A 271,971-nucleotide genomic window follows, 5' to 3' on the forward strand; every position below is an offset into this window, starting at 1 on the left:
TTTGATCGCAAATATTTTAAACAAAAATTATACAGAATAGATATTGACATAAATAATTTAGAACGAAAAGAGTCATCAAAAATTGGACTCAGAACAAGACTTGAAACAAATTCTTGCTTTCCACCCTGAAAATAACCATATTCTTAATAGAGAAATACTGTAAGAATGAATCCTGATCAAAACTTAAATTCTTCTTACGGACGTAATAAACAAACAATTTCAATAATTGATAGTCATCAACCTAATTTTGATAATAATTTTACTCAACAAACTAGAGTTGGATATTATATAATGTCACTAATTCACGACAACGAGTACCACAACTCATTCCCAAAGGATTAGTTGTAATGGAATTTCATTTTATGGATAATGTACAAGTGGGTTTCAATTACCGATCCTTTTCAACATCTGCAGCACCACAAAATAGTGCTTATCATATCACTATAATATTTCCACAACAAATTATTTTTATAGAAATATAAATTTATTTCATGGAAATCGCAAATAATACGCTCGTCTGTTTTGACTAGGGATGGCAACGGTCGGTCATGGTCGGTCATCGGTCGGTCATAACCGGTCAAGAACCTTTGACCGACCGACTGACCGTTTGACCGACCAGTCTGACCGACCGGTTAACCGACCGTTTGACCGACTGGTTAACCGATCCTGAAAACGTTTGCGAAACGTAATTTAATTGAAATACTTAATAAAAAACGTTTTCGCAACGTTTTCTATTAAAATAATTAAAAAAACGTTTGCGAAACATTTTTTTTATTAAATTACGTTTCGCAAACGTTTTCAGGATCGGTTAAACGGTCGGTCAAACGGTCGGTCAGAGGTCTTTGACCGACCGATATCGGTCACGGTCATGACCGGTCATAACCGGTTAATGACCGTGACCGTTGCCATCCCTAGTTTTGACAATAGATATTGGTTAAAACTATGTAAATAAGGGTGAGGCTTAGATCTCAGTAATGATCGCTAAATGGCTCGACATGCGATAACCAGTTAAATAATATTATAATTTGATATTTCAAATGGTTAATCTGTTCATTTAAAGACATAGCCGTTCAGCAATATCATAATTTTGACTTATTTCACTCATATCCGATTTGTAAATATTTTAGGAGGAATTTAGTATAATTTTTTATCAAACTAAGAAATGAAGAACTTAAAAAATATAATTTAAAATATAACTTTACATATTGGTCTGGTCATATTAATCACAACTATTACACTATTACATAAACATGTATCACAAATTATCATTTAATAACAAACTAATCTATTATTCGTTATTTCAAAAAATTTTTATATGGTTACTTTATTATAATTTTCATTGATAACCAATCTAGTTCTCCCTATATTATAAGAAAATTAATTATACTTGATAATTACTTAATAATACAGTACATATCTAACAATTAGATTATTTAGATTTTCTATTCAATTTATAATTCCAAGCATAATACCAAGGATGTTGTTTTGGTTCAATTGGAATAGCTCCCTTACCTTTCAATTTATTAATCCAATGCTTAAGTGGTGTATCCCCATTATTTATTAAAGTTGGTTTCAAACAATCTAACACATATTTAAATAATAAATCACCAGTAAGTTCAGGGATCTCAAGTAAACTAGCAACATAATCAGCTGATTTAACTTTAATGTGTATTGGTTCCCAAATATCTCGTCCTCTCCAGCTACCGCCACCATTATTTGCAGCAATTCCAAGTACAAATGTATGCTTAGAGGTAAGTTTTGAAAATTTTCTCTCGTAACTCGCATAATAAGGATGAATTTTCAATGGATCTTTAAATGAAAAATCCACATAATCCATGTCAAACGAATCTCTGAAGCAAAATTGAAATGTGATTTGTGATTAGACCAATTTATTTTAAAAATAATATAATTATTCTTGATAAATTAGAACGCATACCTGTCTTCATCTTCATCATCACGCCTGTCTTTATCTTCATCATCACTACTGTCTTCATCATCATCATCACGCCTGTCTTTATCTTCATTATTATCACTTAAAAATTAAATAATTGTTAAATAATAAGTAAGCATAAATAAATAAAATGCATAAAAAAAAATTATAATCTATTTATAAACTCTACCTTAAGATTTCCAAGTCATTAGTAGGTAAGATTACAACAGATGCTGTCCATCTAGCATATGGATTGCAAACTTCATTATTAAACATATGCATAATTGTAATAATAGCTGTTACCGATACATCACTATTTACAGGAGAAGTAATCTTAATTCCAGTTCTTTCACTTTCAGTGTAAGAATCATAACCCCTAATTTTATTAAAGGAAGAAATTGTTTTGGTATATGGACGAATAGACTCAAAAATAGCTTGAATTTCTGGATCATGTTCTATTATATCTGGCCTTTTTTGTTTTATAGGAAATTTCTCAATTATATCATTAGCAATTGACAATAAATCTTTATCAAGATTTGAAAATTTAGGATGATTATCAATTGCAAATTGACGAAACCAGCCTCTAGTTAATGTAGTACAGATCCTAGCAAGTGCCAATTTATTAGAATTTTCTTGATCTTTGGAGATCATTGGAATGAGATATCTTTCAAGTGCAATAGCCATTGCTTCTTCTTTTACACAATTAATTTTTGTTTGATAGTCAAGTTTTTCAAAAAGTGATTTTTTTATCCATGCTTTAGACTATATTGTAATTATTTAATTAAACAATTAGTATTTAAATGAAAATTTTAATTAAAATACATAATCATTATTGTCCATAAGGTTATTACCTGGTCATCTTTTAAACCTTGATGAATTGGATGATCACCATATTTAACACGTTCATGTAAATCATCATGAGGAACACGTTTTTGTACAAAAAGATCATCTTTATTTTCCAAGAAATCATCATTGGACATATTTAAGTTGATATGCGCACCTGGTATACCTCGTATAATCTCCGTTTCTTTAATACGAGTTTTCAACATAAGTTCAATTGACTCATCACGTTGTGGACTACATAGTGGTTGAATTGCGGAAATTTTATTATAACCTAATAAAATTCTCAACAAATGTAAATCTGAAATATTTTTATGAAAATCTTCTGGCCAATAAATGTGAGATGTCTTCAAAGCTTCAAGAATTTTCAATGGAGCAACAATACAAATTTGACAAAAATGGAAAAATCATTTTATCTTCAATATTATGACATAATTCTAAAATCATTAAAGCACTCGTTTTTGGGTGAACATCATTAAACCTTTCAAATTCAATTTTATTAATTTCATCATCTTTCATATTATCTTCCATATTATCTACAGAATCTTCAGAATAATGAGATATTTCAGAATTATCTTCAGAGATGTTATCATCCTCATCACTTTCATCTTCATCACTTTCTTTTTTATTCAAATTCATATTTGATTTCATGTTCCTGAGATCCACTTTCTCAGAGACAAGTTCAATATCAAAGCTAATAAGTTTTTTATCTGTAAGTTGATCAATATACTCTCCAACAAGTTTTAGTCCACCTCCTGGATAATGAATTAATTTTATATTTTTAAAAGTAGCACCAGATTCTTTAACTTTATTAATAAATAAAGTTGTTTGTAAAGGAGTTGCCACCATATCCCAATCATTAGGTTCACGAAAAGAAGAAATATGCCATTTTACAGCACGTGAGCCAATAAGAACAGGATAATCTATAAGAGGAGTGTTGTCTTCATTCTTGGTAATATTATTTAAAATGGTTAATATTTTCTTATAATTTTCAGCAAGGATTTGTGGATTAGTCATTTTTTTTTTGAAAATTAGCAGAAATGTAACTTTTTTAAAGTAAAGGTTCAGAAAGTAAAGGTTCAGAGTTGAAAAAAAGTTATATCAGAAAAATAAATATCATGTATTATTATATGGGCGGATTTGGCTTACTTGATGATCGACATTCCAAATCATCAAGTGAGCCAAATCCGCCCATATGTTTGTTAATGTTATTTTACCGAATTAGTCAACTGGAATCATAATATTATTTATTATGAATCATCAATTTATCATATAGAAAAAGAAATTATCTAATTTGACGTAATTGATTAAAATGCCACATGTAATCTGCATGTTGTAACACTTGGTGTGAATGAGTGCGTGGATGATAAAGAATAATTATATCTTTTATAATGATTGATAATAATAGATTCTAACGTAACGATGCTAGGTCATTTGATCGCGCAAATAGGATGAAAGGTCACATGGTTTTAGATGTGAATTTTGGTATGAAAACTTGATAACAAATGTGATTTTATTATGATTAATATTCAATGTGGATGATAGTCTGAACAGATCTAAAATGGGTCACAAAATATTGACCAATAAACTAGTTTATTATATATGGAATGATAATTTAAAAAATATGTTCACTTTGTGTTAACTCAAAAGATGTCATTAAACATGTTCAAAAAAGAGTAAATATATTGGTTAAAATTTTCATAAATTTAGTAATAATTTAAGAATTATAGTAGCCAGTCAGATAATTTCCATATTTTTCAGATAAAAATGATGTAAAAAAAGTTTTATTTATTGAAAGTGATAAGTTCCAAATCAAATTTGCATAATGTGACTCCATTCTTACCTAAAATTGTCATTATGAGAGCTTTTAAGATAACAGATTTCAGTATTACATAATTATGATAATCAATGCAAAATTGATCGTATTTCTTATATTTCTGATTATTGCTATTTTCGTAAAGGTGTGACCAATTTATTGGGAAATCATAAGATTGCTGAGCTCAAAATCAACACTTGTGATTTCCATAAATTAATATTGTTTGATTTTAATTGTTTATTATTTTATATTTATTCTATATAAAGGATTGTACAATTAATATCAATTAATACTAAGAGTTAAGAATTTACAAAAATTATGATATATTATAGATTAACAAGCTTCACAATCAGTAAATAAATTAAGGGGAGCGTGTAGTCACGTGATTTATAATAAAACTATTGTTACGAAAATTATTTTTATACTCTAGATTTTATTTTATTTATAGTTTATTAGTATATATACATATATATTTTTATAGTTTATAGTTTATTTATTATATATATTATTGGGAAAAAAACCAACGGAAATTGGAAGATTAGATAATAAGTGGCTGGGATGATGATCATCGGAGGCTTAGTAGTACAATTTGAACTTCAGACAAGATATACAAAGGACGATTTTTACTGTGGATTATTTGACCAAAGGACAAGTTGAACTATAGAATGATTGATTTTTGGAGAGTTAGAAATTGTTAACGATTATTAGTATAAGAAAAACGAATATTACAGAGCGCCGAGTGAGGCAGTAATATGGTTGATTCTTGTCGATTGTTGATACTTGTTAATAAAGATACACAATTTATTTCTGATTTCCAATCATTTATCGTTTGTTATTGTTTAATTATATACAGTTTATTAATTTCAGATTTATTAATAAAACACGAATATTTATTAATTTGTGCTGATCCTTTACTGATCGTTAGCCGATATATTCATTTTATTTTACATCTCTATATCGGATTTTATCCTATACTTACCTGTCAAATTGATATAAATTTCTTACCGATTTATTGCCGAATTTTGTAAATTACCGATATTTTATTTCTGTTACTACCTGACGAATAGTGAACAATCGGTAGTGACACTATCAATGGCACAAAATTTAAAATATGAAAAGCCCAAGAACAAAGTACTTTAGTTTGAATATTTATGTATTATTTTGACATTATTTTTGTAAAGACATGTGAAAACATATCTATGGAATACAAATACATTAAATTAATAAATGATAAAATGCTTTTTTATAAAAAATAATATGTTTTCCAGTAGAGTGATTTTAAACTTTCACTAAAACGATTCGCAACCTTTTTGGAACTTCTGTTGATATTTTCTCCAAGATATAATATTTAAGTCCAAATAAAAACTATACCTACTAGTGAACTCTCAGGTTCACAAAGGTAAGATAATAATATGTTTTTTTTTAATATATTGTAATTTACAAATGTTTTATTTAGACACGGACGTACTGAATAGCACAAAAAATTTTATGCGCCATGAAAATCAATTAAAAGACGTGATTACACACTTTTTTTTTTAAAAGAAAAACGCGTTTATTAATTAAGAACAATATTTAAATTGATTACATAATTTCTAAACACCTAGGAAATAAAATTTACATTATTATATTCTCTATAACAAGCGGCATGTTGTTTTATAACAAGTAGCATGTTGTTTTACAACAAGTGACTTGTTGTTTTTTACAACATGCTTTTGAATTGTACGGTACGCCAAAGGTATGTCGGAAAAAAAGGTTGTCCGACATAGATCACGTGAACGGTGATCAGTTGGTAAGGTGATTCTTTTTGTAGTTTGTAGTAGTACAAGTGATTCTTTTTTTTATTAAGGCAATAATCGACAAATGTAATTCGAAAACGGCGATAAAACAAATTAATTAAAAAAAAAATCAATTAAATTACATTATTATCTATTTTTAAGTCAATAAATTAATTAATTAATTAAATTAATTAAATTACATTATTATCTACTTTAAATCTAAAAATAAAAAATTAAATCTATCTATAACCTTTAGCTCTGTCAACTCCGTTAACTCCCTTAGTACCTTTAACTTCCTTAGTACCGTCAACTTCCTTAGTACCGTTAACTCCCTTGGTACCGTTAACTTCCTTAGTACTGTTAACTTCCTTAGTAGCGTTAACTCTCTTAGCACCATCAACACCGTTAACTCCCATAGCTCCCCCATAATTGTAATTTGGGTCATAATTGAAATAAGGATCAGCTGAGTAATCGTAATTTTCGTCACCTTCATTGGGCTCTCTATTAGCATCTCCCATATTAACAGTATAATAGGGACCTCCATGATACTTTAGCCTTAACTCACCTAAAGGTACCGATTCAGAACATTGAGGATCTTCAGCACTACATTCAATAAAGGCAGCTGGATTCTGATCAGGATTAACTATATATAATTCTTCACCAAAATGTTTATAGGACCCAATAAATGGAATTGGCCATGATGGAGGCAAACGAGGAATTGGATCACCACGAACTATAGTTCTTATTGCTTTTATGTTCTCATCAACAAATTTAGCAAATTTTTTATCACCCACTCTTGGTTGACCAAATGTAGTAAGAAACAAATTTTCATTTTTAGCTAATTCTGGCGCTTTATGTATAGCATCTAATGCTGATAATGTAGCAAGTGCTATGGTAAAAAAAAAAAAGACTGTTAGAAAGTTATAATTAATTATGTAATTATTTTTTAATTTATTGAACTTACCACCACCTAAACTGTGACCCGTAAATCCGACCTGGAAAGTGGGATTTTCTCGGATTAATTTTACAAGATCATCGGTAACTTGAGGTTGAATTTGTTTCCAAGCATCAAGAAATCCACGGTGTACCAAGGTACCAGGTGCAGATTCCCAAGAGTCGCGAGTAATGATAATGTCAGTAATATAATTTCTAATACTTCCTGGTACCGTTCCTCTAAATGCTACGATGATTGCTTGTTTTTCTGGATCCTTGGCTATGTAACCTACATATTTATTATTTTGTTAGTAAACGCAAAAAGTTGACGATGTGTGGCACAGTAATAATATAAAATACCCCTTGTATTAAGCCGAGGGTTGGTAATTTCTTTAACCAATTGGGTACCCTTAGTTGCCAGACAGACTTCTCCACAGTCCCAATTTTGAAGAGGACGATTACTATAAGTAGCAGCAGCGTAATTAGCAAAGCTTATTAAATTAGGGATAGATGTAATGGAACCAAGAGTATTAGGTACTGGAGCAGCTTCGATTAATACTGATATAAAGATTAAAGAGATTAAAGAAATTAACTTGAAGGATAATGTGTGTTGTAAAAGATGTGAAAAGGAGTTATGCGTGTATTTGGTAGGAGTTACTTTGTAACTTGAGGAAATAATTTGCTGCTGCATTGCTTATTGCTTTACAGAGGAAATGTTTTAGTATAATGTTTTAATGTAAAAGTGTCAGAGACGTTCTTTTATACATTTTTTGGAGTTATGATCGCATCTTTATTGAAATTCAATTAATAGTAAATCATCACACTTTTTCTTTATATCGACAGATTTGATAAAATACCTTGTAAATAATTCTTCTTTTTGAATTGTAATTAAAAATTTCCAAGACTTTTGATTATCAACTATTTGACCGTATAAAGCAACGTTAATATTTGTCCCACATCTGCAAATGTTAAACATGTTAGATCATTTTGTTTATAAAGGGTTAAAAATATTGAAGATCAATGACCATATATATTTTCATTTTTAATGTGGGACAAAATAAAATCCCGAGTTTCGGTATTTACGAATAAAAATACATTTCCGAAATTGCATTTAATGTGGAACAAAATAAAATATTGTTAAATTCCCGAAAATCCCGAAATATTAGCAGATGTAATTTTCGTCAATACTGATCCAAATCTAAAGGGGGAAAGAATGAAAAAAAAAATTAGCAAAAAAAAATACTAGATATGGAAAAAATATTATTATTGAAAATGAGGATTGAAAAAAAAAGGTGCACCGCAACATCAATCCGATCTCTAATTTGGATTTAAGTCTAAAAAAAAAAAAGAATAATATTAATAATGTACTTACTAATAGAAAAATATATAAAATTAAATGAAAAAATTATATAAAAAAAATAGTATAGATCTTATAAAGGAAAAAAAATTAAAAAAATTTGGTTTAAATATAGAAAAGAAAATTAAAAGAAAAATTTTCAGATATAGAAAAATCAAACTGAAACTCTATAAAAAATTTTATCCTTTCCCGGATCCATTCAACGGAAAATGTAAATAATTCGATAAATTCCGTGATATAAGGTTATTAATTCCGGAAATATGAGTTGTTTACGGAAAAAAGACGGAATATAAAAAAACGGATCGACTTTTTTTACAGGGAAAAAGAAATAAAAAAAATCAGTTTAAAAAAAAAACCAAAATAAAAATTGAAAAAAAAATTCAGTCTAAAAATAAACCAAAAAAATAAAAGAATAAAAGAACTATTTTGCAGGAACCCATGAATTAGTTACTATGCAGTTAATATCCAACACGTGACGACATGTATCAAGAGCATTGTACTCCGAACAATCTAAAGAACGTGGATTTGGATTTATTAAAAACATTACATCACCTTATTTGCGGTACGGCTATTAGATGGTGGAAAGATTTGAGGCTATATATACCAAACAGTGGATTTATGAACCTACCTCGATATGCCGATATTCGATATACCGATATATTAAAAAATTCGATATAACGATAAAATTTTACTTCAATTTTATGATATTTTTCAAAGATTTTCATATAGGTCGCAGGTCTAAAAGGTATTATTTGTGCAACAGTTTGGCAAAGACTAACTGTAGCTAGTAAAATCATAGCACCTTGCGCAGCTTTAAACATGCTTTCGGCAAGCTACTCTGCCACGGTTAATATTTGAATAAAGTAATAAAGTTATTAAGTATAAGTTTCCAAAAAAATTTGCTTATATAAAAAGAATGTAATATGAAAGTTTCCAATAATGTTTGTTTAAAAACAAGATGGAAATTTCTGATGGTAAGTTCTTAATTAATTAGTTTGCTTTAACAAAAAAATCTTATTTATTTTACCAATTTGTTTTTAGATGGATCATTTAACAACGTTTTTTTTATATTTTTAAAAATTATTATCATTTATTTATTTATTTATTATTTTATCTTGGATTACATAAACACTAAGACTAGATAAAGTAGTAAGTGTTTTACAAAATTCTAGCATTAATAAAAAAATAGATCATTGTAAAACAATTTTTATTGTAAAATCCGTTTTCTATATTAAACATATAATTTCATAATATTACTATATTTAATGCTTATATAATTAAAATACTTATGTATATTCCATAGCATAAATGAAGACAAATAAAAACTTACACATAAAATGAATAAAATATATAAATTAATTAAAATGAATATTGAGCTTTTCCTTGAAGAAAGTCCAATGATTTAGGTCTTCTCTATTAGAGAATTTTGTCATCTCACCTTATTTATGAGTGGTAAAAACGATTCAAACAATAAATAAAAAAATTAACATTTTATTATATTCTTAATAAATTCTATTACAATAAATAATTCACTAATAATTGTAACTGTGTTATTTCACAATAAAAACTATTAAATATTAATACTCTTTTAGTCATCCCTCTTCTTAATTGCAACAGTCTCTATTTAATTAGATATAATTAAATTTACATTTATTTTTTATTTATTGTTCAGGGTAGTGTTCTGAAAGGGTCGAGTCGGGTCAGGTTTGAGGATGTATTTGAACTCGACCCGTGTATAAAAACCAATCTGTACAAATACCCAGGTCAATATTTACATGACCCGACCTTTGACCCGACCTGATATAGTTTAACCTAGATAACCCGGGTCCAGATAAAATTTTCAGATGTTCAGCAAAAACAATAGTATATTCACGTCGCACAACTCAGTTTTATTTTAAAATTTTATTGCAAAATTTAAAATTTATAATTTTTATTAAATCCTCCTTATGCCCAGCCTGATTTCAAACACATACACGCGAGATTTGTATTTGATTTTAGATTGCTTCTTTTGGCCGGTTCCTCCAGCAACTGGAACACTTGCAATTACAGGTAAAAAAAAAAATTTAACCAATTTTAATATTTTAATATTATTCAATGATTACAAGATAATCTCTTGCCTTTGCTGCTAGGTGTGAAACTGTGAATACTCTACTTTAACTACGGTATATCGAATTAATAAAATCTAATAAAATATACTAATTATTATTAAAACATATACCTTCCATCATAGTATAATATCTTGATTTCGATCTGCTCAAGGATTAAGTATTTTTCTAAACTTCTTAAATAAGTTCGCTTTCCTCTCAGCCTCACTTATTTTATACACAAACAAAGTTAGAAACTAAAATTTGTGTAACGTAAACGTTTTAAATATAAATATCTGATTCAACTCGGGTCAAGCAAAGGTGTGACCCTGACCTGATGGGTCAGGTTGAATATAAGACTCGTGTCAAATAAATAATGATAAACCCGATTTGGATTTTAAATATGGGTCAGGTCAAATGACCCGGGTTTGACCCGATCCTTTCAGGACACTAGTTCAAATTTTATATGAGCTTTAATTTATTTATTTTATATCAGAAAAGTTTTTTTAGTTTTTGTAATTTAACAACCAATTTAACAATAATGACCCAGTAAAATATATAATATTAATATAGAAAAGCATATTGAAGAAAATTATACTTTTCGCCGAAGTCCATTTTACCGGCGAAGGATATCTCACTGATGCCATTTTCGCGAAAGGCATTTTACCGAAGATATGAAATTTTTAATTTTCCTTTTCATTTTTTTAAAGACAAACAAATTATTTAACATTATACTAACTGAAGTTACGTTTGTCTATTTTTTTTTAATTAAAGGAAATTTAGTATTATTTGACAAATTCATCATACTCATCAATTTTCTGAAACAGGAGAAAATAAAATAATTTAAAGAGAATTTGTTCTTCAAACATTTTTATTTTCTTTGTATCGATTAATGATTAAGGAAATATGTTAATCAACAACATTTTCGGCGAAATGTCCTTCGACGAAATGGATAATTCAGGGAAAAGATTCAGCAAATGACTATTTCATGAAATGTCCATTCAATAAATTATCCTTCTGTAAAAACTTTCCTTTGGTGAAATGGCTTCAGCAAAATAGGTTTTTCAGTGAAACATACCGTAACCTTAATAATATACAGATATCTAAAAAATTTAGTGATATGCAGATAAGACCCAGAAAAGTCTTATGTAAGTAAGGTTTTGGTGGTGTAGAATGGGTCAGTCTTCCTTTTATAAATAATTTTTTGATAATTCTAGCCGGGAAATTATTTCCTTTTCTAAATACTGGCCGACATTATTATAATTCCAGTCCTGAAAGAGATGCTTAGAGCTAATACCTTACATATATGTGACGGGCCTCATAAATTAGTTTGAATTGTATATAAACATGTAACATGAATTACCAGTTAAATGGCATTATAATTTGATATTTCAAATGGTTAATTTGATCATTTAAAGACATCATCAGGAAATTTTTTATGTACATTATTTGCATATTTAATATATATAATATGTATATTGAGTAATTTTCTATGTGATACATTGTAAAAAATTTGTACAAAAAATTACATATATAATATTGTTAACTATATTGCATAAATTTCGAGAAATTTAAGTATTTGTGCAATATTGAATATCCTAAAAAATTTAGTGATAACGATAATAGCCGTTCAACAATATCATAATTTTGACTTATTTCACTCATATCCGATTTGTAAATATTTTAGGAGGAATTTAGTATAATTTTTATCAAACTAAGAAATGAAGAACTAATTTAAAATATAACTTGACATATTGGTCTGGTCATCATATTTATTACAACTATTACACTATTACATAAACATAACAAATTATCATTTAATAACAAACTAATCTATTATTCGCTATTTCAAAAAATTTATATGGTTACTTTATTATAATTTCATTGATAACCAATCTAGTTCTCTCTATATTATAAGAAAATTAATTATACTTATAATTACTTATTAATACTAGTGCATATCTAACAATTAGATTATTTAGATTTTCTATTCAATTTATAATTCCAAGCATAATACCAAGGATGTTGTTTTGGTTCAATTGGAATAGCTCCCTTACCTTTCAATTTATTAATCCAATGCTTAAGTGGTGTATCCCCATTATTTGTTAAAATTGGTTTCAAACAATCTAACACATATTTAAATAATAAATCACCAGTAAGTTCAGGGATTTCAAGTAAACTAGCAACATAATCAGCTGATCTAACTTTAATATGTATTGGTTCCCAAATATCTCCTCCTTCCCAGCTACCGCCAGTAGCAGTGTTTGCATTAATTCCAAGTACAAATGTATGCTTAGAAGTAAGTTTTGAAAATTTTCTCAATCTACTCGCATGATAAGGATGAATTTTCAATGGATCTTCAAATGAAATATCTACATAACGCATGTTAACAGAATCTCTGAAGTAAATTGAAATGTGATTTGTGATTAGCATCAATTTATTTTAAAAATAATATAATTATTCTCGATAAACTGAATTAGAACGCATACCTGTCATCATCATCACTTAAAAATTAAATAATTGTTAAATATTAGTAAGCATAAATAAATAAAGTGTATAAAAAAAATTATAATCTATTTAATATAAACTCTACCTTAAGATTTCCAAGTCATAAGTAGGTAAGATTACAACAGATGCTGTCCATCTAGCATATGGATTGCAAACTTCATTATTAAACATATGCATAATTGTAATAATAGCTGTTACTGATACATCATTATTTACAGGAGAAGTAATCTTAATTCCAGTTCTTCCACCTTCAGTGTAATCGCCCTCAATTTCATCAAAGGAAGAAATTGTTTCGGTATATGGACGAATAGACTCAAAAATAGCTTGAATTTCTGGATCATGTTCTATTATATCTGGCCTTTTTTGTTTTATAGGACACTTCTCAATTATATCATTAGCAATTGACAATAAATCTTTATCAAGATTTGAAACTCTAGGATGATTATCAATTGCAAATTGACGAAACCAGCCTCTAGTTAATGTAGTACAGATCCTAGCAAGTGCCAATTTATAAGAATTTTCTTGATCTTTGGAGATCATTGGAATAAGATATCTTTCAAGTGCAATAGTCATTGCTTCTTCTTTTACACAATTAATTTTTGTTTGATAGTCAAGTTTTTCAAAAAGTGATTTTTTTATCCATGCTTTAGACTATATTGTAATTATTTAATTAGTATTTAAATTGAAAATTTTAATTAAAATACATAATCATTATTGTCCATAAGGTTATTACCTGGTCATCCTTTAAACCTTGATGAATTGGATGATCACCATATTTAACACGTTCATGTAAATCATCATGAGGAACACGTTTTTGTACAAAAAGATCATCTTTATTTTCCAAGAAATCATCATTGGACATATTTAAGTTGATATGCGCACCTGGTATACCTCGTATAATTTCTGTTTCTTTAATACGAGTTTTCAACATAAGTTCAATTGACTCATCACGTTGTGGACTACATAGTGGTTGAATTGTGGGAATTTTATTATAACCTAATAAAATTCTCAACAAATGTAAATCTGAAATATTTTTATGAAAATCTGCTGGCCAATAAATGTGAGATGTTTTCAAAGCTTCAAGAATTTTCAATGGAGCAACAATACATAAGAAATTTTACAACAGTGGAAACATCATTTTATCTTTAATATTACAACATAATTCTAAAATCATTAGAGCACTCAGTTTTGGGTGAACATCATTAAACCTTTCAAATTCAATTTTGTTGATTTCATCATCATCTTGCATATCATCATCTTCCATATTATCTTCAGAATATTCAAAATCTTCAGAATCATTAGATATATCAGAATTGTCTTCAGAGATGTTATCATCCTCATCACTTTCATCCTCATCGCTTTCATCTTCATCACTTTCTTTTTTATTCAAATTCATATTTGATTTCATGTTCCTGAGATCCACTTTCTCAGAGACAAGTTCAATATCAAAGCTAATAAGTTTTTTATCTGTATGTTGATCAATATACTCTCCAACAAGTTTTAGTCCACCTCCTGGATAATGAATTAATTTCATATTTTTAAAAGTAGCACCAGATTCTTTGACTTTATTAATAAATAAAGTTGTTTGTAAAGGAGTTGCCACCATATCCCAATCATTAGGTTCACGACAAAAAGAAATATGCCATTTTACAGCACGTGAGCCAATAAGAACAGGATAATCTATAAGAGGAGTGTTGTCTTCATTCTTGGTAATATTATTTAAAATGGTTAATATTTTCTTATAATTTTCAGCAAGGATTTTTGGATTAGTCATTTTTTTTTTTGAAAATTAGCAGAAATGTAACTTGTTTAAAGTAAAGGTGTTCAAAGTTGAAAAAAAAATTATATCTGAAAAAAAATTATCTTATATATATATTGATTATTTGTTAATGTATTAGTCAACTGGAATCATAATATGATTTATTAGATTTCTTTATGAATCATCAATTTGTCATATAAACTTATATAGGAAAAAGAAATTATCTAATTTGACGTAATTGATTAAAATGATACAAGTCATACAACCACATGTAACGTAACACTTAGTGTGAATGAGTGGATGAGAAAGAATAATTATCATTATTGTTATAGTAACACCAATATCTTTTATAATGATTGATAATGATGTAGTAGTTTATAGTTATAACTAATAATAGTTTTATAATGTAACAATGCTAGGTCATTTGATCGTGCAAATAAGTCATATAGGATGGAAGGTCATATGATTTTCAATAATTTGACACGAAGATTTGATAAAAAATGTGATTTTAAGATTATTATTCGATGTGGATGATAGTCTGAACAGATCTAAAATGGGTCACAAAATATTGACCAATAAATTATACTAACTAAATGTTAATTTAAAAAATAGTAATAATTTAAGAGTTATAATAGTAGCCAGTTAGATAATTTCCATATTTTTCTTAAAAATGATGTAAAAAAGTTTTATTTATTGAAAGTAATATGTTCCAAATCAAATTTGCATACTGCGGTCTATTCAAAAGCTGACTGACTCCATTCTTACCTAAAATTGTAATTACAAGACCCTATAAAAAATTTTTATCCGAATATTTCCATTATTTCTCCGTGTCTTCCGTAAAAATTCCGTGAAAATGATACTTCACGGATATCCATGTTAGCGAGATGAAAATTTCCATGATTTAAGGCTATAAATTCCATGAAAATGATACATTCACGGAAAAAACATGGAAAGATAAAACACATATCAGATTTTTTACAGGGAGAGCTTTTAAGATACAGATTTCAGTATTACATAATTCGTATTTCTGATATTTCTAATTATTGCTATTTTCGTAAAGGTGTGACCAATTTATTGGGGAACCATAAGATTGGCAATCAATTTTAGCTCAAAATAAATTAATATTGTTTGATTTTAATTGTTTATTATTTTATATTTATTCTATAAAAAGGATTGTATAGTTAATATCAATTAATACTAATTTACGAAAATTATGATATATGTATTACTTATCTCCTGGCTAATTAGGAATAAGTAAAATTTTACTATTCCAATTAGCCAGGAGATAATTGATTTATCCCCTGCCATTTATATAGTTTAGACTATTTTAGACTATTTTAGTCTATTGTGTAATATCAATAAATATAAATACCCTATTTGTAATCATTTTTACATTTTTTTTTCTCTCCTTTTTACATTTTTTTTCTCTCCTTTTTAACTTCAAAATAAAATGTCTAGTTTCAAAAAAGCCTCCGAATTATTAAATTCAAGTAATGATACTGTCACTATAAATGAATTAAAAAGAAGATTGACTCATTTAGAAAATAATCAACTTTCTGAAATACACAAATCATTATCAAAATCGTAATAAAGAAACATTTGATCGTCCTTGTATAGAAACTTTACAAAAGTATGTCTCTTCCGCAAAACCAAAAAATACTAACAAAAATACACGTTTATGGGTTTCTAGATTTGAAAGCTTTGTAAATGACACTCAACCAAACATAGATTTAATGACCCTTTATGACAAAAAGGCCATTGCAATATTGTTATGTGAATTCATTATAGTTATTCAAACAAAAGACAAAAAGGAATACAAAGCAAACTCACTGTATAATGGTATATGTGCTATAAATCGGTTTTATCAGGAAATGTTTAAAGATAGAGAACCATTCAATATACATGAGGATTTTGCATTTAGAATAGTGCGTGATACATTACATACAAGAATGATAGAATTGGAAGAAATCAATAATGGTGAATATAATGGAGCTGATCCTCTTACTGATGAAGAAATGGTAAAAATCTTTGAACATCCTGATATATCAAGTAATTCGCCAGATGGATTATTAAGGAGAGTCTTTTTATGGGTAGGATGTTGTACAGCACGTAGAGGGGGATCATATCATAGTATTATGGCTAGCCATTTTAAAAAACGTGATGATGGAGGATATAACATTGTGACAATTCATGATAAAACTCACCAGGGAGGATATTATCACCAAACAAATTCTAATCAACAACCTGTTCATATTATTCCACTGGATGAACCAGGAACATATGGAGCATGTCATGACATTAGAAAATACTTGAGTTTACGGCCTAATAATGCAGAAGAAAACTTTTTTCTTCGTATTAATAAAGATATTGAAGGTATAATTTTATATGATTTCTTTCTCTACAATATTTTTAACACAAACTAATAAATTTCAATATATTATTTAGAAAATTGGTATTCTACTTTTCATTTAGGTCGAGATAAATTATCTGGAATGTTAAAAGAAATTTGTAATATTACGGGTATTGATTGCATAAACAGAAGAATTGTAAATCATTCATTACGAAAACGTACTGCACAAAAGTTAAATGACGAAGGATTGGATTCACAAGCTATAATGAATGTAACATTGCACCGGTCCATTGCAGGATTAAATGCGTTAGTATATATTATAATATAATATTTAATTTTTTTATTTTGTCATTAAAATTCATTTATTTTATAGATATCGAACACAAAATGAAAAGCAAAAATTGGACATCGCAAAGTTAACACTTCCAGGCATTTCAAAAGTATCTAATTAATTCTTTATTATAAATTATCATTATAATTATTAATTTTTTTTACACTTTATTTATAAAAGGATATTTCGATGCAAGAAAATTTGGAAAAATCTGCCGAAGATCTAAATACGGAACAAAGAATTGAAAATTTATCATCTCAGGAAGAGACTAAAACAGAACCATTCACTGAAATTCAAAATATCACAATTCCTTTAAAGCGTAAAGATGATTTAATTGATAATTTTCGTCTTAAGTTTGTTAAATGTAGTAATTTTACTATTAACATTACAAAATAAATAATTTGTCTAGTTATCTAGAGTAAATATGTACTAGAAACGCATAAATAAATATATATAAATTGATCATCCAGTAGGTATAAGTACAATCGGATAACTGTATAAATGGTGCCGATCAGGGGATAATATAGATTAACAAGCTTCACAATCAGTAAATAAATTAAGGGGAGCGTGTAGTCACGTGATTTATAATAAGACTATCAATGGCGCAAAATTTAAAATATGAAAAGCCCAAGAACAAAGTACTTAAGTTTGAATAATTATGTATTATTTTATTATTATTTTTGTAAAGATATATGAAAACATATCCATACAAATACATTAAATTAATAAATGATAAAATACTTTTTTTAAAAACTGAAAAATAATATATACTTACTAGCAGTCACCCGTTGCTTCGCACCGGTGATATCACCTTATTATTAAATTTGTACATTAAATTTTATTGGCTAATTAATGAGCTGATCATTTTATATTTTGAATTCATTCTTTTTAGGTCTTTCGGTTCTTCTTTGTAACTACTAAAGTATGTTTTTTATTTTTTTGTATTTGCTTATTTATTACATGTAATTTCCGTTCACTACTAACTTTATTTCTTCTTTTAGTTTATGGGTTTTGTTTTTACTTGGTCCCCTGTTTATCTCATTTCGTCCCTTCTCTATTTTTTTGTTTTCTTTTTGTCTTTTCATCTCTTTTGCTCTTTTTATTCTTCCCTTCCTTCATTTTTTCCATTGTTTTTTATTTCCTCTTCGTTCCTTCATCTTTTTCATTCCTTTACAATACCCTTCATTTCTTTCATTTTTATTCCATTCCCACTTCATCTTTTTCGTTCCTTTACACTATCCTTTGTCATTTTCATTTTTTTTCCATTCCCACTTCTCTTTACACTACCCTTTGTTCCTTTCATTTTTTTATTCCCTTTGCTCCATTTCGTCCCCCTCCATTATTTTCATTTTTTTCATTCCCACTTGATCTTTTTTGTTCCTTTTGTTTCTTTCACTCCCCTTTGCTCCATTTCGTTTCTCCCTCACTCCCCCTTCGTTTCTTTTATTCCCTTTTACTCTCCTTATTTTTTCATTCACCCTCATTTTTTTGATTAATTTTTTCTTATTTTATATTACTTAGCTATCAGTGCCTATTTTTTTGATTACCATATAATAATCCTGTAATGTATATTTTGTAATAATTGACAATATAATTGCTATTATAATTTAATATATATTAAAATACCATATTACAATGAAATGTAAAAAAATAATAATTTTGTAATATATGACAATTATCCTTTTATATTGGTTATAATATTAATATTAAATATCATACTTATTAATAGACTTATTAATATATATGTTATTAAATATGATATTTACATGACATGTCAAAAATTCCTATTAATATTATTTAAAAAGCATTATAAAATACTACCAAAAAAATCACCACTGATAGCAAAGTACGTCAATCTTAAACTTATAACCGACTTAAAAAGAATATTTGAATAATTAAATGTATTTATAGAATCTATTCATTTCATTTATTATTATTCTTTTGGTACTTAATTTAACTAAATCAGAATTAAAATCTTTATTCAAAAATCTAGTAGTTATTTAGAGAATTTCGGATATGGATTTGGTTATAATAATCTATTATTAAATCAACAATTTCTTCAAAAAAAATTGATATTTTTACATATTTTATAATTAGAATTTTTCTAACTATCACCGGGGGTGATGATCACTGATGACTGAAATTATGACGATCGACCAGCATTAAAAAAATAGAGTGCCAGTAAAATTTGATAATTCTGGCCAACGGTGATACTCACCCCCGGTGATTTGAAGTAAAAAACTTATAATTAATTAAATTGATTTTAAAATTGATTTTTATGAATTTGAAAAATCAAACTATTTATCCAGCGTTCAATTTAATTGAAAAAACCTTACTCATCTTTCTATCAACGTTGGTCAATTTTCCTATATTTGATATGTTGTGGTGATTTTTTTAAAAAAATAATAATTTTGTAAATATATTTAATATATAATATTTTATTTTTTATTTAATAATAATAAAAAATTGAAAGAAAAAGAAAAAAAAATTTAAAAAAAAATTTGGGGGAGGGAAGAAAAAGGGTAAAGAAAGAAATCAGTTTAAAAAAAAAGGGAAACTTCCGAAAAAAAGGAATCCGAAAAAAATAAGTACAAAAAAAATTCTGAGAAAAAAGGACAAAGACCAAAACAATGGGGATTATTTAATAAAAAAAAGAATGAGAAAAAAAATTTTTCGGGTTGGAAAAAAAAGGGAGAAAAATTTTTTGAAAAAAAAATCGGACAAAAAAAATTAATAATCAAAAAAAAAATTGATTAGTTGAAATGTTCGCTAGAATAATTATTTATTTAAAGAAAATCCCACTGAATTTTCCATGTATACATACTCCAAAATATAAACGTCTAAAAAAAATAAATGAATCTTTAGCAACAGTTTGTTATAATATTAAAGAAAAGAAAAGAAAGAAGGGTGAAGGAAAGGAAAGTAGTGGAAAGGGCGAAGAAAGAGAGAGTGAAAGAATGAAAGAAAAAAGGGGGGAAATGAGAACTTAAAAAAAAAAGCTTTAGCTTTAACGTAAATGGTCAAATTGCAGATCATTATATTTTTGATAATAAATCTCTGATTACTTATTTGAGTTGTTGTTCTCTATTACTATATCGTACTGGTTGAATATTATTATCTTTATTTTTAGTTTTCATATTAAAGTATGGTTCGTTATTAGAAAAAAAGAAGAAATTAATTTAAAGGTTAAAAGAATATTAAAGAATTTAAAGTAACTTACTAAAGTTTTTAACGAAAACTTAATATGAGTATACTCATGATTATCATGTGATTAACAATAATATATATGATTATCAAAGTTTTACGCACATGTACGTAAATTTTTAATATAACTTTTTAAAAAAATGTTAATACAAAATAATAGAACTATTTGCGAAAGCAATTATTACAGATTCAGTTACAGTAATCATAAAATATAAAATCAAAAAATTATATATACATTTTATTAAGCTATGATGTACAAAATCATTTCCTTTATTTCCTTATTCTTTCATTAAATTTGATCTGCGAGAAAAAATTTTGCCGATCTATTATACAAAAGGCAGATCAAATTCCGATGAAAAAAATATGGAAGTCCAAACTATCTTTCTTTTCCATAGAATTTATAGAAAACAATATAGTTAGTATCATGTTTATCTTCATTTTATTCAATTGATTGTTATAAGTTTTAGTCTATTTCATCGACAATTATTTCATGGGCAGTCATATTGAGTTCATTTCACTGACGGGAATGGTTTATTAAATTTTAAAGAAAAAAATATGGTTACGGTACATTTCACCAAAATTCATTTCACCGAAGGGATATCTTCAAAAATGATCGACCGTGATTGGTCTATTATTTCTATTATTATTACAAATTATTGTACAACCTAAAAATTTGGATGGTATTTGTTACCGTATTACAAAATTTATGTACAACCATGTGACTAATTGTGGCTTCCAAATTATGCTTATAATAGCTAACTTGCTCCGATACTCCGTGAAAACTTTCCTTTCCTTCCCTAAATTTTTAAGATGACTTTACCTTATTTACCAGATGATTGTATTTATCATATTTTACAACACCTTCAAAATGATCATTCAACTTTATTTAATTGTTTATTAACTAATCGATTTTGGTGCAAATCAACAATTCCTTTACTTTATGCAAATCCTTTTATTATACCTACATCTGAAAAAAATTGCTCAATAATCTTGACCTTAATTTATTGCTTTAATAAAGCAGAAATTTTACAATTGAAGAATCAATTAGGACCAAACCGAATTAATAATATTAATTTAGATGAAGAATACAAACCATTATTTGAATATTTAAAATATTTGGAAATATATAATCATCATACAATAGATACCATAATTATTAAATGTATGTTAAAATATTTTTCAGGTCCATCTGTTTTTTCTAAGGATATATATGATATTATTTCAATATTTCATATATCAATTTTACGTCAAAGTAAAAACATTAAACAATTAGATATTTCATCATATATATTTTATAAAGAAAGTTATAAAACCTTTGATGTTCAAAATTTCACTTCAAATTTAACAAAATTAAATTCATTATCATTTAATATTTATAAATCAGGCAATGGAATTGAACAAGAATTTTTAAGTAATATAGTAAATAATTGTTTAAATTTGAGAAAATTAATAATTAAGTTTCCTCAAAGATATGAAACTTTCAATCATTTTGTTACTTTTGAAAAGCTTTGTACAATTATTCAAGAGCTAAACAAACTTGAAATATTTAAGATAGCAAATTGTTATTCTTTATTAAATAATGTTCTTTGGTCTTTAGAATTTCAAAAGAATTCTTTAGTTAGTATTGAATTTACAAATACCAACTTTAGTAATGTTAGTTTAAAAAATTTTAATAATTTATATAATTTAAAATATTTAAGTTTTAAATATTGTAAAGGTATATTATTAAACCAATGTGAGATTTTAAAATTTGCTTCATTTAAGCTCAAAGAACTATCAATTGTAAGCAATGTAATCAATAGTGATTGGAGTGTTGATATCACATCATTAATGATCAAATATTTAGGTGAATCATTACAGAGATTAATAATTGAGAATCCGACAGTTCTTCTTATTGAAAATATTTTAATGTATTGTCCAAATCTTATTTTATTAAAAATAAGTATTAAATTTCATATTGATTTATCATTTTTATCACTTTTTAGAAATTTAAAAACAAGAATGTTAAATGTTAGCATTTTTTCTCAAAATACTAAATTAGGTGAAGATTTAGCAAATAATATACCAATTAATATTAGTAAAATTTCTATTTATTATCATGATCCCAATCCTAATAGGTTTTTACTGTTTAAGGAATTTTTAGAAAATTGTCATAATAAGTTTGAAATAATTAATTTAAATTATATTATTGATTTAAAATTTCTTAAAGTTGTTTTAAATTATATTGAAGGAAGTAACAATAGTTTAAAAATTCTTGGTGTGACGAAATTGGATAAAAATTTGAATGATGAGGAATCAAAATTATTGAATAGAATTAAAGCAAAAGGAATTAAAATAATGGAATTTAATAGTATACATGATATCTATATTTATAAAGACATATAATATTGGTATTTATAGATTTTTAATATTTAGCTTTAGGGTTTATTTGGTTTGTTTACTATTTTTTATTCACTTATAAATAAAGCCAATCATATTTACCTAAGTATATGTGCAGTTTAAAATGAGTCACCTAAGAACAGATAATAAAAAGGTTTTTTTTTAACGCATTATCTTATTTAGGTCATATGACTTCAGAAAAATCGGTTTGATACAAGTAAAAACTAGAATTATGAAGATTGTGGCTATTCAACGCGTCTTGGCTCGAAATCTCCTTTACTTTGTGGCACAACTTTGAACTTTGGAGATGGGTTTTAATCTTAAAATTAACACCAATTTTGTAGTATAGTTCATTAGAAGAATGTTTACAAATAATTCGATAGAAAAATCTAATTGCTAGCCGTATTATAAGTCATTGGATTGCAAAATCATTTTTCGAAAAAAAGATATGAGAACCAGCAAAATCTCTGTTAGTTTTGAAATGTAGAATTATTATACTCAGCCAAGTATTTCTGTAAGTGCTTGCTAAATTCTGATCAAAGCAAAAAAACTTAACGTATTTGCTTTTAATTTCGTAAAATTAGCAAATATGCCTGATATTGCTTTTGTTAAATCCTTCGTCTATTGTAAGTGGCGGAAAAATAATAAGTTTGTTCTTAACTTTTTTTTTCTCAGTTTTAACGCTCCAATTCTCTTTATCAGACTCAAAAGAAAAATTGCCGTCTGTCTTGTCATCAAGTCCAGCTTTTTTTTTGGCAAAGGATCGTGCAAAATCATTTTCATTCCGGCAGTGATCAATAAAAATTGCATCACGCCTGATCCAGTCTGGTGTATTGTCGTCCACAAGGTTGTAGAAATTTCAATGGGATATTCATCAAGAATTGTTAATTCAGTTTTTAAGTAAGTCGATTATAAGATGTTGACAATTATGACAATATCGAATATCTAAAATAAATGCTAACATAATTTTATTATAATTTTTTCGTTGGGATCTTAGCATTACCGTCCAAAGACGAAAAATTGCTTCAAGTATTTCCTCAAAACGATTTCCACGAAATAGTTTGTATATCTAAAGTTGCTAGTATTAGATTATCTAACAAATCAATAAGGATTTGATGTCCAATACTTTTTATTGAACGAAACGTGAAAAAATATGTTCTTTAATCAAAGACCATCCTGTATACGCCAAATAGAGAAGGTTAATTCGCCAAGGTTTTGGCTTTGTCGCCAAGTTGCGTTTTTTTACCTTGTACAATTAATTAAAAAGGGATGGAAAGTAAAAAACGTGTTTCTCGAGTTTTTAATGAAACATGAAGTGGACCAAGAATCGGAACATTGTGTAAAATATAGTCTGGAACTTAAGACTTGTATTCCTAGCTGCATTCTGTTAACAATGGGCTCGTCCGATATAAAGTTGACTCGGAAAATCAGCAGTGTATTGAATAATGTAGTTGCTTAAATAGGATTGAACTTCTGTAAGTCTAAAAATTTATTGTTAATTAATTTAATACAGTTAATGCATAATTACTGTGCATACGTACTTTACAAATTAATCAAGAGTCTTTGGATAATCATCTGTATTTTTAAAATTCAATGGAATAAAGTTAATAAGTTTGATTGAATCAAAAATTTTGATATGCCTTTCAGATATATTTGCATCATATGAATGGATTATCAAAGATTCTATTAAGTTCTACTTCATTTAATTTTGAAATGCCAGGTAATTGATTCCAAGTACTCTTGCTTAATTATAGCTTACATTAAAAGTTTTCATAAATTTATTTTCCAATGCTTCTTTTATCATATCAGCTTCAACACCATTGGAATTGTGAACGCTATGATTGTTATTTGAAAAAAATGAATTGGTGCGAGATCTGATGTATTAATTAATAGAGTAGCAATATGTGCGATTCGTGATTATGAAGCGGCATTTTGGTTGATAAATCATGATTTTTTTTTTAATGATAAATCATGATAATCATCAATTAATAATAATTTTGTATTAGATTCAATTACAAAAATTATTCTTACATTACCAGTTACGTAAAAATATTTGCGAACTGATCGAACTGATTCTTCATATCCATCTTCAATTTTTTGCAAATTGTTATAGACTGACTGATATGCATGCACCACTTAATCTCATACCCGTTAACATATTAATTTAAGTTACAGATGTCCCTTGAACTAGCTAAGCTTATCCCAATGGCACTTTTTGCAGCAGTTAATTGTTTACTTCGAAGTGATGCAATACAGTGACAAAGAAGTATTACTTTTTTTTAAGTTGCCGTTTGGATTAGTGGATGGATAGAAATAATAAATCAAAAAATCCAACTAGTTCAGAATCACACCTCTAAATTTAAAATTCATCAGGATCGATAATAGGTTTTTGATGCTCGTGATGTTGATGATTATATAAAACAGTAGAAGACCCTGTAAAAAATCTGATCCGTGTTTTATCTTTCCATATTTTTCCGTGAATGTATTATTTTCACGGAATTTTTACGGAAGACACGGAGAAATAATGGAAATATTCGGATAAAAATTTTTTATAGGGAGACATTGAACTTTGTTGTTAGGAAATCACGAAAAGTATCAAATACTATGATTAAGAAAAATTCTTTTATCAATAAAAAATAATAATCATTGAAACAATACTGATAAATTAAATATTTGATTTCAAACGAATTGTATTCTAATTCATGTATTTTAGCCACTAGTTCCTCAACTGATTTTGTTTTATTAAGAAGCTGGTCATATTCATCAGGTACTAAGATGATCTGACTCTGCTTTGATTCTCGTGGTCAGTCACCTCCAGCATTATATGAAAAATCATTGTTCCCGACTTATCTTTATGTAATCATAAACTACTAGCTCATTGTAATGTTATTCAGCACATCACATCACCAATTTTAAGCTTAGAACTATTGAAGTATTAATTAGCTTTCTCAAATCTCAAGAGACCTACCTTTTAACTATCTGAAGATTTCTTTATTGTCTTATAAACCACATACTGCACGAGGTCCTTTATTTTTTCGTGGTCTACCTAATGGTGAAATTGTTTAATAAGAAATTTTTTGATCCAAAGCAAATATTCTTTGATCCATGTTTAAAAGAGGAGAAAGAAATAGTATATAAAATTTCAGGTCGGGTTATTATGTAGTGTCGCGAATCTTTTATAATTATACTAATTTTAGGATAACAGATAATATGCTAATATATTTTGAAGAAGTACTTACCTAAATTTTTACACAAAAATATTTTTATTATTATCATAATTAATTATAATCTTTGAACTCGACGTCATCTTATTTAGAATTTCATTTAATTTGTAGAATAATCGATTTTATGTCTGTATAACAAAATAATGGATGATTTTCGAAAAAAAGGAATTAGATAGTATCAGTTAAATTATTAATAATTTATAATTTTTTTTAAAAAAAAATTATCTTTTAAACAGATTTATTATTTTATCTGGTAAAAGAGTTCTTCAAATATCAGAAAAAATTCTATAACATTCATTACAATTCTTCAGCAGTTGGAGAAGTTGATTTTTAACAAGATCAGGATCCTACATCTTTTTATTAATTCCAAGTAATTCATTTTCCATGACTTCATAAATTTCAATGCTTCTCAATTTTCGTTCTTAATCCTTGACAAACATTTAAGAATTTATTGAGTATTATAACGCGAGAAATGACCTCTGTCATTCCTACTTTAATAATGTATTGCACTTCATGATTTCAAAGGACCCAACCAAAATAAATTACCAAATAGCCTTAAGGCAAGATAATATATATTCCTTAAATTATTGCATGGAAACCATTCTATAATTTTCTTCTAATTTCTAGCTTTTAATTGAGTCGCTGTATAAATTTATCTATAAGTTTATTCCCACTAGCCCATTTTTCGAATACTCTTCGAAGTCGTTTAGAAATACGATTTTGGCACCAATCCCAATATGTATTTGATTTTATTACGATCAGGACATGATCCGTATCGTTCACACAACTACTACAGTATGTAACTCAAATAATTAAGACATCTCAAGTCTGCAACAATATTTAATAGTTATTCGGCTCGAAGTGCCAAATAACTGAAATAAGTGATTTATCTGGTGTAACCATCAAACCTTACTTTTAAACTTTTTTTAAACTTTACCTGATACACATGATATTTTGAGGATAATTTTTATTTATTTATTTAATATTTATACATAATAATTTAAAAATTAGTAATACAAGGAGGTTTAAAAAAAATCTCAATTTAATCAATTGATTTTCTTGAATTACTAGAAAATGTGAGAATTTACTAAATTATAAATTAGCTTGTTTCGTCAGTTTTTTTATTTTAGAAGCAATTTTAAATAAATTAATTGCCTTTTCTTTATCAATATCAGTTCCGATTCCTTTACTATAATATTCTCTAAGTATAAACATTCCTTTGAAGTAACCTTTTTCAATAGAATATTTAATATGCTTAAATGCTTCAGCTTCATTTTTTTCAACGACTTCATAAAATTTAGCTAAAAGATAATGCGCAGCTTCATAACCATTTTCTGCTGCTTTTTTATACCAATAAATGGCTTTTCTTAAATCTCGATCAATTCCTTTGCCTTTTTCGTATAAATATCCTAGACAACATTGTGCATAAGCATATTCTTGTTCAGCTGACTTTTCATACCAACATACCGCTTTTTTTATATCCTTTTTTGCAAATTCATACCCACCTTTTTCAAAATAAAATCCTAATATTAATTGAGCATATTTATCTCCATCATTCGCTGCATTTTTGTACCACTTAAATGCTTCAACACAACTTTTCTTAACAATAATTCCTACTTCATAAAATCTTCCTAAATATAATTGCGCATGTTTATTTCCTTCTTTTGCCGCTTTTTCAATCAAATGAACTGATTCTTTTAATTTTTTTCCAGTACCTATTCCCTTTAAATATAAATGTCCTAATATATATATTGCACTATAACATCCTTGTTTGGCTGATCTTTCATACCATTCAAATGATCTAAAATCATTCTTCTGAGCATCCAAACAATTATCATAATGTGTACCTATATGAGAATGTGTAAATTTGCTTTCTTTTTTTACTGCTCTTTCAGTCCAATAAAATGAGTTCTCAAAATCGTTTTTCACTTTTTCATATAATATTCCAAGTTCAAGTTGAGCAATAGTATACCCTTGTTTAGCTGATTTTTCAAACCATTCAAATGATTTATCATAATCTTTTTCTATACCTATACCACATAAATAACATCTACCTAAATTAAATTGTACAATTTTATTTCCACTTATTGCTGCTTTTTTATAATATTTGAATGCTTTAAAATTATCTTTTTCAATACCACTTCCATTTTCATAACATTTACCTAAATAAAATTGTGCAAATTTACTTCCATTTTCCGCCGATTTTTGATACCAATAAAAGGCTTTTTTAGGATCTTTATGTAATTTACCTAAATATAATTGAGCAATAGGATAATTATCTTTTGATGCTTTTGAAAACAATCCAAATGCTTTATCCTCATCTTTCTCTATAATAATGATTCCATTATAATAAAGAAAGCCACGAAAAAAAATATATTTTGATGATGTTTGATTTCTAATAAGCCAATCGAAAATTTTAATTTGTAAAAACTTATCAAGATCTTGAAGATTTTGATTGATGATTTCTCTTGCTTCAGTAGGAAGATAACACAATTCATCATGCATTCTAATCAAATGGTCAATTAATTTATCAACAATTTTTTCAACATTATTAGTAAAATCAGTTAAATTAGGTATTAATAAATTATTTTTTACGTAATCAAACGTGTTTAAACTGTAGTCGTCATCTATCATAATTTTTGAAAAGTGGTCATATATAGATAAATCATAATCATCCATCATGTAATTAAGATCATTATTCGATGATTTTTTCTCAATTTCATTTGTAATAGATTTGATAGAATGATTCTCAATTTCATTTGCAATAGATTTGATAGAATGATCAATTATTGATTTAAGACATGAAACTACTATTTGAATAGATGGTCTTTCATCAGGATCATCTGACCAACACGCTAAAAATAGAATTTTACATCATTAATTGTCTGCTAAATAGATTTCGACGAAATGTCCGGTACCCTATGATACGTACCTGTATATATATCACTATATTCAACAGGCGTGTCCTTAATGATCTCTTCTCTTTTTCCATTTACTATCTCCGTGGCTAAAATTATATCATATTGTGTATCTACATCATAAAAAGGTCTACGTCCACTTGACAATAACCAGAAAAGAACTCCTATACTATAAATGTCTGATTTGAAATTCATTATATGAGGTTGACTTTCATATTTGATATTAAATGCATTATTAAAGTTTTTTGGATCTAAATAAGGAAGAAAATCTAATGCTTTATTGGAATAATTTGATATTTCATTCACCCTTTTAAATAAGCCAAAATCTGCAATTTTAATGATATTTTTATGTATCAGTACATTTTGCGCATGCTAAAAATATATATAAACAAATGAATAATCGTTGATTTATGTAACAAATAATAAGAAGAAATATTTTAAATAATTATTGCATACCAGATTATAATGGATTATACCTTCATTATGAATATATTCTATAGCATTTGCGAGTTGTAACGCTAAACAATATTTATCATCCCATTCAAGTTTAGTGAAACTTTTCTTCAAGTAAGAATATAATGATCCACCATCCGCGTACTCTAATACTAATGAATACTGATCGTCTAATTTTGAAATTCCATAAATTTGTAAAATATTTATATGAAAATTAACTTCTTTCTGCGCTTTGAGCTGTTATATATATTATTTTTATAAATAAGATAAGATTTTTGTGAAATTATTAATAATATGAAATATATTAAAATTTCAAATACCTCATTTACAATTTTTTTAACGTCCAATTCGTACAATGTTTTCACGACCAAATTAGTATTAGTGTTATTCCAGTTTGCTTTAAATATTTTTCCGACTGAATTATTACTATTTTCAATTTTTTTTTTATTTTTAAATTCGTTATGATCATAGTAAGTAATAAAATTATTCTCGATTGCTTTTCTTATCCAATCAACGTAATTGAAATTTTTATTTATCGACATTTTGTAAAAAAAAACCGTTTTTATTTTTTTTTCTTTAGCGCTCAAATGGTTTCTTATATAAAATTCGATTGTACTACCGATTTTTATATTTATCGTTAATCATTAGTTGTAAGAACAGGTTTTGACCGCTATTAATTGTTCACCTTGGTAAGATTGTTCTGAACATGATCAGATCGTTCCCAAGTTGGATGGTCTAACATGTGATATAATAAGTGCTTACACCTGAAAGATCATCCTATAATGTACATTTTTGTTCTAAAATTTCGTCATTACGATTTGACTATGCAAAGTCAGACATTACGTAAATACATAATTATGTATGTTTTTTTTTTTTAGATAACGCCAGCCAGCATACATAGTTCCAATACATAGAGTTCAATAAATAACTTATATACTGTATTTAAGAATAGCTCGTTCGATATCTTTGTTTAAAATTGCAAGTTACTATAGGCAACTTTATTTGCTTAAATATTTATTAATGTTTTAAAAGAGATTTTTTTTTAAATTTACCAACTTTGTTAATACATATCTGATTTTGTCTATATAAAAGCAACGCAAATCATCATTGACGATGATCGATTGTATCGCTGATCATTTGATAACACGTGTACTATTAAACAATTCTTTTCGAATCATTTCTCGTTTTCTGAAAACCAAAAAAATCTTTCGAATTTTACGGTTAAGTTTTTGATCGGATCAAGGTTATTTTGTCTTTTTGACTCTTCTGTTCACACTCAGCTAGTAAAAACGTTAACAAACTACCCTCAAGAGCACCCCAAAAAATTCTGCGTAAATCATGATCATCACATATCACATGATTGTGATTAAAGAGTTACGGATATGTTTTTTTTGTGATTGGTCAACAGTTTGATTCAATTGATCTCAATTTTAATTGAGCACAACATTTGGTGATAGATTAATTGATTGGGCTCACTAAGGAGTACTTGAGGTTAAGCCAATGGAAATAAAATATTGATGAATTAATACAACAATCTGATAAAATGTTACCACTTACCAGAGGTGGTTTGTAAAATTTATTTAACTGACTGTGCCGATAGAAATATTAAATTTGGGATATTGAAAATCAAAAATAAGTGAAATAAAAATTACATTAAAGGCCTAAAGGCCTAAATAATTCATTTGATATTTATAATTTAATTAGTTACTCTTTATTAGATAAATATCATGATATTTCAGGTCATTTTCATTGTATGTTATAGATTAACTTAGAAATAAAAACAATTTTTTTAATGAATAACTTAATAATTGTATAATTAAATTTATTCTCAAATAGAAGAATATGAAAAAAAAATTAGAAAAATAAATTGAAGAAAAACAAAATGAAACTAAAAATCTTTAAACATCACTTAGTATTTTTTCATTATTGAATACTTCAATACTTGAATAATTGAATTGCAAATTAAATGAAATAGGGTTAGACATTTGTTTTTAAATACGATAAAATCTACGCTAATTTAATATTTCAAAACTTTTAGTATTATTTCTTACATAAATTCCTTTTATTTTCAGTAATTTACCATTATATTATAAAATTTGTAATAAAAAAATTTTTCGATTTCTTTAAAGTTGACATCATACTAATTTTATGTAAAAAAGCTAATGGTAACGATCGCCTTACAAATCTTTTCTCAACTACTTTTGACCTTCACTTCCTTTTCCCTTCCTACCCTTTTTACTTTTTTTACCAATTTTTATTATATAAACTATTAAATAGTACTTAAAAACTAACTCCTCCTAAACTATTTGACATAAAAGTTACATTTATCAGTGATTTTTTAATCAAAGATAAAGGATTGTGTGATGTAACATTATCTTCCTTTTAGTGTACATAATGGACAGCATCAAGCCCGAATATCATCTAGTCTGTATGTCTAAGATCCTGATTCGTGGACAGTACTGAAGTACTTATTGTATTCGGTAAAAATTGAGTTTTATTTATGTGATCTTTTGGTAAAAATTTGTGAGAATGGCCTGACCCTAAAGTCTGGTGATATTTTCCCGGTATCACGTTGACAATCGTAAATTATGACGCTTCTCGTGAACTGTACAACCTCTTAATACTATCATCTCTAGTTCAATAATAATTTACTGACGGAAAATGAGCCATCAATATTGGCCAATGACAAAGAAAGCAAGGATGTAAAACCAATAGCGTACGCCCAATAAAAGAAAAAGAAGGATGATTCATCAAATTTTCACATCATCAGATAAAAGAAGCAAGATCTGTAACCGTTACGTCTTCAAAGGTGTCTTACAGCTCTGGTTGTATCGTAAACTCTACATAGGAAATTCTTTATATCGTAACCATAATTGCCCTCTTTAGTTCTTTAGTTAGTTACTCCCGTTCTTTCTCATAAAGTAGTTATGAACTGAGTGACGAAACGTTTTGAAAATTCTTTGGAATATTATCCATAAATATTCTTTGGTGCTTTTGGCATACTTTTTACCAACATCTTATAGTATTATATTGAGTTCATTATTTGTTAATTTTACAGATTAATGACGAAACAAATGATCAGCATCATGTGACATAACCAATCAAAATGCATAGTCCTTTATATCAGACGCATTTAATAAGAATTTTTGAAGTTTTATAAAAATTAAACATAATCCGCATAAATAAGTCAAATAAAGAACCAAAATTTTTAGTATCATTTAATTTTAATAATAATTATTCATAATAAAAAAAAAAATTCTATAAAAAATTAAAATATGATAAGTAATTATATATATTAAAAAAAATCGAGTAAAAATAAATAAATCTATAAAAATTTCTTATATAAAATACGATTTAACTTATATCAACTAATTAGTTACCTAAATTATTTAACATGGGTTTCATTAGTTTCCCAAAAGTTTGTCATACAATATCTAACGTAGGGATGGAACGTGATTTAAAACAAGATGTTTTAAACAATTTAAATCAGTGTTTTAAAACATTGATCGGCATGATTATTGCGTATTAAAATTATTTCTCACCATCAGAAGACGTCTGTAAGCACTTTGAAAAAGTTACAGAAGTTGATGGACGTAGTCGAAAAACACCTCGTTAAAAGTGTGATTATTGTGGAAATGACATTATTGATTTAATTGATCGATTAAAAGATCATTGATGAAATGTAAAATCTTTCAGAAGATTTAAAATTAGTATGTATTATAATAAAATGCTTAAATTTTATTGCAAATATGTATTACGTAGTAAAGAGTAAAGTTCTTAATGTTTTAAAACGTGTTTAAAACGTGTTTAAAACATGTTTTAAAACGCCAAAATTGTTTTAAACCATGTTTTTTGCCATCCCTAATCTAACGCTAATAGAAAATGTACTAATTTCTAGACAATTTCACAACTAACAAAATAAATAAACTCATAATTAATTAATTATACAATAGCACCTACTATCATCTGCTATTAAATTATATTATTTTATACAATGAGACTTATCTTAACTCACCAATTATTTTTAGAATATGCAGTAAACATTTCAAATATCCATTATATCACTTCTAAAATAGGTTAAAGAGCAAACTTTTGAAAATTTCACTATGATTCCTATTTATGATTTCATGATTTATTGTGAACCTTAAAACTTTAAAAAAAGTTGAGATTTAAACTCTTGAAGGATAATAACGAATAAAAACTTTGTGCACTTATTAAATATGTCCAATAAAGTGTCTATTTATCCAAATATCAAAATAAATTCGAAGTTGATGTGGCTTAGAATTGATCAGCATAATTTTTGAAAACCGCTTTTTCTCCAAACACAAGAAATAAAAATAGTTATTACTGCTTACAGTATCAAAAGATTAAGCCATTAAGGTATATTACAGTATTAAATATTTTTTTTTTTTTATCAATGAAGTAAAAAAGTTAATTTTATCAGGATATAAGTTCTACCTAAAAAAGGAAAATTTTATCATTTACATAATGTTTACTTGTATTATTATAAAAGGAAAATTAAAATAAACCAGATAAAAAAATTTAAACTTTAAAATCCGAATCTTCCAAAAAAAAAAAGAAACCCTTAGTCATAACATTAACACAAAAATTCTAAATTACAGAATTAAGGTTCATTATGTAATGTCTATCTATTAGGGAAGATTTGCATAACGTAACGTCCAATTTTTTTTTTTTACTTTTTTTTAAAAATTAATTTTTTTTCAATTGAGTATATTCGCTAAATCATAAGTGTTATATTTTACTTAAAAAATATTAATAAAATGGATACTTCAAAACAAAATTCAGATACAACTAAAACTGATGCTAAAAATTTATGGAAAAAATGTGATGTTGGATATCAGGTAAATTATTATAATATAATAAACAATATAGATTTTTATTAAAATTTTTTAATCTTTCATTTTGATAGTTCCACGCTACAATTTTTTCAACTGATTCAACTACTGAATCAGATGAAACTATTTCCTATTTTAAAAAAGTAAATATTATGGATTTAGAAAAAGAAAAGAAGTATACGGAGTATGTGGAGAGTGTAATGAACCAGGTACAGGAGATTTTTGGTGTCAATCTTGTAATGCTAAAAGATTTAAAGAAAATTTTAAAAATTGGACTAGTGGAAATAAAAATATTGATGAATTCATACAACAATCACAACTTAATGCTTTTTATTGCTCAAAATGTCTTGAATGGATACCTTTTGAAAATTTTGAAAATGTTACCTATCTTACTAGAGTTGGTTTTAGTAAAATTTATTCGGCTGACTGGCCCGAAGGAAAAATTGGGGGATGGGATATTGAAAATCAAGAATGGATCCGAACTTCAAGAAAAGTTGCATTGAAAAGTTTAATTAATTCATCTAATAATATAAGTAATGATTTTTTAAATGAGGTAATTAAAATAAATCTTGTTTATTAATATTTGTATTTTAATACATAATTTATTAACAAAATTTCTCTTTTTAATGATTTTAGATCAAATATTACATTTCAGGTCATTTTCATTTTCTTAATACTATTTTATGTTTTGGAATAACTCAAGATCCAAATACTAAAGATTATATGATGGTTTTACAATATTGTGAGGGAGGAATTTTGAGAAATACTTTAGTGGAAGGTTTAAAACTTGAAACTAAAATAGAATATTTATTTCATATTATAGATGGACTTTCAGGTATTCATGATGCTGGAAATAATGATATACTATCAATTAGTGATTTAGGAATGTGTCAACCAGTAAATGATAATGAGCGAAAAGGAATTTATGGAGTAATACCTTATATGGCACCCGAAGTTTTACGTGGATATCAATATACAAAAGCAGCTGATATTTACTCATTTGGAATAATAATGAATGAACTTATGTCAGAAGAAATTCCTTATAATGATACAGTATTCCTCATGATCATTTTTTGGTTGTTAAAATATGTAAAGGATTTAGACCAAAAATTTCTGAAGATACACCGAAATTAATTGTAGATTTGATTATTAAATGTTGGGATGCTAAAGCAGAAAATAGACCAACTGCTAAAGAATTACATCAAATATTGGGAATAGTTGACGTTGATGACAAAAGTAGCGAAATTTATTCTCAAATAAAAGAATGTGAAAAAATTAAAGAGAATAAATTAAGAAACAGAACAAATGAAAATAAATCTAAAAATCTTCAAACACACCCACAAGCAATTTACTAGCAGACTTTTAAATTTTGAATTCAACCGATTATTTATCTTCATTTCAAGGTACAGTAAATATACATCTAAAAAATTAATATGAAAATATATTTTATTGATTTTTTTATTTTTTTAATAGAAACTATTTCATCATCATGAGCAAATCCAAGTAAGTATATATTTGCATTATTAAAGATTATTGTGATTATTATATAATAATATTTATTTTCATTTTATTATTAGTTTCTGAATGTTTGGATTGTGAATTAAATGAATTAGGTAAGATATCTGTTTATTAAATATATGAAATTATTAATTTAATTTAATTATTATTTTTTTTTTTAAAAAAAAATAGATCTCAATCAAGACGATGATAAATAAATTTTAAGATGTAAATTTATTTATTGCATCGCCTCTAGGCAAAATTATGCAATACCAATCAAAATAAAGGAGAGTGATATGGGTGACAAAAGGTAGTGATGACATCGAACGCGTGATGAATAAATTTTTCAATTTTAAATTAGTATATTGTTCAAAAAAATCTAGTAGTTTCTTTTTATTATATATTATTCCATTTTCTTATATAAATTCTTTTTGATTTCAACTTTTATTATTATATTATTTTAGCAAATTTCTTTATAATTTTTTTATTTTATTATACAATGTAGTGACGTGATCAAAAAAAAAAATAAAATAAAATAAAATAAATACATCATGTCGTATATTATTTCATTCTCTAAAACTTTTTATTTGTCTATATTAATATTCTTTGAAAAAAATTTTAAATATCAAATTCGTATTGTACAGTATATACTTAACAGTAATTGTGCGGCAAATTTGACGGATTGGCATGATTTAATTAATTATTGGCGAAATAGAAACTTACATGACTCCAAACTTTAAAACATTCGGTACTTTATACAAAAAAAAAATATCTCAATCTTTAATTTCCTATTATTTAATTTTATTTTTATTTTCAGCTAAATCAAGTTTTACGAGATTTATTAACACCACTTTTCTTTGCATTTTCGTGATAGTAACAAAATAATTTATAGTTTTGAGCGTAAAAAAAAGTTTAGAACGAATATATATGCAAATTTAAGGTATATACTTTATTTAAGATAAACATTAACAATATACTGTATAACAACAAATGTGTATAATAAATTCTAATAAACAATGAATAAAGAAATAAATCATTAAATAAACGAAAAATATTGCTGCCCTCCGCTGGAGATCTGAAATATTTCAATAAAGACCAAAAAACTAAAACTAAGAATCTCCTTCGTTCTCCCTTCTATATATACTGCTTCTTCGATTCGTGTAAGTTATCCTTAGTATAAGTTATACTTCGTATATTCTTATAAAATTTAAGTGATACTAAATTACAGTGGTCGAAAAAAGTCCTCGGAATTACAAAAAACGCAAAAATCAAGCAACCAGTGATCAGAATTGCTTCAAATTTTGCAGATTTATTACCAAATGTGTGAATATTATGCATACAAAATTTCAGCCATTTATCTTGTTGCCTTGTCTCACAATCGGTTTTTTAAGTTCAAAAAAAAATCATTAAAAATTTAAGCAATACGATAACTTGAAATGATTAACATTTTGCGTTCAGTTACTAAAAATCAGCTTGTATACTTATAATAAAAAATTATAAACGTAAAAAAATATATTTCTAATTAGTTTATTAAAAAAATTTGATTATAGTTTAATCAGTCAGTTTTCTGTAAAGTGAGATTAAAAATTGGCTCAAAAGCATTAAAGTCATTAAAATTAAAATAGTAAAATCATAGTACATTAAAATTATTTGTATTGATAATTTTTTTGTATATTTGAATAATATTAATCTATTATTAAATAGTTTTTACAATAATTTTTTTATAATTATTATAGTTTAACTTTGATTATGAATTTTAGTTCTTTCAATTGATTTTAAGGGTAGAAAACAGTTGCGATCAATTGTGGTGGATAAAATTTGATTCCAATTTTCTCAACAACTAACAAATAATAAAGGGCCAAATTTTTTTTGTTAAAATTATCATACCATAAACTATGATTTATAACTGTTCAATTTTTAATAAACTTCAATTTGAATATTATATCAGAATTTCAGATTTTTTGTAGGTTAAATTTTTGATGACTTATTTTTTTGAACTTAAAAAAACGATTGCGAGACAAAAAAGCAAGATAAACAGCTGAAATTTTGTATGCATAATATTCACACATTTGGTAATAAATCTGCAAAATTTTAAGCAATTCTGATCACTGGTTGCTCATTTTTTGCATTTTTTTGTAATTCCGAGGACTTTTTTCGACCACTGTATATGAGGTATATAACTTACATTTCAAATTGATTATATGATATATGCCAATTTCTTGCCAATATCTGTACACTTTTTCTTATTTTCATAAAAACTATATACACATACTGATTCCATGCAACAACATCTAATAAATCACATCATTTATTTATATTCTATTAAAAAAAAATTATAATGAATGAGTTGTCGAACATTTTTTTTTACTGAACGCAAGTAATAGACTAGGTTATAATCAAAATATATAAATTTACTGTTGCTTCACATTACATAAAGCATCAAAAGGCCAAGTTCCATTGATAGAAAAAAATGTATCTAAACTATATTTTCATTATAGACCAATGTATTTTATAATTTAGAAAAAATTATTTTTGTAATTAAATAAATTGTATTGATTCTGCTTTTTTTGTGTGAAATGACTGAAATGTGTATAAATTATTTATTGATGTCAACAAAAGTAAATAAAATAATATTCTGTTGTTATTTATCAAGAACAAGTCAGAAAATACAAATTTACTTCTTGCTACGTTATTATCATCATCATTATTTTAAAAGGAAGATTAAATAAACAAAGAAAGTGATTTCTGCAACCTAATAGTCACATGCTTATTACTGGAATAATAATCTTTAAAAGATAGCAAATGACGTCAAACCAATCAGAGCAAATTAATCTGAGACATTTGTGAATTGTATGTGCGAGTATACAACTGTATTAAAATAGTTTTTTTTTTTGAACTGTTAAAAATTCGTGAAATTAGATCTAAATATCAATTATAGCTATTATCAGTAAACTGAAGATTGTAAGCAATAAAAAATTAATACATTCTATTATCAGTAAAATTATAGGCAATATAACGAAAATTAAGCAAGAAATTTAGATCAACCGCAGTTCGATTAGCCTTTACTTTTTAAACTTTTTTAAACATTTTTTTCACTCTTCTTTCTTTCTTTTCCTTGGCATATGAAACTTATACCATAACGATAATATGTTAAATAATCATAATGTCGTAATTATAATTTGGTAATGCTTATGGAATCCATATCCATATTTATAATTTCTTTTTTTCAAATAATTTTGATTACACGTCATCATGTATCTGAAAATATTCACGAACGAATAGAATTAGATTTTTTTTAAATTCTTTCTATCGAATGCATCTTCGATAACCATGTGGATATCTTATATATTAGTTCTTTATTTTATTATATTGCTGAAGGTGTAGTTTTACTTAATTCTATTTAGCATATTTTTTATAATAGATATATTTAAAAATCACAAGGTATATATCACTCATTTTAAAGAAAAATTCTAACTAATTAATAGCTAATTAGTAATTACTTTTTGATTCCGTCCTTAACCATTTTTTATAGTAAGTGACATTTACAATTAGGGGATGACCAGAAATGACGTAATTTAAATTTTAGGATTTTTGACCCTATGTCATCATTCATTTTAGGAAATGTAAAATTAAAACACAATTCTGACTAGAATTATATTAACTACAAGTGTCTAAAAATGGAAGGTGTGTAACATCATCATGGTCTTAACCCTTAGGAAATGACGTCATTTCTGGCCATCCCTTACTTTTTTTTTTTTAAAAAAAAATTATTTACAAGCATTATACTTTTTATTTTGGAGATAACTTTTTTCCCATAGAGTCTTCCGGATAAAAATTATCCGGGTTTAACCATAAATAGACCTTAAATAGTACTATCCCGTGTAGGGATGGCAACGGTCACGGTCATTAACCGATTATGACCGGTCATGACCGTGACCGATATCGGTCGGTCAAGACTTCTGACCGACCGTTTGACTGACCGTTTGACCGACCGTTTGACCGACCAAATTTTTTTATGAAAAATTTAATAAAAAACGTCGCGAAAACGTTTTTTTATTAATAATTTAATTTTAAAAAACGTTTTTCGCAAACGGTTTTAATTATTTTAACAAAAAACGTTGCGAAAACGTTTTTATTAGTAATTTAATTAAAATAAAACGTTTTCGCAACGTTTTTTTAATTATTTTAATAGAAACGTTGCGAAAACGTTTTTTATTAATAATTTAATAAAAAAAAAACGTTTTCGCACGTTTTTTCAATTTCCTTAATAAAAACGCTGAGAAAATATAAAAAAAATGATCGGTCAAACGGTCGGTCAAACGGTCGGTCGGTCGGTCAAAGGTTCTTGACCGGTTATGACCGACCGATGACCGACCATGACCGACCGTTGCCATCCCTAATCCCGTGACGCTACATTAATTTCCATTATTTTGGTGTAAGAAATTCTTAAAAGAATTAACATTCCACAAAAGAATATATCTAAACATAAAAAATTGAGTTTTATTAAAAAAAATCTACGTACAAAGTAGAGGTTGGAACCGACCAAAAAAACCTTAATCGATTAATAATCGATTAACCAAGGGCCCTAATCGATTATTAATCGATTAATATTAAAATATTAAAATTTTTTTTTTTTGACCGCAGATTGCACCAAATTGTTTTTGATCATACATTTAGTTATAGGGAAGTCTTATTTATTATTATTATCATTAAAAAATTAATACAAATTCTTCCAAGTTCGGAGAACACGTGACCAAAAATTCATAGCTCTGGGCCGCATTAGATAATTTGACCAGAATTATGGGTTGATAATTTTAATCGATTAACCGATTTTTGAGATACCTTAATCGATTAACCGTCTTAGTCGATTAATTAATCGATTAACCTTAATCGATTCCAAACTCTAGTACCAAGCTGATTAACGTGGCTAAATAAAGAAAGCTCAGCTCGTTTCAAATATATTCCATTATCAAGCATGATACCCGTGTAATAACAATATTAATATACGGACCAGAACAATCATCTCATTTTATTAAGCTTTTTCATACTTTTCATACTTTTCATGAGCTTTATATTAGATCCAATATTAGATTTCAAATTTTAATATCAAATTAGATACAACATGTACATGATATCCCTATATAGCCGAATATTAATACCATATATCTATACACCAATATAAAAGCTTTTATTAATTCAAATTATTTATAAAATACGCAAATTTAATTACAAATATATATTTATTTCTAATTTATTATACATAATACAAACAAATCATTTGAAAACTACTCAATATTATCATTAAATGTATTTCTAATTTTATTTTTTCCATGAATCTTAGAATTGTTAATCAACGTTCATATTCTGCTTAAGAAAATTAAAGCTAGAGCAATATTTTTTAGTCATTATTTTTTCTTTGAGACTGATTGGCAGAATTTTCTAAATTTATATGATGAGCCTAAGATAAAGAGATTTACAACACCAGACAAAATAAAAGATATTCTGCTTCATTATTAATACTTTGAAATTAATTATCATAGGATCATATTATTCATTATTTATCAGTATTTCTGTTTTTCAAACTATATTTAAATCGATGTTATGTATTGATAACACAATTTATCAAAACCGGTAACATCTGAAACTAAATTCCTCATAATTATATATTATGAAAAAAATCGATTTTTCATGATAAAAGATAATTTAAAAATCTACAGAAAAACCATAATAATGTTAACACTATAATTAAGTTATTAGACATTTTTTTTAAAAAAAAGAGTTGTAATGATAATATATAAGGTTTTAGTACATAAGATTTGGTTTATAGTATATAGAAACGTTTCTTAAAAAAGCTGATCATTCAAGTCCGTATATTAATATTATTATTGCACGAGTATTACACTTGATAAATAGAATGATGTGCCACGAAGTGCCACATAATACCATTAACAAGCACGCCACTAGCACGCTCGTAATATATGAAATTGCCAAGATTAAAAAAACTTATTCTTTGTATTTCTTTTTTGATCTTTTCTGCTATTAAAAAAAAAAAAATACATTGGAATTTAGAAATGAGAACAGACCAGTAATATTGGCTTTTATAAAAGTAAGAGGTTAAAAATAAATAAATAAACAAATAATAAATAAAATAACATTTCTCACTTCATAAATGGATGAATAGAAAAACAATGGCTTAATGAATTTACCGAGCTTAAATTTTCGGGGCCGGACGATTTTTCCAGCAAGCGAATAAATTCTGACTGAAATTATCTATAAAAGGAAATCTACATGATTACTGATTTACCCGTACCTTTTATGTATATATGAATAAATGATAAAAAGAATAATTACTGTAAGTAATGTTAACATAAGGTCAATATAAGTAGAGTTAATTTTGAAAGTCTATTATCTATAAAAATAATTTTATTCTTTTAAAGAAAAAAGAATTTAGGAATCTTTTTTTTTCTTTCTTCATCTAAATCAGAAATATATATATATTAAATGATTATTTTTTATTGTTTCGTAGAACAAAATAAACGAGGGGTTGAATACAATAATGCAAGCTATCATTAAGCTTATAAAAAAACATCTCAGATCAACAAATATTTGATGCACAATTTACGAAAATGGTCTTTTTTCTCAGCCATTATTGATCTCTCGTTTATGGCATATCTGTTAACTATTAATAGGCAATAAACTATTTATCGTAAATAAATATATTCCCGACTTCACACGTTTGATAAAGTAAAGTCCTTAAAAACTAGTTACCTTCCCGCCATTGCATGTAACTAATCTCGAGCTCTTTATTTTTTGCATTTGAGTACAACTATTTCCATATTTATTATATCTATTTCACTTCCGTATTTTATTGTTTCATGGTCATGGTAACAGAAAAATGCAGCTGCTCCTATTGCAAATACAACTAGTAAGAGAAATAAAATGGTGATTATGTTTTAGATTTTCTGATCTTGGTTAGCATGATATCATTATCATATTTAAAAAAAATAATAATGGAAGAACTTATATAAAAGGAATGCGTCCAGTTACCGGAGTCAACTCCTTATCATTTCGAATAAGGATAACTCCACTTATGAACTTTGTGCAATGACATCATTATTAAGATATTCATTTCCTGAAATAAGCAAGATAATTTAACATGCTGTGTGACATCAATTATATGCTCTTGTTTTAACAGTTAAACCAGTGTTAGACCGCTCCTCGTGTATTTCACATGCATTGACCATTTAATATAATATTCTCTAAAGGTAACGTAAATAATAAAATTGCGCAAAAATGTATGCAACTTTTTTTGTAGAGCGGACTACCTTTTACGAATTAGCAGCTATTGTAACTTAGTATATTTTAATTTTATAAACGAATAGAGAATAATTCATATATTATTTTTAATTCATGCAATCGTGAATATGGAATAAAAAAACACGGTTTTTGCATTATAATGAACCCTAAAAAACAATGATTGTCATCATCGTGATTGCTAGTAGATTAATAATCAGGTTTCTCCCTTTCTACTACGAAATGATCGGCGTTCATACTAAAAAAAATGTCATTTTTAGCGTCGATCATTTTATGTAAAATAAGTGTAACACAAAGTAATAGTGATACATATTCTTTTGTGTCAAAATGAAAGATTTGTTTAGAAAAGTATGTGTGTATGCCATGTGAAATAAATTGGTTAAAAGAAAATTTTGTAGACTGGATCAGCAAAAACGAACAAATTGATAAGAAATAAAAATTAGGTATTAATGATTATAAAGATGTAATATTTCCATATCTCCAGTTTAATGATATTAAAAGAATTAAGCAAAACAAAATATTCAGTAAAATAGAAGGATGGACCATAAAAATGAATATATAAGAAATAAAGCAAAAATTAAATACTTAGTTAATTCACAAAATATCGCCAATGAATTTTAAGTGAGGTATATAAATTTAATTTCAAATACGTAATATTAAATTAACTGCGTCTCAAATTTCGCGAGAATAAATCTGATTAAGTAAACTTATTTGACATAACCTCGATAGTGTAAAGCTGTGGTACAACAATCTACGTCACCAATTTTACCAAAATCACATTTCCAATATACTGTAACCCAAACATCAAACCAAGTCCCTCCTGGAGGCGTATCAATAGTATATGGCCAGTTAGATGTAAATGGATCAACAGTATTAGGACCTTCACCTTTACATTCACAGCCATTAACGAAATGTGGGTTGTGCAGAAATCTATATTTGCCGCCAGCATCATCATTCATGGTAAAGTGGCCGAATGCTTGTGAATGGGAACCATCATTACTTTTAACCGTGATACTGAGACTCTTATTTGATAACATATTGGCATCAGTTATTGAAAAAGTATCACATTCTATAAAAAAAAAAGGATTATTTCTTTTTTACTCGAATAATAATAATAAATTAGAAATTGTTTGAAAATTAACATACTACAAACATCTTTGTCACAACCATAAAGACCAGCAGGATGACATCCGTAAGTTTTTTCAAAATGTATAAGGAAAAAAAATACAAACAAAGTAAATGTAATAATAAAGGATTTCTGATTCATGATGAATTATTGAAATATTATTGATGTTATCTATGTCGATATTTATATTCTTGCTTAAAAAAAATCTTTTCTCATTTACAATCATAATGTATAGATTTTTGTGGTTTAATCCGTTAATCCATCGTGATTTCATGTACAAATATAAAAACTAGAGAATAACAAAAAACCTCAATTTGGATTAAAAAAGTGGTGCTCCGAGACGATCGAATCAACCCGGTTATTTGACCCGATTTGGGTATATCAGACATCGGAAATTTCATGATACTTGTCGATCACTATTCAAAATAATTTTACATAGCCCATCATCGAATATTTCACCCTTGAGCCCGTGTGATACACAAGCTACACAAATAATCCTTTATTTAGTAATACAAAATAACAACAACTCGAGTAATAAATATAATGCTTGGTTATAATTTCCAATCTAATAAAAATAGAATAAATGTATTTGTAACAGCCTGTTACATATCTTATTTGTAACATCATTTTTTTTTTTTTAATAATAAATTTAGTATGTAGTTTACAAATAAAATTTTTATATGCAAAATTTAATTTGGAAAACTTTTACTTAATGTACTTAAGACAGTTTCATAGACAAAATTTCAAGTTATAAGCAGTTTCTTGAAATTTTTTAAAAAATTCTTTTGTCTTGGTTACACGACTGATCTTTTTGTTTTTGTTTACATTTCGCCTGATCTTAAATTTTAATTGGATAAAATTGGGGGTTGTTACAAATAAGACGCGTAACAGGATGTTACAATTAGATTTATCCATAAAAATATTCCTTGAATATATAACTAAAAAAATACAATGTGTAACCGTAACGTTTAGACTAGCATGTATAAATAGTTTAAATTGTGTAACTTGAAATCCGCGTAATTTACATAAAAAAATTCGGATATTCAAAAAAATTGAAAGTATTTTATTATGAAACTTTAAAGAAAACTTTATTAATTTATTATTTTTAAAAAAGAAAATATTTCATAAATTTATTAATTTACCGCCTATCTACAAAATAAATCGCTTCTCTAAAAACATTGTATGTTTATTGTGATCTTTCCAAGTGCGTGGATTTGTAATCTGTCTTTCATACTTATTAATATCAGTTATTAAACTTTTAATTCCCTTAAAACTTGTCTGATTCTTCTACAATTTTCAATGCTTGACATGTTAGTATTAATTTGTAATCTTTAAAAAGTGCATTTGTTATATTGATTAAAATGCATTATCTAAAAAAAAAAGAACAAAAAAAGGTTTATTTTTGTTATTATCAATATGATAATATAAATATTAGTTACCTCTATTTGAATTAGAAGGTGAATTTTGTATTGATTCTTCGCTTGGTAAGGATATATATTACTATTAGTCTATTACAAGTTTTAAATTGCCGAGAATGAAAGCTTCTAGAGGTAAATTTTTTCGACATTTTTTACATTATTGTAAATTACCAATAGTTACAATATCCATATTGAAAGTGAAAAAGTTAAACTTTAATAAAAGTTTATTAATTTATGTAAATTACGTACAGTAACTCTTTAATCACAATCATGTGATTTGTGATGATCACATGATTTACGCAGTATTTTTGGGTAGTTAGTAAAAACAGCAAATAAACGTAAAGACTAAATTATCATTTTCTAAAATTTTTCAATTAAAATCATTTGCAATATCATGGGATTTCGTAACTTTCGTTATTGGCAATCTTTGAGTTATAATATGATTCAGTATGACGCCAAATTTACATACAAACTATATAATCCTTATCTTGAATGTAAAATTCTGTTATTTTTTGACAGTTCTAAGTAATCTGAGCCAATAAGGATTGATTAAGACAGCAATTGATTAGTACTGTGTAAACATTAATTCTATAATCTATAAACTACTTAATATTTAATTTGTGTTCTATTATAAATGTACACTGATTAAAAAATCAAAAAAAGTTGATTTTTCGTTTTCCCTTTCCCTTCGTTTTCCCTTCCCTTTCGCTTTTCCCTTTCTCTTCGTTTTCTTTTCCCCTTCCCCCGATCAATATTGCTCAACGTGGTGATCAGATGACAACAAGTTTTTAAAAGACTTGGCTAAGTCAGCAACAAATAGTGAGCAATGTCCTAACATTAATATAATTAAAAAACGACTTTTAATAGAGTTATCGATATTTTTCTGAAAAGAGTTCATAATGATAATTAGTTTCGCTTCTGTAAGTTATAACTCTGGGATCATTTTGGGAAAATATTTAAAAATCATTTTTAGCATCACTGATAAAAAAAAAAAAATTTATAATCTACTAGTAAAAACCATAAAATTTAAATAGTAAAATTCGGTATAAGTTAATATATAATTGTGAATATACAGAAGTATATGTTGCTATTTGATTGTTCATTTACCAAAAGTCCGGTAAAATTTCAAGCATTAAAAATACTTTTCTAAATTCTAAGAGCTGAAAAACTAAATTTAAAAAAAAAACGAATTTTAATAATTAAAGATACCTCGTCAGACCGCAGAAGGATAAAAGCTTATTGGATTCGTAATTTCATGTCTGCAACCGCTAACGTCATCCTAATTAGTATAACCTTAATAACGTGATAATTTTGAAAATGTTACACGGAATCTTGATATTTTTCTAAATATGACGTCATGTATATAATGACCGAATGACGTGTATTTTAAACATACGATTTATATCTTACTCATCATGAAACATTACGATTTAAGTAATACATGATTAAAATACATAAAATAGCTATTTTTCTCTTTATTCACTTTAACCCTCTTTCCTTTTTCTTTCTCGTTTTCTTTTTCTTTTATTTTTTTTTGTTAAGTATGGTAAGAGGTAAGGTACAACCAACTCCGTATCACATTTTAAAACCGACCGACGCCACGTTGAAAAAGTTGAAAAAAACCGTTAAAAGTTAAAACCATACTTAAACAAATTTTTAATGAAATTTGAATAGAGAAACCTGTGTTTATTGCTCGAACGACTTTCCCACATTACGTATATATACGTACGTATTTTATGTATGTATGTACATAGTATGTATTGTGTATATATGTAAACCAAATAATTAGATGGGGGGATGAGAAAGCTTATTTTTGATTTTACAAAAATAATTTCTTTCTTGTTCTGATGCGCTTGTGCATTTGTTTTATTTGTTTTGGTTTTTACGTCTTTTATAATTTCTTTCTTATCTTTCTTGTTGTTTTGATGTGCTTGCGCATAAGTAGTTGTATCTGGGGCCAGAACATAACTAAAAAAACACAGTTTTCATGTAGAAATCAAAGAAAAATGGTTAAATTGTGTTATGTTGTTATATATTCTATATGTCCGAACTTCTCTGCTCAAATTTTTGTTCTTAACAACCCAAATAATATTTTTTTTTTAAACCCTATTAATTATAAACTGGTTGTAAATTTTGAGGTAAGTGGTTTTTTTTTTACCTGAACGAAGCTTGTCACCTCTACGTGGTGTTCAGGAGAAACAGTTGTAGGTTAATCTACCATACATCTGGCCAAGAGCAAGCATTATTTTATTTTACATATTTTTAGATTTTTTTTACGCCATTTTGTATTGAATATCACGTAAAAATATTTATTATATTTAATCGAAATCATTTTAAAAGAAATGTTAAATTCACTTTCTATTATTAAAGAATATGTTTTAAATACAACTATCAGAAAAAAAAACTACTTTCACTTTTAAATTAAATTTCAAAGATTTGTAACTCTATTTTTTATAAAAAAATAAAATAATAAAATAATAATAATTATTGAAAAGGTTTAAGAATATTTAGAATTTTCAATGAAAAAATTTAATTTTTTTTTGCATTTGTAACTACTCTATATTAAGTTTTAACATATATACGGTACTTTGTAATTTTAAATTCCTAATAATACCCATTTTCTTATAATTTTAAATCATTATTTTCATGTAATGTATCCTTATTCAATCATCACCGGATCACGAATTAATCCTTTTTATTCTCTTTCCTAGATATTTTGGAATTACCAAATCAATATAACTAATTTATATAGTAGTATTATATTAGTAAAAGCCTATCCTAGAATAAGCGGTGAAATAGGAGGTGTAAGTGTGTAACATACGTAAATTTCTGAACCCTGATCAACTTAATGTGAGCATAACCTTCTTATTCATGTATGGGTGTGCGGAAATGTGTGAAGATGCATAATTTGCGAAATTGAAAATTATTTTCCTCTTTATACTAAATAATAATTAATTCATGGGCGTTAAAGACGATACGCACTATTTTCACATGTATCATATAAAGTATTAAGTGATTGTATTTGCATGAAGAGAACAAGGAAAAAAACAAATTTGTTAATTGCTATAAAATAAATTGCCTTTTTTTTTGTTTTTTGTCCTATTGTTTGAATGAGCCTCCTTTTTACACGTGTCACATCAACTTTTGTGTCACCTTAATCTTTAGACAATTGTTTTACCGTCTGCAATGACTTGTATTCTTACACGACTATGTGATCAATTGTGAAAATTTTTCTTGTGTCGTCTCAAATCTTGTATTACCTTAATCTATTAATTTCTGTTTCATGTGTCACTTTAATTTTTTTTTTTTACATTTAATATACTTACATGTCATGTTTAATTATGAAATTTTTTTTTGTTCCCTTTAACCTTTTTATTTTATTTACCGTTAATGTTGTATCGCCTTAATCTCTTACCCTTTGTTGTTTCTTGCATGTCTATATGGTCATTGCGGAATATTTTTCATGTGTCACCTCAATTTTTGTGTTACCTTAATAATTGTTTGTCGTCTGCAATAACTTGTATTCTTACATGTCTATATGATCAATTATGGAAATTTTTTCATGTACCGTATCTCCTCAAATCTTGTGTCACCTTAATCTCTTACCTTTTATTGTTTTGCATGTTTAGTTCGTGTGTCACCTCAATTTTTTGTGTCGCCTTAGTCTTTTGTTTAATTATTCTTTCATGTCATTATCAATTGCGGAACTTTGTTTTGTCACCCTTAATCCTTTTATTTTATGTGTCACATCAAATTTTGTGCCACCTTAACCTTTTTATTTTCTTACCTTTTATTGTTTTATATGATTATTGCGAAATCTTCGCCTCAAATTTTTGTATCACTTAAAAATCTTTTATTTAAGATTACAAATTAGTACTTTTATTCTTAAAATTTTATAAAAAAAAATACTTTTTTTTTACCTTTATTATTATTTAATACAATCTTTGCCTTTAACGATACCAAATTAAAGAACCATTATAAAATATGAATGCTGCGGCTACTGTGCCAATGATACAACCTATCACACAAAATAATGGTATACAAATGAATCAAATGAATGAATTTAAATTTTTTCATTATGCACCAAATGATGGTAAATTTTATCATATAACTTGTCAAATTATTTTACAAGGCTCTGTTTTCTTGGATGATCGCAATTATGATCATGGATTCTTTTATAATATTAATCCTACAGGAAATTATTATGTCACATGTAAAATACTTCCATATTCTTTGATAGTAAATATATTGAACAAAAATATATATGGAATAGATATTGGCATAAATGATTTGGAACGAAAAGAATTATTATCCTTGAATCAAAAATTGAATTTGGAACAAGACTTGAAACAAATTCTTCATTTTCATCTTGTACAAAATCATATTCTTGATAGTGAGATTACCGATCGTAACTTAAATTCTTCTTACGGACATAATACACAGACAATTTCGATAACTGATAGTCAAGATAATTTTGATAATAACTTTTCTCAACAAACTGGAGTCGAATATTATAATAATAATGTCACTAATCCACGACAACAAGTTGATTTCAATAATATACCACAACATATTCCCAAAGAACTAGTTTATAATGGAAATATAAATTCATTTAATGGAAATATTGGAAATAATGTAATGATAACACAAGCGACTACCGATAGTCAAAACAATGATTTTCCCTTTTCAACATCCGTGACGCCACAAAATATAATTTCTTATCACGTAACCAATTCACAACAAATAATTGATTTCGATAATATTCCACGGCAAATTACTGATAGAGATACAAATTTATTTCACGGAAATATCATGAATAATACACTCTCTACACAACCTGTTTCGACAATAGATATTGATCAAAACTACGATAATGGTCACCAGAATGTAAATGGAACTAGAGTTTTTGCTTACACACAACAACAAGTTGATTATAGAGACACAGATAATGGAAACATTGGGAATAATGTAACGACAATACAATCTAATGGCTTGACATGCGATCACCAAGATTTAAATGATATTCACCAGGCTACTCAACCACATGTTAATCTCAATGATAATTATAGGGACACTGATTCGCATAACGGAAATATTGAGAATAATGTAATGACAATATGCGGTCACCAAGATATAAATGATTTTCGATTACAGCAACAAGTTGATTCCAATCATATTCAACATCAACAATGAAACCATTTTGATATGGATGCTTTTAGTTTATACTAGTTAAAATTAACGAAGTTGATAAAATAACTGAAAGATTATTAGTCTATGTTAATCAAAATAATTTATTTTATGTTTGAAAAAAGTAAGATAAATTTGAACAGGTATGCATATGATGAAAAGATAGATTACTTAATTATTAAGAATTAGCCAATTATGTTTGGTTAAAAGTTTTTTTATTATTTTTTTAATTCTATGATTTTTTAATTTATAGAATATTTTCTTTTATTATGAAATTATTTCCGATGTATGATTTTTGTAAATTTTTAACGCAAATTTTAATCACGTGATCACGTGGCTGCGCAAGGAGAATTTTTTTCATTAAAAAATCCAAGAAATAAATTGTTAGATTCTTGAGTTGGCCATTTTTCTAAATAATTGCCGACTTCTTTATTTTACTATTCACTGTATATCATAAATATTGAGAACAATTGCGTGATACGAATATTGAATTGTCGGATGGTTGAACGAAATGGAACTTATTTAAATGAAAAATGTCAAATAGGTTGGTAACTAATTTAATCTTATATGAATATTAAAATATGAATTTTTGTCAATAAATCTCGACTAAAAATCTTGCTTTAACGTGCCCAGCTAAAAATACCGGATCGGCGGATGAATACGTACTACATACCTGCCTCATTAGCTTTCTAAAAAAAACCCAAAATAATTTAAAATATATTAATAAAATTCATTTAATGACATAACTATAATTTTGCTAACTTCTATAGTTAATTTTGTATTTATTAGATGTTTCGCACATAGTTTTCCGTGAGAAAAAAAAGAGCTGAATAAGTGATTGATCGACATCCGTGTACGATTAAATCATATAGTTTAAAAGAGGAAACGTCTCTTTGATAACATTCACAATGAACCTTATTTTATAATTTATATATTAATAAAGTTATTCTTGTTCATTCTTGGTAATCCATTTTAAAAGTTGTTACATAGTAAGCAGATAAATTTTTTTTACTTACATGTGGAAAATTTATGGCTAAAGTATCATTGCATGTATAAACGTCCTATTATTTTATATGGTTATGTACCAAATATGTGAGTGTAACTAATTAATTCTTTGTCAAATAACTTCACAATAATAGAATTTTTTATCTATCTTGAAATTTTCTTATAAGCCGAAAAATCCTTTTGATATTCCTAATAAACAAGTTGTATCAATCGTATCATTTTTTATCGATTTTGAACTTATTCTATTATCACTATAGATAGAGTTATTCCACCTTAATTTATTAATTGATTTTACAGTACTTTCCTAGTAATAAACAAGTATACTTAACGGATCGTACTCAATGTTGAAAATTCAGACACATTATTCATAGAGTTTTGTGCAAAACCTATAAAGTCATATGTGCTCTTATATAATAGTAAGCGTCATAATGAAATATTGCGCCTATCTACATTCAACCACATGCGCGGAGATCCAATTTCTATCGATTAAACTTTATATGATCCCAACCCAAATCCCATTTAATTATAAAATGATTTATTTTTTAATATATTTTTTGTACATTTAATTATTTGTAAGTATTATTCTATTAGACATTCATATCATTATCATATAATAATCTGTAATTTATTAATTATTGGGTTAAAGATATTACTTCTTATATATTAATAATTTAAATTTAAAATTAAAAATTAGAAACCAAGTCCTCTTTTGTTGAATACCAAGCCATTTTCTGTAAAATATTTAGTTCTTTTATTAATCAAAATAGAAAAACAATTTATAAATTATTTAAAAATAAAATTCTAATCAATATAATATAAGCTATAGAGTTTTTCTAATTTATAATTAATTTATTATTTTTTATAGATATTATTTTATAGATAAATTTTTATTATTTTTTTTCTGTAAACTTTTGCAAAAAAAATATAAGAACCAACTTTTTAATGTTGTATCACCTTATAATGGAAAAATTTTATAATAAAAAAAAAATATTTTTTTTTATTAATAATGAAGAGATTTATATAATGGAAAAATAATATTTTTATAATGAAAAAAAAAAATCTTTTTATAAAATGAAGAAAAAAAAATTTTTATAATGAAAAATTTTTTTATAACTAGCAGTAGTAATCTATTTGCATAGTACCAAGTCATTTTTAAATAAAATATAAGTAAATTTTAAGAAAAGTAAGAAAAAAGTAAAAGATATATTTTATATTATAAATCCCTATGAAAAAAAATTTCTTTAAAATATACTTAAAATGTACTTATATATTTTAAAATATATCTAAAATGTACTTAAAATTTTTAAATGTACTTAAAATATACTTAAAATTGCAATTTTAAGTACATTTAAAGTATAAAATTTTATACTTAAATTACATTTAAAATATACTTAATTGCAATTTAAATATAATTTAAGTATAATTTAAGTGCAAAATTTTATACTTTAAATATACTTAAAATTGCAATTTTAAGTATATTTTAAGTATATTTTAAAATGTTAAGTATATTTTAGGTATATTTTAAAATATATAAGTATATTTTAAGTATATTTTAAAAAAATACATAAGTATATTTTAAGTACATTTTAAAGAATTTTTTTTTTATAGGGAATTAATTAATATTAATTCTCAAAAATATGATTTTACTACCAATAAATTTCTTTTTAATATACAATTCTAGTTAAAATTAATAAATAAATTTTATATAAACTTAATCTGTAAGGCTATTTTAACTCAGTTCATCAATTAACATAACCCTTAAGTTTTAGTAAAATAGGAGAAAAAATAAAAATTATATTAATTATTGTGCGTAATAATTTATAATTGTAAATTAAATGAGAAATATTTCGAATCCTACCACAAATAATATATAATAAAAATACATTTTCACAATAACTCAATCAATATTAATGATGGAAATATGGTTTTACTACCATTGGATTCCTTCTGCCAAGACAAATTTAACGATATAAATTTTATTGAAAACCAATCAATAAATTCTTAAAATTAGGGTATGTAAGATAAAAATTTAAACCCCTGTAATATGTAACTTTGGCCAGAATTATGTGATCGGTGTATAAATTTACTTTTCAGAATACGTGTGAATTTTCCTTTAGGACGTGAAATTTATATACTTAATGGGATATGAAATGGGATATGGGATATGGGATGGGATATGGGATATGACTCATATGAGATATGGGATATGACTCATATGAGATATGGGATATGGTCATGAGATATGGGATATGGGATATGGGATGGGATATGGGATATGACTCATATGAGATATGGGATATGGGATATGGGATATGGGATGGGATATGGGATGTGACTCATATGAGATATGGGATATGGTCATGAGATGGTATATGGAATATGGGATATGGGATATGGGATATGGACATATTAAAAGACGTTTCGCAAATATTTTTAGGATCGGTCAAACGGTCGGTCAAACGGTCAGTTAAATGGTCGGTCAGACTGGTCGGTCAAACGGTCAGTCAGAGGTCTTTGACCGACTGATATCGGTCACAGTCATGACCGGTCATAACAGGTTAATGACCGTGACCATTGCCATCCCTACATTTGATCTAGTTAATTTTAAAATTCGCCATAAAAAATTTCATGTAAAGGCAGGCTATAATATTAAGACACAATCTACAATTAATGTAATATCACGCTATAGACAGACCCATCTTAGTTTTTTTTAGTTACTCTTATATCTATTATAATAAAAAATTATTTTTAATAATCACTTTTAACAAAAATAGTTAATTTAAAATAATATAAACACTTTACCAACAGATTTGATGAGCGGTCACATGATTAATATTGAATAATTTCATCGATATCAGGTATGAAATTAATTTTAAGTTTCACAGTCTTAAGAAACAAGTACATCTAAAGCTTTCTTTTTAGAAATAACTGAATCAAAATGTTTGTTTGAAATGGATATTAATGTTATGAGTTAACCATGTCCGTCAAATACTGCTAAATGGAATATTTATTATTTAGATTTATAACGTAGCAACATCTAATATAATATCCTAGCCCAAATAAATTAATAAATTTCGGAAAAATCATTGAACTTATGATCTATTCATATGATACAAATATTTTCGTTCATTTTAAATTATTATTTTAATAAAAAAAATCTAAGCTACTAAAAATATTTATTATGTTTCTGCCAATATAATTGCATATTCAGCTAATCATTTGTTGGATAGTGTTTGTTTAATATTTCTTTTATCATGTCTAAGAATAATTTTTTAACATCATTTTGTTTATTGCATCAAAGATTTGATTTTCTTGACAATTCTTTGTTCTTTCTATAGCAATATCTGATAAATTTTGCCAAATATTAATTCTTTGACTAAGCAATGGATGCACAAGTTCTAAACGTTGAAACATTGAAAAAATCAAGTCACTTTCGTTTGATAAGTTGAGCTTGTCTATAAAGTTATTAAACCAAACTACGCAACATTCTGATATTTTTTTCTCTTTAGTATCCGTAAGATCACTACGGAAACAATCATTTAAAATTTCTGGAAATAAATTCAATAACTCCAATGTATGTGACTGAGATATTAACTCTAATAATTGAATAACTTCATCTTTACTCCAATGCAGACTATCATTATGTAGAAGTTTTACAATGGCAGTAATATTTTCATTTGTCCATTTCCCGTTTGAACCTTCAAGTAAGGATAAAGTATGAGATCGAGGTATTCTAAGGCAACAGCATCATCATGGAAGACACACCCTCGAATTTGGTCAATAAAATTCTTAAAGATATTTCTATCAATTTCGTTATTATGAAAAAGCACATCATTCCAAAGTTTTAAGAGAGAGTCCATATCGTGACATAATTGAATTAACCACTAAAATAAATTTAAAAAATTTCAATACCATTTAATTAAAATCAATTAAGTAAATTTAAATTTCTACCTTTGTAATCTTGATGTAAGATTCGAACTTAATGTTTTCATTATAAGGTTTAATGGTTTTACATTTTTCAACGAATTTGCCAAGTTTTCAACAGAATATTTTAAGGATTTTAAACGATCAATGAAGGTATAATTGGGATCAATTTCATTCGCAATTATAAAAATAATGAGCCAATGAAATTTCATTATGATGAACTAGAGTCATAATAGCGGTATACATTTGGTCTTTTGTGTCTAAAGGCAAAGCTTCTTTTTTATAATCTTCAAGCGCATTAAGTAATGATCCAGATGGAAATTTATTATCCAGTACATCATTCGTTCTTTGAATGTCATATCCCAAGAGAAGTTGTCGCTTTTCTTTAAGTTCATCAATCACTATGATGTAAAATGAAATGCGAAAATAGTAAAATTATTGTAGAGAGTTAACAAATGTTGATATTCCAAAATTTTATCTTTAAGGTTATCAGAATTGAGGGAATCATAAATATAATCCACAAAAGAAAATCTATTTATTTTCCATATAGCAAATTGGCTGCTTCTATTAAAATCTAACGTGTGATTGTCTAGATGACTAGTTCCTTCGTACATAATAACTTCTTTTTTAAGTGACGACTTAGGTATATAAATAGCATGTTTGTAGTAAATATTTCTTTTATCAACAATATTTATAGTGACAGGATGAGGATATGGTTGACGAAATTTTACAATGAGGGTTCTTCACATCCCCAGTTCTACTGCACCACCAACGACTACAGGTTGTCCAAAAATAATATAAAATACTAGTTAAATAATTTATCACCGTTTGTTTAACTGAGATGCTTTAATACATTTCTCAATTAAATAAATATGATTTTTTTGATTCTTGCTAATTTAGGACGAAAATTAATAACGTAAGTTCATCTACATGTAACGCATTTTAAAGCTTTTACTTTAGATAATACATATTTATTACTTAATCGATTAAATGAATATATACTTTTAAAGGATCACAAGAGAAAATGAAAGGAGAATATTTAATGTTTGATGAAACTAAGAATAAAAAACACATCAATATTACTCAATCACAAATAAATACCGGTTTAAATTTAAAGTTATCGATAATACAACATTCGGAATAGGAAAAGATAGAATTTTGTTAAGCTATGACAAATTTACAAACAAGAAATAACCTTCTAGATAACTAGTTTTTGCATTGTGACCCAATACCTTAAGATCTTAAAATAGTTACTTTTTTGGATTAAAATTTTCTTCTTTATTAATTTATTAATAAATAATTTATTTAGTACATAATTTGTTTTAGATTAATCCTGTAGATAATAGACTCTTAACAGACTCTTGATCAGTGGCTTGTTATTACGCGATAAAAATCTATACTTGAGATGAAAATATAATTTAATTTAATGATCTGATTTATTTAATGATAAAACATTGCCATATAGTATTACAATCTCTGGATTTTCAAATTTTGTAACAGGTAACAATTTAAAGGTTGAGTTCGCTTATCTGAATATCTTACAATATACAATTGCAGATAGAGAAGCTAAGTAATAATTTTTTGGAATTTTAATGACATTCGGAATTATATGAAAATATAGTATTAACAATAAAAATAGTATAAATATTAAATTCAAAGTTACATGCTGCGCCGCTGCGTTCGAAGATGCATCTTCTTTCACGTGATTGAATATTAGGAGGTTGAAAAAAAATAATAATATCACAATAAGCGGAATCAAAAATTCTGATAATGACGACTGCGGTTTAATTAGTATTGTCCACATTCATTCAAATATTAATTTATCAATTAATAATTATCGCTTTATTAAAAAAAAAATTGGTCAATATAGAATAATATGTACTGCAATTGTAATTAATCTCAGTTTATGTTGAGACAACTAAAATCAAGAAATTATAATCTGTTTATTACTCGCTATTGAATTATTGGTATCGAAGGAGTTTGATTTTAATTTTCTATTCCTTTTAATTTATCTCTTTTTTTTAAAAATTTCCCTTTTCTTTTCTTTTTTTCTTTTTTTCTTCTTTTTTAGGTTTGTCTCTTGACTTTCCTTAAAATTATTTTAAAAATATTTGTAGTTCAACAAGGTGAAAGTACTAGGGAGAACGAGCACGTACAATTACCGAATGAGCACGAAATTATTTTCACCGACTTGAATCGGCATCATTTAAGGAAAGATATTGGAATAGAATTATTATTGATCTTTGATTCTATTTTAGGTATTGTGTTACATGTACAATTGCAGCAACATTGAAAATGTGTGTAACTTTTTTATATTTTTTTAAAAAAACTTTTAATTTTTGGTGAAAAAAAAACGAGATTTTTTAATATTTTTGAGGAAAATTTATGCGTGAAACGGTTACAAGACAAATAATATGATTAAATCAACCATTTTTTTATGATAAGGAAAAATTTACAACGTCAGTTAGTTGCGTGGAATTAAAACGTCGAGCGGACAATTAAAAAATGAAAGACTTTATACATAAGTGGTAATAGCCGAGAAAACTATTATATTAAATTAGTTAGATTTTTGATTTCTTTCTTAATATTAAGACGTGAACAATAAATATTTTGAATTCCATTTATAAAAATTAATTACAAATTATTTTTATGTCATCATAAATCTTTATTATTTAAAAGTAAAACAAATTAAACGATTATAAATTTACTTTATATGTTTAAAATACTTTAATTTTTTTTTTTTTTTTTTGCATAAAAAATATGATTATTACATTCATGCTTTATTTAGGATGATAATTTCCGAATTTTTATGACGACTAACTTAACTTTCATCACAAGAATCATAAAAAAAAGAACATGTGTCAAGAAAAAAAAAAAAAAAATATTAATAAATTTAAAAATTACTGAAATAAGATTTCAATATGTTCTATTTTTAATTACTTTCTTTCATATGATGTAAAAGAATTTAAAGGATGAACGAATCCTATTACAATTAAATTACATGACTAATGTCGTAACGTTTAGGATGAAAGATTCGAGTATTAAAATTTCCTAAATTTATATAATCAATTTCGTAAAGTTTAGGATGAAAGATTTGGGTATTAAATTTCCTATGATAATAAAATTTATATAATCAGAAAAAAATTTTCTCGAATAATAAAAAAACTATAAAAAAGAAAGCTTCCTCAGTAAAAAAATGAAATCAAATTAAAAGTTTTCTTGAATATAATGAGTAAAGCTTCAAAGCAAAAATCCATTCACTCTCGTAAACTTTCGAAATCTAGGTGTAAAATTCCCAACGCCTTTATTATTTTTTTCGAATGAATTTTACAACAAATATTATCGAACAAAAAAGACCAAGAGAACAATAGTCATGAAGTCGGCTAAATCCGCCTGGAAGGCTGGAACTCTATGTCGGCACAAGAAAAGGTCCTATATTATTGCCAATACGAACATCTAAGAAGAAGTAGAGTAAATTGCAACCCATACAATGAAATTATATTCATTCTAAACGAGAACGGAGACGATCAATATAATAAACTCATCCTAAACGAGAACATAGACGATCGATGTAATAAACTTTTTGACGAAATAATTAACCCAGAGATGATTTCGTCTTAAAGCAATATTGTGATATAAGCATCATTGAATGAAACCTATATTAGTATGGAGAAAGTAAAGTAATTACTAAAACCGTTATAATTTTTTAAGATTTAATTAAGCATAAATAAGTTCAAATTAAAGTTTAAATAAGGTTAAAGAAGTTAAAAATTATTTTAAAGTAAGATTAAAATAAGTTTTAAAGTAAGTTATAAATTAGTTTAAAGTATAAATAAGTTGTTTCTTGTTTAAAAGAATCTTAACGTCAAAGTTTGCTTAAATTTCAATTTATTGATATAGAGACTTATAAAATTACTTTTGAAAAAAACCCACTTCATATTATAATAGTCAAAAAATATTTTTGGAAGAAACTGAAGAAGATTTTGATATGAACTTTCTGAGTTAGTAATATATAAATTTAATGAAAAAACAAGTGATGAAAATAAAGAAGAATTTGGTATGTATGAAAACTAAAAAGTCCTCCACCTTTATTAACGGCTGTTGAAGATGTAAACGAACTTGCATATACTGTAGACTTAGGCCAACCATGAATACAAATCTTTTACCATGTATTCTAATTGATTATTTAGATAGTAAATTGCAAACTTATAGTCAAACTAGACTAAAATTCAAAAAAAAGAAGCAACAATTGACCTTTTAAATTGTTGTTGAGTCAATATCATTAGTATCAAATTCAAATGCAGAAAATTCTATTCAAGCTATTTCTATTAAACTTTCAGGTACCCTTTAACCAGTGCGCGTACCAATATATTTGATATCATAAGTAGTAATTATAAATAAAAATGAGCCGCCAACAAAAAAGCCAAGACAAGCACGTTGTGAAACTAAATCCAAAGAAAAAAGGCTTTTAGAACCATTAGTGACTTGTTCTGAGTATTTAAATAATAAACAAATAGAAGAAGTAGAGAAGTATTAGGAAATGAATGGGATAAGGATCAAATTTTATCAATAAATATCTCGTCATAGATGTAATAAAATAATAACCATGAATAATTTTATATTTAATTGTTATAATACCTTAAATAAATTTAGTTTTTAATAGAAGGAGTCTTTAAAGTTTCATTATATTTTTTTACTTCCCCTAAATGTCACCGGTCACGTTGGGGTTAAAATTGTGTGTTACTAATACAATACATTAATGATGATCACGTAAATCACAACGCTTCGGAGTTCGGACGCAGTTTATATGTATGGAAATATGATCGCTTAAAATAGAAATTTTTATTATGTATGCCCTCGCATTACTGGTTTGACAATACTATTTTATTTATATTATATTTTATTTAATAATCCTTTTATTATGCAGCCAAATAGGATCATGTTGTTTTTAACATATTGATATTTTTTAGATAAATTATTATATCTTTGATATTTTTGACGCATTACGTCATATAGATTATTATACAGTTTACTATGCTTTTCATATGGAACATGGACTTGGACGTCTGCATAATGACACAATTATTAGATAGGGGGGTTAAAATATCATCCGAACTGCTTTGCAGTTCGGATGATATTTTAACCCCCCTACCCAATAACTACTATTTATTCGTTATTTGAAGAAAAAAAAATTCTCTGAGAAAATTCGTTCGTCTAAATTACTTATTATTGCACTCGCAGTTTATAATAAGCCAAAAAATTTTAACAATGCACAAATAATTATTTTTCTTTCCTTTAAATTCTTTAAATTATATATTTGTATATAATTTACGTTCGGTTACATCATAATGTAGTTCAAAAAAGAAATCATCCGCTTGATAATGTAATCTGAGAAATGAGAGGACAAGTCCTCATGACATGTTGCATATAAGGATTACAAATAAAACGACCTTTAAGTAATACAGATTAGATAAATGTTTATTCTTGTCAAAAACGGAGTTGTTATCGTTAATATCTTTCATTCACAAGTTAACCCACACAAATATGGTACCAACAGGCAACTCAAATCAACAATCGCGAAACCTTGCGAACCCTTTTCTATTTTTATGATTCCGGTGGAGTTGGTAACATTATTTATTCTTTAATCCCATATTTTGAACCCTAGTTCCACGCGCATAAATGAAACCGCATATACGAGATTACAATAGTTTGTTTGTGGCATTTGTAACTATTTTTCCCGGTAATCCATTTTTGCTCATAGCAAAATTTCGTCCTAAAACACAGATAATCTAATACATTTATACGGCCACAGAATTTTTCTTTAAGGATCTAACCCGATTTAGGCAGAATTATAATAGGAATTAACCAGATTAAGCAGTACATTGTAAAATCTCTGTAGACAGTTTTACAATTGCCTGACGATCAGAAAGTAAGAGAAACTCTGTATACGTCCTTTAAAAAAAGAATTTAAGATTATCTCATTATAGCACTTTTGTCTTTAAATAGTAAGCACATTTTTGCATATTATATGTATAATCTTAAATAAAGAAAAAATTATGACTATATCAGTTCATTGATTACTGCGGATGATTGAAAGGCTAAACAAATTTTTGTCAAAAAAAAAATGAAATTATATAAAATGAAATAAATAAAAATAAAAATAAATCAACATAACTATATAAATCATAGTATCATACTCCACATTTCCAACTTACTTTTAATGGCAATTTGGTTGAGTTCTTGTTTGTTGCCAGATAAAAATGCTGTTGTCACCCTACAAGAATCAAAAAGCGAGAAGATATACCTTCTCTGTTGCTTTTATTAATTATCCTTCTTTATTAAATATTTTATCTTATTTGGTACGAAAATTTAGAATTTTACAGTTGCTCTAACTATGAAAAGTTTTAGAATAAATTGCTAAATTACGTATTACTAAATTTCAATTTCTTTAAAGTGTAACTACTCTATTAATTACTATAATAAACTACTAAAATTAATATTTCTAAATAACTTCTAACATTTCTACCCTGATTCTTCTATCTTAGAAACACATATTACACGAGTCATGTGTTCTATATTACATGACTATCGACCATGCTTATTACACCTTGCTCAGGCGATCATAACCTTACTAATACTATTTATGTCAGAAGTGTATAGGTTATAACCTTTGATGATCACCTGAGTGGGGTGTATTACTTATAATGTACTCGTGACCCTTTTTTAATTATACACAAAATTTTACGCTCCTTTGTTAATACCTCAATTAAAAAAAAGTCACGAGTACATCACTGCTACTTTATAAGTTTTGATAAGTCCAGTCATTGTTGGTCCAATTGACCACAGACTAACGTGTCAAAAAATACACGCACAAACTTCTTTTCGCGCACGCAACGAATAGTACCTAAAAGACTTTATTATAAATGGAATTCTTTATGTTCTGGAAAAAAAAAAATATAAAAAGCGCCCTGTTTTTTATGCTTGTCTTTATTTCAAATTGATTTAAAAAAATATATCTTTTTTTATATTATGAAGTCTTCCTTATAAATCTCCGAAAAAATCCTGTCGATTTGAATTCATTTTTATTCCAATACTACCCAAAAAACAATTTAAAAAAAAAAAATTTTCTGAACGATAAATAATTTTATGAAATAAAAAAAAAGTAATTATTAAGCTTCTTTTGTATATGATAAATATATTGAGGTTTAGAATATTATCTAAGGTCTTCTCCCCTTTCCACTATCTTTCAAAAATAAAGCATATAATTTATTTAAATTAAGAAACAAATTGTTTTTTTTATTCTTAAATTTATTCAAACTTATTTCAATAGAAAAAGATTATATTAAAATTATTTTCTCACCTTCATTGGTTATTTAATATAATCCTTTTATAACTTAACTCTGTTATACTTCATTCAATTTATTGTCATGAACATGAATGCTGCGGCTGCTATGCAACCTATTACGCAAAGTAGCATACAAATGAATGAACGTAAATTTTTTCATTATGCACCAAATTATGATAAGTTTTATCTTATAACCTGTCACCTTATTTTACAAGGTTCTGACTCCTTTGATGATTACAATTATGATCATGGATTCTTTTATAATATTATTAATCCTACAGCAAATTATTATGTCACATGCAAAATATTTTCACATTCTTTGATCGTTAATATATTGAACAAAAAAATACATGGATTAGATATTGACACAAATAATGCGGAACGAAAAGAATTATTAACTTTAAACCAAAAATTGGATTTGGAACAAGACTTGAAACAAATTCTTCCTTTTCATCTTACACAAAATCATATTCCTAATAGAGATATGACCGATCGAAACTTAAATTCTTCTTACGGATATAATACACAAACAATTTCAATAACTGATAGTCAAACTAGTTTTGATAATAATTTTTCTCAACAAACTGGAGTCGGATATTATACTAATGATGTCACTAATTCACGGCAACAAGTTAATTTCAATAATATACCACAACACATTCCCAAAATATCAGGCTGTAGTGGAAATACAAATTCATTTGGTGGAAATATTGGGAATAATGTAATGACAATGCAAGCGAATTTGATTACTGATAGTCAAAACAATGGTTTTGCTTTTTCAAGTTCAACATCTGCAGCGCCACAAAATAGTGCTTATCATATCACTAATTCACCACAACCAAATGATTTCAATAATATTATTATTCCACAACAGATTACTGATAGAGAAATGAGATTGAATCCTTATAGAAATACAAGTTCATTTCATGGAAATATCGTAAATAATACATTCACGATGCAATCTGCTTCGACAACAGATATTAATCGTCAAGATGTAAATAGAACTAGAGACTCTACTTACATACAGAAACAAGTTGACATCAATGATAATTATGGGGACACAGATTCACATAATAGAAATATTGGGAATAATGTAATGACAACGCAAGCTAATGGCTTAACATACGATCACCCAGATATAAATGATATTCATCACCAAGTTACTCAACAACAACAACAAGTTGATGCCAATAATAATTATAGGGACACAGATTCACATAATAGAAATACTGGAAATAATGTAACGACAACGCAAGCTAATGGCTTGACATACGATCACCCAGATCTAAATGATATTCATCCCCAAGTTACTCAACCACAACAAGTTGACATCAACAATAATTATGGGAATACTGGAAACAATGTAGCGACAACGCAAGCTAATGATATGATATGCGATCACCAGTATATAAATGATATTAACCAAGTTACTCAACAATAGCAACAAGTTGATTCCAATCATATTCAATATCAACATTTTTTATTTCTGGATTAATATATGATGTTAATAATAAAAAAATAATTTATTTTAAGTTATGATGGAAAAAAATGTAAGATAAATTTAAACATGTATATATATATGAAAAGATAAATTACTTAAGTTTTTAAATTATTAAGAATTAGACAATCATGGTTCAATTACTAGGGAGTTTTTATTGTTTTTTAATTCTATGATTTTTAATTTATTGAGTATTAACTTTTATTATGAAATTAAGTTCATTAAAATTAAAATTTGGGTTTGTTTCTACAAACCATTTATAAAAAGAGCATTTTTTTCAGAACAATGTTTGTTATTCTGGCCCAGTAAATGCTTACATACTTAATAGCTGATATTAAAAAACCGAAGGAAATAGGAAATAGATATTTTTTAGAAATGTTTCCAATTTGAAAATGTAGTGAACTATAGGACGTACAGTAGGGGTGTACAATATTAACGTACAAACTGGCCCGAGTTTAGGAGTTATGCACTTGCACGTGATAGCGTTAACGTTAACTCCGGCCAGTTCGTACATTAATATCGTACACCCCCACTGTACATTAAGGAACCTCCATTAAGGAATCCCGTGAACTATATACACCGAAAATAACGTTCAATAATTGATATAGCAAATTTTTGAAAACGACAATAAAGAAAATTTACGTACTATTTGTGTCAAATATCATCTATGAATCTAAGTAACTAAAATAGTCTGTTTGTAATACATATCGTATTTGGCGGTAATTAAGCACCCCTTTTTTGCACTTAATGCCGGCCAAGATGCTCATAATTCTGGCCAAAACCTCCATAATTCCGGCCGGGGTGCTTATTTTTGGGGGTGCTTAATAACAGCAAAATACGGTATATATTTGCGATTTTGTTAAAAGTAATTGATTTTTCAGAATCTTACGCAGCTTACGTAAACTTAAAAAAGTTACACCCGTCCTGATGAAATGTTTTCTTGTCGGTTATGTTTTTTTGGTTACTAGATTTTCATTTTATATATTCGTTTTTTCGGTTATATCGTTATAGTTTCGTTTTTTGGTTATTTTTTGTTTATTCTTTACCTCCTTTATTTTTGCTTCATTCGGTTATATTCATTCGACCTTTTATTTTCGCTTTGTTTTGATTATATTTGGTTCAGGTTCATTAAATAACCTATGCATTTAATAAATTTATTATAATTTCCATTTTATAACTCTATCAATAAAAATCTCGTGTAAAAATTTTCACTGACAATGAAAATACAAATAAAGTAAAATTTTAATAAATTTACACTAAAAATGAATATAAAAATTCCGGAAGTACTGTATGTAAACAAAAAAACAAAACTAAGTTCATCACCAGTCATGTGATCTTGGAAGAAAATAATACGAACATCCGAGATATAATAATTTTTGTCACGATATACCTATGTCGCACCAATTACTAGCAAAGTTAAAAAGTGAGAGACTGAAAAGAAGTGTCATGATAATCGCGTTAAACTGATTATACAAATCTCATCTATATCTTCTAAATTCACTGCCTTATATATCTGTAAAATTAATGATAAATTATTTCATAATTTAAAATCCTAATATTTAAGAAAAAATAAAATATAGTTACCTAATATTGTAAATATGCTTTGGGATGTCTGGAAGAATAAAATTGCAATATAATTTATCAGAACAGCCTGATCACTGTAACACGCACTGGCACATAAATATCTATTATATAGAGCATGCGTCCTAAAACACTATATCACGTGATTTCTCGTCATCAGGTTTTCTTTACCTGTGGCCCTTTTCATTATTAGAATTGTGAATAAAAACAATACAGATATATCCGAAGGTTTCCAGCTTAACGATTTCCTTGATAATGACTGGTTCTATCATGCTGTGATATATTTCCTTTGAGATGCGACTTTAAGCTAGTCGATAGTTGAGGAATCTAAAACCATGTAACCATTGCAATCAAGAGATTGATTGATATTAATAGAATAACGTTTATTAAATCTGCGCCTATTTCAACATATAACTGCTTGTTCCACCATCTATTATGCGGCTTTTAGCATTTAATAAGCGTATAATTATAATATAAGCGTTTAATTTATACATCAAATTTTTTTATTACCTTTTTCTGTATTATCAAACAAGAAATTCACTTTTTAATAAATAAATTATGTAAAATTTCTTGTGTTATGTAATAGTCCAGATTTCTTAAAATAGTAAATATTTTATGATACACTAAATTATGCGAAATAATTTTTGCGTAACAAAATGGTCCTTTTATATAACACATGATCTGTGGGACTTATAAAAGAGATATTGCAATCATGCAATCATGTGATTATCGTGGCTACGTAAGCCTAATTACTCATTGAGTTGGTGGTTTATCTTATCATACAAAAAATTATTGATTTTATTTCTTTACGATTTGATATCATAATGTTGAAAATAATTAAATGGTATGTTAGAATGTTGGATGTACAAGTTACTTGTGATAATCTTATTCATAATTCTTAATTTTAATAAACTTAAAAAACATAATAAATTTAATAAAATTAAAAGAAACAATAAAAAGCCCTTAATTGAGTCTTAATTGACTAATTCTTAATTATTAAAAAACTTATCTATCTTCATGTATACATATTCATATTTATCTTACTTTTTTCTTCCCATATAACTTGGAATAAATTATTTTTTAATATTAACATAGGTTAGTCCTTCAGTTATGTTTATAAGTTCATTAATTTTAACGACTAAATGAGAAATAAAAATTAAACTTAAAAGCATACATATCAAACCGGTTTCATTGTTGATGATGTTGTATATGATTGTCACTTATATTCAGGTGATCACATGTCAAGTCATTAGCTTGCATTGTCGTTACAGTATTTCCATTATGAAAATCTGTGCCCCCATAATTAACTTGGTAAGTCTGGTGATCGCATGTTAAGCCATTAGCATGCGTTGTCGTTATATTATTCCCAATATTTCTATTGTTTGAATCTGTGTCCCCATAATTATTGTTGGGATCAACTCGCTGCCTAGTTCCATTTAGATCATTACCATAGTTTCGACTAATATCTGTTGTCAAAACAGATTGTGTATTATTCGCTAGTATACTTCCATGAAATGAATTTACATTTCTATAACAATTCAATCTCATTTCTCTATCAATAATTTGTTGTGGAATATTGTTGAAATCAATTTGTTGAGGTGAACCAGTGATATGATAAGTACTAACATTTTGTGGCGCTGCAGATGCCGAAAGGAGATTATTGGGTTGAAGAAAACTATTGGTTTGACTATTGGCGATTGAAACAGCTTGTGTTTTCATTACATTATTCCCGACATTTCCACAAAATGTATTTGTATTTTCATTACAGCGTAATCCATCAGGAACTTGTTGTGGAATATTAATGAAAACTTCTTGTCGTGGATTAATGACATTATTAGTAAAATATTCAACTCTAGTTTGTTAAGGAAAGTTATTATCAAAAGTAGGTTGACTATTAGTTACCGAAATTTTCTGTGCATTATGTCCGTAAGAAGAATTTAAGTTTCGATCAGAATTCATTCTTATTTCTCTATTAGAAATATGATTTTGTGTAAGGTGAAGAGGAAGAATTTGTTTCAAATCTCGTTCCAAATCCAATTTTTGATTCAAAGATAGTAATTCTTTTCGTTCCAAATTATTTACGCCAATATCCTTTCCGTATATTTTTTTGTTCAATATATTTGCGATTAAAGAATGTGAAAATATTTTGCATGTGACATAATAATTTTCTGTAGGATCAATATTATAAAAGAACCCATGATCATAATTGTGATTATCCAAGGAGACAGAACCATGTAAAATAATTTGGCAAGTTATATGATAGAATCTATCATCATTTGGTGCATAATGAAAAAATTCACATTCATTCATTTGTACGTTACTTTGCGTAGTAGGTTGAATTGGCACAACATTCGTATTCATAATGGCTTATAAACGCTGATAAGTTGAATGAAGTGTATATTCTTAGAGAGTAGGTTGGTTATAAAATGAATTATATTGAATAACAATAATGGTGAAAAATATTTTTCTCCCTCTACTAAAGTAAGCTATTTTATTTGCGAAATTTTTGCGAGAAAATAAATTTAAGAATAAAATTAATTTTGTAACCTTTTGTTTTTAAAAGATAGTGGAAAGGGGTATAAAACTATTTTTGAGAATATTACGTGAACTCGATCAATATATTTATACGAATGGATACTTTAAATAAATATCCTAAACTTCATTATTTCAATATAAAAGAAGCTTAAAAGACCTTCTTTTCTGGTTTTATTTCATAGAATGATACTATTTAATTTTATCGTTTAGAAATTTTTTTTAAAATGTCTTTTATAGTATTGTAAATTTGTAATAAAGTTTATTGTAAATTCGATATAAAAATTTTTAGTTTAATAAAAATACGAGCACAGATTTTTAGGTTTTTGGTTGTTTTTTTCGGATTCAATAGAAAGGGAGCAAAGTTAACTATTTTAAAATGATGCAGTATATATGCCTTATCTCTTGATATTTATACTTTGTTTATAAATTATAGTCTTGTCAGCAAATTTGTATGCTATACTGCATACGTACAGTAAAAATGTACAAGCTTTGAATTTTTGTCCCATTCGACAACCGATTGGTTAGTCATATTTTTTGTCGATTTGCTATAATATCACTTATAATGGGATGATGTAACCATTAAATACTTAATTAAGACTATATTTCAGCAACCTCCCTAATTTTGCGTGACAAAGAATAAGCCGCATAGACATTTGGTCATTTTGGAGATCATCTGTATATATTATCAGTTATTATTATATTTTATTATTTAATAAATCATTCTATAATAAGTAATTAGAAAATTTTTTCTTTGAACAACAATAACACTCGCGGTTTATAATTAGGAGGTGCTTTCTAAAAAAACGCCAAAAAAAAAACAAAGGGTGAAATATAAAAACCATAATTAATTTTGTATTCATTAGATATTTACGTTTTCGCAAAGTCTTCTGCGAGATAAAATCAGAGCTGAATAAGTGATTGATCGACGTAACCTATTCGTTAACTTTATTTCTTTAAAATATATATATTTGTATATATTTTATATTTATTCTAAAATTTACGTTCGATTGTTCGATTACATCATAATATAGTTCAAAAGGGAAACATCCGTGGAAGCGCCCTTTGATAATGCAATCTAACAAATGAAATAAATGGAAGGAAGAGTCCTTATGATCTGTTGCATCTAGGGGGAAAATTACAGATAAAACAATTCACAATGACTTTATTTTATTAATATAATATATTTGTAGTAAAGCCTTATTCTTGTCCACTCTTGCCAAAAACGGAATTATTATCTTTAATATCTTTGTAATCCAACACAAATATGGTACCAATAGGTAACTCAAATCAACAATCGCGATAACTTTTTCTAGCTTTTAACCTATATTGGATTAAATTCAATTCTGTGGCGTATATAAATAAATTCATTAGATTTTTTAGATTTTTCCGCGTTTCGGGGACGAAATTTAAGTGGATCACCGGAGAAAACAATCACAAGTCACAATACTCACATATATGTCACAAACATTTTAACACATCACAACCTAATATGAAGTGTGTCAAACATGTAATAATATTAAGCCGTTCTTTTAAATTAGGTTAGAGTGAACGAAACGATTTCGGTCACTCTAACCAAATATAGAATCAATAAACACTAAATGAGTTATAATTAATTTTTTTTTTTTTATTATATTAAGTATCATAATTCATTTTAAGTTATGTTGGAAAAAAAAAGGTAAGATAAATTTAAACATGTATAAATATATGAAAAGATAAATTACTTAAGTTTTTAAATAAGAATTAGCCAATCATGTTCAATTACTAAGAAGTTTTTATTGCTTTTTAATTTTATGATTTTTAATTTATAGAGTATTAACTTTTATTATGAAATTAAGTTTATTAAAATTAAAATTTACTTTTGATTCCATAAACCATTTATAAAAAGAACGTTTTTTTCATTACATACTTAATATGATAGCTAATATTAAAAAACGAAGGGAATAGGAAATAGAAAATTTTTATTAGTGTTTTTTAGAAATGTTTTCAATTTGAAAATGTAGTGAACTACACCGAAAATAACGTTCAATAATTGATATAGCAAATTTTTGAAAACGATAATAAAGAAAATTTATGTACTATTTGTGTCAAATATCATCTATGAATCTAAGTAACTAAAATAGTCTGTTTGTAATACATATATATTTGCGATTTTGTTAAAAGTAATTGAGTTTCAATTATTATTCTTGACCTGATAAAAAAAATTAACCAAAATTGATGTCTATTGTCTATTATAACGAGCTTGTGTAATATTTGTATGTACAAAGAACAATATTTCAAATTAGCCACTCTGCGACGGGATGTAACTAGACGAAAGTTTGTAAAAAAAAGATTTTGAAAAAAGAGACACAAAATTTTACGGTTACTAGATTTTCATTTTTATATATTCGTTTTTTCGGTTATATCGTTATATTTTCGTTTTTTGGTTCTTTTTTGTTTATTCTTTATCTCCTTAATTTTTTGCTTCATTCGGTTACATTCATTCGACCTTTTATTTTCGCTTTGTTTTGATTTGGTTCAGGTTCATTAAATAACCTATGCCTTTAATAAATTTATTATAATTTCCATTTTGTAACTCAACCAATAAAAATCTCGTGTAAAAATTTTCACCGACAATGAAATACAAATAAAGTAAAATGATTAATAAATTTACTCAAAAAATGAATAGTATAAAAATTCCGGAAGTACAAAAAACAAAACTAAGTTCATGTAATTCCTTTAACCCTAATACAATAATCTCTTTTAACATCACCGGTCATGTGATCTTGGAAGAAAAATAAGCCGAACATCCGAGATATAATGATTTTTGTCCCGATATACCTATGTCGATTAGCAAAGTTAAAAAGTGAGAGACTGAAAAGAAGTGTCATGGTAATCGTGTTAAACTGATTATACAAATCTCATCTATATCTTCTATCTGTAAAATTAATAATAAATGATTTCATAATTTAAAATTCTAATATTTAAGAAAAAATAAAATATAGTTACCTAATATTGTAAATATGATAAAAGTGTATTAGTGAATAAACAAGGTTTTCTCATTTGGCTGTTTTGAAATTGATGATCTGCAAGGCGATGATCAAAAAACACTAATGTGTAATGTGTGTCATGTAATACGAGATCACGCCTATTGCCGGTAAAAGCCACAATTGATCATCTATCACGTGATCACGACAATTATTTTTAGATCAATAAAAAATATTGTGCATTGTCGTAATATATTTCCTTTTATAAGTTTCAAAAAAAGAAAAAAAAAATCATTGATTTAGAAAAAGAATATTTCTTGGAAATAATATTTATTATACTGTATCAATGTAATCTTAGTGCATGCATAAATTATGCTTTATTCGTTTCAAAAGTCTCTTCCAAAGTTCACTTTGGGATGTCATGGGAGGACTTGGTATTGTTACATAAATTTACTCGTCGCAGTAAATTTTTTCTAAAGTACTAATAATAAGAAAAAATAAAAATCTTGGCAATTTTTCTTCTATCTTAATAGTTGACGGATTTTATTTCTTATAAACATTGATTAAATCGACTATATTATTGAATAATTTTTATCGTTTCATATCTTTATTTTTTTCCTTTTGCAAATATTGATAGATGAAATTTTCTGTCCGATTTACAAAATTCTTTTTGCACATGCAACCTTGTAATGTGAAACAAATATTGAAATCAAACGGCTGGTTTGTCCTACTGAATACTTCTATGTATAATATATTATTATGCTTCATATGATTTACAAACTTTTTCATACACAAATAAACTTTCTGAGACGGCTGATCAGCTATTGACATCACTACTTTGGTAATTTGAACCCAAATAGTGCGGAATTTTGATTAGTTGGAATTTGAAATGGAAGGGATATAAGTTTTTTCGAGAAAAAAATGATGGCGCAGTAAAATGATAAAATTAGATTATTTTTAACTATTTAAAATATAAATAAATCATGTAAGTTTATAATCATGAGTCACGACTCATTTTTTTGGACAAAAAAAATTTTTTTTTTTTCCGAAATTTATTTATTTATTTATTTATTTATTCGTTAAAACCTAATTTTCACTAACGAACTTTCAATTTAGATATATTTTTTTGAATTTAAGTCGATTCTTTAAACATTTTGAACCTTGTACCGCACATAAAATGATTTAACTCAATCTCGTATTATAAAAAACTTAAACAACAAAGTCTTGTATCATCACCAAAAAAATTATTACGATTGATGTAATTTACTACTTATCTATAATTTAAGTATTTCCGTATTATATGAAAATGCATGATCATTTTCATCAATCGTAATATTAAAAGTTCCAAATTAACACTGATGTTATAACGTTTGGGTTGTCTTAGAAGATAATGCAATTATATCTGAACAGTTTATCATCAAGCAAGAAAACCCTGTATTTTCCTAAATAATATTAAGATAATTCACTAAAAAGATATATAAAATAAAAAAATGAATTATTTGTTTAGTAAAAGTATCAGCTACAGTATCTTTTGAAATTGGAGATCAACGGAACTTATCAGCTATTCATACCGAGTTATTACAAATCAAAGAAGAGCAGCAAGCTTCTAGAAGACTATAAGATATTCAGGAACAATTAGAACATGTTACAAAGGAAGACACACAACCTTACAATAAGTGAGTTGAAGTTTCACTGAGTTATTGAACATTAGGCGCGTTTGTAATAGGGTTCTTTCGATAAGTTCCTTGAAAGAAGTTGCCAAACAGTTACGATAATAAGATTGAGAATTGATAAAAAAATCAAGGTGAATAAAGTGATGCAAACTCAATGCTTTTTTAAGCGTAAAAGTAAATGAATCCTTATTTGAATTTTGACAATTCTGGAACGCCAAACTTGATAACATTATTTTCACTTTCACGTGTCAGTGAATAACGTTAGGACGGTTACAAAAAAAATTGTAAATCTGAATGTTGTTTACATGAGACGTCTGAGACGCGATTTTTAAGTTTACAAGTTTGTTTTATTTTAATAATATATTATTTTTACGTTTAAAAATGGTTGGTTTATTTAAAATAAATAATTATTAAACACATAGTTATCACCTTTTTTTAACGTGTTTGGTGTCTAGTAAAGTTTTAATACGCGCCCTCAAAAAGTTTAATATACCTTTATGGTATTGCTTATTTACCACTTTTAAAAAAGAAAAATATTTTATTATAGGTGACCATTCCATATTGGGCCGGTGACCTACAGTACCGCAGTACGACTAAAAATCCTATAAGCGGACTTTGATCAGATCAGACTAATCGGGACTATTAATTATGAGTCATCTCTTTTGTCTCATGATTTTGATTATGACATAATTGACTAACAAATTTATATAAAAAGCCACTCCAGAAATTTTTCTCTCTCTTTCTCTTCACTCTTGTCAATAAACTTATTTTTTTCACAGTATTTTATCCCTTCCCTTTTTTAAAAAGTTCTTAATAAAATTTTTTTATTTTATTTTTAACTTAAATTTTTACTTTTGTTTTGTTGTGTTAATACGTCCTTCTGTCTTACTCTCACACATTTTGGGGAAGACTTATGATCTAAAGCTTAGGGTAGGCTTCAAAGCCTAACAAACAAAGATGTCACATACGCCTAAGAAAGGGACGAAGTGACATCTGGGATCAAAATTTTTGACGATATTTTCAGCAAAGCTAATAGTAAATATTTATTACTTTATTATTTTTATACTTGAATCTTTATTACAAATATTAAAAAATAAACTTTTTTATTATAGAATGATAGGATAAAACGAAGATGAAGGTGCACATATTTTCTTAGAGAAGTTCTTGAAAAAGAGTACATATCAAGTATTAAAAATGCAAAATTTTTTTTTTTTTTGATGTTTATACTTTAAATCTGTTATCTGACCTCTTATCATTGGATTGTATTTATTCTTTGTTTATTTATCAGTTATAGCACTATTTTGTATTGAAACACTGGACAACAGATGAAAGTTCTCTGAATAGAGTATTATTGATTTCTAGATGAGTGTAAATGGCTCAAGAGACTTTAAAAGAGGTGTGTATTTTTTTATTTGCAAAGTGGGTAACTTCCTAAGCTAAAATTAGAACGGATAACTCATTGAGTCGGGGAGTTCACAAATTTTACTTAGGAGGGTACTGGATTTATTTGTTTGGTTGGGTAAGGGTGAGCAAAGTGGGTAATTCCTATGAAATTACCTGCTTTTTCTTTTTTATTTTATTTTATTTTTATTTTTATTTTTTTATTCTCTTTTTTTCTTTTTTTTATTTTTTTTATTTCTCTTGTTCACTTGATAACCAACTCAAGCAAATAACATCCTACTTTGTTATTGATAAAGTCTGCTAATTCTAAAGGAGGAATTGGCTATGTCTTCTTTACCATTAAATAAAAATTTAGCACACTATTAATAATTTTTTCTTTCTTATAATAGGTAAATACAGAGATTTACAATCACTGGTAAAATGAAGAAATTTCCTAGAGGAATTCTTGAAAAATATCAAGTATTAAAAATGTGAACAGCACTATTTTGTATTGAAACACTGGACAACAGATGAAAGTTCTCTGAATAGAGTATTATTGATTTCTAGATGAGTGTAAATGGCTCAAAAGACTTTAAAAGAGGTGTGTATTTTTTTATTTGCAAAGTGGGTAACTTCCTAAGCTAAAATTAGAACAGATAACTCATTGAGTCGGGGAGTTCACAAATTTTACTTAGGAGGGTACTGGATTTATTTGTTTGGTTGGGTAAGGGTGCGTGAGCAAAGTGGGTAATTCCTATGAAATTACCTGCTTTTTCTTTTTTATTTTATTTTATTTTTATTTTTATTTTTTTATTCCCTTTTTTTCTTTTTTTTTTTTTTTTTTATTTCTCTTGTTCACTTGATAACCAACTCAAGCAAATAACATCCTACTTTGTTATTGATAAAGTCTGCTAATTCTAAAGGAGGAATTGGCTATGTCTTCTTTACCATTAAATAAAAATTTAGCACACTATTAATAATTTTTTTCTTTCTTATAATAGGTAAATACAGAGATTTACAATCACTGGTAAAATGAAGAAATTTCCTAGAGGAATTCTTGAAAAAGAATGCATATCAAGTATTAAAAATGTGAACAGCACTATTTTGTATTGAAACATTGGACAACAGATGAAAGTTCTCTGAATAGAGTAATATTGATTTCTAGATGAGTGTAAATGGCTCAAGAGACTTTAAAAGAGGTGTGTATTTTTTTATTTGCAAAGTGGGTAACTTCCTAAGCTAAAATTAGAACAGATAACTCATTGAGTCGGGGAGTTCACAAATTTTACTTAGGAGGGTACTGGATTTATTTGTTTGGTTGGGTAAGGGTGAGCAAAGTGGGTAATTCCTATGAAATTACCTGCTTTTTTTTTTTATTTTATTTTATTTTTATTTTTATTTTTTTATTCCCTTTTTTTCTTTTTTTTTTTCTTTTTTTTATTTCTCTTGTTCACTTGATAACCAACTCAAGCAAATAACATCCTACTTTGTTATTGATAAAGTCTGCTAATTCTAAAGGAGGAATTGGCTATGTCTTCTTTACCATTAAATAAAAATTTAGCACACTATTAATAATTTTTTCTTTCTCATAATAGGTAAATGCAGAGATTTACAATCACTGGTAGAATGAAGAAATTTCTTAAAGAGTTTTTGAAAAAGAGTGCATATTAAATATTAAAAATGTGAAATTTTTTTTTTTTTTGATGTTTATACTTTATATTTGTTATCTGATTTCTTATTATTGGATTTTTTTTCGGATTCAATAGAAAGGGAACAAGTTAACTATTTTTTAAAAGTATATATGTATTATCTCTTGATATTTATTTATTGTTATACTTGTTTCATAATATATATCTTCAACAAAATGCAATTTAATTAAAATATTAATATGCATCTACTTAAGCCTCCCAATTTTGCGTGACAAAGAATAAAGCCATATGGTCATTATTATTATTTAATAAATCATTCTACAATAACACTTGCGGTTTATAATTAGAAGGTGCTTTCTAAAAAAAATGCCAAAAAAAAACAAAGGGTGAAATATAAAGACCATAATTAATTTTGTATTCATTAGATATTTACGTTTTCGCACAAAGTCTTCTGCGAGATAAAATCAGAACTGAATAAGTGATTGATCGATGTAACCTATTCGTTAACTTTTTTCTTTAAATATATATATTTGTATATATTTTATATTTATTCTAAAATTTACGTTCGATTGTTCGATTACATCATAATATAATTCAAAAGAGAAACATCCGTTGAAGCGCCCTTTGATAATGCAATCTAACAAATGAAATAAATGGAAGGAAGAGTCCTTATGACCTGTTGCATCTAAGGGGAAAAAATTACAGATAAAACAATTCACAATGACTATATTTTATTAATATAATATATTTGTAGTAAAGCCTTATTCTTGTCCACTCTTGCCAAAAACGGAATTATTATCTTTAATCCAACACAAATATGGTACCAATAGGTAACTCAAATCAACAATCGCGTAACTTTTTCTAGCTTTTAACCTATATTGGATTAGATTCAATTCTGTGGCGTATATAAATAAATTTATTAGATTTTTAGATTTTTCCGCCGAAATTTAAGTGGATCACCGGATCACAAGTCACAATACTCACATTAGTCACATATATGTCACAAACATTTTTAACACATCACAACCTAATATAAAGTATGTCAAACATGGTAATAATATTAAGATTGTATGCTTAATTAATAAAGAAATGCCGTACATGCGGTTTCATGGCAGTATAAAATTCCATAGTTTCGTATCACAGCCTCACAATTGGAAGCTCTGTGTCACGGGAATTTTTTATATAGTTATTCTTATATGATTTATTTTTTTATAGTATATTTTATTTATTTATTTATTTATTTATATTTAGTTTATTTTATTTTTATTTGATATAGTTTATTTATATAGTATAGTTTATTTTATTTATATAGTTTATTTATACAATTTATATATATAGTTTATAGGAAATGTGGCGTATGGCTTGGTGGGAATCAATTATGGCTGTGATGGGCGATTCGTACAATGGACGATTTGACCGGAAAACGAGTTGTACTTTGGACGATTTGAATAACGGGCGAGTTGGCCAAAGCACTAATCGTCCCAAATTTTGAATAATATTTAAGGGAAGAAATTCCGCTGAGGTTTCGGGGAAGTGATTTTTCGATTATTAACACTTAGATAGAACCTTGGGAATATTACAGAGCGCCGGCAGAGGCAGTAATATTAGGAAATTCTTTTGTAATTGTTAATAAAGAACCCGCCGATCACTCCAATTTTATACATTTCGTTATTGTTTTTATTGTCAATTTTATTTCCGATTGTTATACATTCAATAAATATACATTGTTTATAAATCTATTGCTAATTGTTGATAAACCCTACCCATTTCCTCACGATTTATTGCCGATTACTGCCTATTGTTAGTCAAATTCTATAAATTAACCTGTATATATTTCTGTTACTGCCCTCCCGAACTATACAAATCGGTGGTAACATCTGCATCATTTAAAAGAATTTAAGATCAAGATCATCTCTATAGCATTTTTTGTCTTTATCTGCATAATGTACCATGAATAATTTCATTGTCAGGGTATCACCGAAAATGTTACACTGTGGATGATTGAAAGATTGAATTTTTTGTCAAAAAAAAAAAAATATGAAAGTATATTTTTTCCATTTTTCATTCTCCTAACGCCCTTGAATATTTTTTCAAAAAAATTCTTTCCCACTCCGAAATATAACATAAAATCTTTAATGCTTTAATATTTGAAATGTAATAAAGATTTAATACGTAAAAATAAAGTAAACTTTATTTTATTAATCAATATCAATTTCTGAGTTGGTCATATTTCTTATTGCTTCATATGAAAAACTGATGCTTCTTTATATCTTTACGATTTGATATCATAAATTTGAAAATAATTAAGCGGTAAGAATATATATAAGACGGGCACGCTAATTTTTATCAAGAATGATGCTAAAATTCAGTAAATATGGTTTGGTAGTATTGATTTAATATTTGTAATGGGATTTCCCTGTAATAACTTCAAAATTTTTTTGAAGTATACACGCTCATAAGTTCCTATATTATACAATTAAATAATATAAGTTAATTAAATATTTTAAAAAAATATGAAAAATATATAAACTAATCAAATAAAAACTTTAAATAATACTTATTGACTCTTGAATACTTTTTATAAATTCGTTCGAATTGTTAATGTATTGGTCAATTAAATGTCACACAGCACATCAAATTTTCCAAAAATAGTTTCACTATGGACAAATAATAACCCTGGTAAGAAATTTTACGCAGTATAAAAGATTTGAAAATGCTACACCACAAGATTTTACTATATGATTTGCGTCAAAAAATTACTTATAATTTCTCTAATTGACTGGCGGATTACCAATTAATTAAATTTGCTTACATCTTAATTTTGATTCTATCCCTAGCCTCATACCAAGTCATGTTTGTACATTAGAACATTCTCAAATGGTTGTGTCTCGTCTTAAATATTAGTTTTTAGAACAAAAAACCAACTTTCTAATATAAAATATGTATTGAAACTTTCAGTAGAATAGCATTATGCATTGAATTTTATGATTCACAAAAAAAATCCGATGTAAAAATATCAAAAATTCATGTAAAAAAGTGATTCACTTTCGCAATATGAAAATCACATGACATTGATGATGTCACGGGAATTTTTTATATAGTTATTCTTATATGATTTATTTTTTTATAGTATATTTTATTTATTTATTTATTTATTTATATTTAGTTTATTTTATTTTTATTTGATATAGTTTATTTATATAGTATAGTTTATTTTATTTATATAGTTTATTTATACAATTTATATATATAGTTTATAGGAAATGTGGCGTATGGCTTGGTGGGAATCAATTATGGCTGTGATGGGCGATTCGTACAATGGACGATTTGACCGGAAAACGAGTTGTACTTTGGACGATTTGAATAACGGGCGAGTTGGCCAAAGCACTAATCGTCCCAAATTTTGAATAATATTTAAGGGAAGAAATTCCGCTGAGGTTTCGGGGAAGTGATTTTTCGATTATTAACACTTAGATAGAACCTTGGGAATATTACAGAGCGCCGGCAGAGGCAGTAATATTAGGAAATTCTTTTGTAATTGTTAATAAAGAACCCGCCGATCACTCCAATTTTATACATTTCGTTATTGTTTTTATTGTCAATTTTATTTCCGATTGTTATACATTCAATAAATATACATTGTTTATAAATCTATTGCTAATTGTTGATAAACCCTACCCATTTCCCCACGATTTATTGCCGATTACTGCCTATTGTTAGTCAAATTCTATAAATTAACCCGTATATATTTCTGTTACTGCCCTCCCGAACTACACAAATCGGTGGTAACAACTTGGTGCTCCTTATAAGGATCGGCCCTTACTATTTTGTATGGTCGATTACGAGATATTATTTACGCAGAACCGAATACATAACCGTTGGCATCGCCTTTATAACTGAATAGATCAAGTTACCTTTTATCATCGCGACCCATCGTGTATCCGTTGCCATCCGCCTCTACCCAATACATTACAATTTGACCATTTCTGGAACTGGTATTCCGTTGAGAATCCAGCTATCGAATACACACGAAATACCCAACAGGCTCTGATAAACCTCGACGCCTCCCTAACTGTTGTAGAAACTTGGGAAGCCATTTACTCGATTGTTTTTAGTATCCGGTATTCTATTGAGCCTCGACCCTACACTCAATTACGACAAGAGTTATATAACGCGTATATCCTTACCGATACTTTTCGAAAGGATCCCTTTGAAGAATTATACCAAATTAGCGAAGCAAACGCATCAACCGACTCCGATAGTTCCACCGGAAGTTTTGATATCCCCAACAATTTTCATCCCTTACTTCACGGATTATTAAACCAGGGACCGGCGACCCCAGAACTATTATTTACTGACGAATACTTACACATCGAAAGTCTTTTCAGGGAAGAACCAGTAGGATTATTATTTCTTGACGAAGATTTAAACTTAAACCGATTATTCCCTGAGCCGAAACCAGTTGGGCTATTATTCGCTGACGAAGACTTACATCTCAACCAGCTATTCGAAGAACCAGAAGTACCCGGAATGGCCGCCCTTGGTGGAGGATTCAATCCTAATATCTTGTTGAATGCCCTAAATAATTTAACGAACGCTCTTGGCGCTGGAGGAAACAATTGGGCGAATGTTAATAATGCCGTAAACGCATTAAACGCTACTCTTACCGCCAATAATAATGCGATGCATAACCGAGGAACACAAGCCGCACAAGTTCCGACCTTCTACGGAGGAAATCAAGACCCAATCGCCTGGTTAAACAAATTTAATTTAGCTTGCGCGGCCAATGGATGGAATAACGTTCGTAAACTCCAAGTCGTTCCAGCGTATTTAAAAGGAGCTGCCGCCGTATGGTATCAGACGGTAGTTGGGAATCCTATCAACGCCTGGGACGGTGCTGCCAATAATAATACGTTCGAACATGTTTTTAAACAAAGGTTTCGAACGCCCGCTTTAGTCGAATTATGGTCAACAGAACTCGATCAACGACAGCAGCAACCCGGAGAATCTGTGGATCAATATGCGTCCTCAGTACAGGAACTATACCAACGAATTAATGATGGAGCGTTTGCTTACCCGGACAATATTCAAGCGCAGAAATTTATCTCCGGATTGCTACCCGAACTATATGTAGCCGTTAAGCCTTTTGCTGATCAGACATTACAGGCAGCTATCGATAGAGCTCGTGCATGTGAACTCACTTTGAGGGAAGGAAAGAAGAAGCCGAGTAATTATGCAACTACCGTCCAATCAGAAACGACCGAGTTAGCAAAGATTGTCTCCACCCTCGTTACGCAAGTTGGTGAATTGACCAGGAAGGTCGAAACACAACCCAATCGATATCGACCTCCACGAAACGACGATCCTAATCCTCGAGATAATGTAAACAACCGAAATGTAACTCCTGGCAACCCTTCGGTTACTTGCTATGCTTGCGGACAGCCCGGACATATCAGTCGACGATGTCCGAATAGAGGAACAAATACCATTAACGATAAAGCGGCCATAGATCCAAATACACTTCAGACTTTAATACAACAGTTAGCAGCGCAAAATCAGCTCGGAGCTACCAGTCAGTCTTTAAACTAGAAGGTGCATCCTTTGAGGGTAAGGGTGCGAAACCGGAACAAAACCCCTCATTTTGTACGTTGTTCGAAGCATATCCTGCTGAAAGAAATCGACCGGTCACGAGGAGTCATCCTTATGCAAAGACCAAAGAAGAGAAAGAAGATCCCCCTATTACGACTGATGTTGCTGTTGAACCGACCGTAAGAATGGAAGAAATTCGACCAACAGGGAGTACCGAATCTGTGCAAGGGAATGTACAAAGAATAGTCCAACCTACCATCTCCACAGTTCAACCTACTCCAATCCGACCGAAGAAAAAAATGGTAGCCCGAAAGAGGCCACTACAAAAACCTCAACCATCTATTGCAGCCCACATTCAACCGTATAATATTGTTGCCGATTTGCAACAGCAACGAGCGAATATTTCATTCGAACAGTTGTTCCAGATTTCGCCTAAATTACGAAGTGACGTCGGAAAGAGTATACGAAAACTGGGTACCCGAACAACTAAGTTAGCTGCCCAATTTTCCGATCAAGATAATCCGAATGCGACGGCCTTATATTGTGACGCTAAAGTAAAAGGACAAGAGATCCCTTTGATTCTCGATAGCGGGGCAGCTGGAAGCATTGTTTCATGCCGACTATTAAATGACCTTGGAATAGCTATCGATCGGCCTTCGACCACTTTGATGATTAACGTTAACGGAGAACGAAAACGGCCTTTAGGAGAAGTACTTAACTTTCCCATTACTATTAAAGGAGTGACCATCCCAGTTGATGTGGTGGTCACCGACACTATGACCTATAGTGCGATTGTTGGAAACGATTGGTTATCGAAAGTAAAAGCTAATATTGATTATGAAACTGCCAACATGCTCATCCACTGGGAAGGAAAAGACATTGAAGTTCCGATCGAATATTTAGAAATACCAATGGAAAGACGGAGGAAACAAGAGGAGACAAATCGAAAAGGAGAAGAAGAGGAGGAAGATATGAGCGAAGAAGAAGAGGAGACAGAGGAAGAATACGAGGAAGAAGACCTTGACGAAAAAGTATTCTGTCATTTTAAAGTAAAACAAAGGCCTTCCCCGCGCATCGAACAGAATTTTTCGCTCCAATTGACCTGCCGATTTCAAGAAGTTGTAATCGACGGAATTTACCCCAAGGAAAATTTTGTATTAACCAAAGGAGGAGTATATTTAGACAAGTCTTTCTATCTATGGACCTATTTCGCTCGACTAAATGAACAGTTTCAAAGAAAGCCACCCAAACGAGCGACCTGGACATATGACTGGAAAGGGCCTACCGCCCGATGTTGGTGTGGTGACCGATTAGTTTCACCAAGCGATTCCTGCTCCCGATGTTATGAAGAATTAACTAACTACATTACTGTACAACGGTTATCGCCAAGAATCGTCGCAGAAATCAGTTCCGATTTCGAGAACCGAAATCTGGATCCTGACAATTTAGTACAAGATGCAATGCCGAGCGAAGTACAGTTAGAAGAAGTAGTTGACGTCGCTAATGAACATGATCGACAACTCTGCTTCTATTGCAAAAAGAAAGATCCTGACGAATGGAAACGCCAGAACGAGGTCCCTTTACACTTCGGACATGCCGAACTCACTCAAGAATGGGACGCCAAATTATTTGAGTTACCAATGGGAGATTTGACGAAGGAACAGAAAACGAACCTTGTAGACCTTCTGCAACAGTACCGACATTTGTTTGCGTGGGATGCAACTCAGTTAGGTCGGACTGATCTTGTGCAACATACGATTGACGTCGGAAATGCTACTCCCATTAAAAAACGATGGTATCGAACCTCAAAAATGGAAAGAGATTTTATCGCTGGTGAAATTGACCGAATGTTGCAACAAAATTTGATTGAAAAGTCGCGAGGACCCTGGGCTTTTCCGGTAGTTTTGGTTCGTAAGAAGAATGGAAAGCTTCGATTTTGTGTTGACTATCGTCCGTTAAACAAAGTGACTAAACGGGACGAATATCCTTTACCACGCATCGATGACATGTTGGATTCGCTTGGAGGATCCGCCTGGTTTACCTCATTGGACCTGGCCAGCGGTTATTGGCAGGTAGAAATGAACCCTAAGGATAGGGAAAAGACCGCCTTCATTACCCAGTTCGGCACTTTCCAATTTACTGTAATGCCATTTGGGCTATGTAACGCACCCGCTACTTTCCAACGTCTGATGGATGAGGTGCTTCATGACGAACTATGGAAATTCGTCGTTGTATATTTGGACGATTTGAATATCTATTCCCGAACGTTTGACGAACACCTCCAGCATTTACGAAAAATATTCGACCGGTTGAGGGATGCAGGGCTTAAATTAAATCCCGAAAAGTGCAAGTTTGCTTCTACCGAATTAGCTTTCCTTGGACATGTTATCAGCAAGGATGGAATCCGTACTGATCCTGGAAAAATTAGTAAAGTCAAGGACTTCCCGCGACCAACGAACTTGACGCAATTACGCGGATTTTTAGGATTAGCCTCGTACTACCGACGATTTATTAAAGATTTTTCAAAAATCGCCAATCCGCTAAATAAACTATTGAAAAAGAACGTCCCGTTTAATTGGACCAATGCGCAACAACAGGCGTTTGAATATTTGAAGAACTGTCTCATTTCTTCTCCCATTCTTACGTATCCTCAATGGAACTGACCTTTTATTCTGTTTACCGACGCGTCTACGTTTGCCTTGGGAGCTGTGTTATCGCAAAAGGACGAAGACGGTAACGAACGGGTTGTTGCGTATGCTAGTCGCTCCTTACTACCCGCTGAAAAGAACTACACCGCTACTGAACTGGAATGTTTGGCCGCTGTTTGGGCCATTGGAAAATTTCATCATTATCTGCACGGAAGCCACTTTTCGCTTATTACTGACCACTCTGCGCTTTGTCATCTATTTAATATGACGACTCCAAACGGAAGATTGGCCCGTTGGGTCATGAAACTACAATCGTACGATTTTGATACTATTCATCGCGCCGGAAAAAGACACTCTAACGTAGATAGCTTATCGCGCATCCGATAGAAGTAAAATCTTTTTCCAAATAATACCCGGGACGCACGCATTTTTTGATTTTGATTTTCGGATTACCCTATTGATTTAACCCAGCCATGGATACGGATACATACTACCGATTGATACGATACTTGGATGACTTAACGCTACCTGCAGACTTCGATACTACTCAATTAAGGAATTTTAAGAATAAAGCCCGCAGTTATATAATAAAGAATGGCATATTATACCGACGAAATATAAGAAATCCTCAACGACCGATGCGAGTGATCAAAAAGAATGAAATGGAAATAATATTGCGTGGCTTCCATGATGATCCACTCGCTGGACATTTTGGATTCAATGAAACTTTTCGCGCAATAAAGGAAAAGTATTTTTGGCCCCAGATGGGCGACGACATCAAAGCTTATGTACAAGCATGTGATACTTGTCAAAGAAGGAAGCGGCCGATCAAAACCGAACCTCTTCACCCTATTAAAGTGGGTCAACCTTTCGACCGGATTGGGATGGACATCGTGGGACCCCTACCATTGACCAAGAAAGGCAATCAGTATATTGTAGTAGCCACCGAATATCTGACAAAGTGGCCAGAAGCACGTGCTCTTCCGGACGCAAAGGCTACTTCGGTAGTCTCGTTTTTCTACGAAGATATTGTTTGCCGCCACGGGTGCCCCAAGGAATTGTTAACCGACCAAGGGACACACTTCGTTAACGAGATGCTCGATTCGTTGTGTAAACGCCTTGGTATAACGCACCGATTGTCTGTTGCCTATCATCCACAGACGAATGGTCTCGTAGAAAGGTTTAATCGGACCCTTTGTGAACTTTTAGCGAAATATTGTATAGAAAGAAAAGATGATTGGGATTTATTCATCCCTTCGGCTTTGTTTGCCTATCGAACCATGCGTCAAAACACTACCCGTTATGAACCTTTTTACCTCACCTATGGGCGAGACGCAGTATTGCCGATCGAACTGGAAGTTCCAACTTATCCTTTTGAGGATAGATCCGATCGAGGCTTTGAAGATTTATATTTCCGACGATTAGGTCAGCTAGCCGGAAACTTGATTGATGATCGACAGCAAGCAAATGAGAATATTCAACATGCGCAAAAACGGCAAGTAGAACGACATAACAAACAAATTAAGGAACACCGGTACCAAATTGGTGAAAAGGTCCTATTACGCAACTTTAGAGCCAAGAAACTCGACTCAAAGTGGCATGGCCCTTATTACATTCATGATGTGAGACCAAACGGAACTTACAAGTTAAGGACCTTAGAGGGAAAACTTCGGAAAAAAGTTGTCCACGCAGACCAGATTCGCTCATATTATGAAAGAACGATTACTAATTAATAGCGTGAGAAGAGACCAGCCAAAAGACATTTAAATAGCCGTGACTCTTCAAAGGACGAAAAATGACAGTTATCATGGAAACCTTCTCCGAAAAGTTCAAAGGACAACTGAAGGCTCTCTTACAATTGTGGTTAAAGGAAAAAGGGGAGTATGAAGAGTTTCACATCACCCCAACGAATTTGTTGCTTTCTGATGCCGAAAGAATCATTTCTATTGATTTTAAGACGATTCTAGACTACGATGAACAAAGCGAAATCGTGCATCGTTGTAAGATAGACCTTCATCACCTGACAAATTACGAGTATCAAAGACCGAATTATCTTGGAGGGAACGAAGACGAACTATTGAGGAAATTAACCCGAATGATACGACAGACCACCTTCCGACAGAAAAGCGTTCACGAAAGATTAGAGGTCTATTATTATTTAGGCGAGCTCTTGTCTCTTCGAGGATGGACGAAGAAGGACTATGGAATCCTTCAAGAACAAGTTGGACAACGATTCGCTAAAGATGTTAAGAAAACTTCTCGGAGAGTTTACGAACTCTTCGCGATAAGAGGAGTCCAATGTCTGACTAAAGTCGCCTACATTTGCCCGACGCGTTTAACTAAAATGAGTGAAGGAGACTTTTATGACGAATTATTACCGGAAGCTCGACGAATAATGCGCGAAACCTTGTAGAAGGTTCGCAGGGGCTCACCCTTCTTCAGGGGGTAATGTCACGGGAATTTTTTATATAGTTATTCTTATATGATTTATTTTTTTATAGTATATTTTATTTATTTATTTATTTATTTATATTTAGTTTATTTTATTTTTATTTGATATAGTTTATTTATATAGTATAGTTTATTTTATTTATATAGTTTATTTATACAATTTATATATATAGTTTATAGGAAATGTGGCGTATGGCTTGGTGGGAATCAATTATGGCTGTGATGGGCGATTCGTACAATGGACGATTTGACCGGAAAACGAGTTGTACTTTGGACGATTTGAATAACGGGCGAGTTGGCCAAAGCACTAATCGTCCCAAATTTTGAATAATATTTAAGGGAAGAAATTCCGCTGAGGTTTCGGGGAAGTGATTTTTCGATTATTAACACTTAGATAGAACCTTGGGAATATTACAGAGCGCCGGCAGAGGCAGTAATATTAGGAAATTCTTTTGTAATTGTTAATAAAGAACCCGCCGATCACTCCAATTTTATACATTTCGTTATTGTTTTTATTGTCAATTTTATTTCCGATTGTTATACATTCAATAAATATACATTGTTTATAAATCTATTGCTAATTGTTGATAAACCCTACCCATTTCCTCACGATTTATTGCCGATTACTGCCTATTGTTAGTCAAATTCTATAAATTAACCCGTATATATTTCTGTTACTGCCCTCCCGAACTACACAAATCGGTGGTAACAATGACAACCTCGCAAAATCGGATTTTCTCAAAACGGCAATAAGCGCCGACTAAATATTGAATTTTGTTCTAAAAGAAAAATTTCTCTTTTTCCTGAATTTAATTAAAAAGCTGACAATTTTTCGTATTATTTATAATTATGAAAGTTTCGTATTTTCTAATTTAATTCGACTTTAATATTTATACTGCCATTTAAATTCATTACTAGGAAACGGAAACCATTATATAAAACTGGAGCGCGAAATATTTTACTATTAGTAATAAGTTTTGCGAAGCAAGATGGTTAATTTATTTTTTTTTAGAATTGAAAATACGTTTAAATAATGTTTTGATTAGGCGTAACACGATGTAAACCCGGGAAAATAATTTTTCCACTCTAATATATAATTAAAACAATTAAAAACAGATTTAGTAAAGCTTAGCAGTGCGTTTCTGAAAAGATTTTTTTTTTAGGTTCATAACGATAATTAATTTCGTCTTTGTAAATCGTAAGTGATTGTTAAAAAATATAATTTGTGTCCCTTCTAATAACACTGGTAACATTTGTTCAGAAATCTTCTGCAAAAAAATTTTAGACATCGTTAAACGTCCCAGATAAAAAAATATTCGGATTATTACTAATTCGTAATCATAAAATTTAATTAGTGAGTTCAATTATATATAGGTAATTTTATTAGTAACACGAAAATCTGCAGTCCCAGCAAGTTTTAGGGATATTAATGTGAACAATTGGTAAAGACATTTGAATTTTTGGAATTTGAATATATGTTTCTAACTGTTCGTAAACTTTATTCTTCTCTTCTAATTTTTAAATTGAAATTAGGCAAAGTAATCATTTTTTCATTTCTCCTAGTTATAGAGTGCTTTCGCCTTGAAAAAGAATGTTGGCACCAACTCGGTAATATTACATTTCACATTAAACGAACTTTCTTTTTTGTGCTTTTATAGTATCGGGAATAAGTTAATGATAACACGAAGCTACAGTTGTTGATCAATATTATAATGACAATGGGGTGATATGCAATCACATAAATGATAGTATTAAACAACCACAGCATCAAGTTGATTCCAATCATTTTCAACTTCAACGATAAAACTATATTTGATACAATCAAAATGTTGTTTCTTATTTTGTATATATGAATTAAATCAAGATACAAACTTATTTTTTTAACTGTTAAGTAATATATTTTATTTTATCAGAATTTATTATCTGTTATGATAACTCAAAAAAAAAAAAATAAGGATTAATCGAAAGAAAAAATTTGAATTAGCATATGAAAATTATTGAACCTTTTAAATTTTCAAATTAAGAATTGGTTAATACCGTAGTTATGAATTATTGTTAATAAAACCGTATAACTAAGATTTTTTATGTCGTTTGAAAGAAAGAAATAAATAAAAGGATTTTAAAATTTTAGTTTTTGAGGTTTTTAAGTCTCACCACGTGAAATTTTGAAATGTAGTTAACTATTTACGACATACATCAAATTAAAAGCAAGTGCATATACTACATGTATTTAACACTTTCCCACTTTCGTGACGGGTAATTCCATAAGTCATTACACGTAAAAGAAAAAAAATATTTTTTTATTTAAAAAATAGGCTCTATATTATCATATATCATCATATAAAATAAATATTACAAAATAACATATATAATAAAACTATACTAAATCTTAATGTAAACATACGGCAAAAATTGCTTTAATTGACGAATTTGTAACCACCTTAAGAAGTAATCGGTACACAAAATAAACAACCAATCAGAAAGACAAAACGGTTTGTTAGGTTTCAGGTAGAAATTTTATTGGTTAATATTAAAAAAAGGTTTATTATCAACGTAAAAATGATCATTCTTTAATCTAATTGGAAACTTTAATAATCCATTATAAGTGCTGAATGAAAAAATTGTATAAATGATTTTCAAGATTTTGTTTAAGTTCTCTAGAAAATTCTACATATTCTTGCTGCTGTTGATATGTACCTTGTTTAATTTCAATATTTTGAATATTTTTATTATTTAAATATTGAACAATTAATGAATGTGAAATTAATTCACATGTTATTTTGTAACATTTCTTTTCGTCAACTTTAAGAAAATAATATTCATGCAAATTATTTTGATAATTGTTACCGTTTAAAAGGTCAAATACAAGTTCAAAAGAAATGATAATTTCCCTGCAAGTTATTTTGTAAATTTGGATGTCATTAGGAGGATTATAAAAGAACGAATATTCGTTCAAGTTTGAATTATTAGATGATACACGAGGGATTGGTCTTGAAATATAACTTGGAGTCATTGGTTGCGTGCTTACGTTGGTATTATCATATTGTTGATGAGTAGATGAATGTGAAGTAGAAATGGGCGAAAGATAAAAGTTTGAATCATTTGGAACTTGAGTTGGATCCATACTTGAAAGCGTTATTTAATTTCTTGATCACCTTAGTGAATTACTTGGTCATTTTATAGTGTTTTGAAATTATTTAGATCTATAACGTTTATTCCGGAGTTTCGGAATACTGAAGGCACAGTAGTTTTTTTTCGCAGTGTACCGAAAAAAAATGCATGAAAATAATAATTGCGCCAGCAAATTTTCATCACGAAGCATTTAAACTTGTTACTGATTTGTCAATAATTTTGCAGATTAACTCCTCGAAATCAAACTTCTAATTACGGTAGTATGCAAAGAACCGAAAGAAGTCGTATTACAAACAAAAATAAATTTGAGGCGTAATGGCTAATGATAAGATAGTCAAATTAATTTAGATAACGAAGTGTCATTAATGATAGGTAATTTCAAAATTTTAATTATTAATATCTTATTAATATCGCTTTGTTAAATTTCCATTTCCGTCGTCGTACTTGAAAGTTTTTTCGCTTTCTCACACTAATTTGTTTACTGTAATGACAGTTACTCTTATCAAAGATTGAAAAAAAAAAATTGATAACGAATTCTTGAAAAAAAATTTTTTTTTTCCTATCGCTATTGTTTAAAATAAATATTTATGGATCTCTGATAACGTAAATTTGATTATTTGATTGATTAACAAAATAACTCTGATTAATATTGTCATTATTGTCATTATGTCGAGAAGCTTTATTATATAAATTTCTTGGCAAAAATTGAAAGAATTAAAAATAGAGTCAACATTAACGAATAATCAATTCATGTTTCACAATTAGAATTTTTTGCCAAATCAATCTTTACCGATTCGGAATTACAAAATTCACTATGTCATCACAGCATGTACAGTAAATATTGTAACTTTATTAAACAAAAACAAAAGGACGAAAAGGACAATACAGTAAAGCTAAAAATCTAAAAACTACATGTATGGAGTTTTCCTGTTAAGCAATATGATATAGCCCATAATGATCCTGGGTTACCAGATATCTATATACCTCACTATACCTTTGACTATTACTAAATCCTAAAAAAATTTTATTTGTGTTTCGTTTTCTCCTTTTTCGCATAATTACACAGCACACTGGATTAAATTTATTATTTAACCAATTAATAACTAATTATTAAAATTTAATATTCTAGAAAAATAATTCACATATATGTAAATACAATATGTGAAGGTATGAACATTAAAACTTCAATAGTTAATAAGCAGGAAAAATTAGCAGAAATCATTCGTAATTAATTATTGCTATAAGAGGCAAATATGCTGGAAACGCAACGATTGCAAAGCTTAATGCGAAATAATTGAATGTGAATTACAGTATACTTGCATTATGAACGACAATCAATGCTTGATAGTTCGCTCAATCTTAATTATCAATCAATATGTTCGTCGTACTGCTACTTGTTATTATAATATCGAATTTTTTCTAGATACTGAGAACGAAAATAAAATGATTTTCTTTCGTAAATGTATAGTGAGAGAACAAATTATTTTTATTAATAAATAAAATTACAAAGTCTAAACAATATATAAATAATATTCATATTAATAAAATGCCCCAATCAGAGTATATAATGTCAAAAAAAAATGACTTTTTCGATACGAAACTTTATTTGCAAGGACGTATGGGTACTTTTTTTTAAAAAAAAAATATTTCTAAGAAAATGATTAAACTTATTTAGGACTCAATAAATAGGTAATAAGAACTCATTTATTATTAGTTCTACGCAACTCTTTGGGTGGAGTTGCGTAATGTCGCCTGGCATTATCCAAAAAAAGAAGGAGCTACACATTGCATCATATTGTTTACCTTTTTAAATATTGTCCAGAATTGAAACTTACTTTGTACATAAAGGAAAGGTTAAGTTTAATAGTCAATAATAATGATAATAAAACGAAAATAAGCACGAACTTACCAAAATATTCGCAGCATAAATTGATTGTTCTTCTTACTTATATCTGGAATATATTTTAAACGGTAAACGATCGTTTTACTTTGTAGCTTACATTAGTTATTATATTTTACTCTATGTATTTTTTTTTTTTTTTAAATAAAATATATGTAATTTGGGCTACGTATGGATTCTACCAGCTATAAAAATAAAAATCAAAAAATTTCTCCAGATTTTTTTCATTTCTTAGTTTGGGAGGAAACTTTAGATATACAATGCTGCATAACATCCGATTAAATCTAATTAAATCTGAAGATTGATAAGACGTAATACAGATTAACATCAAACTGATAGATAATATTGCATACTTATCATTTATCATTTATTAAATTTCCATTTTAGTCTTTCTATAAATCTGTTTTGGATGATAATCAAAATAACAATTTGTATTTCTTCTGATTACTATTGATGTTCTAAAAATAAAAAATTGATAACAAAATCTTAATAATTACAATAGTAAAATTTTTTCTTCTTATTTAATATATAGAGAATAATAATTAATTATTGACCTGATAACATTGTGTTCCAGATTTGAAAAAACGATAATCATTTGTTATAAATTCTATTGTGTATTCACTATATTCTTTTTTTCGTAAGTTCCATTATGCATTATGCATAATGATATAATGATAACTCATGTTTTAAATGCTAATGGGAAGAAATTTAATTTCTTCTTGGAAGAAATTAAAAAGTAAATTGTCATTTATACTTGGGAAAAGTGAACATTTGCCGAATTATTAAGATTGTTAAGGTTTCAAAAAATCATTATTGTAGGTATATAACGGTGTATTGTTATAATGGCGTAGTTAGCCGAAAAACGGAGCTGAATTCCTGATTGCCGATCATCCGGACTCGTCCTGTAATTATATGACGATCCTGCGGCTAATTATTTTTCGGCTAAATACAACTACCCCAGCCGCACCGGCAAAAATTTTGCACACAGGGCCGCATTACAGCGTTATGCACTAAAATAAACTGTGACAAATAATGGGTGACGAATAATTTTTTACCTACTCGAAAAAAAAACTGTCCCTCAGATAATTATAAACAGTGAAACTCAGACGGGGTGTGACGATGTGATTAATTAAAAGCAATCACGTGACTGTACAAAAATTGCCGGTGAGTTGCTAAATACACCATTATACTAATTATATGATTGTGACATAGCGACAGCATATTTTGTGTTTCCTTATTTTGGAAACAGATAAAAAAGACGCCAATATATGCAACTGGGTGCGCAACCTTATTATCGTCGGTAGTAACTTCTTAAACTTGTAAAAAATGTGGCTATATTTGAGTTTCTATAATGATACTTTTACAAGACCAGTAATAAACAAATAACTAAAGTCAAAATAGGTTTTGATCTAAATCTTTCTTCTACTCCAAGAAATTCGAGAAGTAGTTTTTTGCAAATAAAGACAAAGCCCAGAATGTCCCAAAATATGTTAGAATGTGAAAAAACCGAACAAAATGGTTTTTTTCATGTCTCGGAACGCTTTCCGCTCTATTTCTCTTTTATGTGACGTATATTCAACCATCGAATTCAGAATTTTCTCTCTCTTTATAATTCCGAGAATAAATAAAGTTTATTTTCATGACTTAAAAAAAACGAGGAGATAAAACTAATCTGTGTCTATAATTTGTCCAAATCTTTCGATCAATTAAATAAGTTTTCTTTGTAACAATGTTCCAAATCTTATTTTTATATAAACTTTTTTATATGAATGAATATCTGCGCCATAAAAATACTGCGGAGTAACAATTGGGGAAACAAAACAAAAAAAAATACATTTTGCATTTTTTTTTGTGATGATCATTTTCTAAAAAAGAAACAATATAAAAGTGGAAGTTTGCATGTCTTAAATTTAATTTTTAATATAATCACATAATTACAAAAAATCCTAATCTTACATAATTAATCTAAGCTTAATACAAATCAACTTACTGTTATTAGCCATAATAATCTTATTTCAAAATCTCTTATTTGATAATAGTATATAATTTTAACATAATTATCTTAATTATTAATATCTATTAATTTTAACATTTGTTCTATGTAAATGAAATAAATGAAATGAAAAAAAAAATTTACTTTTTAAAATTATTATCGAAAAAATCTTGGCAATTAACTCGAGGAGTGAAACTATGATAACTTTCAATCCTAATTACGCCTTGATGAGATATATAATTATCGTTTGGTAAGGTACCGTTATTATAGTCTTGATTAATATCCATTGTTGAAACGTGCGTTATATTGTCCCCATTTCCATGAAGAGGATGTCTCATTTCTTTCTCAGGAATGTTGTGGTGTGAAAAATCAGTTAAGTCAACCTGCTGCGATGGATTAACAATATGATTATAATTTACACCTTGGTGAATAATATTAATATGATTATTGCATGACAAATCGTCGACGTTATTAATATAATCTTGGTTAGTATCCATTGTTGAAATGACTTGTCTTGTTACCACATTATTCATATTATTTTCGAATGAATTTGTATTTGCATTATAGCATGGATCCGTTTCCCTGTGATGTTGAAGAACTTGTTGATGATGATCTCCAGCTCCATTTATATCTTGAAGGGATAATCCATTGTTTAAATTGTTTTGATAATCGGTCTCTTGTGCTGGCGTATGATATTGCGAAAAGTGAGAAGAAAGAATTCTTTCCAAGCCTTCCTGAAGGCAAAATTTCTGATTTAAAGATAATGATTCTCTTTGTTGTACATAATTTATGTTAATATCCATTCCAAATACTTCTTTATTCAATATATTCTCAATCAAAGAATGAGAATATAATTTACAAGTAATATGATATTTTACTGTAAGATTCTTGTAAAAGAAATTATGATCATAAATTCCATTATCATCATTATCATCAGTATCATGTAAAATCTTTTTACAATTTACAAGATAAAAATTACCGTCACCCGGCGTATGAAAAAATTTACATTCATTCATCTTGTGATGATTGAGTTTTTGATAGTCTATAGGTTATTTTTTAGGTATAAATAAATTTGAAACGAAAATCGAAATAATGTAAGAAGTAGATTCTCGAAAATTAAAACATGAGTTGTTATATTTTATGTTGTTTGCTGTAGGTTTATCCGTTTATTTGAAATTTACGATCAGTATGGCGATTAAAAAATATATATATATTTTTTTTTTCCAAACAAAAAGATTCTGACAGAAAAAAAAATTGGAAAGACGTGCGTACTTTTTTAACTATAAATATTATATATTTTTGTAATCAATCAAATCAATCAAAAGTTACCTAACCTTAAATGATAAGGCTCAAAAAAAATGGAAATTAAAATAGTGTACAGTAAATAGTACAACACGACACGAATACCAAAATTCATTCATTTCTATAAGAATATTATATCTATTTAATGTCATAGCCGCATAACATTTCGTTTATAGATAATATTAAAGATAATATTAATAATAGTAATAGAAAGATTCAAAAATGCATATTACGTACGACATAAAATTCTACTGTCGTGACATCGTTTTACCAGTGTCAAAAATGCTAAAATAATAGGATAAAAGGATAACATATTGTACCCATAAAAGATACAATGATTAGTGAAATTAAAAAAAAGGGGGTCTACTCCCATGTATATATGTTTCAAATCAGATGCATGATTTCGTATTTCGTTTCATCCTTAAAAAGATATCCAATAATATTATTTATGACGAAATCAAAAATAGCAGCAGTACAACACACAGACTTTGTCGATCATTTCACCTCTTTAGATAAAATTTCGATTAAGGAATAATAGAATAATAACAATAGTATTTAATCTGTGAATATTAATGAAATACAAGAAAAAATTTTTTTTTTATCATTTGATATATCAGTAAGTAGCTGTAAAAGATTTGTACGTCACTCAACTTTTATTTTATATATATATATATATATATCACATGATTATTAACAATTACTTTCTTTACAATTAAAATTGAATTAATGTTCAAGACTGTTGATTAATGAAATATCTTCAAATATAAAGCGTTGTTTCCTGATCTTAGATTATAATAATATTCTTAATAATTGGAAGTGTGATATAATTACATATTATCGTTTAGCTTTTTTTTAGTTCATATTGAGAGTTAAAAAAGTTTGTGTATTAGTTTTAAAAAAAATTATATGTAAAAGTTTAAAAAAAGTTTAAAAAGTTTATATAAATGTATAAATAAGTTTATTTTAAGTGGTTGTTTTATTTTTTTATTCTACTTAACTTAAATTATCGTATGATCATATATGGATTATTGTATGCCTGCATAAAATAAATGGATAGGATGTTCAATATGAATGCTATGTGGCTAAATGATAAGATAATCTAAAATACATAGTGGCCTGTACAGTTATTTTAAGCTATATAAATTTTATATTCTATTCTAAATACTATTTGTCGATTTTCGGATATTAAAACACTGACTAATAAATTATGTAATTAGGTTATAAAAACAATGAATAAAATTTAAGTTTCAATTAATTATTACGGTAATTAAATTCTTTTTATTCTTTTCATGTGTATGTGTCGGCTGATTCGAGTAATTCCATGTAATTCTGTAGTTTCTTCTTACAAACCACGTACAATGTCTGCCGTGCAACGCAAAACGAAACGATGAAAAATACGGAGTATAATAACAATACATTTATGTGTAACTCATCGTAAGTCTCACATTCCAAAAACAGGAGCATAATAAAAATAGAATCTAATATTCATAATATTAACTTAGAGGTCTTGTTTATCAAATACACTTGAAAGCAATTACCATGTGGAAATAAATATAAATATTTTATTGGCTATTAGTAAATATATATTTTTGGAATGTTTATTATTTGTTTATTTTTAGATAAAACAACAAAGATACACTTCTGGTCATCTTTCATAAATTCTCTCCTCCAGGTATGGTAATAAATTCTTACCGTACCAAGTATACCATAATTTGTTTTCGTCATTGTGTAAAAAACCAAAAATTACACGTCACGTCGTCACGTGCCATGTACATATATGTACGGTAGCATTTTAGGGTGTTCTCTCATTGTATGTGTGCTTTAGTGTTGCCTGCCGTAATAGGCAACCCTTGATTCACAATCATTTAATTATAATAATAGTAAATTAGAATTCAATACTGTAATGTTTACAACCATTTGCAACTTCCTTACAAAAAAGGAATTCTGGAAACTGTCCTCATTGTCAAAACAATATCTGGCACAATTCGGTGTATTCATATTTCGGTATAGTTTCCGGACGTTTCTGGTTCACCCGGACATTCTTGCTACAAATTTCGGATATCTTTTTAACTTATGTTTATAATATTACAACCACTTGATTTACGGGTTCGCTATAGTCGAAGTTGAGGTTGCAATCTAGTTGTAATCCGAAATGTCGTAGTTATTTATTACTTACAACTAGTAACCATAGTGGACGAGACTCACGGGAGCATCCTGTAGAAAGAAGTCCTGATGAAGAATGGGATTATAGAATAGTTTATTTATCAATAGTTAGTAACATTTTATACGCATTCACACTTAGTTATTATGTAACATATGCCTATTATAAATATTATAGTATATCTTTCTTACTGTATATACGAGTCTTGCAGAATACTTCATAGTTGCCTTATGTTTCATCCTCTCAAGGATGTCCAAACTAAAAATACATCCTATGGTCTACGACTATATCTACGCCCAAAATGCGTTTTCATGAGCCAAACCTCATCGCTTATTACTTTAATATTATATATCTTTATACCAAACCCAATAATGTCATCCTCCAATCACACAAAAAACGGTTTACCCAACTAACTTAACATTGTAGGCTTCGTAGTTGTTATAACTACTACAATCAAATTTATCCCGTTCGTCAAATTTTACATAACACATATATTTTACTCCCAAGTCAACCACTAGATAAAATTAAATTAGCACACAAAATACCCTTTTATGTTCTTTGGTTATGTACAATTACCTTTGTTAATTAGCCAACCCTTCAGCTCGTTACAATCTCGTTTCTACACAAATGGATCTGTCCAAGGCCTCACAATTCCGAATTGGATCCAAATCTTCTTCAACAAAGGCTGGAAAGATGACAATTGCTGTGGCATTATTCAAATGTCCACCAATAGCATAATACAGATTTCAACGGTCTCTCAAACTCATTTTCACACATGTATCACATGTAACCTCATTAGCGAATATCAAAGACAATAATCCATTTATAACACTAGAAAACTTAAGGCTATACCAATGATCCTAATAATGACTTAACGGACAGATTGGAAAAGGAAAAATATAACTCCAATATCCCGTCCAAAATTCCTCCCAACTTCACTGACCTACGCTTTATGGAAAAGTTTAGGAATAAAAAATGTTAGAAAATACCCATCTAATTCAATTCTATAGGAAATAATAATAAATCATTAGCATCATTTGGTCATTTACGGTAGACAAATCAGTTAGCTGCCCAAAAAATGGCTTTCATGCACGACTACATTGCCAGCAATCACAGCAAAATCTAGAAAAATACTCAAACGTAACTACTCTGAAATATATAAAATGGACATCATACCAACTCCTTTATATAAAAATTACAGGACATGTTTATGCAGGATATGTGAAAATTCTCCCGCAACACAAACTGATATCACACAAAATTCTTCAGGAAACGCAAAGTTTTTGATCTGCTGATTCCATCAACAAGCAAGTTATCAATTTCTCTCGTCCTTACCTCCACACCTAACATACTCATAGCAGACCTAACATATTTAATTTTACATTACTTTGTTGCTTCAGAATTAAGTAAAATATTCAAACTCAAGACAACATAAAACTCTTTCTCCACAATCTAATACGTGATCACGTAATAGCAAGATAAAACAATGAGAACTTTTACCAAATGCTGAAACAGAAATTCTTCAAAAATTACCTATACAAACATAAACACAATAGAAATAACACGTTTATGTTCATGACACATATAGGAACTGATAGAAGAATGAATCACACTATTTATACCAAACATCATTCCAAACTCATCCTAAATCAAATAAACATCTAGTTATTCTTTTATATTTCTTATTTTTTTGTTTCTTTTGTTTCTTTCTTTCATAAATGGGTAGAACTAGTCTTTTCGTAATTGTCGTTAGATATCATAATAAATAGTAGTAACAGAATCAAAAGATTGGTGAAGCGATAATACTTTAAGACGTACGATTTACATTAGCGAATAGATTATATTTAATTTAAGTATTTAGCTACTGGGATTCAACAACATTGTAAAGTAACTAATATAAAATATAATAAAATAATAAAAATGATAATATGCAAAGTAAATATAGTGAACATTTATCAAATAGATAACCAACAAAATCGATAAATAATAGGAGAAACTGGTGCTGTACCCGCAACAAGTAATGAATTATTGTAATTGACCAAAAAAATGTGAGAAATTAGAATCGTTTTTCCAGTATGCCTTTCTTGATTGTTCCAAGTTTATATATATTTTTCGTTGGAGATTTACCTTTCGGTTCTTTCCTTTTTTATGAGTCAGGCTTAATTTCTTAAGATTTTATAAAATATAGCAGATAGTGTTTCTCAAAAAAAAAAAAAAAAAAAAAAAATTATTATGCTAATGTACCAGAATACACTATTTCAAACAAACTAGCGATTCGTCCATTATCCGGGCAGCTTTCTATATTTGCATCCTCCAATTATTTGCTTTCCTTCAAACTAATATCTTGTTCTGTATATAATATATATATATAATCCAATGTTTACTGTTGAAATAAATAGGCTTATTTAACTTGGCACATTTTTACAAAAACAAAAATGAGCGGAACAAGTAGCTTTGCCGGCCAAAGTTGATGTGATACAAAATAACCTAAAGAACGAACTATCACAAAATGTTTGAAATTCCTACAATCTATCCTTAATTTCCATTAGCCGATTTAATGTTAATTAAATGTGAGGCATGTTAATGTTAAACCTTGCTTTACAGAAACTTAACATTTTTAATCAATATAGAATCGATATCGTTAAGTTTATCTTAACGGTATCATTTTGATATCATTTCAATATCATTTCAATATAGATTTAATAATTAATATCGAAATGATATCAAAATGATAATACTTTATTTCGATATCGTATCGATATTAAATCTATATTGAAATGATATTGAAATGATATCACTTGAAAACTTAAAGTTTCTGTAAAGTGGTCTAAGTCCTTGGCAAAGCTTTATTTATTGCTAGATTGTTATTATGGCCTAAATATTGTGATATTTGTGTAAATAAATGTCTCTTTTGTGTGGCACTCAGCAAATTTATCTTGTAAAATCGGAAGTCCCGTGACTTCCGAATTTATGATAAAAATCGTAGCTGGTAAACAAACCGGAATGATCACCATCTAATTATTGCGTCACGTCATATGTAAATCATACTAATTTAAATTTAAAAGGCAATCGATCATACAAACCGTTAAAAATACAATTCTTTTTTATTTTTTATTTCAATTCAAAAAAATGGTAAGAATATTTTTCTTTGTTATTTTATTTTAATTTGAACTTGACATAATTCATAAAATACATAATAAATACGATTTCTAATTTAAAGGATGATATCAACATTGACCTCAATATTGTCAAACAAGAACCGTTCGACGAGTTCGATAACACAAAACCTATAGATACATTTGTATCTTCTCAGAATTGTACATATTCAGATAACGCAATGCCTATAGATACAGTTGTATCTTCAAATGAAATTATAAATGAGGTATTATCAAAACTGGCGATTAAACAAGAACCAACTGACAAAGATTTTCAAAATTATACATCTTCAGATGACGCAATGCCTATAGACACATATGACTCTTTAAATGAACCAGATATTAAACAAGAGCCGTTTAACGAAGATTCTCAGAATTGTGCTTCATCAGATGACGCAAAGCCCATAGATACATTTGTCCCTTCGAAAGAAATTGAAGATGCGGAACGGGAGATCAAAAAAGAATCTGAAGATTCCGAAAATTCCGAAGATTTTGAATTAAAAGAAATACAAAGAGAAAAAAACAAGCAGAAAAAGATAAAAAATAACTTAATTTCAGAGAGTTCTAACATATTCTTATATGCAAAATCATGTCCAAATTGTAAAAAAAGTTTTAATTCTCCTTTAATCAAAAAGAAAATCATGCATTTTAAGTCATGTTGTAATTCTAAGAAGCGTTGGGTAGAAGAACGAGAATTGACAATAATGATTGAAGATTTGAAATATAAATTTAAAACAGCAATGGAGAAACATAATCATAACAATTTTGATTATGATTCTTCTGAAGAGGTGGCCAAAGATCTGGAAACGAAGAAGATTTATGAATATTTTTCTATAGAAAAATTAAATGTTGATAACAAAAAGAATATGAAGGAAAAAAAAGTAAAAAATAAGGAAGATTTTCGAGATGATGATCACAAAAAGAAATTGGGGACGAAGATAGAAACTGATGATATTGTTTGAACGTATGATTTTTAGTTTTGTTGAACTGATTGTCATTTCACAGATATACTAATCTTTGAGGTACTTAATATTTAAAGACACATTAGTGATAATATTCCATAAATAAAGTTATGAGAATAGGAGAAGATATTTCTTTTTTTTTTTTTGAATTCCAAAGTTTCATTAAGAAGAATGGAGGGATGAGTAAGGGGGTACAGAAAACTGATGATCATTTGATCATTTTAAAATAAATTATAAACTATTTTAGTAAATGTACTTTATCATGATGAGCACCATTATTGATCCAAGCACGTGTGTCAATTTAAAGCTGATCGCCGATCAGTTAGGGCGTCTATTTTTTTAATCCGATTAAAAATAATTTCAAAATCATAAATTATTTCAGATCAAATTATTAATTTAGGATAATAAAAATGGAAGGGTTAAATATGTTAATGCATAAGATTTTTTTTTTTTAGTATCAAATTTATCATTTTATTCGCTTTTTGTTATCCATTGACCTTACCGACTCCATCATATTGAACGTAACTCTAATTACAGTCACCTAAATTATATACAAAACGCACATGATTAATTTTTTTATTTATACACTCTAAAATTGGACACGTCACAATTGTCACATGTCCCAAGTGTCAAATCTCAATTTTATTCAAGATCTCTTGTCCAATCAATGTTTATCCGCTACATTACATGGTCCTTCAAAAGATAAAAAAGATAATCTTTCAAGTACCTCAAGACGTCGAATACACGTTCATTGCAATTCTTCTGAAAAATACCCATTCCCTCCTCAGAGTAACATTGGAAAATATACGCTTGTGCCTATAAACTTTTAAAATTTCATGGTTAGGTATAAAAGAAACAATCTAGGAATCATAATTGAATGTGGAATAAATATGAATCAGGCAGATGTAGTAATAAGGAATAATACCTTCACTTTCCACATCTAATACTAATGATTAAATCTTCATGGTGAAATTCAAGTACCAACAATTGGAGGTAGCGCAAATCATAAATCTGATGGAACGATGAAACTCTTCTATCACAATATCAAATTGAGGATATCGAGTCTCCTACTTAGAACATAGCTTAGTGCATATGCATTGCTTGATTACCAAAAGGTACTCACTCTTATTAATCGCTTTCATTTAAAGAATCTTATCATCATCGGCTGGTAGGTATTATTGATGAATTTTGTTTTATAAGTTGCGTGAATTTGCCGAGAATTCACTACAATTGGCCATAATATTTTTGCTTTATTTACTAATTATAACAGATAATGAATAATGTGAACAAGATAAGAGTATTGGTTTTGTTGTTTGAATTGCTTGCATTTATATTATAAATAAGATGAATTATGAATTTTCGATTTCACAGTTTAACTAATTAATTCCTTGTTTGATGACACGTGATGTACATTCCAATGTCAGGTCGTTCCTTTTTTAATTAACTCGTTAGAATAATATATTCTAAGATGCGCAATTACAAATACCAACGAGCACTCATACTACTTACCTGCCTTTAGGAGGATTTCTTTCTTACATATTAATTATTTAAACCAAAACGTAACTCTAGTAGATCTAGGTGAGCTGTACTCATCTTTCCCAAAATACATGTGTGTAATTGGTATTGAAGGGGCGATAAGACATAACATTCACTTACGCCTCCCTTCTCTTGCTTGAACTTATTATAAATATCAAAGCCAAATTGAATATACGTTTCAAGTAAATTCCTGAATAACATATTTATTTCACTACATCCAAATAAATAAAATACAAATCTAATGAAAAAACCCTCCGAAATATACAATACGTTGAGTTAGTTAATACAAAATAATGTTCATGAAGAAATAAATCAGCTCTTATATTCGGAAAAGGGTTAATTAATAAAATAACTATAAAATGAACAAAATATATATAACGAAAAGAAAACATATTGAATGAAATATGTTTTGCTAATACATCGATAAAATATGGTACAAGAAATTCTAAATGAGAGACTAATAATATATAAGATACAGTAATAAAATGAATGAATGTATGTATGTAAATTATTAATGAACTTTAATCCCATTTATAAATATTCCATCATATTCGATCATTTGCAGTACACCGCCAGCATCCTCTATTGAAACTATAGAATCCGGTATATCCCAAGAATAAACATTAAAAAAATCATCAGGATCCGGATCAGGAAAACTTTCATAAGTAAATACAGGTGCCCCATTAGCTTCATTTGTTTTTAATGTAGAATCATTTGAACCAGATCGATTTCTTGATCTTCGTTTTAACATATTTGACAAAGCTTGCGCTGTTGACGAAAAACTTCCACTTCTTGAACGTCGATTTTTCTTCTTTCTTTCACTAACCATCGTTGAAGATGTATATGAAATCTGACTAACAGCCGGTGGCGATAATGAAGGTGTTGTAATCAATGTATTGATAGGAGTTTGGTTATTTCCTTTCTTTGGCGAGTCACGAAATGAACGAATGAAATTTTTTGGTAATGTTTTTGCCACCGCTGCGATAACATTTGTATTTTGTGTTTTTGTGGTGGAAGATGACGTCGCTTTCGTAAGTTTACGCATTAAAACCGGAGCTTCTTGATTAGTCAACTCTTCAGATTGAGTTAATTTAATGTCGCTTTTACAATCATTATTTTTAATTGATACTAAATGATCAAGTTGATTGTTTTCTTCATTAAAATTTTCCTTATTAACTTCTTGTACTTTCGTTAATGCTGTTTCTCCTTGTATTGAGGGATTACTATCGATGCTGTTGCCAGAAACTGACAATAACGACGATCTCCTTGTTGCTGTTATAGAATAACGCGGAGTTGTAACTTGAGCTGTTGGTGAAGAAGTAGATCTAGATAACTTTGGAAGCTTTGGGCTAACTTTTAAACTAACTCGTTTTACTATACTTTGTTTAATCTCCGTCATGGCTGGTTGGGGAGTTGTTACTTTTGAGGTTTCCATATATTTATTAACACTTTAACCGTCAGTAATACTGCCTAATCTCGTTTGTGGGATATTTATAAACTTATTTTGGCCCGGCTAACTTATATAATTATTATAGATTTAAATTATATTTTATATTTGGAAAGTGAAATAAAGTTGAATGGTTAGCAAAAAAAGGAAAGTACTTCTTGAAGAGTTGAACACGTTCTTTATATAGTCAGTTGGATAACAATTTTTTCTTATTAAGTAATTATAATCGAGCCAATTGATATTAGAACACAGTAAGTTGGTTACCGAATATTTTATCGAAGGAAAGAAAAATAATTACGAGTCTTAAGGAGTAAATTAAGTTTATTAAAAGGTTAAAAACTCTTTTCCGAAAAAGATATTTGTGCTTGTGATAAACATTTTTACCCAATACTTAATCAGGTTAAAAAAAACAATTGGCACCTGAAAATTTTATTATGAAAATGTTTGATTGAACATAAGAATTTGGTTAAGATTTTTCATCAATTATTATTTCATTTTGATTAGCTATTGATCATTGATCATCTGAATATCTGAATTAATTAAGGCACCCAATAATAAAATAAACTTCGCATTTTTTTTTTATCTTCGGAAATCGGAATTCAACCATTTTAATTAATTTCGGTTAAAAGCCACGAAATTCTTTTGAGGTTCTAAGGGAAAATAAAGTATAAAAAATTTTTCTTTTTCTTTTTTGTTAACAAAGATAAATTCTTCAAACTGGCACCTTTAGCTCCGTCTCCAGCCCTGGCTCCAGCACCGATTTTTACTTTTACTACCGCTACTGCTACTTCAACTACTCCCTCCTCTTCAACTTCATCACCTTCTACGCGGTGGGTGCGAAGGCTGCACCATCGACAAAGAAACCATAGAGAGAGGAACTTATTGTTTAGTCGGATGATACATGCTGCAGGAGGCGGTGGGAATAGTAATAGTGGTAGTAACAACATTAATAGTAACGGTAGCAACATTAATGGAAATAATTCTTCAACAATATCTTCAACAGTGCCTTCAACGACTTTATCAACCTCTTCCTCTTCATCAAATATACAAGACGATGATGATCTTCAAAACATGCATCACCATTTTCGTAGCAAGACAGTATGCAAATTAAATTGTGCACACTGTGATAATAGTGTGTGTGCGAGAGGAATGAAGGTGGGTGCTCATGGTGTGAAAAAGGGAAGGTAGTGGAGGCATTGATCAATGCATCAATGAGTATAGTTTAATGCAGCTATGTAAAATCTGGCGGAACAATAGTGGGTGGGCAAATTTACATTATAGTATGTTCAGGTAAAGAATATAATTCAAAGAAAAATAAGTATTACTAATTTTTAACTAATATATTTATTTTCCCCTTATCTATATAGGCAATGCTATTAGCTGACACAAGAATTGAACTTTATTCAACTGATGTACCGCCATTTTCGTACGTGTGCGTGATGCATATTGTATTTTAATGGTTATTATATTGATTTAATTGTAACTGATTAAATTTTTTAATTCAAAAAGAGTACAATTGGTCGGTGAAGATTATATGACACAAAATTGTCAATGTAAAATTCGAGATGTGGCATGTCTCACATGGTAATGTATTAAATAATTTATTCTTTTTATGAAAAAAAAAAGGTAACGATAATAACATGTTTATTTTAATTAGTGGAAATGTTCTAGGTTATCATATCACTCAACCATGTCAGCAGTGCATGGAGGCCTGTAACAATGGTCATCTTTGGATGTTTCACACTGAGGCTGTTACAAGTGAAGAGAGACTTGATCCTGAAGGTATGTTCGTTTGGTGGTTTTTATAAAGGAAGGGAGAAATAATTTTATATTTCGATTTTTTTATTTTATTTTAGGAAAAAAAATTCTTTTATGGGCACATTTACCTCGAGCTGAAAAAGACACCGAGGCAGTTAATTCCGAAGATGAATATGAACAATGTTGCCGATAAATGGGTTCTTTGAAACTTATTTTCCCAAACCTTAAAAGAATAATCATTAATTTGAATGAAGAAATCAGTTGAATAAGGTCAATATACGATTCTTGTAGTTTAATTTTCTTTATTGGTTCTTAAATATTGTATTTTTTTGTAATTCTCAAATTTAGATTTTTTTTTAATTGTTATTATGCGGTTTTATTAGTTTTTAAGATGGAAAAGACAGATGATGTTACTGAAAAGCGCATATTTTTTTTTATTTTATTTTTTTTTTTTTTGTTATTTAACTATATTATTTCGGAAATTTCTTTTTATGTATGTAGTTTTTTTACATATGGAGAGGGAAGTTTGTACGAGAAGCTATGTTATTTTGATGAATAAAGAAATACTCGATTTTTGGAATTTTGTTGTATATATTTAATATAAAAAAAATTCGAGTTTTTTTAAACACGGCTATCTTTTTTTGATAATCTTGTACTCGTGTAACATAAATTTTTTATATAAACCAAAATTTTTGGTCGATCAGCCATTTCTTTAACAAAAAATGAAAATAAATAAAAAACGTAAGCGTCATTCAATCAGTAATGATAATAAATATATTAACGGAAAGGATCTAGACGAACCAGAACAAATAAATAGAAAGAATCTGAAAGTGAATAATAATATTAAAGATGATAACCAGTTTTCTAAAATGGAAGATATTTCTAAAGTGGATAATAAACGAATTTCTCATAAAAAATCAAATGATAGTAGCAAAAATTCGAGAGAAAAAAAGAATGGATCGGATTTGATTAAATTCCGAAAAAATTTACCCATTTGGCAAGGTAATTGTTGTAAATTAAACCTGATTGATTTTCTTTACCTAATATTAATTATGTTCATAAAAAAGAACGGAATAACTTGGTTCAAGCAGTAAAAAAAAATGAAACTATTATTATTATGGGAGAAATGGGTAGTGGAAAAAGTACTCGTACGTATATTTTATTTGTTTATTTTGTTATTTTACCATGATTTAATCGTAAAATAATAATATAATTATAGAAACACCACAGTTTTTGGTTGAGTTTGGATTGATTTCATCAAAAAAAGGAGTTATAGCTATAACGCAACCAAGACGTGTTGCAGCTATAAGTTTAGCTAGTAGAGTATCACAAGAATTTGGAACGCAGTTAGGACAAAAGGTATAATAACGATAGGTATAAATAGTGATCAATATTAATATATTAATATAATTCATATATTCTAATATAAACTCCCAATTAATAAAAGGTTGGATATTCGGTACGATTCGATGATAAATCATCACATTCTACAATCATAAAATATTTAACGGATGGAATGTTATTAAGAGAATTATTGTCGGATCCATTATTATTAAAATATTCAATAGTAATATTGGACGAAGCACATGAAAGAACTATGCGCACAGATATTCTTTTTGGTATGGTTAAAAGAGCTCAAGAAATTAGAAAAAATAAAAGTAACCAAGAAGATAAAAATTATGAACCGTTAAAAATTATTATTATGAGCGCTACGCTTGATGCAGAAAAATTTGCTAGATATTTCAATACGTAAGTAATTTTTGATGTAATTATTACGTTAGAAAAAATTAGAAAAAAATTAAGAAATTTATAATGTTACAGTTCTACTATATTGAAGATTCCCGGAAGACAATTTCCTGTTACTATTAATTACGCTTCTGAACCACAATCGGATTATTTAGATGCTGCTTTAACAACTACGATGCAGATTCACATGGACCAACCTAAGGGAGATATCTTGGTATTTTTACCTGGTATTTAAAAAATTTAATTTTTCGCGCTTCTATTATAATGTCACGTGAATGTTTAAACAACTTTTGAATTTATTAGGTCAAGAGGATATTGAAATACTTGAAAAATTAATAAATGATTATGGTACCTCACTTCCACCTGATAAACTAAAGGTAGCAAATTAACTTAAATAAACTCAAATATACAGCTGATTATTTTAATTTTTTTTTTTGGTAAAGTAGGTTATTACGTGTTTATTGTTTGCCGCCTTACCTACGGAACAGCAAACCAAAGTATTCGATCCTGTACCACCTGGAACGCGTAAAATAATTCTTGCAACGAATATAGCAGAAACTTCAATTACAATTAGAGGAGTGCAATATGTTGTTGATACAGCGAAGTGTAAGATACGTAAATTTAACCCAAGAATTGGTATGGAAAGTTTATCAATAGAAAATATTTCAAAAAATTCAGCAGATCAAAGAATGGGAAGAGCAGGTCGTGAGGTATTTAATTCATTTTATTATTTTACTAGATGATAATATATTTCGTTCTAATTTTATTTATTATTAAAATAGGCATCGGGGGTTTGTTATCGTCTATTTACAAAAGATGAGTATAATAGAATGGAAAAAGATACTGAACCTGAGATTAAGAGATGTAATCTTGCACCGATAATTCTGTTGTTAAAAGCATTGGGTATAGATGACGTATTAGGATTTGATTATCTGGACGCACCATCGAGAACCTTATGTACATAGTAGGACTTTTTTATATACATATATTGAAGATAAATAATTTTTATAAAACTTTTTTCTTTAAAACAGTAAAGAGAGCTTTGGAGCAATTGTTTATTCTTAAGGCTCTTGATAGCCAGGGGAGAATAACGGAACTTGGTAAAAAAATGGCAGAATTCCCACTTGAACCAGCTTACGCAAAAGTTCTTATAGTGTCACAGGTAATTTATTAAGAAAATTCGTGATTTTTTAAGGAAATAATTTGTAAGAATTTATTTTCAACTTAATAGGAAATGTCATGTACACGTGAAGCAATTGAAATTGTTTCATTACTTTCAGTTGAATCAATATTTTTTTCTCCACAAGATCAAAGAGAACATGCAAGCGAAATGAAAAAGAAATTCATTTCGCCATTTGGAGATTTAATTACATTTCTTAATGTATTAAGATCATATGAAGTACAAAAAGGAAATTCTGAATGGTGTCATCAAAATTTTATTAATAGGCGCAATATGAAACATGTAATTGTAAGTATGATTCTTAGTTGTAAATTTAAGTGAATAATTATATATATATATTTTTTAAAAAAAATTATAATAGGAAGTAAGAAAACAGCTAATTCAGTTATGTACTAGAATGGGAATTCCGACAAATAGTTCTTGTGGAAATGAATATGAAATTGTTTTAAAATGTATATTATGTGGATTTTTTCGCAATTCTGCTATATTACAGCCCACGAACAATTATAGAACTATTTTCAGTAATCAGGTAAGCAACAATTTTTTTTTTTACTAATATATTATTTATGAATCTATAACTTAATTTATTATATTTATATTTAGAATGTGAATATACATCCATCCTCTACTTTATTCAATAAAAAAGTAGAGGCTGTCATGTATACTGAATTGGTAAAAATTTTTTTATACATTATTAAATTTTAATTGCTTTGTCGCTTATCTCTCTTTTTTTTTCTTTTTTTTATCTGTAAAAAGGTGTTGACTACAAAACCTTATATGAAGAATGTATCCGCAATTCAAAGTAATTGGTTATCTGATACTGCACCAAATATTCAAAAATAAGATTCATTTTTGAATATGTTTATTTAATATTAACTTGATTATTGGAAATTTGGTGTTATAAATCCAAAAATAAAGTCTATTTCTACTAATCAATTTATATTAAATAAACTCTCTTACAAATTGATATTTTTAAAAAAATATTATTGATACTTTGATAGTTGATATTAAAAAAAATTTTCTATCTTATAATAATTATGCATTTATATTAAATTAAAATATTTAATAAAAGTACACTCCAAATGCCATTACTACACATATAATTGTTCCCTAGTAAAATCGAAACATAATAATTAATCTTCAGTCCGTAACAAATACGAAATAATTTATATTCATTATACGTACGTTTACGTTTTTAAAAGTCTCTTGTGCAAGATTATCAGTATCGGAATCCCATAAACAATTCACTTGCATACTACATAATTTTTTTGCGAAATAAATCTTTTTTTTTGCTCTAAAGATAGGCAATTAATCTAATATATTCTCATTATTCTTACCGAGCACCAGCCCCTTTATTCTCCATTATCGTTACATTGACAATATATTTGTATCTGTTAAGTTCCATTTCTATATTTAAAGAAGCTAATTAACATAATTCTTCATATGTTTAAAATTTATTAATCAAAGAACAACTTTACCCAATAATTTCTTTTTAATTTCTTCAGCAATTTCATGAGCCCAACCTGGAGCTTGATCCTTATCATATATAGCTTGATCTAATCTCTCAGAAACAACTTGTTGAATTATCGTTTTCACTAACGGTGCACGAAACCTTTTTTGTTACATGTTTTAGAATTACAAGATTAGCTAACATGAACATGTTTGAAGTCAATGGATAAATGCAAAAAAAAATTACTTTTGAAAAAAAGCAGGTCTAAGTGAAGGTTCTGAGCCACGACGCTCCTGTTCACCCATTACCGCTTTTTCTGGTCCACGACGTTCATATTCAGTCATCACCGAAGATTGAACTTTTTCTGGTAAGGTACTTTGAATTTCGTAACTCATTATGTACACTTTTTACTTCTAACTGCAATAATGAAAAGATCATATAAATTTAAATTAAAAGTTACACAATTAACACAACATATTGTAATTTCACACGCTAATCGTCTGATTGCGTCTGAAAAAATATATTTATATAGGGTTAATTCTAAATAATTCAATAAAAAAATTAATTTCAAGATGCCTATTGCAAAAATTGCTCCTTCTATGCTATCTAGTGATTTTGCATCACTCGCAGCTGAAGCCCATCGTATGATAAAAAATGGTGCTGATTGGTTGCATATGGGTACGCTCGAAATTCGAATTCTCGTCAATTGTTTTTAGTATTGATTGTGATTAATTTTTCCCTTTAACTTTACTTGTTACAGACGTTATGGATGGGTAAGAAAAATTATTGTCTATTAGCTATTTCTTTAATTTAATTTTTCTTTAATGCTCTAGACATTTCGTTCCTAATATAACTATTGGTGCCCCGGTGATTCAATCGTTACGAAAACATACAAATGTATTCTTGGGTAAGTTTAATCAAAATTTCGAATCTTTAAATTCGTTCTCAATTCTTATCATAATTTCTTTTAGATTGCCATTTGATGGTATCAAACCCAGAAAAAGTATGTAAAATTTTATATTAAATTTACTTCATTTCACCAAAATATAATTTATTTATCGGTTCACTTTTTATATGTAAATTTAGTGGGTAGATGATTTTGCAAAGGCAGGAGCTTCATTGTATTGTTTTCATATAGAAGCAACAAACGAACCTGAAGCTTTAATTGAACAAATTAAGAAAGCGGGAATGAAAGTTGGAGTAGCTGTTAAACCAAAAACTCCAATAGAGACCGTTTTCCCATTAGTTGATAAAATCGACATGTGCTTAGTTATGACAGTTGAGCCGGGTTTTGGAGGACAAAAATTTATGCCTGATTGTATGCCAAAGGTAATTATAACTTAATTTATAGAATTTTGGTAAAATGACAAAGCTATAATGTTTAAATAATTAATTACTTAGGTACAATCGTTAAGAGAAAATTTTCCCAAACTTGATATTGAAGTAGATGGAGGTCTTAGTCTTGATACAATTGATACAGCTGCACAAGCAGGTGCTAATGTAATTGTAGCTGGCACTTCAGTTTTTAAAGCCGAAAGTCCTAAAGATGTTATTTCAACTCTTAGAGAAAAAGTAGAATCTGTACAATCTAAATCATGAAGAATTAATTACTTTAAATCGTGATATTTGGTACTTTAGTTTTAATTTTAATTTCGTTGAATATTTATTTATACAAAAAAATAAAAAAATATATATATATACATATGGTTATCAAAGAAACCAATGAAATCTACACCTAAATTATACAGGAGGTATTTTGAACTACAAAATATTCAATTATTACCTATTCATTAATTATAACTATTCAACGTATACACTATTTATTAATTGATCTAAAATTATTTTCTGCTGCTGTTGGAAATCCTCGATTCGTTTCACTATTCGTCGTCCTGAAACCGAACTGTAAATTATTATTATTTGATATGTATTCTGATCCAAAAATATATTTTTGATTTACGTTAGCTCTTGTTAAATTAAGATTCTCGTCGCTAAGTATTGAGTTCATTCCAAATCTACGATTTGAATCCACGCTAGTGTTCACGTCTGGTAGATCTCCCCAACCTTCGTCTTCTTCATTTACTTTCGGGGTTTGGAACCACCCGATTTCATTATCATTATTATCGTTAATTTCGTTACCGACCGCGGACGTGTTAAAACTTTTTAAACTTTTTGTTGAATATAAAATATCTTCAACACTTTTTGTTGTTGTTGTTGTTGTTGAAGGTAAAATATCGTTACCAAACATTTTATGAGTAGCATATGGAAATGATTGATTTTCTGTCGGTTTATTAATGTTACTATTACCGGCGGATAATTTTGAAAATTGGTCTATAAATAATTCATCTTCAGTTTTAACATTAAGTTTGTCCAAATCAGATAGCAATCCTTCCATTATTTTATAAATCTGTTGACGAGAATAAGAAAGTTGTGGCGATGATCCATATAACCTGTTCTATTTATAAATTTTACACGCGATACACGTGATTGGTTGTGTGAACCATATCTGATACGTTTTCCGTAAAACAATTTATATCTGCTAAAATTATAAGTCATAGAATGAACTTTAATTATTTAAAATACAAATTAACCTAAAGCTTAATTACTTTATGTACAATTATAGAAATGTTCCAATTGGATATAAGTTTATCAATGAATCCTGACCAAATGAATAATCTATAATTAAAAGCAAAACATGACCGAATTAAGATATTAAGAGAAAAATAATTTACATAACTTAAGAATCAGAAATGTTGTACTTTATCTCGTAATTTGGTTGACGTGAAACCTGCAATAGAGCAAAGATCGTTAGAAATGAAACGCAAACAATTGAATAAAAATAGGATTATTCGCAACTAACACACCAATCAAATTTTTTATTAAATCTACTATTATTCAGTTTGATTCAGAAACTTCTTTCGAAGTTTTTGCTTTTATTGATAAAGCATGTACACTCATATTCATTTCTTCATTAAGCAATTCATATATGAGTCTGTGACGTTGTATTAATTTCTATTTATCAAAGAAAAAATATTTAAGATATATTACTCATAAAAAATTTAAAAACATTATAATAATAATTGAAATCATTACTTTTCCTTCAAAGTGATCTGAAACAATCGAAATACTATTTATGACATTAATTTGATAATTAAATATTTGAAAGATAAAAAAATCTGAATTTTTGAAAAAAAAAAAATTTAATAAGTACCAAAAATGGGTTTCCTTGCTCGTAACATCTTTCATCGCTTGATGATGTGCATGCAAGTGAGATTCGTTAATAATTTCTAGCGATGTTGGATTAAACGCTTTTGTTAACTGTCATAATAATTAATAATTTATCAGTTGAATATTAAGACAAAATTCGCTACCCGTTTTAATTTAAATTAATCACCTTTTGTTGAATACTTTGATATATTGGTCCTACTTCCGTCATTGCTCTTAAATTATGAATGAATTTTGTACGAATTGATTTTGAAAATATTGATAAACTTATCATTTCCAGAAAGACATTTTTTTAGGTTCATGTTATATATTATTTAAATCGAGATCATCAGCACGTGTCTCATTGGCGCAGTGATTTTAGACGGCTATTATAATCACAACTGCGCAAGAGATATATTGTCAATAATAACAAGAATGCGATATAATTTGGAAAAAGTCAATTAAAAATTTAGTTATAAATATCATGCAACATATAAAATCTTAGAATACCTATAAACAACTGAACTAAATGGAATGAAATGATCAGGATTTATTGATTAATAGTACAAAAGAATACGAATGAGGATATGACTGAAAATCTGTACACTAAAGCCATCTGCACCTTTTTGTGGAAAGTATATGCTTAAAGAAATTTCAAAAGGATCACATTGAAGATTTATGCAATTTCATTGAGAACTCAAGAGATATTACGGAGATGGCAGTTCTTCGTGGAAAACTTTTTGAAATGTGGTCGCATTCAAAGATTTGCAAAGGAGGGGAATTTTTGGTATTCTGAATTTGGGAGAAATTCGTTGATCGTTAAATTAAATTTGCAGTTAAATGTTCATGTTTTTATTATTTTTTTATTACAAATATACATATGCATAAACTAATTGGATATTAGCGAATCACACAACATTGTATTCTAAAATGACAAAGATAGATATTGTACAATTATAGAATAATTGATGTTAAAAGTGAAATTACATAAAAGAAATTATTTACAAAGAAAAAAATTTTTTCATCGAGTAGAATAAAATTCGAATGCCTAGCAAAAGTGCTAGTGCTTTTTTTTCTTCTTTTTTCCCTTATTCTTTCCCTTCTTTGTTCCCTTATTCTTTCCCTTCTTTGTTCCTTTTTGTTCATTTCTTATTGCTGAATTAGACCCTTTAGTTACTACCCACTCACCGATAGACTTGAATGAATCTGCTAATTCTCTAGCTTTTTGTTCGATTTCATTCTCTGGTATAAGTTCATGAGTGAACTCAATGACATAACAAATATTTTCTTGGTGGAAAAGGTAGTTTACCAAAGCTTCTCTTAATTCACCTCCTAAGTATGACATGGTACTATCTACACGAGACCACATATAGATAATACCGGTAGTGTTTTCTAACCAAAAGACATAATTATCATTACTTGCAAGGATGGGACGAACATCAGAAATACCATAAAGCTCAAAGAAATCATTAATTTCATAATCCTCCAAGACATCACCGCTTGTTTCATTAAAAGGATAAAAACTTTTTAATATATTAAGAAGTACAGGAACATCTTGGGAGTATTTTGCTTCAAGATCACAAGACAATTTTCGCAAGGTGGCTTGTCTTTCTGATCTTTTGTTGAAATCAAATGAAGTCAGATTGGTAAGTTTTGTTTCCAGTATGCTAAATGTGCCAGTGGGTTGTTCTTGGCACAATTGCTGAAATTCCAGCCCTTTATTTTCAAAGGCATCACATTCCCATTTTTGTCTCGTGGAAGGAGATGTTGGTGTATTTGGTTGAAATCTTGTCAAAGCTTCACTAAAGCTTGTCTGAATTTGGTGTGGCCTATTAGCATTATCCTGAACAAATAATTGATGATTCTCTGCCACTTGAACTTCCATATCACATTGATCACTTATGAAGTTTGATAAGATTTTGTCTCCAAAAGTACTACCCATTTCGCTAATTATTTCTGGTATTGAAAAAGAAAATTTATCTGTTCCTAAAGAAACCTCAAAGTTCTTGAATTGGAATTAGTTTGATGTTAATCATATAATACAAACAGAGAGCATTTCAAACTGTATTTAGTGCAATATCTGTTTCATCTAAAGTTATCAGCAAATAATGTGATTTTCCGTTCTGTTAGAAAAATGTTTGTCTGTTGTATTTAAAATGCCAGAAAATTTTAAATATTTCCATCTCATTAAATATCATAATTATACATATCCGCATTATTCTTTATAAGGTATAGTAAAGTTACTATTTCTAAAAATAGATTTGCTAATTAAAGAGAATTTATGTAACTTTCATATGAAAGTTTCTAAATAATTACATCTACAGTTACACCAATGTGGCTTTTTTCATACTAATAAAAATTTGGAAAAAATCACTTGACACGTGACTATATAAAATTGTTACTATATTATTCACGTAACAGTGTATAATTCTGCATAATACCAACTACCAAAGTGCTTTTTTTCTTGAGAATGCTAGAGTAGTTCTTTGTCAGAAAGGAAGTACCAGAGTTCGATAATTTTTCTGCAGATAAGCTCAAGTTATAGGAGAGAAAAATCCCTAACAATCGTAATCTCTTGAACAATCTCTCACTTTAGAACTTCTTGCAACAAGAGAAATAAAAGACTACTGAACTGGGAAACTATCTAAGAGGTACTGTATATTTATGTCTTAATCAAACTAGCTATGCACTACGATTAATAATAATATCAAAAATGATTATGATCACATTTCTTTCATCGATATCTTATCAATTGATGATTTATGGGATTTACCTTATAATAATTTTTATTTAACCTTTATTGATTTTATTAAAGGTTTTATTCCTCTAGCTTTATCTAAGTATCTTAAATCATTATCTTTAAATGATAAACTCGTTCATATTATTGTTAGAGATTTACATAATTTTATTTATAATAAAGTAATAAATAATACAGTAACACCCCTATAAGTGCACCCTCTATAAGTGCATTCCCTCTCTATATGCAGAATCTATATGGCCTCTGAGTAGACTTTTAGAAATAAGCAGCACTCCTTCTATGTTTTGCACATGCAAGCAAAACTGAGTCTCAGGAGGACCCCACTTACTTCTAATAAAAGTCACTGTAAAATTTTTAAGATTTATATGTAAATTTACCTTACTCCAAATTTTCCTTCTACTAAGTAATTTTACCACCTTTCCAGTTACATTTTTAAATCACATATATTTTTACCTTACAAGTTCAGTAAAATTTATAATTATAGATTATATAAAACATAATTTATTTTATACATTTAGTACTTTTTATTTCTTTTAAAATTGGCCTAATTTTTAGATATAATTATTTTAGAAAAATGTAAAAAAGTTCCTATTTAAAATAAGTTTAAAATTGATCAATAGTTACAAATATATATATTATTTTTTGACAAAAAAAAAAAATAAAATAACATATTTATCCCACCTATTGCAACCACTCACCCTTTCCGATCTTTGCTTTATTTTATAATTTTTTATATTACACAGATATCCATACAAAATTCTTTTTTACATATTTATTCTTTTAATTTTACGTGTTTATGTAATAAATTTATATGTGTCTACATTTGTGTAATGAAATTTTATGTGTCTGTGTAATAAATGTAATGAACTTATGCTAAAAATAATATAATAAATTTTATGTGTTTGTGTAATAAAATTTTACGTGTCTGTATAATGAACTTATGCTAAAAATAATATAATAAATTTTACGTGTTTGTGTAATGAAATTTTACATGTCCGTGTAATGAACTTATGCTAAAAATAGTATAATAAATTTTACACGTCTGTGTAATAAACTTGTAACTAAAAATAGTATAATAAATTTTACATGTCTGTATAATGAAATTTTACGTATCTGTGTAATAAACTTTGTGCTAAAAATAGTATATACTAGTAATAAATTTTACGAAATCATAAATTTTACCTTATAATTACAAGTTACATTTTAAAATCCTATTTAATTTTACCATATACTTAACAGTTACATAAAAAAACTTACCATGGAATTACATTTACTTTTTTTAATTTATAAAGAATTTTACCTTATAAATTCAACCAGTTTTTTTGACTTTTCTATGTAATTTTTACCTTAGGCTTGTGTAAGGTTGCTTGTCTAAACCTCTTCAAAATCCTACGATTAGTTTTGTCAAAATTTTACTATAGATTTATTATAGTTTCGGCAGAGTTTCGGCAGTTTCAGCATTTATAATAAGTTTCGGCAGTTTCGCCATTCTCCAAAGTTTCACCAGTTTTTTAATATAACTTTAATATAGTTTCGGCAGAATTTCGCTTTTCGGCAAAACGCCATCTTGCCTAAACCCTAGGTTTCAGCAAGCAACCTTAGGCTTGTGGGTGACTTCTATTAGAAATAAGCGAGGTCCTGTTCCAGGTATATTAGAATACCCTCCATAAATGCATTCACGTGACTATTGCAAAATTTTGACCAATCATTGATAACAGTTAATTTTTAAATTAATTTAATTTATCAATTTAGAAGTGAAATCATGGTGAACTATATAACAGTAAACTTTTATTTTGTAGTTACAAGCAATTACATTTGACTATGAAATTTGTTAGTACCAACTACTATAACATCATCAATTAAATTATAGATAAATTGGAGTAAATTACAAGCGTATGAACATCTTACTTGATCAATTATCATAGCAAGAAGATTTTTTTTTAAGGAAACAGATAGTGGGAAAGATTGAAAATTTTTTTAGGGCCAAAAAAATAGTTTAATGCGGTAAACTGACATTAACACATATTTTCATTAAATTTTCGCAAAATATATTGTTTTATTTGGATTTGAGTTTAATAAAAAAAATTTAAAACTTATAAATAAAAATTTTTGTCAGAAACCTAATTGTGTAATTAAATCTATTTTTCTATTGGCTGTTCTATAAATGCACACCCTTCCTAAGTACACGTGCATAATCGGTCTCGAGGTGCGTGCACTTTATAGGGAGGTGTTATTATATTTGGAAATCACATTGCGAACTTCATCAGGTCATTTTGGAAAAAGGTCTTTTTATTATTAAAAGAAAAAAATTAGATTGTCATTCTAAAAATTTAAAGAATTCTTCTTTTGTTTTTATTAATAATACTAACTTTTCTAGTTTAGATTTTATAGAAAATAGTTTAGAATCTTTATGTAATAATATATATTTCGATGAAGATATTTTGGGTTTTATACTGCATATTAACTACATGTTTTTTATTAACTTTTATTAGTTCTTTTAATAAGTGACCTTATTAGCAAGCACTTGATACAGAGTTGATTTAGATAGTTTACGACTCAGTTTAATTAGTTTTACTTTGAAACAGAATTATTTGGGCAGTGTATTTTACTTTAAATTCATCATATATCACTTTTTATTTATAACTAGTATATAGAATTTAATAAAGTTTAATAAATAACATGCAGTTTCAATTTGAAGTCACTTTGCCGTAAAAAAAAAAAGAAATCTTTCAGAATTCCCTGTAACTGCACATATTAACTGTATGAGTTTTTGTCCTAGTATCACTTTATGATACCATTGGAATGCTCATTGGGTACTAGATAGTTCTTATAGATGGTAATAGTCATGGATGCAATATCTTTATGGTAGTTTACCTTCTATTAGATTTAGGTTGACCATGATATTTGTGATCCAAATGGTGTATAAGGTTCAGAGACTGTGTTCGATTTTCTTGGTGAATTTAATGTATTGGTGGTAATTCTTGGGATAGGTTAACTCTTTAGTAAGATGATCCTGCACCCTTTGAAGCTTCCTATCCTGGTAATCACTCATATGATAATATGATCATTTGATGCAGATTTACTTGCCATACTACTGGGAATAATATGACCATAGTCCTAGTATGTAGAAATTATGAAGCTGTAGTGGCCTTGAGTAAACCTACTCCCTAATATAAGGTTATAGAAGGGTATCTAGATGGTCATCTGTTGCACCATAATCCTTAAACGTAGATGGTCTTTATAGCTGAGTGGGGTTTTAAAATATAGAAGCCTAGCTTAACCTTATGAGATTGCTGAAAAAGGAAAGTTCTTAGTGTTTGTAATTGGTTTAAAAATATCCTTCTGGATTGTTAAGTTCAGTTGTGGCTCTGTCTTCCATGAGAGATATACTAACTTGTCACATAATGAACTCTAATATCTAATAAACTAAAAAAAAAAAAAAGAAACCTTTTAGAATTTTTTTTTTAGTTTCAGCAGACAACTTTTAAGTACTTAGAACTAAGTCTGATCTCATCAAATAATATATTGCACATTTGTGTAGGAAGACAATTCTCCTTTTTTCTTTTCTGATCAAAAATGTCAGTGAATTCAACCCAATACATTTCTGTTTCATCATCATATTCAGTACGTGTGGATAAATGACTTACAGAAGAGAATCGATTTGATCTAACTAGAAGAAATAAAGTACAGGTTATTATGTATCATCACAAGCAATTACACTGGCAATTTTTGCATAGATGTCACATATTACATAATATCAATTATATAATTTTTGATATTTGCTTTGCCTTTTATGAAACGATAGTTTTATTTTAATATTTTTGTATTACTCCATTTTTCACGTCTCTTTACGTTTCTATTAAATATACAAATTGTAAATAAAAAACTTTTATTATAAAACTTGTTAAATTTTCAATTTAACACTTGTATTTCATTAGTTTATATATATTTATCTTGACTTCAGAAATGTTTTTCTTTAATAAATTACAATCTACAATTACTAAATGTAAATGGAAAACAAAAAAATTCACTTGTAAGTTTTTTTGTTTTTATATTGATTCTGGTTATAGTGTTTATAATTTTTTTTTCTTGTTTTTTTTTAATTACAAAATGGTCTTTGATTTATTGGAATTAAATGTTATATAGATTTATCTGTTATTATTGTCTTTTGACAGGATTAATTGTTACAGTATTATAGCATAGATACTAACATATAAGAGCAGTTAGATTTATAAGAACAGAATAATTATTATATATTTTTATTTAATATATTAGTAGTAAATAGGTTTATTAGATTTATATAATTTTAATATATAATATTTAATAAAATTTTATGAAGTTTATAAAGAAAATCAAATTTATTTAATTATTTTTAATTATTTAAGATATATTGTTAAATTTGTATTATCTTCCCAAGTTCGTGGATTGGTAATTCATCTATTAAATTTTGTAATATCATTAACAAGCTTTTAAATTCCATCAAAATTCTTATTTACTGCTTTTATCCATCTGTGGTTATTTAAGGCATATTACTCATATATAACTGATATTGCTTGATCAAAATAGGATTCAATTTCTTGAAACTTTTGTTTCATGTTTTCTAATTTTTATTTATAATTTTATATTAGATATATTTTAAAAGAAAAAACTTAAAAATTACTTCTGTTATTTCTACACCTTTCATCCTTTCTGCTTCTTCTACTCCTTCTACATTATCTGTATTTTCTGCATCTTCTGTTATACCCTATAAAAAAAAATTTTACTTAAAATATATTTAAAATATATTTAATTTTCTTTAAAATATACTTAATTTTCTTATTTTATACTTAAAATATACTGAAAATTAAATTTTCGCAAAATTTGAATTAAATTGTATTTAATATATACTTAAAATATATTTAATTTACATTTAAATTTTGCCCATTTCAGTATATTTTAAGGATATTTAAAATATGAATATTTTAAGTATATTATTATATACTTAAATTATACTGATATTTAATTTTTGCCTATTTCAGTATATTTTAAGTATAAAATAAAATTTTAAATATATTTTAAGTATAAAATAAAATTTTAAGTTTATTTTAAGTATATTTTAGCAAAAATATTTTTTATAGGGATATTTATACCTTTTATTTTACCTTCTGATCTTTCTTTACCTGCTACTTTGTTCAATAAAGTTCTATTAAAATAAGTTTGCTTTTCAGATATCAAGAAGAAAATAAATGACTTATCTTTATACACTATTAAAAAATTCTATAGTGATTATATTATTAACTGATTTAACTAAATACTTACAAAGAAAAAATCTGTTTATAAAAAACTGAATGCAAGACAACTACAAATCCATTGATCTGTATTAGTATAATATAATTTGCCTGAAAATTCTTGCTTTACTAAATTTTTTTTACATTTTTTAAATTCTTTTCTCCAAAAAACTTTTTCCCTGGAACTCTTTCCGATGATCTCTCTAACCAATTTTTTGCACAAAAAATAAAAATTTTTATAATGTATTCAGCGTCAAGAGTGGTTAGACAGGAACAATATATCAATATTATTGACCTTGACAAAGTCACCGAACATAGAATAAATGGAAAGAGCCTTCTTGAAACCCTTGGTATTGCCCTTCGTAAAGTCCCTCTTACGCAACCAACCGATATTAATAGAACTGTTATGCGTTTGATGCCTATGGAAGAATATGACAGTAAAGACCAGTTTGTTAAAGACCACAAGCTCGTACTTAAAGAACTTGGAGTGAAAAATGCGGTTCAACTTATCTACTTGTTGTTTATTCTCAACGATATTCTCGCTGAGCATGACACCTCTATGAAGAATTACATAGACGAAACTTTCCAAAAACAAGTGGTGCAGTTTGAAGCAACAGAAGTATCCAATGATACGCCAGTATCTACTTTAGTACAGCTGATGGAAACGGAAATTTTTGAAAATGTCGAACACCAATTAATGGATGTGGAACACGATGATCAAAACAATGAACACCTATTAGAGGACGTGATTGCTGAATCTTCAACAAAAAACTCTAAAAAGAGTTCCACAAAACTTAACGCCAAAGCCATACCCTATACCCCAAAAGGAAAAGGACGCACTATCACGTTTGCAGAAATGGCCTCCAGGAATCTTGATGCAGACAGCAACCGTGATACCTCCCTGACTCCACCTGGTAATAGGCCAAAGAATAACGAGATCAAGCGTAAGATGTCAAATAGCCAGGCGCAACTGGCTAAGAAGAAACAACAACACACTTCTCCAAAAGAAATACAATCAGTAATGACCAGATACGACCCAGTACTAAAGGACAATATCTGGGAAATTACTTTATATGACATCCCCTCCACTTGGGTTCAGCTCGATCTTCTTCAGCATCTTGAGAAATGGGGTCACGTGATCGCTTTCAAGACTAAATGTCAGAAGAAATATTTTATGGTCACTGTTTCAATCGACTTTAACGAGTAGACTATGAACTTATGGAATCAAGGAGTCTGGACCGCTCCTTTAAGAGGTCTTCCTGTCCGATGGTATCCTGCTAACTGGAATCTTCAACAAAGAAAGAAAAGAGAACGATTTCAGGCTGTGGTGAAAGATTTACCTGGAACTATCACTACTTCGATGCTATATCCTTCAGACCCTTTCCAATCACCTATCTCACATTTGAGATGCAAAGCGTTTAAGGTGGTTTAGAAGAAAAGTACTCGCAAGCTCATCACAGGACCCCGGATATCTCCAAAACAGGTCATAAGTCACACTTTCGGCAGATTGGCACATTTTTCGAAATCGAAAAATCGTTTTTTGTAAATATCTCGGCATCCAGTGGTCCAATTTTGATGAACATTTTTTTAAATTGTAGAGCTAAATGAGGGCTACAAAATAAAAAAAAGTTCATTAAAATTGAATTACTGGATGCTGAGATATTTACAAAAAACGATTTTTTGAGTTTCAGCAAAAAGGGGTGTTTTTGGCCAAAAGTCCATTATGACCTTTATATTAGATATCCGGGGTCCTCTCATCACGTATTACAAAAATTGGGCTGATTTGGATAAAATCATGAATACCAAGTTGAACTTGCCAGAATTTGAAGGTGTTTGGACTTGGTACTTTTCACCTCAACTATCCAAAGGTCGTAATCGACCACCAAAAAGTGGCCGTAATCAGAAGCAGAACCAAGACTCGGCTAACAAGGTTGGATCAAATACTGCAAATAACAAGACTAAGGAGGGCAAACCTAGCAGAAAGAAACAGAATTCTTTTATTATAAAGAATTTGAAGAAAGGTTTAAACAGTAGCAAATCGGGTAAACTTACTTTGCTTGCCGAAATTCGCTCGCTATTAAGAAGACTGGAAAATTGATGGGAAGACATGACAGTCTTGGTGAACTACTGGATGCAGATGTCGTAGTGAACTTCGTATTTGTAGAATACTAATTTTTTTTTAGTTACCCCTTCTTTTAATTTTTTTTTTACCCCGACTTTCTGTTTTGCTCCTTTATTTTCTTATTGTTTGAGTATGGGTTTCATCTGCAGTAGCAGTGAGTCCTTGGAAGCACTCATGGTGTAGACTGGGAGGATATATTATCTAAGAACAGGACGCTTATAAGCAGACTTACTCCTCTAGCCTAAGTCCTTCACTGACAGTGCACATATGGTTATATCGTTGGATATAAACAGATGGTTTAGTTTTTGTAACAAATTGAGATTAGTTTAGGTTGTACGTATATTGTATTTGCTTAACTTTATAATCTTAATAAAAAATTAAATGCGCTGCAGCAAAAAAAAAAAAAAAAAAACTTTTTACCCTTACTGATTTATATTTGTTATACATGACTTCACTATAAGGTAATAAATATGTTATTATGATAAAAGTAACTAAATCTAAACATTACTATATATATATGCTGCCCAAATTATTTTGGGATGTCATAATTATAATTTGGTATGCTATAATTCATTCAGTTTATATATAATTTACTATGTAAAGTGCCAAAATAATTTGAAATGTCATAATTGAATTTTGTATTTTACTTATAATTACGGCAGCTTAAAATAATTTGGATGGCATGTATATTAAACATGATTTAAAAAATCTGGGCAAATAAAATAATTCTTTTTGATTGCTTTCCAATGAGATTCTACTAACATTATAGTTTTGAAAAATACAAATTTTTTCTGGATCTGCTTTTATGCCCATAATACTTATAAATTAAATTTATACCAATTATACCACATGTAATAAGTCCAAATATATTTTAAGTCATTTTTATAATAAAAGTTATATATTTTTTTTATTGATAATTTCCAAATATCTTCACTTAATAAGAATTCTCCACTTCCAATAGGAATGAATGAATGTAAATAAAATACTTAGTAAACAACTCTAAAATTTTTACCTGTAAAGTTTTAGGATAAAAAATAAATGGTAAATTAAATGGTAGTATAATAGGAATCCATAGAATATCAATAAAAGAAAATTGTAAATTGGCTTCAATAGGATTATAAGTATTATATTTTGACTCTGAATCTGCTAATTTTTTTTTTAATTGATTTTTTTGCATGTCAAAGATAAAATTGAATTTTACAATTACTTTACACAATTTTAGCAGTATTGATTTAAGACTAGTTTTTATTTATTAATAAATTGCAAACCAAGTTTTTTTAAATCAGTTTAAGAATGCAATTAATATTTTAATTATAACTCCTTCATTCTTTTTGGCATTATCAAGATACAGATATGCAGCTGCAAACCCAGTACCATTTATTGTATCAATAAGAATTTCTTGATTATAAATAAATTTATTAAAAAATGGTGTAATAAATATCAAATATTTAACATTTCCAACAATATTTTACATTATTATCTCCTTATTGCTTTCTTTTAATAATAATAAACTTGATTTTAATTGATCTAAATCTTTTTGATATTATTTTTTAATTAGTGTAGTCTACCAATAATGACATTATTTTTGTGTTAAATTTGGATTATTAATCTCTAATTGATTAAAAATTTCAGCAGAAGTTTGATGAAGTCTATTATCTATAAAATTACTGATTTCTTGATTTACACTGATTCTTTCTAATTTATTATGGATTAAATCATGATAAATTTGAATATTAGCTGTTTTTGAATTAATATCTATTGCAATTTTAAGTATTCCATTACAATCATATCTAATAATAGGTAATTTATAAATGTTAGGATAAAACTTTGAACAATATATATATACCGTATATAGCGAGATTCTGATATCCATAGATATCTTGCAAAAATTGGGAGTTTAATTTCGTACCTCTAGGTACTAAATAAAACCTAAAAATTCTGTTTTTGCAAATATCTTACAATCTACCTGTCCAATTTGAACGATTTTTTTTTATTTTGAAGTGCTCAATGAAATCTATCAAACAAAAAAAGATGGCTCAAATCTAATCACTGGATCACGAGATAATTGTAAAATATCTCCCTAAGTATTATACAATTCTATAAAAATTTTTAAGAAGAATATTATACATAGGAGGGGTATTATGGCCCATGATATATAGTAAGTCAGATGAAAATTTCAAAATTTACTAAGATCACCCTATAAAAAGTATTATACTTAAAATATATTTAAAATATATTTAAAATATACTTAATTTAAAAATTGCAAAATACTTAAAATATATTTTTAATATATCTAAAATATACTTAAAATTATCTTAAAACATATGTCTAATATATTTAATTTTTGCCCATATACTTAAAATATATTTAAATTATATTTAAATTAAAATTTAAGTAGATTATAAGACTATTATAAGTATATTTTTTATGTATTTAAAATATACTTAAAATATATTATAAAATATATTATAAGTATATTTTAAGTATGTAAAAAATATATCTATAATATACTTAAATTTTGATTTAAGTATAATTTAAGTATATTTTAAGTATTTTGGCAAAAATTAAATATATTAGAAATATATTTTAAAATAATTTTAAATACATTTTAAATATATTATAAGTATTTCGCAATTTTTAAATTAAATATATTTTAAGTATAATTTAAATATATTTTAAAAAGTTTTTAATTATATTTTAAAAATAAATACTTTTTATAGGGTCAATAAGCAAATTATTTTCATTCTGCTAAGCAAACTCAAATTGTAACATTAAAATTTTTTGCACTATTAAGCAATTTATTTTGTGATTATAAAATGAAAAAAAATTCTTAACAAATTGATATTATTGTATTATATCTCTATAAAAAAAATTTTACTTAAAATATATTTAAAATATATTTAATTTTCTTTAAAATATACTTAATTTTCTTATTTTATACTTAAAATATACTGAAAATTGAATTTTCGTAAAATTTGAATTAAATTGTATTTAATATATACTTAAAATATATTTAATTTACATTTAAATTTTGCTCATTTTAGTATATTTTAAGGATATTTAAAATAAGAATATTTTAAGTATATTATTATATACTTAAATTATACTTAAATGATATTTAATTTTTGCCTATTTCAGTATCATATTTTAAGTATAAAATAAAATTTTAAGTTTATTTTAAGTATATTTTAGCAAAAATATTTTTATAGGGTATTAATAATGCTATTTTTAATAGTATTATAGTTAAAATAATTAAAAATTTCACGTGTTACTCCTGTTGAAGTTAGTGAACTATTACCAATTATTACTCCATTTGAATTAATATGATATATAATATTTTGAGAACAATGATAAGTAAATAGCGTATAACTTTTCACAGTTTGACTTGCAAAAATATTAAGATGAATAAGTAAATATATTTATAATAAAATATAAGACAAATCTTCAATTTGAGTTACTGCATCTTGGCTATAACAATAGTCACTATGATAACCTTTATAATACATTACTATTATTTTAGCAATACAAATTTTTATCCTATATAATACAATTATATAATCACTTTATCATAATGGAAAATTTTGAGTAATATTTATCAATTCAATACATACAACTAAATTAAATAACAATTATTAATATTAAAAATTATATAATAAATTATATAATTAACATTATATTTACTTTTATTTATAACTTTATCAGTTTGTCTTTGCCTTGATAATTCAAATTTATGTAAACTTGCAAGATTAGCTGTCATTACCTTCCAATTTCTTTTCACCATTTTTCACATTATTTTATAAATTGTATTATTGGATCATCATTATTTGTAAAATATAAAATTATATAATTAGCTTTATTTGGATTAATAGTATTTGTTATTTTATGACGAATCATATATGCATGATTTTGTCTTTCAATTAGCTTTGAATTATATGCTTTATGATCCTTCGTGATTTAATCATTATACCCAAATAATTCAGCTCTTCTTTTGATAAAATATATTTAATAGTAAGATATTTTTAATTATGTTAATACTTAATAATGTACTATTAAAAGTTTTGATAATGTAATAATATAATTAAATAAAATTTTATACTATGAATAAGTTGCTCATTATTAATTATTCTTATTTCTTATATTATTTAAAGATGAAATAACTTGAGTTTAATGAATTTGATCATCAAACATTCTTAATATTTGATAAATCAAGAACATCATCAATTCTTTTAGTAATATATTTGGATGTTTGACTAATTACATCAGAAATTTCGATTTCATCATTGAATTATTTTCAAGTTCTAAAGTTGACTTAATTCTGATTGATACTTTCAAATTTTAATTCTTTATCAGTAATAATAAATGATTCATACTTGAAGTAGATTACATATCAAGTACTTTAGCAAGTTCAGATGCCAATTTATAAGAATGTTTAATAATAATATCCTTGTCTGATAATTAAGCACATAATTTTGCTAATTTGTTTGAATTAATATTTCTGATATTATAGTTAAAATGATAACCTATTTGAAAGAAATATAAAGGAAGGAAGATTTATAATCAGTTAACTAATAGTAATTTTCACTTTTTTCATTAAAACTAAATAAATGATAATTAATAATTACAACAATAATGATAAAAGTATATTTGCTTACTATCATGAACTAATTTTTCTTTTTCCAATGTAATATTTTTTGTTCTTAAAGTTTTGGCATATTGAGAAATTTTTGTAACAATTCTGAATAATTAAAATCAGAATTAATTTGACGTGTTATATTAAAAGAGGATGATGAAAATAAGTACAGTATGAAATCCTATATATGTATATATGGTAACTTATGTATGAATATATGGTGGCCTATGTATAATATATTACTATTGTGATAACTATACCGTATAAAAATTAACACTATACATACCATACATTGACCACCATACATATATATATAGGATTCCATACTGTACTTATTTTCTATATGATTTGTCAAAAAAGTGTTTACAAACCTTTGATCCATACATCTATGATAAAAATAGATAATTTAAATAATATTTCTGATGTGCTTTTACCAACAAAATTATAGATTCTGCAAAAGAAATGAAAATTGCAAAACTTTGATCTGCTAAAAAGTTCTTGCTAACAAAAATAAAATTAGAATACTTTTACTTATATTTATTACATATTCTTTTTAAAATCATAAAAAGAAAAAGAATGTTATTGACATTTTAATTTTTTCTAATGGAGTTATTTTATGGTTTAAGTAGCTGTCGATAAGTTCATCAAAAATTTCATCCTAAGAATGTTTTACCTATCCATATACGTTACTGAATTTGGCATGTTAAAGGTTACCTTTATTCATTTGTTTAGCACCATCAGCAGCCATCCATAGGTGCCATTCCTTACGTAAGTTTACTTTAAATGGTTTATTTATCACAACATTAAGTGGCTGACATAAATTTATTAGACCACCCAGTATAATAGCTAAATCAAATCCATAATTACAGAATTTCTCTTTTACCAATTTCTCTAAGTGTTTTTGAAAAGAATCATAAACTATTAACTTTGGAGCTTCAGCTCCAGTTCTCTTGTTAATCTTATCACTTAAATAATCAATATACTGGTTCATAAATTTGCTATTCATTCAACCTTTATTTTGAAACCATACTATTACTCTGAGAGGTATTTTTTCACTTTTTGATAATCACTTCTCCTTAAAGATACAAATTGGAGGAAGTTTAGTTCTATTTGTAAATTGAAATCATGAATTTTTATAAAATTTAAAAGTTTCTCATCATAAAATTAAAAAAAAAGATACTACTTGCAGTACATGTTAAAACCACTGTAAATCAGTTTTTGTTATTGCTGGTACTGCAAATCTGAACAGTTTTTTTTTCCTTTTGATCAATAGTAAAATTATCTGCTATATCAAACCACGCTGAAGTTTCATCTATATTGAAAATATTGCATAAATCAAAGGATTTTCTAGTTTTCAAGTTATTAATAAATTGATAAAATTTAGTCAAAGTTTCTTTTGTTTGACTTGGTAGTTTCTGGAAAATCTTTGTGCATCATCTCCAGTATAGCTTATATCTTTTCATGGAAAAGGATATCCACTGATATGAAGTTTTAAATTCTTTTGCCAAACCACTATATAAAGTTATTATTTTAGGCACCTTCAGGATATTTTGCATTTTAATTCGTAAGATCGTATAAATATTAAATAATAGCCAATCTTTGTTTTCTTTAGTCAATAAGCCAGTATATAGCTTTTCCTCAGCTTCAGAATAAAAGGCTTTTCAGCCTGAGCCAATTTGTTTACTGCCTTGATTAAGTTTAGAATCTAGCGCCTTTGCTTAGTTAGCACTAACGTTCTATATACTTAGATTAAAGTGTCTTGCCATTTTATTTCATCTGTATAGCTTAGCATAATAAGTGATAACCTGTTTTCTCTGATAAACAGAATATAAAAAATGCTTTTGCTTAACAGTTCTATTGCACAAAACCTTCAGCATTTTTTGAGAGAGTTTTAAACAGGTTACAAAACATATTTTGCGTAAGTCCTGTATTTATAAAATTATCTGGTTGTACAAATTATCAATCGTACTAGTACCATTGTAGTATGAATTAGCAGTAATTTTTATTACTTTTGTGATGCAATTTTTGAAAATTTTTAAAGAGAAAGTAATATTTTATAAAATCACCTAAAATTAAAAAAAAAGTGCTTAATTTTGGAATTATATGGTATATGTTTATATATCTATCTATCTATCTATTAATTAATATTTTATGAAAAGTCTTTTCTCTATAAATAGGTAGAGATCATAAAGTACTTATAGGGGGGAAGCCATTGCTATTTTTTTACCTGTTTATAGTGACAAAAAGAAGAAGTCTTTAGTAGTAAGGTTTAGTATCAAATTAAATAATACATCATATATATTAAATATACTGATATATTTAGTGTATTTAATATATTTTTAAAATGTTAAATAATACATATTTTAATGTTAAATTATAAATATTGTAAATTTAATAATATTTATAGTTTTTACAAATTTTGACAATTTTTAATGTAATCAAGTGTAATGTTATGTTATTCAGTATAATTGTAGTATTTTTTTGTGTTTTTTAGTGTAATACCACATTATTTAGCACAATATTATATTTTTCAGTATAATGCAAAATTTTCTAAAAATATAAAAAATATAATAATTGTAATATTTTTTAAAGTAATTTAATGGAATGCTATATTGTCTAGTGAAATGCTATATTATCCAGTAAATATTACATTGTCTAGTAAAATTTAGTATAATATATAATTTCCAAAAAATATGACAATTATGGCATTTTTTAGTGTAATTTGACAAAATGCCACATTGTCCAATAAAATGTTATATTGTTTAGTAAATGTTACATTATCTAGTAGAATGTGATTTTTTTAGTGTAATTTAATGGAATATTACATTATCCAGTAAAATAAGACTTTGCTTATTTATAATAAAGGTCACTGTAGAAAATTGGTTCTTTACTAATAGTTTTTACCTTACTTTTTTCTTAATTAGCTAAAAAAAAAAAATTAACTTTTATAATAGGATCGGCAAAGAATTTTATATATGATTCTTATCTTAGATCTAAAGTTGATCTATCTTATAAGTAAGCAGGATCCTAGTGAAATGCTACATTGTTCAGTAAAATATTATATTGTCCAGTATTATCCAGTATAATGCAGTATAATGGAATATTTTTAAAATTATTACAAATATGATATTTTTTGGTATAATGTAACATTTTTCAAAAAAAAGTGCAAAATATCTCAAAATTTTAATTTTTTGTAAATTGGACAATTTTGTAACAATTTTATATCCAAAATTGTTTAGTAGTTTGTAATGTTATCCAAAATTGTCTAGTGGAATGGAATATTGTTCAAAAAATATCTCAGAATTATCAATTTTTATAATTTAAACAATAGAATTATTTTGACCTGTGATCTATTTTAGTAATATATAATAAAAGTAAAACTATTACCTATTGTAATAATACTATAAAGGTAAAAGTTTCACTTATTTTTTACTTCTTCTTATTAATCTAACATGCACTTTCATAATATTGTATTAGATTTAGAATCATAAAGATAAAAAAATTTGTCATTAAAAATTTGAATACATTCATATTGTATTATGTAAAAATCATAACACCAACCTGCACAAATCCTATAACCACTTGGTGTTGCTTCACTTATATTATGCAAATAATTTTACAATTCTGTGAATTAATGAAAAGCCTAATAGTATAATCTACTTGGCTTATACTTTTTTTATCAATAACTTTGAACTGAAGGTCTAAAGTAATATTTTTTTTTGTAATTCTTTTGATATAAAGAATTGCAGAATGTAGTATTAATGAGATAAATTCACAATACATTGCTTCATTACTATCTGAAAATATTGATTCTATAATATTCAATCTGCATTTTATTTCCATTAAACACTATTATAGTTCTCTATTATCATTATTAATTTTATAGGTTTCTTATAGAAGTAATGGGAAGTTAGATTTTAGAATTTATAAGTTATATAAAAATGAAGTTAACTTTTACCTGGTAAGAATTGTGAAATGTCTTTTATTCCATTTGTAATATCATATTTTACTAATACTTCTTTCAAACTGTAATATATTGAAAAAGATCTTAATTTTTTCTCTTTGCATTTCCTGGCAAATCTTATAAGTTTTTTTGCCAATTCAAATTTTATTTCATAATGTTTAAGTTCTTTCTGAGGAAGTTATAACCATTAATCTTTTATTTGTGAATTATTTCCAAATCTTCTTTATCAAGTCTCAAGTCCTCCTTTTGTAAGAATTTGATAAGGACCTTGGTATCATATTTTTTTATTTCTTTAGATAATGTAAGAGGCTTATCTTTTATAATTGACATCAAAATAATTTATATTTAAAAAGTAATATGTGTAATACAGTCGAACCTTTATATAGTCACCTAATCGGTTCTGCAAAATCAGTGACTGTATAGAGGCTTTTACTATGATGTGATTATACAAAGGTTTTTTATATATAGTGCATACAACCTAGTCTCAACAAAAAATTTTTAAGCGGCCAAATTTTTTACATTATGTAATACTAATTCTGTAATTTTATTGGTCAGATTTATTTAATTTAAGTTATAATTCTTAATTTTAGCCAAAGTTACATGATTAATAATTAAATTGGCCAGACTTACATGTAATTCTGGTCAGAATAAAATAGCCAAATATTTAATTTAATAGTAAAATATTTCAACTTTGAATTGCTACTACTTTATTAAAAAATACTTTACAGGAAATTTAAAAACATAGTTTTATTAAGCTTAATCTGGTTTATCATTGTACGTTTATACTTTATGTTTATCTTTTTTTTTGAATGAATAGTAGTGATTTAAATTTCATCAAATTTAATTGCTGGGACTAAGTTGTATACATTGTAGTAATTATATATATTGGTATTTCCCAAAGGTGTGATTATATAGAGGAATTTTATATGATGTGACTATATGGGGTGTGATTATATAGAGGTTCAACTGTATATATAAATTTTATATAATAAAATAAAGTTCAAGTTTACACGTTATATGTCAACTGTTAAATGATTGTTGTTGATGATTAGTTATAAAAATTTAGGGTTATGCGTATATGTAATAAAAAAAAGATATTGAAATTTTCAGAAATAAAAAGTTTACTTATCTAATAATTGATAAAATTGTTATTTATTTAATTGAATCAGAATTTCATATTGCTTCTTTGAATATAGATAATGTTAACTATTTTCTTAAAATTTTATTTATACTATTTAAACTTTATAATTTATACTAAATCATCTGTTTTTTTATTTAGATATTAAACTATATAATTTTATAAACCAAACTGTTTATCTTATATATACTAAATAAAGAAACTTAGAATTCCATTAAATATTGCTGGAACAATAAATACAAAAGTTAAATTAATCAAATTTTATTTAATAAATAAATGGATAAAACAATTGATGATATTGATAAAAAAAAAACTAATTGATGAATCAACTGATGCATTTGAAGAAAGGATAATAAAAATAAATAAAAATATTAAATGTAATAACGATAAAAAAAATTAAGACACTTAAATATCTATTTATTTAATCAATATAAATACCTAAAACTTTATAACTATTTACTTTACTACTTTCTGAATTGTAATATTTGTAGTATGATTAAAAGTTGTGAATTGAAATAATGTCATAACCAGAAAGTATTTGAAAAAAATGACATGATTAACAGTAAGAAATCTTAATGGCATTTTGAAAGCAGTATGGAATTTCTATAACAAGATTTTTTGAGAGAAATTTATTTTCTTTGAATTTTACATATTATTGATTGGTTGCTAATAAAGCTTTATTCAATGATTTCTGCTTTCTTTATTTTCAGATCTTTAAATTGTTCATTAAAACTGCTATTTTATGAACTTTTTGCAAATATGTTGCTGGTGTGCAATAATTTTTGCTTCCTCTATTTTCAGATTTTAAGTTATTCATCAAGATAAAGACTTACTGATACATAATGTTTTGCAACATCTGCTTTCAAAAATAAGATGTGATTGGCTATTATTTTATGACTGAATCAGTTCCAACAATGTTCAATCGATTTTCCAATTAATATCAATAATTTTTTTTAAAGTTCTGGATGCAAGGATAGTATTAAAAGGATATGTGCAAATGGTACATGCAGTAGCCATATAGAATGCTATCAGATTGTTTACTTCTGCAAGTTATATATGCAAGATTCCTTTTTGCTAAAGTTGTGAATCTTCTATGAAAATAAGTGAATAAAGTCCATAAGACTAACTTTGACTTTAGTAAGAGAATCCCAAAGAGAAATTCCTAAATATGTAGTCCTTTCAGAATTGTAGTCTTTACCAGCATTTCCAAGTCCATAGTATATACAGTATGCAAGAAATATTACAAAATTATGTAATTTGACAGTTATGAAATTTTCTGAATTTGTCATCTTTATTGAACAAAGTAAGTTTTTATCTGTAAGCCATTCATGTATACAAGGCAAAAAACAAAGGAAGTTCAAATAAATAAAATCTATAGAGCATAGTTTTGAGATAAAAAAACAGTATGAAATTGAAATGACCGAAGAATGTACTAAGAAGATTTTAAATGTAATAGATGATGATAGGTTTCTTATAAGAGTAAAATTCATTTGGCTAAATAATGATAATTTCAAAATTGTTAACAAATATGAGCCCATTCACAGATCAAAGAGAGCTAGCAAAAAATTTGTTTCAGGAGGTTCAAATTTTGTACTTACAAAGAAAACAAAATCAGGCTTTTTTAGGTAGGAATAGATGAAAAGTTTTTGGTTAGAAGTTTAGAGCCATTAGAAGTGGATTATCTGAAGAAGAGATTTTTACTAATACTGAATGCAGTTGTTTATAAAATATATTGAATCTGAGAGCCAGATAGTAAATGATTAATGCTATGAAAAATGATACACTTAATTATGTGGTCACGAGTAATAGAGCATTAATAAGGTTTCCCCACTTTGAGCATTTGCATTGAAAAGAAATGCTTATATGTAATTGCATTCACTTTATTGTATTATATAGCTGTCAAAATTACAGATTGAAATTTTTTTTTGGCAAGTGTGTGAATTTTTTTTCACGCGATTAATGTTATTTTTTTCTGGCTATTAGAAAAAAATAGTGGATATAAATATAAAGGTCGTATGGATAAAATATATAATATAATTTGATCTAGACTTTTTTTGCATAAACATCCCGAAATACATAAAAAGGTCTGAGTTTGCATAGTAGAATAAGGCTGAAGATCCTTAATTCTTATCCTGAAGAAATGACTACTTTTTGGACCTGATATATTTCAGAGTTCTACATAAATCAACCAATAACAGATAATTAAATATCATACAATTAGTATCAGTTTAAAAACTAATTGATCAACAAACGAACATCTCAGTAAAATATAATACCATCTACTGATGATTAATTCTTTTGTTTATAGTAAATAGGAATTTTTATTCTATATATATATATATTATCACGAAAAATTTTAATATTTGCCAAAGTGGATAGGACTCAGCTTTATTACTTTTGTATAGCAATCACTAGAGAAAGTCAATTAATTTAACTTTCCAGATTTTTCACTTTTTACTTTCATACTATATATTACTGTGCTTTTAAAATGTGTTCACAATTCCCATGTATTATTATTAAAGAGAAGTTCTTATTAATTATCATGTAACTGGCTGGTGCTTTGCTAATGTTAACTTGGTTAGCCACTATGGTACTTCCCAGGTATATTACGCAAGCATAACTCATTTTTCACATTATTAATATCATGTCTTTTTGTATATTATAGAGATGTTATGCATTATCTAATGGTGATTGTATGAATCCCAATTCTCATGTGATTCTTAATGTAAGGTTTTTGAATGTCATTGACAATTTGCCATTTTTCTGGAAATTTTACTATATTATTATAAGTGGAATGCATTAGTAAATGCTCAAAAAAATGAACCATTTCTGCCAGTAGTACCAATCTTGTTATAGAATTACAAATTACATATAGCGATTCATCTCAACATGTCCATAATAAAATGTTGTGATGGATTAGTGGTGGTATTGAGGTAAATAGACAAACTATGATGGTTATTTTACTGATCTCCATTAACTAATATTTTATTAGGGGAGGTAGTCAATTGATGGTTTTGTAAATCCATCTGAAGTAAAAATATATATGTTTGATGCAAATATAAATCAAGTCACTTGGCAAACACTTCTGAATCCTGCCCACGTTTTCTTAATGGACTTGTAATGAATATACAAGGTATCCTTTAATGGAAAATATAAAATGACGGTAATTATTAGTATTTAATGCTCAAGTTCTTAGAGTTAACAAGCGACTAAAATGAGGTTTTCATTCTTTAAGCTTTCATGGTTTCATCTGATAGGCAGAAATAAACAAAGCTTTTCTTTTACTGTAATTTTTTTTGAAGTCATTAATAAAAAAAACTTTTTCTCTTTGCATTAATTGTAAAAATGTGTTATTCAAAAACGGAATTATTGATCAAAATCTTCAGAGGCATATGTTAGGCTGTTCTGAAGTTTTATTATTGTGTGTCTGCAGAAGAATCAAAAATTGATGAAAAATTACAAATAAAATTTTGCCCGATCAGGCTTTATACAGAGAGGATTTTATATATATGTGTGATAATTTTTTTTTTGATCGATGCTAGTTACTTTGCATGATCAGTCCCCCATCTCAAAAATAAACTTTATAAACCGTAATCTGCAATTTTTTTAGACGTGAGTAGAAGTGTGCCAATTGATGAGTTCCCATCATCTAATGATAGTAAGCATGTCAGAAATAGGGCATTTAGATTTTTGTAACATTTAGATACAATCATTTAGATACTTTAGATACAATCATGTTACACATTCATTTCTCCTGATTCCAATAATTCTTAATGCCACATCTTTTGATACTTTTTTTTTTAAGATATTCTCTCTTTTGAGAAGGTAGATAACCTCTTCTGATGAGTCTTTATAGGAAGATTGTAACTGATCTTTGATTAATCTTTTAAGATGATATATGTAACGTACGTACGTTTTTCTTCTCCAGTTCTTTTTGACTAAAGAAGATAGATTCGATATCACCTTATCTTTTTGTGGTAAATAGAATAGTATTGAAGTAATATAAAACTTTTGGAACACAACAAATAGTCACCCTGAAGTTGAAGCTCTGCTACACCAGCAGTCAAGCTTCCTATGACAGACAGACAAAGAACACAATAAAGAACACGAATGACGTAGCACAGACGAAAAATAAAAATTTAATCACATATATTTTTGATAAAAATTTACCAGGCACGCAGGCAGAGAGGTTGGAGAAATCATCATTTATTAATCTGTTAAATCAGCAAGCAGTCAGTACTCAGTAGACATGATTGGATACACAAGTTGTACAATACGAAAATGTAAAGAAAGAAATTTTTGCAGAAATTGCAGAAATTGTAGAAATCGGTATATACGAGAAACTTGATTGTCGCACAGATTGATCGAATAATGAAAAAAATGAGAAACGTCAAGAGTTGTTACAATTATTTTATAAGGAATTTATTATTGTAATTTAAAAGAACTTGATAAAAATTACATTATATAAAATAGATTATTATTGATAAATTATTATTGTCAAAATATTCTAAATATTTAACCCTATGTTCAGTGTACCGCTAGTATACTCCAATAAATTCTTTGTTTTTTGAATTCTAATAATATTATTATTTATTGAAAGATCAAAAATAATATATATATATATATATATATATATTTTTTTTAATACAACATTCATTTAATTATAATTCTACAAATAAATCTTTTATTACAACAATTATTTATAATTATTTTAACCATTCAGAATCTGGACTTTCTTCAAGTTCAGGTCGAACTTTTTCTTGTATATCTCTTATTTCTCTAACATCACCAATTTCATTCATCAACTCGTTGTCAAGTTCAATAATTTTAGTTTCTTCTAAATAATCATCTTCATTTTCATTATCACTAATTTCCCAAAATTCTTCATTAACCACTCTTCTTTCTATAAAACTAAAAACATCATCAATGACATCTGTAGTTACAAATTCATTGAGTTCAGCTCCTAATTCAATTATAAAGAAAAATAAGTAAATCAAGATTATTTTAATGAAAAGATGATGAGAATTAAGATTTTTACCTGATGATAATGAAGTGCAACCAAATCTCACATCAATAACTTCTTTACCGGCTTCTTGATCAGACATAAGCCAATTTCTACAATGCTATAATTAATTCATTAAATTTAAATTAAAATTTTTATTATTAAAAAAAAAAAAATTTAAAAAGAAATCATACCTCTCGAACCCACACTCTCATTTTATCGGTCATAACGTAATCGATCGAATGGGTTGATGCAGTAAATTCAATTGCTTTAACTCTATCCTTCAATGCATCAACTGAGTTAAAATATCTCTTATTAATAAATGATTACAATTATGATAAAAAAAAAAAAAAAGATTATAACTTACATTTATTTTGTACGATATCAATTGCACAATGACCTCCATAACTATTGGCAACAATAACTATTTTTTGTGCTCCGGAAGGACTTTTATAAAAATTGTATGAAATTCGTTAATAAAAATTAGAATGATTATATGAAATCATATAAATCCGTTCATCATATAAAAAATAAATCTTTACATGACAAAATTTTCGAAAACATATTTTATATGATTTTCTGGTGATTCGCTTCCTGGTATAGTGGAAAATTCGGACGTACTTTTTGGTAGAATCAACTTTTAAAAGAAAAAGTAATTTTTTTGATAAATTCAAAAAAAAATGTTGCTCCTAAAATGTTTACAACCACATTAACAATTAATACGTACGACTCCCTTGTCTTTGTACCAAAATACTTCATTCGGATTTGTTATTACAACCGAGAATCCCATTTCTATGGCGCGTTGTGTATAGGCGATCATGGATCCTTCCTTTTGGAATTTTAAATTAAAAAATTGTTAAATAATAAAAAAAGATTTCACAAAAAAAAGACAAATAAATAAAATTTAACCAACCACAACAGATTTATCAGCAAGAACCCTCCTCGACCAAATCCCAATTCTATATAACAGATCGAAAAAAAAGAAAATAAATTTCTTAAATAACAGATCAAATAAATATCTATATAATATCTATATAATTTCTATTAAATTTAAAAATTCAATTTTTAACTCACGTATGAGATGTTCCAGGAATAAAGATCATCATCTTTTCATTTGTTAAATAATCTGGACTAGATAGATGAAAAAAGAAATCAATATATATTTGAAAAAAATTATTTTAACTTTTAATTCACTTAAATTCGCTTTTAAATTCACGCTTTTTTACCTCACATAAATTTTAGTATGTACATCAGATTCAGTAACACCTATTGGTAATAAAGCTCGAACCATTCCAAATTTTTTTTGAAGTGTATCTTGTACCCAGTCACCAATTGTTTCTAAAAAAAAATTAATACGATTATTGGGTAAGTAATGATTAATTATGATTAAAATATCATAATTCAAAATATTTAAAAAGTTACCCAATATAGCATCATATAAGGCTTCATTATATGCTTTATCTTTTTCTCTTACTTCAAACTTATAAGGTTCACCTAAAAATATTTTGGATCAAAAAAAGATTCATAATACAATTTTTAATATATATATATATATTATATGTATTTATATATAAATTTTTACATACCTCCTACTATCGTTTTTAGTTGTCCCTCCTCATCAATACAATAACCAAGTTCCTTCAAATCGCGAGGAAACACATGAACCTCTTTCTTGGTCCTTTTCTTTTTGAACATTATTTATTTTTTTTATTTCTTAAAAAAAAGTTATTATAACAAAAAATATATATAATTTATTTTTATTATTATTTTTAATTTTTTTAAAAATTATTTTTTTTTCTCCTAACCCTCCTTCTCGTTGGAATTTTATACTTTTTAGAATTGATATTACTTACTATATTTTGTTAACAATAACCTTTTTTTTTGTCTAAAAAAAACCTTTTTTTTTTGTAATCGACGATATTGTGACCAACTATAGTTATGATCTCTTATGATACTTTTGATAAATATTGCTAAGCCGATCCTGTCATTGTTCATTATTTTGCGCAATTATGCGCAATAAATAAATATATAGCTTGATAGTATTAATTTCTTTTTTTTTTTACTTTCAACCTATTTTTGTTATAAAGTTTCATTAATACATAATATTCTGTTATTTAATTACATGTTTATGTATAGTTTAATTAAATTTTTAAATATAGATCGGTTAAGTTGTTTATAAAAAATGCGTGGAGGATATCAATCATGTAATCCTTGGTGAAAGAAATTTCAAATTTTTTAAATTTTTTAAAATTTCAAATGAATTGGAATTTTTCGATCATTGACATATTTTTGTCATGTATAAATTTGTAAAAAGTTTGGTTTGATCGTTTAAGACTTAAAATTGATGAACAATTATAATAATTTATTTTTTTTTACCAAAAAAAAAATTATGTAATTCGAAGTTTTATAATTCGAGTAATTCGAGGTTATGTAATTCGAAGTCATGTAATTCGATGTAATTTGAGATTATGTAATTCGATGTAATTCGAGGTTATGTAATTCGAGGGAAAGAAAAGCAAAAAAAAGCATAGGAAAAACAAAAGCAAAAAAGCAACTCTATTAAAACAATAACAACCTTTTTTTTTTGTTTAAAAGGTTATTATCCGTTATTTGTATTTATATATATATATATATTACGTACACATATACATGTACGATGACTAATTGACTATACCTGATACAGTACATATGTAATCTTAATACAGTATCGTATGTACGATAAGTTGATAACTTATAGACTTATACTAACTTATACTACCTATACGACTATACAAACTTAACACACTTATACACTTATATACAATTTTACTTATACAATTACGTAGCATCATCCATTATTTATCTGTTATCAAAAAAAAAAAAAGATATCTAAATTCTAGAAATAAAACTTGTTTTTATGCAATCAAAAAATTCATTCACGTCAAAAGTCATAGGAGTCAATGCGTAAATCAAGAAATAAATCTTGGTTTTTTTCAATATAATATTGAATTATTGAATTATTGTAAGTTTGTTAAAAAAAAAAACAACAAATGTTTTTAATTTAAAAAATTTAAGATTTTTTTTTTATTTATTATTATTATTATTATTGTGGAGAAGGAAAAACGAATAAATAAAATTCTTTTTTTTTACAGGTTTTTTTTCCCGCCAAAAAATAAAAAAATATTATTATTATACTATATACTGTATATATATATATATATATATTATCGTTATTATAAAAATTTTTTTAATAGAATTTTTTCATACCACATTTCCAACAATCTTTACTTCTAAATAAAGACCAGTAAAAAAAAAACATTTCGTAAAGAAAAAAAAATAATAATTTAATCATCACCTTTTTAAACAATCTTTTTCTAAATTTAGACCGGTAAAAAAAAAAACATTTCGTAAAGAAAGAATAATTTAAATTTTTTTTTTTACCCCAAAAAAAAAATCTGATTTACCCATACACTGACTTTTTTTTTAAGGGTCTTTATCCGTTGATCCATTACAATTTCCCCCGAAGGTCTCCTAATTTGATTATTTTAATAAAAAAAAAAATAAATTACTATAACAAATATAACTTAACACAATATGACTATTTGAATGAGTTATACTACACGGAATATGCCGTTAGTTAAAAATGCTCGATCCCCTCCTTATTTGGTACTTAATCCCTTATTTGATAACTATTTGATAACTATTTGATAACTATTTGATATTATTTGATATTATTTGATATTATTTGATACTTTAATCCCTGATACTTATTAATTATACTTGATCGAAATCTTGATTAAAAAGAAAAACTTATATAACTATATCAAATATATAAACTATATAACTAATATATCCGTAATACATTAATAATATACCCGTACGTAATACAAAAAAAAAAATTAAAATTTTTTTTTCTTTTTTTAATTTCCTAAATATGATTAAAAAAAAAATTTTTTTCAATGCCGTAAAAATTTTGCCAAGTTTGTATACAAGATTTCAAAGGAGTATTCCTTAGCGCCATCAAAATAAACACGCCACTAAAAAAGGAATTTTTTATTAATGAATTGATTGATCGAATGATATAATTAAAATTTTTTAAAAAGAACCCAAATAAGGATTAATATGTAACAATCGTAACATGTCATTTTTTTCAATTTTCAAATAAAAAAAATCCGGCATAAATTATTAATTAATTTATTTGTGATGGTAAAGGCCGGATCAACGAAACATTATGCCGTGTCTTAGACGATCAAACAAAATCTTACATACTTCGACAAGATGCATCTACTTTAAATCACAATTTTCATTGTTCTCCTACATAACAATTATATCTATTTTAGGAAATTCAAAAGTTGTCGCGTACTTGCGTTTTAGTCGAAATAGTCAAAATCATGAGTATATACACGAAATCTTTTTTGCCCTTTTTTTGCGCCACACGAAAAATGAATCACACGAAATCTTTTTTGCCCTTTTTTTGCGCCACGCGAAAAATGAAACATTTTTACACCACACGAAGAATGAAACACGCACGAAATACGAAAAGCATTCTTTTTATACCACAATTCTTTTTATATCACATATTACCACAATATACCACACGAAACATTACATTACTGCACGCATCGAATTTTTTTTTTTTTTTTGAGATTTTTTTTTACTCTATTTTACAAGTTTTATTTGATTTTTTTTGTGAATTGTTTGTTTATAGTTTGAAAAAAAGAAAGAAGAAAAATAATAGAAAAGAAAAAAGAAAAGCTCAAAACTGTATATAAAAGAAAAAAAAAGAATACCATAATCAAATCATACATCGCCGTGTATACAAATGAAAAGTCTAATATACTCTTTGTGTAAAAGAAAAAATTGTAAAAGAAAAAAAAATTTGACCCACCCAAAAATAAAATTTAAATTTCACCTATATATAATTGAAGTTTTTTTTTTATATATGTATATATATATATGTTTGCATTCTTTTTACTTCCCTCTCTCCTATCTTTTTTTTTTTTGTCTAAAAATAAATCCTGAAAGATTCTAAAGTCCATCGAGAGGGTAAATAAAAAAAAAGAAAAAAAAAGTTTTTGCATAATACTAAGCTTATTTAAAAGAAAAAATATACTAAGAAAAAAAGTAAAATAACAAATGTTCGATTGAATTTTTTTTTAAAGCAAAAAAAAAAAATTTTTTTTTTTTTTTTTTGCTTTATAGTAGTAATAGCCAAAAAGAAGAATAAAACCTAAGATATACACATTATTTTATATTTTAATCTATATTTTTTAATAACCTGAAAAGAAGATGATAAAAAATATTATTAGATTTTATTAAATAACACATTATATATATATATTATATGTACAAATATAAATACTTACTGGCAAGTTCTTCGGTAGTAGGAGGATCTTCTCTTTGTCGATATTGATCATAACGTCTCATTCCGGTAGATTCTTCAACAGGAGTACCATCAGGTGATGGAGTATGTAATACTGTACTTTGATCAAAATAACGATCCAAACCATCAGTTGTTGGTGTTGTGGTTCCTGTTGCAGCACCTCCGTTATTGTTTGTAGCTGATGAATAATTATTATGTGGACTCTGTGCATTAGTTACCATCTGAAGGTTACTATTAGTATAACCTCCTGGAGTTGATGGATTTGCACCTGGTGTTGCAGGACCAGCTCCTAAACCTGGTAATTGATATCCATTGGAATTGATTCTTGGTGAAGAATGAGATGATGAGGGTGTTGTTGATTCAGGGAATTGTTCGTATTTCACACGTTTACCAGAATGATTCCAACCACTAAAGGCTGAATTACTTGGGGAAGAATTTGGACTTGCATGCATTGGACTTGGGAAAGAACCTGCAGCAGCATTCATGGCGGAGCTAACGGCGATACTATTCAATGGAGGAGGAGGATGCATGGTAATAGGAGGACTTGGAGTAGAATTATTTGCACTGTAATCATCATTTTCGTCATCACCAACGAAGCCACGTTTTTGACCAATAAGTTGTTGAGGTGAAGCTTGTCCTGGACTTCCTCCTACAACATCGGCGGCCGAGACAAGATTGTAAAGGCCTTGACCTCCGGGTCGAATATAACCGTTACCGTTACTTGCATTATTATCCTCAGTCTTTACATGAGTATTATATAAAGGTGAGTTAGTATTGCTACGATTAACAGATACTTCATAAGTAGACGGTGGTGGAGTTGGTCTTTGTTGATTATGACTGAAATACCCAGCATTTTGTGGGATTGCATAAAAACCAGCCGTCGATGTATGCTTCAATTCGGTAGGTGAGAGATTATAGCTACTCACCGCCGGACCACCGGATACTACAACTCCTTGTACACTTTGTTGTCCTTGTGATTGTCCATTTATCAAATTATAACTTGTAGTATCATATTCTTCTAATGGAGTAGATTGAGGATGAGCGTTGTGATTTCTTGAAGGAGGATGTGTTGAATATATTGGTACAGCTGGTGGTGTAGAAGCAGAACGATCTGGAAAACCTGCATTTTGTGGATATTGTTGTGAATTATGTTCTTGACCTTGTGGTGTTGAAGGTGAGGTCATTAGATTACTATTTCCATAAGGATACCATTGTCTTGTTGCTTCAGGTGAATATTGAGCATTATTAAAATTGTTCGTATAAGGATGAGCTGGTCTCCATTGTGAACCAGGACCTGCTCCCATAGATGGGATTCTTGTTGACATTGGAGGACCATATGAATTATGTAAGAAGATACTTGGATCATCCACGAATAAAGGATAAAGTAATTCACTAATTTTGAATTGAGCTGCAAGTGTTTTTGCACGTTGAAAAGTAATCCTATAAAAAAAAAAATGAGAATTTAATGACGTCATTAAACAAGAATATATTTCCAGGTAATACATGATAATAATACATGTAAACAAGTTGCTCATATTCTTCTATACATAAAAAACCCTCGACTGATTTGATCACTTACCAAACACCTTTAAGATGCATAGCTCCAACTTTAACAACCACTCTTCCTTTTTCATTCTTTAAAATACCATCTCTTTTACCACGTGACATACCAACAACGTTCAAAAGTTTTGTACCATTAATCATATCGTTATCTAAAAAAGATTTAAAAGTATTGATAAGGTGAGATAATCCAAATAAGATGAAAAATTATGGTGGTATTTAATGGCGATCAAAAAACGCGTATTCATTTTTGATCGCGTTACCAAAAAAGGAAAAATCATTATATTCCCCCCATAATAAACCAAAAATTTTAAAATTAAAATTAATTAATAAATATTAATTAATTTTAATATTTATATCATTACATACCTTGTCGTCTAGCTACACAAATTCCTCGAGCATCAACTTGGTAACATAATGTTTGTTCATCTTCCCATATAGTTGTGGTTAGTTTTGGTCTTGGAGTATGACCTTGAGCAAGACCTGATGCAGCAGTACTATAACCTACAGCAGGTACGAAAGCACTACCAGCAGTGGCTGATAAAACTGCAGTACCGTTAGTACCACTGAAACCCCATTGATTTGGCCAGAAAGGGTGTGTATTTGGACTAGCAAAATGATTATGAGGAGGAGGATAGATCAAAGTAGTACTACCGCTGTTATCTAAGTGAGAAGTTGTCATCATTGTGGGAGAATCTGATTGAGAAGAAATAGAAATTTTTGTTGGGTTTGTTACAGGAGTAGGATGTTGTTGGTTATAAGGAGAAAAAGCGGAATGAGGTTGAGAAGCAGGAGGACTTGTTTGAGTGGCAGTCGAAGTTAATGAACGTGGACCAGCGGGAGAGTTTGGGTTGCTGGAAGGAGAATTTGATTTCGTGTTCGTCGTCGTGGTGGAAGTTGCTATAGTGGTATTTTTAATTGAATTTGTACGAGGAGATTCGGTCTTGACAATCGACGTGGACGTGTTATTAGAGAAAGAAGAGGACGGAGAAGGCGGCGTGGTAGGGTGTTGTTGCGTTTGAGAGTAATGAGCGCTGGCAGTTGTTAATGCAGTATTGGTGTTAGATGAATCGGTATAAAGCTTATTTGAATTCTGGAAACCAGCCATAAATGAAAAGGTGTCGCGTAATTTCTATGTAAGCTTCTGTATGTTACCGCCAAATCTTGTTTCTGTATGTTTTTTATAGTTTTCAAACAACACAACTAGGTCGGTATAATAAGATACAATAATAATATGATATATGATGTTTACTGAAAGATTTTTTTTTTTTTTTTTTTTTTTCAGTTCGAGTTCACGTTGGTTGGTAGGCGGGAGTTTATTTGAGTTGTGTGGCGTGAGAAAAATTGGTTGTAATAGGATTGGACGAAAATGATAATAATAATAATAATAACAATAACAATAGATAAAATCTAATAGAAAGTATAATATAAATAGGGGGGGAAGGGATTTTATATAATACTATATATAAAAATAATAATATAAATAATATATACCCGAAGAGATAAGACCCGATAAAAAAAAAAAAGTTTTCCTGTTGTTCGAGGGGGTGTGGAGTTTTTTCGAATATGGCCTAGAATACTCCTATAAAAATAAAATAAAAAAAATAAAAATAAAAAATAAAAATAAAAAAATATATATAGAAATTATTGTTACTTTAGTTAATGGGTGAGACTTTTTGAGGAAAAAAAAAAAAAAAAGCCAAAAGAAAAAAATAAAATAAAATAAAAGACGCACACAGGAATAAAAAAAAACAAAAATTCAAAAAAGTAAATTGTATAAAAAACTCTATAAAGGAAAGTAAGAATGTCGATTTTTTTTTGTATATATATAAAAAAAAAGAGTGACAAGAGTTGAAAAACAGAAATAGAGCGCGAGTTGGGAAGACAAAAGGAAAGAAATCAAGTTAAAAAAAAAAAATTATAAATTTTTTTTTTTTATGTTCAAAGGAAATAAAAAAGATAATTGATTGATTATTATATAAATATAATAATAAATAATAATAATATGTAATATTACTGTTATTATTATTATATTATTATTATTTATTATATAATATAAAATATTCTCTTTTTTTATAATAATTAAAAAATGATGTAGTGCAAAATAAATAGGGAACAAACCAAATACAGGTGATAAGTGAAATACGTACCGAAATTAGAGTGTAGGACCTGCCGTCTTTTTTTTGGTGTTACTATTGAATCGTTTTTTCGAATTTATTTTTTTTTGAGACTCTAAAATTGTCCCGAAGAAATATCGAACACGAGGAAAGTAGTAGTTTTTATATAGTGATTATATATATTAACTGATACAAATCGACGTGTGAAAAAAATTTTGTTTGTTTTTAATTAAAAATTCTAATGTGATTTTTTATATATATATAAAACAGTTTATTTATAAGAAAGGTATTATAAAAAGAAATTCTTTCGATTTATGTTTTTTTTAAAAAGAAGATTAGTAAATGTGTATATAAGATGGATGTTTTTTTTTAATATATAGTAGTAACGACTCTATATAATCTATTAAGAAGGTGTCTATTAGATTGTATGTAGTAGTGTACAAAAGAATATATATAAGAAATCAACACGGATTTTTTTGTTTATAGAATTTAAATCAGAAGAAAAAAAAAAGAAAAAAGAAAAAAAAAATTAAATTATCAAGACAAGAAATTGAAGATTGTAAAAGAAAATAAAAAAAAAGATAATGTTGCTCTCTTTTTTTTTAAAAAAGAAAAAAAAAAAGAAAAAAATGAATCTTTCTTTTTGGCAGACAAAATAAAATTTAATAGTTTTTGCCTGCTTATTTATTAAATTTTTTTTTGATTTTCGAAAAAAAATTGATTTTCGATTGAAGGCAGCTCGGGAATGGTCAAATAGAATATATATATAAAAAAAAAAAAAAAATATATTCACCACTATTCTGTACAATATTTTTATGTGTATATAAGGTTTTATTATGTGAGGAAAAAGAAAGGGAAAGGATGAGTGTCAAAAGAAATGTTTTTTTTTATTTATATAGTTAACGAAAGGGTGTGTTGAGGTGTGACTATTTTACTTTGTTGCAGTTTAAAAAAAAAAAAATTTTTTTTTATATATTTTAATATAATAAATATATATTTATTTATATGTTTATTTATTTACGGAAAACTATTATAAATTAAGGTATATAATATAATTATATTATATATATATATATACATATATATATATATATTTTATATATATTAATATATTAAATTAAAATTGGTAATAGAAAAAGGAAAGAAAGCGTTTGGAAAAAAAGAAAAGGGGCAAAAAAAAAACTGACTTTAAAAAAATTTAATTAGTTATTATATTTATCGAACCAAACAAAAAAAAACGACAAATAGGCCAGAGGGCAGGACTCCAATTGGTGTCAATTAATGAAATAAAAAGATTACCAGAGTTACCAGGACCAATTGTATAACATTGAACATTGATTACTATATACAAATTATACAAACAAATACAATAATAATAAAAAAAAAATTTAAGACCAAAAGAATGTGTAAGGGAAAACGATAATTAGGAAACACAAGTACACAAGTACAACAACAAAATATTACAAGAGAGCACAAACATCAAATTTTTTTTTTTAAAGTAAAAAAAAAAATCATTTGTCCTTTTACGTCGAATTCCTGTTACAATCTTTATTGTCGATATAGTAGATCAAATTCTATTTTAGGAAGGCTTTACATTAAAAAATTTATTATTATTAAAACTGATTATTAAAAAAATTTAATTTTATCACTCAAAACTAATTTCACATTCCCAAAAAAAAAAAAAAATGTTATTTATATTTTTTTTTACTTTATATTATATATTTTTTTTTTTGATCTCTTTTTTTTTAAAAAAAAAATTATTTGGAAAAAGGCGGAAATTTTGTAATACTAGAGGATTTCCTTAAATGGTGAATGAAATGAAATCAATGAAATAATTTCTTTTTCTTTTCAATTTAAAGGCCGTTAAAGAGCGAGAAAGTTTTTATAAGTTTATAACAAACATCTAAATATATATAATAAAGTTTTTTGGAAAATCTGTAAAGACATGTAATGTAGAAATTACTTGAATTTCAAACTGAAAAAACAAATATTTATTGAAAATCTATAACGTAAAAAAAATTATGAGCATCTATTATAGTTGCAGGAATAGTTGCAGTGATAGTTACAGGGTATATAGTATATTCTAAAGTATTCTAAAGTATAATAAAGTATAATAAAGTATAATAAAGTATATTAAAGTATATTAAAGTATGTTCTAAAGTATATTCCAAAAGTATGTTCTAGAGTATATTTTGAAGTATATTCTATATTCTATATTGCTATATTCTAATAAACTCTACTAAACTCTTTATGGAATTTCATCTCTCTATGGAAATCGTAAAGGGAACAAAAACGCTTTCAAAAAAAGAACACGAGACATCCGCCAAAAAATAAACAAGAGTCACGCCTCCTCAATATTTATTAACCGTAAATAATTAATTAATTTTTTTGGAGAGGCCGAATTAAACCGATTGAATATCCTAATATTCCCTATATTCTATATGCGGATTTCTAAACGAGCAAAAATATCCGTTCGCTTTATTATCACCGATGGACTAAAAATTTATAATGGGACAATAAGTTATATTGTCTTTTATTTATTTTTTTTTTAAAGTTTTTTTTCTATATATGTATTTATATATAAAAAAACTAAGAAATTAAAAATATGGGTAACTTGAAGAGAAATATAAAAGATGATCACCTAACCTATCTCTATAATTAGTAGGTCGTAGATAGAGTAAAGCTCGTGAAAATGATCTAAAAAAAAAAAAATTATCTCGAAAAAAAAAATCAGAAAAATTTTTTTTTTTGTATATAAAGAATTATGTCTATTGTACTATGGCGTAGAGTTTATTTTAAAAAAAGGAGGATGTGTCAAATAAAAATATATCGGGAAGAGATGAATAAAATAATTAGATGTTATATGAAATTGCAGATTTATTTGTACTAGCTTTATTTTCTTGTTTAATATAATTGGAAATTAAGTGATGAATACGAGGTAAAAAAATGTAAAAAATCAAGTTATGATATTTAACTGGTAATTAGGGAAAAATCCGTTCATTGTGTGATTGTGTGATTATATTGATTATATTGATTATATTTGATTTGATTATATTTTGATTATATTTTGATTATATTTTAAAAAGGGAAAAAAGAAACAAAATATATTTTTTAAATATAAAAAAAAATATAAAAAAAATATATTTTATATATTTTATATATTTTTTATATGGTACAATTTTTGTCATTCAATTATTCACTTATGCCATTTACTTATGATTGTTACTTATATTTACTTTAAAAGTATATGTTATAGCCAGAAGTGGTGTCTTTAAAGAAAAAATAAACAGGTTTTTCTTTTTAGCCCATAAAAATTTCATTAAAAATAAATCTTCCATCAAAGAAAAATGAATTTTATATTAAATATTTTAATAAACAATACATACATACATCTGAGTTATGCAAGATCGTCTTTACTTTTTTTGCCCATCTACAAAAATATATAATTCGAAACAATCAAATGTTAATAAAGATTTCCTTATGGGAATTCATATGCCAAGTACATCATTCATGCTTTATTAGTTGGCAGGAATTTTTGTTTATGTTTTGTTTAAAAATCTGGTAAAAAAAAAAAATTATCAGTCCCTGCCGAAAGATTTCAAAATAAATAATAATAATAATAATTATTTCAAAATACCGATGTGTACATACAATACATACATCAAAAAAAAAAATTATACAAAAGTGACAAACGGGATACTCGATACATTACATAACAATTTACCACTTACATGCGTTAATAAATTACCGTGTAGTACATCAACTCTCCTGCCTGCCTGTTGTTGTTGTTGTTGTAATGTAAACAATAAATAAATCATACTAGTTTTATTTTATTTTATTTTTATTAACCTATTTTTTCGGCGATAATTCATCAGCAAGCAGCAGCAAAAAAATGTCCTTTTAATCAAAACAAAGCAACATAGTAATAATTAAGCAGCAGACGAAAAAGTTATTAATAGCTAGATTAATTAATTTTTATAACACTTGTTTGGGTTTTATCTTAATAAAGTAAAATGATTTACCTTTTTTTTTCTTTTTAATAAAAAAAAAAAACATAAACAACCAATGCAAAAAATACAACGCATGTATAAGTGAATTTATGGTAAAAAACAAGAATTTATAGTTTTTTACTACGGGGAAATGTTTGGGGAATATGTTGGGGAAAAATTTGGGGAAATTTGTAAAGTTTGGGGAAATTTGAAATTTTTGACATATATAATATTGACAAATATAAATATCATGATAAAAGATCGAATTAAATATATTTTTCGTTTTGGAATTTTGGAATTTTGGAATTTTGGATGTTACTTGAACCGTTGAAACTTTTTTTATTGGGCGCAGCAAGGAGACCCCCAGTTAAAAAAAATTATATCACATATTTTTTTTAAAGTAATTTTTGGTATTTCTCGGGAAATTTTTTTTTTAAAAAAATATTTGTTTACGGATAATTTATTACATATATATATTTTACGGTTACATTATATTTTTTGACCCCTCCCCTTTCCATTATTTATGTCAAAAATTTTTTTTTTTTGATTGACCTTGTTATATAAAATTATATGAAATTACATAAAATTATATGAATTATATAAAATTGTATAAAATTTTTTATTATTTGAGTTATTCGAAGGGGGTCAACAAAGCTGTACACGAGAAATTACGTTAAACGTTACAAACTATGTCAAATATTGAAAAGAAATAATAATAATAATAATAATAACAATAATAATAATAAGATTGTTATAATAATAAATCATTGTTGTAAATGATAAATTTTGATTGTTCTTTTTTTTTTTTACGGATATCAATTCAAAAACCCTTTAATGATATTTTAAAGAGTTTAAACCCTTTAAAAAACTACCGCTAGTATCCGTTGGTACCTCTGTAGTTATTAAATGATATCATCAGGTTAATAAAAAAGCATGATTATAACCGAATTAAGATAAAAACCTTCTGACATCGGTCTATCATATTATTATGTATTGCATTGTTAAAACTTTAAAATTTTTTAAGTGAAAAACTTTTGAAATCATCAAATCATCACATATAACATATACATACATATAGTTATACATAAATAATGCAAAATGGTAATCTTACACTATACTAGTTTGGGTTACCTTTTTTTTTTTTACTTTAAAAATCATTTCATTTAGCATATATATTACAAATTTAACTAGCATACAACTTATATTTTTATACTTGAAACATTTATGCAATGTATAAGCAAAAAAATGAAATCTAAACCACTAAAGGTAAAAAAACTAAAAATATACATTTTTTTATTTTGATTTGAGAACAAAAAAAATACCGAAAATAAATTCAATAATATTTAAAAATATTAAAAATATCTTTTTTAAAAATTAAAACCTTCTATTTTTTCTATTTTTTTCTATCTTTAAAACCTCAAACTTTTTATTACCACATGAAAAGTTTCATCCTTGTAACAAAATCGAACCATTAAATTTTAACGATAATATTTCCTTTTCAGAGAAAGATAGAGAAGAGAAGAAGTTTTGTTCCTTTAAAATCTATAGTTAGTTTAAAATGATAATCTTTACTTTATTAAGATATCATTTTTTACTCGAAAAGGTATTGATATTCCAAAGAAGTACTTATTTTGTGTTTCGTTGTTTCGTATTTTTTTTTTTTTTGATGCAAAATATGCAAAATAATTTTTTTTAGTTTGAATAAGAGTAGAACGGAAATGAAAAAGAATGCAAAAAGAGACCTGCATTGTACTTGTATAGGATGACATAAAATTAAAAATAAATTTTTTTTTTTGTTGTTTTGGAATTTGATTTTCAAATAAAGAAAAATAACTTTTTTTGGGAAAAAAAAAAAAATTTTTTTTTTATGTAATTTTTTTTTTTTTTATAAAAAAAAAACGGCTTAAAAACTTTTGCTTTTTTTACTTTTTACAAAAATAATGTAAAAAAAAAATTTTTTACAACAATATAACAATACAATATTTTTTTTTTTATTTATTTATTTTTTTTTTACATAAGAGAATCATATTTCGTGATAATTTTCTTTTTTTTTTGATTCAAATCGTTCGGAATTCGCGTAATATGCGCAATATAAAAAAAAAACCGCAAATATAAAAAAAAAAGCGTAATAAAAAAAAAAAAAAAAAAAGGTGATATAATAATATTATGATTGTTAAAATGAATAATTAAACTAAAGTAGGCGTTATTGAAAAAAAAAAAAAAAAATTTTAAAGGCCGAATCAAAAAAAATCATTCCCATTTCGGTTACAATTAAAATTCGGTCATATTTTTTTTTTACTTTACATATATATATATATATACATTACCATATTTAATCAAGTCAATCACCGATAAAGTACCGATAATGAAATATTAATTTTAATTTTTTTTTCCATTTCATTCGATGAAACTATTAAAAAAAAATGCAACTTTAATAGAGAAAAAGAGTAACAAAAGGTAAAGAGAGCATATAAATTAATAAAACAACATAAAATCATATTTAAGAGAGCATATAAATTAATAAAACAACACATAATCATTCGTTTATTTGTATAACCATAATTAATATTATTTGATCGTCGGACATTAAAAATATGTGAGGTTTTAAAAATTGATGACAACCGAAAACGAATCAAAATTAAAATCATTATAAATCGTACAAATAACAAAAACGGTATGTAAGACTTAATTTGTCAAAAAGAAAACAAAGAAAAATTCGATCTAAAACACTGTATACTATAACCATATTATAACTACACTATAACTACACTATAACTATACTATAACTATACTATAACTATAACTTAAATGAGATCTACTCTGTAATGAAATCTTGTTAAAGTAAAATCATATCAATATCTTCATGATATATTTGAATATCATATGAGTGAACCAAGGAAAAGAATGAAAATACGGTACGCAAGGGCCACGCGACATCAAAGATGTTTGATGCATCAAGATAATAGCGTACAAAATTAATGTATGTACAGGGTGTATAGTAATATTCGAAAAGGTTGTGATAATCTTTTAATAATCTTATAATATTTATGTTTATGGTATAATATTATACCAATATTATACCAATACTATACCAATACTATAATACTATACCAATATTATTCCAATATTATTCCAATATTATACCAATATTGTACCAATATTCTTCTCATGTTTGATCTTTTTTAATGAGAACAATTTTAGTCGTATAGAACAATTTTGGTCGTATTGAAGAACGAGGAGGAAATTAGTTTCAGTTAAAACTTGTAAAACTTGTAAAACTTGTTTATATCTAAAGTTTACCAAGTGGTGAGATTTACATTACTTGATCCGTCCAAATTCTCGGTTGAATCTTAAATATCGGACAAAGTACTTTTCTTTATCAGGAAAATTTTTTAGAAAAAAGTCCTTTTTTGTTATTAAACTTCGCGTTATTCGCGTCTTATTTTGTTACACAAAATGAAAAAGAATTACTATTTTTATTTAACCTGATTTGTTAAAGATATCATATGTTAATAATACAAAATAGGTTTCTTTTAAGTAAATAATTATAAATTTTAAATAATGAGAAAATATACAGAATTTGTGGTTTTCAGGTTCCCTCTCTTTGATAATCACGGACCGGGAAACTCATTCATAATGAATGAGAAGCAGTTGATCCGTTACAGATAAAAAAAGATTTTTTTTTTTCTATTTTTTCCTTCGAAAAATTCGATAAAAAAAAAATCTTTTTTTTTTTTTTTTTTCAAAGTTTTTTTTTTTTCGACTTAGAAATTATTGATGATGGTTAGTGTGATTTGATTGTTTTAATTATAGTTTATCATCAAATTTTTATTGGTAAACTTTAATAAATTTTTTTTTTATTATTATTGTTGTTGTTTTAATGTATAACAATTAAAAAAAAAAAAAAATTAAAAATTAAAAAAATTTATATTTTATTTTATTTTATTTGTGATGTTTTTCTTGATGTTTGACAAAGGAGTAGGGAATCGGGTCGACCGGAACTTTAATATTTTTTTTTTCTTTTTTCCATTTCCTTTCTTATTCTTATTCCCTATTATTATTTATTATTATTATTATTTATTATTATTATTGTTGTTGTTGTTGTTATTGTTGTTGTTGACTTGTTATTATTATTATTATTATTATTATTATTATTATTATCTTCTCTTTTTATTTTTTTATTTTTTTTTTATTTCCTCTTTTTATTTTTTATTTTATATTTTTTTATTTTTAATTTTTTCTTTTTTATTTTGATTAAAAAAATTGACAGATTTTTTTTTTTATGTAATTCCAAATTTTATTCAAGATTGGAAAAAAAAAAAAATTTTTTTTGTAAACTGTAAATAATTACACATTTTTGTTATGAATTACACTTTAACCAGTTAGAATCTGTAACTAAAATGAATTGTGATACGAAAAAATATGTTGATTCGTTACAAAATTAAAAAAACGGATATAATCAAGTAAGGTAATAAACGCCAAGGGGAAGGGGAGGAAGGTCGAGAATGTGTCGAATATGTCGAATATTATCAAATATGTCGAATATGTCGAATATGTCGTTTTAGAATATATAAAAAACGATCTCCTTTGCTCCTCCCTCGATCCGATATTCGGTAATGGACAATTAGAAGTTAATTTAGTTACCCAATAGACAAACAAATAAATAAGACTCATTACAGTAATATTTACTTTTTTGTTTACTAAAAAAATTTACTGTAATCGACCTAGCATTTAACATTACCAACTATAATAATAACTATAATAAACTATAATAAACTATAATAAACTATAATAATTTAATATCCCTCCTTCCCCCTTAAAAAAAAAAAGTTCCCACATCTTTTATGTAACGTGAATGTTAAATTGTCAAGTAAAAAATGGTCATACCAATAGGTCATACCAATGGTCATACCACTGGTCATACCACCCCTAATAATCTAAAACAATCTAAAATAATCTAATAATAATAATAATAATAAATTTATAATTTATTATTTTTTATTATTTATTATTATTATTTATTTATTTATTATTTTTATATTGACTAATATTATATGTCTCAAAAAATAATGCTTCAAAATATGCTTCAAAATATATTATCTTTTATTATCATACGCCAAAAAATAAAAAATCATCATTAAATCGATCTACATACAGCAATTTACAAGTTAAAAAAGATAAACTGATCAACTACAGAACATTACGCCCATATTAAAAAATTAACTTGTTTTAATACTCGTTTTTTTTTTTTTTTAAACTACACTATATATTACTATTGGTGTATCCTATATGTAATACTATTAACTATTGGTGTGCTATATATGTGATATTTAAGAGACCTAAATCGGTATCATACTTTCCTATATTAGGTAAAAGAATATTAACATTAAAAGAATATTTTTTCAAATGTAACAAAAAAAAAAAAAAAATTTTTTTTTTTTTACAATCTTATGAAAGAATTTAAAAATGTTTTGATTTCAAACTATTACTTTTTTAAAAGTTTCAATAAGACCATATTGGAAAAAAAAAATATTGAATCTAAGAATCTAATCTATATTTTTTTTTTTATTTCAATCGCTTTCCAACCGCATCATCCGTTTTTTAACCGGATTTAAACTACTTTTAAAAATTATTTTATATGATTCACTTTATAATAAATATTTTATCCACTTTAACCACTTTTAATCGAACGCGACCTCTTCCCCGATTCTTCTTTTTCAGCGCGTTTAAAGAAAAAATAAATAAATAAATGAATAAATAAAAATATAGTAACACGGTAACTTGTCGTAATGTTATCTGATCAATGCACATAATGTACATATAAAAAAAAATCATCATATTCTTTGAGATACTAATGGAGAAAAATATGCAAATATAAACACTAATATAAACAAATCACATTATGATTGCTTTGTTGTCTTGTGAAATCCTTATAAACAATAATAAAAAATGTGACCTCCTATTTTATATACTTACTAAAAATATCCTTTCGAAAAAAAAAAATTTTTTTTTTTTTTATGAAAAGGGAATATCAAAAAGAAAGAGAATCCTTTGATATTAAAAATTAATAAAATGATAAACCAATAAAATTTATCTAAATTTATTTAAATTTATTTAAAAAAATCTTGACCAGTAATTTGACTCGTTGTTATTATTATTATTATTCATTAAAATGGTATTATTTTTTTTTTTTAAAAAAAAAGAACCCTTTTTTTATTTTATTTTATTTTATTTTATTTTATTTAAAATTTTTTTCTTTGTTCTTTTACTTCCTTTCTTTGGTATATAATTTTTTCCCATAATGATTTCTTCTTAACCGACACACCCGATGTATCCGACTACAAAATCTCCCCGCGAGGAATAAATATATAAAAAGGTCCATTTTCTCACTGTTCCCGTTACACCCCGTTACACCCCGTTACACATGAAAACATTGAAAAAAGAAAATTTTCTAACCAAGGAAGTGTTCCGTTTATTCTTTTTTTAGTTTAAATCCAAAAAAAAAAAAATTTTTTTTTCGGAAAAATAATTTTTTTTTATTAACCAATAATAATAAAATAATACGGTTGGGCGTAAAAAAAAATTATTATAAGCACATAGATAGGTTCGTGTAAAAAAATCAAATGTTTATAAAAAAAAAAAAAAATTTTGATCTCGTGAAATTTCGTGTTTCAGTAAATATTTTTCAAACAAAAATTTTTTGATTATCCGTTAGGGTTTTATCTATTATATCAAAAAGAATGAATGAATTTAAAGTTTTTCTCATTCGTTCTTCTAAAATATAAGAGGATTGATAAGTAGATGATATAGATGAAAAAATCAAAATCATTATGTAATATAATTAAATATCATAAATATATATATATCATATCATTTCCATATAGTTGGAACCTTAATGAAAACCCTTTCATTCGACTCATTTTGGTCATTTCATTCATTATTAATACAACCAATTTAATTCCTATTTATGAATCATATGATTAAAAACAATTAACTATTATTTTGGATTAGCTTGAAATTTTAATTTTTTTTACAATCAAGAAATTAAACAAGAAAGAAAAAAAAAGAAGAGAAAAAAGATTATATATAATTAGTTAAGATCTTTCTCCTTAAAAGGAACAAGGTTTTTTATCCAATAAACCTATAATTAGCGTAATAAATAGTAATAAATAGTAATAAATTGTAGTAATAGATGGTAATAAATTTAATAGATTTAATAAATTTAATAGATTGTTGTAATAGATTGTAATATAGAAATAGACAGTAATAGTAATAGATTGTAGTAATAAATAGTAATAGTAATTAATAGATTCATTAGATTGTAATGATTGTAATAATACTTTAATAACTTTAATAACTTTAATGACTTTAATAGTAATAATAAATACCCGCAATAAAAATACCCGTATATAAAAATATCATACTCATACGTAATTACCCGATATTCTCGTAATAATCGTAATAATAGTAATAACAAATACCATAAATATCGTAATAATAATAACCGTTAACAATAAATAGTAATAATAGTTATTATTAAATCGGTTTCATAAATTCAAATAGTTTCAAATAGTTTCAAATGTTATAAAATGTTTCAAATTTTAAAAAACTATAATTTTTTTAAAGTATTCATTATAGTTATATTATTTTAGGTAAGCGTAAATAAAATATAATTGAATGATTTGAATGATTGAATGATTGAATGATTGAATGTCTAACAACTCTCCAAAAATATATATTTTATTTCGTACACAACATAAAAAATTATTCCGTTATATAAACTTGTGTAAAATTACACAAAAAAAATACAATATTTGATAAAAATAATATTTATTGTAAAACGATTAAAAAACAACAACTAACAACTAACAACTAACTAACTAAATAACTAAATAACTAACAACAACAACAACAATAAACAATTTTTTTTATTTTTATTTTTATTTTTATTTTTTTTTAATTTATGTTTATATATGTATATATGTATATATGTAATATGTTGTAAATGTTGTAAAATGTGTGTACATAAAAGTATTACAGTTTTATTGTTAAACCATACTAATAAATCCAATAATTGAAAGAAAATTAAATTTAACTATATTAAGATAATTAAAAATTTTTTTTTTTTTCCCTTTTTTTATTTTATCATGTTTTTTTTTAAAACAATCAAAAATAAAAAAAAATAAAATAAAAAAAAATTCAAAAAAAATTTGATTTTTTTAGACTAAAAGATACTAAAAATTTCGTGATCCCAAAAAATCCCTTTTTTGATAATTTCTCATTTCCAAAATTATCCAAATATATTATATTATCCCTTTTTTAATTAATTTAATTAATTAATAATTATAAAAAGAAAATAAAAAATTTTTTTTTAAAAAAAAAAATATCGACAAAAATATTAAAAAAGATAATATAAAGATAATATAAAGATAATGAACACAAAAAAATTATAATCTTCAAAAAAAAAAACAATGGAATTTTAAATCCAATAAGACTTTCAAAAATGACTTGTTGAAAAAAAGAAATTTTTTGTCAATTTTTTTACGTTGTTTCTTAATTTTTATTTTAACCTGTATGCTTAAAACGGTAATAAAATTTAAAGTTTACCTTTCATATTCAATTAATACAATTTATAAACTAGCATAACATTACGTACATGTCAAAACTAACTAATACAAAAACAGGTAACAAAAAAAAAAACATTAAAGTATAATCCTTAATCTTCAAAAAGTAAATTAATTCAAGCAAACATTAAAACATATTTTTAAACACACAAATTATGAAGGAAAGATCATCAAAACTTGTATGTATGGATTATGAATTTCCGAACCAATTTTTTTTTATTATTATATATATATTATATAGAATATGCGTAGAATATGCGTGGAACGTCATGTGCTATTTTTAAACGCGTTAATGCGTTATTTGTTTATCAATTTTTTATTATCAATTTAACAATATTTCAAACATTACACATATTATTACACTATTACAAATTTTTTTCTCAAATCATTTTAATCCATTATAAAAATCTAGAAAAAGAATACGCGTTCTTTTTAATTTTTAGTCGATTTTCATACAATGAAAGTTTTATTAACTTTTATATTATTAAATATTATTATATTCGCGTTTCTAATTTTGTGTAATTTTGAACTGCGCCTTCAAGTATTACAATTATTTAATCTTCATGATCAATGGTTCGTTTAACCAAATTTTCTTGTTTGTGATGATCTAGTTTTATTAGAATGTCATTTAATGGTTAGTTCATTGGCCTTTGTATTAGCCCACTTTGTAATCTTCCCTTTTTATTCGTTCAAATCTTCTTGACGAATAATATTATTTGATGTTTTAGATAATCTAATGAAAAAATCTTGTGAATAAATAAAATTTCGTAATACAATATCTAACAGATGAATAATAATATATCGTAACATATCTGATATATCGTAACATTTATCGTAACATTTTATTTACTATTTTGTTATTCGTATCCTATTCTTTTGTACTATTGTTACTATTGTTACTATTGTAAAAAATAAAAAATAATAATAAACTAAAAATTAAAAAAGTAAATCATTGAAATTTGAAATTTTGAAAATTTGAACCTTTTTTTTCTTTTTATTTATTTATTTATTTATATATAAATATAATATAATAAATATATCAAGAGATATATAATATATATATATATATATATAATATATATTTTGATTAAATAATTAATATTATTATTACTTTACTTACTTAATATTATTTCCGTTTAAAATATCTAAAATCGAAATGTTTTGTTTTTGTTTTGATTTTATTAAAACTTGTAAAAATTCAAGAAAAAATAATAAGGAGTATTTTTTTTTTTTTCGAATCTTCTTTGAGAGTTGAGATTCTATGGATGGAATTTCATTTGACTTTTTCAATTTCTAGGATTCTCACGTGATTCGCCTTCCAACAATTCTTAACTTTTAATCACATTTGTTTTTTTTTTTGTTGTTGATGTAAAAAAAAAATTAAGGGTGTTTGTTGTTTATTTTGTGCATATCATGTATATTTTGTATATTTTCTTATATCTCGTCATTTCGTCATTTCTATTTTGCATTTTAATTAAATATTTCACAATATTTACAATATTTATTAAGTACAACATTTCATCAATATAGATTTAATATAGATTTGGTGTACAAAAAAAATGTCATATCAATATGTCGTAATTTGCAATCCGCGTGAATAAAAGAATATGTCGTAATTCTTAATCCGCGTGAATAAAAGAATATGTAATCCGCGTGAATAAAAAAAATATGTAATCCGCGTGAATAAAAGAATATGTAATCTGCGTGAATAAAAGAATTTGTAATCTGCGTGAATAAAAGAATATGTAATCTGCGTGAATAAAAGAATTTGTAATCTGCGTGAATAAAGAAGTATATATATATTATATATAGTCCGCGTGAAAGAAAAAACCTCCTCGTACCCTCGTGAACAAAATCCGTGTGAAATAAATATTTCACGTGGTTGATTCACCCACCTTAAAATAGCATACCTCAAATACGCATAACCTCAAATACGCATACCTCAAGTACGCATACCTCAAATACGCATACCTCAAATACACATACCTCAAATACGCATACCTCAAATACGCATGCCTTAAGTACGCATGCCTTTAAGTACACATGCTTTAAGTACGCATGCCTTAAGTACGCAATACGCATGATTAAAAATATTACTCACACTAAGATTCTCGATGAGATCTCGAATAGTTACAATGTGTTATTGAAGCAAATCATGTGATATCAGGCCTCTGACTTCAAAGAAGACAATTCGGATGATAACCCATTTATTTACTACTAGCATAGTAAATAACCAGCTCCTCAAAGTCACTCTTCCAAACCAGTTCTTAGGTTTACAGGAATCAAAATTACATGAAATTAATTTAAAATATAAGCATTTTCAACTGTTTGAATGTAAATGTTGTAGTATCTATTACAAGTTACAACTATCAAATGAATAAATAATTGTTATTTGATCGTATATTGTACATGTATATTGCCTCAACATCATTTATATAAAGTGTTACAATTTTTTTCTCTTTCGATAATATCCATAGATATCCTAAATCGAATATTTATCCAATACTAGTTTATTGTGAAGTTTGATATATATCATGTGATTCCTCTCAAATGATTAAACCAAATAATAGTCTAATAGCGTCTCTCCGGGTAAATACATCTCACTAACCTCTCTCTCATCTCAAATTACCTCTCTCCAGGTAATACCGCCTCTCTCACTAATTCGAACAGCCAGAATCAACGTAAGTAGTCCCCCTATTCAATTCCTAATCCCGGGAAACTTTTAAGTGCATTTCGAATATTTCGTATATGATCAGGTGTTGTCTTACAACATCCTCCTATAATGATTTTAAATTTTGCTAATTCTGCCCAAATTTTAGTATAATCTTCAAATTCATCAGGATTAATTTTATCATCACATCTATAATCTCCAGCATTAGGATAACATATAACATATTTTTTTTCATACCCATTTTTATCTAATTCATCACGAATATTCTTAACCGATTTTTCAATAAATTTTGGAATAACACAATTAATTCCTATACTTACAATACAATCAATTTTACTACATAATTTTATACAATCAATTAATAATTTACCATCACTTATTTGATCCTCATTTTTACATGTAAATGATACCCAACAAGGTATATCAAGATCATCTTCTTCTTTTAATAATGAACAAATTGATTCAATTTCTAAATATGATGGTATAGTTTCAAATGCTATAAAATCAATTAATGATAATAAAGGTTTAAATATATTTAAATTATTTTTATGAAATTCTTTTAATTTTTCTAAATTAATATCATTTCCATAATTTCCTGTATATTCACTATAATCTCCTAATGATCCTCCAAATGGTCCAAATGATAATGCTATCATAGGTTTCATTCTTTTTTGTGTTTGATCTTCTTTATATTCCTTATATTCTTTATATTCTTTCCAAAATATATCTCTTGCTTCTACAGCAAGATGTACTGATTTTTGTATTAATTCTATCGCTTCTTGTTTTGTAAATCCTTCCTTTATAAAAGTATCGATAGGAATCTGATAACTAAGTAAATAAGTATGTTAGACTGTAAAAATCTCTTAATTTCTTAATAATGGAAAGATTAAATCGTAAAAAAATTATATATACCTGCATGTAGTCGCAATATCAGCACCAGCCCTAAAATATGATAAATGAACTTCTCTTATCGCATCAGGATCTTGATATAAACAAGAAGCTGACCATAAATTTGTTGTGAATTTTTTTCCACATGTTATCTCTAATTCAGTTGCCAATCCACCATCTAATATTAACGGTTTAGATATTTCATAAAAATCTTTTATCTTCATTATTAAAAAAAAATTATTTGAGGTAATGAAAGAATTTGAAGTAATAATGTATTTTAACACAACGAAATATTTTGAGGTAATAAGGTATTTATAATGGGGTATTTAAGGTAACGGAGTATTTAAAATAATGAGGATCTAAGATAATAAGGTATTTGAAATAATGAGGTATTTGAGATAATGAGGTATTTACAATTTAAGGTAACGAAATATTTAACACGATAATGAGGTATTTAGGTAAAAAAAAAAAAAATTTCAAGGGGAGAGGGAGGTATTTATATATGAAAAAAACTGTATCGGTATGCATTAAGCTAGTAAAATTCGGGAAAGCAAATTTGACTTTTAACGTGAAAATTTTCGAATCATTACTAAATAAAGATTTCAATTATTTAATTGGATGAACAATTATGCCGAAAATACGAAAATGCCAAGAAATATCGTCTCTGTAAACTAATTTTTGATCTTAAAAATTAAAAAGTATGAATACTAACTAATACTAATATTATTTCAACATATCTAAATATATGAAAATCCAAATACTGTGTACTGTATGTAATTTTTTATGTAAAATCAAAAAACTTTGGCTTTTTTTTTGCAAATACAAAAATTTTTATTTTTTAACTAGTTAGACTAACCAAATAGATCTTACAATTCGGCATTTTCAAAGCTATTGAAGTTATTCGTGTAGCCTTAACCTCCTCTCCACTTTTTTTTACCTCTTTTTTTATCAAAATAAAAGAGTGTAAAAGGAATTTTTCTATAAAAATTTGTAAATTATTGTTAGCCAATTTTACTACACTTTTTTTTAAAAAAGAAAAAGAGGGGGAAAGGAATTTATCTATAAAAAAATTTGTAAATTATTGTTAGCCAATTTTACTAATTTTACTACACTTTTTTTTTAAAAAAGGGGGAAAGGAATTTATCTATAAAAATTTGTAAATTATTGTTAGCCAAGATCGTAACGCAATTGTCAAATTTATATTTATTACCGATCAAGATTTAAATTACAATAAAATTTATTATAAATATAGAGCCTATTCTCAATATTTTTCCCACCAAATCACTCCTATTAGATAATTTCCAAATCATTCTATCCTTTCTATTAAATCTACTTTAAATCTATTTTACTGTATTTTCACTATTTTTACATCAAAAATGCCTTGAACGCAAACTTATTCAACTTTCTTTATTCAATGGCCTAATGTCGTGTTTACCAAAAAGATTTTGTTCAATCAAATCCAATGACAACAAGATTTGATCCAACAAGGCGACAATGCAAAAATTTCAAAGTCGGGTGCGGGAATTTAAAATGTCTGTTAAATGTGTTAAATGGAAACCTGGAAGGACATCTATCTGGCTCGGACCCCGACTTTTACATATTAGCGTTTTCATGAGGAGCTATTCTGGTTAACAGAACGTAATTATTTAACTGACTTTTTCATTATTTTAAGCATGAGTCCAAAACTGTGCAAAGAAACAGTGTTGCAAAGTTTCTTCAGCGATCAGACCCATTGACAACACTTTATTTTATGTTGATCGTAGAAGATACCTGATATGAATACAGAAAAATGAGCACTTTAATAAAGGATAAATGTTTATGAAGCAGGCGTCAATCCCGATCTCACCACCATACCCGATCCTCATGTTCACCTCATTGACATTGGAACTGCTATACTGCATCGTTGGCGACATGCAAATCCAATGTGGAGAAATGATTATCCCAGTCCAATGCATTGCCTATTTTTAATAAAGATTGGAACTGGTTGGATTATTCTTTTAAGAAATTACTGCAGTCGAAGCGACAGAAATTACTTCATTAAATATTATCTTGGCAAAACGTCAAAAATCGGCATTTTCATTTTTTTTACCTATAAAATTTTATATTTTATTTCTTATATTTTATTTTTAAATCTTTATTATTTATAAATTTAAATTTTATTTTTTATACTTATATTTTAAAATATGTTTTTTCATTTATAAATTTCATATTTTATTATTTTATTTTTTTTTATCCTTAGCTGTTAGATTTATAAAAAAAGGGAGGATATAACAAAATTCGCAAAAAAGTCTGGGTTAGAATAAAGAGGCAGTCACAGATTTACTAATTGGTTAACCATCTATATTTCAAAATCTCCCTGCTCTGAACGAAGATACTGCTATGTTTCCATAGAAACCCACGTTTTTTAACCTCATTGTTGGGCACACATTCATGAATCAAAGGGACGGTAAATGACTTTAAAAAGCATATACATAATTATGAATAAAATCGATTAATTAAATCGTGAAATGATTTAGCAATTTAAGTTATATGATTTATATAAGTTATAGAGTAAAATCAATTTCTGAGAACAATCAAAATATCAAATACAAGCAGGAATTCTGAGAGGGCTTAGTTCGGGTTTTATTATCTAAAGGTAGTTGAAACATTTAACTAGAAATTGTTCACGTATATTTTTAAAACATGATTTCGCTTAATCTGAGAATAGAATTTTCACAATGTACAGTACACAGGTTCCGTTCCAGAAAAAAATCGATATATCAAAATTCAAAATTTATAAGTTTAATGATTTCATATCGTGAAAATTCACACAGTCATTATATCGAGTTATTGCATTATTTTTATTGATAAATTAAATATTGTATACTCTTCTGAAAATTATTAAGAAAAATCTTATTCAATAAGTGTCTTATTAGCGCAGATGGTTTTTAACTGTAAAAAGGTGACATTAATAAGATTTTGACAGTACGATGAAATACGATATAACATTATAACTGGACCATTCCATTCCAATAGAAGATTTTTCAAAAATCCGGTATATCGAGGAAAATCTGAAATCCGGTATATCAAAATCAAATTTATTTTAAATTATAATAATCCGATCCGAAACTCCGCTATATTAAGATTTTCCGAATTCGGTTCATCGGTGTAATAATTAGACTTATCATATGATATATATTACTATCAACACGCGATTAGACCGCAATCTCATAATAAAGTTCACTAAAATTGTTCAGAACGAACGCATTCCTGTTACCTTACAGTACCGCTTAAAAAGTCCATATCTTCTTTAAAAATTCGGGTATATATATATATATGGTTAAAAAATCATAGTTTTGGTAAAATTAGGGCAAAATACCTATAGATATTAAAATGCAGCGTCATTTGCTCAGATTGATTCCTCGATGAAATTTAAGAAATCATTCGTAGACAGAATAATTTCAATAAAAAAAAGGAAGACTGTAAATAGCGAGATACTAATTAATGATGCGTTGATAGTAACGAAAAAATACACGTATTATTTAACAACTGCTAAGAATACATCACGCATTAAATGATGGGGTGATTAGTTATTCGCTGCATTTATGCCCAACATCATAATTTATTATTATTATGTAATCAATGAACTTTGGTGCCATCCCGTTACATTAGAACTATTAAACACATTTCAGATGAATTGTTTACTTAACAAGTTATCATAGCATTTATACAAGTTCTTTCAAGTTCTTTGGTGTGATTTGATCATCAATAGATTTCTTCTATACCTTATCTGGATATATCCGATACCCGTCACATAAAACGGCTGGGCACCGCCTGGCAGGAATATATATTATAATGAGTATAATGAAAAATCAAAGAATCCTTAAAGACCTTTTTATTTTCCTTTTCTCTATATTTTTCATGACTTTGTGATTATGGTAACAATGAATATTTAAAGAATTCTTAAAATTCACATGACATATTAACTTTTGTCCTTTACAATATTTATGCAGATTAAGGTTGAAACGTATTGTTTACTTGGATAAACAATAATTTTCACCGTGCCACACAGCCCCATAGGAGAAATGAAGGAAAAGAATGGAAAAAGAATATTGTGCCTAGATTATTGAATGGAAAATTTGTTTATAAGTTGTTGAATTGTAAAAGTATGTATGTAATTTTTTTCTTTAAATCTTTTTTTCACATATCTTTTAAATATATACTACTACTCTCTTTAATATCAAGAGATATTATTACTAAAGTGTAATTAATAAAAAAAATGTCCACAAATACAAACATCATTTTAAATATTCCTATTAAACAAACCTATTCTATAAATGATATTAATGAAACAAATTTAACAAATTTCAATACACCTCATAATTTATTAAATTCTTTCTTCATAAATCAAAAACAAAGTATAAGATTCAATTCATATGATAATAATTTAAATGAGAACCATTCAACGGATTCTCATTTCTTAGCCTCTTCAATAGGAATATTTGGTTTATGCAGAGCATTTTTGGTGTTTGTTTTGTTGGCTCCAAAAAAATAAATATAACGAATAATTTGACGAGATATTTCTATAGTGGGCTTCTTTCTTTTTTTGGTTTAACCCCTTTTTTATTTTTTTTATTTGTATTTTTTTTTTTTAATATTTATTGATTACTTAAATTAAAATATAATCCAATTAACATTTTCATATAAACATGGGCATGAGACATGGAATAAGTAAATATTTTAAATTATGTACAGATTTAACAGATATACAATAATAAATAAATGATATTTGCATATCTTTAGTGTGCCAAAAGTTTAATTCACTCCAATAATATATGATGATGTCGTAGTTGTCGTACATCAAATACCCCGTATTTTTGAAGGAAAAATAGGAATTTTTCCGCGCGCGAATTAATTCTTTTTAACGAATTTTGAAACGTTTTTAAGAATCAGAATCTAAAAATAAAAAGACGTAAACAATGTAATTTAACTTTTCAGTTTGTGGGACGATTAAGATTATTTGTTTAAAGTGATACATTGTACTGTATATATATATTATAATGAGTTAACTTCCGTGTACAACGAAATTGAGACGGTTAATATAATTGTAAATTTCGATCGGATTTTATTTGATTGGTGTTTTTACGGCAAAGACCGACAAGAACTTTGGTAAATATTTACTCTAATTCTTGTAATTATTAATCATTATCGTGTATTGGTCATAACACTTGCACGCTACAATGTTGTGAAGATAAATGTCTTCGAAACTTTTTTTTTTTAAATCCTCTGTTCTTTTCTTCGTTACTCGCTCCTAATTTTACTTCTATTCTTTCATTTATTTTTAACGAATTTGAAATTCAAATTATTTTTATTTATTTTTGTATATATTATATATTCTTTTCATTCTATTCATTCCTTTCGTTCCCAAATATAAATCTTGTAAAATTCATAATACTCATATTAATGTAAAAATAATAATAATGATATCATTAAGATTACTTTACATAACTTTTTTCGCTTTAATGATATTAACTTCTGAAGGAGCAATAATATCATCAAATGATTCACGATTAACCAAAAGAATACCTCAAATATCAGATTCTGAAACGTATAAAAGTATTTATAAATTAGATCCAACAGGTAGTGCAATATTTTATGTAGCAGGCATCATAACTTCTTTTGCAAACATGATGGGATCTTTTATAGTGATCTATTCAACGTTAAATAAGATTCAATATAAATCTGAAATTCTCACTCCATCAAAAAGATTTCCTCTTTATATGGCTATAATGGATTTTGGAACTTCTATAGTAACTTTACCAAATTTATTCTTTCCAATGCAAAAAGATTCTTTAATGATTGGAAATTGGTGTACTTCATTGGGTTTTATTACTTCATTATTTATTGTAATGAATATGATGTTGATGGCTTCATTGGCTTTAATAACTTATTTAAGAATTTGTAAACGTTACGTTATGAATCTTGGAAAGAAGGATTGGATTTTATTTTCGTTGATTCTTTTTCCAACTTTAACGATTTCTTTCGTAACTTGGTATTTGAACGGATTCGGTCCTGACACTTTTTGGTAAGTTTATTATTACTTTGATCTGCGCCACGCACGCACCGCAGTAAATTTAATTTCTAATTTTTTTAAAAACAAATTAGGTGTTTTATTAATCAAGAAGAAACTGGTAGTCGAGTGAATTTGATCGCTCTCATAGTATTTTCGTATGTTGTAACAATAATGACATCATTTTGTTACATGAGTGTAATAAAACGAATTCATAATGCTGAAACCATGTTTGCTGACTCATACACCAAGAATGAAAGATATAAATCGAAATTTTATTCATTCAAGACTCAATTACTTTCACCAACATCGGACCATTTTTCTACTACTATAATAGATGGTCTGGAAATAAGACCACCAAGTTTCTTTTATGGTCCTATAACTGCCCCTACTGCAGCACAGGAACGTACATTAAAAAATATAACAAAAGCCACTCGAAAGATGTCAAGTTATATTTTTTTACAAATGTTACAATATACACCTATAATTATTTATTCATTATGTATTTTGATGAATCAAATGCAAACTTGGGTTTATGTATTGACCGTTGTAATGCTTAATTTAGGTGGTGTTGCTAAATCATTTGTATTTATGAAAAGTAATAATACAATTGGAGAAGAAAGAAAGAAAGAAGGAAATTTATGCAAATATAAAACATCTTCAAATGAAATTTGTTTTTGTGATGTTGATAAACAAAAAGATGTTCCTATTATTACTGTGGTTGTAAATCAAAAAGATTTATTGTGAATTGTCAATATACTTTGAATGTTACTACTGCTGGAATGTTACTACTGCTGGACAGATTTTAGTAACTATTAATATAAATTAATTACGAACAAGAATGAAAATATTAAATGTACAATATTTATAATTATAATAATATAATTTTTAATGAAACCTTGTTAAAATATCTTAGTCCTTCTTTTTTCAAATCGTAAATCGTAAAAAATTACATTTTAAAAGAATTTGATTGAGAACAATCAAAAATATTTGATTTAATAAAAATTAAAAAAATCCTGTTCAAAATGGTAATATTTAATTGGTCGATTTTAAATTGGTTTGACTTAAAATTGATTGGTTTGAATATCCGATTACATAAGATTATTAATCGTATGTTAACATCCAAATGATAAAATTATATAAGCCTTAAAGATGAAAAGTATAAGGACCCATTTAAAATAGATTTATTCTCATTGGTATGACAGTAAATAAAACGGAAGCATAATGGGAAAAAAAATTGGGCTGACAATATTACAAACTAAACTTCATTTTATTTTACCAGACTCACGGAAGTTTCTAGACATAAATTTAAATAAAATGTTAGACCGAGCTTTAAGTATTGATCAAAATGCATAATATTCTGAAGTAAGATCAAAATTATAAAGACGTGTACATTTCAAATGAATAATATATAAACGTATAAAGTATTCATAAATAGTAAGTTTATTGAACAAATAATTTAAAAATAAAACGTAAATTTTTGAATTTTTTACTTCATAATTTTATCATATTAAAATTTTTAAAAATATGGATAGTTCCAAAGTAAGTCGTAATAAACTATTAAATTATTCACATATTAATCCCACAAACTAATCCAAACACACATATATATATACTAGTGTTTTGAAGATAGTGATGATGAATCTTTTCATTCAAGATTCACAAGCGAAAAATCCATAAAATTTTCTTTTTCATTTAATAAGCGTGAGAATGAGAAATCTGATAATTCAAGTCCTAATAAAAGAAAGAGATTATCTTTAAATTTGAAGAGTAAAGAAATCAACAATAATTCTTTAAACAACAACAATAATAACGATTTTGATCAAGATTTTAACAATGATCTTGTTCTTTGTAATAATTCTATTACGTTCAAAGAAAATGGTTCTAATGATTTTATTCCGAAAAATAATGGTTTTATTCCGAAAAATAATTTGTCAAAAATTGATATGTCTATAAAATTAAAAGAAATTATTATTGGAAATTATAATAATTTGAATCCAGGATCGCTCACTCTTAATTCAAGTACAAATTCTATTTGTATTGAATTACAAGCTGGAAATATTTTGGATAGGATTGATTTCCATGTTAAAGGAATTCAAAATTATGATGGGAACAAACAACAAAACGTTATCCAATTGAATTTGGTTCACGATTGGATCAAATATTTATTACCAGTACGTTAAATTATAATTTGAAATTTTGTATAAAAAAATATAAAAGTGAATGATTTTTTTTTTAGGTGAGAGAGATTAATACTTTAGAAGAAATAAAAATTAAGATTGATCCAACTGGAGGAGAATTGCGAAAAGTAGGATATATTAAACTATTTTTGGAAAACAGTGCTAATGTAAAAGATGCAGTAAATGTTTTTGGACAAGAATTTAGGTAATTAATTGTATATTTCAAAGTCCAATTAGTCACATATGGCTATTCTTATTAAATTTTATTATAATTTAGGAAAATGAAGAACACTTCAAAACCTCCAATTTCACCAATTCTTCAATGGAAAGAAACAAAAGTAAATCTTAAATTTTAATAGGTGGCATCTGTGAAAAATGCAGTATTATTATGATTTTAGACTTTCAGAATATTTTATTAACTTGTTCATTTTTTATAGTTTGAAGTAATTGTCAATTATAATAGATGTCAACGTTATCTATTTATAATGGAAGAAACAACTCTTCAAGAGTTTTTATTTATAGTTCAAAAAAAATTTAATTCACCAAATATTAATTTACCATTTAGATATTTATTAGATGAACCTGAAGTAATTCATATTTTTAATGAAGAAAGTTGGAAAAATTTCAAATTAGCCTCTTTTCATCGTCAAAATCAAAATTTTAAAGAAAAGAAAAGTTTGGTACTTTATCTTAAAAGTGGCATTGATATGATTTAGAAAACATACATTTTTGAAAATGAGATTCTTAAATGATATTAATGGTATTGCTTGTTTTTTTTTATTTGCTTTAAAATATAATATACAATGGGCAGGATATTATAATATTGTAATCATCATATATATTTGCTAAAAAATTTATCAATAAATTTACAAATTTGTATTATATTATAAATACTGATAACTGGTAAGATAAACTATATATACTTTTAGAGTTTGCTAACTTGCCCCTGGGTTAAATAACCTGGGTTAAATCACCCCCTTAAAATTTATATTTTATATCAATAAAAAAAAAAAAAAATTATTTGTGTTATTATTCATTTTACTTTATATAAATTTTATTAATTTGAAGTTTGAACATTATAAAATATAGAGTATAAATGTATAATGACCAAGTTTTTTACATTCTTAATAATGTCTCTTGTTTTTGATTGTGACCATAATTTACATTTTTTTTTGAAAATTTGGGCAAAATTATATAATTAAATAAAATTTACTAATAGGTTAAATCACCCAGGTTAAAATCACCCAGGGTTAAAATTAGTCTTATACATACTTTTATATTATATATATTTTTTTTCTGCAGCACATTTAGAACTTTATTAAAAACACAAAAAAGAAAATATAATACATGTATTAACAAATTAAAAATCCTAATTAAGTAAGCTTTAAACCATCTGTACTTCTTTATGTGTATACTATCAGTAAAGAACTTTGGCTAGAAGAGTAATATTATATTTTAATAGAAAATAATATATTTATTAAAAATGTATAATTTATTTTTATATAAATTACTCTTTTTTATATTTGTTAATATTAAAATTAAGTTTATTATATTATTATTACTTTTACTATAAGTTTTTTTTTTATAATTAATTTCATTTAAAATATTAAATTTATATTTTTTTAAAAAAATAACTATATTTAACTGGAGGGTTTTCTTTAATATTTATTAGAGTTAAGGGTTAATATTAGGGTTAGGTTATAGTTAGGTTAAGGGTTAAATTTAATTACACTTTTTATGGTTTTTATTTTTGTTAATTAATCTGAAAATTTAGAAATTTTTTATTATTAAAAATTTTATTTGTTACTTTTATTCATCATAGAATTTAACTATTTTAATTTAACTATTTATAATATGTATAAAGTAAAGATTAAATGTAACAAATTGGTAATATTTTGAAATTTTATAAAATACATTATATATATAATATTAAAGTATTTATTTATTAATAATTATTTGAAAAATAATTTAAATCTGCTATTTTATTTTATAAATATATAAAAGTTTTTAAATAAAAATACTTTAAATATTTAAGTTTATAAATATAGTAATATCTTTTTAAATGCATTTTTCTTGAAATTATAGTAAAAAAATAGATAGAAAAAGTATGCATTTATAAAAAGTAAAATATTAAAAATTCTTATAAGTTGGAATTAAAACTTATTATACATTTAAAAGGGATTTATATAATGCATACATTTATAAAGAATACACTTAAAAAGAATTTATATAATACATATATTTATAAAGAATGCACTTATAGAAGTATTACTATAAAAACTAATTGTTATACTAATATTATATCTAAATAATTATCAATAAAAAATAAAATTATTCTGTATTTTTAATAAATTTATCTTTAATGTAAAATATTTAAGCATTATATTTAAAGTATAATAGTAATTATAAATAATTCTTAAATAATAATATTTAAATAACAATTTATTTTAATAAACCATATTTTTTAATTAATTAATTTATAAAATCTTTAAAAATGTTTTTATTATAATAAAACTTTTTGATTTATTTTAAATTTCTATCTGTTGGTTTTTTTTTATAATAAAAGTTTACTTTACCTTAATGAATAAAAGAAAATTAAAGTTTACTTGAAGTAAAATATTTTAATATTTTATAAAGAATAAAATTTTTTATATAAATTTAGGTATAAGATTTCTAGTAATAATGTGATTCGCTTAACTTTATATCAAGGAAATATAATATATTATAACAAATCATGATATGCCAAATTGTGATGCAAGACTAAATGCAAGTCACCTAATGCAGGTTCTAAAGATTACCGTGTAACAGATTATCAAGTTTAAAAAAAAAGTGGATTTCTAAAAGACACGACACAGAATAGTTAGAATGTCAGCACGCCAAGTCGCGTTACCACCTCAAAATCCTTTATTACAAGAACCTTCTCGTATTTCAACAAATCTTTTTTCTGTACCTACACAGAGACTTGTAGCTACAGCTATATTTGTTGCAATATGGGCATATAAATTATATTATTTTACAACTGGGATACCTGGAAGTTTTATTATTTGGTGTATGCTAGACATCGCGTTTTTCACTTTGTTATATCTTTGTCGAATACCTTGGTTGCAATTCCCTTTATGGAAAATATTGCTCTATATCACACTGTCCTGTACAATAAATGCTTTCATTATAAATCCGAATTGGGTAAGTTTTAAAAATTTTAAACAATACGCGTTAAAACTTTTTATAATCAGCGCTTCCTAACAAACTCATTTTGTTACGTAGGTTTACGATGTTGGTATCACAAAATCAATAATCGAAATGTTTAGTTCCTCTTCAATACTTAGTAAGTCAAAAGTTTATAATTGAACATTTTGAACTATTTGTTCCAGTTAATCAGACAATAAGTGCATTATCATACCTAACCTTAATAGCATTATATTTCTTTTGCATATTTCTTATGTCAATGGAGTTCGACAGCAATTTCTCAAATTACGCGGTGAGAAAGTACGTGCCGTCAGTACTGAAGAAGAAATACAAATAGAAGGTTTGATTATTTGATTATTCGAGCCAATCAAAGATATTGTTAATATTTATTAATATACTATTAAATATAGATATTAGACACAATAGTTCCCACATAAAGGGGAAACATACGGTCCGACTTTTACCATATGCTACTGCAAAGTTGAATCCAGATGATGAAAGATTTTGTCTTACAAGGATGGATTCAAGAAAAAGTGACCCGATCGGATTACCTGTATTATTCAATAAAACGTCTCCAAAATCAATTCATTATTCAAGAGTAAATTTTGTATCAGGAAATAAGACTCATCACGAATTTACTTCAAGAGATATTGCTAGAAATCATTTAGTTGACGTGATCCAAGATGGTGTTTTTGTGTATATTCCCGTAACTGAGCCAGGAGTTTATAAAATTGAACAAGCTTTGGATGCAGATGGGATGGGAATTAAAATTTATAAGAAAGAAGAGATTATAGTTTATTGCCCTGAAGCAAAATTAATATCTATTACTGATACGAAATGTTGTATTAATGATGAGATACATACCAAGTTAGTCTTGAAGGGTGTACCGCCCTTAAGTGTATATTATGAAAGACGTGTTGATAATGAATCCGTTAATATGACAATAGATGGAATTGGTTCAGAACATTTTAAATTCCCTATAGATGAACCTGATCGAGCAAAGTTATTTTTTGCTTCTGACAATTATCAATGGGCTCAAAATCAAGAGATAGAAGTACAATTGAATATGACTGCTGATATACCCGCAACATATTCTTTAAGGGTTCTTGAGATTAATGATTTATTAAACAACACCCATAATTACATTATTAAACGAAATCAAAATGTTTTTGTAAAGTATGATGTATTTTCACGTCCAACCGCAAAATTTTCTTCGGATATACCTATATATACTCGTCCGGGTTATCCTGCGGAAATGAAATTAAATTTACAAGGTGTAGGTTTGTATTAGAAAGTCATTTTAGTAATTATTCGTGTAAGTTGTAATATATGATTTTATTAATTGCTTTTTTTATTAGCTCCTTGGAAACTTGGTTTAGGATATTGGTCTGAAGACATTGCTGAATTAACAGATACTTTATCGAGTGAGCCAACTGAAATGCTTAATGTGACAATAAAAGAAAATGAAAATAAAATGGGGTATTCTATAACCGTGAAAAAACCTGGTACATATAAATTATTATCGGTTTCAGATGCAAAATGCTCAGGACAGATTTTGGCCCCATCTACAAACATCTTATCAATTGCTTATCCTCCTACTGTTAAGATCGATGCCATTCCTATATCTGCCGAAGATTGTCCAGGGGAAATCGGTATTGAGGCTACTTTATCTTTTACTGGAATTCCGAGATGGTAAGTTAAGAATTTATATGAATTTAATTAATGTATATTTTCACATACTTAATTTCGAACAAATCTTTTTTCTTAATAGGTTTCTTGAATATTCAATCAAATCTGAAATTGAAAAAGTAGATGAAATAGTAATGAGCGAAAAATCTAAACGTGTAATAACTATAAAGCCACCGATACCAGGACATTATGAATACACATTTTTTAGTTTGTCGGATAATATATATCGTGAAGGAGTTGAAATTAATTATGGGTTTACTCAAACTGTTTATCCAAAACCCAATGCCATTTTCCGACGTACAAAAGATCGAACAATAAATAGTTGTATGAGTAATCTAGTTGAACTGGACGTAGATTTAAGTGGATCCGGTCCTTTTACTTTGGAGTAAGTATAGTTTCTGACTTATAACTAGTTTCAATTATTATTACTATTTTTTGATTTCACAATGATTTTAATTAATTTTTTGCAATGTATCAGATATGAAGTTATGTTCAATCGAAGAACAAATGCCTTTACTATCGCTGATATTCAAAGTCCTAGTTATGTGATAATTTCACCACCATTTGATAATCCTGGAACGTATACTGTAACTTTGAAAAGAATTGTTGATTCTCAAGGCTGTAGCCAGATCTTAAATAATGATGATTCTGTTACTATAAATGTCAAGAGGGATAAGCCAACTGTTGGATTTAGAAATTCCCATGAAATTCTTTGGTTTCTTGAAGGTGGAAGTGTTGAATTGCCACTACAACTTACTGGGAATCCACGTTGGGATGTCACATATATTTATCACTTAGATATGGATAACGTCAGAAAGGCTTATGATTTGGTCAATCCGAACTCAATTTTAACTGTAACTGAACCAGGCCGTTACGAATTATTAGAAGTCAAAGATTCTTATTGTCTTGGTATAGTTATTCCCGAAAAGAAAGAAATCGAAGCTAAATGGTTGCCAAAGCCATTTTTGAGAATTGCCGAGGGTGAAGCCGAACCTTTACCGCAAACAGGATATTTTAAACGAAATAGTATTTGTGCTGGAAAAGAAGATACGTTGGGTTTAGTTCTTCAAGGAAGGGCTCCATGGGTTATCAATTATAAAATAATCTCAAACCGGGAAACTATCGTTCATCAGCAGACCATAGGATTTCCATCGACAAGAATTCGACTTATGACTGAAAATCCTGGATTACATATTTATAATTTTTCTAGTATAGCGGATGATGTTTATACAGAACAAAATGAGATGTTGTTAATCCTTGAACAGGCCGTTCTTTCGAATCCGAGTGCCCGATTTGTCAATAGAGATATTGTCTATCATTGCGTTGGCACCGCGTTCACAAGAGATGATTCGATAATGATAGAAATGGATGGCGTTCCTCCATTCTCTTTGGTGTTTGAGGTTATGCATGAAAGCAGTAATCACGTGGAAACATTGAGAATGGAATCGATCAATAATACGCTTTATTATTTCCAACCAAAAGAGAAGTTTAGTTTGGTCGGACAATATACAATATCTATTGTCTATATTTCTGATTCACAAGGATGTAGTAGAAGTTTAGAAGGTCCCGATAAAACACTCATTGTTCAGGTGACTGATGTTGCATCGATTGACCGCACATTTCATCAACAATTTCATTGTGTTGGTGATATTTTGGATTACTCCTTGCAAGGTAAAGTTTACTATTTTAATTTTCATCTATTTAATCTTGTTTTTCTAAACTTGACCTTTTATTTTGTTGAAGGTATATTACCATTGAATATTACTTATGAATACAATGGAGAAGTAAAATTTGCAATATCAAGGACGAATACATTTGCTTTTGGCGCAGACAAACCTGGAAATATGACTATAACTAACATTTGCCATCAACGCAATAAGTGCTGCGGGTTTGTTGCGAATCTTACAGAGATTATTTATGATCTTCCTTCTGCTTTTGTTTCTGAAGGCAAGGAAGTTATATCTGATATCAGAGAAGGCGATAAAACTGAAATTATAATAGACTTTCTTGGTGAGCTGCACTATGATAATAAAGTAGCATACTACGCATTTATCTAACTTTTATGTAAATATATATTATAGGTAACCCGCCTTTCCGATTTACGTACGTAAGGAAAGAATTATTGAAAGATGGCAAAAAACGAAAGTCAGGCCGTATTCTTGAAACGCAAACAATACTTAATATTAATAAACACAAACATTCGATTTATACTTCACAAGAAGGTAAGATTATAACATGTTCTTTATAATATATTGAATCAACTAATTTTTATGAATTACAATATATAGGTGTCTTTCAAGTTACACATGTGGGAGATAGGTACTGCGAATATCCAAGAAGTTCAGATATTTTACATTAAACAACAAAAATAGAATTAAAATTTATTCATACAACGGGACAATGTTATGTCCAATTCCAAAAAAAAAATAAATGAAATAAAATGAATAAAATATAAATCAATGTATTATTTAAATCATTTAGATAAAAAATAAAAATAAACACGCATAATATATAGAGTTAAATATTAATGCTATGGAATAAACTATCAAATTTAATTACATACATACATAAATATATAAAATATATAAAGAAAGAACTATACAATAAATTATTTCTTATTAACCGGTCTTCTTATGGAGTGGTCGTCTTATAAATTCATTGAACTTTCTTGGTTTCTTCGGTTTCTTATCTTTATTAACTAAATTACCTTTTAAAGCTGAGATGATCTTATTCTCGGTTCTTATTTCCCCAATAGCAGATTCCAAACGCATCTTCGATTGACTAATAATTGGTTTGTGATCTTCGTTCAAGATACTTTCGGGTATACAAGCATTTGGTATTAATCGGATACAAAGACCAACAGGTAAAGAAAGGAATCCAATTAATACAGTTACCAACCATTGATACCCATTTAATCTAACTGTACCAAATGCTACACCACCAAATTCAACAATAACGAATTGACCAATTATTACAATTAATTGGACTATAATAAAGGTGTGATTATTGAAAACATTTTTGAAAACATTCAAGCTATCATCAATTCTAAGACAATTAATTTCGTTGAATACTTGCAAAAATACAAAAGTATTAAAGACCAATGTACGTAAAACTGCTAAATCTTCTTTAGAGTCCGAAAGATGGAATATAGAAGGTCCCAAGTGTAATAAAGACAAATTAATAGCAATTTGGAAAATTGATTGACCAATAATCATTTTCCATATCCTATAATTGATAAGTGAAGCATTCTTTGATGTAGGGCGTCTATTAAGGAGTTCATCAGTAGGTGGTTCAGTTGCCAAAGCCAAAGCTGCTAAAGTATCCATAATAAGATTAACCCAAAGTAATTGTACGGCAGTTAAAATGGATTCACTTTCGTCACTCATAACCGCACTGGTAAATGATAATACGACAGCCGTAATGTTGACAGTAAGTTGGAATTGTAAGAACTTACGAACACTGTCATTGACAGCTCTACCCCATTTCAAAGCTTTAACAATAGAACTGAAATTATCATCCATTAAAATAATCGAAGAAGCTTCCTTAGCTACTTCAGTTCCAGCTATACCCATACTAAAACCAACATCAGCCAATTTTAATGCAGGTCCATCGTTAGTACCATCACCAGTAACTGCAACAACGTCACCATTATTCTTCAACCACTTTACGACTTTAGTTTTATCGGTTGGAGAAGAACGAGCAAGTACTTGTAATCTTGGCACAGTCTCATCTAGTTCTTTAGGAGTTAATTTACGAAATTCTGGTCCTTCCATAGATATACCACCTTTGGTAAGAATACCAGCGTCTTGAGCGATAGCTCTGGCTGTCACAATGTTATCACCTGTAATCATTCTTACAAAAACACCCGCTTTTTTAAAAGCTTCTACGGATTCTTTTACACTAGGTCGTAATGGATCTTGAATACCAACAAGGCCTAATAAAATTAATTCATTGAGTGGTGGATCATCACCTAACTTATTAAAATCATGAGTTGTTATATCACGATAAGCCAAACAAATTGTACGTAAAGCTTTAGTAGTAAATTCTACAATTTCCAATTTATACTGTTGTCTAATGTTATTATCCAATTCTTGAACCTTGCCTTCGGCATCAACATAATGAGTGCAATGTCCCAAGACAATTTCGGAAGCTCCCTTTACATGGACGCGATAATCACCAGTAGCAGGTGCTTTTCCGTGGGAAGGACCAGCCGAAGATAATTTAATAACAGTAGTCATAGTTTTCCTTTCAGATGCAAATGGATAAACTTTAACAGGTTTGATAGCAGCTCTAATTTCTTTGTAATCTACACCAAATGACTTGGTGAAAATGAGTAAGGCACACTCGGTCTTGGAACCAACAAAATCTATGTTTCCATTTTCATCTTTATCTTCATAAGCAGTAGAATTTAAAACTATTCCTTGAACAAGAACATCGTAGGTTGAAGAAGCGACACTTTTCTTCCATTCATCAGTTTTTCCTTCATCATCAAATTTCTTAAAACCGATAAGCCCTTTAACTACGGTCATTCTGTTTTGGGTCAAGGTACCAGTTTTGTCTGAGCATACAGCAGTAGCGTTACCCATGGTTTCACTTTTAAGACGATTTATATATTAATAAATAACTTTAAGTTGTACCAAAATTCTAAGTTTAAATAAATACTTACCAAGCAGACAAAACTCTAACCAAATTATTATCCTTCAACATTTTAGTCGTGGCATAAGCAAGAGAAAGTGTAACAGCCATTGGTAACTAGGAAAAGAAAAATCATGTTAAGTTTTGCAAAAGAAAAACTATTCGATCAAATTAAGTGATATTAATTACTTACGCCCTCGGGTACAGCTACGACAACAATGGTAATGGCTTGAATAACTATTGAAATCATGTGTGATGCAATTTCTTCACCATCAGGGAAATTATCAGAAATCGCAGCAGTAACGAAATATTTAATAACAAGAGTACTAAAAAAAGCAAATAAGATCGGTTTGAACGTTATAAAAGTAATAAATAATAGATAGGTCGAACTTTACTACATACATTAACATGATTAAAGCAACAGAAACACCCAATTTGGCGATTTGTTCGGCCAATAAATCCAATTTTATTTGAAGAGGGGTATCTTCGCTTTCATCATCACGAAGTGCCTAAAATAGGAAATTAAGTATTAGTAACGAGAATCTCAATAATAAATTAATCAAACTCTTTATTTACCATCATAGTTTTACCAAAGAACGAGTTAGGTCCTAAATGGAGGAAATATTAATATTTTCGACATACGCAATATGTTTATAAAAAATTAAAATCTAGAATATTTACCAACAGCAATAACGACACATCTACCGTTACCATCGAGAATTTTGGAACCACTCAAAATAAATGGGTCTAAATTTTTTTCTAATTCCCCTTTTTTAATTGGGTCAGATTCACCCGTTGCGCTTGATTCATCACAAACAATATTGTGTCCCCACAAAAATATACCGTCGACGGGTACAATATCACCAGGTTCGAGAAACTATTAATAAAAACGCGTTAACTCAAATTTTACTCATAAGTGAACTAATATTCTCTTACCAGAATATCGCCAACATTAATTTCATGAACAGAGATTTGCTGTTCATTACCGGAACGGATAAGCTTAACAACACGATCTTCCTTCTTAGCGTTAAGTTTTCTGAATTGTTTTTCCTTCTGATAATCATTAATAGCATTCGTTAATACCACTGCAGCAACAGCGACAATGATGGCAGTACCTATTCATTGATAAATTTATGATTAATATCGTTTCTCTATTGAAAATGATATATTTGATAATTAAATTACCATCAACCCATCCAATACGAGGTTCGCCTTCAGGATGACGGGAAGAATAATCTTCATGGATACCAACAGCCAAAGACACGAGAGCTGCAATACTCAACAAAACTATTATGATGAAAAATATAGTGATAAAATTATTCACGTGCATTTTTATATAATAGATACATTTAACAATAAGGCAAAAACTAATATATCCTAAGTAATTAAGTCTTAAAAAGACTTCATTTTTTTAAGATTTAATTTAGAACAATAAAGATCAGCCAGAATTTCATCTCTAGCATCATTAAAGCATTGGTAACTCAAACTAATCAAGTTCAGGAAGAATTATCTCTAATCTTTAAAAAAAGAGGCCCAGTTCATTTTAATTCAATGAATTTATGAACTTCCTTTTTTTACTTATTACTTGTTGGGCTCGTATATGTGGCCGATACTTTTGTGGCTTGAATTGTGGCTTAGACATGTGGCAAATTTTTCGATCTACTATATGGGATATCTAGCAATTTGTAAATGTGTTTTAAATTCATTGAACATACTTAAAATCTTATCCTGATATGCTTCCCAAATTAATGATAACAAAGATCGTGGTTTAACTTCCGGTAGTATCTATAATAAAAAAAATTCATGTCAATTAAGAGACATATATCTCAATGATTAGATTTAAACAAACTTACGTTTCTACCATAATATTCTCGTCTTGTTTGAAAAGGTTTGCTCTTCGGGTTATCAGTATCCAATCCTTCATCAGAGCTAATACCGACGGCAGGGTCGACTCTTAAACTTTTAACAATTGCTTCCGTACCTCCATATTCCCTAAGCAAATCTGGACTTTTAGGATCTATCAGTTGACCGAGTTCCTCGGGTGAATATTTAAATGGTTTGTTTCCACGAGACTCTTCTTCAAGAAGAGGCTCGTTTTCTTGATTTTCGCGAGGGGTCATTACAATTATTATTTAGAACTATAATTTGCAGTGATAAATTGCACAATATTAATGTTACGCGTTTAATTACAATGCATAAATTTTCTTAAAGCTAAAAAAAAAAAATTAAAATACTATATAAAATATTACTATTAACACTTTTTTTTACTGTTTGTTTTACGTTCAATTTCAAAAAAAAAACCAAAAAAAAAAAGCAATTTTTCAACTAATGCAAACGAAAAAGTAAAATTTACCGTTTCTCAAGAATATAAATAATAATAAATAACTCCGATAGGTATTTAAAGAAAAACCAAGATCGGAAAAAAAGAGAGTAACCAAATTATTGAGGGCGAATTTGTACTACATAAGTACTACATTAGTTAATAAATTGCATCAACCCCCAATCAAAATTTATGATTTATGCAGTTGTTGTATATCTAATTGATACTAGATTTAATTTTACAAACATCACTTTTACTTGTTCTCCCACAAGAAAAAATGGATAGAGATCAGAAAGACCCTAGTACTTCTGAGTCGGAGATAGCCCGCTTATTCCGTGTGTACCGTACAGTACACGAAATGGTTAAAGATCGGGTATATTTAATTAAATGTTCCCGAAATTATTTTTTTTACTTCACACACATTCAATTCATAAATAATTTCTCTCTTTCTTTCTTTATAAGGGTTACGTCATTAATCATGATACACATACTGATATGAACCTATTTCGTGAACGCTGCATGAAGGATGGTTTAATTGTGTATGTTTTTTTCATTAACTAATCTGAGAGATATTCTTTTTAGAAAATTCCGAACCGAAGGAAAATCTAACTTAATCTAAACAAATTAATCCATTTAAATCACTTTTAACTAATATAGTAAAGAATCGATGATGTTTCAAGTCCAAAAGAATGATAACCCTAATGAGCAATTACTTGTGACATTTCCCGATGAAAAGCCCGTTGGTGTAAAGTACCTTAAAATGTAAGTTTTTTTTAATTTTTTTTAAGAAATCCCGGTAATGTTATGTCACTTAAACGTGTTTGTTACGTAATACTGTAATAAAGTTTATGCCAACGGATGGTGGACTCAAAAGTTAACCGCGGCATCATTGTATTCCCTGGTACTCTAACTGCAGCAGCTAATAAGGTAATAAATATACAGATTTTTATACTTGATAATCTTAATTAACAGCTGATTTACCTTTTGCTTATCTGTTTTGTTTATTTATTATATAGGCGATACAAGTTATAAACACAAGAGAAAATAGACACTATGAAGTTGATACTTTCTCGGAAGCAGATTTGATGATTAATATCACATCGCATCAACTTGTGCCCAAACATTATGTTCTTTCCGATGAAGAAAAAAAGACTTTACTTGCTAAATAGTGAATATGAATTTAAAGTGTCCATATGTGTGTTCATGTGATCGATTTTGTTTCTTTTAACTAACAATAATTTTACGTGATGTTTGATCATCAGTCGATTGAAGGAAACCCAACTTCCTCGCGTACAAGCAACAGATCCGATCGCAAAATATTACGGTTTAAAAAGGGGACAGGTATGTTTTTTGATAAATATTGATTTTGTATAATATTCTTTGAATTTAATAAGAATTCTGGTTTATTGGTTTATATTAGGTTTTTAAGATCATGAGACCCAGTGAAACTAGTGGACGATATGTTACCTATCGAATTTGCTTTTAAAGGTTTGTTTCGCTTTGATAGCATGAAAATTTTATTATTATTCCTCCCAAGAACAATGTATAATATAATTTAGAAGTTCAGTAATCGATTTAATGTGTGCAACATAAAATTGTGGCATCTTTTAAAATCATTCATACAAAGGAGATGTTGCCTAAGGAAAAAAGTTTCAGTCAAAAGGAGATCAAAGAAAAGATGGAAAAAAAATTATCATTTTAAGATGATTAATTGATTCCTTTTTTTTTGTGATAAAGGATCAATATTATCATCTCATCTTTTTTAGAAAAAAAATTATAGATGATCATTATTTTTAATAAATAAAAATTATTATTAATTTTTTTTTTTTAATATAATATATATATATACGTTATTAAAAACTACAAAAACTAAAATGAAGTGAAATAAAAAACCATGATGTGCTTATTTGAATTGTACTATATAACAAGAAATTAAATAAGGAGGAAAAATAAATAAATAATAAAAACAAAAAATACAAAATAATTATGTTAAAAACAATTTAGGTTTAAAATAAAATGAGCAGCATTGGTTTCTTTTTTTTTTTGAAAAAACGTAACCAAAAAAAAACCAAAAAAAAACCAAAATTGTGCCTAATATATATATATAAACAAATAAAAATCTATACAAAAAAAAGGTATTAGTTAATTGAGTTCCTCTAAATTAAAAATGGAACGGTATGTCAATTTTCGTTATCGTAATAAATAAATAATAAATAAATATGTAAAGAAGACTCAAAAAACTATTAGAAAAGAAAAAAAAAATAAAATAAAAATACAAAATAAAATAATATAATATATAAATAAACAAAAGAAAAAAAATTGTTGTTTCGTTTCTTATAAAAACCATCGACTAATATAATAATGTTAAATTAATTATTATTATTAATTTTTTTTTTTAAACAATTAATTGACCTTTTATTTCCTTTTATTATAATTGATATTTGTTGGCCTTTTTTTTTTACTCTACAATCCAATGACTTCCTTTTTTCAGATATTTGTCTGCTAATATTCCTAAATCTCTGACTACAAATCTACAAATAACATTACCAAGAAAATCTGCAAATTTATATAGTCGGACGATAATTTGCTTATGATGATGTAAATGTGGTGCTTTTTTTAGTGAGGTATATTGTTTTATGTAATTTTCTAAATCAATAAATAAATAAAATTAGAGATTAAGAACAAAATACTTTTTTTTAAAATAAAAAATAAAGCTGAATCCATTTATTTTACTCACCCACAATTTTAGCATGTTGGAAAACTTTTAATAAAACGTCTACATAACCATTAGCTTCTTCAGTACGAACCATAGCATTTCCCATGCCCATTCGATCAAGACCACGGGATAATTTGGAACCCCAACTCATCAATGAACTTGCGCTCTGACGAGCTTTACCATTAGTTGATTCAACATAACTTAATTTACGTGCTAAAGAATTTTGAAGCCCTTCTAAAATAGGATCAACGCCCTCCAATGCCTAATGAAGAAAATTATCTTTAAAAAAGGTTTTTTTCAAAGATATGGAAAGTATTTAAAAAAACAACAAACCTTTGATAATTTATCCAAATCACTGAATGAAATTTTTTCTAGTTTTTCCAAACAATTTGATACAACTTCACAGCTAGACATTTTAGTATCTATAGCGGTTAACTTGACATGCCCCTGTAGCCATAAATATTGAGGAATAAACAATTTTGGAGTTAAATAACCTCCTGTTGTCATTGTACGCTCTAATAATCTCATTAACCAAAAAGGTTTTAAACGAATATCACTAGGTGGAGGTTCAGGTAACCCATTATTAGATGAAATATGAGGAAGGCCGATGATGTCTTCATCATAAAATGATGTATTTGGAAAAGGATTTAACAAGCAAGATGTATAACTTGCATCATTACTTCTAGCAGATATTGATGACATCTCACTGCGAAATGATCCCGTTGGCGGGCCTAATCCTGGACTACCTAATGGAGGCGAAATAATACTAAAACTGTTCATCCAGGGGGAAGATGGTTGTGGAGATAAATTTTGTTGTGAAGTGTTAAAAAAACGAACTGAACTCGTTTTTTTAGAATGATTACCGGGATTTGAAGCTGTTCTTCTTGGGCTCGTAGTAGAATTATTATTTTGAGTAATTATAATATTAGGGTTAGAAGGGGAACGAGCAGGTATGGCACGAGAATTATAACTTTGTTGAGCTAATGGAAGAGGAGCAGGACGACGACTGTGAGGTAAAGCTTTACCAATCAATTTTTCCACCGGACTTTGAGGTGGAGGTGATGAAGGTCGTGTAAATACATTAGGAGCAGATTTTACAGACGCTTTATCATCATCTTCATCAGATGGTGATCCATTTGGTGAAATTGGAGGTGCATTTCGTTTAGTTGTAGATACTGTAGATGGAGGTGGTACAATTGTTGGTGAAGTAGATCTTCTTCCCGTTAATATATTTGGAGTTGGAGATGTAATAGGAGGAGTTTTAGGAGGAGCAATTTTTGGAGGGGGTGGAGGTACAAAAACACGGTTACTGCTAGGTGAATTATTAACTCTTGTTGATGGTGTCAATTGTGATGTATTTACTGAAATTTTTTCTGTTTTTTGTTCTTCTTCTTCTCGTTCTTGTTGTGAAGAAGTATCCTGATTTTGATAAATCAAATTCTCTTCAATATTTTCAGGATTAGCATCATAAGAATCAGAATTTTGCAAATAATCATTAATGGTGCTGGAATCTTCAGAACTAGAACTAGAATCTAAATCTGATGACCTAGGAGTAGATTCTCCGGAATCAACAATAGACTTCATACCGTCCACAGAAATTTCATATACTGACACTGGAGCCGTTTTATCAGAATAATAAGATTTTGTAGAAATCCAAGATTTGGAAGTTGATGATGAACGTTGTGACAAGTTTGACAATCTTTTAGGTTGAGGTGCCATGTAATCCACAGTATCATTACGTATACTCTCTTTTATATCACTACTACAATCTATATCATTTGCAAGGGTAGTTTCACGGGTAAGACTTGTTTCATCATTACTTAAATTGTCTATTTTCTTATCTACAGATTTGTTAGATTTGTTCTCATTTTCTGATGTTTCTGATGTTTCACTATGTTCTGTTTGAGAATCATTCTTTTGTATGGATTTTCGTTCAATAGAATCTGTTCTATGAAGCGAATCAACTTTTACATTTGGATCCTCAGAAACTTGTGTCAAAGTATCGTCATTATTCCCATTATTCTGCTCTGAAGAAGTTGAATTATCCAAAGAGCTATCTGATTCTGGGGCTATGGTGGATAATAATCGTATCCGGTCAGCGTATGTGTCGTGCTAAATATAAAACAATTTATCAGCGATAAACTAAGGAAGACTGAATAATAATAATAATAATAATAATTATAATAATAATAATAATAATAATAATAGGTAAAATAAAAATAAACTAAGAAGAAATTTGCTTTTTTTTAAAAAAAAAATCAATAAATTTTTTTTTAACTTGCTAAAATCACTATCCGATCACATAAAAAATTCGTTCCTTTCCCAATTAACTAATTTTAAACCCTCTCAAATAAATATTCAATAATATTATAAAGTTAAATAATGAATTCAAGAAAAAAGAAAAAAAAATCAATTGAGATAAATCTGTTTAAAAAAAAGCTAATGCACTCACAATTAATTGTAGCCTCCGACGATCGGCCTCGTTAACAGCTTTATCTATAACTTGAGTTAAAAGTTCTACTGTTTGCTTATATGCATCTAGGGCAGCAACGACATTATTGGCAGCATCGAATTGCACAGCTGTTTGTGCTTTTTGAAGAGCTATTGTTAATATAGATTTCGACTGTGTTCGAGGTGAAGGAGGGCCTCTCTGTCTTGAATTAGTAGGAGGAGTTAATTCATCTCTAACTCTATCATTAGTATTCATGTGGCCAATCGTAGACGGTGGTTGTGTGAGATGATGGGAAGTAGTATTCGTTGCCATGGACTTATATTAAATATTATATTGTAATGTATACTTTTTACGGTGATAATATGTATGTGTATAATCGTTATTTATGTTTATTTAAAATACAAAGGAGGTGTGAATTTTTTATTAAGGATTAAAAAAAAAAAGGAGGAAAGATTTTTTTGTCTATGTCGCTTTATTTATCTCGTCTCTACCAGAAGTCCGAGTGTATGGAAACTTTTTTTTCTTTATAAAAAGAAAAACTTTTTTATTAGCAACCATACGCAAGTCTAGCAGCGTTAAGTGTTAATCTAAAAAAAAAGTGGTAAGAAAAAAAAATTGGAGAATGAAAGGTTAAAAATCGTTTTTAAAGATCTCGATTTTTCAAAGTTTCAATACATGACGAGAGGAGTAAAAAGCTTGATGAAATAAAAATATATGCAGAATCTCAAGTTTTGGAACTTGGGGGGAATTATTTTTTTTCTCGCGACACAAACAAAAAAACTTTGAACCAAATAATCGTTGGGAGTTACCATGCAAATGTGGCAACAATGCTTTTAAAAAAAACATTAATAAACACAAACATTCTTGTTTAGGAAATTTTGTAGTGAAGTTCATAAAGAAAATCTTTCAAAACTTATTGGTAGTAAACTAATTTTTCGTAATACCAAAAAAAAAAATAAATTAAAAAACGTTATTAACTATATTCTAATTCTGAATTATCGTAAAATCAGATTAGGCTTACTTTTCCAATAAAAATTTCGCGCTTAATTACTTAAATAAGTTTGAGTTTTTCCGTTAATTAATAAAAAAAAAAATTTCCTGAAGAAATAGTAAAAATAGTAGAAATAGTCCAAAGGTCCGTCCGACTACTGAATTATGTCAATCATTCCAAAAATGATTCCGACGAATTCAATGTGAACGATGACAAATTTGTAGTTGATTCACTTGATTGATTACTTCTGTTAACTAAATTGAGATTTTATCAAATCTAAAATTACCTTAGTTTTCAGTTTTCATAAAATATGATCGACACAATATCTGAAAGTGGAAAACAAATATGAGGCCCCAAACAAATACAGCTAAAATTGGAACATTATTTTCACACGAAAAAAACGTCCCGTTTCAGAATTTGTTTCTAAAAGTATTTTATATTTTATCAGTCATTACTCTATTTATATGCACGTCTGAAATGTGTGCCAGGTTGACGGCGCAGTGTGGCGCAGTAATTTCAAAAAAGATTTAAGTTAAAGATTTTCTTTTTAATGTAAAGCTTTCAAATTTACACATTAGATGTATTTTCACCTGTTTTACAATATTCACTTATAAATGGAAGGAGGTTTTGGAAGTAGATTTTGACTTTAGTATATAACAACCGATTTTATCGTCTTTGCCGATCATTTCCAAAATTGGATTTGTCGAAAGAACAGTTTTTGTTGAATAACTCGAAAATGGCCTTCTAAACCACCCGTATATGCTCTAAGTAAATTTGCAGAGTGAACAAAAATACACCTAGTGCAGGAATTTAAAGGTTTTATTTTAAATAAAAAAAATTGCAATTTAATTTTTTTGGAAAAAATCGCTGCGCCACACTGCGCCATCAACCTGGCACACATTTCAGACATGCTATTTATATTTCGAAATGTAACTTATATAATTAATTTACTATTAATATATATTATACGCAAAAAAGTTTTATGATTTAATATAGACTCCGCATCGTTCTTTCTCTTCTCTTTCTTTACCAAAAAATTCCATCTTTATTATCTATCACTCAATTTACTATCACTTAAATCTATGATTGAAATCATTGGTACTAAATCAGATTCCGTCTCGGTTCTTCTCATAGGCAAAGAAACAGTTGAAGATCTTACGCTTGATAATCTTCTAATCTTATGAGGAGGTTGTACAGGTTCAGGTCTTCTCAATAACATATGCACGAAAATGAATCCAACTACATAAACTAAATCTGTTATAGTATCGATTGGATTTAATGCATCTAATAAAACTTCTAGAGCTGTATAAGGTATATGACTTTCTTCATCTTTATCATCTTTGCTGATTAAAATATATTCTGTAGCTGAAAATGCGTTTAATTGTAATATGGATATAAAAAAAAATTCTATTGATACTAAAACTGATTGTGTTGATGTTGATATGCTATCTGCTGTCCTTAAATATAAAGAGAGAAGATTATGTTAACAAACATTTTGTGATTATAATTAATAATAATACTTACATATAATCCGTTGGTTCTATGATTCCTATATTATAGAAAAACGCGTTAAAGAATTGATGCGGCTTTCTAATAATGATTCCAATTTACATACCCGCGAATACGGCTACAGCTAACGCGTGTTCTTGATACGTGACGAAAAAAAGTGCCTGGAATTATTAATTTTAATTCGAAAATTGAATTTGGCCCGTAGAATACACGAAACGCAAAAAAAAATCGTTCAATTTGTTTACCCAATTTATGCAAATATCTTTTAGGAGAAGTTGATATTTTGATAAATCTTCCTTTACAGCTTGGAAAAAAAAGTTCTCAATAAAGAAGAAAAAAATATTTTTTAGTATTATTTTTTTTAAAAAAAAAAAAGACTGAAAGAATTACTCACCAAACATAAGTTAGCGATCAGAGAACTAATAGTTTGCACCGATACCAAATGAATTTGAGGAAAATAAATACTCCAACTTTCTTTACAATATATACCCAAAAATTGTAATATTAAAGCAGTAAATGTAGTTAAATATAATACGAATACATATTGTAATACACCCAATTTTAATCCTGGTAAAAATAATCTATGTTTTGATGGATTAAATGTAAAACAGCAAAATGGAAATGGGGAAGGAGCTGAAGAAATTCTTGATAATCTTATTATACGAATAGATTCTGATTGTCCTAAATACACTAATAAAAGATTAAAAAATGCTAAAACACTAGCTGCTTGATATGCATCTCTTATTGTTGTAAAATAAATTGATTGTTTCAAAAAGAAGAATGATAATAAATCGAATATTGTATATATTGGAACCATCATTAATAATCTTATAATTAATCTTTGTTCATTAGGCTATAATAATAAAAAGTATTAACTTTTATTTTGATGTATTAAATATAAATCTATCTCGCTTATTACCTTTGTGTAATATTTTACGTGTTGACATATTAACCAAAATGTAAGCATACAAGAAAGTAAAGTAAATAGCGATGCCGTTATCCATCCTATCGTATGCACTAAAAAAGTATATTCGCGTATAATTAATAAGTCAATTGAGAATATTTCTTTTTAAAACAAAAAATTATTAATCTTTTTATTCACCTACAAATAACGTTCCTGCTGATTGATCAAGAAATAAATATTCTCTTGATTGAACTGTCGGACATGTTTTATTGGTTAGGTAATCCATATGATATTTATTATCTTCTCTTAACAACTCTTCATTAAAACATTTCGAAGACAAAGATTTTTCAAACATTCGAGGCTTTAAAGATTGTGGCTTTATTTTATTGTATACGGGTAGATCTAAGTTTGTGGCTTTGTCTGTAAAATTCTCTTTTATGGATATTTATGAGGCTTAGTCTAAAGGAAAAATAGGCCGTAACCCGTTTCATTTTTTTTTTGTGTAAATCATTTTTATTGATCAGTTTTAATTTGATTCGTTTCATTGGTTATCAAATATTAATAATTTATAAATTAATTAACCTAAAAAATATTTTTCGTAAGATGTGTTTCTTCCGAAATTTCATAGGGAAGTAAAGTGCAAGCATGAAGCAATTGAAGCATCGTAGATTTTATCAAAAATATTTTTAGAGTTAGAGGATTGTTCAACATATAATTATATTATAATCCTACATATTTATTTTACATAGGAATTTGAGAGACAATTCTGATTGGCGATGATCTTTTTTTTTTCTTCATAATAAATATACAAAAGTACACTAGTATTTCATTGGTAGTGTCTCGAATATGTTATATTCCGTATTATAAACTGTTTTCTTTTAAATATAACCTATAAAAGATCACAAATTCGGTTTAAATTGTAAAATATAGTTAAAAGTTAATTTTTCAGCCAATCAGTCTTCTTTGATATTGTTCTTGAAAATAACAATGACTTTTTGAAGGAATATAGTTAACGTCTTTTTAAAGAAAATATCTTTAAATGTTTTGTTATATTTTGTTTATATCCAGTGCAGTATTAGGTATTATCCAAGTCCAATTATTTAAATGAAATTTTATCATTGAGTTCATTAGTCCAAATATAAATATTAGCCAATGATATAATTTTATAAGCTCTTTCTGTATCACCTTACTTTCTTTGACTCGCATATATTCATAGATTTACCTTCTTGGACTGTATCACTAACTTATTGCATATATTGCATATATGTTATTCACATGGGGAGGATCAAGAAGGTAATTTTGCATTATTGGCTTTCAATAATAATGATATTACATAAAATTGTTATTTAATTCATTATGAGTTCTCTTTTTTTTTTAACTAAATTAATTTACGAAAATAAATATTCATTCACTCGAATTATCATTATACAGTAGTAAAGTTTTTTTTAATAAAAAATCAATCACAAACAAATGGAAAAAATACTAATTTTATTATAATTCACGAAGAAAATTCCCCACTCAAAAAAACTAAAGTAAAGGACGAATAAATAAAAAATTTCATTCATTCAAGAAATGAAAATAATTTCTTTTAAAGAACCGGTTGGTCACATTGCGATAATTTTGGCTAATAAGTCGTATCACGTTTTACTTATCGAAACTCGTTATTAATAATTTGAACAAAACAATTACACTAGAAAATTCATGGTAACACGAAATAAAATCACCAAATTTGTGCTGAACACTTTAATAATAATACGCGTATTTGTTAACTGTTAAATTATTATAATTTCTGTGTTACTCTTTTCAAAAATAAATAAATTCAAATAATATCAAAATGCGTGACGATATTTTAAAAAATTTCTTTTCGTTTTTTTTAATTGTTCACTTTTAAGTATTACAATTAATTATTAAACTATAAAAAAAATCCGGATTAAATTCATAATCTTAGTTTTAAAGATGTCTGCAGTTAAACCTGCCACGGCAACCCCGGTTATTGAACCTAGTAAGCCATTAGCGATCAATATGATCAATATGCCAAAATTGGGAGGTAAAGGGGGTAAAATTCTCGGAACATTAAATAATGTTAGTCCACAAGTAACCGGTAAAGCGGTTTCTGATACATTAAAAACGATGGATAAATTAGGTGTAAAAGATAATATTGAAGAAAAGATTAAAGATCATGATTTTGAAACCCCTGCTCAAATTGCTGAAGAAGAAAAAAAAATTACTAGAAGAATTTTTAGGATCGATTTAATCATATCTTACTTATTATTTTATACTGCTCTAATGATGCAATGGTTAACTTTATTAGGTTTATCTAATAATGTAGGAGGTTTTTTTTATGAATTTTTTATTAATAGTTTTAATTTTCCTGAATATAATTTTTCTTCCCTTACTACCGTTGGTAAAATAGCAGGTTTTAGTGTTAGTTTACAGATTATCATTTTCGTTTTAGTAAATATTTTCGTTCTTGGAAAAACTTTAACACATAAAAATAATTTAACAACGACATCATCATCACAACCATCAAATCAGCTAGGAAATAGATTTCAATTTATTGATGTTTTAAAGAATAAATTACGTACACACTTTACAGCTGTAAGAAGAATAGATACACAATTTTATCAAATAATGGGTATATTAAGTCAAATATTAATAATTATAGCTGCTATTATATCTGCAGATGATAAATTTTCTGCCATAAATAAATTTACTGATCAAGCTAATAATTTAGACCCTTCATCATTTCCTCTTAGTATAACTGGTGGTTATAGAAAAAGACAAGAACAAGCGGAAACACAAGAAATGCTCATTGTAAGACACGCAGCACTTTTCACGAAAACTATAACTTCTATTGCTATATTGGCTATTATAATGACATCTTTTATGAATATAATTACATGTATGGCAGATATTTGGGAAGTTAATAAAAATGAATTAATTATTTATAAATTATTTAAATATATTACGAGATTAATGGTTTGTTACCCTTGCTTTGGTGATAAATTATCTGGTGCTGATGAAAAAATAGATGAAAAAACTCATGAACAAGAAGACTTAATGTTAGTCGATAAAGCTAATAGAAAGCCTCAAAGTGCTGAAAAATTATTAATTGGAGCTCAACAGAATGTTTTAAAAAATCCGAATATGAATGATTTAATTAAAGTAACTTTGGATGGTCCTACAAAAAATGATATTGAAAAAATTTCTGGTGAAGAAAAATTTAAAAATGGGGAAAAGAAAGATTTAAATACTTTAGTTAAAGATGGTGTTGAAAATATTCTTGACAATGATGAAAAAGAAATAAAAGTCGTTAATTCAATTAAAAATGGTATTGACGTTGCTGAAAAAATTTCTGATGCCGCAACTTCAGGAGAAGGAGGAAAACCTAACATTAAAAAATTGGCCACAGAAGGTGTTCAAGCTGTCGTTACTGCGACTGGAGTCGATAAAAATCCTACAATTTCTCAAATTAAAACTGCAACAGAAATAGGGGAGAAGGGAAAACTTAATGTTGAGAAATTAGTTACTGAAGGAAAATCCGACGTGAAGAAATAATCTAATGTTACTGAGTTACTATATATTAAAAAATTTTATCACACGTTTTAAATAACATTCAATAAAATATAGAATAATTTGCATAGAATAACAAAATAATCAAGTTATTTATAATGTATTTTATAAATTTCATATTCACAAGTATCGGTAGCCCTATAAAAAAAGAATGCCCCGGAAATTGTCAGAAAATGTCCGGAAAATGAAAAATGTTCAGAAAATTGCAATAATCTGGACACTTTCTGGACACCAGGCCCGAGCCCTCCTAGACATTTCTGGGCATTTTCCGGAAATTCACAATATCTCAGCGTCCGGAATATTGCAATTTTCCAGACATTTTCTGGACATTTTCGATGGCATTTTTTTTATAGGGTAGCAAGAATAGTTTGAAATAACTTAGTGGTGAAATCAGCATTTTAGATATTTAAGGATTACTACCAGTTCAGATAAATCTCATTTATATTTTATATTTTTTCTTATTACTGCGAAAGTAGGATGAAATACGTGGGGTGAGTGCTGGAAACGGGACCAGATTCTTGAAAAAAAATATTTTTTTTTTGAATAACAAATGTTCAAATTAGCATTTTTATCAATTTTGGTCTCTTTTTCTAAGCTTTCTAGCACTATACCACTCCTGTTATCAACGCATATGAATTGACAATGAATTCTTAAGTTTTTTTTTGTTTGAGCTTCAGATAATTATAAAGTCACAGATGTTATGTCTAAATAGAAACGAGGAGATATTTTGAGAAGCAAATTTATATAGAAGATAAATATAAAGGATTTAAAATTTAAAATTTTGCAATGACATGGAGCCAATATAGTTAATACTTATTTTTTTTTTTATTTCAGCGTTTGTACCGTTAAATCAAATACTGTAACATACATGTCCGATCGTTTTTTCCAATGTATTACAATATAAAAAAGAGGTCCGATATGTACAATACAATAAATACATTCAATACATTCATAGTAAGTTAAAAAAACATACTGTACAATGATGCTTCCTTTCACAAATTCTAGAAGAAATAAAAGTGAATTCCATTTCGAATAAGAGATTATTGCATAACTCTATACATACAAAGGGCAATTAAATTACATGGATATTTTTCAAAGGAAAAAAATTATATATATATATGAAAGTAATTAATTTTTGAAGAGAATAAAAATTTATTATTGAATTTCTTCAATATATAATTAATCTATATCTTATAATATGTTTTATGTATTTTTAATATACTTTTCAAATAATTTTATCTAAAAATTCAATAAGGGGCATTGCCAGAAATCAGCTGATTTGAAAGTAGGTGGGGAGTTAAACTTTAAATCATATGAGGCGCCATGCTGTTCAAAAGTCTGGGGTTTAAACCCCAGATCAAATCCCAGATTTATCCGGGGTGAAAATGGATTAATCCATATTTCATCCCAGATTTTCCTATATTTCACCCCGGATTTGATCCATATTTTATCCCGGATCTGATCCACATTTTATCCCGGATCTAATCCACATTTTACCCCAGATTAATTCCTTAAATTTCACCAAAAATTATATCACACCCAATTGTCAAACCCCGGATTAATCCATATTTCATCCCAGATTTGATCCATATTTTATCCCGGATTTGATCTATATTTTATCCCGGATTTGATTCTATATTTTATCCCGGATTTGATTTATCCCAGATTCAATTTTATCCCAGATCTGATCTATATTTTATCCGGATTATATTTTATCCTTAGACTATATTACAGGTTTTAAGTCATGTGATCAGATTTTTTTGTTTATGAGATCATTTTAGAAACCTCTCTTATAACTTTAAAATAAAGTAAAATTTCTATTAAAGTTTACATGAGATGTTTTGAATAGAGATAAAGATGACCCTGAAATTAGATTTTCCAAAATTCTGAACCCATAATCCGTAATTCCAAACTTCTGAAATTTGAAATTCCAGCCAAAATTGAAATTAAATATGTAAATTCAGCTGGAATTATGCACTTAATTCCAGCAGGAACTATTGAATTTCGATTTTGGCTGGAATTACGGGTTCATTAATTTTAATTATGAATTAATTTTGGCAGAATTTCAGATTTCAGATTTTTGTTAAATTAATTTCAAATTTCAGGGCTATCCTTAAATATAGAGATTACATGATTTTAAATTATTACCAGATGTCATACCCTTTACGCTTAATTTCAGCCAAGTTGCCAAGTTTGTAATGCTGGTTCCATTCTCACGTTATATCATATGACCGAATTTTAGGTAAGTTTCAAAAAATATTTTTCAAAAATAAAATAATTTTTTAATTATTTTTTTTTCATTTTTATAGGAACTGACATTACACTTATTGAAATTTTAGTTCCAATAAAATTGGAAAATTATACATAAGGTTATATGACTTTTTAAAAGGAAAATTTTCATATCAATCATTTGGTATTATTTATTTTATTTCTCTTATCTAACAATTTTATAATTAGAAGGCAAAAAAAAACCAAGCCCTTTAGATAAATATAAACAATAAATATTTTAGATTATATAGAGGAGAAAATTTGTTGGTATTATTGAAAAAATATTTAGTATTATAATAATCATATATATAATTCATATTTAAAGTTTAAACATCTTATATATAATAAATAGAAACTTTATTATAAAAAATTTTTTTAAATTTTATTTTCAGAATTTTTCTAACTATTACTGGAGATGATGATCACCAGGTGACTGAAATTATGATAATCAACCAGCATTAAAAAATATAATGCCAGTAAAAATTGATAATTCTGGTTAAATGAAAATAATTACCTGGTAATTTGAAGTAAAAAACTTATTTTCATACATTTTTTATAAATAAATATGTTGAAAAATATTTTGAGATTTTTTTAAAAATTTATTATTAACCTATTAACAGGCTGATTAAAATAAATTATTTTTATTATTTATTCAGTGCAATACCTCTATAATAGGTATCTCTTGTATTTTATATGATGATCTAATAATTAGAATTTTATAAAATTTTATCATTAAATAGTTTTTAATAAAATAAGTGAGCTACACATATTACGTAATTATTATAGGGGGGAGGGGGTAGTTAAAATTTTACGTTACACTTATTTAAATCATATGATTTATAAATATTATAATTTGATTGGTTATGAAATCTAACAGGGAGGGGGGGGTAAGGTTTATAAGAAAATGAATATTACGTGATATGTGTAACTCCCCTAAATTGATTAAGTAAATAAAAAATTTTCTCAATTTTTTTACTTATATAATATAAAAATTATGATAAATTTGATTGGTTAAAATTATATATAATAAATTTATATATTTAGTAATCATAATTCTGGCTAAATTTATAATGCTAACTAGAGTTAAGATTAATTATTAAGGTTTTTTTTTAAAATTTTTAAAAAGAGCAGCGTAAGGAGAATTTAATTTTATTGGTTGATCGGCAAGAATTCAACTGGCTAAAATCAATAATTGACTTCGTAATGTTGGATTTATATCACCAGGATAAAATCAAATATAGATAAAATCAAATCCGGGATAAAATATAAATCAGATCCAGGATAAAATATGGATTAATCCAGGGTAAAATATGGATTAAATCTGGGATGAAATATGGATTAATCCGGGATTTGACAATTGGGTGTGATGTAATTTTTGGTGAAATTTAAGGAATTAATCTGGGGTAAAATGTGGATCAGATCCGGGATAAAATATGGATCAAATCTGGGGTGAAATATAGGAAAATCTGGGATGAAATATGGATTAATCCATTTTCACCCCAGATAAATCTGGGATTTGATCTGGGGTTTAAACCCCAGATTTTTGATCAGTATGGCACTTCATAAAATCAGGTCTATATATGGGAACGCCCGCAGCAAAAACCGGGGCTCGGCAAATCACGTGATTTTGCGAAAAATCACAATTTAATATTATTGGTTAATTTAGTAATTTTATCATTTTTAAAGATTTTTAAAATCAGTTTTTTGTAAACTAGGGTAAAATTTTGCAAGGAATTCATTAAAGCATTGGTTTTTTTTCTAGCAAGTTTATATTATCCATTAAATATAATAAAATAAAAATACAAAAATCATAAATTATAAAATATTATATTTTTTTAATATGCTATGAATAAAAAATTTTTCTTTTCTCTAAAAGATTGGATTAATAAATATATAATTATAATAAAATTTTAAAATCAAAATTTTGGCTGAGCCCGGCTTTTTGCTGTGGGTATACATGCTGTCCAAATTATTTTGGGATGTCATAATTATAATTTGGGATGCCATAATTCATTCAGTTTATATATAATTTACTATGTAAAGTGCCAAAATAATTTGGGATGCCATAATTGAATTTGGGATTTTACTTATAATTACGGCAGTCCAAAATAATTTGGGTGGCATGTATAGCTGTGGGTGTCCCCATATATCATGTAATATTTATATATTTAAAAATAAATATACTGTAAGTAATTTAATCATTATTATGGTCCAGTGCAAAAAGATTTATACATCACTAAAAAAGGATAAGATTTACGCCAAAGAAAAATTTTGTAAAACTAAACATAACGGGCTGAGATTTACATATTTATTAGTAAATAATTACCTGAATTTGCTGCTAAAATTTTTTTTATTATATGATACTTTCTTCTTCCTTAAAATGAAGTGGCATACCACTAACAGACAATGAAAAACTAATGATAATAAAGTATGCATAATTATCTTCCAAAGGCTAATTTTACAAAAGAAAGTCATCTGGAGCTTAAATTACGCAAGTAAGTTGCTGAAACACTAATTGTACCAAGAGTACAGTTGAGAACATTGCATTAGACTGGAATAAGTACAGTGATTGCACATTTACACCACATAAAACACTTTAAATGGCCTAATCCAACTTCAAGCATGAAAAACTGGAAGTCAATATTGTTTTTCAAATGAATTACAAAAACTAGAACTATTGGAGCTGGTTTAAATGCACAAGAAAATAGTACCATTTTCTTGCATTAAAATAGCAAAACAATATGATTATGAAGTTTTTATATGTCATTTATTACTATAAACTACTAGAGCTTAGATCCAGATTATCCGTTGATATTCACTGAATATGTCCGTTCAAAGATTATAAATCTGGATATCCAGATATCAATTCTAAATATTAATCCGGATGTTAAAATCTGGATATTCATAGGATATTCATTGAGTTATTTTTAAATTTTATTCGTATCCTGATTATGGCCACCAGATTCTAAAAAGCTGAATTATTGTTGTTGTTTCGTCATCTATATTTTGACATTTATCAAAATCTAGGTAATTCTCAATATTACTATCTACTGTACTTCTATTATATTACAGTAGACATCCTATTTCTTTAAGCTAGTATTTTTTTTTTAAAAAAATAACTCTAGACTACTTATTCAGATGAAAACGTTAATTAAACTAATCTCTCCAAAAAAATACATATGGGATTAATATTAAGTAATATTCCATTGTTAAAATTTTATTACATCATGTTTACATTATATTTACATTATATTTACATCATATTCTAAGATATCCGGATTATATTTAGTGAATATCCTATTTTCTTAAGCAAAATCCAGATATCCTATCTAAAAGTGAACAGATATATCTGTAATCCTAGGATATTCACTGAATAACCCATTAGAATCATTCACCGGATCTAAGCTCTATGAACTACAGCCAATTGAAGGTGTTTAAGCAGTTGTAAAAGGTGAAATTGTAAGATCCTAAATTATTGCCTATTTGAAATATACTTTTAAATGCATTAAAAAATGAAGTTAACTTAAAGATTATAATAAATTTTAGAAAAAAGTGCTTAAAATACCAAGGTATATTTTAGTATATTTTGAAGCTAACGAAAATATCCAATTAATTAATAAAGAATCTAATAATTATAGTAAATCTGATGACTGATGGTGATGTACAATTTGGTGTAATAATGATATTATAATATTTCTGAATATATACTAATAAGATTTATATAAAAAAAAATGAAATTTAATTTATTAAAAAATTTTTTATTAACATTTTTTTTTATGTACAAATCTTTTTACACCAGACCATATATATAATTATTATAATGCAATTATCTTGGCTTTTAGTGATCTAATTTTAATGAACTTTTTTTTAATTCATAGCTTCCATTAGCTCTACAAATTTAGCTTTACAAAATAAAAAAAAAGTTTATTCAAATTGAATCACTAGAAGTCAAAATAATTGTATAATACTAATTATTTTGCAATATTTAATGGCTCAGCCTTTTCAACTCCACTTAAGGTTAAGTTCAGCTTTATCCTTTCATCTTATTACAACAAGATATTACTCACAGATTGGAATATTTCCCATTAGACCTCTCAAGAAGACTGATTTAAGCAAAGATACACCATTCTACTCATCCTTTATCTATTACATAATATAATATTTAACTAATATATTTTACTATCTACACTAAGTATTACTATCATAAAGGACTTTTGATAAATAACTTACAAATATTTAATACCCTTTCATACTACTATATTAGATATAAGATTATACTCAAAAGCTATTACAACCTGTGATAATTACTCAATACCAATAGTATAGTTGTAAATTTTAAGTAGTATTAAAAGGAGAACATTATAACTTTTTGTTAAAATAGGATAGGATTTTGCTTACTTATAAGATAGGTCACCCCAGACCTAAGGTAAAAACATATATAAATTCTTTGTAAATCCTATTATAAAAGGAAATTTTATATTATATTGTTATGATTCTTTTTTTTTTAGCTAATTAACCAATAGAATTTAAGAAAAAAATAAAGTAAAAACTATTAGTAAAAGGCCAATTTTTTACAGTAACTTTTATTATAAGTAAGTAGAATTCTATTAAAATATACAGCCTAATTGTATATATTAATTCATTATGATGCAGTTCAACAGGATTCCACTTACTTATAAGATAAGGTACCCCTTTTAAGTCAAGGTAAAAATCATATATAAAATTCTTTGCAGATCCTACTATAAAAGGAAATTTTATGTTACATTGTTATGATTTTTTTCCTTTTTAGCTAATTAACCAATAGAATTTAAGAAAAAAGTAAGGTAAAAACTATTACACTGGTCAAAATTAATGCTATTGGGTACATATTGGGTACCTGATATGTGTACAATAAATGTGATATATATGTATGATATTTAACAATACTACATATATCAGATACCTGATATATGTAGTAGAAATATAGAAAATCGGGGACAAACATCATATAATATAATATACATATCGGGTAGTCAATTGTCAGATACCCGGTATATTATAGTAAAATATCGGATAGATATTATACACTTGTATAATATTTATTTTATGCAATAACAATCACCGGACAAATCCAGTGATACATAGATCAAGTAGTGATCAACATCATGCATGACATAATTTACTATTAATTTTATTACGAAAATTGAACATTTTTAACTATAATTGAATATTGTGATATATAACTGACCCAATAATAACGACTAAATCAATCTCAAAGTTTCTTTTGACATTTTTTCTTATACATATTATTAATAAAAGTTTTCTCATTCAAAAGGATCTTAGCTATGAAGTTGATGTAATGTTCTATTTTATATATAATAAACTTCCGAAAACTGAACTTTTTACGCTCTAAAACTGAATTTTTTATGAGAAAAAATTGTTCAAATAGCGTAAAATTTTATTTATTTTTACTTTTTATTTTTTAAAATTTTCTCCTTTTTTTATATTTGTCGAAGCCGATCTAAAAAAAAGCTTCTAAAAATAAATATGCTTATCACGATATACTCTATCTTCATGTTTAACGCACTTTTCACGTTTAGTTCAAGGGAACCTTGGCAAGTTAGTACATAAATTTTCAAATTTTTGAAATGTCTTTATATAATATGTATGAAAACATTCCGGAAGCTTCAATTTTAGAAATGTTTGAAACTGAAATTGAGAGTGATGAATCAGAAGAGCCAGCTATTTTTGCTTTGGACGAAGAATACTTAAAAAAAATTGTTGAACTATATACAGAAGATACAAGTGAAACGGACAGTATATCTACTGATGATAATGATGACTTAATATCAGAATTATGTTCAGAAGACATAATTATTGAACAAAAAGAGTCTAAAATTTTAACCTGTTGTGTCATTGTTAATAAAATAGACGGGTGTATTAAAAGATGTGAAAATTCAAAAAGTTTCCGAACATTATGGCAGCTTTGTGGTGTATGGCAGATAGATGGGGAAAGTATTATTGAAGCAGATGGCATATTGGAACAATTGGGTATTTGTAGTTACCATTTTAATCACGATCAAAAAAATCTTCATAATCCAGGTTTTAAAAAAACAAAAAACACAGGTCAAAGTATACTTCATCGAAAAAGATGTTTATTTTGTGGAAAGCTTTTTTATTTTTTTACACGAGGTTTAGGATGTGAAAAACATTCATGGAATATAATTGGAAAAAATATCCAAGTAGTTTGTAATGGCCAAGTTAATTGTAGTGCACTAGAATCATATGATTCTGTATGTAAACGTCATAATGAAGTTAAAAGTCCCCGATATGTATGTTGTAATTGTTATGAACGTGAAGAAGGACATCTTCATATTAAACCAGGAAGAGGAAGAGCGATGTTATCATGTATAGAAAAGGGATATCATAGGGAAGATATTAAAAAATCTTTCCATTTATTAACACAATGGTTTTTAAATGTCGCAAAAAATGAAAATTTTGAATATCAAAAAAATATTCTTACAGCAATTTTACCTCAAATTATTCCATTTTTTAATTTGCCACAACCTACTACAAACACATCTCAACATATTAATTGTAATCATAATATTCCGAGCTATTTTGTATTAAAAACAATAATGAAAATAAATAAAATTCCTATTGATTTCCAAGAAAAAGAGTCGGATGAAAAGGAATATGAGGAAATTGGCCAAAAAATGGGACAAGAATTATGGAAATCATCCAAACATCTTAAAAAAAATAAAAATAACTTACAAAATCCCGAAAGCCTTAGTAGTTATATTGGTGCATTTCCTAGGCCTTTAATAACCTTTTTTGAATCAATGCTTATGTCAATACTAGAAAATAAAACTGCAGAATCAAATCGTAAACAACACTCACCGTTAAAAAAAATGGATTTACAAAAAGTCAATACACTTCTTTCTCTATTAGTTTCATCTTTAGTTAATTTTGCATTTCCATACTCAAATTTATGGCTACCAAGCGTATTAGCATCATTATGCTGATGACCAAAGTTGCTGTCCTCATTGCATGATCTTTTAACCAAATGTTCTATTATTGGGCATACAAATAGACATGAGCGAAGATTAGAGAAAATACGAATGAAAAATGCAGATCCATCTAAACGTTTATTAAATGGAACAACAATTTTTAATTTAGCAGTCATAGATAATATAGACTTTAAAGAAAGAAGTTTTCAATTCGGAAATATCTATGATGCAACTCGTGGTACATCACATGCTACATTGAGGATGGTGTTCCAATTCACATTACCTGAAATTATTAATGAAAAACCTGAACCACTTCGTGAATTAAATTCTAATATACAGCTCTTTGGAATGTCACAAGTAATACATGAAACTATCTGGAAATTTAATAAAGTATTTGAAGATTTGTTAGCATTTCGGCTCAATGAAAAAGGAGAATTAGAGTATAATAAAAACTTCGATTTTACAGCAGTAGATTTAGAAATATCAAAACAAATAAATTTTGGCTGTAAGCTCCCACCTCCGAATGTAGTTATACTTGAACCAAGTGGATCACCAAATGATAACAATGAGATCTTACGAGCTACAGAAATGTATAAAAAGGATTTTTTATTAAATGAGAATGACTTTTTAGATATTTGTGCTGACGAAGCAATATTTAGGAGATTAATTAAATGCCGTAATAAATCAGAAAATATACGACCTATCCTGGGTCAGTGGCATACGTCTAAGGATATGATGAGTGCACTTCTTATTTTATTTTCAAGTTACGGCATTTATGATTTGACTACAGCTTTAGGTGTAAAATTTTTGGATAAATTGGCAGCCGTTGTTGATTATCGATCCACAAGAAGAGTTTTGGAGTTAATATGGACTGCAGTTGGTATAGCTATTCATATATACATACAAAAAAAAATATTAAAATTGAAGAAGTGTTATCTGGCCCTGAAAATGAAAGGATTTGTTTAAGAATCTGGTATTTATATTATGAATGGTTTTCAATTTGGAAAATTCATCTTACCGGAATACGTTGTGGAAATTATGAACTGCAGAGATTTAGATTAGCTGCCTTTGCTCCACTGTTTCCGGCAGCTGGGAAAAATAACTATACTACTTCTGTTATACATTTCCTTTCTATTTTAGAAAAATACCCACAATTAGAACAAAAACTTCACCATTGTGCCTCTATAAATCTAGCAAGAGAAGGACATTATCCAGCTTATGATGAAGCCTTGGAGACTCATGGTGTTGCCTATATCAAACAAAATATTACAGGAAATTCATGTAATCAAGAAAATTTAGAATTACAAATTAGAGCAACTCAAGAGGAGAGAGAACGAATAGACACATTATTGAATGAATTTCTGGATACTCACACATACTATCGAAAAGATCATAACACTAACAATCGTATTGATCCATTATGGAAATTATCACACGACTTGCTAGAAGCATTTAAAATGGATAATGCTATCGATCATGACCTTTTCAAAAAAAATTCTCCGCCCCAATTAAACCAAGAAGGATTAATGAAAATTAATCAAGCCTATGAAGATGGATTAGGAAGAATAAAAAAAATTTATCGACAAGAAGTAATAAAAATTGAAGCAATTAATACTAAAGGAAGAAGAAAGTTGTCAGTAATGAAAACTAAAGTTTCTGATTTATCAAAAAATAAAAAATCAAGAAAAAAAAATGCGCCAACCATACCAGAAGGTGACAATGAAGGCTCTTCTCAATTAGCAAGGGTGTTGCAAACTATTCAATTTAATGAACAAGATTCCCAGTCAGTTTTAAAAGACAAAAATATTAACCCAAAGCGAAAATGTATTGAATTACCAGAAAATCAAGAAAATGTTGAAAGTCAGCCTCCATTAAAACGTCAAAGAGTTGTAACAACTGAGGAAGAAAAGGAAATTTTGAAGTGTTTATTGCAAAAAAAAATAATGCCTTCGGAAAATGAAATTAACGAAGTTTTGACCAAATTACCACAAAGTTGGAATATTCAGTGTATTAAGAGGTATTGGAGCAATAATAGGTGCAAAGAGAATTGATAATACTTAAATAATATTAAAGTATTTTATTTGCATTAGAATAAAAATAATGGTTTTAACCATTTTTGTATATATACTAATAATGAAAAATGCATTTTTACTAGCAAAAAAAAAAACTAGCTTGTAAACTGCCTTTGCATATTAATCAGATTTTAACAAGCGTGTCTTTTTACATATATTTTATCTATTATTAACTTTTAACGACTTGGCATTAAAGAGGATCTTGAGTAAAAGACAAAAATAACAGACGAAGTTTAATATATCAGAGATTTTTTTTTTAATAATAATTGTTTAAAAAAGAATGAATCGATACTTAAAATGGAAGCTGAAAATTGGTTATCAGTAATAAAATCATAACGTAATATACTGTTTAAATGAGTTATCGTTGTATGAAGTTTTTGACTTAAGGTTACACAAATTTTAAACAATTAGTAAATTTGTGTAACTGGATTTGTCCGATGATTGATAATATAAATACTAATAAATCCATAATTTAAATTCAATTATAATATTAATTTATTTAATAGTACTAAAAGTTTTATTATTTTTAATTAATAATAAAAAATTACAAAAAAATAAAATTACAAAAAAGTATATAAAAATTATTCTAGCCATATAAACAATTGGAATTATGTATATCTGTTATCTACAAATAATGTGTTCAGTTATTTGCTGCTTATTTTTATCTTTTTAATATTTAAAAGAAAGAAATAGAAATAGTAAAGTATATTAGTAATAATAAAGATATTAGTATAAATATTGTTAAACGAATTTGTAAAAGAAAAGGAATAATATTAGAAATGTTAATAAAAGAAAAGAAAACATAAAAAATGGTTAGTAATAGAAAATGTTAGTATATTTAGTAGTAAAATATATTAGTAAAAACAAACATTAGTAGGTTAAAAAAAAAGAAAAGAAGTATTAAAAATATTAATAATTTAAATAAAAATTAGTAAAAAATATACCTTTATATTTATTTCATCTTTTTTTGAAGTTTACTATTAAATTTTTTTAATAAAATAAAAAAATAAATATTTAAATTACCTTGATATGCGTTACTCCCATCCAGTGTTGGGCAATTGGACAATTGGACGTTTTAGACATTTGTCCAAAACCTGTCCAAAACTTGTCCAAAACCAAAACCTTTTTTTCATTAGACAGGTTTTAGACAGATCACATGACAAAAAATTTAATTTTGGCCAGAATTATGACTAATTTTGGCTAATTTTAATTTTAGTTCAATTATTAAATTACTTCAAAAATCTTTAAATGTTAATTTTTAATATTATTTTAATTTTACATTAATTTTTATTATTTAATTATATTAAATATTTACTTTTTTAACATTTTAACATTATATTTTCATTTTATTTTTAGTTTCAGTTAATAAATATTAGGACTCTTGAGCAGTTTTAAACTGTCCAAAACTATGTCCAAAACTGGTTTTGGACAGTCCAAAATTGTCTAATTAAAAAAACCAATTGGACAAGTCCAAAACCCAACACTGCTCCCATCTATATATTAAAAAACACTGCAATCACGTGGGCGTTATGTTTAGATTAACCATATAAATAAGTCATTTGAATTGTGTAACCCTACTCCTATTCGTCGCTAATGTTACACAAGACCAAAAAGGAAATTTTATTTCTGGCGGAAAACTGAAATTTTGGGTTACACAGGATTCCATAAAAGGAATTTGTCGGTTACGCAAATTTCCAAAAAAGGAAATTTTGTCTTCTGTTACTTTTCAGAGAAATTAAAAAAATTTTGTTGCTCAAATTTCCAAAAAAGGAAATTCTTTGCAGATCTTTTAATTCTGGCCGGAATTACATATTAACTGTTGTCGTAGACAACAGGTGAACACTAGTATTCTTCTAAAAATATATGATTAGATTTTCTTTTTCTTGAAATTACTATATATAAACCAAATTAAACTTTGATTAAATTTTTCTAAAAGAATGTTTAGATTACCTTGACATCTTTTGATTTAGATTTTTTTTTTCTTGAATTCACAGATATAGAATTACCATCTTTACGTATAATATCAAAAAATGTTTGCTTTTGATGTGGAAGTCTTAGAACCACCTCGTTTTCCGATTAATGAGACCTAAGTCAAAGGAGGCTAAGCCTATCAGGTACAAGTACCCTACAACTTCTTCCCTAAGTAGTCAAAAATCTTGGGTGGTTCCAGACGCAGGCGTATTATATGATTAGTCTTTGGACATGTTGGGATTTGATAAATGAGAGAAAAAATAACTCCAGTACCAGCATTTTGTAAAGAATAATAAAATAATATTTTTAAGTTAGTTCTTTCTTTAAATTTTTGAAAAAATTTTGTTTCTTAAAATCATAATATTGTAAAAAAATGCTGGTTGCTACAACTGATGGACAACGACAAATTGTCAGGCTACTTCCGGACAACGACAAATTGTCAGGCTACTTCCGGACAAAGTAATTGGAAGGCAAAAAATATCATAAAATATCCAGCCCTATTTCATAACATTTTCCTCCAGGCTAAAGCAAATATTACAAAAAAAATTGTAAATATATTTAACAAGCAATAGATACATGGCCATTAAAAAACTTCATATTGTAATACCACAGTTTAACAAAGAAAGACAAGAAATTGCAAATATATTTAACAAGCAATAGATACATGGCTGTTGAAAAATATATTCACACTTATACCACAAAGAAAGACTCAAACCACAACATATTGTAAAGAAAAATATGAAAAATACGTGTATATCCTATTTTCATACCTTGCTTAATAGCTTTACTATTATTTAAAAGCAGCTTTTCTCTTTTTTGTATGTGAGTAGATGTGTACATTTTTTCTTTTCTTTTATTCTCTTCTTTCGTATGTGAGTGGTAGGTACATTTCGTGAATAGATATGTCTTACTATGTTGAATATATAAACTAAAGTGGTAAAGTATTGTTAATATTGTAAAAGATAATTAAAGTATATTTGAATAAAAGAGAAAAGAAGTAACAAACAAAAATACTGTAAAGAAAAGTATAGTATTTTTAATAAGAAAGAAAAGTGTATCTTTGAAAATAAACAAAAAAAATTACGCATTAGTAAATACAAATTTTATCTATTTTTAGATATCATATGCATATAATCAAAATGATCTTAATTGGTTTATATTATTACATTATGCATAAAGATCAATGTGATTTTATTGGTTAATTTTAACTTTACAATAAAACTAAAAAATATTTAACTGATCATTACATATACACATATTTTTATTTATCAATTTATTTGAAACATGTTAATAATATCTAAATAAAAAATTCTATAAGTAAAAAATATAGAGTTAATATTTTTGTTATAGCAATAATTGTAATTATATATTTTTGCTATTCATCGATTGTAAAACAAAGCAATTATATTTAAGGGGTATTTTTCTTTAAAAAAAATCATATGCGCGGATCTTAACTCTAACCCCAATTTTTAAGACGTAACCCCAAATGACGGTCATGTTAAATTGGATATGGTAACACTACATCAAACCATTTTATTGGTCGATCTAATCTGTAACACAAATTTCATGCAAAAAAAAAAAATTCACGAAACTTTGTAAAATAATTACGCGGTTTAAAAAATTATTCCTAGCTTCTAATTTGCAAATGTCTGACACACAAGAAATTCATAATTACCCCTTTGACTCAATTATTAATTTTAAAAAATCAGGACATAGTTTTTCATATAAAATTATAAAAGAAGGAACGTATCCTAATAAATCTTTATTAGCGTACACTCTTCCTCCTAATAAATATCGAATCCCTGATGATTATATGGTAGAAACAACTTGGGGTAAAAGTAATAATCGATGTGTTGTTCAGTGTTTTATTAATTACATTAATAATAAACCAGTTTTTCAAATCTGGTTTGGAAAGTGTTTTGAACATGTAGTATCTTCAGTTAGAAGTGCGACGGATGTTACAAATTTATTTCATAAAGTTTGTACACTAAATTATTTTTTTTTAGTTTTTCTATTTTTTTCTATTTATAAATTAACTTTAAAATATTTATTTCAGGAATATACATCTTTAAAAAAAACAAAAACATCAGGAATTTATTTGTTTGGTCTTCATCTCAAAACATTAGAAATGGCAAGAGAAGGCAAGCGACGTGCACATATATTAAAACCAATTGACCAATGTGGAAATTCCACCCTTACAAAACGTGCTATGAGTATTGGAAAACATATATTAGCTGAATTCAACGAAAAAACACAGAAGCTATATAATTTGGAAGACGTACCAGCATTGGAAAGTATATGTTATTCTGTTAATAAAAAACATACTTTTAATATCAGTTACGAGAATGAAGATAAAACTAAAAAAAAACAAAAACTTGAATCAATAGTTAGAGCATTAGATGAAGGTAATATTCCAAGAGATTCTTATAGACGTCTATGTGCTATAGAATATAACCTACCACGTGAAGGAGAAATATCTAAAGAATGTATAAATATAAATGAAATAATGGTCCAGCTCATACCAATAACAATAGTAGATATAAATACTAAAAGTCAAGTGGATGAATCTGAAGGAGTAGATATAGATGATGAATCTATAACACAAGAAGTAATTAATGCAGTTGGTAAAGGTGACTATAGAAATATTAATAATATATTGTATTATTTGGTTCCTAACCTTGTTCAAAAAGGCATCTTGAATCCAGATCAGCCCATAATTAATCTTCGAATCTCTGGAGATGGGTGAAACGTAGAAAGGAAAGTAAAACATGTAATCATAAGGTTGCTGGGCGAAACTCATTTAGGATTTTGCGAAATGTCGAAACGTTACTTAGTAATGTTTAAACTGTGACGAAACGTTTCGGCAATATCGAAATGTCGAAACTATGCGAAATGGCGAAACTGTGGCGAAATGTTTCAGCCAATAAAAATGTGATGATCTTGATGATCTTGATATATAATCGGGATATTAAATATCCGATATAAAATTACCGAATATACACTTTCAAATAATTCAATGGAATGTTGCTCATATTGCTTAAGCAATACATTACGTTAGCAATACCAACGGCAATACATTACGTTAGCAAGTAGAAGTGCCAATACATGTATATATGTTAGCAATACTTTACTTTGTGTAAGTTAAGGAGAGTGAGTCATTAACGGCATATAAACGAAGCTATTTGCGGAATAACTTGCCTACTTTACGCAATTGTTCAATACACTTGCTTTTGTACCAATATACCAACCGAAACTGTTCGCACATAGACTTTGCAGTCAAACAAAGACAAACAAATTCCATTTAGTTTAGAACTTCTGCAAAGCAAAGACTACTTTATTTAGTACAATAGCAGGTTCGTTATATTATACATTTATATAATTATATTTCGTTAACACGTTTTTCTACATTAAAATTATTAATATTCAGTATTGTATTTACATTATTTAGCATGACGTATATTTGATTTTGAAGATGTTAATTGTAAAAAAAAATACGATTTGTGTAAATTTATTTATAATGGATAAGAGGTACGCGAAATTATTTTATTAAAAAAAATTTTTTTCGTTTTTTTATATTTTAATTTTTCTTACAAATTATTTCTTCAAATGGATCCAATAACACCTATCGATCTAGAAATTCAAAGATCTGAAAAGGAAAAACATGCAGGTGGACGACCCTTAGGACCGGTATGGCAGCACTTCATTAAAAAAAAGCGCAGTTTTTCCTGGAAAATTTGAAGCTGAGTGTAAATATTGTTCAAAAATATGGAAGCGTGGTGAAATACCCATCTTAGAGGAACATCTTGCGAGTCATTGTTCAAATGTACCGCAACTTATTTTACGTGAATATATGGAAAAGGTTAGAAGTCGTGAAAATACCTCTAACAAAAAAAGAAAGATTGATAAGTCTGTGGTTGGTCAAACTACTATAACGGCTTTTCATAATTCAACTAACCTTCCAGAAGCAAGGATAAATCGAATCAACCGTGCTCTTGTGAAATTTTTCGTTTGTTGTGAAATAGCATATAGAATTGTGGAGCACCCTTTCTTTATTGATCTTTTGAAAGAACTTAATGCTGGTTATGATCCTCCAACATGGGAATACTTATCCGGACGTTTACTTGAAACTGAATTATGTAATGTCAATGAAAAGATGAATGAGGATATTATGAATCAGCACAATTTGACTCTTGGTAAGTAAATACTTATAATTATTTTATCTTTTCTATTATATTATAATATTAACTTCAAATTTTTTTATTTCTTTTATCATTAAAGCTTTGGATGGATGGACTTCTGGACGTCATCAGTCCATTTGGAACTTTATACTCCTTACTCCATCACGTAAGGAATATCTGTTCCAACTTTCGGATCTATCATTGGATTCACATACTGCTGAATATTTAGCTTCAAAAATTGAAGAGGTCATTGAAAAAATAGGACCTGATCGGATTTCTGCAATAGTATTGGATAATGCAGCTAATATTAAAAAAGCAAGAGCGATTATTAATGAAAAATATCCAAAAATTGAGAGTGTTCGATGCATATCACACTGCATTAATTTAATTGCATGTGATATTGTCAGCCACAATTCTGCTGACAGACTACTTCGTAGAGTAAATATATTAACTACATTTTTTCGCACTTCACATATGGCTGGTAAGAAATATATATTAATATATTAATCTCGCAAATGATTTCTATTTCAATATTGAATATTCAAATATTAATTACATTAAATTAATTGTTGATATAGGTGGTAAACTTCGAAAATTGATTGAAGAATCTGGCATTAAAGGCGGTGGTCTTAAATCGTATTGTGTAACTAGATGGACCACTTCAAGTGAATCAGTAAATTCCGTTTTAAATTTAAAACCAGTTCTTGAAAAGGTAATAGAATATTAATTATTGAAAAGTAAAAATATTATTTAAAGTACAAACTTTAATTTAACATTATTACATTTCTAGATGGCAAATGAATATGAAAATCTTTTAACCAATCATCGTATAAAGCTAATTATTCAAGGACGTAATTTTTTTTCAGATCTTGAAATTTTGGCCTTTGTATTAAACCCATTACGAAAGGCTATTCTTTCTTTAGAATCCAGAAGTGCAACTTTAGCGGACTGTTATTTAAGTTTAGCCCAACTTGGAGCAGTTCTTAAAAATCTGCCACAAAGTTTTCATTGTAACTTTCGTAACCATTGTTTTGATGTGATGAATAAGCGATTTGAGGAATTTAACGATGATAAATATCTTCTTTGTTTTTATTTACATCCTCTATTTCGAGGTAAGATTAATTTTAACTTAATAATAATTAATTTGAAGTTCAAGATTGAAAATTTACTCATATTAATAAATACCTTACTAGACGTTCCTTTAAAAAGTGGTGTTTATGCAAGATTAGCTAAAACGGCTCTGTCTATTGGTCAAAATTTAGGATTTGATCTTGAACAATCACGCGCATTATGTTCACAATTGAGCCGATATAGGAAGAAAGAACCACCATTTGATTTGGAATTTGGTCATGGATTTCAAGAACCAATTAATTGGTGGAATTTAATTGAAACTAATCCTGACCCAGAATCTTTACCTATTGTTGCTTTACATCTTTTTTCAATCTGTCCAAATTCTGCGTCCTGTGAGAGAGGTTTTTCCAATCTAGAATGGCTTACCAATAAGCGTCGTTTACAACTAGGTGTTGAGACTTTAGAATCTATGTGTAAAATGATAACTTATTGGAAATCTAATGCGAAAAAAGAATTTGGTTTTTTTGGTCAAGAAGTAAAAAACAAATCAAAATTAAATGATATTGAATTAATTCAGAGAGTTACTGAAGCTTTGGCTGAAACTGATAATGCAGATAAAGAAGAGGAAGATGAATATGAAGACAATTCATTTGATAAATCTAGATCACGTATAGAAAAGCCTGTACGAAGAACAATAAATGGTGAAATTATTCCAGATGACAATGTAATTGTTTTAATCGAAAATGTTTGGATTGAAAATGAAATTGATTTATCAAATGATATAATTTTAAAAGGTATCGGTAATATACCTAAGGATTTAGATGATGATTTTATTGATAATGAGAAGAATAATAATGAAAATATTGTTTTAACGGATGATGAAACTGTTGATGATACAAATGGTAGAGGTATATTGAATTATAATGTTAATGACTTATTAGATGAATGTATAAATGAAAATTAATGAAATAATTCGTAATAAACTAATAAAGTCATTTTAAACTTGTAAAATTTTAGTGAATTTAATGAATTAAAAAAAAATATTTGTATATTTTTTTTCGATTAATTAAAAAATCTAATAAATAAAAAAATAAAACGTGAGAAATTTTTAATTATTTCTAACTTTTATAGGAAAAGATATACTGATATACATAATAGTGATAATACATGTTAAATCATATGATTTACTATAATAAATGGCGAAACTTTAATAATTACTATGTAAAAATATGTCTAAACCTTTCGCAGTTTCGCAGTTTCGCAATTTTTTTGACTTTTAACGAAATGTTTCATCTAGTTTTGATTTCAACAACTGTCTAAACTACTGAGTTTCGCCCAGCAACCTTATGTAATCATCACAGTGGCTATTTTAGATGATAAAAATACTTCACACAAACCAGATCATCATTATACGACCATACTCTATCCTGGATGTGAAGATTACAACTCTCTATCAAATGCAATGACCCAATTCTGCCATGATCTAAGAAATTTAAAAGAAGGACTGGTAATTGATAATGTAAAGTGGAATTTTCAATTTTATTTTTCGTCTGACTGGAAGTTCTTAGCAATCTGTTTGGGTTTTAATAGCGCTCATAGTAAAAATTTCTGCCCTTAGTGTACAATTGATAAATCACAACAAGGAGATCTATCAAAAGAATGGAAGATTAATAAAGAAATAGATAAGTTAGTTGAACAAAATAATTACTATAAAGGACATATAAGAAAACCACTTTTTGATATGATACCTCTTAATCACTGGGTTCCTGATGAATTGCACATTATGCTTAGAATTACTGATCGTTTATGGAGTCTTGTGATAGCAGAATTAACAGAATATGGTTTGTTTAATGATACTGCACGAAAGATAATTGTAGAGGAAATGAAAAGAATTAAAGTTAAGTTTCAATTCTGGCAAATTCAAGAATCTAAAACTTGGAGCTACACATCATTAATGGGAAATGATAAGATCAAAGTATTACAATTCTTTGATTTATCAAAAATTCTTTCAAGACAACGCGCTAATATGATACGAAATCTATGGAATAAATTTTATGAACTCTACATAAAAATGAAGGACCAAAAAACAAATGCTGAAGAATTTCAAAATGATGCAAAGAATTGGCTTACTTTATTCTTAACGCCATCTGAAGGTATTCCAAATACTCAAGGATTCAAAAAAGGTCTTTATAAACCTAATGATATGACACCTTACATTCATGTGTTAGTCCATCACGTTTCTGAATTTATGACAATTCATCAAAAATGGGGATTAAAGTCATTTTCATGTAGTGCAGTGGAAAAAAAAAATCATCAGCAAGTTTCTTATTTTTTTCGTAAAACAATGAAAGATGGAGGTAGAAAATCCAAGTCATCAGCAATTATTGAGATCTTAGAACATGAAAATCGATCTCTTTTTTACAATTACCATAATGTTTCCTTAAACTCTCAAAAACCTCATAAAATTCATATTAAAGCTGAAAATAATTAGAATGAAAATGCTTAATATACTTTGATACTGTTTTTTTCGTGTTCAAATAATCTATTTTATTCAATCATAGCCTGGCTATTGTAAAAATGAAAATAAATGTGACCTGTGTGAGTGAAATTACCATTAAAATCAGTATTTTTTTGTTTTTTCCATTCTACTACTAATTGACCACGTACGCATTTTGGTTTGCGTAATTTTTTAATTGTTTCATAAGTTAATGCAGCTGTAATAGGATTTTCGTCCCCATCTTCAATATTATTGTCATCATCACAAAGTACAACATAAGTACATTGCCGTTGATCGTAAAATTTAGTCTCCCAACCTTCCATCTCTAGAATATTTGCTAATATTTGATTTGATGAACCTTCACGAAATATACACTTGTAAATACCCTTTGTAGCAGAGTAGTAATGTATATAGTTTTTAAATACTGCATAAAACTGACTTTCAGTAGCGGGAATAGAAACTGTTTGTTTTCCTAATTGCCTATATTCTTTTGGTAATCTTTTGCGAATATAGTGAACTAAGATGGCTTTAAATTGGTGTACGGTATTATCTAGGGGTTAGATAAATAAACGGGGGGTCCAACTCAAATGTTACACAGACTGATCAGTGATCGCCAGAACTGAAGCCATATGTAAATTACTATGTGTTACTATTAAAATTAAATATTACCCCATGTTTAAAGTGAAAGATCTGCCGATAATCAATATAATCTATGAAAAAAAATGATAAATCGGTAATGACGAAATGTGAAACTACACGAAAATATTTTTTTTTTTCGAAATATTCTGTCTATATTTTTTAAAATTTTGGATCGGCTGTTTGAAATACCTCAAAAACATATAAAAGTTTATTTACACACTTGAAAATAATACATAATAAAAGAAGAAAAAGCTATTTTAAAATGTTTTACGTAAAAATATTTAGTATATACTTGTTGAAATCTCGAAAAAAAAGGATATAATTTTAACTTACTATCATAAAAGAGCAAAAAACATATAAAATTAAGACAAGCAACCAGTGATCTAATTTTAATGAAAAAACTTCGCCTATATAGAGCTAGCATATACAACCTTGGCTTCTGGGATCGGCTGCTTTTCTATGTGTACGTGTTGAAAAAATAAAAAAAAAGTGAAATTTTAATATGAAAATTCGTTTGTGTAACCAATATATGAGAGTGACAGTTCTGGCGGTCAATGATTTCAATGATTAGCCTGTGTAACATTTGAGTTGGACCCCCCGTTTATTTATCTAACCCCTAGGTATTATCAGGTAAAGCATCAATATCTGGACGTAAAGAGTTGTATTTTATAATAGTATTTAAATGTCTAGTCAATCCCCCCTTTTTTTAAACAGTTTCCCGCATATATTACATTCAAATTTTGAATCATTAGTTGTTGGAGTTGTTATTTGAGTTGTTGTTGAAGGTGGAAGAGCACCGGTAGAAACTACAGCTTGATTCATATTACCATACCTAAAATATAAAAAAAAACACTTTATTAATTAAAAATATTAAACACTGTTGTAAACTTTATTCAAATTAATACGCGAAATTTACAAATAACAAAAATTTTACAAGCAAACTACTTTTGAATTACTAAATGTAGTTTAAATAAAGTTAAAAAATATTTTTTTGTATATAGAAATAGAATAGTACACTCAACATAATTTACCTTTGAAGAAGATTGGTTTCGTAGGGAGGAGATTGGTTTGACGCGATAGTTACTATTAAATTTTTTTTTTTAGGGTTTTTCGGTGAGAGAGTCTAACGCTTGACATATGATTGTTGTGTAACATTTACGATGGTCACATGCAATTTTAATAGTAATTTGGGGCCTTAATTTTGGTCAAATTCCGATAATAAGCCAATATGTGTAATATTTTAAGTCATATTCCTTAATTATATTGCAATTATACCTATATTAGTATATCGGTATATGAATATCAGTATATTAAATATCGCTATATCAACTGAAGACAATACGAATTTCATATATAGTTAATTTTATAAGTTTGTTATCAATCATTTGTCTAATTGTTCGATACTATTCTAAAATGGCGTAAATTAAGATCGAATTAAATTCCATTTATGGTGTATATTAATATCCAGTATAATGATATATTTGACCAGTTATATCAAATGAAAGAATTCATATGTGCTGCATGTGATGGGATGTACATGTTGACTAACTAGACTAACTAATTTTAGTTTCAGGTTTAAACTATTAAGAAATGTTTCAGTCAACTATGTTTCACATTTTTTATCGTTTATATAATTTATTGTAAAATACGTATTCAATTCAGAATTAATCTATAAATTAAATTTTCTATTTAACAATTAAAATAATGCAAAAGTAATAATAAAAAAAGCAATGAAGTAAAATTTCAATTCTTTATCTAAAATATGAATAAATTTAATTATTCGCCAATCAACCCTTCTATAATTCTTTAATATTCTTTAATAAATACAGTTAAATTAAATGAATCATAATTTTAATAATAAAAATTTAGAATAAAAAAAATAAATAAATAAATAAAAATTAAATTAAAAAAGTTTATAAAATAATAAAATATAACATTACACTTAATAAAATATATAATTTATAAATATTATAATTTGATTGGTTATTAAATCTGACAAGGGGAGGGGGGAGTAAGTTTATATAGTTAAACTGAATATTATGTAATATATGTAACTTCCTTAATTTAAATTTTTATTTTTAAAAAAACAAAAAAAAAACAAAAAAAACAAAAACAAAAAAAAATTTAAAAAATTCCAATTTTTAATATGGCATTATATCATTAAAAATATAATAAAAAGTACAATTTAAATGAATAAAAATGTATAGAATTTTCTCCTCTTTCTAATGAATATTTTATTATGATTATTGAGTAAAAAATGATTAAATTTCATTAGAAGCAATGAATCAAAAAAAAAGTTTTCAGAAAAGACTTTAATTTTTTCCCTAAACCTCCCAAACCTCCCACCTACCTGCGAACAGCAGTTCTTTATATAGATTTTTCGCTTCCCCTAAAAAACGTATCACAACATTATACGATTTCATGTTCACTCTAATTAAGTAATACATAATGCAATTAAATTATTAATTAGTATAATGTGCATATATATATTACTTTATCAACTATTAGATAATCAAATGATCTAACGAACCTATATATATCATGCACTGCATCTTATCATTACATTAACATCACACTTACTGTCTTACTCTCTTATACTTGGACATTTCTTTTGATAATGTCCTGGATTTTTGCATAACAAATATTTTCATTGCAACTTTGATGTTCGTCTACTATCATAAGTCTCTTGTACATTAACATGATTTGAAGTTTCATGCATTACCTTTTTTCTTCCTATCACTTCAATACTACTCTTTATTCTTTTTTTACAAGGAGCTCTCTGAATTTTAGTAAAATTAGTTGTTGTTGTAAAGGAAGTATATTATTTTGATTTTTGTCATGTTCAATAGGACCCAGATATCTCCAAAACAGGTTATAAGTCACACTTTTGGTTTAACAAAGCTGCGCTTGAATTTTATTAATTTTTGCCACAAGTTACTTTAGAGAATATCAGGTATTCAAAAAAGAACTGCAACAAAGTGCAGAACTAATCTAATACAAGAACAATAATCTTCCTAGAAAAATACATAAAAAAAAATGCAAGATTATAAACCCAACACCCTCTCTATATAAATAACTATGGCTACCCCCCGAATTATATCTCAAACCCGGTAGAATCGACTATGCTATACGTACCCAGCGAGACCTCTTGCTACATTTAAAGATCAAAGAATCCCATTGCCAAATACCATTAGCGCTATCAAAAATACACAAAATTCAATTTCCCCTATTTGACTACATACTATGAATAACAAACCTATTTCACAAAGACCTCTGGGAACTTTTTAGTGTCGTGCAGTCCAGCCAATGAGGAACTTTTTAGTGTCGTGCAATCCCCGAAAGGACACCCACCTCATTACGAACGATCCCAAACGGAGGACACCCACCTCATTCTGAACGATCCATCGGCCTAAGATCTACCTAGATAAGTCAATCCAATGATAGTCCAACATGTGACCACCATGATCAGCATACTACAAAAACTGCGGTACCCAACCTGTCACCCCCTTATTACCCGAGTGATCATCGATTTTGAAATATAACACCAAGCTACATGACGATCAAATTTTCCAGTATCCCCCACCCCAAAGAAAATAAGGTTACACCAAAAAAAGTGACCAAGAAAAACAAAAAGCAAAAAATAAAAACATAAACCTCAGGAAAACTCAAAGTGCAATGAGAAAAACCTGAGTAAAAAACACCAAATATACATCTCAACTCCATCTCCTTATTTTAGAAGACTAACTCCCCAGTTAACAACATCAACTAGCAAGAAATACGTTGGTCAGGAGCTCCTTCCAAGAAATACCGGTTTGGCCTGCGAACCACTTGGCCAGTTAGACTTTAAAGGCGTAGAAATCAAGACGCACTACTTTTCAACCTTTCAGAAAGCCCAGGGGAACGTTCGTATGGAACTGCCATCTTACAGTATTATTGGTAACTCCAAGACTCATGATAACGGTCCTAACTCAATATAAGCCATAAGGAGTTCAGGCGAAACTAAAGACCTCGGTAATAACTTCATATAACGTCGAAAAGTTCTTTTACTATCACTCAAGGCAAAAAATCCTCATATTTTTCATCCATGTCTTCTTAGAAAAAAATGGGCAGAGCCCAACAGGGAGAAAGTACGATGATCACTTTTTAAGTCACACTTTTGGGCAAACATGGCATAGTAGCCTTTATCTTTATTAATTATTTATCAAACTTTTACAAATTTACATATAAGAAAAAGAAAAGAAAATAGAATAAAAACTAACTAAAAACAAAGCTATATAGTCTCCTAGAAAGAAATTAAAATTAAAAGAAAGTTCAAAAGAAAATTCGCTAATACTAACACTTCCTAGATCTCCCCCCTTGATATATTCCAACCAAAGTAGAAGCAACTATGCTAACAAAATAACGAATGACGCGCCTTTTATTAAAATTGACACTCCATCCTGCAAAAGCGGTTATTAAGTAGCACTGTTAGACGACCCATAAAACCCGAAATGTGATTAAACCAAGATAATCCATATTGCATCGAGTTTTTTAACCAATCGGTTCTGGAGTCATGTGAATCAACATGGGTCGGAGGTGGTAAAGACGAGTAAGGTAAATAAGAAGATTTGGGCAAACCTTTAGGCCTTGAGGATTGTTTAAGTTTTGGAGAAATGTTCATCGTATGTTCCCATAATCCTTTATCATACGAACGCGAATTCCAAATTCGTTTACGGAATTTGTTGACAAAATTGTTATGTATGGCAGCAACCACATTCATAGCAGAGAGGCGAGGAATACCTAAGGATTCAAAAACTTCCAAAAAGGCGGTAGGCAAACAGCCACAGACAAGACCATAGGAAGACCAGTTGTTTGATGAAAAAGTCCAGCAAGGGAGGGAAGTAACTCTATTAATTGAAGAAGAGTAATCACAATTGGCATTATCACCCGCTTCTTTAATTTTTTGGATAAGGTGATGGAGATATGACGTTAAAATTTGGTGTAATTTAACGTGACGCTTTTTGCATAAAAATAAGTGCATAAAATCTTCTAAGTGGTCTTCACAAAACCGACAGGTTAGAATCTCTACGTATAAATCAGGTCGTGTTCTTTTCAACGATTCCAAAGTAGGTAAATCTTCCAGAAAAAGTTGAAATTTCAACGTGTGATGTCTAGAGACATTTTCCTTAGTGAAGGAATTATCAAATTTGGGTTGGAACATTAACGTATGCCAGGTAAGAGCCCAGTCAACCACGTATTGAGATGGATCTGTTAAAAGAAAAATAAAACGGAAGCGAAAAAGAGCTAAAAGGTCTTTCATATACAACATCTGATGATATTGTTTAAACAGATGTCTTGGGTTGGATTCACAGACTATGTCATCATAAGACATAATATAATCATAAACCGCGGCAAGATCGAGATGGGAGATAAGAATAGCATCGTCAGATGTATGGGCAGTATTGGCAAGAGAGTCAGCGAAGTCATTCCAATAAAAATTAGAGTGAGCTTTAACCTTAAAGGGTAAGACTGAAAGTTGTTTATCCACAATCAGTTGTTGAATGATGGCCCAAAGTTCAAAATTGGTAGTCTTATAATAAAGACGAGAATCTGAATAATCAGATAAGAGACAATGTTTCAAACCCTCGATGGAAGATTGTGAATCTGTATAAATATGAACAACAGAATTGACAGGAGAGGCTGATAAGGCAGCATAAATAGCAGCAGCTTCAGCACGAGAAGAAGAAGGCCAATCGTGAATAATACCCCGCTTATAAGTGGCAATAGAATTAAGAAAGCCAGAATCTTTGACAATTTGAACCCAGCCCCATCCCATAGAAACATCACTAGTTCCTAAATTGATAAGAGAATCATCAGTGTAAAAGGTATATTGTGAGTCTGGAGAAAGCACGACCGATGATGATGCAGCAACATCACCAGCCGTAAGTAAATGTGGAGTAAGCAAGGCCTGGTCAACAGTAACAAAGGAAGCAGGGGGAATATCAGCAGCGAGCATCGAGCGAACTGAAGAATTACAAGATGAAGTAACAAAGTCCGTGATTTCCGCCCACGACACCGTAGCAGTCAAGCTGGATGTGTGATTCAAAATGGATGACTTCTTCATAGGTAAGATCCATGATTGTCGAAGAGAGGCTGAATAGGAGCAAGAAACAGAACCAGTAGCAACTGATTTCTTTGAATAAGAAGATTTATTTATATTTAAATCGCAGTCAGGACAAGGTCGTAGAGTAATAAAATCGCTCGGACAAGATAAGCAGTCTGAAGTCCAATGTACAATAGTACAAGTGGAGCGTTTGGGTTGGATCTGGATCTGTTTACCAAATGAGGGAAGGCCATCATCATTCATCGTGACAATCCAATTCTTTTTATAACCAGAAGGAGGAATGCAAGGAGCAAGTTCTTTTGCAATCAGGCTCACAGGTCGTTGTTCAATCATAAATCGGTCTTTTAACAAACCAGGTTTGTCTGGAATCGTGACATTAGCAGAGAGATTTTTGTACCAATTGGGAAGACGGGCGTTACCTCGCTTTTTAACAAAATTAGCATATATGATGGACCAAGAGAGCAAATGTGTTCCTTGAGGTGTCAAGAGTTGCGAAAGGTAAAACAGGCCACGTTTTCGAAGTCTTGTTAAGTTGGCTTTAAATACATCCAAAGAAAGACATTGATAAATAGAAGTATGACCATTGGGGTAAGTTATATCAGGCACAGACGATAAATTAGTGTGTGATAAATGAAAGAAAGTTGAGAGTAATGAAGCTAGAGTATTAGCGATATAATGTTGTTTAAAAATTACAAGAGAAGACCAACAAGTCCAATCCAAAACCATCAAAGGAGAAATAGGAATTAAATAATAAAATTGAATAAATCGCAACCTATAATTAAATAATGATTTCATAAAAACAGAAGAAGAATTTGCTAACAAAAATAAATTAGTAAAATGACTTTTTTGTTGGAATGAAAATAAATTGATCAAACCCAAAGCATGTGTTAAATATAACACCACATTAGGAACAGAGCGTGATAATTTGGCCTTGTGTTTAACTAAGGCACAAACTGAAGAGGTAATAGTGGAACATTCAGCCTCAGATAGATGCGTAACTTGCATCCGATAATCCAATTTTGGGATCAAAACAGTATTATAGAGATATACCACTTGTTGGACAGTCAGTTTCGCAGGGCGAAGAGTAGCAGAAAAAGAATTACATTCTCGTTTAAGTTGTTGTCGGATAAAGTTCCTAGAGCCGTTAATATTAAACCAAACTCTTAAAAACCGGAAAGATGAGGACATAGGGATAGGAGTAACAATAATATTGGGCGTGGAGTTGAGCGATGAAATTGACAAATTAAAGGCTATAGGAGACAAATCTCAAGAAGCAGCAACTGCATTGGTAGCTAAAACATATTTGTTATGGTTGGCTGAGGTATTGTTTAAACAATAAAATTCTTCAGTAATAGACAACATATGTTCCATTCCTTCTTTAGAAGAAGAGATCAAAGTAGAATCATCCATGAACACCAAATTATTAATTTCTAAAACATCCAGAGAGCAAGAAATTGATGGAGTAGTGTAGGGAGCCAGTGGAGAAACCAAACAATAAGAGTCTTTCTTCTCATTTCTGAGAGTTGTAAGCAGAGGGTCTAAATAAATAACCCATAAAAGCGGAGAGATAACTTCACCTTGATCTATTCCAATTTTAACTCTATATGGTGGAGTAGGGCCATGTGCAGTAATGACACGGTTAGAACGTGACATAAATAAAGAAAGTAAAAATTGAATTGCATTTTGAGGCAAACGTAAACGTTGAAGAGCAAAACGCAACATAGATAAATCTACAGAATCAAATGCTTTTGAAATGTCTTGAGAAAGAATCCACAAGGGTTGTTTAGTGACTACCGAATCATGGATAATGGATTCCAGAGTAATAATAGGATCACGGCAGGAACCTCCAGGTAAACCTGCAAAATTACCACCTTGGAGAACATGGTGGGAGGCAAGCAAAGGAGCCAAACGATTATAAAAAAGTTTAACCAAAGCCTTACGAATCACCTCCAATAAAGTGATAGGACGTGTATTTTTAAGTTGGCATTTCCATTCATGCGGTTTAGGAATAGGAAAAACAGTAGCTTGTCTTCATAAATCAGGGATATTTGCTTCTGATAAACAGGCACAAATTAAATTGAAAAGCAAAGTAGAAGCAGAAGGACCTAGGTGTTTTAACATTTCATACGAGATCATAGAAGGACCTGAGGCTTTGTCATTAGGCATAGAGGAAATTGTTGAGGACCATTCGTCAAGGGTAGGAGGATCCATTAGTGAATCAAAAATAGCTGGAGAAACATCAGCAAGTGGTGCATAAGCATTAGACCATCGTTCAGGCAAATCCTGTATAGAAGAAGGAGGAGTAGAAGTAATTGGAACAAAATTTTGAAAATGATCAATAACTTCTTGATCAATAGCATCTGGAGAAGTTAATAAAGTAGGGTGTCACACGTCAAATGACCAAAAACAGGCAAAAAAAATGGCTAGAATTGCATAAACTATTCGCAAATTTATATAAATTATTTACAAATAGTATAGGTTAATTCGCAAATAGCCAAAAACAGCCAAGAATAGCCATGAATAGCCAAGAATAGCCACTGCTTTTCGCGCCATTTTTTTTGCCGATTTTTAGTATTTCGACCTGTGTGTGTTGGATGATCAATAAAGACACGATCAAGAACAATTCGTCATCTGGTTCGTGACAAAGCAGATTCAATAAAAGTGGAAATATCATTGGTAAAGTTATCATTCCGAGCATCAATTTTAGCCTGAATAGAAGAGGCTTGAAATTCTTTTTCTTTAAGCAAAAGAAGACTTCGTAAAAGCAAAGTCATATTTTCTAGGGTTTGAAGTAAATTGGCAAAATCATCAATTCTTGCATCTCGAAGAAAAGGAGGAAAAGTAATAGGTGTAACAAAAGTTTGTTTATAAAGGGATAAAATATTATTAAGACGTATATAATATAAAGACCACTTAGTTTCATGATGCATAGAGTATGAGATAGGGGTCTTATGAAGAGAACGGATAGTTTTAGCTAAAGCTCCGAACAGTTCTGGTTTGAACCGGGAACCGATCCGGAACCAGCAAAAAATTCGGTTCGGTTCTCGATTCGGTTTTGGACTTGGAACCGTCCGGTTCAGTTTGGTTCTATCCGAAATTAAGAAAAAATGCGAAAAAACGAATATACGACCATCCAGTGATCGTACAAGGACGAGCCATAGCTCGTTGGAATCCTCTCATTGAGACGCGTCGAATGGTGGTAATATCAAGTCTCTAGCATCGATACATCACGAGATAGAACATGGTGAGTGTTTCTTAAAAAATTTGTATTAGAAAACGATCCATTGATGCTAGAGACATGAATTTACCACCATTCGATGCATCTCAACGAGACGAATCTAATGAGATATAATTCGTCTTTTTGCAATCACTGGATGGTCGTGTATTCATTTTTTCGCATTTTTTTTAAATTTTCGAACGTCAAAAATTAAAATTCCGATACAAGCGATTAAACGCCATCTATTAATCACACAAAGACGAAATTTAGCTCATTGGATTCGTCTCACTGAGACGAGTCGAATGGTGGTAAAATCAAGTCTCTAGCATCGATAGATCGTGAGATAGCCCATGGTGAGTGTTTCTTAAACAATTCGCATTAGAAAACGATCTATCGATGCTAGTGACATCATTTTACCACCATTCGACTCGTCTCAGTGAGACGAATCCAATGAGCTAAATTTCGTCTTTGTGTGATCAATAGATGGCGTTTAATCGCTTGTATCGGAATTTTAATTTTTGACGTTTGAAAATTTAAAAAAATACGAAAAAACGAATACACGACCATCCAGTGATTGCAAAAAGACGAATTATAGCTCATTAGATTCGTCTCGTTGAGATGCATCGAATGGTGGTAAATTCATGTCTCTAGCATCAATGGATCGTTTTCTAATACAAATTTTTTAGGAAACACTCGCCATGTTCTATCTCGTGATATATCGATGCTAGAGGCTTGATTTTACCACCATTCGACGCGTCTCGATGAGAGGATTCCAACGAGCTATGGCTCGTCCTTGTACGATCACTGGATGGTCGTGTATTCATTTTTTCGCATTTTTCTTAATTTCGGATAGAACCGAACCGAACTGGACGGTTCCAGTTCGGTTCCATTTCGGTTTTCGGTTCTACCCGAACTGCAAAAAAACCGAACTGAACCGACCCATTCAGAGCTTTAGTTTTAGCCACTTTAGACAAAAATCTATAAGACTGGCATAAACTTTCCAAGTCTTTAGGCTTCTTTGGAATATAAGTATTGCCCACAGTAACTGAAGGCAATGTGGAATTAGCAGCTTTGATAATCCTAGAATGAAGATATTCACATTTCTGATTGAGAGGCCAAGCGTCAAAGACAAGTGGATCAATTGGACATAATTTATCCAAATTATCAGCAAAAGCAGTCCATTGATCAGAAGAAATGGAGTCATATTTGAAAACACGTCAAGTATTACGACCAAGTTGACGAGCTCGTGCAGATTTAATAGCATCTGATAATAATGAAGCATCAAAATATGTAATAATAGGGTTATGGTCTGAAATGTGTAAATCATGAGCATCAAAAATAGAAGCTGTTAACATATATTGGCGAAGAAGTGGACAAGACCAAACAAAGTCAATACGAGTAATAGTATCCAAATGGTAATAGGTACCTAAGGTACCGGATAAATTAAGGGGGTGCAGTTTTCATAATTATGAGAAAGCAAATAATGAAATAATTTGTGAATTCGTTTAGCAGCAACCTGAGGTTGATGCAAAAATATAGGGTAATATTTCTCCAGATTCATGTTAAAATCGCCGCAAATAGCATGGTGAAAATTTTGTGAAGAAGTTTGGGAAATTAAAGAAATTAATTGATCAATGACTTCGTAACGAAGAACAAGATCATTTGTGGGTGGAATGTAGACAACAAATATATGCAATTTAACATTGCCTTTAAAAAACAAGTCTACATAAAGAATATGGGAGGAATGGGATTGATAAAATTGAACATGAGTAGCTAAAGAGTTGTGTATGAATAAAGAAACACCACCAGAAGAGCGACCATGTTTGGTGGAGTCCAAATCAGAATGAAAAGAAGTATAATCACAAACTCATTTAGACAAAAATTTTATTCGTTTAGGCGATAGGTGTGTATCAACGATACCACCAAAGGAAATGTGATTTTGTAAAAAGAAAGAAGAGATTTGGTCCATTTTAAAGGAACCTTGGCCAGGAGTTTTAAGACCATTAACATTAAAAGAAGAATGTTAAAAGAATTGGGAATGGGGGAAGTAGAGGAAGAAGAAGAAAATAAAGTATCGGATAAAGGATCATTAAAAATATCACTAAAATTAACGGGGTTGGGGGGATTTCACACAAAGGTATCATAATCTATATTATCGTTCATCATTATAACACAATGATAAAAATTGCGGGGTGAAAGAAAGGGATAACAAATCAATCAGACAAAGTTTTATTGACTAAGTCCGAGGAAGAGCCACCAGAAATGGAGCTAATAAATCTTTCAATAGAGCCGGATAAGTGGTCGAATTTGTTATCTAAGGATCGTTGAAATGAATAAATTTCAGCACGTTCTTTATTAATAGTTACTTCATCAGCAGTTTCGGGATGGGGGAAGAAGAAATGGTGGAACAGGGAACAGAAACCATTGGGGGAGGGAGAACCGGGCCAGAATTAGACCTGTTCGAAGTGGGCGGGTTAGATTGTGTTATATAAGGGGGGTGCTTTGGTGATTATCAACTAGCATGTATGAAGAATTATTAGGGTCGGGTGGGAGAACATCGTCTTGCTTATGTCCAAAAACACGAAGTTCCAACCGAGACATCCTCTGATCAGCTAATTCAAGAGCATGAATTCTAGCACGTACACTAGCCATATCTTCTTGAAGGCTTTTAAGCACTGAAAGGATCTCTTGAATTTGGGAGCAATTAGGATACACCAAAAAAGGTTGTTTATGACCAGATGAGTTAGGAATAAAGGTACTATTACGTTGGGAAGTGAAAAAGGAAACTGAACGGTCTTTGCCTTTACGCTCATTAGAGCGAGGTTGTTGTGCAGATTGGATAGATTTATTGGAATTAGAAGGATTGGGCGAAGAAGTGTTATTGGTATTATTATTGCTCCGTCCAGTGTTATTGGCTGAATGGTTACGTTGTCGGGAATTAGAACGATCTTTGGATTGAGAACGGGAACGATGTCTATTGCAATTAACAGAAGAGTCATGGTTATTTGATCGTCCAATATTAAAACGTTCTTTTAAGTGTGCAACAGGATTACGGGTACGTGAGCGACCACGAGAATTGTTCAATGGGTATGCAGTAGGGGCGCAGCCAAGTTTGCCGCATCTGTGGCAAAGCTTGTTTGTATTCTCCGGAAATTCCCATTGGAGTCTGTGGCCTTGCAGGGTGACTGATTGTTCCATTGCGGTGTCCATCATTTGTTGTGATTTGAAAGTGATGTAAGCCCATCATTTAGGTTTATAGGAATTAAGAGATAGTGGGATATTAACGGCCATAGCGCCAATTGCTCGTACCAAGGGTGCTAAATGCACATCTTTTGTGTTAGGAGGGAGGCTGAGATAAAACGGTGACGAATTCATGTCGTGTTTTCTTTTGATCAAGGGTGAGGGAGCATGGTGTAATACGTAAACAAGTGGAATAACAATAGATTGCCCACTGTTTATCCATGAAATGTTGGATAGAAGAAGCATCATCATAAACAATACGAGCTTGCTGAACTTTAGCATTGGCACGTGTATGGATGCGACAGGATTGTATGTTACCATATTTTTAAAAAAGAGCAGTAATGTCATCTTTCTTGATGAAGAATGGAATGTCAGTGACTTGGATAGCCCAGAGATCTTCATCAGTTCGGAGTTGCTGAGGGTCATGTAGAAAAAATTGGAGATCGGCAAGATCATCAGGTTGGAGAGAAAGGCAGGCATCACATTCAGTAGTTGAATTAAAATGAATGACTAATCGTTTGAGGTCACCAGAACCAGACATGCGAGCGCGGCCAGTGTAAGAGTGATAAGTTTCCAAAAGGAGGTTATTGACAGCGTCAATCATAGCCCGATTGGTAGGATACTTTTTGATAAATTCAGGAGAAGTATTAGGAGCCGCAGCAGCCTGATAATCATGCCTAAGAATGGAAATAGTGGGCGTGTCGGGAAGAAGAAGAAGTATCATTGGTATCCATAATATCTTTATTAGGAGACGCGTCTAAGGGGGAAGTTTCTTTGTCTTTTGGGGCATGCATGGACGCGTCGGTACCAGACGCAACAGTACTAGGCGCAGAAGGCGCAGTAGTATTTTTGGGAGGAGGAGACGAAAAGTTGTCAGCATTATTTTGTTGAGGAGGAGTAATATGACTACCTCCAGCGTCAGCCGCTGAGTCAGCGACGTAGTCTTCTTCCATAGGATTTTCTGGGAGCGTACGGGTACGTTTGGAAGGGTTGTTTTTATTGTTTGTTTGTTCATTATCAGAGTTCGAAATGTCAGAGCCAGAGTCTTTATTTTTGTTTCGTTTATCTTGTCGCTTGGCAGATCACCCGTTAGGGTTATTGCCAGCTTTTTTGTTACCTTTGGAAGGCATATTAATAGTAAAATAAGAGATGTGTTAATATGAAGAATAAAAATTTCTTCCGCGAAATTTTTGACCAAGGATCTACAAGAAAGAGTTGGCAGATCGGGATCAAGTCACACTTTTGGCAGATTGGCCCATTTTTCAGGGGTTCAAAAAATAGTTTTTTGTAAATATCTCGGCATCCAGTGGGCCAATTTTGATGAACATTTTTTTAAATTGTAGAGCTAAATGAGGGCTACAAAATAAAAAAATGTTCATTAAAATTGAATCACTGGATGCTGAGATATTTACAAAAAACGATTTTTTGAGTTTTAACAAAAAGTGGTGTTTTTGGCCAAAAGTCCATTATGACCTTTATATTAGATATCCGAGGTCCCTGTTCAATATTTTCTACTTCCATATTATTTTCTAAATCAACTGCATTTCGACTTCTTTATTTAGTTGAAATAAAATCTCTTAACAATTTTACTAATTCGTTATCACATCCAGTTTCTAATGCAATATTAATTGCAGTCTTTGCAGTTAAAAATGCTACTCCAAATTTATTTCTTTTAGGAATAATTTGTTGAATAATTTCATTATTATAAGATCCTTGAAAATGCTTTTTCAAACTTTGAAGAGTAAATCTACTGTATGTAGTATTGCTGTATCAAATGATTCTACTGCTGTAAAAACAGGTAAATTTTCAAGTATACTACTACTTAACACAGGTCGAAAAGTGAAAAATCAGGCACCAATCGGTGACTAATTGGCATCTTTGCCAAATACCGTGCAGTTTGCTAACTTTTGATCCAGTAATCAGAAAAAAAATAAAATATAGTTCATTGGAATCGTCTCAACAAGACGAATCTAATGGTAGTAAAATCGCATTTCTAGGATTAATACTTGATGAGAAATTAAGTAAAATATAAAAATAAAAATGTATTATTTATATTTATTTAATTTTTTATTAACTATTAATCCTAGAGATGCGATTTTACTACCATTAGATTCGTCTTGTTGAGACAATTCCAATGAGCTATATTTTATTTTTTTCTGATCACTGGATCAAAAGTTAGCAAACTGCCTGATTGGTGATGGTATTTGGCGAAAATGCTGATTGGTGACTAATTGATGCCTAATTTTTCACTTTTCAACCTGTGTAATTTCGTTAAAATATCATCTTTGTACCATCTAATAGGAATAATACTAATATGAAATTTTGCTGTATTAGAATAAAGCATAACTCTCCAAAAATGGCAGCAAATTATTCCTTTTGTAATTGTTTCCAAACAAGTACAAATATGTGATCTATCATTAAAAAGAACTACTAAATTTTCTTTTTGAGAAATACCTCCTACTTGACAAATTTTCCAAATTTCAACAATATTTGATGTATCCATATCATTTAATATAGATTTTAACATTACTTGTGGTTCATTTACTATATCTTCTACGAAATTATCATCTGGAGTATCAGAAGGTGAGTTCTGTAATGAAAAATAATGTTTTTTATTTATAAATGTTAATCAATATCAATAGTTTTATTTTTTAAGAAATAATACATACATCAAATAAACAAGATATTAATTGCCCTTCATAAGTAAATGATTGTGAAATTTGAAAACGTTGTAAAGATAATACACTACTTGGACAAAAGTAGCGGGAATTCATATTTTATTAATTACTTGAAAATGTACATAATAATAATACCTAAAATTTTAATATGTGATGATGTAGACAATACAGAATATATATTCAAAATTTTATTGTTCTAGCATTCATACAACTACATTAATTAAAGAAAACTCAGAAAGAAATTTTAACAATTATCTATATATTATATAATAAAAATAAACAAATAGTCTGATACTGTCAGTTTATTAGGAATTATACATAATAATTATACCAGAAATTTTAATATGTAGTAGTACAGGTTCTTTAATTAATATATATACATCAAATATCTTTTTTCTAGTTTTTGTTTTTATATGGATTATAAAAAAAATGGAGAGAAAATTAAATTATAAAAACAATAGTACTGTTGCTAATTACCAAATTTCTTTTTTTAATTAACATAGTTGTATGAAGGCTAGAACTATGAAATTTTGAATATATATTCTTTATTATCTATGTTATTATATATTAAAATTTCAAGTATTATTAATATGTATGTTTTTGAGTAATTAATAAAATATGATGAATTCCCGCTACTTTTGTCCAAGTAGTGTATAAGAGGAGTTAAAAATTCAACAATAACTGTATTAACATCTGAAAAAAATTGAGAAGATGTGAAAGTCCAACTGTTGTATACTTTGCTTTAAGATCTGTTAATTGACAATATCTAATTTCTTCTTCATGTCTCTTATTTATAGCTTCTTCCATCTCACAAAGTGTACTTGTTCTATTTAAAGACCTTTTAATAATACCATTAAACGATTTTATACTTTGGGTACTTTGTATACCACCATTAAATTGAAATGGCATATATGCTTTAGCCCAACTAATTCTATTATTATATAATGTTAGTCATATAACGTTCACAGTTTGGAAATGATTTTATCATAAATTCCCAACATTGCTCAAAAATCTCTATACATAATGCATTTCTACATGCATAGAAAGCTTTACTAAAATTACTAAAGTTTTCGTCTAATTTGGATTTAAAATGTTTTATAATATTCTGCTATATATGGAACATACAATAAAAATGTGATGTATTTGGAAAAACTTGAGCAACAGCATTAATTAATCCAGGTTCAGAATCAGTTCAAAATGATTTTGGAATTATATTGTCAGTTGCTTTTACCAAACATTGTAAAATCCAAGTGTATGTTGAAGAAAGTTCATCTTCTATTAAAGTATTTGTCACATTGCAAAATCTTCTATAGTTATCTTTTATCATAAATACACTTAAGTACATATTATACTTGTTAGTTTTACAAGTATTGTAATTTAATACTATATCAGAAAATCGCTTATACAATTCTTGTTGACTGGAAGACATCCAAAATATACCTGATGGGCAATTTTCACTACCAGTATGACGAACAAAAACTTTTCAACATAGGTCTTGAGTTATTTTTTCAAATAAGATATCAAGAAATAATAAAGAGTCAGATCTTTCATTTTTATTATTCTGGTATAAATTATAAATAGCATTATAAACGTTTTGTTTATGAAATACATGTTCTGGATACTTTTTTTAAAGAATTTCTAGTTGTATAATAGGTGCAACTTTGCAATCCAAAAAAAAATTCAAGTCTTTTATCATTTCGTTATCAAAACATCTATATCTAGCAATAATATGAGTAAGGTTGCTTGTCTAAACCTCCTCAAAATCCTACGATTAGTTTCGTCAAAATTTTACTATAGATTTATTATAGTTTCGGCAGAGTTTTGGCAGTTTCGGCATTTATAATAAGTTTCGGCAGTTTCGCCTTTCTCCAAAGTTTCGCCAGTTTTTTAATATAACTTTAATATAGTTTCGGCAGAATTTCGCTTTTCGGCAAAACGCCATCTTGCCTAAACCCCTAGGTTTCGGCAAGCAACCTTAAATATAAGGTAATTGAGTAGGGTTTACTTCATAATTATGTATATTTTTTAATGATGCTACATTTTACTTGATTTGCTATTTTTGGAAATGAGAAGTTGCAGTGCTACTCACAATTTGTCTTTATAGTACTACGTAAACGATGCAATTTCTGATCTATTACTTTTCTGAATTCATATTTTCCATTTGAAGAATAACGAAATGATTTATGTCGTATAATAGTAAAATCATTTGGATCTTTATTATTTTGATAAACTTGATATCCAAACCCTCTTTCTAAACAATATTGATGCATAAATGTATTAACTGATTGCCAATCATCAAAATAATCTCCTACAGTAAGATTATACTAATAAACCTGTTCAGATAATGATTCAAAATGTTCTTCAAAAGGTAGTTCAAAAGGAGTTTTACAAAAAGATTCAGAAGAAGGTTCAGAAGAAGGTTTAGGAGATAACTCTAAAGAAGGCTCAGAAAGTAACTCTAAAGAAGGGTTAATAGATGGTTTAGAAGGTGTTTCAAGAGAAAAACTATCTATGTTTGTAAAATTATGATTAAAATCTGGGTTAACAACTGGTAAAAAATTTATAGTAAAATTATCATTAAATAGTGACAATAAGAAGTCTAAAGTTTCAGAATATAGCAAAAAAATGCATTTGTCTTATATATATCTTTATTATAATCATTAGAATCCTCCATATTGTTTATATTGTTTAAAGAAAATAAAAATAAAAAAAGAAAAATGGCGTTCTAAGGCTAAAAGTTTGTTTATATATTATGTAAATTAGGGTAAATTCACCAAAGGTGAATTTTACCATAAAATTTTAAAAATTTAATGTAACACATGTATGTAATATATGTAAATCAAGGTGAAATTCACCATTAAATTACTAAAATTTGGTATTTTAATAAAAATTTATAAAAATTGAAGTGAATTTCACCACTGGTAAATTAATTTTAAATTAACCACTGGTGAATATAAAATTAATCCTTTTATATATAAATAAAATACTTTTATTTAATAAAAGTAAAATAAAAAATAATAATAAAAAAATAAGGTATTAAATTTAAAAAATATTTTTTTTTTAATTTTATAGTATATTTATATATATTAGAGCAAAATATTAAAAAATAATATAAAATATAATTAATTTACAAATTTATTATATATTAGGATATTTTATATGTATACTATCAACCTTTACACTTTTCTTTTCAGTTTTATCAAAAATTTAAAAATAATTAACAATTAAAGATAAATTTAACGGTTTTAAAAGAAAATTCTTAATTTAACAAATAAAGTCACAAGTATAAATAAAATTTTTTTGAATATATAAACATATAAATTTTGTAAATTAAAAAAACAGTATTAAAGAACTTTTTAACCAGAAGCATAAATCTGGTAATAAAAAAATAAAGTAAAGAAAAACTCTAAAAACTCCAAGTAAAATCTATATAAGAAAATAATGAAATTAAAGGAGATTCTAAAGTAATTAACAGATAGGCTATAGAATGAACTAGAAACAAAATAATTTTATTTTAATCTAATAATAAGTTAACTTTTATTTGTTTTTTACAAATTAGAAATTTTTATTTCTTTCAGAAATTTTTCTTAGATTAACTAGATTTCTATTTACAATAAAATTTTAGTTTAGAATACTGCTAACCTTACTTATTTCTTTTTTTCCTTTATTTTTATAATTTAAAATAAAGGATTTTTAAAATATAAAGTTTTATTTTAGTTTAATTGGTAATACTTTATATTTTTATCTTTATTTTTAATAAAATATGAATTAACTTTATAATGAAAAAAAAAGTAATTTTAGTTAAAATTAAGTACTAATAGTCATTAATAATAATATTATCACTGATAAAATTTAATAATACTTTATTTATATTATTTATTTTTATTTTATTTTATAGTATATTCATAAATTTATTACAGTAAAATAAAAATAAATGTAAGTAAAACAAAATATTCTAAAATTATTTTAATATTATTGATTCATAAACCATTTGAAAAAAAATATTTTTTTAAAAAAAAATTAATATATTTATAGAAATCTATAAGTACAATGGACATTAAAACAAATGTATCAAAATTTATAAATTATTATATATTAATATTATATTTATTAATTACCAATCCGCCTAAAATCGGCACTGCGTTACTAATAAAATTCAGGGATAATAGCGATAATAAAAAAAGCATTTTTTGCATCTCGCGCGTGAAATAAGTTTCAACCATTTTACAAACAGAAATATCATAAATACAATATTTTCTTTCATTTTATGACAAGTCATATTTGCCAAAAAATTTTATAATTATATTTCTGTAACTAATTTTCTTCAACTTTCACTTGTTTTTAATAATAAAAATATTTTAAAAAAGCTTTTAAAAACAACTTTAAAAGCTAAAAATTATAGGTTTTTAAGGTAAATAATGCAATATAGTAAAATGAAATATTGAAATTTCGTATATTTTAAGGTGTAAATCTGACGCGCGTGCATAGTAAACTCATTATTTTGCATATGAATGTATAACTTTTTTTTGCAAATTCGTTTTTTTCAAGTATTTTTTCAGTATATCATATGATTTTTTTTTATAGTCAATATGTCATTTATGAGATATCCTTTTTTGAAGTTTGTGTTCTAGCACAAAATCGGCAAATTTAACCCCAAATTTTATTAGTAACGCAGTGCCGATTTTAGGCAGATCTGCAATTAAATATTTAATATATTATATAATCTTCATATTACATCAATTTTAATAATAATTATTAAACCAGATTTTTTATAATCACATAGTTTTTGTTAAAATATTGGTACATTACTTTAAGAAAGTTACATATATTATGTAATATTCAGTTTAATATAAACTTACTCCCTTCCTCTCTCTTATTAGATTTAATAATCAATCAAATTATAATATTTATAAATTATATAATTTTATTAAGTGTAATTTAAGATTTTGGTTATTCCTCTCCCCCTCTTTAATAATTACGTAATATATGTAAGTTTTCTTATTATATATTATGAATTTATTAAAAAAATAAAAAAATTTAAATTTTTTTTAACTAAAAATATATTCAAATTTTTTACCATTGAGTATATCCTCCCTTTGCTTTAATTATATCATTAATTTATTTTGGCATTATTTTTATTAATTTAGAATATGTCTTCAAACTTATTTTATTCCATATTTTAGAAACTTATTCTCATAATATATCTTTTCCTTTAATTTCAATTTTTAAAACTCTGAGATGATGATCAATATCATTCTAAAGATGTTTTATAGAATTAAAGTCAGGAGACTGAGGTGGCTATAATAAAACTTCTATTTATTATCTTCAAACTACTACTTAATATGAACTGCTATATGTTTTGAATCGTTATTTTGTTGAAATATAATATTATTAGTATCTAAATCATAGTAGTGAGAAAGCCCATAAGGTCCTTTTACAATATTTTACAATATAATTCAGTCCAGTCCATATTACCTTTTATTCTTATCAAATATCCTATACCTAAAAAAGTAAAGTACTTTCATACAAAAATATTACTTCCTCCAAATTTAATAGTAGACTTTATATAAGTATTTTGAAGTGGATCTTTTGGATGTTTTTAGCAATATTAACGATCATCTGAGCTAAATATTTGAAATTTTAACTCATCAGATCACACTATTTTATTCCAATCACTTACTATCCAATTTTTATATTTTTTTGCAAAATTTAGATATTTTTCATAGTATTTTTTAGGTAGTACCAACTTCTTACGCTTTATTCAAGCTGCCAAACTATTTCTTTTTAATATTTTGCATACTGTACTTGAGTTTATTTTAACATTATAATTGACTTTTAAAGATTTTTGAATTTGAACTGTATTAGAACATTCTCTTGTCATTATATTTCTTACAATATTATGTTCATCATATTTATTCAGTCTACATGGACAGCCTGAACTAGGTTTGTTTTAAACTTTACCTGTCTTCTTGTACTTCTTTTTTAATCTTATAATGGTTGTATAACTTTTACATCTAATTTTAGTGGTAATTTCTCTTGTTGTATATAATAGCTTAAGCTCTCTGTTCAGTAGATAACTATGCTTTAAAAATTAATAAAAAAAAATATTTTTTTTAAAATAAAGCATATATGAGAAAAATAATTTTGATATAAAATATAAAAAAAAATTTTTTTATACTTTATTTTTACATTTTTTACAAAGTATCAAAATAAATGCATCATAATTAGAAGAAAAAAATTATATAATAGTAGATTGTATAATATAAAAAGGAGTAATATTTATAATTTTAAAAATCAACATATATATTTTAATTAATAAACATATGATTTAATTATTTGTAAATTTTGGTGCATTTGTATTAACACCTACTGTATATTATCAGGTGATTATGAAAGCTTTACAAATATACTATATATAAATATAAGTAATTTTATGGGGGTTTAGGAATATCAGGGTTTTTTTCCGGGTGGAAAAAAACTACGGTATTCCATCCACATTTGAAATTACTAAGTTATACCCAGAGCGTGTAACTTATGATCACTGTATTATCACGTGTATGATTATAAACTTTTTTACTTTTTTTATACTTTTTATACTTTTACTATCACACGTACAAATTATTTTATTTTCTTCCCTTAAATATTTTTCTACGTTCTTTAAACAAATAATTTTCTTTTACATACAACTGAAGACTGAAAGGATAAAGATGGTAATTAAAAAGCATATTTCTATTTTCTTTTTTTTTGAAATAAATAGATAAACTAATAAAAAAAATTGATATTTCAAGGAAACATTATCAACTAGCTCAAATAATTCTACTAAAACGAACAAGTTAACAACATACGAACGATTTGTTATTCCTACAAATAAAGATTTACAAGCTATTCGTTTATTCTCGCGTTGCTAATACAGACGATAGTACTAAAACTTGGATGAATCTTTTTAATTCCTATAGAGAAGCAGCCAATTTTACTAATCCTCTTAACTATCGACGATACTACATTACAAGAATAGCCATAATTTTTTTGGCGTTAAGAAAATCATAAAAAAAGAATATGCACCTTCTTCATTACATGTAGGCTTTGCTGCAATTGCTAGAGGATTGTCAGATATTTTTTATCCAAATAGAATTATTAATATTCATGATAAATACAAATGGAAACGATTACATGAAATTTTTGATGGTCGAATTAAACAAATTCAAGACAATCAAGATACATCCCGTAAGAAAACTGATGCACTTGAAATGTATGAGATTAAAATTATCCTTGATTCACCAAATATACAAACTAATACACCAAAGGGTCTTACATACCGTGTTTGGTTTTGGTTAACACTTCTTTGCAATCTGCGTGATGGTGATCCAAAAAGACTAAAAAATTCCTGGATTGTTCTCAATGAAGATCACAGTATTGAAGTAAATATACCTCGTGAGAAAAATAATGCAGGAGGTGCCAAAAATCCTTACAATTCTGGTCGGCATAATTATATTCCTCCAGATCTACCAAATAATTATTCACCAGTGGCAGATATTCTATTATATCAATCTAAAAGACCAAAAAACTGCAAAACTTCTGAGTTTTTTTTAAGAATAAATACACCACGAGAAATATATCATGGTAATTGGTTTTCTGATTTAAAACTTGGCAAAAATTCTCATGATAATATGCTTAAAAATATTGTGGCAGATTGTAAAATTAATGCAAATGGACGTAATCTTGTCAATCATTCAATGCGTTCAACTGGAATTTCTTTATGGATGTTACTTGGTATATCTCATGCAGAACAGATGGATATTACAGGACATAGAACACTTGCTGGGATTTCTGCATATTCAACTTCAACTGCTCAACAAAGAAAAAAAAATGTTTCACTTCTTATTCCCCAAAAAAGAAATGCGGATGATCTTAATGATGAATGTTTAACTAAAAATTTTTCTAACAAAAAACAAAATCCTTTAAGAGAAAATACATCGGGAAATCAAGGTACCATAATTTTCCATATTTATTTTTTTACTTTTAATCTGAAAAATTACATATTCTTTTTAGGTTTTATTCCTGCTTCTCAATTATTACGATATGATCAACTTGAAATACAATCTTTAGAACAAGTCCATAAAATAACTCAAGATTCATCAAAATTACCAATAATTAATATTGAAAATATTAATATTCAAAATTGTAATAATGTAAAAGTAGAAGTTATTGTTAAACCATTTGAATAGTTAAATAAATAGTGTAGTAATGTAATTTTATATATTTGTAATAATGAAAAAATAATTTGAGGAGTATAAAAAAGTTTATTGCTATGAAAAAAACCGTATAAAAATTTTATGGGAAAAAAAAGCTTATACTTTTAATTAGGGAAATTACAATGTTCTATGTCATAAGTCACACTTAGTGCGACGGGGTATAAAATAAGTAATTTTAATAATATCATTCTATATTCTTAACTAAGTAGATTTCAAATATTAAAGTATTTATTAATGTAGGATCAATATTGACTAAGCTGTAACATCTTTAAATTACCTGAGGTTTTTTAAAGTTTTGTTACAAAAATTTAAAGTAAGTGGTTCGATATTTTCAAAAAATTTTGGTAAATATGAAGTATGAAAACTATGGATAATTTTGGCCACCATCTGTAATAGTAATAATTAGCCAAAAATTATGGTATTTACTGAATAACATTGCTAATATAATTATTAATTAGATTTAAAATAGTATTTTATATATGAATGTAATAAGCTTGATTTTAATTCTAAAATCAGCTATATATCTAGTTTTTTTAATTCATATTGGTTACTTTTTTTAATTAATTAATTAGCAAAAAAATTAAAACAATAGATTTTGGAGTTGAAAGATTTAAGAAACTGGATTGCCATTTTTTAAAAAATCTTCTTTATAACTTAATATTTTTCTGACATTGCTTAAAAAAAATATGTGCTGTAAAAATGTGAACCTGTTCTCATATGAATGTCATAACATCATCAATATTTCTTGCATGATATTTTCGCACTAACTTGTTTTGTATCTTCTCGATTTTAAAATAAGCTGTTCCACTCAACATATCACGAATAACATTCATTATCAATCAAATCATAAATGGTTCACAGATTCTCTAATCAACATAGAAATAAGTGTATGTAAACAAAAGCAATTTTTATATAATTGCTATAAAATGACTGATGGTTTGAAGTAAAAAGTAAAATTATCGATTAGTAATAACACAGGTTTGACCGCGCTACTGGATTATTTGATATTAGCCAAGTGTTTGGTCACTAATTCGCCCTTCAGAATTATTGTGCCAACAACGATGACGACCTTTATATTATTTACGACTATTAAAAATGAAGGTTAGAACGCCAAATTTATTACAAGGAAAGTTTTAAATTACTTAAATTATCCTCCTGTACAAATACGAAGCGGGATTATTTGATCAACAAATAATCACGTGGTCATTTCATTTTGAATTATTTTTTTTTTAAAAAAAAAGCAAAGCACTAATGAGGTTCGGAAGTTGACCGAAATAAAAAGCTTTGGAAGTCACTCAAAACGAATTAGTATATTACAATTGGACTTGAGCTACTTTTTCTGCTGTAACTTCTCTTGATTGATGCGATTCACAATATCTATAAATGTGGACAAGTAAATAAACAGGTATTTATTATTGTGCATATTTAATTCAAATTAAAAAGATCGATATCTACCTTTAATAGAGATTAATTTGCTAGTATATGTTTCATCAATATGAGTGTAATCTTTTTCGTCGACAGGTTCCTTTGAATAATTTATATAATTTAACTCAAGCTCAGCATTTTGAAAGGAATTATAGATTATATCTAGTTGTTTCCTTTTACTGTGAATCCAATCGTCAAGTATTCTAACAAGTTGACCAGCAGTTGGTCTCTTTTTTGGATTAGAATCCCAACATAATTTCATTAGTTCAATGTAGCAAGGGGGAGTGGCGGGAGGAGGGCCAGGCCGAGATCCGTAAATAATAAAAACAGGATCAATGTCCTGAATACTATTATTGAATGGGATTTCGCCACTTGCAATTTCGTACATGATCATTGCAAAACTATAAATATCAGATGCTGAAAAATATTGGCCATCATACAGAATTTCGGGGGGCATGAATGGCAATACTCCAAGTATTTCTCCCATTGATGCAGAATCTTGACGCCACGTAAGCCCAAGATCACTTATTATTGTCCAACTTCCATGTCTTAAGATATTACCCGTATGTAAATCACAATGAACATATCCAGTATTGTGAATAATTTCAAGACATTTAGCAATGTCTTTAAGTGTAACCAAACGTTCAATCCACGTGAACCTTTTAGAATTTTTACGCATGTATTGGCGTAAGTTTCCATCTTTAGCGCATGATGTTACAATAATGAAATCTCCCGTATCCTCCCAACGTGAAATTCCAAAGCAACGAAGTAGATGCCCGACTATTGTACTGAACTTATGGTGAGCTGTAAGCTATGTTCCAAAGTTTTAAAAATTCAATCAAGAGCAGGAAATATAAAAAGGAAAATTTACAAATTCAATATTTACCTGATTAATAAATTCATCCAAATTTGTTTGAGATCCGTTTATTATCTTTAATATTACTTCATGGTTTCTGAACCGTGTCCAATTTTTAATATTGGGGTCCCAATGAATAATTGGACCTCGTTTCCATGTAGCTTTATATACAGTACCAAATCCACCTTTTGCTAAATATGTAATATGATCAAAATCTTCGAAAGGGATCCATTCATACAAACTATGAGCATTATTTGCAGCAATTTGTGTCTCAATAATTACATTGTCTAAACCGAGTCGCCAGCTTGTCCATTTTGAAGTTTGTTGATGAAAATGTTCAGCATTACAAGAACGGCACCATTTCATTCCACTAAGTGGCTTTTGGCATTCAATACACAACTCTAATGAAAAATTTTCGGACTTTGGGAGGATTTCATCACTTGTTTTTCCTTCATCCCATGGTTTTATTTCTTGAGACTTTTGGTATCTAGTATAGGGATGATTATGTACTGTTGTAGATTGCCAATCGCTCTTTGTAAATTCATTCTGGGTCCTATAATAGTTAGCAGGATGGTCTACAGATTCATTTCGGGTCCTGTAATAGCTAGAAGGATAGTCTACAGGTTCATTCCGGGTACTATAATAATTAGTCTCTACGGGTTCAGCCCATGGGATATTGCCGTAATTATCAGTAGGACGGTCTACTTGTTTTGGAATAATATCCTTGATTAACCTAGGCTGATCTGAAAGCCTTCTATTAAAAAAGCTCCTTTTTCCTAACTTTTTTTCGGATACTTCTACCGGTTGAGGCTGAAATGGTTCATCCAATGAACCTTGATATCCTAAATTCATTTTCTTCCAATACCGTTTATGTTGTAATTTTGCTAAATGGTAAGGAAGAATTTTAAGCGAAAAATTAGGGATGGAGAAATTTATACTAAGTTTAATAAGGATTAAATAGGATATATTAATACTTTATTTGCCATATCCGGAGAAATACTAGATCGCAACCGGAAATTTACAAACCAATGGGGTGAGCTTACGATATGAAACAAAATGGAAAATCTTTCTCGAAGAGGAAACGTTTGTGTCTCAGGCGTCAATTGTGATTTTCTCAAATAAAGTTTAGGATCACAAACATTATCCGCAATATCTCGATTATATTAATTGAATAAATTAGAGTTATATTAACAGTTAATTAATAAAAAAAAAAGCAAAATCACCTGCAATCGTCATATTACTGATATTAGTTTACTGCGCCACTTTAAATTTTTTCTTGGCAATGGTGGTTCCGTCAATTATCCTGTGCTATGGCGTAAAATTAAAACGCCGATATAGCTTATAACTAATAATAAAAACTTTGCTGAATAGTAAAAGCTTAATTTACTTGGTAGGGAACAAATTTCTCGTCATGATTAATTTATTATTGAAAATTAATCCTATTTTCATTATCAAAAATTTGTAATAATCGGACTCAATTTTATTAGTATCAATCTCGAAATTTTATGTATAGTTATCATGCTTAAATTGAATTGTAATGTAGATCTTTTGAATTCGGCCAAATTTAAAGCCGAAATTTTTTTAATTTTGCCTCAAGTCTTACATCATGATTACAGTACAATGATGTAGACAATTCAGGGAATATTTTAAAGGTTCTAATTCAAAATAAATTATGATGTAAAAATTCATCACAATTATAATGATCTTAAATTTATAAAAACCGATTCGATTTCTATAAAGAAGTTTCTTTGAAAAGTAAAAAAAAATAAAGATGGATGGTAGCAGCAAATCAAAAAATGGAAAAAATGGAGATGATGGTCCGAAACATACAGAATTTTCAGAATCTCAAGAAAAGGGGGAGCCATCGCAAATAGAACATGAACCAACTCCTATGCCAAAAAACAAACATAAGGAAGATAAACATGAGGTAATATAAACTTATATATAAACCAACTATATTTATCGAGTTTACTTTACTTTACAACTTGACGCAATAGAATGACGAGAACAGAGATGAACATGATATACAAGTAACGGATGAAATACCTTCAGAAATAGAAGAACTATTGCATACAGATTCAAAATCAGGTTTATCAACGGACGAAGCTCAAACTCGTTTAGAAAGATTTGGTAAAAATGAAATCTCGGAATATAAACAGTAAGTATCATTATGTAAAATTGGTCGATTTTCAATATCTCTAGTAACCATGCATCAAAATTTTTCATTATTAAAGGAATCGATTTTTAAAATTTTTATCATACTTTCGAGGTTCAATAGCTTATTTAATTGAAATAACTTGTATAGTAGCAGCAATAGTAAGAGATTGGACTGATTTTGGTATAATTCTTGCTCTGTTATTTGTTAATGCAAGTATCGGATTTATCGAAGAAACACGTGCGGAATCAGCTTTGGATTCTTTGAAACAATCATTAGCATTAAAATCAAGGGCAAGGCGGGATGGAAAATTAGTTGAACTAAATGCAGCGGATTTGGTGCCGGGAGATATTGTTGCATTACGTATAGGTGACATTATACCCGCAGACTGTAGACTATTAGGTATTGGAGTGTCTGGCTCAGAAACAGAAACTTACTTGAACATAGATCAATCTGCATTAACTGGCGAAAGTTTGCCTGTAAATCGTAAAAAAGGCGATTGTGTTTTTTCGAGGTAATTCCAATTAGAAAAGTTTTACAAAATATTTCGACTTCTTTTTAATTTCTAACCATTTTTAGTTCAACGGTTAAGCAAGGTCAAATGTTAGCGGTTGTTTACAATAGTATGGTTTGATTCAATATTTGCTACAAAAATATGCTTTCAATTTAATATTAACATTTTATCTTCCGATCATGTGTGATTAAAATAGCTGGGGCCCAGACATATATCGGTCGTACCGCTACATTAATGAATATGCCGGCTGATCAAGGACATTTCCAAAAAATCATAAACAAAATTGGTAACTTCTTGATATTGATCACAGTTTTACTTGTTACCATAATATTCGTTTATCAAGTAGTGAAATTTAGAAATACTGAACAAGGAGATGTATTAGTAATCTTGCAAGATGTTTTGGTATTAACAGTTGCCGCGATACCTGTAAGTATTTTATTTATGTTTAACATTTTTAGTAAAAGTATCAAATAATCTTTCGTTTGCTTGTTTAAAGGTTGGATTGCCAACTGTGCTTTCCGTTACAATGGCTGTTGGTGCAAAACAATTGGCTTCTAAAAAAGTGATTGTCAAACGGTTAACCGCTATTGAAGAATTAGCTTCTGTATCCGTGCTTTGTTCTGACAAGACCGGAACAATGACATTAAATGAACTTAAATTTGATGAACCCTGGTTGTCTCCAGGATATAAAAAATCCGATATACTTTTATACGCTTACCTTTGTTCTGAACAAAGTACTAGTGATGCAATTGAAATGGCTGTCGTAGCCGCAGCAAAACAAGGACTTGATATTTTAAAGGATCACGATGATGAACATGATGTTCCTGGTTATAAAATTAAATCATTTACGCCTTTTAATCCCTCGGTAAAGTATTCAAAATCTACTGTAATGAATTTGGAAACTAAAGAAACATTTCAAATTGCTAAGGGTGCTCCTCAAGTTATTGTCAAACTTACCGGTAGAGAAGATACAACAAATGCTGTTACTGATTTAGCTAAAAGAGGATTACGAGCATTGGGTGTTGCTAAAACTGTTGATGAAGATCTTGATAAATGGGAATTGGTTGGATTTGTTTGTTTTTTAGATCCGCCGAGACCGGACACTCAGGAAACCATTCATAAATGCAAAAATCTCGGCGTTAAAATTAAAATGATCACTGGGGATCAAGTTATTATTGCCAAAGAAATGGCTCAGAGACTGGGTATGGGAAGAGTCATTTTAGATGCAAATCATTTGATTGACCCAGGAAAATCATTGGACGAGATAACAGCACATTGTGAACGTGCTGATGGTTTCGCACAAGTTACTCCCGAACATAAATTTAGAGTTGTAGAACTTTTAAAAAAGAAAGGATATCTAGTTGGAATGACTGTATGTTTTCGTATAATTACAATTGACAATCCATTCTACGTCGCAATATTAAAATAACTAATTATTATTAAATTTTTTTGTGTCATAAGGGCGATGGAGTTAACGATGCTCCCGCGCTTAAGAAGGCTAATGTCGGGATTGCTGTCGCAGGATGTACTGATGCCGCACGTTCAGCTTCTGATATTGTTTTATTGGCTCCGGGATTATCAACCATCGTGGATGGCATTATTACTTCACGCGCGATATTTCAGCGAATGAGATCTTATGCTTTATATAGGATTACGTCTACTATTCACTTTTTACTATTTTTCTTTTTTATTATCCTGATTTTAAATTGGAAATTACCAGCTATATTGTTGATATTGATTGCGATATTAAATGATGCAGCTACAGTCGTCATATCAGTTGATAATGCTAAGGTTAGCTTAATAGATAATATTAATGGTTTTTTTTCGAATGATGAGTTAATTTGTTGGCGTTATTCATAGATTTCTAATACTCCTGACAAATGGCGTATTGGTCAATTAATTACTTTAAGTTTTCTCTTGGGAATTTGCTTATCTGGTTTTAGTTTTGCACATTATTTTATTTTTAAAGATGTCATCGGAGTTACTGATGGTATTCACAATCACTTATTTAAAATTTTTTTGTTTTTAGTAAATGTAAATAATAATTATTTTTCTTTTTTTAGGAGAATTACAAACTATAATGTATTTACATATATCAAGTGCACCACATTTTATGATATTTTCGACAAGATTATCAGGATTTTTTTGGGAAAACATTCCATCGATAATGTTTATCGCAGCAATTCTTGGTACACAAATTTTTGCGCTAATAATTTCAGTATTTGGATGGTTATCTCCTAAAATTCCTTTGTCGATAGCTGTAACGATTCTTTGTGTAAGTACAATACAAATTTCCGATTTAAATATTCACGTAACTAATCTAATTTATATCACAGATATCCTTAGGTATATTTGTTATTCTCGATATAATTAAAGTAATAGTATTTAAATACTGGTCATTTGAATTAACAGCAAAACTATGGCCTACTCCAAGGCGTAGAGCAAGATTAACTACAAGAAATAGAGAGAGAGAAAAATCGAGACAAGTTCGAGGAAATTTTTTAAAATTACAAAAAGTGTTACTTCTAGTAAAAGTTATTAGAGCATTTCATGGCAATGAAGACAATGAAGACAATGAAAACAATGAAAATAATAACGAAAAGAATGAAGAAAATAATAAAAATAATAACGAAAAAAATGACGAAAATAATAAAAATAATAACGAAAAGAATGACGAAAAGAATAAAAATAATATAGGAAACAGTAAAAGTAATCAGTAAAAGTTGGTTGGTTGTACGATAGTTAAGAATTTTATATTTATAAAAATTATTGTATAATAAATTTAATAAAGAAAAAAAAGGCGAAATTCCCACAAAAGCCAATCAGTTACTAATAAGGAGAAAAGTCGTATTCAAATTGGTTAGATGAATGCATTACCTCCATAATATGAATTATTTGAGAACTATAAAAAAAATATTTTGAGTTAACAAAAATAAAGTTCAAAATATCCCATTTAATCTCTTCATGAGAAAAAAAAGAAAGTTTTGCAGCAAAAGATAACGTGCCGCAGTAACTAACCCGCACAAGAAAAAATGGGAAAAACTATAAATCTAGTTAGACGGATACCCAATGTTACACTCAAGATTTCTGGAAGTATCACGTGATATAATATTGGCGTATCGTCTAGTTGTTTCAATTTTTTATCATCACAATCATGAAATTGATTTCATTCAAAGCCATATAAAGAGCCTCACCTAGATCACGATTCACAAATTCCAAATCAGGATCGAAGCTAAGCGCAATTTTCGTAAGTCAACATGAAACGCATCATACCTGAAATGAAATTCTGTATCAGATAAAAGATGATAAAGATAGGTTGAACATTCTGATTTTGGTTTGATCTGGATATCACATTCTTATGATATCATAATCATGAAGGGGAGGAAGGGACTTGTTTTCTTTGTTTGTTGCGGGAAGTAAATCCGACAAGCATAAAATTGCACGATTATCATAAGCTTTTGCAAGAAGTGCATTAATATCTTCGTATCTCTCTTCTATTATAACCGAATTAAATAGTTGCCTACCTCTTCATATTTCCCCGCCACAATCTAAACTGCGGTCTCTAAAATTGTACGTGTTACCATTTTCCCTTATTAGGCTATTATGTGGTGCAAATCACTTATGATATTTTGATTCTTGGTGCCGTGCGAGCAACGTCACTAAGAAAAGAAAACTTTTTTTTTTCTTTTAATACCCAATATTACGTTACTAGTTCTTTTGTACTTTAAAGATTAACGACAAATATAGAATAATGGCACCTAAATCAGGAGAAATTTCGCTGGTCGACGACAAAGAATCCTTAACTAAAGATACTTCTTTGTCAGCAAACGAAACAGAAGAAATTTGGTCTTCTATTCTTAAGGGGGTTGCTTCCTCAAAAATCGTTCCCACAAAGAATTTATTGATTTTAGGTTTGTTTATTTATCTAATAATCCATAGAAAAAGTGGTTAAATGACTGGCTAGTAGCTTCATTTTTACTGTAGGAGTGTAGCTAACAAAGGTCACGTGTTTATTCTACTCAAATTCAAGGCGATAGAGAATCAGGAAAAACTGCCCTCATCCGACACCTTAAAGGTGTCGAGGATGAAGAGACTTTTGAGGTTCCTAATGCTAACGGTACTATGTCAAAAAGTGTGGGTACTGGAACCGACGACAGTTCTCCCATTGACAAACATTCGAATAATGAACTAGCTTTAAGTTATACTTTTGTGGAAGTAAAGGATGACGAAGCAGAAGGTAGTAGTCATTTTATTTTTTAATGTTAAAGATGCTTAGTTAAAGTTATTAGGATGATAATTATTTAAGGCGAAAGAGAAAATATTGCAATGATTCTTGATTTACTTTTTTTTAATACTAATATTAATTTTATAACAATCAGATACGCTCACTCGTCTTGGAATATACCAACTTGCTGGTTCTCATGAATCTTATCAATCTCTACTTCGTTTTGCACTTAATTCTTCCACTCTTCCAGACTCCCTCGTTGTGATTGTTTTAGATTGGGCACGTCCCTGGACTTTTATTGAAACATTACAACGATGGATCAAATTTTTAGAAGTAGGGATTGAGAACATAAAAACAGAAGGTAGCAGTGGAACCAAGGACGGTTGGTCTAAGGGAAAAGTTGTTGTTGAGGAATTAAAAGAGTCCAGTAAGCAGAGATATTTTTTTTTAAAAAAAAAATTCAATGCACATGTTATCTTCTATTCTCCGTTTATTCTTTACTTTCTCCCTTTTTGTTGGCTATTAATTTAGTTTTATTTCATGTTCGAATTTCATAGTCGAACGTTTTATTCAAACTTATTCCGAACCAGATTCTACAAATCCAAATGCAGCAACAGTTAATAGTGAAAGTGAAGATGTTGCATTGCCATTGGGCCCTGGAGTTTTAACTACTAACTTGTCTGTACCATTAGTGGTAGTTTGCACTAAGGTATCAATATTTTATGCCAAAAAAAAAAATAAAAATAAATAAAAAAATAAAAACTAAAATAAATTGATACACTTTTTTTTGTAGTCCGATAAGGTAAGTTCTTATCTTGAGCGTGAATTAGACTACAAAGAAGAGCGATTCGATTACATACAGCAATGCTTAAGGACAATTTGCCTTAAATGTAGGTGTTAATCATTTACTGGAATATAAATTTTTTATCCTATATACTAATTAAGATTTTGAATTTGTTAGATGGTGCTGCACTTTTCTACACAACTACAAGACTTCCCGAGACATTTACCAATCTGAGACAATATATCCTTCATCGACTACTTGGTTTTAGGCCCACGTCCAGTGATACCAAGTCTGCATTTGCCTTTAATATTAAAGCAAACTATGTTGAGCGTGACAGAGTATTGGTTCCCGCTGGTTCGGATTCTTGGAGAGTAATTAAATTTTTAAAAGAAGGATTCGATTGTAATGAATTACTTCAAGGTTGGAACTTGGACATGGGTGAGAAATCTTCATCAGAAGAAGATACTGGTGAAAAAATCAGCGCTAGAAAAGTATACGAAGAAGAAATTATTGCCCATGAGGATCTTGATAAAGTATGTGTTCTGATGGGATTATATTAAGTGATATTATGTGAAAATTTTTTTAAAATTTTATTCTGCTTTATAGCCATTATCGGTTCAAACTACTATTGAAGCAGAAGATGAACAGGAGTTCTTCCAAAGACATTTCGATACCTTACAAAGAGCTAATAGTGAACGTCCACCCCCACCTTCAGTTGTTGGACCAATGGCAGCTCCCAGTTATTCATATGGTGACATTGGAGCAGATATCCCTGATCTTGATAATTCTCTACCTAAAGCTCCTCCAAGAACTAGTGTAAATATTTTATTCTATATTATTTGGCAAATTAATATTTATTGTGGAATTCAATTAATCAATAATTCAAATTTCAGCCAAACCCTCAGGTCAAAAATCCCTTACAGCCACCGAATACTACTATTACAAATGGAACAACAGCTCCCCCTTCAAATGGATCTGCACCTAATCCGAATCCGAATCCAAGTCAAAATAATAATCAAAACGAGGTTCTCGCTAACTTTTTCCAAAATCTACTTTCGAAAAAGACAACTACTACAGGGCCTTCTGCAACATCATCAAATGAACCAATTACCACCCCTGCAATTAACAAACAAGATAGGAAAATGGTAGAAAAAGAATTAAATAAATTGAGAATGCCCCCCACTACTGCTACATCCAGTATGGCTGGAAAGTAAATAATATGGTAAGAGTGCAAAAAGCATTCTTAATTTATTTCTTTCATTTATCAAACACTTGAGATACGCTGGAACAATTTTATTTTGACTTCATTATAAAATTTTACTGGTTGCTTACCAGGCTTTTATACAAAATACCTTAAATACTTTCTATACAACCCTTTTATTTTCAATTATATACATAATTCAAATTTTATATATTTTGATTATCTACAAAATAAATTTTTTACATATTTAGTATTTTGTATAATCTCATTTTTTTTCATTATTTTATTTTCTACTTGAATATGAAATTGATCAATAATAATCAGTTTTGTTTATTTTTTTTTTTGTCCCTTATATATCCTATATATCCTTTAAAAAATGAATTTGGAAATTTTATTTATTTATATATTATTTCTTTTTGAATTGTAACGGTTTTCAAGTATTATTTTAAGTGATTATAGATATAATTAATTTGTGAAAATTATTATAAAAAAACATATATATATGAATTACCTATTAGGTACAAAAATACTATATTTTATCAATGATAAGAAATTGTTTGTTATATAATTGTTTGTATTTATTAGAATTGAACAAATTTTATTCAGATTTATTTAAATATCCAATATCTTTTTATTTAATAAATTTAAATCAAATATAATCTAAAATAAAAATTAGTTTTTTTTTAATCTTTACTAATTAATTTATTAAAATTTAAAAATATCAAATTTTATAAAATATATTATTTTATTTTATATGACTAGTGATAATTATTAATAGCTTAAAAAATTTGTATTTTTATATGCAATTTTATAAGAAAAAAAGATTTTTTTTGAATAGTTTTAATAATTTTTAATAAATTTTAATTATAAAATTTTATTTTAAAATTAACTAAAATGCTAATTTAAATAATATATTATTTCAATTTTATTATATATAAATTTACAAAAAAATAATATACATGTTAAGAAAAAGTCTCTTTCTTATTATGTTTTTTATGGTATTAATCAAAATAATGATCCAGAATTCCTTAAAGATCACGATATAATAATTACTACATATGCTATTCTTGCACAATCAGATATAAAAAAAAAGGAGTGGATTACTCGCTATTAAATAGCTTCAAGTTATCTTAGATGAAGGACATATTATGTGTACAAAATCATCAAAACAAAGTATTGCTGCATGTAATTTGGATGCTGAAAGAAGATAAATTCTCACAGGAACCCCAATTATGAACAAGTTAAATGATATGTATTCTTTAATTAAATTTTTAAGATTCACTCCTTTTGATAATTTTGAAATGTGGAATACTATATTTAACAACAAAACAATGAAATTTAAAAACAATAATAACAGTCGTCTTAACGACTTAAAAAACTTAATGAAAACCATTTGTCTTTGTAGGATAAAGGACATGAAATTCAATGGACATCCTATAGTATGTCTTCCTCCCATTAATTTCTATACTCATAAAATTAAGTTTAAGACAGATGAGAAAAAGATTTATGATAAAATGGAAAGTGATACAAAAGAACAATTTAGAAGTTGAAAAGAATCAAAAAATGATGATTTAAAAAATAATTATGTAATATTTCTTGAAATGCTTCTTAGACTAAGACAAATTTGTAATCACACACAACTTCTTTGTAAGAAACAATAAATCATATAAATGGAATTGATAACAAAGAAGAAATTGGAAATTTAAATGATTTTAAGATAAGTTCCAAAATTGAAGCTTTAGTGGAATTTTTAAATCAAAATAATGATGATGATAAATCAGTAGTCTTCAGCCAATGGACATCTTTTCTTGATTTGATTGAAATTGCTTTTAAAGACGCAAATGTCAAATTTGTTCGATTTTTTATGTAATCAGCGAGAGGAGGCAGTAAATAATTTTAAAAATAATCCAAAAATAAAGGTTCTTTTAATTAGTTTGAAATATTAGTCTTTGTGATTGAATCTTACTGCAGCTAATCAATATTTTTTTATGGATCCTTGGTGGAATTCAAGTATTGAGGATCAAGCTATAGATCGAATTTATAGAATTGGTCAAACTCAACCAGTTTCTGTCTTTAGAATTTTTATTGAAAATACAATTGAGAAACATATGTTTGAACTTTAAAAGAAAAAACATGACTTGTATTTCAAACTTTTGAGAAGCAGAAATCTAATAAGAGTTCGAATATTGATGAAGTTCAGTTAAAGAAAGATTTGTAAGTTTTATTAGGTAAAAGTTAAATTTTTAGTGTATAGGGTTGGACACTAAACTAAAAAAAATTGAAATTTATGTGGTATCAGGCTGTCGGCAGAATCAAATTCTGCTATATTTTTTTTGAATACTTAATAATTTCTTAATTAAAATATTTGATTAAAATTAATCCATTTTTTTAAAAAAACCAAATTAATAAAATTTATTAAAAAAATCAAATATTTATTTACAATTAATTAATTATATTAATGCAAAAAGCAGTCTATTCGATGATATGTATAATATATAAGAAAAAATAAATATTGCATACATCAGGTATTTGATATATATAAGATAAATCATTGATATCTATCAGGATCCGACAGGTATATTAGTGACTATTAGAAGGGATATCGGGAGTCTGAAATTTATATTTTCAGAAGTGTATGTTTATGAAAAAAAATCAGGTATATGATATATTATCGAGTTGAAAAACTATCTGATATGTACCCAATATGTGGAGTATTATAAAATATGAATCATATACATATCAGGTACCCAATAAATCTCTTTTTGACCAGTGGTATCTCTTTATTTATCTAAATCAGGATGTTTTGCTCTTCGTTTTCCAAGTTCAATTCGGCAATTACAGTAGTATATTATATGAAAAGAATTTTCTTTTTAAATTTTCTTATAATAAACTCATGAATAGTCATCACTCATCACCTTCTGAAATAGAATTTATTATATAATAACCAATTTCATGTTCAATGTTTTTTTTATCAGATTCATTGTTTTCTAAAATAGCATCATGAAAAGATGATTAAAAGTTAGATTTAACTCTTCATTTTCTCTTTCATAAAATTCATTAACATTTTTTAAAAAAGTTAAAGAATTGTATATAGTTTCAGTGATATCCAAATAATTAATTACGTCATATTGTAGCTTATTTTTTATTGAACGAGTAGACTTTATATTATTTTGGCAACATAAACACTTTTTTAAAGCAACATCTTTTTTATTCAGAAACTTTTCATAATTTCGAAGAACATGACACCCTTTACAGATTTTGTTTTATTGGCTTGACATAATTAATAAAAAAATAGTTCATTAAAATGAAGAGAAAAAAACTGATTTTAAAATTGATCAAAACAAATCGTGCATCAAATAAATAATTGATATAAGATTACCAAAAATTAGTATCTGAAATTATATGTAATTGGCAAATTAGAATCTGGCTTAGAGTTCCAAGTAGGTTGACCAAATTCAGATAACCTGACAGGTTGACCTGAATTTTTCAGGTCAGGTTTAACAATTGCAATTCAGCATCAGTTCAGGTTGTAATATTAATATAACTTGAATGACCTATTGACCTGAAACTATGATTTTATATAATAAGCCAAAAATTACTTTTTTTTCCATTATAAAGTTAATTTATATTTTATTAAAAATAAAGATGAAAATATAAAGTATTACTAATTAAACTAAAATAAAACTTTATATTTTAAAAATAAAGCCAATTCAATTAACCTCTATTTTAAATTATAAAAATAAAAGAAAAAAAAAAATAAGTAAAATTAGCATTTAGCAGTATTCTAAACTAAAAGTTTATTGTAAATAGAAATTTAGCTAATTTTTGAAAGAAATAAAAATTTCTAATCTGTAAAAAACAAATAAGAGTTAACTTGTTATTAGATTAAAATAAAACTATTTTGTTTCTATTTTTTAGTTTATTTTATAGCTATCTATTAATTTTTTTAAAATTTCCTTTAATTTTATTATTCTCTTATATAGATTTTATTTGAAGTTTTTAAAGTTCTTTTTTGCTTTATTTTTTTTATTGCCAGATTTATACTTCTAGTTAGAAAGTTTTTTTAGTACTGTTTTTTTTTTTAATTTACAAAGTTTATACAGTCAGAACTCTATGTACCGATGCTGTTGTTTTGGGAAAAAATATCAGTATATCAGATTATCGGTTCATTATGAAAATTTTGTATACCGATATTATTATATTATGTTGATCAATATTGGTATATAAAAAATTTTTTGTGATCGTTTGTATAATGAAAAATAAAATTTAATAGTTTATAGCAATAATAATTGAAATTTATTATCATTATTACAGTATACTGTATTAGAATATTAGCATAACTAATTAAAACTATTTAATAGTACATATTATTGAATAAAACTATCTAATATTATTTGCTTTGTGTTATTAATGTATAATGTCAATATTTAACATCTTAATTTCTTTAAGACATTTAATAATTCTGGGTTAATAGAAGTATCTGATAAGTATTCAAAAAATAAAACAAGATTATCCAAGTGATCCAGGGCTTCTTTAGTAAAAATCACTTCAAAGGATTCTTCAGTTTCTGGTTCAGCTACTTTGGTAGGCTTAGATTTTACTATAGATATGATTTCTTCATCAGTTAAACTTTCATCACCTTTCAAGTTGTCATCTATATGAAGAAATTCTGTTACATCCATGTGATCATCAAATGGAAGTTGGTAAATCAACTCTTGTATCTCCATTTCATTATGAATTTCATCATGAAATATTTAATCATCTTTTTCAATTTCACCATCCATCTCATCCTGTAGAAGAATTCCCATATGTTTTCAACAATTAAAAATTGTCTACTGACTTACAGAATTCCAAGCATTTTTGCTAAAATTAATAGCATTATAAGGGGCGTGCCAGAAATTATGTGATTTAGTGGGTGGTGAGGGGTCAGGTCCTGCAATCAGGTGTCACAATATACCTTTTATGGTAATAGTATATCTTTTATAGTAAATAATATATAATTTGTTTATTAAGAAGTTTTTTTGCAATTATCTTACCATCTAAAAGTCCAATTTTAATGATTTTTTTTTTGTTTTATAAAGTATAAAGAAAGCTACAAAATAAAAAAAAGTTTATGCAAATTGAATTATTGGATAGTAATATAATTGTATTCTAATATATATGTAATATATAGTAATTTATTTATTAAGAAGTTTTTTTGTCAAATTAACTTACTATCTAGCAGTTCAATTTTAATGAATTTTTTTTTTGTTTTGTAAAGCATAAAAAGGTTTACAAAACAAAAAAAAAGTTTATGCCAATTGGATTATTGGATAGTAAAATAATTGTATTATAATATATATAAAAGAATCTTGCTAATTTGCTCTCCAGGTGAATATCACCCAGGTGATTTCACTTATAAATAATTTGCTAAAATCAGGTGATTTCACACGTATAAAAAATTTTAATAAATTTAATGGCAAATCTTATTACATAATTTTTTATATTATATGACAATTATTATATAGTTTATTTCGTTTATTTCCTAATAAAATAGCTTGTACATGCTATAAAAAAAACTAACATAATTTAGTTACCAATTTATTAAGCATTTGGACATCGTGGAGCATAATGACCTGGTTGATCGCATTTTTTACAATGTCTTTCTCTTTTTTTATCGACTTGACTTTCTACAACTTCTTTACAATTTTTATTGGTAATGTTAGTTATGTCTCGAATATACTTTGATTTTTTTCTTTGGGATTCACCACATGACTTGTATTTATTAGGTTGTCTACCTTTATGTTGTACTCGTAATGGATCACCAATATGCATAGAAGTCAAATTTTCCTGTTGTTCGGATAATTCTGCTTTTGTATTCTCAATAAAATATTTCACTTGATCAACAAATTCATCAACCTTATCAGTCTGAACAGCCAAATCAAGAGCTTTTTTAGCATATCCCATGCCAAATCCATATTTTTGTTTAGGACCCTGCAATTGTACAACATTAGGTGTTTACCTAAAATTCATAAGATGTTGAAATGAGGGTTGTTCTGACTCATCAGCTAGAATATTTTCTTCATTATGAAATAATACTATATTTTTCTCACGCTGTTCAATATTATACTTATTATTGTTATACCAACGGTATGAAATAAGTGATATATGAAATTGCGCATTAGTTGAATAAGACATAACACGGAAAAAGTGTCTACATATAATTCCTCTGTTAATAAGCTAAAGACAAGTACATAAATGTGAACCATCATTAAGAAGAATAATATATTGTGGTTCTGAATTTTGTCCACAATGTCTTGTTACTTTCCACACTTGTAGAATATTATTATAAAATATTCTCTACTAATAAAGAAAATAAAGATTGAGGTTGGTCATAGTCATCCTCTCTAGCTATTTCTTGTTGATAAGAATCATCCATCATCTAAAGAAAAAAAGAAAATATTTTAATTGTTAATAACTATCTTTAACTTTCATTTTTTATCAACTATTAAACTTACTTCTAAAAGTGGTTGCCAATCTTTAATTAATACAGTGTCATAGTATAATGACTGAGCCATTTGATCGCGTTGCTTTTGAAGAATTTGAGGTGTTAAGTATTCACGTAAAATTTTATCAAGATTTGGAAAGTATTCATCCATTATAAAAGGTATTCCTCTTGTTGGAATTTCATTTTTACATTCACTTAATATTGCTCTTTTTGATTGTTGGTCAAATATCTTTTGAATTTCTCCAACAACATCTGTTAAACATGAAGGCCTATTTAATTTTTCTTTAATAATTCTATTAGTTACTTCTACTCATTGTGTGCTCTGAATTCCAGCAGTAAAATTTCAGTTAATAGCGAAATGCGCCCAACTTTTTTTACAAGGATATAAAACTCTTGTAAGATATTGTTCGCAAGCTGAAAATTCATTAATAAGTTCTTCCCATCCTGTTTCAAACTTTTTAGGACATAAAGAATTACGCATTGCTAAAAATTTAGCATGAAAGGGTTTAAATTGGTCTTGCAATTTTCCCTTAAGTTTCTTTCTTAAATTCAGTTCTATATGAAAGATACAATGAAAATGATGTGTTTCCGGATAGTTCTTTTTCACAGCTGATATCAAGGCTGGATCAGCATCAGAATACAAGGTAATTGGTATAATATCACAAGAATTTTTTAATTCTTGTAGAGTCCACGAAAAAGTTGCTTCTGTTTCATCTTCCAAAATAGCCGCCGCTACTATTAAATTTCTAAAATTATTGTCAACAACTATAACTAACATCAATATCATATCAAATTGATTAGTCCTTGATGTTGTATCAATAATTACAATATCATGATATTTTCCGTAAGCATTAACTTGGTCTGAAGACATCCAAAACAGCGAATTTAATCTTCTTTCTCCAACATCAAAGCGCGGTTTTATAATCCATCTTGGATCATCATCTTTTTTAAGATATAATTCGGTAAGCATTTGACATACATCATTTTTACTAGGTTTTACTTGTTTTTTAAATTGTTGAATAGCATTACTTAAGTCTTTTTTATTAATTACTTTATCTGGAAACAAGGCTACTAAAAGGTTATATTGCGTTGATATGTCCATTTTTCCTTGAATTGTCCAAAATTTTACTTTTTCAAGCATTTTGTCAGTTAGCTTTCGAAATCTTGGTGCTATTTCAGAAATATGGGGGTTCATCTCATGGTTATGTTTACCAATTATACTATTAATCCGAACTCCATTTGAAAATTTGGGAAATGCGAGATTAATGTGTCAAGGACATCTGATCATTTATCCCTTCTATTTTCTGCTAAAATAACCTTTTGAGCTTCATGAGTTTGGCCATGTGTGCATTCATATGTTCAGCGTCTAACAATTGTATTATCATTTGGATCTAATACACGTCTTATTTTATGAAAGCAAAATCCATTTTGCTTCGCATATTCATCAAGGTATGATTTGGCAAGTTCCCATGTTTCAAATTTCATTCCTTTATTTAACTTTAATAATCCATCTTCTTCTTCTTCATATTCGCTATCATCATCATATTCTTTGCTGCAATAATCTTCTGAATCATCTTCCACTTCCATTTGAATTTCATTATCTGTTTATGATTTTTAAAGAATAGATCAAAAGGTTATGTTAGAATCATATCATATCAGGGGAATTATACAATAAGAGACAAATAACAGGTTAGAATCAAATGATCATAACATTCAGTTACTTACTATTTTCTTCCTGATGATCGCTTTGATAATCTATAATATCTATCATACTTTTATTTACTATTTGAATGTTGCTATCTATTTATAATTTTTAAGAAATAAATTAGAAGAACACGTGAGAATTAACTATCAGATTAGAGGAATTATCCGAATAAAAGGTCAGATTCATTTGATCACAATACTCACTATTTTCTTTCTGATGATTTTTCACCATACATTCGTTTTCTATTTGGATTCTATTATCTTTTTCATAATTTTCAAGGAATAGGTCAGAAAAATCATATGAAAAATTAAGCATCAGATTAAAAGAATCGTATAAAGAGTTATGATAAGAGTTGAATGATTGGTCAGAATCATTATATGAAAAATTATAATAAGCGTTGAATAACAAGTCAGAATTATCGTTATATAAAGAATCATAAGGAAAGGTTGTAATATCTTCCATTGTAAAGTTTTGCATTAAAGTTTATGTAAGTAATACACTAGAAGCAACGAGTGATATTAATTTTATCTTGCAAATAATTTTTTAGAAACGCGAAACAAGCGAAGTTTTTTAACAAAAACAGAAAAAGTAGCGTTTGGGAAAGAATTTTTAAAACGGGTGGCTTTGATTACATCATTTATAAATAATAATGGGAATGATCAAATGTAAATAATTATATCATCGTGTAAAATTAATGTAATCAGGTGATATTGCCTGAATTAAATTTATTCGTATCGAAATTATTAATAAAATTATAGGTGATTTCACTTAAGTTAAATCACCCATATCAAATTTATTAAATTATAATAAAATTAATAGGTGATATCACCTGAGTTATATCACCTCCGGTTAAAACTAGTTATAATCTATATAAAATATATAGTAATTTATTTATTAATAAGCTTTTTTGCAATTATTTCACCATCTAGTAGTCCAATTTCAATGAATTTTTTATTTATTTTATAAAGCATAAATGGGGCTATAAAACAAAAAAAAGTTTATGCAAATTGGATTATTAGATAGTAAACTAATTGTATTATAACATATATGTTGTACCTCAGATTGATTCTTGCCTCAGATTAAAACTCACGCTGCGTGAGATTAACACCAGATCACATGCATTACATATATGGTAATTTTACTATGTAGATCATCACGTGTATATACATAATTCGTCACATCCTATTGGTAGTTTTAATCTGAGACAAGAATCAATCTGAGGCACAACATATATATATTAATATAATATAATATATATTATATGTATTTTTTTAGCCAATCAGAATTCAATCACATGGTGGGTAGGAAGGGCTAGGGGGAGTAGAAAGTGAGTAACATAGATTGAATAATTGAGTAACATAAGATCACATAAATTACTCAATCTACGTTACTCCTATATATAAGACACGGAACGTAAGATGAACTTTATCCACCTTACTATACATGCTGCCCAAATTATTTTGGGATGCCATAATTTATTCGGTTTATATATAATTTACTATGTAAAGTGCCAAAATAATTTGGGATGCCATAATTGAATTTGGGATTTTACTTATAATTACGGCAGTCCAAAATAATTTGGGTGGCATGTATACACCTTACATTACTCCCCTTATATATTATACAAGTAATATATAAGGAATTTATATTACCTTACATTCCGTACTTTATACAAATCATGTGATATAATTTTTATATTTATTTAACGATTTTAATGTTAAGTCATTTTTATATGAAAAAAATTACAAATACTGTATATGTGTTTATATTTTTTTATTAAGTATTTCACACAATATCCTTTTTACAATATTTAATTATTTAATAAAGTTATTATTACCACTATATTATATTATTTAATTTCCTCCTAATTCTAATAACTTTTTCTTTAAAGATAACCTTTCCTTTAGAATCTTATTTCTCTCTTTTTCAAATTCAAGGATATCTTTTTGTTGTTGTCTATTGGGTAAATTTGATTCTTTTAAAGCATTTTGAGAATCATAACTATTATCAATATTTGAAATAGTTGTTTTTTATTTCTTTGTCATTCTGTTAGTTTTTTTTGTAGTATTAGATTTTCTTTTTTCTATTTAAATAATATAACATATTTAATTAATTGTTTCTAATTTAAATAAAAATTATTATTACATATAGAAATTGTTAAATACATACGCGATTTTTTTTCAGAATTTTCCATTCTTTTTAATGAAGATTTATTCTTGTAAGTTTCAGGAACATTATAAGTTTGAAGAATATAACTAGTTATCCATTGTATTTTATCATATAATTGTGCACTATACATTGATATAATTTTTTAGAATTAAAAAAAGAATTTTGTGTACTGAGCTACAAATTTTCTTAATTAATAAATATTTTATCTATGAATAGCTCCAAGAAGTGATAAAGATGTACCATTTCTATTGACATTTGCGTGTACTGATTCACTAATATTTGTGTCAAATCTTGTAAAATTCCAAGTTTTTATAGGCATTAATGTAAATGCCTTGAAAATGCCCACCCGCTTACTTATAATAAAGGTCACTGTAGAAAATTAGCCCTTTACTAATAGTTTTTACCTTAAATTCTATTGGTTAATTAGCTAAAAAGGAAAAAAATCATAATAATGTAACATAAAATTTCCTTTTATAGTAGGATCTGCAAAGAATTTTATATATGATTTTTACCTTAGGCCTGGAGGTGACCTATCTTATAAGTAAGTGAGGTTCTGCCAAACTGCATTCTTTGCTTTTGTTATTCACCCAGTCTAATAATTAAATTATAAAAATTAATAATTATTATCAATAATAACTGGTTAGATGAATATAAATAAAATGTTAATTACCAATTGCTTGTTTATTTTGTATGAGCTTTATTTGTTCAAGCACATTCAGAACTTTAGCTTTTGTCTCAAAATGTGGTATTGCATACATCATTTTTTTAATTTCAGTTGGTATTTTAGATTTTGTCTGATATTTCTATAAAAATAATCATATAAGATATCATATTAAATATTTATGATAAAATAATAAATTAAGCAAACTAACATTTACCTATTAAAGTGAATTAAACAGATTTTATAAATATGTTTCAAATGCTCAATAGCAGATAAATAAGGATATCTGTTATTCAAATACTGTCCCAAACCTAAATATATCATAATTTAATAATCAAATAATTTTCAGAAAAATCAAACAATTAAAAGTGAATGTGCATCCACCAATATACATCCTATTCCTTTACCATCAATATGATAAAAACAAATTTCACTATTTGTGTCTTCCTTTACAACTGAAAACACAGCTGCAAACATATTTTGATATGCATCTACGCTTTCATTGTTTGTAAAAACTCTTGCAAATGTCAAAGCTATAGGATAAATGAAATGATAGTATTGAATTTTCAGATAAATTGGATTGGAGTTTAAAATTTTAGACGTAAATTAAAATATAAATCAAATTTTCGCATATGAAATTGAATTATTGATGATTAGTTTAATTATTAGAAATTGTATATTAAGTTCAACAAAATTTAAAAAAGTTACATACTTTTTTGAAAATTTTCAATATAAGCAACTAATTTCCATTCTTTGATTTCTCCTTAAATTCTTTTAAATGCTATATCAATTTCAAAATAGGATAAATCTAATAATGCAAAAGATTGCTCTTTTCTCATACAAAGAACAAGTATCTGTCCATTTTGGAAAAATTCTAAGAATTATTTAATAGTGTTTGTTAATTCACTGATTTTAATCAACTTAATAAATAAACCATAAAATGTCAAAGTAAAATTACTTATTTTACATATATAAGCATCATCTAAATCTTTATTTTTTATAAACTCATGCACAGTACCTATTATTTAATGATAATATAAATAAAAATAAATACTCTAATAAGTTTATAATGCTTAAGTTTTAATATTTCAAATAAGTACTAAAAATATTTTGTCTATGTGGATGTTTTGATCTTTTTTCTTTTGCAATTAAATAATTGACTTTTGATTGATTATTTAAGCTTGGATGAATGGAATTCAAGGATAAGCCATTTAAATATGTTAGCAGTGTTAGTTCTAATATTTTTTAAAAAATAAAAAATAAAAAAATAAAATAAGTTTAAGAAATATATTATCACAAAATTTTTATTTAAAAAAGACTTACTAGTCAAAAACTTTCTAGCTGTAAGATTTGACAAATTTTCATCGTTCATAATAGATTGTAAATCTTCAACCAAATTTATTGGTATTTTAACAGGTAGGGGGAGGAGGATGTGCATGTATGTCCTTGGAAATTATCACAATATAGGGGCATTTTTCCAGATCTAATGGAATTATACAATAGAATCTAACTTGACATGGTTTATGTATAATTAAACCACCATTAGTAACTGTATTGTTAGAAAATTTATGTGGAAAATCTAGCAAAAGATGAAAAATACATATAGAAATAAAAGCATTTAACAGTTATATTCAACATCATTATTAAAACAAATAATAGCAATTAAAATTTCTTACAGCATTTTTTATTTTTTGAGTTATATGGAAGTACAGTATAACAGTTATCAAGAGCTGTATTTGATGTAAAATCCTAATAAAATAAATATAAATTGATAAGCAATAGAATAAACAAAAGAATTTAATCTGACATGTTGACATGTTAATCATATTTCAATATATAAATGTATAAATAAATGTATATATACCTTTTCTGTAGAATTAGCATAAAAGTTGTAATTTTGGAATAATTCTTTTAAGCGCTCAATATTTACATTTAAAGGTATCTTAAATACCTATGAGATTCCCCTTTTTCCATCTATTATATACATGCCACCCAAATTATTTTGGACTGCCGTAATTATAAGTAAAATCCCAAATTCAATTATGACATCCCAAATTATTTTGGCATTTTACATAGTAAATTATATATAAACTGAATGAATTATGGCATCCCAAATTATAATTATGGCATCCCAAAATAATTTGGACAGCATGTATAGTAATCTATTACATCCAATAAAATATTTTGTTGAACTACCTTCACTAAGCTATAATATATTTAATTGATTTAATGGTTAATTTAAAATCAAAAAATTTAATTATAAAAAAATTAATTATTTATAGACAATTATTATACATACTACTTTGTGTCTGCAAATCTTTGGACTTCCATTACAATTTATAAACTGACAAGAAGTTTTAGAACATATTACAAAAAAACTACAAGTATTATTTTATTATTAGTTTTATTGTATTCAAATTTATAGGTTTACAAAATCTAAAGGATCTAAAGGCAAATGACTTACTTGATTGTATACTTTTCAATTGAATGTTTATAAGTATTGTATATATTCTTATAGGTATTGGTTTTAAATTTTACTGAATCATGTGAAGAATTTAATTCTTCAGCAGAATGGGAACACATTTTAACCTCATGACATTTCCTTATATTCTTCATGGCTTTTATTCCAAGAAATTCACATTCAAATTCATATGCCGTCCCACTTTTGCTATCCATTGCATATTAAATATTTTTAAGGTTAAAAAATTCTCTTGCCTTTTTATTATCAAATGCAGATACACTATAAACATAAGCTATTCCATCTTCTAAGGTTTTAGGATATTCTTGTAATTCTAAATGAAATTCTATATCATTTATTATTAAGTTTTTCCCAAAATCTCCAATAGTTAGATTATTCTAATTGTGGCATAAAAATCTTTAACTAATAATATCACAATGTCATACTTCACTTAATACTTAATAATATAGTTATCTCAAATTTATTCATAGTAGTGTTTTATTATTTTTCATTATTAGATAACTGAAAATCAGACTCCACTATATTAGTTGTATTATCAAAGTCATAAATAGTTTCCATTTTTTTGCAAAGATACAATCTAAAATAGCAAAAACAATATTGTTTACAAATTAATAATTTGATTTTTGCAGAAAAACTGTTGTATTACACTACTTACAAGAACTTATTACATCTATAATATTGAAAATTGTTGAAATAGTGTGAAAGCCAAAGAGTCAAACACAAAAGTCTAACACAAATGGAAAAAAAATTTAGGACAAAAATGTAAAAAATAAAAAGATTTGTTAAGATGATGTGGTCAACACGTATATTATTGAATATTCAAGTCATGATTATATAATAAATAATTATAACGCGTTATATTGTTATTAATGTACTTTATTTATAGATTTATGTAATACAATTGAAAATAGTAAAGGGAGTAACATATAGTAATTAAAAATTCACATTACGTTCTATACCTTTTTAGGGGAAGTAACGTAAGCAAAATGTATGATATTATGCTACTCACTTAACCATCTTATGTTATTTACTTTCTATATACTTAGGGTCAGATCTCTAATTGAGCATAATTACGTGATTTCTGGCACGTCCCTAAATATTTAATGAAACAGTCTCTTTTCTTAATTCTTGTGAAATTTCATATGCCCTGATTCTGTTTCTAACGAGTAATTTTTGATACTGTGCCTGAATTATTAAAGAATTACATAATTAATACAATATAATTTGAATCTAGATTGTAAAATTTTACTGTGTTTAAATTAATTAAAAAACTATCACTCACTTTAAAAGAATTAATTATCCCTGCATCACAATTGGTGGCAAAAAATACACAGCCACATTTATTAAATTTGTATTTTCATCTATGATATGCACTGGTGCATTATCAACCAGTAAAAGAATGTGGCGGTCTTGTAATCGTATCTGTCTGTCCAATTTTGTGAGATAATCATTCTATATCAGAACTTGCATCCAAGCAGTTGAATTCCAATAATAATTAACTGGTAAATCTTCCTTTTTTTTATGTAAGATTCGTGAATTTTGATAAGTATGGATAAAAAGTGGCTTTAATTTCTCAGTCCCAGTTGCATTGCATGTAAGCAGAAGTGTAACATATTTTTTTGATTTTTTTTTTTTGGAGAGTGGCCTTATGCTAATATCTTTGATGGTTTAAGATCCAAATACAATCCTAAAATATAAACAGTAAATATTAGAATATTATTCAATTATTTTAAAGAAAATTTAGGATTACCTGTTTCATTACAATTGAAAATATCATTTAAATCATAATCTTTAATGATTTTACGTAAAATCTTTCTTTATTCGTCTAATGTTTCTAATAGCGTACTTTTTGCTTCACCCTACTTAACATACTATTTTAAACTGTGACGTTCTTTAAATTCATTAATCCATCCATTAGAAGCTGCAAAATTATTAACTTCAAACTGCTATGCAAAAAATTTAGCTTTTTCATGTAAAATATTAATATTAATAATAAGGGGTTTAGTACGAAATCCTGAAACTCGAAATCCTGAAGGTACATAATCCTGATACTCGAAATCCTGAAATGTCAATATCCTGAAATATCAAAATCCCAAATTGACATAATCCTGACATTTCATAAATCCGACACTTCATAATCCAGAAAAGAAAAATACTGAAAAGAAAAATCTTGAAATTTATTAATAAAATAAAGAAAATCAGTATTATGGGGTATCGGAATTATAAAATTTGGGATTATAACAATTTGGGATTTTGACAATTTGGGATTTTGATATTTCAGGATATTAACATTTCAGGATTTAGAGTATTGGGATTTTGTACCTTCGGGATTTTAAGTTTTGGGATTTTGGATGGATCCCAATAATAAGATCTGCAGCAAAGTGCATTAGTTATCCATAATAAAAGAGCCTCCTCTACTTGAGAGAAGTGAACAGGCTTTTCCCTCTGTTTATTTGACTCTTTTGAGTCTAGATTTACATTCAGCCACTTTTCTTTTTTTTTTAAGATATCAGAAACTATATTTTGCTTAATATTATTCAAGGTGGCAAGTCCTTCTTGAGTAGGCTGTGACTAAGGTTGCTTGCCGAAACCTAGGGGTTTAGGCAAGATGGCGTTTCGCCGAAAAGCGAAATTCTGCCGAAACTATATTAAAGTTATATTAAAAAACTGGCAAAACTTTGGAGAAAGACGAAACTGCCGAAACTTATTATAAATGCCGAAACTGCCGAAACTCTGCCGAAACTATAATAAATCTATAGTAAAATTTTGACGAAACTAATCGTAGGATTTTGAAGAGGTTTAGACAAGCAACCTTAGCTGTGACATATTTTTATAATCTAAACAGAGTTATCATTTTTGTGCATATGTTAAAACGACTCTTTTCTTTGTTTGAGAAGCATTTTGAGTTAACTTCCTTTTTACTTGTAGTTGAGACATAATTTCTAAAGCAAACAAAGATGCACTATGACGCATTAAGTAAGGTTATATGCTGGTATAACCTAAAATATCAGTACATCTTACTATATGTTAATTAAAAGGGAACAAAGAAAACTATCAGTACATGTTACATTGTGAAACAATATGTAATATCAGTACAACAAGGTTTTTTTAATAGGACATGAAAATTCTATAAGTATATGAAAATATCGTTCTATATAATATCAGTACATAGAGACGCAACTGTATATTTGTATATTTAAAAAAGTTTTATTTGTATTTGTGACTTTATTTGTTAAGTTAAAAGTTTTCTTAGTACTATTCTTAAAACCTTTAAATCTATTTTTAATTGTTAATTTATTTTTAAATTTTTGATGAAACTGGAAAGAAAAGTATGAAGGTTGATAGTACATATATAAGATATTCTAATATATAACAAGTTTGTGAATTAATTATGTTTTATACTATTTTTTAATATTTTACTCTAATATATGTAAATGTACTGTGAAATTAAAAAAACAATATTTTTTAAATTTAATACCTTATTTTTTTATTTTTATTTTTTATTTTACTTTTACTAAATTATAAAATTTTAATTTTAAATATTTTTAATATAATTTATATTAGTAGTTAAAATTTATATAGAATTTATATATTAATTTTAATTAGAATTATTTTTAAAATTTTATTATTTTATATATTACTATTTCTAAAAGATTTATTAATTAGATTTTAATAAAATTTATATTGTTAAATTTGTTTTAATAAAAAGAATTTAATAGCAATAAATATATAAAATTGCATTTTTAGCATTAATATCAAATTATTGTAAAAATACATATATATTATTGAATTTTACTAATTTGTCCCTTAGATGAAATAAACCAGGTTATATAATTTATAAATATAAAATTTAAGACAAATTCTTAATACTGCCACAGGTAATTATTACCATAAAAGTTTGTTTCATGTGATTATTATAATATTATTTTATTTACTGATGTAAATTAAATCAAAATAATTTTGTAAAAGTAAATTTTTCTTTTTATATACAAATATTTCTTTCTTTTTATTTTTTTATATATATACTTTCTTTTTTTTTCAAAATAAATATTGATAATTATAATGATGAAATTAATTGAATGATTCTATAATAATATTTGATGATAATAATAGTTATATTGCTAATAAATTAGATGAATTTGAAAATAATGATGGTAAGTATTAGTATATAGTTTTGTTTTATTAATATTGATTTTTTTGATATTTACCTAGATTTTCAACTATAGATGGTTTTGAGTACTAAGAAAAGAAAACAGAAATTGATCTGAATCTAATTTCACCAGAAATTGGAATAATTTTTAATAATTATGACTTTGCAAAATGTTTTCTTGATCAGTATGCAAAATCAAATGGATTTGTAATCATAAAAGGTGAATAGAAAAAGATAAAACTGATAAATCAATAATTGTAAGAAGGTCTTTTGAATGTCATTATGGAAGAATTCATAAATTAAAGAAGGTTATTGATGATCATATACAACAAAGAAATTAACAATCAGACAAAATAAATTGTTCTTGGGTATGCAATATCAATAGAATAAAGAATACAGATTCTGTAATAATTACTAGTTTTATTAATCACCATAATCATGATTGCAACAATAATGTTGCTCACATCTAAAGGGTTATTTATGTGATATTATGATTCCTTAGTGTTTTATTAGTATGATTGGTATCATATCTATATATAATTCTTTTTACATTGTAATTACTTCTGTAATTTTAATATTGTAATGCTTTCTTTTATTATGTAATAAATTGATTACCAATTGAATTCTTTTTATCAATTATATTAAAAATGACTTGTTGTCTGAAGCGTATTTCCATTCTACTCCAAACCATACATGTGTTGTCTGTCCGCACGTGTGTATGACCAATAAAATCTTAGGATTAGGTGTAACCTTAAATTTGTTTTCATGTATAACCCTTTTTGTTTATGGCTGATCTGAAAATGCTGAATATATTAGCTTTAGAGTAAGGAGTGATGTTTAGCATTATTTAGCATCACATAGTCACGTGCAAGCCTGAGTTTTAAAAACACTATTTATCTGAGGGACAGTTCTTTTTTGTGGTCCAAAACTTATTTGTCACCTGTTATTTGTTACTGAATTTGGCGTAATCTGGCACAGATTTCAGACGTGCTTGTTTATGTCCCCTAATTTCAAATTTCTTAAAAATTTTTATATTCCCTCAGTAAGTTTTTTACGCCATATTTGTTTTTTTTTAAAATAAAAATTAAAATAACTGAAAATAAATAAAAATAAAAAAAATAAAACAATTGATTTCGTTGATTTCTTACATTTTATTATGAGCATGATGTAATTTATGACGCTTTAGATGTATCAACGGTTATCATTTCCTAGTTTAAAGATCATAAAATATAGTATTAATAATGATAATTTTACCAGTTGAACAAA

At 27.5% G+C, this 271,971-nt stretch overlaps 47 protein-coding genes across 48 annotated transcripts; 21 read left to right on the forward strand and 26 right to left on the reverse strand.

Moving 5' to 3' along the window:
• Positions 1-1,429: 1,429 nt before the first annotated feature.
• OCT59_010663 (uncharacterized protein) lies at positions 1,430-3,787 on the reverse strand (the record flags this gene model as incomplete). Its single annotated transcript, XM_025329504.2, has 5 exons — positions 1,430-1,850; positions 1,937-2,032; positions 2,121-2,692; positions 2,782-3,125; positions 3,202-3,787. The coding sequence occupies 5 exons, from the start codon at positions 3,785-3,787 to the stop codon at positions 1,430-1,432; spliced, it is 2,019 nt and encodes a 672-aa protein (XP_025168037.2).
• A 2,813-nt stretch (positions 3,788-6,600) lies between these two features.
• Positions 6,601-7,985, reverse strand: OCT59_010664 (uncharacterized protein; the record flags this gene model as incomplete). Its single annotated transcript, XM_025308769.2, has 3 exons — positions 6,601-7,250; positions 7,326-7,583; positions 7,655-7,985. 3 exons carry the CDS (start codon positions 7,983-7,985, stop codon positions 6,601-6,603), a joined length of 1,239 nt encoding a protein of 412 aa, XP_025168035.2.
• A 4,724-nt stretch (positions 7,986-12,709) lies between these two features.
• On the reverse strand, positions 12,710-15,017 carry OCT59_010665 (uncharacterized protein; the record flags this gene model as incomplete). The annotated part of the gene is made up of 5 exons (XM_066136053.1): positions 12,710-13,133; positions 13,225-13,239; positions 13,329-13,894; positions 13,977-14,320; positions 14,399-15,017. The coding sequence occupies 5 exons, from the start codon at positions 15,015-15,017 to the stop codon at positions 12,710-12,712; spliced, it is 1,968 nt and encodes a 655-aa protein (XP_066000727.1).
• Positions 15,018-21,664: 6,647 nt separating this feature from the next.
• OCT59_010666 (uncharacterized protein) lies at positions 21,665-23,327 on the forward strand. The gene has a single exon (XM_025332730.2). The coding sequence runs from the start codon at positions 21,698-21,700 to the stop codon at positions 23,270-23,272; it is 1,575 nt and encodes a 524-aa protein (XP_025168032.1). The 5' UTR covers positions 21,665-21,697; the 3' UTR covers positions 23,273-23,327.
• Positions 23,328-27,442: 4,115 nt separating this feature from the next.
• Positions 27,443-30,403, reverse strand: OCT59_010667 (uncharacterized protein; the record flags this gene model as incomplete). The annotated part of the gene is made up of 4 exons (XM_025321748.2): positions 27,443-29,345; positions 29,423-29,780; positions 29,865-30,098; positions 30,182-30,403. The coding sequence occupies 4 exons, from the start codon at positions 30,401-30,403 to the stop codon at positions 27,583-27,585; spliced, it is 2,577 nt and encodes an 858-aa protein (XP_025168031.1). The 3' UTR covers positions 27,443-27,582.
• Positions 30,404-34,642: 4,239 nt separating this feature from the next.
• Positions 34,643-36,072, forward strand: OCT59_010668 (uncharacterized protein; the record flags this gene model as incomplete). The annotated part of the gene is made up of 5 exons (XM_066136055.1): positions 34,643-34,723; positions 34,792-34,901; positions 35,114-35,270; positions 35,354-35,552; positions 35,813-36,072. 5 exons carry the CDS (start codon positions 34,643-34,645, stop codon positions 36,070-36,072), a joined length of 807 nt encoding a protein of 268 aa, XP_066000728.1.
• An 8,163-nt stretch (positions 36,073-44,235) lies between these two features.
• On the reverse strand, positions 44,236-44,795 carry OCT59_010669 (uncharacterized protein; the record flags this gene model as incomplete). Its single annotated transcript, XM_025330828.2, has 2 exons — positions 44,236-44,597; positions 44,675-44,795. 2 exons carry the CDS (start codon positions 44,793-44,795, stop codon positions 44,236-44,238), a joined length of 483 nt encoding a protein of 160 aa, XP_025168029.1.
• A 5,261-nt stretch (positions 44,796-50,056) lies between these two features.
• OCT59_010670 (uncharacterized protein) lies at positions 50,057-51,265 on the forward strand (the record flags this gene model as incomplete). Its single annotated transcript, XM_025329502.1, has 1 exon — positions 50,057-51,265. The coding sequence occupies one exon, from the start codon at positions 50,057-50,059 to the stop codon at positions 51,263-51,265; it is 1,209 nt and encodes a 402-aa protein (XP_025168028.1).
• A 12,350-nt stretch (positions 51,266-63,615) lies between these two features.
• Positions 63,616-64,974, forward strand: OCT59_010671 (uncharacterized protein; the record flags this gene model as incomplete). Its single annotated transcript, XM_025328126.2, has 1 exon — positions 63,616-64,974. One exon carries the CDS (start codon positions 63,616-63,618, stop codon positions 64,972-64,974), a length of 1,359 nt encoding a protein of 452 aa, XP_025168025.2.
• A 2,826-nt stretch (positions 64,975-67,800) lies between these two features.
• Positions 67,801-68,973, reverse strand: OCT59_010672 (uncharacterized protein; the record flags this gene model as incomplete). Its single annotated transcript, XM_066136056.1, has 2 exons — positions 67,801-68,423; positions 68,505-68,973. 2 exons carry the CDS (start codon positions 68,971-68,973, stop codon positions 67,801-67,803), a joined length of 1,092 nt encoding a protein of 363 aa, XP_066000729.1.
• Positions 68,974-90,099: 21,126 nt separating this feature from the next.
• Positions 90,100-90,624, reverse strand: OCT59_010673 (uncharacterized protein; the record flags this gene model as incomplete). The annotated part of the gene is made up of 1 exon (XM_025323851.1): positions 90,100-90,624. The coding sequence occupies one exon, from the start codon at positions 90,622-90,624 to the stop codon at positions 90,100-90,102; it is 525 nt and encodes a 174-aa protein (XP_025189551.1).
• A 4,041-nt stretch (positions 90,625-94,665) lies between these two features.
• Positions 94,666-95,541, reverse strand: OCT59_010674 (uncharacterized protein; the record flags this gene model as incomplete). Its single annotated transcript, XM_025312594.2, has 1 exon — positions 94,666-95,541. One exon carries the CDS (start codon positions 95,539-95,541, stop codon positions 94,666-94,668), a length of 876 nt encoding a protein of 291 aa, XP_025189550.2.
• Positions 95,542-101,117: 5,576 nt separating this feature from the next.
• OCT59_010675 (uncharacterized protein) lies at positions 101,118-102,105 on the forward strand (the record flags this gene model as incomplete). The annotated part of the gene is made up of 2 exons (XM_025312593.2): positions 101,118-101,120; positions 101,209-102,105. The coding sequence occupies 2 exons, from the start codon at positions 101,118-101,120 to the stop codon at positions 102,103-102,105; spliced, it is 900 nt and encodes a 299-aa protein (XP_025189549.1).
• Positions 102,106-102,560: 455 nt separating this feature from the next.
• Positions 102,561-105,556, reverse strand: OCT59_010676 (uncharacterized protein). The gene is made up of 3 exons (XM_025312592.2): positions 103,615-105,556; positions 103,031-103,536; positions 102,561-102,921 (listed from the first exon to the last, which is right to left on the reverse strand). The coding sequence occupies exon 1, from the start codon at positions 105,074-105,076 to the stop codon at positions 104,153-104,155; it is 924 nt and encodes a 307-aa protein (XP_025189548.1). The 5' UTR covers positions 105,077-105,556; the 3' UTR covers positions 102,561-102,921; positions 103,031-103,536; positions 103,615-104,152.
• A 426-nt stretch (positions 105,557-105,982) lies between these two features.
• OCT59_010677 (uncharacterized protein) lies at positions 105,983-107,039 on the forward strand (the record flags this gene model as incomplete). Its single annotated transcript, XM_066136058.1, has 6 exons — positions 105,983-106,243; positions 106,370-106,378; positions 106,456-106,514; positions 106,598-106,672; positions 106,746-106,870; positions 106,945-107,039. The coding sequence occupies 6 exons, from the start codon at positions 105,983-105,985 to the stop codon at positions 107,037-107,039; spliced, it is 624 nt and encodes a 207-aa protein (XP_066000730.1).
• Positions 107,040-107,560: 521 nt separating this feature from the next.
• OCT59_010678 (uncharacterized protein) lies at positions 107,561-110,869 on the forward strand. Its single transcript, XM_025308946.2, has 13 exons — positions 107,561-107,848; positions 107,914-107,994; positions 108,066-108,205; positions 108,294-108,595; positions 108,668-108,819; positions 108,896-108,969; positions 109,039-109,302; positions 109,375-109,549; positions 109,624-109,754; positions 109,824-110,060; positions 110,134-110,301; positions 110,376-110,444; positions 110,529-110,869. Exons 1-13 carry the CDS (start codon positions 107,569-107,571, stop codon positions 110,613-110,615), a joined length of 2,160 nt encoding a protein of 719 aa, XP_025189546.2. The 5' UTR covers positions 107,561-107,568; the 3' UTR covers positions 110,616-110,869.
• OCT59_010679 (uncharacterized protein) lies at positions 110,588-111,631 on the reverse strand. Its single transcript, XM_025312590.2, has 5 exons — positions 111,469-111,631; positions 111,251-111,384; positions 111,110-111,179; positions 110,958-111,027; positions 110,588-110,882 (listed from the first exon to the last, which is right to left on the reverse strand). Exons 1-5 carry the CDS (start codon positions 111,615-111,617, stop codon positions 110,835-110,837), a joined length of 471 nt encoding a protein of 156 aa, XP_025189545.1. The 5' UTR covers positions 111,618-111,631; the 3' UTR covers positions 110,588-110,834.
• A 146-nt stretch (positions 111,632-111,777) lies between these two features.
• On the forward strand, positions 111,778-112,959 carry OCT59_010680 (uncharacterized protein). Its single transcript, XM_025312589.2, has 6 exons — positions 111,778-111,900; positions 111,983-111,995; positions 112,056-112,129; positions 112,194-112,225; positions 112,309-112,551; positions 112,624-112,959. Exons 1-6 carry the CDS (start codon positions 111,795-111,797, stop codon positions 112,819-112,821), a joined length of 666 nt encoding a protein of 221 aa, XP_025189544.1. The 5' UTR covers positions 111,778-111,794; the 3' UTR covers positions 112,822-112,959.
• OCT59_010681 (uncharacterized protein) lies at positions 112,867-113,649 on the reverse strand. Its single transcript, XM_025312588.2, has one exon. It carries the CDS (start codon positions 113,612-113,614, stop codon positions 113,039-113,041), a length of 576 nt encoding a protein of 191 aa, XP_025189543.1. The 5' UTR covers positions 113,615-113,649; the 3' UTR covers positions 112,867-113,038.
• A 219-nt stretch (positions 113,650-113,868) lies between these two features.
• Positions 113,869-114,655, reverse strand: OCT59_010682 (uncharacterized protein; the record flags this gene model as incomplete). The annotated part of the gene is made up of 7 exons (XM_066136059.1): positions 113,869-113,895; positions 113,979-114,007; positions 114,084-114,107; positions 114,174-114,231; positions 114,313-114,346; positions 114,431-114,537; positions 114,614-114,655. 7 exons carry the CDS (start codon positions 114,653-114,655, stop codon positions 113,869-113,871), a joined length of 321 nt encoding a protein of 106 aa, XP_066000731.1.
• An 828-nt stretch (positions 114,656-115,483) lies between these two features.
• Positions 115,484-116,365, reverse strand: OCT59_010683 (uncharacterized protein; the record flags this gene model as incomplete). Its single annotated transcript, XM_066136060.1, has 1 exon — positions 115,484-116,365. One exon carries the CDS (start codon positions 116,363-116,365, stop codon positions 115,484-115,486), a length of 882 nt encoding a protein of 293 aa, XP_066000732.1.
• A 6,324-nt stretch (positions 116,366-122,689) lies between these two features.
• Positions 122,690-123,880, forward strand: OCT59_010684 (uncharacterized protein; the record flags this gene model as incomplete). Its single annotated transcript, XM_025323850.1, has 2 exons — positions 122,690-123,578; positions 123,678-123,880. The coding sequence occupies 2 exons, from the start codon at positions 122,690-122,692 to the stop codon at positions 123,878-123,880; spliced, it is 1,092 nt and encodes a 363-aa protein (XP_025189540.1).
• A 363-nt stretch (positions 123,881-124,243) lies between these two features.
• OCT59_010685 (uncharacterized protein) lies at positions 124,244-124,546 on the forward strand (the record flags this gene model as incomplete). The annotated part of the gene is made up of 1 exon (XM_025309787.1): positions 124,244-124,546. The coding sequence occupies one exon, from the start codon at positions 124,244-124,246 to the stop codon at positions 124,544-124,546; it is 303 nt and encodes a 100-aa protein (XP_025189539.1).
• Positions 124,547-129,903: 5,357 nt separating this feature from the next.
• OCT59_010686 (uncharacterized protein) lies at positions 129,904-130,206 on the reverse strand (the record flags this gene model as incomplete). The annotated part of the gene is made up of 1 exon (XM_066136061.1): positions 129,904-130,206. The coding sequence occupies one exon, from the start codon at positions 130,204-130,206 to the stop codon at positions 129,904-129,906; it is 303 nt and encodes a 100-aa protein (XP_066000733.1).
• An 8,665-nt stretch (positions 130,207-138,871) lies between these two features.
• OCT59_010687 (uncharacterized protein) lies at positions 138,872-141,187 on the reverse strand. Its single transcript, XM_025312585.2, has 12 exons — positions 141,158-141,187; positions 140,891-141,017; positions 140,727-140,798; positions 140,531-140,642; positions 140,379-140,435; positions 140,218-140,263; positions 140,032-140,133; positions 139,847-139,941; positions 139,672-139,751; positions 139,499-139,599; positions 139,341-139,425; positions 138,872-139,265 (listed from the first exon to the last, which is right to left on the reverse strand). The coding sequence occupies exons 2-12, from the start codon at positions 140,997-140,999 to the stop codon at positions 139,009-139,011; spliced, it is 1,116 nt and encodes a 371-aa protein (XP_025189538.1). The 5' UTR covers positions 141,000-141,017; positions 141,158-141,187; the 3' UTR covers positions 138,872-139,008.
• Positions 141,188-143,926: 2,739 nt separating this feature from the next.
• Positions 143,927-149,065, reverse strand: OCT59_010688 (uncharacterized protein; the record flags this gene model as incomplete). Of its 2 annotated transcripts, XM_066136063.1 has the most annotated exons (7): positions 148,377-148,846; positions 147,721-147,808; positions 146,596-147,260; positions 146,246-146,378; positions 145,593-146,106; positions 144,650-145,406; positions 144,554-144,561 (listed from the first exon to the last, which is right to left on the reverse strand). In XM_066136063.1, exons 3-7 carry the CDS (start codon positions 146,909-146,911, stop codon positions 144,554-144,556), a joined length of 1,728 nt encoding a protein of 575 aa, XP_066000735.1. In that variant the 5' UTR covers positions 146,912-147,260; positions 147,721-147,808; positions 148,377-148,846. The 2 variants fall into 2 exon arrangements, with proteins under 2 accessions (XP_066000734.1, XP_066000735.1); XM_066136062.1 differs by having other exon boundaries at positions 143,927-144,561; positions 146,596-149,065.
• A 14,585-nt stretch (positions 149,066-163,650) lies between these two features.
• OCT59_010689 (uncharacterized protein) lies at positions 163,651-164,739 on the reverse strand (the record flags this gene model as incomplete). The annotated part of the gene is made up of 2 exons (XM_025334036.2): positions 163,651-164,455; positions 164,540-164,739. 2 exons carry the CDS (start codon positions 164,737-164,739, stop codon positions 163,651-163,653), a joined length of 1,005 nt encoding a protein of 334 aa, XP_025189534.1.
• A 5,277-nt stretch (positions 164,740-170,016) lies between these two features.
• OCT59_010690 (uncharacterized protein) lies at positions 170,017-171,311 on the forward strand (the record flags this gene model as incomplete). The annotated part of the gene is made up of 2 exons (XM_025312582.2): positions 170,017-170,579; positions 170,660-171,311. 2 exons carry the CDS (start codon positions 170,017-170,019, stop codon positions 171,309-171,311), a joined length of 1,215 nt encoding a protein of 404 aa, XP_025189532.2.
• Positions 171,312-172,091: 780 nt separating this feature from the next.
• Positions 172,092-173,460, forward strand: OCT59_010691 (uncharacterized protein; the record flags this gene model as incomplete). The annotated part of the gene is made up of 5 exons (XM_066136064.1): positions 172,092-172,106; positions 172,184-172,738; positions 172,804-172,949; positions 173,022-173,082; positions 173,182-173,460. The coding sequence occupies 5 exons, from the start codon at positions 172,092-172,094 to the stop codon at positions 173,458-173,460; spliced, it is 1,056 nt and encodes a 351-aa protein (XP_066000736.1).
• A 2,149-nt stretch (positions 173,461-175,609) lies between these two features.
• On the forward strand, positions 175,610-179,978 carry OCT59_010692 (uncharacterized protein; the record flags this gene model as incomplete). Its single annotated transcript, XM_066136065.1, has 10 exons — positions 175,610-175,927; positions 176,009-176,069; positions 176,124-176,270; positions 176,341-177,210; positions 177,289-177,622; positions 177,702-178,004; positions 178,098-179,290; positions 179,363-179,629; positions 179,701-179,841; positions 179,908-179,978. 10 exons carry the CDS (start codon positions 175,610-175,612, stop codon positions 179,976-179,978), a joined length of 3,705 nt encoding a protein of 1,234 aa, XP_066000737.1.
• OCT59_010693 (uncharacterized protein) lies at positions 179,972-184,623 on the reverse strand. The gene is made up of 11 exons (XM_025312580.2): positions 184,608-184,623; positions 184,108-184,392; positions 183,970-184,039; positions 183,440-183,541; positions 183,191-183,369; positions 182,936-183,131; positions 182,831-182,862; positions 182,657-182,763; positions 182,448-182,580; positions 182,286-182,371; positions 179,972-182,212 (listed from the first exon to the last, which is right to left on the reverse strand). The coding sequence occupies exons 2-11, from the start codon at positions 184,372-184,374 to the stop codon at positions 180,238-180,240; spliced, it is 3,147 nt and encodes a 1,048-aa protein (XP_025189529.1). The 5' UTR covers positions 184,375-184,392; positions 184,608-184,623; the 3' UTR covers positions 179,972-180,237.
• Positions 184,624-184,756: 133 nt separating this feature from the next.
• On the forward strand, positions 184,757-186,414 carry OCT59_010694 (uncharacterized protein). The gene is made up of 7 exons (XM_025312579.2): positions 184,757-184,947; positions 185,037-185,113; positions 185,232-185,336; positions 185,420-185,501; positions 185,591-185,742; positions 185,837-185,915; positions 185,995-186,414. The coding sequence occupies exons 1-7, from the start codon at positions 184,852-184,854 to the stop codon at positions 186,058-186,060; spliced, it is 657 nt and encodes a 218-aa protein (XP_025189528.1). The 5' UTR covers positions 184,757-184,851; the 3' UTR covers positions 186,061-186,414.
• Positions 186,415-186,969: 555 nt separating this feature from the next.
• OCT59_010695 (uncharacterized protein) lies at positions 186,970-190,054 on the reverse strand (the record flags this gene model as incomplete). Its single annotated transcript, XM_025312578.2, has 4 exons — positions 186,970-187,220; positions 187,312-187,552; positions 187,624-189,402; positions 189,743-190,054. The coding sequence occupies 4 exons, from the start codon at positions 190,052-190,054 to the stop codon at positions 187,033-187,035; spliced, it is 2,520 nt and encodes an 839-aa protein (XP_025189527.2). The 3' UTR covers positions 186,970-187,032.
• Positions 190,055-191,655: 1,601 nt separating this feature from the next.
• Positions 191,656-193,501, reverse strand: OCT59_010696 (uncharacterized protein; the record flags this gene model as incomplete). Its single annotated transcript, XM_025312576.2, has 7 exons — positions 191,656-192,190; positions 192,258-192,282; positions 192,349-192,403; positions 192,488-192,562; positions 192,637-193,095; positions 193,162-193,259; positions 193,345-193,501. The coding sequence occupies 7 exons, from the start codon at positions 193,499-193,501 to the stop codon at positions 191,782-191,784; spliced, it is 1,278 nt and encodes a 425-aa protein (XP_025189525.2). The 3' UTR covers positions 191,656-191,781.
• A 1,601-nt stretch (positions 193,502-195,102) lies between these two features.
• Positions 195,103-196,704, forward strand: OCT59_010697 (uncharacterized protein; the record flags this gene model as incomplete). The annotated part of the gene is made up of 1 exon (XM_025323849.1): positions 195,103-196,704. One exon carries the CDS (start codon positions 195,103-195,105, stop codon positions 196,702-196,704), a length of 1,602 nt encoding a protein of 533 aa, XP_025189524.1.
• Positions 196,705-204,614: 7,910 nt separating this feature from the next.
• Positions 204,615-205,991, forward strand: OCT59_010698 (uncharacterized protein; the record flags this gene model as incomplete). Its single annotated transcript, XM_025331328.1, has 1 exon — positions 204,615-205,991. The coding sequence occupies one exon, from the start codon at positions 204,615-204,617 to the stop codon at positions 205,989-205,991; it is 1,377 nt and encodes a 458-aa protein (XP_025189523.1).
• Positions 205,992-206,087: 96 nt separating this feature from the next.
• On the forward strand, positions 206,088-208,027 carry OCT59_010699 (uncharacterized protein; the record flags this gene model as incomplete). The annotated part of the gene is made up of 2 exons (XM_066136067.1): positions 206,088-206,856; positions 206,904-208,027. 2 exons carry the CDS (start codon positions 206,088-206,090, stop codon positions 208,025-208,027), a joined length of 1,893 nt encoding a protein of 630 aa, XP_066000738.1.
• Positions 208,028-211,664: 3,637 nt separating this feature from the next.
• Positions 211,665-212,765, forward strand: OCT59_010700 (uncharacterized protein; the record flags this gene model as incomplete). The annotated part of the gene is made up of 2 exons (XM_025323848.2): positions 211,665-211,997; positions 212,076-212,765. 2 exons carry the CDS (start codon positions 211,665-211,667, stop codon positions 212,763-212,765), a joined length of 1,023 nt encoding a protein of 340 aa, XP_025189521.2.
• A 3,965-nt stretch (positions 212,766-216,730) lies between these two features.
• Positions 216,731-217,759, forward strand: OCT59_010701 (uncharacterized protein; the record flags this gene model as incomplete). Its single annotated transcript, XM_025312575.2, has 2 exons — positions 216,731-216,775; positions 216,887-217,759. The coding sequence occupies 2 exons, from the start codon at positions 216,731-216,733 to the stop codon at positions 217,757-217,759; spliced, it is 918 nt and encodes a 305-aa protein (XP_025189520.2).
• Positions 217,760-217,815: 56 nt separating this feature from the next.
• Positions 217,816-218,439, reverse strand: OCT59_010702 (uncharacterized protein; the record flags this gene model as incomplete). The annotated part of the gene is made up of 2 exons (XM_066136068.1): positions 217,816-218,263; positions 218,435-218,439. 2 exons carry the CDS (start codon positions 218,437-218,439, stop codon positions 217,816-217,818), a joined length of 453 nt encoding a protein of 150 aa, XP_066000739.1.
• Positions 218,440-243,224: 24,785 nt separating this feature from the next.
• Positions 243,225-245,027, reverse strand: OCT59_010703 (uncharacterized protein; the record flags this gene model as incomplete). Its single annotated transcript, XM_025323846.1, has 3 exons — positions 243,225-243,271; positions 243,350-244,130; positions 244,206-245,027. 3 exons carry the CDS (start codon positions 245,025-245,027, stop codon positions 243,225-243,227), a joined length of 1,650 nt encoding a protein of 549 aa, XP_025189518.1.
• An 899-nt stretch (positions 245,028-245,926) lies between these two features.
• Positions 245,927-249,564, forward strand: OCT59_010704 (uncharacterized protein; the record flags this gene model as incomplete). The annotated part of the gene is made up of 10 exons (XM_025312574.2): positions 245,927-246,102; positions 246,173-246,333; positions 246,410-246,844; positions 246,910-246,953; positions 247,041-247,270; positions 247,341-248,216; positions 248,306-248,635; positions 248,705-248,834; positions 248,908-249,119; positions 249,181-249,564. The coding sequence occupies exons 1-10, from the start codon at positions 245,947-245,949 to the stop codon at positions 249,562-249,564; spliced, it is 2,958 nt and encodes a 985-aa protein (XP_025189517.1). The 5' UTR covers positions 245,927-245,946.
• Positions 249,565-250,499: 935 nt separating this feature from the next.
• OCT59_010705 (uncharacterized protein) lies at positions 250,500-253,736 on the forward strand. The gene is made up of 8 exons (XM_025312573.2): positions 250,500-250,755; positions 250,875-251,081; positions 251,224-251,496; positions 251,627-251,778; positions 251,863-251,959; positions 252,031-252,386; positions 252,460-252,669; positions 252,747-253,736. Exons 1-8 carry the CDS (start codon positions 250,596-250,598, stop codon positions 253,065-253,067), a joined length of 1,776 nt encoding a protein of 591 aa, XP_025189516.1. The 5' UTR covers positions 250,500-250,595; the 3' UTR covers positions 253,068-253,736.
• Positions 253,737-257,481: 3,745 nt separating this feature from the next.
• Positions 257,482-257,781, reverse strand: OCT59_010706 (uncharacterized protein; the record flags this gene model as incomplete). Its single annotated transcript, XM_066136070.1, has 1 exon — positions 257,482-257,781. The coding sequence occupies one exon, from the start codon at positions 257,779-257,781 to the stop codon at positions 257,482-257,484; it is 300 nt and encodes a 99-aa protein (XP_066000740.1).
• An 856-nt stretch (positions 257,782-258,637) lies between these two features.
• OCT59_010707 (uncharacterized protein) lies at positions 258,638-259,000 on the reverse strand (the record flags this gene model as incomplete). The annotated part of the gene is made up of 1 exon (XM_066136071.1): positions 258,638-259,000. The coding sequence occupies one exon, from the start codon at positions 258,998-259,000 to the stop codon at positions 258,638-258,640; it is 363 nt and encodes a 120-aa protein (XP_066000741.1).
• A 379-nt stretch (positions 259,001-259,379) lies between these two features.
• Positions 259,380-259,855, reverse strand: OCT59_010708 (uncharacterized protein; the record flags this gene model as incomplete). The annotated part of the gene is made up of 3 exons (XM_066136072.1): positions 259,380-259,475; positions 259,552-259,793; positions 259,846-259,855. 3 exons carry the CDS (start codon positions 259,853-259,855, stop codon positions 259,380-259,382), a joined length of 348 nt encoding a protein of 115 aa, XP_066000742.1.
• Positions 259,856-260,900: 1,045 nt separating this feature from the next.
• OCT59_010709 (uncharacterized protein) lies at positions 260,901-261,708 on the reverse strand (the record flags this gene model as incomplete). Its single annotated transcript, XM_025323845.2, has 3 exons — positions 260,901-261,142; positions 261,267-261,341; positions 261,450-261,708. The coding sequence occupies 3 exons, from the start codon at positions 261,706-261,708 to the stop codon at positions 260,901-260,903; spliced, it is 576 nt and encodes a 191-aa protein (XP_025189515.2).
• Positions 261,709-271,971: the final 10,263 nt, after the last annotated feature.

This window comes from Rhizophagus irregularis, chromosome 19 (assembly GCF_026210795.1).
Source record: "Rhizophagus irregularis chromosome 19, complete sequence".
Taxonomy (NCBI): Eukaryota; Fungi; Glomeromycota; class Glomeromycetes; order Glomerales; family Glomeraceae; genus Rhizophagus; species Rhizophagus irregularis.

What these genes read in the sequence shown, in the direction of transcription:
- OCT59_010678 (XM_025308946.2), top strand. Translation starts at nt 107,569, where the DNA reads ATGAAAATAAATAAAAAACGTAAGCGTCATTCAATCAGTAATGATAAT. An exon ending in TGGGAAGAGCAGGTCGTGAG is followed by an intron (nt 109,303 to 109,374) that starts GTATTTAATTCA and finishes TTATTAAAATAG; the next exon opens with GCATCGGGGGTTTGTTATCG. An exon ending in CGCACCATCGAGAACCTTAT is followed by an intron (nt 109,550 to 109,623) that starts GTACATAGTAGG and finishes TCTTTAAAACAG; the next exon opens with TAAAGAGAGCTTTGGAGCAA.
- OCT59_010679 (XM_025312590.2), bottom strand. Translation starts at nt 111,617, where the DNA reads ATGAGTTACGAAATTCAAAGTACCTTACCAGAAAAAGTTCAATCTTCG. An exon ending in AATTAAAAAGAAATTATTGG is followed by an intron (nt 111,180 to 111,250) that starts GTAAAGTTGTTC and finishes CTTTAAATATAG; the next exon opens with AAATGGAACTTAACAGATAC. An exon ending in AATAAAGGGGCTGGTGCTCG is followed by an intron (nt 111,028 to 111,109) that starts GTAAGAATAATG and finishes AAAATTATGTAG; the next exon opens with TATGCAAGTGAATTGTTTAT.
- OCT59_010694 (XM_025312579.2), top strand. Translation starts at nt 184,852, where the DNA reads ATGGATAGAGATCAGAAAGACCCTAGTACTTCTGAGTCGGAGATAGCC. An exon ending in ACGAAATGGTTAAAGATCGG is followed by an intron (nt 184,948 to 185,036) that starts GTATATTTAATT and finishes TTTCTTTATAAG; the next exon opens with GGTTACGTCATTAATCATGA. An exon ending in ATGAAGGATGGTTTAATTGT is followed by an intron (nt 185,114 to 185,231) that starts GTATGTTTTTTT and finishes TAACTAATATAG; the next exon opens with TAAAGAATCGATGATGTTTC.
- OCT59_010680 (XM_025312589.2), top strand. Translation starts at nt 111,795, where the DNA reads ATGCCTATTGCAAAAATTGCTCCTTCTATGCTATCTAGTGATTTTGCA. An exon ending in ACATACAAATGTATTCTTGG is followed by an intron (nt 112,130 to 112,193) that starts GTAAGTTTAATC and finishes AATTTCTTTTAG; the next exon opens with ATTGCCATTTGATGGTATCA. An exon ending in TGCCTGATTGTATGCCAAAG is followed by an intron (nt 112,552 to 112,623) that starts GTAATTATAACT and finishes TTAATTACTTAG; the next exon opens with GTACAATCGTTAAGAGAAAA.
- OCT59_010705 (XM_025312573.2), top strand. Translation starts at nt 250,596, where the DNA reads ATGGCACCTAAATCAGGAGAAATTTCGCTGGTCGACGACAAAGAATCC. An exon ending in AAAGGATGACGAAGCAGAAG is followed by an intron (nt 251,082 to 251,223) that starts GTAGTAGTCATT and finishes TATAACAATCAG; the next exon opens with ATACGCTCACTCGTCTTGGA. An exon ending in TAGTGGTAGTTTGCACTAAG is followed by an intron (nt 251,779 to 251,862) that starts GTATCAATATTT and finishes TTTTTTTTGTAG; the next exon opens with TCCGATAAGGTAAGTTCTTA.
- OCT59_010693 (XM_025312580.2), bottom strand. Translation starts at nt 184,374, where the DNA reads ATGACCCCTCGCGAAAATCAAGAAAACGAGCCTCTTCTTGAAGAAGAG. An exon ending in TTAATGTTGGCGATATTCTG is followed by an intron (nt 183,132 to 183,190) that starts GTAAGAGAATAT and finishes TTTTATTAATAG; the next exon opens with TTTCTCGAACCTGGTGATAT. An exon ending in TCGTAGCTGTACCCGAGGGC is followed by an intron (nt 182,372 to 182,447) that starts GTAAGTAATTAA and finishes TTCTTTTCCTAG; the next exon opens with TTACCAATGGCTGTTACACT.
- OCT59_010681 (XM_025312588.2), bottom strand. Translation starts at nt 113,614, where the DNA reads ATGGAAGGATTGCTATCTGATTTGGACAAACTTAATGTTAAAACTGAA.
- OCT59_010666 (XM_025332730.2), top strand. Translation starts at nt 21,698, where the DNA reads ATGACTTTACCTTATTTACCAGATGATTGTATTTATCATATTTTACAA.
- OCT59_010687 (XM_025312585.2), bottom strand. Translation starts at nt 140,999, where the DNA reads ATGTTCAAAAAGAAAAGGACCAAGAAAGAGGTTCATGTGTTTCCTCGC. An exon ending in TTGCTGATAAATCTGTTGTG is followed by an intron (nt 140,134 to 140,217) that starts GTTGGTTAAATT and finishes AAATTCCAAAAG; the next exon opens with GAAGGATCCATGATCGCCTA. An exon ending in TGAGAGTGTGGGTTCGAGAG is followed by an intron (nt 139,426 to 139,498) that starts GTATGATTTCTT and finishes AATTAATTATAG; the next exon opens with CATTGTAGAAATTGGCTTAT.
- OCT59_010676 (XM_025312592.2), bottom strand. Translation starts at nt 105,076, where the DNA reads ATGGAAACCTCAAAAGTAACAACTCCCCAACCAGCCATGACGGAGATT.